At 39.5% G+C, this 275,146-nt stretch overlaps 1 protein-coding gene across 1 annotated transcript; it reads left to right on the top strand.

Moving 5' to 3' along the window:
* The first annotated feature begins 58,723 nt into the window (after positions 1–58,723).
* GUCY1A2 (guanylate cyclase 1 soluble subunit alpha 2) lies at positions 58,724–227,952 on the top strand. Its single transcript, XM_061991878.1, has 8 exons — positions 58,724–59,014; positions 72,513–72,574; positions 76,681–76,802; positions 89,657–90,369; positions 144,849–145,334; positions 163,002–163,145; positions 197,970–198,124; positions 209,434–227,952. Exons 1-8 carry the CDS (start codon positions 58,751–58,753, stop codon positions 209,639–209,641), a joined length of 2,154 nt encoding a protein of 717 aa, XP_061847862.1. The 5' UTR covers positions 58,724–58,750; the 3' UTR covers positions 209,642–227,952.
* The last annotated feature ends 47,194 nt before the right edge of the window (positions 227,953–275,146 follow it).

Genomic DNA, 275,146 nt, shown 5'->3' with positions numbered 1-275,146 from the left:
TGCCAGCACAAGCTTATTAACTCAGTCTGTGGCAAACAATGTTTTCAGAGGAACAATGACTATGAGGAGTTAGGTTATTGCATGAGTCTTTTCAGGATCAGACCCTAAATAAACCTAAGAGATCCCCTTTGTGTTTCTGTCGATCTGTCTATCAAGGAGAGCATTCTGCAGCTGTTTTGTGAATGACTTAGAAGTGCATTGAGAAAAATGTATGTGGCTGGTTTTGTTAAAATTCAGAAAGGGCCACTCATACCTTAAGGAAGAGTGTCTCTGCATGCTATAAAAATACTTTAATTCATTACACTTTTTCAGGTTATTAGAAGTACATTAAAAAATAATCTCTCGGTCTGACATTACATCTAGAATGACTTTCAGTCCTTTCTCCAGCACTTTTTTTCATGTCATTGAACTTTTTATGGTGAGATAACAAGAAGTAATTTAGAAAGCATCTTCCCTTCTCATCTTTCGCCAGTATTGTGATTATCAAAGAAGATCAGCTGTATAATTTCTATAGTTCACTAAGGGTCCCTTCCAACCCTACCATTCTATGATTCTATGATAACATCGTAGAATAGAATCATAGAATCTTTTCAGTTGACATGCCTGGGAGTGTTGTCAATGGGAAAACGTGAAATATATTCCAAAAGTTAATTTGAACATCTTATTTTCTGAGAAGAAAAGACAAAAATAAATGTTGGCCCCTGCCAGCTATGGTATTTTTGCTTCACTGCAACAGCAACCTCTGTGTGCTGACTGGGAAGAATAGTGTCAAGGGGACAAAACTACTCTTAATTTCAAAGGAGACTTACACCTGAGAAAAAGAGTAACTAGGTGAAGAAAATATTACTTCTATTTCTACGTGTTTGCAAACAAACAGCTGGGAACCCTTCAGTGTTTTATGAAAAAAACCCCATAACTGTTTCTCCTCTGGGTCACACTGGAGTCAGTGAAGTTGCACGTGGATAAAATAGGGCATAAATGAGAAAGACATAAACTCAGGGAATCATTACTGTATAATCTACTTGATGACAGATTTCCTTTCAAATCTAGCCAAATGACTGCAACTTCCCATGTGAGACTATAACACCTATGCTACAGTGCTAAGTAGTTATCTAGCAGTTCGTGCTGAGTCTCACTCCTATTAGAGGTGTAAGAAATCCTGTGGTGTCCTCCCAGATTTTAAAACCTGTCTGGAGGTTTATCAATGAGTTATCTCAGAGGTGGCTTACTTTGAATGAGATACAGTGTCACACTTTTGCTTGTTAAACAGGCTTTTATATAAGTGTTATGGTTTCCATAGAAACATAACTAAATCTTTCCTCAAGCATAATCCCAAAGGCTTTCACAGACCTGGAAAATATGTGGCGAAGAGTCAGATAATTTTTTATGCTGACAAAAAGAATGCCACAGTTGTCAACCAGCCAAGTTTATCATATGGGGCAAAATAATTTTAAATCCCATGTTGCAGAATTACCCTGCAGCACTCAAACATTTTCTGAAATCACATTTCCTTGCAAGTTCAGTTTCATAAACCTCTAATGAAAACTTACAGAGCTGCATAAGCTATAGATGGGAAAGACCTTACTCATTTGTCTTCCCAAAGCACATTGGAGAGTGCAAAATCCATGAGAACAGAAGCAATAATTATGCTGATGGTCTCTTTCCCAGGTCTACATTGTTTTCAGTTGTCCATTTTCTGCTGTCCTTCATGTTGAGATTTAAATGTTCCCCTTAATTGTTTGGCTTCCCATCTAAGGCATCTGCCAGGAAGAAAGATTTCCCCTGACAGTCAGTCTACAGTGTCCTCGTGTAATTTCACTCTAACTCTCTTAGAGGTTTAGGACCCTCTTTGCATTTCTAGGTCATGCCTGAATATATTTCTTGTTAAGTTCTGTAACAGATGGGGCTGATCTCTAACTAATGTTTAACTAGCTTGTAGGCTGGTTTCCTACTGGTTTCCTGGCCAGCAGGTGAAGGGAGGTTTTTCTCCCCCTCTACTCTGCCCTGGTGAGGCCTCATCTGGAGTCCTGTGTCCAGCTCTGGGCTCCCCAGCTCAAGAGTGGACAGAGAATTTCTGGAGAGAGTCCAGCGCAGGGTCACCAAGATGATCAGGGGACTGGAACATCTTCCTTACAAGGAAAGGCTGCAGGAACTGGGGGTGTTTAGTCTGGAGAAGAGATTGAGGGGAGATCTTATTAATATTTACAAATATCTAAATGGTGTGTGTCAGGAGGTTGGGACATCCTTTTTTTCTGTTGTACCTAACAACAGGACAAGGGGTAATGGGATGAAGCTGGAACACAAAAAGTTCCATTTAAACATAAGAAAAAACTATTTCACTATGAGGGTGATGGAGCCCTGGCACAGGCTGCCCAGTGGGGTTGTGGAGTCTCCTTCCTTGGAGGCCTTCAAGGCCCACCTGGGCATGTTCCTGTACAACCTGATCTAGGTGAACCTGCTTCTACAAGGGGGTTGGACTATGTGATCTCTAAAGGTTCCTTCCAAACACTAACATTCTGTGATTCTGTGGTGATTCTTTCAGGAGATATATTCAGATACTCCTGTCAGAGGAGGAAGTTCTGGCAATATTGAGGTACTTTCTGCTAGCTCTAACAGAGTCTACTACAAATTGAGGATTCTTTCTTTGGTGAAGCCAGCTACAATTCTCCCAACCCATCTAGTATAATGATGGTTCCAGCCATCACTGAAGAGCTACTTGATGATTGTCTCTGTTCAGTGTTTCTTTGGTGTGGACTGACCCCTGGTCACATTCAGAGCTAGTGGTGACACTAGCAAGAGGATGCGGTGGAAGCTGAAGTGGAAAAGTCCGAGGCTGCAGGAGTAGAAAGAGATGCAGTGCAGTGTGGGAGCAGGGTCTCGACCTGCAAAGGCAGGAGCAAGGTCTGAGCATAGTGTAGTGATCAAGAAGGGAAATAAAATGGAGAGGAGGTGGGAAGGGTCTGTGCTCATGCAGAAACTGCATCTGTGTAAATGCATTTTCAGTCCTGCTCCCTCACACTACAGGATGGCTGGTGTGGTGGTGGTGGGGTGTATTAGGTGCTGCTTGCTGTCTCCGGATCCTGAACTGCTGGTACAGCCACAGTAATGGGGAAGGAGCTTGGTAAGCCTTCTGGTGCCTACTTAGGTAGGTATTTGGCATGACTTGTATAGACTGAGTATAGACTCCCTGTCCATTTTCATGGACCGTGTTCCTGATCCACTGATCATTTTGGTGGAGCATTGCTCTCCAGTTTCATTCAGAGGAAGGGAAACATTTTTCGTCTTTTGGTCAAATACTTTGATTTCTGATATCTCAAACAACTTGTTTCTGCCACAGTCCTCTGTCACTACACTCACTTTGGGCTCTTCTCTTGGTGCTCAGATTGCAGTTGATGTCTCCTGGCTCAGTCTCCTGTTCAGTGACCAGATGTGCACACTCATCTGCTGGGGGAAGCAGCCTGTTTGTCACCTTGTATGGATCATTGTATCATAGTCTGGAGTTTAAGGTATTTTCAGCTTTGAGCAGGAGCACTCCTTTGGCCAAGTGCTCAAGTCTGCTAGAAGTCCTTTTCTTCTAATCAGGCTTTTTTATTTTTAATATTCATTGCAGTGAGAAGAGGATTTAGTTGAGACAGCATTAGGCTGTAGCTGTGTTTTTCTGAAAACCCATGAGTAGACTACAGGGCTGCTGCGATTACTGCTGTGTCTGTAGAGCAATGTCTATGGAACACTGATTGTTTGCCATGTTGGTATTTTGGCATTGTTGGTATAAGTGCAATTAGTTGTGTGTTGGGTACAATGCCACACAAGGAAGGTGCTGTTTCCCAGAGGCTGCAGAACAGGTAGGTAGTTCCTTCTTCTTGTCCTGAGGCCCTGAATAGCTCTTTTGCTTCTGAGATTATGCATATTGTTTTATATGTATGTTACTATTTTGCAGATATATGAAATCTGTTATTGTTTTTCCTTTTATTGACAATATAAATTTAACACCTTTGGTGTGTACATGACATTATTCAGTATATAAGTTTCTAAGAGCTATGTGGGTTGGATTTCTCTTGACTTTGAATTTTAAAAATAGAGAAAATGTCTTCAACAATATTTTAAGCAACCGTGATGCACACAGACTAACCTGGGCTCAGTGCATGCAAAAATTTTATGATATCTATCAATACCAACCAAGAGGATCTGGAACTGTGATCCTGTGAACTCAGAATTTTTTCCCAGTCTGAATGGATGGACTCATAAAACTTGAGCCTGGAAATAAACATTTCGTCTGGAATGATGGAGACCCTATTTTTAAGTAGCCAGTGCAGCAGTTCTTTCAAAACATAGGGAACAGACTGAGATAAGGATGACATATCATTGTGTTTAACCCTGCTTGCAGGCAGAGCAAGGTGAAACCTTACAAAATCCAGATGAAGTTATTATGATTCATCTAATTAACACGTCATAAATGTTTTTTATTTCCCTATAGTTTTAAATATACAATGGTGCTGTAGTTCAGTTAAACATCTGAGCATAAGCTTAATGCAGGTGCATGAATAGTCCTGTCATTTTCAATATTTAAAATTAAAAGTGAGCAGGTGTTTTATTAGAATAGGGCTAAATCTTCTTGCTAAATTTATTTATTATGAATGAAAAATATCTGAACCACGGTGCTTTCAAGTGGAATACACCTGAGTTAACATGGACATTTGTAATTTACAGTCCATGTCCTCATGAGTGGCAATGTCCTTGTCTCTGCTCCTCTTCCTCAGGAAGAGTACCTGAGATTTGGCAATAATATAACCCAGTTCTTTCTTCATTTAAAAAAAGATGTAGCTTTTCCAGCTTATTGTTAGATGATCTATTCCGATTAGAGACAAAGACAAGTCTTCCAAGGAGCTGACTGGGAGCTGCTGTCTGTGGATGACCAACTGTTGTTGATAGGAACTGATGGCTTGGTTGCAGACCTTAAGACCTTGCAGACCTGGGTGCTTACTGTGCAAAACAGATGGTCTAGTCCATTGTGAGTCCTGCTGCAAAACAGATGGTCTAGTCCATGGTGAGGAGACAGGTGGGTATCAGAGCTGGACACAAGTCTCCGAGGCTCTGCACACAGCTTCTCTTCACGTGGGAGCACAGCACAGCTGTCAGGTCTCATTCTGTCCCTGTGACTGAACTTGATGCCTTCATAGCCGGGCTGAAGCCAGACTGGCTGGTGGAGACCTGAGGCACAGCAGCTGCTCTGGGACCCTCTCCTTCCATGGGGGAAAATCCCTCCTTGTTTTACTGGCTGTGCTACAGACTTTCCTTGGGGCAGAGCAGATGGATAGTGAGAGTGATTGTCCCTTAATGCGCTCCTGGTGTGAGGAGATAGGTGAGCAGTCCTTGTTAGAGCTGCCCTCTTTCATTCAGGGGTGACACTCAGCCCATCAGGAGTACTGAGCTGCAGCTTTGAGCTGCTGCAGAAATCTTCAGGAGAGTTAGCTGGGATTGAGACAGGACATCAACACTATCTTGAAACTAAACCAGATAGAGAAGTGGCTGTGAGATGAGCTGTTGCTCTGTATCTCTGTGCTTACCTCCAAGTGTAAGACTTATTTCCTTAAACTTTGTGGTTTTTTAGGTAATTTTAATTGTAGTTTAAGATACTTTAATGTTAGGACATTGCAGACAGACTGGCAGTTGGTATTGGTTTGCCAGAATTCCCTAGGAGCTGGTTGGGATCTCCACAGGGATGATCTACATGTTTCTGCCAGAGTCATGCTCCAGCCAAGCTGCTGAGCTGCCAGATGAAGTGGCTGATGGGGCAGCTGAGCCCACTACACAGCATCAGTCAGGATGAACAGGAACTTGTCCCTTGAGGCAAGACACCAAGCCCTGTGTTAGATGGAAGGAGGGATGACAAAGAGCAATCCCTGAATAGATGGAGTATGAGTACTCCCATGTTGGGGATGACTCAATGTTTGTAAGCCATTGCAACAGAAGGAAGGCTCCTTCAACACCTGCAAAGGTGCAGGAGCTCAACAGGTTTGCTCAGAAGGTTGTGCTGGGGCAGGTGCCCAGTTTGGCTGAGCCTGATCCCTCTAGAGATGGGAAGCTGTGGGTGGGAGTGGTGGAAGAATCTGTCCTGTGGGTGACAGGTACCCTTGCCAGGCTAGACATCTCAGTAGGTTTGCTCCTTGACTAGGGCTGTGGTATGTGATGCATTAGAGTGATGAGACTTATCTAGCCCTCAGACTACTACTAGTAATTCTTCTAGGAAGACCTTTACTATACCAAGAGTGGCTACAGGACCTTGGTGATAAGGGACAAGGCTGGGAGGCCCAGGAGGGGTTCTCCTCAGTCCTGCTGGTGTATGGGAGATACTTGGGTCAAAATTGTTGCATCCTGTGGATCAAGTTTTGGTTATGCATCCAATATGCAAGACAGGGTTTAAGCTGATAACTTTATTTGAGGAAGGAAGACAGCAGAGGGAAATACAGGATCCATCTGAGAAAGTGAGACAAGAGCTGTACAAGGAGACCTGCTAACCTAGTAGATCGGGTTTTATATTGAGATGCCAGGGGATGGTCACCAGAGCTCAAAGAGAGGCTGGAGAAATCCATGTGTTTATCTCCCATTTGTTCACCTAAAACTACATGTTAACTTTGTGCATGACAAGGTGGGTTTTTTTGACAGCGCAGGGTGCAAAGCTGGAAGAGCAACATAAGCAGGTACAACTCTTCCCAGAGCCACCTGCTAGCAGTGGTAGAAAGTGCTGTGCTCCCAGTTATCTCCCCTGACTCAACCAGGGCCAGTTGTGCTGAATTCCTTGTCCTAGTTATACTGGGAAGTGGATAAGAATAGCAGGTAGACTCACTCTGAAATGCATACAATGCTTTTTCTTTCAGTCCTGTTTCTTAAGATATGCAATAGCATGCAGAAAGCTTGGAGAATTTTTGCCTTTGCAGCACCTGGGTGAGTACACATGTATCCTACAGCCCCTGTGCTTCACATGGTGACTAACGGCTGGGCTGCTGTCTGTGTTGGCACACAGCTACCATCTTGATGACTCAAGGCTCTGAGGGAGAGAGTAAAAAGGGTGCATGGTGGGGTGAGCACATGGATGGCACATCTCAAACTCCAGTGATGAGTGATTCCTTTTCTGCAAATGCTTAAAAGAACTGGGAATGCACTGAACAGTGCTTCTTTTGTAGATTGCCTGGAGGTGATTTGCAGGGTCTACATGAGAAAAATGCTGTAGGAACATTCTGCTGAATTTGACATAGCACTTGGTGCCTTCATAGTGATTGACAGGAAGAGCTCGAAGGGACTGCTTAACAGATGTCCAGAGAAAAAAATCAAGCTTTAAAGCATCCCCAATTCAACCTCTAGCCCAGGCCTGCCCCTTGGCTTATAGGCAGTCAGCAGAGAGGCACTTAATGCTGAGTCAAAAGTTGGTCATAAAAGCAATATTCACTTCAAGCCACAATGACACAGTAAATAGTTACCTAGGTTGCTGGTATTTCACTCTGAACATCTCTTTCCCAAGATATTAGACTTCTAGGGGCCTTTATCCTTTAATATAACAGATCCTGGACTTCTTTGTGATTGTTGTTACTACATAGAAGCGAAGTACACATCCTTAGCAATGTGGAAGTACTCGATACGTTATATATGCCCTGGTGCCCAGGGCTTTTGAGGAAGCTGGAAAGTGCTGCAGGCAGGGATGGGTCTGTCAGTAGTAGGGACAGTCGTCTTCCTTTCTAAGGTGGATCAAGAATTTCCTTTGTTGCTCCACTCTTTTCACATCTGAAGATCCTGACCAGCACTCACCACCAGATCTTGAATGTTCCTGGAGTCCTATGACTTGGAAGAGCTGGTGGCATATTATCACCTTCAGATGAGACGAAGCGTCATCCAACTTTGGCTGTTTGGATTAGCCAAAGGATGAGCTCTGACTTGCACCTTACTCAGATTAATAGCTTTTTGCTAGATGATAGCTGTAAAACCCAGGAAAATCAGTTGTGTTTGCATATTGATCTGCATGCCCTTGGTCTTTAAAGACCCTGGCCTTTAAAACTGCTGCTTATGAAGTCTTTTCTAAGTTTTTTCCTTTCTCAACATCCCAGGAGGTAACATGTCCTTGCAGTGATGTTAGAGAAGCCCTTTCTTTCCAATGACCTGTTTCTTACTTAACTTGGGTATTTAGCCCATATGACAGCAACTCCTTTTATTTAGCTCTGTCTAGGTTCATAAGGCCACATCTCTCTGAGACGTACTTTTCATCGGACATCCCACAACACCAGCAAGGTCTCTGGCTGTCGCCTGTATTTACCAGTGTTCAGCATTTTCACCAAGCTGGTGCATCCCTCTAGATACAGCAGAGAGCTTGGCACTCAATCTTGCTACCAGTTTGCTGCTGCTCCTGCAGAATCATTTCCATTGTTGAAATCAAGGACACTGCTTCCAGAGCTAATGGAAACAAGACACTTATCTTTCTTCTATACAAAATACACTCTAAAATTAAATTACACCATTGCATGACTGTTCTTTATTCATCTCAGGAAGCTTAGTCTCTCAAGGGACAATTATAATACAGACTACGTGTTATAAATACCTATGTGAAAAGAACTCTGTCTCGCCTTGGAAAAGTAGAGGTAACCAGAGAGGTTAAACTATAATTGCCTCTTCACTCCTGTTTTGCCTGTGGGAAGATTTGTCTTTTATGGCATAATTTCTTCCACTGATTTGCTTCCTACCATCAGACAAATTACCTCATTTCCCTCCATCACCTGACCATACTTTGCCAGAGCAGGACCACCTAGGTCACACAGGAGCCCATCCAAGTGGGTTTGGAATGTTCCCAGAGAAGGAAACGCCACAACCCATCTGGGCAGCCTCTTCCAGTGCTCCCTCACCCTCATGGTGAAGAAGTACTTCCTTGTATTTCTTCGGAACCTCTTATGTTCCTGCTTATACCCATTGTGCCTTGTCCTACCATTGGAGATCACTGAGATCAGCCTGGCTTCATCCTCCTGACACCTGCCCTTTACATATTAGTAAACATTAATGAGGTCACCCCTCAGTCTCCTCCAAGCTAAACAGCCCCAGCTCCCTCAACCTTTCATCATAAGGAGGATGCTCCACTCTCTTCATCATCTTGATGGCCCTGTGCCGAACTCTCTCCAGCAGCTCCCTGTCCTTCTTGAATTGAGGGTCCTGGAAATGGACACAGTATTCCAGGTATGATCTCACGAGAGCTGAGTAGAGAGGGAGGGGAACCTCTCTTGACCTACTGCCCGCAGCCCTTCTAATCCACCCCAGGATGCCATTGGCCTTCTTGGCCAAGAGAGCACATTGCTGGGTCGTGGTCATCCTGCTGTCCACCAGGACCCCAAGGTCCCTATCCCTTTAGTACTCTGTAAGAGTTCATTCCCAATCTGTATTGGTATATATGTCGGTAGATTAGATTTGTATTAGATAAATCCAGTGCTACCAGGAGCGAAACCATAGCAGTAGGAAGCTCATCAGAAGTGACAATAACCACTTCAGAAGCTCATGCTGCCTCAGATGTACTTCCCCTCAGCCCACCTCCAAACGCCTGTCTCTCCAGCCCATGCCAAGCAGCAATATTGGCTGGAATATTGATGGAATATTTTGACCTATTAACAGCTAGATGGGCTAAAGCAAACTCAAACTCAATTAGAGAGCTGCAGGATTATTTTCACCTAACTATTGCTACAAACATCTTAATAGAATAGAATAGGATAGACTAGACTAGGCTAGACTAGATTAGACTAGACTAGAATCGAATAATTCACTTGGAAGGGACCTACAAGGATCATCTAGTCCAACTGCAAATGATGCCCAGTCAGAGACAGGTGCTTAGGATTCTGTCTCCTTCACTGAAGTACTGTTACCTCCATGCAATTGTTCAATTCCACTTCTTTAGACACTATCTCCTGTGTCTACAGAAAAAGTCCAGACTAGTCATCTGGCTCTCAGGTGCCTAGAGATAGCTAAGAATGAAATCCTATGTGGATATTTGTCCCACAGTGTTACTCTGGATTCCTTTGGGCTTCCAAGTGCTGCTCCAATTCTAGCACAAACCAGTAGCTTGGTACATGTATGCCAGCTCAGTGGCTGTGCCAAAATACTGCCTTCTGTGGGTGCGGTATTTGTCAAATTCCGATCTAATGTCAGGATTTCTAATTGTTATTGACATTTTGAATAATCACATAAATTAAGTACTCTGAACATGATCTCAATAGGTGTGAAGCTGCCATTGTGCGGTGGCAGTTGACTCACATCGCGCATTCTGGGACAAAGTTTTTCTGTGAGGATTTCACCTTTGTGCACTTATTTGTCCTGTCAGTGAGAATGAGGCATTTTTAATGATTGTTTTGCAACTGCATTCTATTTTGATACAAAAAGAATTTTATATCATGGGCCAGATACTTGAAGATGTCGGTTTCTGTTTGTCTATTTTCCTTCCATGATTATTCCTTCAGGGACAACTGAAGCCAGGTAATATATTAATATCTATGTCAAGAATGAGAGCAATTGCAGTATTGACAGGTTACCTACAGCTGTATTAGATATGCAAACACTTCTCTCTTCTAGCTATGGAGATTTCTGTGGCTGTATTTTCTCCAGTGTTTTCTCTGCAATTAATTAATAAACAACTTCATTTAAAAAAAACCTGACTCTTGATTCTGTTGAGCACAAAAGAAACAAAGAAGATCCTTTTTTTGGTCCTTTGCTAAGACATCAATGAGAATTTAATGTAAAGAAATGTGTTGAAAAGCTGCTATGGTTTGGTAGGTGATGTAATAGTTGACATATCAATATAGGCCTTGGAGTACATCAGTTTCTGCTTTGACTTATTATATGGTCAGGGGCTTAAGACTCAGGCCCTTGATAACATTGAGATGCCTACCTTTGACCAACTGAAATGCAAAAGAGGAATTGTGCATGTGCTTCAGGCACAGTTGTGTGTCAGTTTGCAAATGCCTCTGTCTGTGACAGTTTTGGAAGACAGCACCTAAGAGATATTTTTACCAGAGATCCATTTCTGCATCCATGAAGGCATGGGGTGAGGACAGAGAAGGGACTCTGCCTTGGCAGATGGTTAGTGTCACTAAGATAACTGGCTTAAATTCATTCATGATAGTTTTTAGACTTTTGTCATTGATAGTGAAAAATGGATATTGCTAGGCCACCAAAAGCCAATTGTTATGGAAATCCTTTGTATTATTGTTCAAACCTGATTCCCTTTGTGTTTTACTCCTGCTCCCTTTCTTCCTCATCCAGTAGCATGACTGGCATTAAGCCAGTTAATTGTGGGTATCAAATTCTTTGGAGTGACCTTTAAAACCAACTCCTCAGTGTAATGAATGTGAAACAAGTGAGATGGGTCAATCATACCCTTCAGAGTTGCCAGATAATTTTGATTGGCAGCCTAAGAGTCAGGTAACACTTGCCATGTGTTTACAACCATGATATAAACTTTTTCTTTCTCTCTTTAAGAGAATTCAATGATTTTGCTGAATCTGAAGGTCATGTATGACACATAAACAGATTACATTGATTGGACAACAATCTACAGTCTGTGTACGTGACCATTCCCTTCCTCCTGCCTCACCAAGATGGATGGATATTCACAGATTTCATACACTCATTTGGATCTGTGTGTGAAATCTGGGTTGGACAATAGGGGTTCAAATAGTGAACTTCTTGAGCTGTTGCATAATTGGGATGTATTTTCTTGTGGTGATGACTGCTGAGATGGGAGTGACACGTATCGCAGTTGCAGTCTGCAGCACCACTGCTTTTGCTAGAGCAGACCAGCTGCAATGACATCCAAATGTTTTCTCCTTTGATGTTACAAGTATTCCAGAAGCTTTGTAATTATTAACTATAGGTTATTTCTCTTTCAGAATGCGAATTGGAATATTATATTCCTTAATAACAACATTAAGTTCCCTTTTATTTGTAGATGCTCTGCAGTGGTTTGATGACTAAATTCCTCTTTGTAGATTTTGCTTTGGAAGGATCCCAAAGAAATTCAAGATTAGTTGCCTGGGAGACCAAATGATGCAATTCAAAATGCAATGTGGTGCAGACTAGTTGCATGTTGCCTACTACATGCCCATTTTTTTTTCTGCAGAAAACCTGTTTTTGGAACTTTCTGGATGATTTCTGCTCTTACATTTGCTTTTTTTCCCAATGGTATAGAAAGCTTTAATTGTATTTCAGATCTCATCTGGTTTTGTTCGTTTAGTATCTTGTCTCTAAGAAAGATTATGAGGTTTTCTCCTACTGTTGTATTTTTGTGCATTTATGATTTTAATAGACACCTTCATCAACATGGTCAACTCTTTTAAACGTTCACATGAAGATGTTCAGTGCTGGGTACCATTGGAGCCAATGAGAGTGGCAGTTCTGAAAGAGTAACTCTTTAACACATTAACTGAACTAACTAGGTAAATAGTATTACTTGTTACTTACCAATGTCCAGAAATGCAAATACAATCCATGTGACATTGCCTGGTAAAGGCACAGACAGTTTCTATCTTGAAGAAAGCACTGTCAGCAGATAGAATGAAGATGCATCACAGTGATTAGGCTAATGTGAACTACTGGGAGAGCTAGGATAAAGATCCTTTGAGCTCCATGGTCCTCTTCTTTCACTCTACCTGTCTTACCTTTCATCAGGTAAATGCAGAATTGCCGAGATGGTGAATATTTCCTTCCCCTCCACCCCCATTCCTTTCCCCCTGTTATTCTTTTTAAACCATTCTAGGTCATTCAAATGTGTTCCTGGGAAAGAGAAGAAACTTACTGAAACGAATCTCTGTGCTGTTTTGACTTTGCCAGGTTGTTACCTCCACCACCATGCACCGGCACTCTGAGGAGAGGAGCATTGGATCCCTGGTGCCGATAACTCTCTCATTGCACACTGATATGTTTGTCAGTAGCGAATCTGACTACTGGAGCACGGTTGTGACCTGTGAGCTACCTCGTCCATGCATAAATGTAGGCTGTTAAAATTGACAGGAAAGAAGCAAAAAGCATCTAACTTTCCAGCCCAGTGTGAGATTTCTCTCTACTGTGCTTCCAGTGAGGCTGGGGGATCCTGAAAGATGCTGTACAAATGCAGTGTGCAAACAGAGCATGCTTCAAAATCTCTGACCTGTCTTTGAAGTGCTTTGTTTTACCTGATAGCATGAAGCATGTGACAGACATTGACAATTTACATGGCACATAACCCCTACGAGCAGCAATCCTGGCAGGTTCACCAGTTTTACAACACCCAGAGAACTATTGCAGCAATTTATCCTGAATATTGGCCACAAATGTGTTTTATATTGCTGGTGGCTGCAGGGTCATTTCATGTATCTATATATAGAGATTGGTAAGTTCTGTTCCAACTGAAAACCAGGCTTCATATGATCTAGTAACCCTTCTCATGAAATATGCTCCTTTAGGTCCTGTTTATTTTAGGATTTTACTTGAGTTTCTTGTATTGGGTGAAAAGAAGCAGTATTTTTTCCTGTTTGTGTATCCACATGCCATTCACATGGTGTCTGAGTGATGCAGGAGTCTGGGTTGTGTTGTCCCCACCTGGCCAAGAAGCTCCAGTGCTTCTAAGGTACTGTCATGCAAAAGGAACTTATGCAGGATGGAGCTGTGTGTCTAGGCTGAAATGTGAGACCAAACAGGGCATCACCGGAGGAAAGCATCCATGCAACTCAGCAGCTGATCCTGATTGAGGCTGACAGGCTGTGGATCACTATAGCTGTCTACCTGCTAATACAGAGCTCCTTCGTAGGAGGATGCTAATGTAAAATAAGCCTGTTAAATGTGACTGGATGAAAAATGTTAAAGGAATGCAAATTGTATGGAAATACCTGATTTGGAAATGATGGGGCCTGATAAGCACCAAGCAAAGATTTTTTGGACTATACTCTATACCCACCTCTGCAAAATCCACCATTGCTTACTTCTCATTTGTATGCAAGAGTGTTCAACCCTATGATTCACTTTTCGGCACTTTCTCTCTTAAATGAAGATCCAAATTTCCTCCTGGCCATTCCAGCTGAAAACTCCAGCAAGGGAGATCTGCACTTACACTAGGTGTCTGCTGTCAGTGTCCACTGAGTGTACAACCATGCCTGTGCCTCTCCTGCTCCTCAAGCAAGCTTTGGCTACTGTACTGCACTCCTGCCCTAAAAGCCTGCACGGATTCTACTCGAGTCACCCAGCTGCAAGGCTGTTGCTCTTTGCCTTTTGTGGCTTCTACTCCACTCAGACCTTCCTGTCCATTCAGGCCAACAAGAAAATCCCTGCCATTGATCAGACATCAAGGCATAGCCCCCATATCAGAGATAAAGTTGTGGATCAATCAAAATATTCTGTGTTAACACTGCCTGTGTTTCACAGCTCTACTCTTCAGTCACGGGTGTTTTACCAGCCATTACTCAGTGCTTAATTTCTCTTAGTAAGCAAATGTGCTCATCTTTAAATTAAAACTTTGTCTCAAAAAAAGTTAACTGCATGAATATAAAACAAAATCTTACAACACATTTCAGAGCTCTGTGGTATTCAGTCAGTAACATGAAGGTTAAGCAGTGTTTACAAAGACAGTGTGCTTTAAATGGGTGAAGTATTAGCTCACCATGTGTGAGGGGCAGTGGGGAATGGGGAGTGAGCACGGTGGAGACTGTGCCATGTGGGATGATTCATGGATTGGCAGTGCACCCACGATGTGCAGACATGTTTTTACCAGTGTCCTCAATGCAAGTCTAAAAGCCTTGATAATGGAAAAGTGGCAGATGATGCTGGGGTGACACCAAGCAGTGGTAAGAGCTGGGCAGCCATTCAGAGCAATCTGCAGCATTTGGGTCTGCCCACGAAAAAATGTTTTCTCTCATCCTGTGCAGAACCAGCTTTTGAGACTGCCCACAAGGCCAGAAGCTCAGTCAGCCCATGTGACTGAGGTAGCTGTGGGTGCAGCCTGATCGAGGGGCACCTGCTTTAGCAGAGGGGTTAGACTAGAGTCCCTTCTAATCCCTACCATTGATCCTGTGATTCTGTATTTGCAATGCAGGGAGTTGTGTCTACCTCTTGGATACTGGAGCATGCAGAAAGACAATGCCATGTAGATGCTGTCAAGCACACAGGATTTGGTCAAACCCTGGGGTTCTTCACACAAGGTCCCATTGAGAAGAAAACTTTGCTGAGATGCTGAAGAAACAGACAAGATTTGAGGCAATGAGTATTTAATTGCCATTTGGGTTGTCCATGAGAGAAACATGGAAGGGAGATAGTAGTGCTTTGGAGTACTTCTTAGCTTAGTAGGGCCCAGTTTTTCATACGTAACCCTCAGGAAGGGGAACAGCAGCCTAGAAAACAGGTACTTGAGAAAGGATTATGGTGACATAGGGGTCCAGTGTTAGTCCCTTCTGAGACTTTTTGAGAAAAAAGAATGCATTTTCTGCATGCCTCAAGAGTGGCAGCAAGACTGACAGAAAAGGACCTGGGGATGTTGAATGACAGTTGTGTGAACACGAGCCAGCAGTGTGCCCAGATGGCCAAGAAGGCCAATGGCATCTTGGCTTGTATCAGAAACAGTGTGACCAGTAGGCCAGGGAAGTGATTGTCCCCTTGTACTCAGTGATAGCGAGGCCACACGTTGAGTGCTGTGTTCAGTTTTGGGCCCCTCACTGCAAGAAGGACACTGAGGTGCTGGAGCACGTCCAGATATGGGCAACAAAGCTGGTGAAGGGTCTGGAGCACAAATCTGATGAGGAGCATCAGAGGCAGCTGGGATTGTTTAGTCTGCAGAAGAGGAGGCTGAAAGGAGACATGATCACTCTCTACAGCTACTTGAAAGGAGGTTGTAGCAAGATGTGAGTCAGTCTCTTCTCCCGTGTAATGAGTGATAGGACAAGATGAAATGGCCTCAGATTGTGCTGGGGGAGGTTTTGGACACTCCAGTGAGGACCTGGGAGGGATTCAGGTGACTAGAAACAGATGTATGTATCCCAGCTAGGCTCCCCTGCTTTCCTTTTAGTCAGGGAGTGACACATTGCATTCTAATGTGGACTTGTAGATAGATGTAGAAAGGCTGCTGAAGACAAAGAAAAGACCACAAAGAAGGATGTAATGTTTAGAAGAAACACTGAAATGTGTGATCTTCAAAGGTTTTGGTATGCTCAGACTGCTGGAAATAAAATCAAAATATCATTTGGTTGTTACCTTGAAAACCTTGACAGGAAGAAAATATCAGTTAGCAAATGGCTCGTTAAGCTCAGGGCAGAGGAAGTTATAATGAGATCCAATGGCTGGATGCTGAAGACAGAAAAATTGACCAAGGAGAAACAAGGTGTTAATATTAACTCAGCGTGAGTAGCTATTAGAGAAGGCAGTCAGGAGAAGAGCAGGTTCTCAACCTCCTGAAGACTTCCAGCAATGGGAGGACACTTCCCTGGGAGACTCTGGTCAGACACAGTTTGTTAGGCTCGAGAAGGGACACAAGAATATTGCACAGTAGCTGTGCCTCCTGTGGTAAGTGGAGGGAACCCGCTGATCTCTAAGGGGCTTAAACTCTCTGAATCAATGAGCAAAAGGTTTAGGAACTCATTTCATCCTGCAGTTACCATCGATTGTTTTTCAAACTTCCCAATTTAGCAAGCAGATCAAGCAGAGGGCCATGCAAAAAGGCTAGTCAGGTACACTGCCTCTTGCTGCACTGAGCTGGACTCCTACAGGAGTCAGAGAAATCCAAAATCTAGTTGTTAATTTAAATCAGTCCCACTAAAGTGTCAGTAGACAGACTGATCCAGTGTTTCAGAAGGAACGCTTGCTGTTGGAACTGCCATTTTCCAGTAAAAAGAACCATCATGCACAAGCATGCCTTTTACAAATACTCATCTAACAAATACCTGCTCATATCAAGAAACAGTTGGAGTGAGAGATGAAGAAAATAGGGCATCTTAATCTGAGGTAGGCTGACATCAAGGTCACCATATCACATTTCAGCTTAACATATAAAATGTCTATGCTCTAGCACATGACTAAACATACTTTTAGCATGCAGATGATGCTGGTGTACCACAAACCTTTGTACCCTATTTGTGGTGCCTCCCTACGCCGGCCCTGTACTGAGCTCTGTGCCTGGCAAAGACAGAGACTCAGTCTTGCCTGAGCCTTGTGAGGGAGGTCAGCAGGGGTTTACAGGGAGGACATGGGAGCACTTTTGGCATTTGAGACCTTACATTTGCATTCTCAGCTCCACTCCAGGATTAACCTGTACCCTAGTTGAATAAACCAGTCTGAGCTTTATGCCAGTGGTTCCTTTGCAGGACCAGATCCAGGTAAGGGCTTAAATTAACTGTGCAGAGACAAATCTGCATTCAGACATTCATTAGATGGTTGTCTTACTTTTCCCACTGACAGGGCAGGTGCAATAATTTAAACATAACAAATAAATGTCAAAATTTGTAGGACCATAATGAACAAACCCTTTTGAAACAGCCTGACATTTTCTGGAGAAAAGCTAAGTTTATATTTTAAAGAAAATCAGCCAAGGATATTGTATGACCCAAGCTGCAAGTTCAGAAAATAAACTGCCAGTGTGTATATGCTGATCTATTAGTATGGATGTCAAGAGGCACTCTGCTCATCAGTTACACAGAGAATGAATGATTTCATGTGCTAATGCCCTTCTCTCCATCAACGTCCTGCAAACGGAGTCATAACAGCATCTTGCAGTCTTGCTTGCAATTTGGTAAGAATCACTGCAGAAATCCACACTAAATCCTTACCCTTGCCACTTGAGAAGAGGATAACTTTTAAAAAAAGTCCTCAAACTACCTTTGAACACAGCAGCCCTTGCAAGATGTAACATCTTATTATTTGCAAACGAGTTCATGTCATTTTGAAAAAAACATGTTAAGAAAACAGAGCAGTTCCTCTGTAACTACATCTACACCAGACTAATTCACAAACTCCTTTAAATTTTTTGACACACAGTAATAATGGTATTTAATAATGGTTCTGATATCAGATTTCTACTGCTTTGGAACCCTTAGTGCCTCTCATTGCTCCTAAGCATCCTTTCTTTTTCAAAGATGTACAAAAGAAAAAACTTCTCTGAGACTTGAAACGCACCATGATGCAGGATTCATTCTACTGGGAGAGTGAGATGGTTGTGTCAAAGGTTTTGTGGTTTTCAACAGCTTTGTGTTTTAGGAGATGCTGAAGAATTCTATTTTGGGAAATGCTAAGGGAAGGGAAGGGAGAAGTGCAGACAGCAGAGGGAAGGGAAGGGAAGGGAAGGGAAGGGAAGGGAAGGGAAGGGAAGGGAAGGGAAGGGAAGGGAAGGGAAGGGAAGGGAAGGGAAGGGAAGGGAAGAGAAGAGAAGAGAAGAGAAGAGAAGAGAAGAGAAGAGAAGAGAAGAGAAGAGAAGAGAAGAGAAGAGAAGAGAAGAGAAGAGAAGAGAAGAGAAGAGAAGAGAAGAGAAGAGAAGAGAAGAGAAGAGAAGCCACTTTGACAATTGTTCAGGAACTGTGCTACTCCTAAAATGCCAAGCCTTGGCTAGACAAAAACATAGACTCTCTACCCTACTGATTCAGAAGGCAGTTAATCATTCTTAGATACCCTGGAGAATCTGAGCCTGAAAGTCTGATTTGAGAAACAAATAAAGGAAAACTCAGACTTTCTTTTCAATCACAGTTTGCTCATGGTGGAACCACCAGATGAACTTCTGAGAGTTAACAGAGGGCAGGCAGATCTCTCAGTACTAAGTATGAAGCCTTAAATATGTTTGTTTTAAAAAACCCCTGAACTGTCATCATCACATAGAGTTGCACTCCCACCTGTGAGCAGTGATCCTTTTAGCAAGAGAAGGAATTAGGCAAACTATACATGGCCTTGCTGGCCATGATGATAATAATTAGCTATCTCAGAGCACCCAGAGGGCTCTCTGGGACCATAGGTGATGCTGAGGCATAAACTAGTGAGCCTGATGTTCAGATGAGTTTGGCCCCCCAGAACACACAGGGAGCCTCAGGACCAGATGGGAGGCAGGATTCGATGGCTGAACATACAGCACAGCCCTGGGATGCCTTCTGCTTTTCCAGACACCCTCCAGACCTACCTGGTCCTGGTGTGATGTTGCGGGGAATGGAGTGCAGCTGTGTGTCTGCACAGCTCCTGCACCCATTGCTGGCTGCAGGACTCGGGGCTCTCTACCCACGTCCTTGGGCTGGAGCAGGGGTGGTGAAACCTTCCTGAGAGCGATAGGAACAACAACAACAAAATCATATACTTAAAAAATTAAGTACCTGGTCTGAAATATTTGGAATACAATTAAATTGCACTTTGAGCACTCTCTCACACCAACCAAGCCAGCTGTTAAACATTTTAATGTGAACCTTAGTTAGATTTGGTCCTATAAACCTTTAAATCCAAATATTACAATGTATTTCTCCCCTTGCTCAATATGAACACCTTATTAATCCTGCCGTGCCCACCGCAAGCTATTTCTACCTTAGTTTTTCTGTCCCGTTCTCTAAACTGTTGCAATCCATCTACTACTTAAATTTCCTGTAATGGATTGTAAGAAGTCTGCTGTGCAGCATGCTGGGTGATCAAAAGAATTGGATTTTTTTCACCCTTTTCAACATTTTTTATGCATTATCGTTGGTGACTCATGTGCTTCAATTTTTTCCAGGTATGCTTCAGGAGAAAATGAAAATAACCCACCTCCAGCATACGCTCAGCTTCTCAGGAGAAACTATAAGTTTTTGTTATTATTCCAAACAAGATTTTCTGCTGCAGAAGATCCACTTAGAGCTGTTCATGTTCCCTGTATCCTCTGGGCAGGAAGTCTCTTCTCAGACTATTAATGGCTCACAATTTTTTTCCTATGGAAAATAAATAAACAAAGGACCATCGTATTGCAAACTCAATTGCTAGAGGAAATATATAGATTTTCATATGAAAATTTCTCTATAAATCTGTGTATCAATATAAGGATTTTCATTCTTGCCAGCATAGCTATTTGCAGACATTAAACAATGATTTGCAGTGTCGGTGCTGTAAAAGTGTCAGTCAGCTTCTCTCGCTTCTGGGTCTGATGGTAATAGATTGGCTAAGAAATCTGGACACGTTCATTTTGCCAAGGGATTGTGTGCTGCTGGAGGTAATGCACATCAGATGAGATGTCACACTCTCAGAAGAAGTGCAGAGGCGTTAAGACAAGCCAAATTCTGGGCTGTTTATATTCTCCTATACCAATCAGGATGTCAGGATGGGAACTGACTTCCTAAATACTGGAACAGGATTTGATGCATGACAGAAGCTCTTGGAGAAAAGAAATAGGTTAGACTTTTTGCCTCATAGTGTTCCAAAGAAAACTGATTATCTATGTTCACATTTTTTATTAAATAAATATGTTTGGACATGGAACACTAGAGAGATTTCAGGGAAAAAAAAATGCTTCAAACATCAGGTGCTGCAGGATGTAAGGAGGGAAGCAGAAAGCAGCAGCTGGCTGTGTTTTGTGCTGCACGAGCTTCCAAACGTTTCAGAATAGCCCTGTGAAACTTTGCAAGTGTTTTAGAAGCAATTATCTGCAATTAGTACTAGTTCTCAGCTCACATTTGAAAGCCAATTTTAGGTCAGTGGCAACTGAAGAAGGAGCGAGGGGGCAAAAAATTGTCTTCTGGGGAATCACTGAGAACCAAAGACGTCGCTGTGATTTCACTGCAGCTGTGGAGGCAGCAGCAGAACGAGCAGGGAGGACTGTGTCAGGATGTTGTTTTGGATTTAGCTGTGGAGGGTGTGTGTAGCAGCAGGAAGATACAGTTTGATGTGCATCTCCTTAGCTTTTTTGCCTTTTAATCTTGCCTATCATGGTTTGACTAATCCTTTAAGTATATTTTGCATTCATTTCTCAAATAACCAGCACACATATGGTGTTAATGAGAACTGAAGAGGGTTTGTTTTTTTAATGAACAAGAGCAGCTGGTAAGCAGAACATAAAATTAAAAATGGAGAGGAAAAAAATAAGCCCAGGGGATAGAAAAGGTTATTAATCACAGTAGAATTCCCCAGCTCTCTCCTCTGATGAGAAGAATCAGGTAGAATGGGATACTGGTGACCTTGAGGCAAGCACGTGACAGCCTGTCGCACTAGGTGAAAAATAAGTGACTGTCTGACAAACAGGCCAGTGTCAAGGGTGTCCATGGGAGAAGAGAAACTCTGCCCTGTCCCCATGCAGGTAGTCTCCCTGATGGCAGCCCCTCCAGCCGCCCAAGCCTGCATCACCGTGTGACCCTTCAGTCGGGAGGGAAGCCTGAAGCACCTGTGTGGGTGCAATCTGCAATGGGGCAGGTGAGCCCCGACCAGCAGAGACACATTGGAAAGGAGTATATTTGGAAAGGAGAGAAAATTGCTCCAGTACATCCAGGGGTAAATTTGCTGTTTCTGAGTGGTGCTGCATTGCTGTGAGGGCTTGTGGCAGATGCTCACAGATTTCTTTAAATGAAACCCACTTAATTTTCTGCTATTTAAAGATGTCGTTCTAACCAACACAGAATAAGAAGGGAGCATTCCAGGAATACACCGACTGAGAGGTCAAAAAGGCAGTCACATTCCTAACACAAATTGCTCTTCTTCCCAGTAGCCCAGAGTTTCTGCTGAAATACTATGTTATTTTTAAAAATCAAACCTATTTCATTTAATGACTTGAGGCAGACAGAGCCCAGCTAATAGCTTTAGTGCTAACTTACCTTCACCATGAAATACATCCTTTCCAAGACTGCAGTAAGTCAGTTTGCCCCTTACACCCAGCAGAACTTGTCTGCAATGCATTAAGGCTTCTGCTCACAAAGTCACAGTGCCTCATACCCCCTCCTAGACAACATCTGAGTCAGGACTGGAGTTCCTATAGGCATTGTCCATCCTGTGATGTGAAAGTCCCAGGTTTCAGTGGCCCTGGGAGATTTCAGCTGCACTGACCCCACAGCTGTGGTTATTCCTGTCTACCAGACCCTCGACTCTGACAGAGAAATGCATTTCATTCATAGGTGTGTCTATTAGGGCAAGTCAGGTGTCCTCTGGTCTGTGCACATGTCTGGCCATAAAAGATAGAAATTATCTGGCATAGTTTTAGATGTCCATATGTGAGACAGTCTGTAGGTTTCTCCTCTAGACAAGAGACAGAAAGGTGGTGCAACTATCTCCTGGTACAGATAGGTCAGTAGGTTTAGAAACCTTTCCTGACTGTGGCATAAAGGACAGTCTCACCCCTCCGTGTCCTTACTGGAATATCTTTTGATCCCAGTAACTGTGGGGCAGATATATGATTGCAGTCCCGCTTCCCCACTCCTCGCAGCAGGCGAGGACATTTAGGGGCACTAGTGGCACTTTCAGAAGATGATATTGGTCTTTTTGGTGCTGGCAGTGGTGGAGTGGCATGGTTCAGTGAATTCTTTAGCTAGCCTTTATTTTGAAAGGATCCAGTTTGCATTCACAGAGATACACTTCATGACGTAAACCGAAGTGTAGGACCTGCAATGTGCAGTCTTGATCTGGAATGTGGTTGTGGACACACCTTAAAAACATTTAACAGGCTGCAGCATGAACACTACCCAAAGCTGGTTTCTATGGCACTATTGATCTCACAATTATTATGTTAGGAGATAATGATGATTTACACAACACAAAAGCAGCCTCTTTTCCAAAAGTCATCTTCCTTGGCAAATTACAAATCCCTCTAACTTTGTCCAGTTTGTGCTCTTATCTTTCAGACTCAAACAGATGTTGCGATGAAGTGATCACTTTGAGCAGGGTTCTGTGCCATGTCTTTTCCTCCTTGAACAGTGAAATGAAAATATACACTTGTTATAGCTACCAGGGCAGCAGATCAGTCAAGGTGAGATTGGATGCTGCACTTAGGGAAATGGTCTAATGGTTGACAGGACTAGGACTAAGGCTGGACTCGATGATCTCAAAGGTCTCTTCCAGCTGAAACAATTCTATGATCCTATGATTCTATAAGAATCTGGCTATATGGGAGAAAGTCCATGTTTGCACCATTTGCAGCAGTAGCAGAGGAGAATCCTCACAGCTGAATGACAGTAAGTGGCTTTTTCTGTTTAGTAAAATGTAAAAACAGCTTTCTAGATGAGCTGGAAGAGTAATAGAAGTGCTGAGGCTCACTAGGGACACTTACTGTCTTACAGTATTTGGCTCCTTTTGCAACTAGGAAAGGAAAAATTGAAAAGAAAACAGTGGGAGATGATTGCTGCAACAACAGTGGTGTGACAGCAGTGGTGAAGAATGAGTGCAACTGTGTTGAGTTTTGCCCCCTACATGGTAACAACCTTTCTAGGAACAAAATGATGCTGAGTGCTGTGGGAGTTAATGGAAAAGGAGGGGTATGATACTTCAGGGGCAAAGCTGAAGATGCTGGGTTCAGAGAGAGAAGGAAACTGTTCCAAATCCATTTGCTTCTTGCATCAACCTGGAAAGCCTTTGGTGGACATCAGCATCAGGGATGCTGTGGCAGCCCAGCTCTGTGCCTACAAGATGCTCTCCTGCCATATGTTCAGCACCAGTAGTCTCTGCAGAGAAAAGCTCCGTGTGGCACACTCACACCGGGGCTCAGGGGTGCCATCCGAGCAGCCTCACCTGTGAGATTCTCAATAGCCCATGGTGGAAGATGCAGATTTTCAAGAACTGGCTAGGGTAGCTATCTTGTTCACTCTCCTGTGATTATTATAGTGATGATTTTTTCCTACTTATTATACTGATAGAGAAAGGTCCCTTGGAGTGCTCGAATGTTGCACAGTGGAATGCAACACAGTGCTCCCTTCTGCCTCTCCCAGACCCCCATCAGTCTCTCATCAGGGAGGAAAAAAAGCTCACCTAAAAGGGATATTTACACTGACGTTATTAAAATGAGCAACATGCAAATAAAGTGATATTTAGGCATTGCCTTTTCTTCTCAATACATTTCTCCAGGCAAAAATAATCACAATGGTACTTAAGCCTTCTCAGGGGATCCATAGCTGTTGGCAGTATTTTCTTTCCTGCCTGTTACAATTTGAGGAGAAAAAAAAACCCTCCTTACTGTATCTACTAGCATAGCCCACAGAGCTGCTGAGGCCCAGATGTGAAACATTTAAGAAAAGCTAGGAAGGGGAAGAAAATCCCCAAAATCCAAAGGGAGACATTTGCAATTGTACCAAGTTTATGCTTCTGATTTAAATGTTTCCATGTTAAAAAAATCTGCATTTGTTAGTAAGAATAGAAAACTCACTGCACTGAATAGTTGTTGGATAACATGTTTCTACAGAACAGAAAAAAGTCTAGGTCCAAAAATCAATACTGAGGGGCCTGAATGGCCCAAGTTATGGGTGAGCATATGGAGGCTGCTATGGAGAGCTTGGCACTTTGTAATTCACCTGGGTCAGTAGAAGTGGAAACTAATTTCCAACTAACATCTTTTCTGAGGCCATTAGTTAGAACCTGTCAAGTTAATATGACCTCTCTTTCCAATTTCAAGAGGGCAAATGCTTCTATTTCCTGTTTACAGGCTATTTATCACTGGGGCAAAAAGCAGCCTCAGCTATTAGACTGGAAAAAAACTTCCTAGCCACAGAAATAGAAACAGTTCCTGCAAGGCAGAGAAGTGGCATATTGTAGGGAATTTGCACAGCCATAGATCATATATTGGAGAACCGTGTCAAGAGTAGCCGAGCACTTACATCACCTTATGTGAGTACTGGGTTTGGTCTGCTTGGATGTGAGCATCGAAGCAGTAAGTGAGAGGTGTCACAAAGCATGATCAGGAGTGAGATTGCCTATTTTCCTTTTGTATCCACTTTGGTGCGAGGCTCCCAGGGAAAGTCTTCAGCCTCATCATCTGATCAAAGGACATCATGGGCAGGTGATTGATTTGATCAATTACAGGGTAGAAAGACAGAAGAACAATATTGACAAAAGAGGTTTTGAGGGAATTAAATGATGTCAGAAGAGCTTTGCTTTTCCTGATTAAAAACCAAAGGGCTGCAGATCGGGGACTTATCTCAGTCACTCTCATTGCTCCATCATAGTCAGTGGTTCAGCTCTTCAGATTAAAAGCCCCATCACTAAACTCAGACTGTAGATTTGATGACAATTGTAATGTATCAGCCACTGATAGTTTCAGCATATGCTGGAGCTGGGAGATTTTATTTAAATCTAATTGGCAACTGACAGGTGGTGAGCAGGTCTGTCTCTACCTGATGGAAAAAAAATCTCCTTTCTGTCCTGCTGCAGCATGATTAATTTACCCTCCAAATACCTTCTGCTCAGATCAGATGGAATGTGTTTGTTAGGAGCAAATCCTTAGACCTGTAGGTCAGCTGTGCTATTGTCTGGGCAAGTCAGAAGCGCCAGAAACAGCCAAATTACAGATATGACTCAGCTGGTGGTGTTTTGGGAGGAAGGCTGTTGCAGGACAGCTGTCTGTCTGTCTGTCAGCCTCCATGACTTGCAGTACCACTGGGAACCGGAAGGGTGAAAGATCTCTGAGTTGCCCAGCTCTGGTGGGAAGGTGTTTGTGTCAGGTATGGCTGAACTCAGCCAGAAGGTAAGGTCATTGGCATGTTCAGGTCTGATGTGAGTGACCACATCATAAGTTCTTGTGAGGTGCATGTGTTGTAGAGCACAGAAACCTGTGATACTCGACAAGACCTCACAAACTATTTTCCTTCTCCCGTTGAGGCTCAAGCTAGTACTTTCAGATACAATGGGAGATTTTTACAGATTGATTCACTTGGTTTCTCTGTAAAGAGTTGAGTATAAACATATTGAACTCTTTTTGCATGCCTCACTCATGAGAATACCACAATCAGGCACTTCCAGGAGCTATAAAGATTTAGAGATGGTGGTTTCTATTTCTCTTTGCCTACTGAGAAGCTGCTTATGTTTCCCTTTCTTATTGCCTCAAGGCTGACCTAACCCAGACAGCATATTGTCTCTCCTGTAGCTCTTTATAAGTCTTTCTCATTTACTTTTGCACAGAGGAACGTAGTGACCTATTTTCAACTCTGTTTACCTGCCACGGATGCTAAGTGGCCCACACCCCTTGGGCTCCTGCACATAGCTGCCTGAGACAGAGTTCTGCATGGAAGATGTGCACTGGTGTGCCACGGACTGTACTCCCAGAGAGACTCCTCAGCTGTCTGACAGCTCCCCATCCTCCCCTGCCAAAGCACAGCCTGCACAGAATGAGACTGATATCAGCTGGCTCTACGAGTTTCTCTCTTGAGCACACAGAAGACGTATCTTCCTTTCTTTGCAGGCTGACTGTATGTGCTGTAGATTATATCCATCATACTCTCATCTGTATTACCTGCATTAATCTAGTACAGCGTGGGATGAAATTGTGCCCCTGAGACTAAGCATGTACGTAACTTTAACTACCAGCTGCCAACATGGATGCAAAGTTATCTCTTCACAAAACCCTGTGGATAGTGACATTAAGTAGCTATCTTGTATGCAATGCAGGCATCACATTTGTGTTAGTGTGTTGACACATCATTCTATTTCTCAACAAGGCAAATTAGAGCAATGATATGAAATTTTGTCTAGAGAGCCTGAGGATTTTTTATGGTTCTGGGAAGCAGCCTTAAGACAGACTGTAAAATGGGATGTAAATATTATAATGGTGCGTTATTCGTCCCTGCTTACTGAGAAGCAGCAGACATCCCTGGTAGAAGCCAGCATCTCCCATATGGGTTACTAGCATTATGTTTTAACAACTGTTACATGTACTGATTGCTTTTAGTTCATAGGGACCAAAGACACATTTTGTACATGGCAGCCATGCCTAAACATCTCCTCAGCTGGCTCCTTTGTCTGCTCTTGCAGTGAAGACACCCATGTGGAATCTCCCTTTTCTATGTTGTGTTTGTTTTTTTTTCCCTGCCACCAGTTTTGATGTCACTGTGAATATCTGCAGAGAGGTTGGACTAGATGATCTCTAAAGGTCCCTTCCAACCCCTACCATTTTATGATTCTATGATTCTATGACATGAGTGAACAAATAGTGGCCAATTGCATGCAGGATTCATGCATTAAGATATAATAACCATTGGGCACACTGGCACGTCTCATAAACATCTTAGGATAGAATTACTGAGGAAGGCTGCAGCCAACACTGACAGTTGAATTGTTTGTGTTGTATGCTTTTTGCTTAAAAAAGATGGGGTTGTAGAATTTGATTGCATAATGCAAGAGAGGTCCAAAGTTTAGGATGCTGGGCTTTGTTTTAAGAAAAATGAAACGGAGAGAATGCAGACTAGATTTCTAGATCATAGGACATAAACGCCACAGGTTTCAGCTGTGGATGCAAATCTCTTCTCTCAATGACTAGCTATTAAGTGAAATTCCACAGGAAGATCTTTCCTTTGAGTGCCAGCCAACTTTTGATTTCTTTGCCCTTACAGTTCTAAAAAAAGTATATTTTAATCTAGACAATGACTATCAGTATATGAAATACTGGTTTGCCTTCTCTCTTTTAAAAGTGTTTCCTAGCATTGTTTGTGTTTCTGACTCAGCCCAAGGTCTTCCCAATGAAAAACTAAAAAGGAGACTGTATTGAATTAATGAGCTAGAAGCAGTCAGTAATGTGTACCCTAGAACAGTGATGTACATCAGGAGTGGATATCAAAAGCAGGTGGATGTGCTGGGTGAATGAGTGTCTATTGTAAATGAGATTGCTTATAAGGATTTGATTGGCCTGAATTAAGAAGTTATTTTATTTCAGGCATTGCAAGTTTTATATAAGAAAATTTTCAAGTTCTTGCTCTCATAGTTAAATGAAGTGTGTTGCCTGTAAAGCTGTATTATTCTCCTCTTTGAGAACAAAAAAATTAAAATAAACTTGAGCATGCCCTTTACCTACAACTGGACATTTAATGACCTGTGGAATATGGCCCATGACAAGAAAATAATCCCTGACACCTAAAATTTATAAGAACATTTGTAATAGAAAAACAAACTAGAAAGTTCCAGGTTTTATTTTGCATGTCTTCTATTTCCAGAATATTGAGCTAACCATTTATGGGCTGTCTGGCTTTTCACTCCTGACAATTTTCTAAATGCCCACAGTGGCAGAGCTGAAAGAAAATCAAAGCAATTCCAAATAAAAAGATAGTTGTCTTTGACATTACTTTTCTTTCTCCAAAATGAAAGCATTTAGTGAAAAATTCTCATTAACACTGGAGACAATATTTCTATTTATCACTTCTCATTCAGAAGAGAAATTCTTTGGCCTGTTCCTGCTGAAAGCCAGAAGAGTATGTAAGGGTCACTGGATGTATATTACTATTTTTGATGTTAGTAAGGCCAGATGGACCTTTGATGTGACCTAGTGTAGAAGTTCTTGTAGACCTGCAGACTAAGAAATATGGGTCCCAGCTTTTATATCTTTATACCCTTCCATGAAATGTAAGAAACTGCTGTAGCATACTTTAAAAGAACATATCTGCAAATGTCCTTTGTTCACTATATGAAAACAAGAAAATCTGGTCTTGAAACAGAATATTTGCTTTTTGTATCCATTAGTCACGAGTCACCATTCTCTTCCCGCTGAGTCATGCAGAGAGTGTGGCTGGTATCACCTGACCTACATGGTCAATCACACAGTCCAAAAATCCATTGGCACACATCGCAGACCATCAGCCAGCTAAAAATGACTCAGAAGTCATGGATTATATGGATTGCTTTGCAAAACTGTTAGCTGAGATAATGACCAGATTCATTCGGAAGATTTACTTACTGATGTTGAAAAATCAGCTCGGGATCTTTGTGTTTTAAAATCATCGTGCCTTGGGAAAGTTTCCTCAGCTGCTACATTTGGGTCACAGCAGACAGGATCCATATTCCTTTTAGTTTTTTTGTCATTTGATTGGACTGTGATTAATTTCCTGCTTTTGGCTTCTGCACCCAGAAGAGGTTCTTTGCCTCTCTCATGAGATGAGGGTTTGCAGCCCAGCAGCCTCAGACTGTTGAAGCTGTCTTTTCACAAAATCATGGAATGGTGAGGGTTGGAAGAGACCTCTAGAGGTCATCCAGTCCAAGCCCCTGCTAAAGCAGGTTTACGTCAAGCAGGTTGCACAGGAACACTTGTCCAGGCAGGTTTTCAGATTACTAAAATTAATATACTTTTTTTTGCCCCCGAGAGATTCCACCATGAGCAGTCTGAATTCAGAATTTTCTCTCTGGGGCCAGTCATGTAAGAGTAAACTATGCTTAGGGTTTTAAGATCTTTCAAAAAAGCAGCCCTACTTTTAACTCAGAGTTGTACAGATCGAGACTCAGCTATATAACACTGGTACGAAATTCAATGCCTCATTTCCCTTCTCGTTCATGAGTCCTCGTGGAATATGGTGCACTTCTGCACATGGCTCCCTATTCAAGTCACACTTGTCTTCTGCAGCCCATTTCCTCTCTCCTTAGCTGTTTTCACAGTGAAAATGACCTCATTTCTGCAAGAGTGGATCCCCCAGCTCTTCTCTCCTGCACAAACTTCCTTGATGACTTGAAGTCCATCTCAGTTTCAGTTTGTTGGAGACTCCTTTAATTTACCTCATCAAGTGACCAATTCCCTACCAGAACAGTCAGTTAGTGACTACCTAGTGAAAAGCCAACCCTTAGCAAATGCTACCCTAAACCATAGCCTCTTTTTTTTTTTTTTCCCTGAGAAAATACATCTTAAATGAGCAGAACCTGAAGTTCACTGTCCCTTCTCTGCAGGTCCTAGCCAGGTGTAAGCACTTCTCCTGCCACCATCTGGGCATTTTCCTTTGTGTGAAGCACCTCATGGTGAGCACTAAGCATTCCCTGAAAGTGCTACAGTGTCACAAATTCAGAAAATTCCTCAGTTTCAGTAACTTTAGTGCTCTCTGTGTAAAGTTGCAGTTTGTTTTCAGCATCTGATTAAGAACCAGTCCTTTGAGACTAGTTGAAGTATCAAGTTAAAGCTTGGATTTTCTGAAGAGGAACAGCAGAAGTTTTCATTTTCAATCTCTGAGTTTTCCGAGAAATTGGCATGAACACGTTTTTTACTTTTCTCAAATATGCCTTCACTCTCCCTTTAGGAAACACATGCCAAGAGCAGTTCAGGTGATTCATTTTTCACCTTTTACCTGTATGAGGACTAAGTGCTCTAACATTCTTGATTTGCATGTGACTGCTGACATCTGCTCTGTGAAAGGAAAGATCTAGCCAAATGACACCCCTACACTTTCCGACTGGTAAGCTTGGTCACCAAATACGTGCTCATTTGGTACATGCCAAGATAATTTGTTATAAATGTACGACTTTGTTACAAAATCCTGACAAAACACCAGCTTCTTTCACTAAACAAGTATGATTCTCTCATGCCTCAGCCTCATCCTTAAGCAAGTTGCCAAATAAATAAGTAAACAAATAAATAATTAATTTAGAAAACCACATGGGAAAGTATGCAGCATAACATTCCCCAGCAATCTTAGCTTTTTCATATCACACAGAATTTCTTGTCCTTTTTTCCCAAGTCAACTGCCAGAACTGCTTCAGACAGATGCTCCAGTAACCTTTGGTAGTCCCTACAGATTTTTGCCTTGTCATACAGTGTCCAAAAGCAGTACTCTCAAAGAAATCAGAAACCTTGTTTTCTGCAAAAGCTCACTTCTTGATCTTCTTGAAGGGAATAGAGTGTAACTCTAAGTCTCTATTCCAGATATAGCAGAGAGGCCACTCTGACTAGAAGGTACCATATAAAAGATACTTATTTTCTGTACCAACTGATTTTATTCCTATATAAATTTATAAATCCTTCTTTGTTAGTATCTGCACAATGTAAAAAGTGAATATGAGGGATATGACTTTACTCTTGTCTGTGTCTTATCAGATTCATCTCTGAGAAAAATGTGAGAGAGATCATGGTTCCCTCAGTAAAAGATGACCAAGAGGATCTAAATGACACCTTGGATGTCTGCCAGTGGAGCTTGGCTGAATCACTTTGGACAACTCACTTGTATAAAAAACTTCCTTCTTGCAGCAAGTCCTTTGAGACTGTTGATACCCACAAAGCGGTCAAGACCTCAGCTGTGCACATCTTCTGAAGGATGGTCCCTTGTGTGGCAATGTAACTTCAAATGCTGTGTGGAAGCACTAGTTTATAGTGTCATTTTCAGAAACAGTACTTCCACTTGATGGTGAATTAAGGGAACAACACATGGATTGCTTCTCTTCCCTTTCTCTTTTAGAATCTGCAAGTTTATCTAACATCATCAAGAATTTGTGAAACAGAAGCCTCAAACCGGGACATTAATAAAAAGAGCAACGTGCACATGTTACATGGCACAGGAAAACATGTAGAACCTATTAGGGCCAAAAATATGGAATTTACTTTCCAAATTGAAGGGAATCTTTTATTTTAAAAATCTAAAATCCATTAATATACTACATTGTTTTAAAAAATGAAAGTGCACCTTCTGTGAATGGAATCCTATCTGTAGCTGTAGCTGTGCTAGTATGTGTAAAGAGATGAAACGTACACTTGGAGGGCTGTAGTCTAGAACTACAATCCAAAGGATACCTATGACAAAAACTTCAGGCTCCAGAATAGTCCTTGAAGGAGTGGGAACTGACATAGATATACATAGCAATGAAAGCTGTAGAGGAGAAAGCTATCCAGGCAATGTATTGGTAAGAAAATATCCTTTTGCATGGCTTGCTTACCTTAAGGATAATAAATATACATGTCCATGTGTGTGTATATATATAAAATTAAGAGAAGCAGACTGGACAATAAAGGGAGGTTTGGACTTCAGACATGACTCTGGATTCCTCTTTTGTTAAGTTGTGCTTGCAAAACTAAGACTCTGTGGGCCACTGCTAGAAATATGAGGATCCATCAGCAGAGGCTGAGAGACTTGCTGACATCACTAATGGTATGGTCATATTCATCCTTTATGTGATCAGTCATTATTGAGTCAAGTGGGAAAGACTGCAGATTTTTCCAAAGATAGGCTGGTGCATGTTAGAACATCTGTTTTGGGCATCTCCTCCCAATGATTCTGTTTACAGTGAAAACTTACACACAGGTAATTATACAGCAACAAGCACATAACAATGAAGTACATTGAGGCAACACAAATTGCTTCTTGTTCCAGGCCAGAGCAGGTATTGGAAAAGGAGTACATTCTGGTTTAGTTTTATTTGCTCTTGACTTCCACACAGAACACTACAGCCTGGAGTTAGTGCTCGTCGTGTGCTGAAGAAGACCCAGGTATCTGTCCCAAAGACGTTTGCCATCTTCTAGTGTCCATGAATCTACAAAGCCCTGGGAAAACTAATTGACTACCTCTAAAAGGGATTAATTAAAAACAGCTACGTGAGGAGTTGGGGACTCTTTGTTTATATGTCAGAGTTGGAGAAGATTTTGTAAGTGATTCTGGAAGTTTTAGTGATGAATTAATCAGGGTATGATTCCTCCTCCCATTGAGAGTAGCACTTGAATGGGAAATTATTTAAAACAGGTAGAATAGAGTAGATGTTATCAGTCTGACTGTCATTCTGTTCAGTTTGGGGAATCTTGCTGGTCCCTAAGGGAAAAGAAATCACATTCCTTGACTCACACTGCACTGGTAAGGGGTGGTATGTTCAAATTACTAGGAACATGCATTGCGTAGTAAGAGGGAGAAGGAAGAGCTCTCTTAATTAGCATTCCACTTTCTGAAGTAGGTATTGGTAGAAGCTGAACATTTCTGAAATAGGAAACAAAAAACCAATGAACTGGGAGAGATAACTTTCTCACCCCCTCTGTAAGAAGCTGCATTTCTCCCATGTTATCAATTCTTGCACCTTTTAAGGGTGACTGTTGTAAAGACAAAAGACAAGATCACTTCCTTTGGGTTGGACTACTTGGCTTTAATATATGACAAAGTGTAAATTCAAAATGTAGATGGAAAGGTCAAATTAAAAATACCCTTTAATTGCTATAATCGAGACTAGGTTATATATCTCTTATCATGTTTGCCCTTCAGTATTTGATGCTCTTTAGATTTATTTTTGAGTTCTGAGTGAAAAAGATAAATGGGACAGATACTGGAAAATGAAAATGTTGCTCGTCAGTCTGCATAGTAGGAGCAACCACTCAGTCAGTCATAGCAATTTCAGCTTTAAACATACTTTCTGATGGTTCTTCTACCCCTACGTGTTCTCTTTCTTGCCTCTTTCTGAGATACTATGTTACCATGAGATACTTGCTATGTATTTATGTTTATCTCTGTTGAAGAAAAAATTCTAGCTGCCTGGCAGTGAGGTCTATCGGGTTTGCCTTTGACTCTGTGTGAAAACATGCTGTTTGATCTTTCACCAAGGAAATGTGCACATTTCTTTTATTCCACCTTTCTTAACAGAACTGAAAAAGACATTTAAAAAATCTTTCCAGATTAAAAGAGTGTTCTAAAGCACATAAAGGATCTCAGTTTTGTCTTGGCTAAAAATATGACATTATACTGTGGAGAATGTTACCCAAATACTTCATATGTTTGAAATCTATCAGTCAATCTTTTTATCCTAACTAAGGGCAAACAAAGAAAAAACACACAGGCATTGTATTTTCTCCGTGATGATACATGGGATAGATAAGGCAGAACTTTCTAAACCATTCTGTTCTGATTCTGCATTGAAACTTTCTCTGCTTCTTAGCAGGCAGTCTTAACAACTTACAGGCTCAGTTTATCATTTTCAGACCATATCATTATAGATTATGTCTAGCAACATGATCAGAATTGCATCCTATCTAAAATTTAGCAGCATGTAGTATTTATTTATGGATCAAGGAATAACTTTCACTTATGCAATTGTTTTCTGCATCTTCTGCTCATGGTGGGGAAGGCAGGAGGGATCTCCTTGAGAGGGATCCAATCTGCCTTTTCCCCTTCACTGGAAACTGCTCCAGCTATCAGCAGCTCAGTTGCAAAAATTACTTTCTAATTGCTCCCTGCAGATGTGTACCTCTCTATGTGTTCCTCTCTATAGGAAAGCACTGCAGCTTAATTGGATCAAAACCTCGAAGCATGAAAGTAAGGATAGCTTTATTGCTAAATAGTCAGACCCTTAACATAGAGAGGAATCCTGAGTTATGGGTTTTGGTTTTTTTTTTGCACTAAGGCGTGTTTGTGCAATTTACCCAGTAACTATGTATTTATTATTGCTATTTACGTGGTAACTGGGTAAATGTATAACAATGTAATATGAACTAAGAACTCCCTGGTCCAAACATCAGCACTCACATCCTTCCTGTTCTGGGTTAACTCCCATGAGGCTTTGGAGTAATAGAAATAAAATTCAAACACAGACCACAAAAGAGTGGAGTGAACTAATATTACAAGGATGACCACAGCTTTAGAGTGAGGAAGCCTGGGCTCAGTCTTCTTTCTTTTTGAACCTGAACACATTTGTAGGGAAGGTCAACCACATCCTTAAAACATGATTTCAGTGTCAGAACTGGGAGTGGATTTTTCTCATCTGTTCTGGTGAAACTGTTCCAATATACATTAGTACTTAAATGCTTCTGGGGAGATCAAAAACCAATATCCAACTCACTGGACTTCACACATAGGGCACTCAGACTGAAGGAAAGGGAATAATCACTTGTATTTGCCCTGTATTCCAAGGGTGAATTCTTGTCTATATTCTTGTCTATATACAAGACAGAACATCCCACAACATCTGTGGCTGAACAACCTCTAACATCTGTCTTCAGAAAGCTGATTCTCAGTGCAGCTGTTTCTCACAGTTCATGAAAGAAGTCTGTTGCTAATTGTAGACAACAAAAGAGAGTTGGATCAGTTATATGGAATTCTTATAATTATACCCCAAACTTCCTGTGCATTCTAGATAAAATTAAATATTAGCTATTAAGTTATTACATACTCCTGGAAACATGAAATATTTCATTTTAAAAATGCTGTTTCCAAAATATAGACTTTTCCAAAGTATTTTCCTTCTTTTTGAGGAAAAGAGGGTGTGCAGAGGGAGGGAAATTTGAAGAAATTCCATCCCAGCCCACAGTCTGCATGTAATTTCATGTTGATGAAACCACAAAACCACAAGTTTGCTAAGTAACTTCCTTCCTTCATCCCTGGAGCTAAAAAACTGTGCAAACTTACAGATAACGTTGGAAGACTATAGTCAAGATTGTCCAAGTGGACCTAGAAAATATGACATGACTTGGAATTAGTTCTTAATGGGTCTCTCTTATGTGCCTTCAAGTTTTCTTTTGTAAGTATCTTTACAAAGAATTTGTCTTTTCTGGGACTCTGTTGACCAATCAGATCCCATAAGAGCAGCTTCAGGACTTAACCTCACAAGGAATTTTCATTATCTCTCTCTCAAAATACCATGGAGATAAGCACTGGGAAATGACTATCAATCATTTGTCAGCAGCAGCAGCAATAGTATTTTTTTTCAGGCATTTAACCATATGAGGACAAGAACATAAAAGGACAAACTTCACTGGGACGGGCTACTCAGTCTTCTATTGTTTTTCATACAAAATTATTAGGTGGCTTTGGCACAGGGGGTTTTGCTTTGAGATCTCACTGGTGGCAGTTATGACTGTGTGCAAGGTGGGTTAGTAGTGAGTAGTGTCAATTCTGGAGGGAGGATGGTACCAAGGGAACAGGAGTCTTACCAGCAGGAGGGTGACTATCATAGAATCATAAAATCTTAAGGATTGGTAGGGACCTCAAAAATGATCTAGTCCAACCCACTGCCAGAGCAGGGCCACCTGGAGTAGGTCACACAGGAACTTGTCCAAGTGGGTTGAATGTCTCCAGAGAAGGAGACTCCACAACCCATCTGGGCAGCCTGTGCCAGTGCTCCCTCACACTCACAGTGAAGAAATTTTTCCTTATGTTTCTTTGGAACCTCTTATGTTCCAGCTTGTACCTGTTGCCCCTTGTCCTATAGCTGGACATCACTGAGAGGAGCTTGGCTCTATCCTCCTGACACCTGTCTTTTCCAGAGGAGGGTTGGAGGACACTAGCTGGATGGCTGGAGGGCAATATTGATGAACTGTTTGTGACACCACTGGCCTAAGCAGAGGACTAAATGACCTCCAAAGAAAAGGACAAAATAAAGGAAATCCGAATATGAGAGGAACCTAGTGATGAAGGCCTGATGTTAATGTGTTAACGCAGTAAATGCAAAACAAATATGAAGGAGTGTGTGTACATGGGTGGAGCAAAGATCTGAGAAAAATCATCAATGGTGTCCTACAACAGCTATCTCCATGACCTGAAGTTTGGAGAGCTGTCACCTAAATCCCTGTCTAGACTCCAATTCCTGTGGCACAACACAGTCTTCCCACTTGCTCGTGGGAATAGCCAAGTTCCTTATGACTCATGACATCTCTGATCTACCCACATTTCCTACACCTGCAAATACCCCTGAGCTGAGGATGTTTTTCAGGATATTTTCCACCATGGGGCCATCAGAAGCATTCATAAATAATGCATTTCTTGTGTAACTCAATTTCCATCAAACCTTGACCAAACCTTTAAAGAGAAGATTGATGTAGATGTACACTGATTACAACCACATGCTCTATCCATCCTATGTAATTAGATGTGAGTCCTAACCTTCCTTTCCAAACAAACATGTAGTCCAAGCGAGTTGGTTAGCCCTTGGATGCTCTTGCTGTGACCTGCCAGCATCTCATTCCAGCATGGAAATTTATGCATGTTAGAATATATTTGTACTTTAATGCCGGCATGAGCTCGGTGTGGCTTCCAGCCCATGTGTAGCTGCCCACATTGGGTCAAGGTACTGTAGCACTATTATTAAGTGCGGCACTGTCGTTTCTGCCTTTGCATGAGAACAATCTGCAGGTTTAATGAAAGACCCTCTCTTTCCCATGGGCTGAGCTCACTTTATTGCAGATTTGACTAATGCAAGGATTGTTGGTGACAGCAAGGCACTACCTTTTTCCTTTTCTCAGCTGCTTGTCTTTAAACTTGATCTTTAAAGCAAACCATTCACTTATCCTAAATTGCCAGTAAATCGATTTATATGCAGACATCATAAATCACCTTTTACATATTTTACGTATTAGTCAAAATATGATTAATTAGGTGTTTTTAAATTCTTTTATTTCTGAGTAGTTCAAACACTTCTGAACTAAAATTTAAATAATTATAGCCTTCTTAGAATATTTTTAGGAAAGATCTATCAAATAGAATGTTGAATTTTCAATGCCTCATTTAGCATACTGCAAAGAAGGAAAAGAAAAATATTAAAATATTTTGCACTGGAGGTTTAGTACTGAGAAGAAAGACCGAGAATTCTGATTACTAATTAAGTTCACATTTAACACAAATAAAACATGCAGGGTTGTAAGGAAGTTTGACAAAAAAAAAGCCTAGAGAGAGATGTGCTTTTTGTACTATAATTATATTGGTGTTTTTTATATTATTATAGTTATTATCTTGCCAATACCCATAGTAAAAAGCCACTATTAAATCCTTTGAAGCTGATAGTGGTTGCATATGTATGTCTATGTGTGTGTAAAAATGTGAAGAGTTGTAAAAATATTGAACCAAGTTCTGATTTCACATAGTCCCAAATCCTTCAACCACTTATCTGCAGCTACTGCAGAACAAATTTCACCTTGGATCTCAGAGCAATTCAATAGAGGTCAACTTGAGATGAACCTCACTCAAGACATGCATGGCTATTCACGCTTCAGCTCGCAGGACTTCCACTGAAGTCATCTGCCAAGGGCAGGCAGACAAATTATTGGTTGCAAACCCAAAGCCGACAGATATAGATAGTGAGTACTGTGGTATTGTAAGGACATTAGCTTGGCTACAGCCTTCCACTAACCAACTGCGAGCAATGTGTTTCCTGAGAGATTCTTCAGTGTTACTCTTGTCTGCGGGAAAGGAACAAGAGAGAATGAGGGTGGTAGAACAAGGTCTGATATTGCTCACCATTCCTTGCTTGCAAAATGTATACAACCATGGACAAGTGGAGCCTGGGAACAGCAGAAACAGTCTGGTCACAGCACAGCTGGTTCCAAAACATGAGTATTACAGGGTTAGTTTGATTCAGCTGAGGTAAGAACTGAGCCCAGTATATTTTATGGATTGCTATTCAATAGTATTGAGCATTCTTGTTATTGTTGATTTTTGTTGGTGCAGAAATGAGTAATTTACTCATTGATTCTAAGGCAAGGCATGCAGCCGTTTTTTCAGAATGAACCGACAAATAAACTTGAGTTTTCCTAGAAATGCCATTTTACTATTCACATTTAGGTGACAGTATTGAAGTTCTTATTGAGAACATGATTGTGCATCCAGAAATTTGCAATGCCATGAATTAGGGGTGAAGAATAGCTGCATTAGCTGGATAGCGTTGGTCAAGTGTTTGAACGGAAGTTAAAGGCTAACTGGAGTCTGGAGATTAATTTGTAAGTGATCTATGTATTCTATTTTCAGACACTAGTATGCATTCAAAGTATTAATAAACATAGGCCAGTCAAGAGGAGAAGCAGTGACTTGGGGAAGACAACTCTTATCTTATGCTTTCAGAATAAAGGTCCTATAGGGTAGTATGCAGTGAGGTGGATGGAGAGCTGGCTGAATGACAGAGCCCAGAAGGTGGTGATCAACGGCACAGAATCGAGTTGGAGGCCTGTGGCCAGTGGAGTTCCACAGGGATCAGTTCTGGGGCCAGTCTTGTTCAACATCTTCATCAACGACCTGGATGAGGGAACAGAGTGTACCCTCAGCAAGTTGGCTGATGACACCAAACTGGGAGGACTGGCTGATTCCCCAGAGGCTGTGCTGCCATTCAGCGGGATCTCGACCGGCTTGAGAGTTGGGCAGAGAGGAACCTCATGAGGTTCAACAAGGACAAGTGCAGAGTCCTGCATCTGGGAAGGAACAACACCCTGCACCAGTACAGGCTGGGGGTCAAACTGCTGAAGAGCAACTCTGCAGAGAGACCTGGGAGTCCTGATTGATAATAAACTAAATATGAGCCATAAATGTGCCCTGGTGGCCAAGAAGGCCAATGGCATCCTGGGATGCATCAAGAAGAGTGTGGCCAGCAGGTCAAGGGAGGTTCTTCTCCCTCTCTACTTTGCGCTGGTGAGGCCTCATCTGGAGTCCTGTGTCCAGTTCTGGGCTCCTCAGCTCAAGAGGGACAGGGAAGTGCTGGAGAGAGTCCAGCACAGGGCCACCAAGATGATCAGGGAACTGGAACATCTTTCCTATGAGGAAAGGCTGCAGGAACTGGGACTTTTTAGTCTGGAGAAGAGGAGACTGAGGGGAGATCTTATTCACGTTTATAAATATCTTACAGGAACACAGTAGTTGTTCAGTAGCTGCTGTTGCTTTAAAAATATAACTTGGCAGCTGAGTCTCTATAAGTAATTTGCAAAAGAAATTAGACTATGTTAATGAACAGTAATGTTTCAGTTATTTCAGTAATGAGGGCTGTCTGTCACAGCCTGCACTTACCCTTATGTCTGTTTTGCAAACAAAAGGGAGAAAATTCCCAAAGATTGAAGCAAGCAATGGGAGAAGCAGTGCCTACAGTACAGTATTTGCTAGTCTGCCTTTCACTGATGCCCCAGAAACAATAGTTCAGACTATGTGTTGGAAATAATCCTTTTATGAGACATGGGAAAGGACAAATTTTAAAGTATCCGAGCTTGTGGTATAATTACCAAAGTGGCCTGGAAATGAAACTCATTAAAAATATAGCATTGTTCACCAATTAAGGAAAGGTATAAAATCAAAAAGGCTTACAGGGTGGATACAGCTGTAGCTGGTGTGTTAGGTATCCACAACACAGCAATTCCCTGCAAAACACCACAGAGTGTGGAGCAGATTGGAGACTCTGCAGCCAGGCTCTGCGATGATATATGGGTAAGAGATAGTCGTCTAGAACTGATAAGCAGCACTTTTGGTACCCTGAGCCAAAGGTCCATCAAATCGTGAAAAAATGCTGTCTTTTGTGTGAACTTTGCTCATTATAATGTCATTATAATACCAAAACACACCTCCATCCCAAAGGCTACCTGCCTCTAAGATGCAACCACTCCTTCTTGAGTCTGTGCCCTGAATTTCTTGTAATCTATACCTTTAAATGCAAGGTGAGAGAATTTTACACCAATCATAATGCAGATATCTATCTCTAGAGTCACTCAAACTCCACCTTGAAGGTAAGATGAGTTGGAAGTGCCTGGAAGATGCTGAGCCAATTGTTTGGGTAGGTTGGAATTACAGTGATGTGGTAGCCATGTATGGGTTTCTACCAGTACTAGGAATCAGGATCACCTTTAGGAGGTCTTTGTGGTCATGCACTGGTCCTGGTGAATATGGAGATGGCAGTCTAGACCACAGCTGTAAGGTTATAGACATTCGAAATAGAATCAATTTCTAGATAAAAGCATCTAAATGTATCTCAGTTGGTACTAGGTGCCTACGTTTGGATGAATTAATTATCCTAGAGTGATTTAGACTGTGATTCAGTTCCCTAAGTATAGGCAGTTCAGTTAAGGTATCAGAGACATCCAAATGAACCTGACAGGTTAAACGTATCATTTTAGCAACATGTAGCTAAGGGATAACACTCTAAACAAGCAGGTCTCATCTAGTTGTCAGGGAAAGCCTTACATCAGCTCTGTCCTTGTTGCTGCTATAATTACAGACATAGGACATGTCAGTCTGCCTGAGTAAGAGTCATCCCTTACCCTTGAGAGCATTTACCTGTCCTGTCACAGTGCAGGAGCTCCAGGAACTTTATGGAGAGCCAATAAACACAGAAGCCACATTTCTGCACACCTCTCATTTCCCTATTGTCTATGAGCTCATGTAGATCTCTGTAAAGTTTGTCCTACCCTGCTGCTTTCATGCATAACCCTTATAAGTATCCATGTAGTTCTAGCTTGTGATCACTCCTGGCCCCTACACCAGCACTACAAGTAACTTTATACCCTTAAAGGACATAATAGAACCATAGAATCATGATCTAAACCTTCCAATGAGATAAAATACGTATCAGTACAAGTTGACTGGAAGGTAGACTAAAACCTTGTGTGGTGATTAGAACAGGCAGCATTTTGGCAGAGACCATGTATTACACTTTGTCACAGATTGAAAATAAGTAATAGTGTGAGCAGGACAGGTGAAGGCTGACTTCTTTCAAATTTGTGGGGACTAGTAATGGACGAGCCCCGGCACCTTCATTTGCTTGGTCAGGGCACCAGCAAAGTCTCCCTCCTCTACCAAACTTCATCTTTCATGACATCTTTATGCTCTATCCATTTCCTATTTGTCTAAAATTGGCCATTGAGTTCAGAGGTCACTGGAGAGACCTAGGGAGGTTCACTTCCTCACACAGACAGGGAAATAGCATGTGCTACACATTCCTTGAAAATCAGGCTAACAAAATGCTATTGCTGTAACAAGCAAAGCTCTCAGACAGTTTCCACAGGGAAGGTTCTAGTTTATAGCTTTTCTTCCTTGGTACCCAAAAGAACAATTTTGCCAGCATGGTCTGTTTCCCAAGGTGCAAGAAGTCTGGGCAGCTCATTGTTCTAAATGGGTTTGCTACGGACTGCTACCTTCCTGCTATTAAGGTTTACTTGGACTAGCCTTCATGGCCTCTCTGCTTACTCATCCATCTATTCCAAATACAGCTCAGGACATGAACTCTTGAGGTGTTGGGCCTTTTGGTCTCCAGAAATGCAAAATGAATTCTAATTGTCCAAGTAACATGCCTGGAAACAACATACCTGCTTTTGCAGGGTAATAAACAGTAAATCAAGGTGTAGGGCATTTTTCAGTCTTGAGTGGCTGGCAGTTAATAGATATCTTCACTTCAAAATCCATAGGATCTGACTTGTAGTGCCTGCCTGCCTATGTGGCCAGGTATCCTGTCACACTGTCACTAAGGTCTGTACCATATCTATGGTATCTCCCGCTCCAAGACTTGCTTTAGAAAGTGTTGCTGCAGGGTGGATTAGCTGCAGGGCAGTTTCCCTGCTGGTACCAGAGCTTGTGCCAGCCACAGACATGAAGCCACTCCTCCGCCAGAAGCAGCATGTGCTCCTTGTTCTCATCCATGTTTTGTCGAAGTGTCAGAACAAAAGTCAGATGACAGCAGATGTCAAGGAGCTTAAAGCACCTAGAGGCCACAGAAAGGTGTCATTCTGGAGACTAGTCCACGGCTGTGGGCTCCATACAAGAAAAATTAGACAGAGAGGTGAATGATGGGGCTCAGATGTTTTGTGCCACGCTGATAGGAAACACATTTTCTGTCTGAAGGTATCCTGAAGGGATCTTTGCCAAAGCCATTAGCAGCAGAAGAGCACTGGCATTGCTTTGTTTCACAGAGATTGTCAGTACTTCTGGTGGCAGGGAGGATTTCCACCCACCCAGAGGTCCTTGGCAGGCAGAGCCCTCCTTCCTCTCCCTCACCAGCCTCTGTGCCCTGGCAGGTAGGGAAGAAGTGATGCAAGGGGAGCGGAGTGACATCGGGATTTTGGTCTGGCAGCGGCAGTGTCTCACTGAAAGGGGAGTCTGAGGTAGAAAGAGAGGGCAGGTGTGAGGGGGAGAGAAAATGAGCACAGAGGAGCCTGTCAGGATCAGACTATGAAGAGGAGCTACACAAGAGAAGGAAGAAGTGTATAGCTGGAAAGAAAAGCCACAGTGGGGAGAACATTTCATCGATTTCGGACCAGGGAAGAAGAATTCCCCCAGCACAGACTGAAACCAGAAGAAATGGAATGAGGAGTGGCTTGTGTGTGGTGGCCTGTGGGGCTGAACCAGCCTGCAGAGAGGTGGTGGCCACCTGCCAGCTGGCCCTTATTTGGTCTCCTACTCTGTCAAATGGCATTTTAAATGTTTAGAGCAAGCCAGTGAATCATTAAAAGGTACCTGAGGGCTTTTCATACTTGGCTGTATATACCACATGGGAAAGAGCTCTGCTTTCACCTGGCATCCCCTTTCTCAAAAGCATGGCATCAGCCTGCTGCAGGATGTCTGCCTCAGTATCAATGTCTCCCTCAGTATTAATGTCTCCCTCAATATTGGTATATTTGTCCTTCTTAACTCATTGCCAGTATAGTATGCTGATTTCTGGTGGTGGCTGATTGGCTTTTTGTTAGTAATTCTGTGAAAATAAACCAGAAACAGGTGAAAGCTGCTGTGTAGAAAGCAGCCAAGCACAAAGGGGAAAAAAATTGCCTCTCTTGCTGGTGGCAGGGAGTTTCACTGTGATTCATCGCGCGCTGCTGGGCTCACAGCTCTCTGCTGTTTTTTTTTAACTGCTGCAGGCAGAAGCCAGATCAATCTGTTTTAGGTGTTTGTTTCATTGTTGGTATTCTGCACTCTGTCAGTCGCAAAGGCAGGGGATGCTCACCCAGAGACAAACAGATGATGGAAATTTGTGATGTGCCAGATGGGGATGTGTGATTCAATACTGAGTAGAACTGCTAACGAGAAAGGCCATCAAGCAACACAGTATCCTCATTTTCTTTACGATTACGGTCTGTTAGATCTCTGCCCACCATAGAGACCCACAAGCATGACATCACTTGCACTTTGGATCACTTTTCTGCCCAAAGTGATATCATTCTACACCTGAGCATTTCTTGGAGAGCAGCACATGTGTTATCTGCCTGACTGAGGCAAGGGGGAAAACCCAGCAGGATTTTGGCACACGTGAACAATACCTCCTGTTTTCTCCATGAAATCTCAACTGAGTAGGGCAAATTTCTACGTTTGTTGCAGGAATTTATGAAGTTAAAAATTACTCTTCATCTTTAAAACACCTACAAATCTTAGCAAAATGAGGTTTGGTGGGTTTTTTTCTTTATACCATAATCCTACAGTGTAAAACTCAATCTGTCTTCTTTCTAATATAGATGTAATGGGCTTGACCTGCCCTACACACTGTCATTATACAATAGCAGGCCTACTGTTACAGAGAGATTGCCTCTAGCTGACACTTGCGGAAAGATGAGACATCTTTGCCCAAAGGACTGGAGTCAATGAGCTGCTATCATCTGAATCCTAAAAAGGACAGATCTCCTTGGTATGTCTCAACACTAAAGATGGTCTTCCCTAGTAGGGACCAGTTCTCAATTTCTTACAGCATTATAGCTGCATGACCATGACCTTTTATACTCTCACTGGGTATTACTACAGCAGCTCTCTAGCTCGGCCAAACGACAGGAAGATGTGGTGGCTCCGATATGACCATGGAAGCAGGTCTGGCCCTAGCATTAGAGAACAAGTCTGATGAAGAGTGGCTGAGGCAGCTGGGCTTGTTTAGCTGAGAGCTTTTCACTGTTTTCTATCATGTACTCATAGAACAATTGATTCTGTGATGTGTACCTCATCTAGAGTCCTGTGTCCAGTTCTGGGCTCCTCAGCTCAAAAGGGACAGAGAACTTCTGGAGAGAGTCCAGCACAGGGCCACCAAGATGATCAGGGGACTGGAACATCTTCGTTATGAGGAAAAAGACTGCAGGAACTGGGGCTGTTTAGTCTGGAGAAGAGGAGACCGAGGGGGGATCTCATTAATATTTACAAATATCTAAAGAGTGGATGTCAGGAGGTTGGAGCATTGTAGCTAGCAGCAGGACAAAGGGTAATGGGATGAAGCTGGAACATAAGAAGTTCCGTTTAAACATAAGACAAAACTATTTTACTGTTCAGGTGAGGGAGCCCTGGCACAGGCTGCCCAGGGAGGGTATGGAGTCTCCTTCCTTGGACGTCTTCAAGACCCACCTGGACACATTCCTGTGCAACCTGATCTAGACGGACCAGCTTCTGCAGATGGGTTGGACTAGATGATCGCTAAAGGTCGTTTCCAGCCCCTGACATTCTATGATTCTATGATTCTATTCTACCATCTCTTGCTTCTTTGTAACTCTTCAGTTATATCACAAAATCACCCCATTGCTCAGCCTCAATGTTCACAGCACTCACATGATGAGATTTCCTTTTGTAAACATACTTATCTTTGGCATTGTTTTTTTCCCCCCCATTTTATATACATGGAGCCTGATCCAGAAGACCATTCAAATCCAAGACAATCTTTGGTTTGGATAAATTTCTGATCAAGCTTATATCTGAGCTGGTCCAAAATGTAATGATTTTATAGTAGAAAAGACTTTGTGTCATGTGCTTATGTCATTCTAAGTGTGATGGTACAATAAAGTACCAAGGCAATAAAGCCTTTATTTGGAACCTTACCTGTCACAATGACAGGAATAGCAATAGATACCCTAAAAAAAATCCTGATAGGAAGAAAAATAAGGAAAATATATTTTCCCCTTCCAGTTCCCTCGAAGCTCTGTGGAAATAAAAGAATTGCTGTCAAGCAGTGGCTGTGTTTTTATTTTTGATTCTTCCCTGCCACTGGTTTGGAAAGACTCTTCATTCCTCCCGAGGAAAAGGAATTCTTGGGGAGTCTTACTATCTTTTTCTCCTTCTCCTGCTACACATCTCAGTTGATTTAATCTTATACAATTTGTCATGCAGCCAAATACTCTCATAGTCAGATTTTGTCCTCTTGCTCACAAACCCTGCCTTCCCTTGAGTGTAAGTATTCACATGCTCTCACTGTCTGTTGCAGAACCAAGTCTTCCTTATTTAGCTGCTTCTCTCTTTCTGTGGCTTCACAAGGGCTCTTTTGTGTGAGGAGAAATACTTGGCAGGAAGATGACTGTGAGACAAGGATAAGGGCTGTTCCCTGATGCAGCACCCTGGCTCAGCTGCTGGTATCTACCTGTGCTGAAGAGAGGGAAAGGAGCACCCCTTTTCCCCTTTCTTTGCCTGCTGGTCCTTTGTATGAGTCCTTACCTGATATTAGTTTATATACTCCGTGTCACCAAGATAAAAGAGTAAATGACTCTTGCTCAACTTAGTGGAAAACCTAGCAAAGAGCATCTCCACTCCAGAGAGCTCTGTGGAACTGCCTTGGAGAGGAGGAAGAGCACAAGACACTGAGGAATTACTTGATTTGCCAGATTGTGGTGGAAGTCAGAGGGCTAGGGGGTATTCAAGCCTCAGCTACCTGTCCCTCACGTCCCCAGTGCATGCACCACAGTGGGAGTCTGGCTGAGGGCAGCTCCTAGTGACTATCTATCCTCCTGCTCACCTTTCCTGTAGCTGCGAGGAAAAGCAGTAGCAACGTGACAGGGATGTCTCAGACTCCTCAAGAGCAACTTTTCACCAGAGAAAAGAGCCTGTGTCCTTTCAAAGCACATGAAGTCAGCAGAAAAGCTTCTCCCAGTAGCTGGCTCTGGTATCTTCATGTTCCAAAAACAAGTTGTGTGGTCCTCAGGCTGGCGAACCTGAATGGTGATGGTGATGTTTGCCTCCAGAGATACTGCTTCCCACCATCCATTATATAGCAACAAAGTAGCCTCAGATCAGTCACTGATCTCCTTGAATCAGTGTTGTCATGACCAAATGGCAACATTTGGACAATACTATTTTTCCTTCAGTAGTTGTTAGAACTAGACAACTGTAGGGCTGCTGCTGTCTGAGTACCCAACACTTCGATAAACACAAACTGTATCTGAGCACAGGAGCACCCCAGCAGCCTTCCCTTTTGTGCTGCTCATCAGCCTCTGTATTTGAGTGTCACTGTTTAAATACCACATCTACCAATGGTCAAAATATTTTTGTTATTCTCACAAAATGTAGTTGTTTTCACTTACATACAGATTTTAAACAGGATTGTGCCCCAAATCTTATCCTCTCTCAATACTGACCACAATAATTCTGTGCATTTGTAGTGCTTATACTAAACTCATTACAGGTGGATTACGGAGGCATGAGTAGTTCTATTTGCATTGATCTATAACATCTTCTTAGGCATTACACTCATTTTTCAGCTTCTAATTTTGTAGCTGACTGCAGTAAATATAACTTTGTAATACCTAATAAACATACTTAATACAATCTATTTGTTAGAGGGGATCAAAATCCAGTCCATGAGATGCAATAAGAATCTACAGAGGAGCTCTTCATGAAGGATGCATATAAAGATGAAGAGAAGGATCTTGTATTTTCATAGTAGTTGGGAGTAGGATCATCTCTTCTAATTACAACTGTCTATGGTATAGGTATTTACAACGAAACAATCACCCTAGGTTCCTTTCTGAATTGATGGAGAAAAATGGTATTTTCAAGAAGCAATTCACTTGACCTATTTGTAGCCATCTATTTTAGGATGAAATGATCCCTCCCTCTCCCCTAGAAGTGTCTATTTATGTGCATTGACTGTAAAAAGCAGTGTAGGTACTAGTAGAAAGACAAATGTCTACATTGCAGGTTTTTACTTTTGGACAAATGAAACTATGGATTTCAGGTTTTATCTTTACTTTTCATTGACTCAGACCCTTATGTTGTAGTAATGTGTGGTTTTCGGGTAATATGCTCACACCAAGGACTGCTCTGTTTATCTCTGTCTATCTTTTTTTGTTGTTGTTGTTTCTCTTTTCTCTTCTCTGTCTTACTATGTCTCTTCTCTGTCTTTCTGTCTCCTCTGCAGTGATTTCCATTCCTTTCTTATTTTATTTCATGATTTTTTTTCAATAAAATAATTAATGCAAGTCCTTAAAACACTATTAAGACTTTGAAGGTGGTACGCTGGTAGGCATAATGGGAAGCAGGGGAGTTCATAATTCTCAGAACTCCTGTATTGGTCAGGTTTCAAGGTTATCTTCACAGCCAGGAGGAAGAATGGAAAATAGACATTGTAAAATAAAACCTTAAACTGTTCAGAACCTGAATGAGTCTCGTATGTTACACTAAATGTGCTGTATACAGGCAAATGTCTTCCAGGGAAAAAGCTGCTTGGTGTGTTTGCTTGATAATGTCAATATTTTCCATTGTAGAACATTACATTTTTACTCTTGTGTTTTTACAGTTGCTGTAGCTTGGGCATACTTCTTCATTTGCCCTTTGTTGAGCTGACTGATGACATTACATCCTGGCCTTCCTGAAACCTCTGGGAGATGTCTCTGGACCTAGGTTTTAGCTGCTCTCTCCTTAGAGGAGGTATGTTTTTCAGCTCTGTGAGTATGGGCCTCATCTTGCCCTGTTCTGTCCTTTTCCTCTCTTCTGAGGGCTCTCATCAGTGTGCCAAATAAGAGAGGGCAGGCTCACACTGCAAGAGCCTCAGGAAGGCAGGAACCTTCTTCCTACCTCTCCTGCTGTGACCTGGCTCCACACCATATACCCAGCCCTGGGCTGTGATGCTGAGGTGAGTACTGGTGCTACCTAACATTTTGAGAGTGGGATTGTCTCTTCCCACCTACTCACTTGTCCAGGATTAAGGATGAATATTGATGTCCTTGACTTTTTTCTTGCAAACATAGTGGCTTGTTGCTCTTCTCATTTCCACCAAGATTATGCAAAACCTCCATAGCACTAAGATGTTTATCAACTCACCTTTTAAAATCCTGTTGCTTTCATGTTTATGGTTCAGTTGTTCCCAGTAGAGATTGATTTTCTTTCTGTTAGTCATCTTTGTTTTTCTACCCAGAAAAAAGGCACTCAAACCTCATAAATTCTAGTCCTCTAAAATAATAAAATTCTATTAATAGTGTTGTCTTCAATGGAAGAGTTTTATGCATGCATTATGCACATTGGTCTCTCATCAACAGTAAAGGAACCCAAAAGATTTCAGAAAAAGAAATGAAGAACACAAATCTTATGGTCCTTTCTAAATCAAATTCTCTTTTTACATCAAAGAAAATTAAGGAAGAGTGTAAGAGTGATGATGTTGATTGACATGTACTGTGACCCTTTTCATTCCTTGAACTTGCTAGCAAAATTAAGTTTTATACTGCTAAATTTCTTAATGTAGAATTATAAAGAGCTACTTAGCTTCTAGTTGGGCCCATATAAAATGATTGACTGTTTACAGGAAGTAGAGATTTTCTTGGAGTGGCTTCTTGTTTCATGTAAAATCGGAATCTTCCAGTAAAATCCAAAGAAGACATAGAGAAGTTTTAATTGGCAGATCTTTCTCCTTTGATAAGTCATACATCTATATTTGAATCCTTTACCTATCCATTTTTAATTTGCCCCTTGTAACAGCAAACCTGTCTCTCTGCCTACCTCTAACGCCTATATTTCTGTTCTACCAAAGCTGAAACTTTGCTCAGTCCAGAGACTCTACAGAGACACAAGACCTTTCACACTATTTAAAACCCAATTACCCTGAAAATTTTTCTCTTTCCAGATATGTCTCAAGTGTTCAAATTATAATGAAATTGTTTTGCTTAATAATAACAAGTACACTTGCCTTACTAATAGGAGAAAAGAGCTTTCGCTTCTATTTTATGTATCTGTGCACCTCTGCAAGTCTAGCTGAATCAAAAGGCTACTGTTTTCAATATTTAATGAGGTATATGTTGACTTTTTTATACAAATAAAGGGGAACAGAACAGAACAGAACAGGAGAGAATGGGAAAGAAAAAGAGAACAAAAAAATCTGAATTTTAAAATATTTAAGAATTACCAGCAGCAGTGGAGGGAGGGGAAGCTACCACAGAAGGTAGCATAGTGTTTCCATTGCTTATTCCTGGATTTCTCTTTAAAAAAAGTTTTCTTTAGGAATTTGTTGGTTATACCAGTTTTAAACAACTAAGGTTCTTGATTTTTATAAAATGGAAAAAAAACCAGTAATCATTTCTCTATAATTTGTGTTAATGTGATTTCACATTTTTCTCTTCCATTTTCAATTTTTTTCACCATTAAGCTATTTTAATTCTTTTGTGGTAAGCAAAAATAAGTTTCTGCTATTCATCTAACTGCAATGCTACGAACTTTTCCCTATTTTTCATCTGCAGGGAGCTCAAGGTGCTTCTCAAAATCTAGAGAAGTGCTCAACATTTGAAGTAGCATGGATGTTTTCAAGGTTAACTGGCTTTTTCTCTGCTGCAGTGCATTTGCATTGCATTACATTTGTGCCCAATCATCAAAATAATTGCTTTTTAACATTTTTTACACCATGATGAGTTGCACAAAGCATTAAACCATTGTCAGTGGATGCAAAATATGACAGCATTTGAAGGCAAACTGTGTGCAAAAAGGAAAAACTGTGTGGTCAATTTGAGATGATACAGCAGGTATACATTGCACTTCGTGGTAAAAACAGGGCATGATACCTTACAGAAGCTTTGTATTGTGCACAGATTAGTATTAAAAATAGTTAAAACCAACTGTATTATCAGTTTCACCTTTTTGGAATCCAATTCTCATTGCTTTACAGAACGAATCTTTCACTTCTGTGGTTTAGCTTTTGGGTGAATCTTATTTAAGAATGAAGTGAAAACCTGATTTTATAGAAAAATTTACTAGTTACCTGAACTGCAGTCTTCACTCCTTTTGCAAACCAGGACCTGGCTTGCACAACTGCAGTGACAGCTAAAGATTTTCCTTGTCTTTTTAGGAGAAACATTCCAAAACTTTGGGTTACCCTTTGGCTTTAATTCCAAAATGTTATATACCATTTTCTTAAGACTCTGTTCCATTGTTTCAGGCTCTTAATGATTCTGTTCTGTAAAAGTAATTTGCACATCTGTTTTATTTATCTAAAGAGACCAGGTTTTAAAAACTTTATTGCTTTAGCAACAAATGCTGTTGGGAGCTATAATTTATTTTTGCATTGCTACAAGCAGTTAAATTCCTATTATAGCAGCATGTATCTTACTTGTGGATATTGAGACTGATTCACCCAGAACTTGATTCAGAGAAGTCCCGAGGACATCCTTCAAGGTGCTGAGCACTCCAGCCATAGAGAGAAAAAACTGCTGGATTTAGCCCCAAATGCTTTGAAATCCACTGTGAAATGGTGGTAGTTTGTTCAAGATTACTCACATTACAGACACTTGTTCTGTAATTGCTTGCAAATCGCCTTGAAAAGTTTGGAATGAAACATGCCACAAAAGTGAAATATTGATGTTATGGCAAACACATTGCAACTACCTCTAGATGTGTGATCCATCACAGTAACCTACCTTCATCTGAGATTGTTGCATAATATACCTTGACATGAAAGAGGACTTGAGAATCAGAAATTTTTCATAGAGAAAAGGATTAGGTTTTTTTACCTATATTTTCTTTTTTTTTGTTTGTCTCTTTCCCTTCTTCCCTCCTGCCAACAGAACATTTTAGATAGGTTCAAGTCAAATCCTGAAGCTGAAATTGTATGTATATATATATTTGTTGCCAGTTGTGTTGCCATTATAAAATATATTTAAACAGTTTCAGTGCCCTGCTTTCCCATTAGTATTCACAATACTCTCTGCATAAAAATATTCCTCTGGGGCCATCTGATCTGTTTTGCAAAGAGCACAAGAAACCTTGGAATATGAAATTGTGGTATCCTGATGCTAAGTAACATCAGCAAGAGTGACGGTGCTCTGAGTAACATGAATGCTCCTATCTGAAAGTTCTGTTCCTTCACCAAAACAAAGTGACAGGAACTAAATGACAGGAAAATAATTTACCTTGGTATTTACCTGCAGCCTTGTTCTAAGGATCCAAATGAAAAATGAGGTAAAAAGAGCAATTAAGTTTTCAAGGACTGAAGACACAAGAGAAGAATGGAAAGAAAAGTCAGGAAAGTGTATCTGAACTGATACTAAAAGTTGAGTTACCATACTTTGCAACTCTTCTAAGAGTTTCACTAGAATATCAGGATTCTTTTTCCACAAGTAGCCACATAATCAGCTGGTTAGATTGTTAAACATCTGGAAAGGTTTCTGAACACTACTAAGTACTTAAAACTGCTAAGCACCACAAAGCAGAGATGGACTGAAGTTCACTTTGAAGATACATCTAGTGAAAGAGGCTTGGACAGTTGGACCAGCGTTGCAATGTACATTGTAAAATGTACATTACATTTTCATCCTTGCAGAAATTGCTTTTGCAATGGGCTCATTTGCATCTCTGGGTGAAACAGAGCAGATTTTATTACAATAGATTTTATCTAGGAGCTCAATAGGATCTTTCATTTGGACAACATTTTGGCTGACTCTGTTCAGTGAGCAATATCCTGTAGGTAGATATTTCTGTTTCTTCCAAGAGAAAATGTTCCCACTTGTTATACGAGACCTCACATTTAAACATATCTGGGTAAAATATTGTGTGATATCCTGTCATTAAGATAAAAAAGGAAAAGTTACTCTAATCAGACAAGATGCCAGTGTGAGTTCATCTTAGGCCAGCTGGTAAATGAATGACAATGGTTTACATTTTTTAATTTTTAAAATGGAAAACATCTTATAAAAGGTGTCAGTTTTGAAGAGATGAACTGTAACAAAAATGTAGCATTTGTGGAAAGGACCAGCTTGCTCAGATGACACCAAAGAATATACACTATGTACTATATACTATGTACACTGCCTTGGCCATCTTTGGTAGAACCTGCTGTCATGCCCCCAGCCAGGTCCTGGATGAGCTAGTCAAGAAAGCCCTTCTTGTACAAGCTCTACCGCAAGCTGGTCATCTCCCAGACGCTATACACTACTGCTTGCTTTGGCTTCATCAACTCAGGTACAAAGCTGGTAAAAACCTGGTAAAAACCTACTACTCCAATTTTCTCAGGACGTAAGTTCAGATGGAGTTTATAGGTAACTGTAAGGCAGAACTCATGGTGCCTCTGTTACCTGCTGTCCTCAGGGTAAAGTACTCAGGATGCCGAAGAAGGGCTGCTCAAGAAAAGGTTCAATTTAACTGACCTGGTGTTGAATTCAGTAAATCTGTCTCCTTGTACAAGCCAAGTGGAAATATAAGGTTTTGAGTGCTGTGCTATATTATTTTCTGTTACAATTTATAAATTTTTAAGCCTGAACATTTAGCCAGCTGTGTGTTCCTTCTAGACAATTAGTTGAAGCTGCATGCTGTCAGAAGTCCTTCCTGAGATTTGTAAATGCAGTTTGAACTAATCATCTGAGTCAATGCACTGTTATTTGTTCAGGTGTTGGGTTTTTTTCTTTTTTTTTGTTTGGTTCACTCCCTCAGCAGCTTCTTCTAACAGTTTTTTTCCTTTCTGAAATAGTGTTGATGTCAATGTAACATATCACCTTCCACAGCCCCGACCTCTTGCTTTGATCCTTCTTTGGCAAGCCAGTACAGTGACATCCCTGAAATTATGAATGAATCTGATACTGGCCATTCACGTTTCAAGCCAATTGATTCTGAATAAAGTTGTCTTGAAGTTAGACTAGGCAACAAGGAATTCCTGATTCTGCTATTGATCTGCTATGTAGTGTGAGACTCAACATATCAGTCACCAGTGCTTTGCTTTTCTTATACATAAGAACAAAACTCCTTAAAGTGTGCTGAGGGTCACAGTTTAAAGGCATTTCATGAGCATTAAGACCCAGATTCTGTTGCCTTCATTATGCAAGATCTCATCTCACAGGGCAAAATGGATTCAGTACTCCTACAGTAATACACTCTGCAACACGATAGACTCAGACACAACCTCATTACTGGAACATCAGCTTTGGCCAATGCGAATCTGCTCTATCTCGCACGTAAACTTTATTTCTGGGTAGTTGAAACATAAAATTGATCTGTTCTTTAAGCCAATTGTAATTCAACAGATCATTAATGACAAATGGCAGAATGCCCCAGCCATCCTTCCAGGCAATACTCCAGATGGAAGTCATTGGATGAAGAACAGGATGGTTTGGCAGAATGTGAAAAAAGAATAAATTTGCTACACATCACTCATTTTGCCTGACTGCAATAAAGTAATTGCAATAGAATGTTGTCACAGGATAATGGTCTCCTGCTGCTTTAGAAATGCTTTGCAAAACAGATGTTTACTTTCTCTGTGGGAGATATTGATCCCGGGACAACAATCTTTTCTATTAAAGGAAAATTAAGTACTTATAGGTTCAGCAGTACTATAAAAAGATCATTATAAAAAGCCATATAATGTAACAGGTGAAATGATATATCCCCTAAGTGGGGTTAATTCAAATAGTTTCTCCTGGCAGCTCTGCGACTAACCTTTTCTCAACAAATGCAGACAGGACAATGCAAAGCACTATGATGAAGTTGTTTTTGTTATTTCGATCTTCCAAGGCTCTGTGAACTGCAGAAAAACAACATTTGTAAATGAAAATAATAACATCAAAACTCCAGCCTGATGAGAAATGCATAGTTAACAACAAATAGATGAAAATAATGAATAAACAGCAATAAAGAATACATTGTAATTAATAGAAATTAAAGACCATGCTTTTTTTTTTTGTCAGGGCTGAACTCGGTATTGTGAGTTTTGCTTACTAGAACAAAGACAAGAATTTGAAAACAGACCAAATTTACATTTCTCCATTTCAAAATTACTTTTTCTAGTAGGGCCATTATGTATTGGAGATTGCAAAATAATTAAAAATATTCATCTTTTTCTCTGAACTATCTGCAATAGTGGGTCACATGCACTGCACTCTGTTGTAGTGTGATAGAAGTTACATAGGCACTATCTTGGTGAACCTTATACATCTCACAGACACTTCTGCCACTTGCCCAATAATGTGCCAACTCCGAATCTAGGCTGATGAGACATGTATAAAAAAGAACATTTGTTCTGTGATGTGCTCTAACTGTCCATGTGCTGTCAAAGGCATTTGACTGTCAGATGAAACAACCCTCTGTGGTATTTAGGTTTTACCAAGGTTGCATCTGGATCAGGAGGAATAAAATGAAAATAGTTAATCAGGGACTGAATGACTTGTTGCCTCTCCAGACTCACCTCCAGGACCTGCATCATCTTAGGTCTTCTGCTGTCCATTTCTATTTAGTTCAAGACATCTTGTCATAGTGTTTCGTACTTTTCCAGCTAGTGCCCCTGTACACTTTATATCATGAATCCCAAACAGATTTGCAGCATGCAGGCTACTGACATCTTTGTAACTGGACCAGGCAGGTATCAGGTTTGCTTGCACAAGTTTGTCTTTCACATTCTTGAGAAGAATTGACTCAATATATGAGTGTATTCAGTTACAATAACCCTGACCTCAGGAAGAGTCATTGAAGCAAAGAATTTCCCTTCCCGTTTCAGGGTCAACACATTACAGACGTAAAAGGAATAAAGCATGAGAGGTATGAAGAATGCAATTTTTAATATTGGAAGGATAACTCAAGAGTGCTGTTGAATGCTAATGACAAGTTCCATTGGAAGCACTACTGTAAACTTTAAGAGGAAACTGAAGACTTAAAAAGCCCCAGTTTTGTCATCTTGAAGCCGTTTTTCCCTAGCGCTGAATAAAATGCAAATGTGCCCACAAGCAAGTTGCTTACCCTACAGCTGAAGTACTGCACATGGAACTAGTTGACACTTCAGTATTTTGGCAGTTTAGACTTATAAATATGTACTTGCATTCTCAATGCTAAACTATGTGGCTCTTACCCAGTTGTCACTGTTACTATGTCAGCTAGGAAACCAGTGGAAGTTTACTTCTATGAGAAGGAAGGAAGTTTGACGGAAACTGAAATATGTAAAGAAGGTTTACACCTTAACACAGAGTTTCCAGCACTAGGGATAGTGTTTAGCACCAAAGGACACCTTCCAGGCCCCTTAAGCTCTGAATCCCTCAATTGCAGGGGAGCAGGCAGAGGTCTCAAAGAATCTGCTAACATGAGTGTCATGGTTTGACATGAAGCTGTTTCTGGTAATGGGGAAGGGGCTGTAGAGATGACTCCTGTAAGAAGTTGCTTGAAATTCTCCTCACCTCTGAGCCAGACACCTCTGGAGCTGAGCCAATTAGACACCTCCCCGATCACTTTTTAAGAAGAAGCTGGAAGAGCAGGCTTCTTCCTGTTCCTTTCTTCTTCTGTTTCTTCTTTTCTGGCTGGCGGTGGTGCAAGGAGTTAGAGGAGAGAGAAAAGCAACCATGTGGACTCCAAGGTCAGTGAAGGAAGAGAGGAGAGGGTGTACTGCAGCAGAGACTCCCCTGCATCCTGTGGAGAGGACTGGTGAAGCTGAGATTTGTTTGCATTTTTTTAAAGACCCCACATCAGTGTCAGTGACTCACTTCACTAAAGACTTCATCAGGGGCAAGGATTATGGCCAGAGGAGGCCCTGTCACATGTGAAAGACCCCATATTCAGAAAAGCTGTAGCTGTGGGGAAGAATCCACACCAGAGAAGTTCCTTAAGGACTGTGTCCTGTGGGAGAGACGGCTTATCGGAGCAGGGGAAGAATGCCAGGAGTCGTCCTCATCTGAGAAGAGAGAAGTGGCAGAGCCCAGCTGTGAGAGACTGACCACATCTCCCATTCCCTGCCCTCCTGAGCCGTTGGGTAGGGAGGAGGTAGAGATATCGGGAGCAGTGAGCTGGGCCAGGGAAGAAAGGAGGGATGGGGGAGGGAGATCTTAAAGTGCTGGTTGTAATTTTCTCAATCATCCTATTCTCTTTTTGCTTTTTATTCTATTTTATTTCTTGTAGTCAGTAGAATAAACTTTGCTACTTTCCTGTCTAAGTCGAATACTGGAGTCCGTTTGGCCCAGGATCGTAATTGGCAGTGAGCCCTCCCTGTCCTTGTCTCAATCCACAACATCCTTGGTTATCTTTTCTTCCTCCCATCTTGCTGGGGCCTCCACTGTCCTAAGGAGGGTGGAGGTGGATGGAGGGCAGTGAGCAAGGGACTGTTATGGTGCTTTATTGCTGGCTGGGCAAAACCACGACAATGAGGATTTCTTTAGAGGAAAGAAGGAAAATGCAGAGTAACTATGTTGCCTCTCTGCACGCAGGTACTAATGAAAATTGTCATTCCTTAAGGAAGGAAAGACAGAGAAGAGCTCTGGAGCTTCATATGTGAACTAACTTTCAGGTGAAGTCACGTCTGACTTCTCTTCTAGTGCTGCTGAGGGCATCACCAGGACTGCAAAAACAAAGCCTCTGCATGCCAAATGTAACATTTAATAAGGCAATAGAAGGTCGTATGGACTGCTCTGGCTTTCTTACACCTCCTTTCAAGCCACAGGTTGTCTTGTATAGCAAGACAAAAGGAGATTAATTCTTTCTTTTACTCTGTAAGTTTGTGGAGTTTTTTTCCCCCTTGATTTCCTTAAGAAAATAAGGAATTTTCTATAGGAAAATAAATATGAACTGGGTGAGTCAAGAGAAACAGGGACAAAGACAGTGAAAGCAATGCCCTGGCAAGGGCTGTTGTGCCCTAGTTAAAAGCAGCATGCTCAGCCACAGACCTGTGCTCCTTCTGAACACAGACACACACTTTGTGCTGTCTAGGGCCATGCTCAAAAGCTCCTTCACCCCTGTGGAAATCTTGCCAGTCTCTCCAGTAGGTTCTTGCTTAGAACTGCACTCAGATATTTAACAGGATAACTCTGTAAAATATATGTAATAACACAGGGGAAAGGTAGAGTAAAAAAACAAACCTTAAAATCGTTGCCTTTTAAAGTAAGTTTTGTTTGAACAAAGGTAATGACAGGTTGTCTTCCTTGATGGTAAGAAGAAACACTCTAGCTTTGATCACATTTCCTTGGCGCTTCTCTGCCGTGAGGTTATCACAATTGCCACGAAACTCTCAAGGTGTCTTTAAAATGCCATGGTAGGGAGAGCTGGGAAGGAGAGAGCTAGCATTGTCAAGGGTGTCATCCTGCATCCAGGCTCCTTGCTTTGTGTCCTCCACCCTCCTCCTTTCTACTTCTGCAGTGCTTCAGCATAGGTTTCGCTACCAGGGAATGAATTAATTTCTCCCTTTCTTTTTTGAATGTGACCCACAATGTTATCGGGAGCAGCTCTCTCACGAACATGAGAGGAACTTCTGTCTTTGAAAACTGAGGGCAGCTCCCAGCCTTCCTATCTTTTAAAGCTGATTTATTTCCTAAGTTTCGGCTTCCCCAATGCCAGTCCGAAAACTCGGTTGTCGGTAATCGGACTGGCAGGGGAAGGGGGACCGTCCTTCCTCGCCGCAGCCGCCCCACCGCCGCCGGGCGCAGGGAGCTGTCCAGCACCGCACGGCCGCACCGGGCGGGATCGCGCTCCTTCGGACCCCGCGCCCGTTCGCCTGACTCCAACGCGCGCGGAGGCGAGCGGAGCATCCTGCGCGCCCCGCCGGCACTCGGCAGCGGCACCAGAGCGGGCTGCGCGCCTGCTGTGTCCGCCGGCCCGCCCCGCCGCTGCTGCCGGCCGCCGGGGGCCGCGCGGGGCGGCAGCGGCATCCCTCCGGCGAGCCGCGGTGCAGCGGGGCCGGGCGGCGGCTGCGGGCCGCGGCGAGCGGGTCTGAGTGTGACAGGCGGCGAGCGGGGCGGGAGAGGCGGGAGGAGGAGGGGGAGGAGGAGGGGGAAAGGGCTCCAAACAACACGTGATTCCCGCGGAGCAGCGAGGGAGCCGGGGGAGGGGAGAGCGAGGGCGGGCGGCCGAGGCAGAGGAGGGCAGCCGCCGCCGCTTTAAAGCTTCCCGGCGCGGCGCGGCGCATCACCGCGCTCCCTCGGTCAGACGCGGCCGAGCGCGGAGCCTGGTAGGGGCGCCGAGGGGCGCGGGCTGTGCGAGCCCCGGCGCGGCTGCGGAGCCCAGGGGCGCCCGCGGCCATGCGAGGCGGCTGTCCCCGCTGCCGCGCGGCTCGGCGCTGCCCGCCGCGGCTGCCCGCCACCCCGCGCTGAGCCGAGCCGCCGCCGCCGCTCCGCGGCACCATGTCCCGGCGCAAGATCTCCTCGGAGTCCTTCAGCTCGCTGGGCTCGGACTGCCCGGAGACCAGCCCCGAGGAGGAGGGCGAGTGTCCCTTGTCCCGCCTCTGCTGGAACGGCAGCCGCAGCCCTCCCGGCTCCGCCGACAACACCTTCGCCGCCGCCGCCGCCGCCGCCGCGGCCAGCGCCGGGGCGCGCCGCGCTCCACGCCGCCGGCGTGTCAACCTGGACTCGCTGGGCGAGAGCATCCGCCGCCTGACGGCCCCCGCGGTGAGTGTCCCGCGCCGCGCCGGCCCTCGCGGCTGCTCCGCCGGGTCGGGTCTGCGTCGGGCAGGGGGCGGCGGTGTCCGCGCCCTCCTCCCGCGCGGCCCCGCCGTGCCCGCCCCGGCTGTGGGCTGTCGATCGCGGCAGCCCGGGGCTGGAGATCGGGTCGGGAGGCGCAAATAGGTGCAGCTGTCGCTTTAGCCGGGTTTGTAATTTCCTCCGAGTCTCTTTCTGAATGAAGAGAAAATCCTAAAAATCTTAAAGTGCTCATCACTCTGGCTCTGGCACTGGCAACATTTTTTAAATAAAAAGTTATATCCATGTGATGCATAGCATGTACGTTCTTCATGCCGAAGATGTGAACTTCGTCCATTTATAGGGCTTTTCTGTACTGAACAAGGTAAAAAAAAAAAGTTACGACTGTGTTCAGAAATATTTTGAGCAACAGATTTCCCTGTGCCTCGCAGATGCGCTGACATTCCAGAGAGATCAGTTTCTTTAAAATGTAGTTTGAAATCCATGACTTACGGTTATCTGGATAGTTACACTCATAGTTAAGAGTCCATGAAGCATTGCATATGCTAAAATAAGAAGTGAATTTCAGTAGAACCTATACATACACTGGTACTGCTTTATAAGACAGAAATGAATGGCTCAGGAGCTCTGGCAGATTCATATGTAACAGAAGGTTCTTCTCCAGCCTTTCTGTTATCTGTGCTGTGCTTCTATAAATACTTCTGTGCCCACATCACTAAATTTTCCTCATAAAGTTTCAACTGTCACTGAATACGTGCTTGGTCTCTGAGATAACGTTTTAAAGTATTAAACAGGAATTGCAACAAGTAGTCTTAATCTGTAAGACAGCTGTATCCACTGCTGTGGCTTTGGACCATTTTTTTGCATGCTTCGGAAATTACAAGTGTCATCACCATCATCTATCAGTTTGCTTTTGTTATAATATACTCTTTTCTGTTTGATGTTTCTTGAACTTGCTAGGTAGGTGTAGCCTACTTGTTTTGTGGGAGAAGTTAACAGGACATTATATAGCTAATAGTTGTCCAGTTTCAGTGAAGACTTCTTTCCCATAGATTTTTTCCTTCTCTACTGGGAATGCGGTTTTGTAATGCTGATATTAATAGATGGTGTTTCAGGCGACCTGTCTTGTTTCAGCACAAAAAAAGCTATTAAATTTGATACTAACACAATGGTATAATTAGAGCATGTGTTACCCAAAATATTTGAAGTATTCGGAAGCAGCTCAGTGATGTATTTTTAGGTAACCCGAGTATTGGTGTCTTCCCAGCTTTGACTGTTACCTCCTATACTGAGTTGCTGTAAAAGACAATTACTGTTTTACAGCTTCGAAACAGTGTTGAATTTATTTTCAAAATAAACGTATTCTTTGCATTAAGAGATGAGGAAAACTTTCATAGATCTTATCATCCTCCTTCCTTCCTGCTCTCAGAGGAATTTCATTTAAGAATGCAAAAATGTCATCCAGCCTGGTTTTGATGTCCCAAACAACAGCTTCCATGGTTTCCTTGGGAGATAATTATAGCAGCCCTTATTGCTGCAAAACTGTTCTTTTTAAATTTTAACATCTGATACATATTGCTTAACATTTCCCTTTTTATCTTGGCGTTGTAACTAGAGCTTCACTCCCATCTTGCACATTTTGGCTTGAATCAATGAGATCTAAATCTAAAAAGTCATGTTGTCACAGTCTTGGCATAACAAAAGAATCAGGTCCCCTGACTTTTCATTTTTCACTCTGAGAAACCACTGTTCAGGTGCATTGTTATTTTGGTTCATTCTTTTCTTACTGAGGATCTGTGGTGTTACACTGAATATATGCCAAAGTCACGTTACCATACGTCTAACACTTTGAATGTGGTTATTTTTGCACATCTGTTAATATAACTGAGGAACAACTTTATTTAGAAGTAAAAAAAAACCCAAACAAACCTAACAATTAGTCTCAAATGGGACTAATTTCCATTATTTGTAAAATCAAAAGGCAAGTCTGAAGAGTGCAGTGACGTGTGTTCTTTCTGAACAAAAAGCTTTAATTCTTCTACTATAGATGTAGATGTGTCTTTTTTCCATGGTCTGTGTTAAGTATATAAACATACGTTTATGTACATATGAGCATGTGTGAATGCATATACTGATGTATTGCCTGCAATGGCTTAATGTTTCCCTTTCCAACATGAATGCAGCAACAATTTTTCCCCACTCCAGAGCTGAGCACTTTCAAAGTTAAAGGGTGCTACAGGTTCCTGATGTTTGTGCTTACCCTTCATTTTGTGCTTTCCTTCAGCTATGGCTAGGATTGAAATACTGAGTTAAATATTTTTTTGTGTTTTCACTGAGGAAAAATTCTGTGAGTGTGTTTATGTTACTGTGGCTTGCAGAGAGATCTCTGGGGTGATGTTTCGGTGTGGCTATAACGAGGGCTACCAAGAGCCACTCTGGGGATGTGGAGAGCCTTGAACTGAGCAGGAAGAGGCATCCAAGGGACAATGGAGCTGAGCAAGACCTCTGTCCATGGGGCAGAGCAGTAAGAAGGCTGTGCAAACAGACTAGGTCTTAGGAGTGGCAGCACAAAGGTGTGTGAAAATGAGCTAATACACCTGTGCTGTCAATGGAAACAGACTCCATAGAGTGAAATGAAGTAATGAAGTATTTGAGATATTTTATACTAAAATATAGTGAAAATAAGTTCCTGCATTTTGTATCACTTGTAATCTTGGTCTCAAGTTTAGCTGAGTGTGATGTTGCACAAAAACTATTTTTTGTGGAAATGTGAGGAAAAAGTTAACAACTGAACCTTCCTTTGTTGCAGTATTGGATCCATCCCATTCTGCTTGCTCCTGGAGAACAGCTTCCAGCACTTTCTAGCAAATGTGATTTCCTAGCTTTTATCTTTTTTTTTTTTTTTGAGATTTTCCTGCAATGGTTGTAAAGGATGTAAGGGTCTGCTCCTCAGTCAGCACAGGGTCATTTTATGTTGCTGTAGGTTCAGAAACCTTTGGCTGACGTGCCTGGATGGCTGAAGGATGAACACAGTTCATCTGGAACTTGCTTATCCCGAGACTTGTATTTTTTAACAGCCAGAACTCAGAGGATGATAGGGCTCACCTTCCACCAAAATAGATACGTATTTTGGAGGAAAGTGTGTGATGCTGAGGAAGATGAGCAGACCTTCCTGTGTACACTGTTGTCATTCGTGAGGAGCATGTGCTGGGAAAGGTCAGGAAAGCGGGGTGCACCAGGGAGGCTGAGCAGCAGTGATGCAAGAACAGAGGCAGCTTTTTGTCACAGCTGCACTTGACAAACTAAAGTGCATACACTAAACCACTTTGAATTGCTGCCCTGTTGTCCTGCAGAGTATCATTTTGCAGAGGAAGCAGGAGCATTGATAGCAGGAAGGTTGAAGCTCTCCCAGCAGCCAGGCACAGCCGGGCACTACATCCTGTTCTGGGAACTGTGCCCAGCCAGGGTGGTATTCAGCACCTGAGTATGGAGATGATGGGGGGACCAAATTTATCTGCTAGTACAATAAAGCCAGACATTGCATACGCTGGGTTCTTGTGACTCCTGTATCATGAGATCAAGGCCAGCAGTGGTCCTTGATTATTGCCCCATGTCTGACTGACCTCTCACAGCTCTCATCTCTGTGATATGCCCCCAAAGCTCAGCCCATAGTTGTGTAGGCAGCTCCTATCCACTCTGACATGTTCCTAAATCATGTTCCCAGCTGAGAAAAGATGTCCCTTCTGTCCTCCTTCATTTGAACAACCAGCAAAGAATCTTTGGTTACCTGCTCTTTCAGAAATTTTGAGCTAGATCCAGCTGTTATCAAAACTAGTTAAGTGCCTTTCTCACTGGACTGAGTTCACGTTTTTGGAGATAAACAATGAAATGCTGAGAATCTGGTAGAGACATTGAGTTCTGACCTTTTTAAGCAATCAACTGCAATAACTATGTGTACATCACAGACAAATTTAACGATACATTTTTCTTGTTATTCCAGATTTGTTGTTGTGTTCCATTTTAAAGGATGAATTTTACACCCACAATGACATACATTGTGATTAATTATAACTAGAGCTGATGATACTATATGCTATTCATTAACAACATAATAATTTCTGCCTCTAAGGGCTCTGCTATGTGTGAATGATATCCTGGTACTAGTGGATACAAGTTTTCTTCTGTAGAAATGCCATTTAGTATCTAACTGAATTCCAGTTCCTTGCATCAATTTTCACATTTGCTCCAGTTTTATCTTGACTTGTATCCAATACCAGTCTGAAAATAGAATCAAAATCAGAAAAAAAAGTAATTTGTCACAGATTTGAGAAGTTAAATACTGTGCTTCTGTCTAAGAGGCATGGACTACTCTCAAGGAGCTGAGAGTGACTGAGCATGCATTGAGAGGAGAGTCTGTACCCTGAAGCGCTGTACTGATCTTTCTGGAAAGAGAATTACAGCATGACACAGCATTAAAATGACTTACATTTCAATTTGGTTTTATTTTCTGAACGGCCTATGTAATGCATCTCTTGAACTATAAATATTATTAAGTGAAAATCGCTTCTGATATACTTTTCCACTCATTCAGAATTATTCCTGCTTTTCTTTAAAGATGCAGTTGAAGATACATTAAAGTAAGACTATTTTTTTTTTAATTTAAATTCAGAAGCTGCTGCTGGCTGTTGCCAAATAGTTTGAATTTAAGAGTAGTCTTTTTGAATGCAGCCTTTTTCCTGATGGTAGGAGAAAAGTGAACCTAAAGGTGGTCGTTTAGGCTAGTGTGTAGGCTACTACTTATGTCACAGAACTACTGTAACTTGAGATTGCTTAATTGTGAGCAAATCCTCCAGTGAGTGGAGGTGGAATTTTGGCAGAGAAGTTGCAATACAGCAGTTCAAATTGAAGCTGGCTCCATCATTAACCTCTACCACTTACTGTCAAGGAATCTTTGGTAGCAATAGCAAGTTGTTGCCACTAGCAGGAGAGGTAACAAATTGGTTTTAACAAGAGATTTTGAAACACTTTTGCATAAGTATTCTGAGCTCCTCATGACTTACATTAACCCATTACGTGTATCTTAGCTTTACTGTGGTTGGAAATAACGTCTTCATATCTTTCTGAGTGAAGTAAGGGAATGAGAAATACTAATCATATCAACAATGTGATGCACTTATTCACTTAATATCCCAGGCTGAGCAAGTAACGTGAATAACATTCTTCTTAGGAATGAGGTTGTGAAGGAAAAAGAATCTGAAAATAGTGGAGAAAGGCACATCCCATGAGAAACTTGTAATTTCTAATTCTGACAGGCTATCTGATCAGACTTTTGATCAGTATCTTTCATTTTAACAGAGAGAAAAGCTATTTATGCACAAGCAATCTGTAGGCAATCCGCTGTTTCATAGTGTGGAACAGAGCTGTGGAAAACATTATCAGTGTGAGCACCATGGTGGGTTTTGTTTGTTTGTCTTGTTTGGTAGTTTCACATCTCATGCAAGGGAACTTCAGCCCCAGCAAATAAAGCATTAAAAAATCAGTTTAGCTGCACCAGAGGATCTACAGCATTGTATTGACTTTGATGAAATTTTCTTTACGGTGGGTTTGAGTATTTGTTATCTAGTGCTTAGAGCAATCATATTAATAGTTGCTTTCTTAATGTTTATATATTCCCAGGCTGTTGAAATTTTTACTTCCTTACAGTGCTTGGGATGAAAAGTGTCTTGGAAACATTCATAGATTACAGGTGTGACTGCTGGCTGGAAGCAGAGAGTGTATCTGCGCTGGGTAGGGGGTCTGCCCACAGACAGGCCTCAGCCCGTGGCTGGCAGACCAGAATGTCACAGCACCAGGGTTAATCCCACAAAATCTTTCTCTAATGTTTTGCTGTTCTCTGTCTTTCCTCCGGCCAAAGTGTGCAGATGCAAGTAATAGAGAAAGGTGGTGTAAAGTAGAAGGGAATGTTGTGTTTATGAATATATGCCCCTGTGTAGCAGTGTGCAGTCATGGCTACGTCAAAATGAGGGTGAATGTTCTTTATTTGCAACGACTTGAGCTGAGACAGTTACCACTTCACAGCAGTCCCATGTACTCCTGGTGAAACTTAAAATACTAACCCTGAGAAAAGCCCTGTCCTTCCTTACATCTCCTGTGCTGATGTTAAAGGCTGTTACAAAACATTTTGAGTAAAGGAAAATACTCTGCCTCATACCTAAATTCTTTGTAGATATGTCTGCTTGCTAACTCTCAATCTGAGTTTCAAAATGAGGAAGAAAAAAAATCACTGGTTTATCTATAGGTCTCAAAGGGATAAGCACCTTTGCAGTTTTGCATATGAGATTACATCCAGTTATTCTGAGGAAATTGTGTTTGTTCTGTCCCAGCAAAAGAAAATCCTGGTGAAGGACTGACGTGGAAAGCCTTTAATTTCCTACCTGTCTGCTAGAGTAGCACCGATGATTTTACATAGTAGATGTGAGTTGCATTAAAAGATGAACAGGTAGCATTAATGATACATCATCTAGTATATTCTTGTTTACCAAATACATTCTTTCTGCAGCACAGAACAAGTCTTCTGTCCATTACAGACATGGCCGAACTTCAGAGATGAATAAAGTGATCCCAGCCAGTATTATGGATAGCACCCTGAAATATTTATCCTTCACCGTCAAGTAGCTAGACTAGGTGATCTAATAGGCAATTTCCATCCATAATGTTTGTTATTCCTCTAGTTGAAGGGCAGCTGGGGATGTAGGATTTAACATTTCTAATTATTATTTAGCTCTGCTTTATTTCTTCAGTGTTTGCATTGTTGCTACCATGAAATAATTTGGGGTAAAATTCTTAGTGTTATTTATTAAACTAAGGCATTTTGTCTTATGTGCACAAGTATTTGTGAAAAGTAGATCAGTTTGCATGAACCAAGGAGCAGAATGGTCTCAGGTTTAGATGCTGGGTGGTACTGAGCTCAGGCGTTGCACCCTCTCCGTCTCCTGTCTGGATCATCGTGAGGTTGTGTAAGGGAGCTTGTTTTGCCTCCCAGTCCTGGAGGCAACAGTACCCTCCTGGGGATTCTTCGTCTTCCTCTATTAATACCAAATCTGGTGCTAGTCACGGAGATCTGCAAGCAGTTGATGCTTTTACGGAAAGCACAGACTTCTGGAATCAGGAAGCTGGTTATAATGAAGGAAAAATGCATTTTAGCTTGTACAAGAAATAAATGAGTGCTCCCTAAAGGCTTGGAAGCTAGAAGGTAACAGTGTATTTTTTTTTCCTGATTCTATTATCAAAAGCACTATTAAATGCCCAAAGATTTTTTTTTTCCTAAAAAATTTTCAAATAATTGAGCATATTGGGATTCTGCTTCTCCATTTCTGTTGACTGTGCCCTTTCATTCCATTCTTCAGCTATTGGGAAGGGGATAGGGAGGGATCCTGGCTGTGCAGGGCCTGCAAGGACCTGCTAGGGAGCCTTCTCCTTTCTGCATTATCATAAAATTGCCAGATGTCAAAGGACTTCTCGTTTTCTTTTTCAGTTCTGTTTTTCCCCTAGTTGCAGCAATTTTCAATGCTTATCTCCCCACTTCTGGTATTTGGGAATGTTGATAAGTATTTTTCTTTAGCTGGAGCCTTGATTTGTTGTTTACAGTCACTTTAACATCAATATTTTGGTGACTAGGAGAGGGAAAGAAAAGTTTTCCACTGCTTTCATAATCATGGGGTAAATATTACAAATATTTAAAAAAAACCCAGACTGGTTGTGAAAATGAGATTAAATATCAAATATGAAAAAAAGAAATGTTTTTGTTAATAAATGATCACCAGCAGTGAAGCCAGCAATTAAAGTCTTACACATCTACTGAGTTAGTGATTGAATACTACAAGTTTGAAGCATGTAGAACTTTGAGCATCAAAGTGCTGTTTTGGCTGGGGTTTGTGGTAGCTTGCCTCTCTCTCCCATAGAAAAAAATGTGTATACCTCCAGGAAGGACTTTGCAGCTCCCCAGGGCACAGGAGTCTGGAGGAGGCTCCTGACTCAACAGACTTCCTCAAAGACATTCTGATAGAAGCAAAGTGATTTCTAGCTGAGCCTGTTATGCTCTTCAGTGCTTCATGTTTAAAATTTTAAGCTCTTCAGTTTTTAAAAGCATGACTGCTGAAGCACTTCTGAAGCTCAGCTAGGAACCACTTCGCTTCTACCGGGAAAAATCTTTGAAGCCTTCTTAGGGTTAAGGAGAAGCTGTCTCTGCACCTGGCTACTCCCTTGGCTCAGACCACCCTGTTCCATACAGTCCCTTTCTTCTCTAATTCTGATTATCTTAGGAGGCAAAAAGAATGGGATGAAATATGAAACTGCATTTATGTAAACTTAGACTGTCCTCTGGGATATTGTGTGCAGTTGTGTCATCTCAGAGTGGGGTTTGTCTATACTTAAACATTTAAAAGATGTTTAAGTCTAACTCAGTAACTCAACATCTTTTCTAGATGAAGGAAAGAGACAGGTATTTCTAAAGACTGAGTCCTCAGGTGCATATTAGATGCCAACTGTAGGATGAAATTAATCACTTTGGGTGCCTACAGTTGGGCAGAAGAGCCCTACCATTCATTTTGAAAGGTGTTGCAATCAAATGAAAGACATTTCAGAGGCAACAGAGAATGACTAGGGAATAGGCTACAATCTCTGTCATCTGAAAAGGCTTGAAAGTTTGATTGCCTTGGGGAAGATATTCTTAACAAGGATGCAATTAAAGTGGGAGTCCTCTCCTGTTTGTCTCCAAAACTGAAGGCAATGAAGTTAAGAGAAAATTGAACTCAAATAAAGAAAACAAAAGGTACAAAATATTTCAGCTACATATTTTTTGTTTTTCAAAGAAAGTTGCCTGAGTTAGAAAACCTGGAATACTTCAGGTTCATTTAGACAAATATCTTCATAAAGTTTTTGTCCAGTTAGTCATAAAATTGACCTTGAAGAGCTGTTACTCCTCAGCTTCAGGTCTTACACCATTTTCACACCACAGGAGAGCAGGGTGAAATGTAGCACGAAGGGCAGATTTCTCTAGGAGTGCATGCTGCAGAGTGACAGCTGGGAGAGTCATGGCGGCTGCCATGGCGGAGATGCCACTGTCAGCTTTGCTGCCTCCCGGTCTGCACCAGCAGCATGCTCTGGTTATAGCACTGAGGTGCCAAGTGGAATTGCTGGAGCAGACAGCGAGCAGGCTGTGTGCTTCAGGGAGGATGGACAGCTCATTCCAGAGGCCCTGCAGAGCTAAGAACATGAGCCTCATGTTGAGAGGAAAGAGGGAAAAGAGAGATAACCCTTGAGAGTCAAGGATGGAAACTCCTGAGATCAAGGAGCCTGGAGTTATGACAACACAACTAAGGCCGTTTTCTACCTGTGGTTCAGTAATTACAGAGCAGGTAGAGTGCCGTGGAAAGATGGGAGAGATGACCTCCTTTGGGATGAGGAATTGAAGCCAGCTGAGCCTCAACCATTAGAGGATCCAAAAACTCTTTCCTGAGGAGGCACTCATCTGCCTTACTGCCTCAGGAGCTTTGCAGCTTGCCAAGACCTTGGACATAGTGTTGCAAAGAGGCTGCCAAGGCTTGTTTGTCTCTTGGACTATGACCGTTGCTGCTCATCCATGTGGGCAGCCATTGATACAAACAGGGGAGACCTTGAGTATATCAGGAGGAGACCACATGGCTTTGATTGCAAGGACAAAGGGTGTGGGTGCCCAGCTAGTGTCTCCTCAAGTCCTGGCGAGGGAGGAAGGCTCTGGTTGGAGCAGCTACATCTAGTAAGGCAGTCCCCACCTGTGTGGCTGGTGTTGCTGTCAGCGCTTTGGTCTCCAGGGGCATGGGACGCTCTCTGAGGAGCAAGGAGTGGTTACCAAGACTGGTATTTATCTAGAAAAGTGAGCTGAGGGTGTCTCTGCTAGCAAGCTTCATAAACTTGTGAAGAATGCTTTAAATTATGCTTGTCAGGGAAGGAGTTTTATTCTCTGAAGAGAAGGGAGAGCAGTGAAGGATTATCAAAGGAGCAACAAAACAGGAGAGGCTCTTACACTCATCTCATGGAAGGCAGCTCTACTGGGAGCCCATCTCAAGTGCCCGTGACCACAGGCAGGCAGCATGGGGAGCGAACGGGTGGCATTAGACATCTCCATGCTGCCACTGAGCTCAGACCTCCTATCGGATTGCAGACATCCTTTGTATGGAGTGTCTCTCAAGATGGGAGTGCTTCAGAAGATGGACTCAGGCTCTTCAGGAAGGATGGGCTGCACTCTACACAAAGAAGTGTCAGCAATAAGTGAGCAGGTCCCTTTGAACAGAGCAAGCTGGCCAAGAGCATGAAGGTCAGGAGCAGGAGAGATGAGCAGGGGTAGTGTGGTGGTACGTCTGCTACATATTGATTGGTCAAGAAGTGGAAGCAGGGGAGGCCTTTAGATAGCTGGATGGAGCTTCAAATAGCAGGCCTTGGTACTCATGGGGGATTTCACTCAACACAAAATCCACTAGAAGGGCAATAGGTCTGGGCACAAGTGATGTTGAATTAATTCAGGGAAGTCTATAACCTCTGGCACGCAAAATATTGATCTGAGTATCTTCAGTGTTCCATTCTACCTTATATATCATCATTACAGTTGGAGCTTGGGTATTATCTGCAATGGGAATTCATGGATTAATTTGCAGTTAACAATAGCAATACTGTCATGTCTTGATTTGATTTGCCCTTAGAAACATGAGCTGATGTGACTATTCCTTTGTAATTCATACCAAATATTAGTAAATCATTATAATCAAAATGAATTGCTAACACTTATTGGTTTAGGTAATAGTTGCTGTTTTACATTTATATTAAATCTTGCATTTTAAGTGGTCGTGAAGCTTTCAAACTTCTCCAGTAAATAAGCGCCACTGGGTACCTCCCTGACACAGACTTAGGAGGTGTATTGTTATAGGCTCTTTTATTTCCCTGAATGGCAGAACTATGCTTCTTGCATGATGTTTCATGCTACTAGGAAAAAAATAGCTATGTTGCCTTCATCTAATCTTGCCACTAGATACAGAAAAGAGGTGGAAATATTTTCCTGTGCACTCCCTCTCTCATGGGCAATGTATAGTCAGTAATGGAAGAAGCCGTACACCAGACTATAAGGGGACTATAAGCAGAAATCATATCTCTTCTCTCTGTTTTGTGTGGTCATGACCATAGTTACACCATTACATCTTTAGCAAAACATCATTCAGAGTGATAAAATGCAGCAAAGTGTGAAGGTGAGTGCAGTGGCTTTTTATCCATGCACAGTAACATACTGTAATAATGCTCCTCAGAAATGAAGAAACCCTTTGTGACTCCTCAGGTCAGTTTTCATACTGGCTGTGAACATATCACACAGACCTCTGTTTATGACCAGTAAATCCTATTTTTTTTTTGTACTTAATTATACTTAATAAAACAAGAACTCATCCAGGTGGGTTTTGAATGTCTCCAGAGAAGGAGACTCCACAACCCATCTGGACAACCTGTTTCAGTGTTCCTTCACCTGAACAGTGAAGAAATTCTTCCTTGTGTTTCTTTGGAACCTCTTATATTCCAACGTGTAGCCATTGCCCCTTGTCCCATCATTGGACATCATTGAGAACAGCCTGGAGAAGGGGATACTTTTTTTGATATGTGGTGATTTGATTCATATAATGCTTCTGTTGTATTTTGAAAGAGAATATTTATCTTTTAATGCATAGGAAACTTAGCTCCCACAGAGAAGACAAGTAATTGTGTGATGCAGAATTAACACCCCCCTTTCCCCCGTCTTTCATTGTGTACATCTATTTGAGCTTATTTTTGTTCATAGTATCATAGAACAGTTTGGGCTGGAAGGGACCTTTAAAGGTCATCTAGTCTAACTCTCCTGCAGTGAGCAGGGATATCTTCATCTAGATCATGTTGCATAGCCTTGTCCAACCTGTCCTTGAATGTTTGCAAGGATGGTGAAACTACCACCTCTCTAGGCAACCCGTACCAGTGTTTCATTACCCTCATTGTAAAAAATTTTTTCCTTATGTCTAGTCTGAATCTACCCTTTTTTACAAGCCCTACTAAAAAGTCTATCCCTATCTTTCTTACGCACTTGTTAAGGGCATGCACTTCTACCTATTTGAATTCAAAAGGGTAGATGTGTTCTTATAGATTGGTATTAATTTTTTTTTTAATGATTGTACAAACCTAGTCCAGCATGGTTTATGTTTTTTTTCATTCCTGCTGTCATTAAAACAAACTCCTCCATATGCAAACTCAGGAGTAAGAGAGGGTAGAAAGCTCATCTCTTAAACTGCTGAATCTGTGCTGCATTAAGCAAAATCTGAGGCTTTCAAAGACGATAGCAGTTTTAAAATTTAGTTCTTCTAATTAAGCAGCATTTCAGCTATTACTTTCCAAAACAATTAGATGTCCTTTCCAAAAGGTAGGCAAATACCGAATATCTCTAAAATATGAGTGTCTGCTGCTGTGAATCTGATAAAAACATGCCTGTGTGGCTCTGACAGAGAAGGAAGGCTTAGAAATCCCAATTGTGTACCTTTGTCTGAACTCTATCACCAGAAAAAAGTGGAGAGATAATAAACCTCAGGCTTAGTACAAACTAGTGATTTTGAAGGAATGATGTTTTGGCATAAATAACTTGGAAAATTCAAAAGAGAATGACATGGACTTCACTTATGCGTTATTTACCTAAATATCTCTATGAATCAATTAAAAGTAATAATAATAGCCTCAGCAGCGGTTGTACTATGGTAAATAAACATGTAAATGTACGTATGTATTTTTGTGAGCACTTTAGTAGTAACAGTAATGCAAATAAACACACACATATGCACATATGTAATTTGGAGAATACCTGTTAAAATGAAACAGCATAGAAACGCTCAAAGCATGTCATGATTTTCTTTTGATGGACTTGAGTTTCCTGATAATTTAAAAGATGACTGGAGAGTCACAGCTTGTCAGGAAAGTATGCCAAAATAAATTGTGCCTTTGTAATATTCTTTAGTATAAAAAGCTCTAGGGAGCTTACAAAGTTTAAAACCACAATGCTTTTTCCTGGTAATAACTTCATCAGAAAATAATGGCTTTTTCTTGCAGAGTTAAAAAAAAATAATTATTTTAAATTAATGAGATAAATGGTGGGTGATAGTTTTTGAGACCTAATAGTGAAGCAGCTCTTTTGATATATACAACTAGTCATATAAGCAGTATTATTTATGCCATATTATAAAATTCATTACTATTAAAATGGTGAAGGAACATTCAAGGAATTAATAACATTTCATATCCCTTGTTGCGATGGGAATCTGGCAGGTAGAAGATGAGGAGGAGTAAAGCCGGAGAAAAATACTGTGTTAAATGATCTACTATTTAAATGTACTATTCTTCCCTATTCTTATTTTTTTTCTGTATTATTCCTCCGTAGCCTCAGACCATTCAGCAAACTCTTCAAAGGACGCTGCAGTATTTTGAGCATCAAGTTATTGGGTAAGTGCTAATGTGAAAGGTGCATGGCAATGTTTGGCTTTTTGCTTTGCAAGTCACAGCCTTGTGTGACATCTTTTTAATTTTTCTCTCCAATTCTTTGACGTGCTGTGGAGTAACTATACGTACTGTGGATGTTAATGAGAAGGTGCTGTCCAGTCTTGCTTCCATGCAATCTCGTCACAGCATGACTGCTCCATTAACAGTAATGTTTCCTATGTAAGGAGAGTAAGGAATGTTTTTGTAAAAGTATGAGATCTGTTCCAATATACTTTTCACAGAGCTATCTGAGAATTCTGGAGAAGATATTTATACTATGACCTGACGTCCAAGTCTTGCAAAATCCCGCATCAGTGCTTTTTACATACATACACTGTTACATAGTTTTTTATTTGCAGAAGCAGAGTTGAAAGCCACCTCCAAAGAGTTCATTGAGAAAGTTAATATATGACTGAGGAATAAAAAAAAAAAAAAAAGCAACTGTCATGATGAAAACCTAAGGCATTCTCCTATGTATTTATTAAAATAATCTCCTTTCAACCTTTTCTGTACTTACACAAGTATTTTCCTTACCTGGGCATGTATTTTACTGTCACAGATAATTTACTTGCCTTAACAGAGACAGAATACAATGAGTGCATGTCTATAGCTATTGAATAGCTGTGCCATATGGCAAATGAAGAATGTTGTCCTCTGAATTTAACTACACAGATGTAAGGGATCATTGTTTCAAGCTGCATGGAGAACCGTTTTAGAATTTATGACAGTTTCAAAACTTGGTGCACTGGAGGGAATTGTCCTTGCCAGTTTATCAGTGTTTGGTTAAAATGTACAGGGAGCCCAAGCTTGGTGGGTGGTATCTGCAATATTAGCAATCTAGCTAGCACCTGAAGGCAGGAAGGGAACCAGTGTTGAGAGGTAGTTATGATGTCTACTGTGGGCCATGCCAGGGGAGAAGCCTTCTGGCTGCCGATTTTTTTCAGTTGCTGAAAAAAATTGCTTGCAGTCTCACATTAGGAGACTCCAGAAAAATGATATAATATCTTGAGGAAAGTCTGTGTGCAATAGCAAAGTGGCCTTTTATTTATGGCCACATGTGGCTTAGATGACCTTTTTTTTAATGTCCAAAGTGTATCATAGAACCATAGAATGGTAGGGTTGGAAGGGACCTTTAGAGATCATCTAGTCCAACCCCCCTGGCAGAAGCAGGTCCACTTAAATCAGGTCACACAAGGAACATGTCCAGGTGGGTCTGGAAGACCTCCAAGGAAGGAGACTTCACGACCCCTCTGGGCAGCCTGTGCCAGGGCTCCCTCACCTGAACAGTGAAATAGTTTATTCTTATGTTTAAATGGAACTTTGTGTTCCAGCTTCATCCCATTACCCCTTGTCCTGTTGCTAGCTACTATAGAAAAAAGGGATGCCCCAGCCTCCCAACACCCACTATTTAGATATTGGTAAATATTAAGAAGATCCCCTCTCAGCCTTCTCTTTTCTAGACTAAACAGCCTCAATTCCCGCAGCCTTTCCTCATAAGGAAGATGTTCCAGTCCCCTTATGGTCTTGGTGGCCCTGTGCTGGGATCTCTCCAGCATTTCCCTGTCCCTCTTGAGCTGGGGAGCCCAGAACTCAACACAGGACTCCAGATGAGGCCTCACCAGGGCAGAGGGGGAGAAGAACCTCCTTTGACCTGCTGGCCACACTCTTCTTGATTCATCCCAAGATGCCATTGACCTTCTTGGCCACGAGAGCACATTGCTGGCTCATATTTAACTTATTATCAATCAGGACTCCCAGGTGTCTCTCTGCAGAGCTGCTCTTCAGCAGGTCAATCCCTGTCCTGGTACATGGGGTTGTTCCTTCCCAGATGCAGGACTCTGCACTTGTCCTTGTTGAACCTCATTAAGTTCCTCTCTGCCCAACTCTCAAGCCGGTCGAGATCCCGCTGAATGGCAGCACAGCCTTCTGGGGAATCAGCCAGTCCTCCCAGTTTGGTGTCATCAGCCAACTTGCTGAGGGTACACTCTGTCCCCTCATCCAGGTCGTAGATGAAGATGTTGAACAAGACTGGCCCCAGAATTGATCCCTGTGGAACTCCACTGGCCACAGGCCTCCAACTCGATTCTGTGCCAGTAATCACCACTCTCTGGGTTCTATAAAAATGGGACACTCTGACAACCTGTAATTCCTGAGACTTATGATACCCTGACTCAGTTTTTGTAACATGAGTATGGTTAAAGTAGCATCTGTCTCTAGTGGATGTCCTATATTTGTCCTGTCCCATGATCTTTTCTTTGGTACATACTGTGGTGCATTGAGCTTGGCCAACTGCCAGACCCCTGCACAGCTGCTGTGCTCTCTCGCTCCCTGTCCCCAACAGAACAGGGGGAGAAAATAACATGAACAAAGTTTGTAGGTTTACATAAAGATGTTTCAGACTCTTCTACCTCCTCCTGCGCTGAGTAGCACTGGGGAAAGAGGATGTGGGTTATAATCAATTCATAACACCTCATTTCTTCTGCTTCATCCTCCTCATGTTGTTCACCTGCTCTAGCACAGACTTTCCACATGCTGCCACTTCCTTCAGGGTACATACACCTGCTCTGGTGCGGGGTCCTTCATGGGCTGTGGGACAATAGCCTGCCTCACCATAATCTTCTCAAAGGATGAAGAGGAGTCTCTTCTATAGTGTCTGGAGCACCTCCTCCCCTCCTTCACTGAACTTGGCATTTGCAGAACCGTTTCTTGCAGTACTTTTCCTCATGCCTCACACTGCCATGAGGTGTTTTGCCCTTTCTTAAATTCATTTTCTCTGAGGTGCCACTCATTTGGCAGAGGCTGTGCCCTCTGCTGAGGCCATTGGAGCTGGCTGGAGCCATCTGGGCCCTGTGCAGGACAGCCCCAGCCTCTCCTCAGAGAGGCCCCTGTGCACTTACATCCAATACAGTGTAAATGTTCATCAAGTGTCCCATCCTGGCCAAGATAGAATCATGGAATAATAAAATCACAGAATCGTTTTGGTTAGAAAAGAACTTTAAGATTATTGAGTCCAATCATTAATGTAACACTGCCAAGTCAAGCATTAAACCACGTCTCTAAGTGCCACATCTACATGTCTTTCAAATCTCTGAATCCTTTCCAGTCCTGTTCCACAAGTGTTGGCAACCCAGGTGCTGAGATTTTGCAAATGTTAACCAGATAAAGAGTCAGACCTTAAAACTGCTATTCATAAATTGTGAAGTAAAAAGAAAGTATGAAAACAATACAACTGTTAATAAAATAACTAATTAGAAAAGTTTTTCTCTGTGCATTGAGCTAAATCAATTTTATATTCTGCCAGGTGCATCATCACTCTACTGCAATATTTTCTTCACTTGTATTCCCCTCTCTGTCCTCATTATCACCTGGATAAAGCTTTGTTTTAAGCATAGTTTCAGCTTCTCTTCTGTTTCTGTTGAATTAAGGAAAAATGAACCAACAAAACCTGAAACGAACACAATGATTTAAATGGTAGCTACTTTCTCACTGATCAGACCATAGCTCTGTGCCTTTTATCAATGTTGGCATTCTTTAAAATTTTTCTTTAACAGGCTACAAGACAAACTTTATTCTCAGTAGTGTAGTGAACGGCAGGTTAACATCTTTCTGCTGAGATCTTTTCAGAAGGTAATTCACAGAGAAAGCTAGGTTTTATACTTGCAGTACTGATGCAATGTGATGTGGAATATTTATTATTCTTACTAAATACTTGCCATTGCCTCATGAACATCTTGCTTGGATTTTAATGCATAACTTATAGACAACACTCCAGTTGGAATGATATATGACAGGTATATATGAAACCCTTCCCTCATCTCTCAACCCTTTGGTACTATTTTTTTCTTATGTCTTAATTTTCATTACAGATAATATTCCAGATTGTAGTATAATACTTGAGATACTCAGGCTACTAATTTATTGTCATCTATGTGTGATAATGCATGAATGGAAAGGGGAGAAGAGGGAGGAGATGAGGGAGGCTGAAGGCATCCTTTGCCACCACTTCTGAAAGACATTTATTTGCCTTGCATCAAGGAGATGATGTAACTTTTTAATCTTTTTTAATGTAGTTACAGAGATGCAGAGAAAAACTTTCACAACCTGTCAAACAGATGCTCCTATGCAGACTGCTCTGGCAATGAAGAAACTGAAGACGTCTCAGGAATTCTCCAGTGTACGGCTAATGTACTTGGTATGTATTTTTTCAAGGGAATCTCAAGTCATTTTATAGGGGTTCTACACAACAACAGATACCTTCTGTGGGCCTGGTGGATAGAGGGCTTGAGAAACACAAAGCAGTATGTACTTGAGACATGAAGCATTCTAGAGACTTAAATTCACAATGGTGCAGCATGGGAGGGCAAGAGACAGTGGGGCTAAGTCGAAACAGCAGATATTTAATCTTGTTTTTTTTTTCCCTGGTAAGGACAGTCAGGCAGGTGCAGAGGCTGGCCAGAGAGGTGACATATCTGCAGTCTCTGCTGTTGCAGGTTTCTAACCCCTGCTGTATAAATCTGTGAGCAACCTGGCTTGCATCACCAGGTAACTCACGGGGTCTCTTCCAGCCTGAAAGCCTCTCTGATTGAGGCCCAGCTAATCTGATGCAGCTATTGATACCATGATGAGGTCTTTGCTACTTGAGTATTGAGCTTTTTTCCTGAACTTTCATGTAGCTGTAATGTTTCCTTGTAATGTTGAAACCCTCTTTGCTCTTCCATTTGTTGTCTTGGTAGGTTGCTGAAGTTGGGGTGGAAGGCATAAAAGATATCATTCTGGTTCATAATAAATCTCCTTTCAGCCAGTAATATACAGTATGAACCTATGACATTTTTGTGGGATTATGTAGTTAGAGACACTTTCTTCACCAGGAGGCACAATACAGAAATCTGACTGTGTATGGTAATTAAAGATATTTTTTTACTTTCCATGCCAGGGGACATTCTGCAAGGTGCTTGTTACTGTCAGGGAGTTTCTGAGTGCCTTTAACTGCTGCTGGGAAGACACAGTACTTGGAATTTTACATGTTTGGTCATGGAGGGAATTTAGAACAAATTAAATTGTAGATGTGTCCAGTATTAGTTACCATATTTTTTAACTTACATTTTAACAAATTGATTGATAGCTTTCAGAAACAAATGCTATGAGTGATAAGGCAGGACTCACACAAAGCAAAGACTTTGCCTATTATCCTGTGCATATTAATATTATAAGAAAGAAAATTGGACATTCAGTACTTTTTTAACCATAACACTAAGTATGTGCTCTAAGAAATAGTTATGAATACTTTTTCATCTTCAGAGAGCTTTAAAATCAATATCTTAGTCCTGGTCCCTTAACATAGCTGAATAATGTGCAGCTTATTTTTTCAGTGGTAACCTCACAAAGCGTGTGTGTCAGGGGCAAATCAGACTGTTGGCATCACAGTGTAGCAATAACATCTAGATGTTAATGTCTTGAAGAATTATTAATGTGGACTTTGTTTAAAATAATTTTGCAGAGACTTACTCTTGGAAAATGTTATCTTTTAAAGAATGAATTTGACTTCATAGCAAAAAGAAAAAAAATTAAATCAGTGTGAGCAGCACATTGGAGTGATTTAAAAGCAGTGCTTCTTTCCTTCTCCTTATCTGGGACACGAACATAAGAGAAAGAGCAGTAAAACCATCTTCTTCATTTTAATTGTAGCTCCTGTCACAACAGGTAAATAATTAGTGGAGGTTGTGTAATTAATTTTCACATATACAATTATTTTTCTGGTTGAATAAGGATTAATGGGAGCTGCTTCTATGCAAGAAGGACGTAACTACTAGGGTGTGTACCTAAAGCAATTGGCGTTGCTGAGACAGGAGACAAAAATGCATCTGACTGTGACTGAGGCTTGAGAAACTGTTGGGCCAAATCTGTCTCTCAACTTATTTATATGAGCACTAACAGAGACTTTCTATCAAAGGCTGGAAGAAAGTGTTTTCTTAAGGGTGCTTGGAAGCAACTTTCTGCTCTCTTACCTTAGATAATGCCAACATCATTCATCTCTTCTGACCTAACTGCCTTTGAAATAGTCATTTGACATTTCTTATTCATCAGAGGACAGCAAATGCTGAGATCATTAGTAAGCTTGGGAGGTTGTGAGAAGATGCTTTGCTTCAGGAAGGACTTGATTCTCTCTGTCTCCTCGCTGAGTTCCTCCTGCTACAAGTCTGGACATCAATAGACAACTTCCTGCTTTAATCCACTGTAATTAAGGGACCCACATCCATCACACTCACATGCTGTAAACCACGTCTGGTACTAGATCAGTGGCAAAGCTTTCATTTGTGCTGACAGCTTCTGAGGCTGTAGTATTTTTATTTATCTTTGTATCGTTACCTAAATAGTCCAGATAGCTTTATGATGGACTCTGCTTGCTTTAGTTAGCGCGTGCACACTTTTACCGTGTCCTTCATAAGCATATAGAATCATAGAATCATTCAGGTTGGAAAAGACCTATAAGATTATTGGATCCCACTGTAAACCTATCACTGCCAAATCCCCCTAAACCATGTCCCTAAGTGCCACTTCAATACATATTTTAAATACCTTGAGGGATGGTGACTTCATCACTTCTCTTAACAGTGCATTCCAATACTTGACAACTCTTTCAGGGAAGACAGTTTTCCGAATATCCAATCTACATCTTCCACTGGAGCAACTTTAGACCATTTCCTCTTGTGCTGTCACTTGCTATTTGAGAGAAGAGACCGACCCCCACCTCACCACAACCTCCTTTCAGGCAGTTGTAGAGAGTGATAAGGTCTCCCCGCAGCCTTCTCTTCTGCGATAAGGTCTCCCCTCAGCCTTCTCTTCTGCAGGCTAACCAATCCCAGCTCCGTCAGCCGCTCCTCATCAGACTTGTGCTCCAGACCCTTCACCAGCTTTGTTGCTGATCTCTGGACATCCTCCAGCATCTCAATGTTTTTCTCGTAGTGAGGGGCCCAAACCTGAACACAGTACTTGAGGTGTGGCCTCACCAGTGATGAGTACAGGGAGGCAATCACTTCTCTAAGTCCTGTTGTCCAAAGGGAAACCAAATAAGAATACACTGGAAGCTGTGAAAAAGAGAAAAGAAATCCTAGCTTCTAAAGGGAGCCTTATAAAGTTCCCTGTTGGAAAGATAATATTTCAAAGAATAAGCACTGGTGTGTTTTATCCTGATGACAGTACTTTTCACTGGATAACTAAGCAATGTTCAGAGCAGACTGGTGGTCTTAGTTTGAACTTATTTAAGAAATAATGATAAGAAAAAGTTTCCTATCATGAAAAATATTATGTGACTGATCATCACATTTATTAGGTTACTGTAAATTTATATTGACGTATGTTTTAGAGAAAGATTTTACCAGAAGAGATTTGATCTTTGGCAAATTTTCATTCTTCTGTGCCTCAATTTTCCATCTGTGAAATGGAGATAACAGAGTTTTTTTAATCTTTTAAACCATATGTCAATGCTACTGAAATTTTAACCTTCTGAAGGCAAAGTTTTTTTTACCATTTGTACATTCAGCATTTAGAGCAATGAAAAACAAATTTTGCTTCGTACTGCTTTTGTCTCTATAATTTTTTTTTAATAATTGTTTTCAAGTAAGATTAGAATGTGCATTCTGACCTAAGTTCAACTAGTCAGAAGACATCCAAGTAACTGCAAATCAGAACTTTGGAAACATAAAAATAAGGCCGAAATTTTTTTTTTTGTTGTTTATTTATTTGTAATTCCTTCAGTAAAGAATTTATTCTGGGACGTGAAGCCTTTGTTACGTGTCTCCTCACACAGAGTGGTGGGAGTTGGAAAGGACCTTTAGAGATCCTCTAGTCAAACCCCCTGCAGAAGCAGGTTCATCTAGATCAGGTCACATAGGAACATGTCCAGGAGGGTCTTGAAGATCTTCAAGGAAGGAGACTCCACAACCCCTCTGGGCAGCCTGTGCCACTGCTCCCTCACCTGAACAGTAAAGTAGTTTTTTCTTATTTTTTTTTCTTATAGTTTTTTTAAAACTATAAAATAATTTTTTCTTATTTTTTTCATCCCATTACCCTTTGTCCTGTTGCTACCTACAATAGAAAAAAGGGATGTCCTGACACCCACCCTTTAGATATTTGTAAATGTTAATGAGATCTCCCCTCAGTCTCCTCTTCTCCAGACTAAACAGCCCCAGTTCCCGCAGCCTTTCCTTGCATGTAAGATTATCTTTTGGGCAGATATTCCAGGCAGATCTATGCTGCTGAACTTTGCAAAGCAATAGAGGAATGCCTATTTATCATTTTTTAGCTCCGCTGTGTACTTCTGATATATCACACTTCTGATATTTCTCACATCCAAAATGCATACATATCTAAGATATAAATTGTACAGCCTTCACCTCAGCTCCTCCACACACTCTTTTAACGCACTGCACACATTTCATGTAGCTTTTGTGGACGTGAACTCTTTTCCACTCTTATTTAAGTCCTTCACCAAAAAAAAAGGGAAAGTGAATGTAATGAAGTTAGTTGCCTGTTTTACTTTAAATGGCATTAGTGTTTTCTTTGGAGCGTCTTTGCATATTGCTGAGAAGCTCTGTAATCTGTCCTAACTTTGATAATAAAACTACTGAAAAGTAACCTAAATTTATAAATAACTGCAAAATAAAAGTATTGTGCATAATTTGTAAAGCAGAAGCAGATATTTGTACCTAGTCTTCAATGACATGGAAGAAATGTTGCCTTGGAAAGCATATTTGTGCATTAAACTACAATATCTAAATTGTATGTACCGTAGCACCATGCTGCATAAATAATACTTGCAACATCTTGGATACACAGCCCCAAGTTACATATGCACTTCATAGTTATTTCAACAAGGAGGCCTGGAGAAATAATTACACCTATTTGATTTTCTATTGCTTAAGATACAGCAAAATACCATCTTCTGTTTTTTAATTCAAGAAATTATACAACAAAAATCTTTTTCATCTACTATAAAAATTTGGCTTCTAAAATCTTACCTTCTAAAAAGTTACCTAATACTCATTTAAAAATGCACAGCGTAAGTGAGCTTCCAAGTCAACTGTGCATGTGGGCTCAAATGTATTGTAAGATTTTTTCCTTTGAGGGCTTCCTAATTTACTAGATTATTATAATAATATTCATCCTCTTGATTTTGCGTCTGAGAGTGGTGTGAGAACTTTGCTTCTCTGTCATTTCTAAGTGTCGTATGTTTCTTGTGCATCTTCTGTATGGAAGATGATCAGTCACAGTGACGAGGAAACTTGAATGCCCTGATGATAAATCATGTGGAATCCCAGCTCAGAGCCTGGTCTTATCAGGAGGTTATAGATCTTGTTTCTGGGTTTAGCCATCCCAGGACATCGTTGTTATAGAGGTTTGGAGAGCTCTTTGTCTGGGTCACATTTGCTTGTGGCCACTGAAAAAGATACATGCTGTAGCCTGCTTTATAATGGGCAAATTTATCTTGCAGGGCTGTTCCTTCATTTTATGCGAAGGGCATCATTTTGTAGAATTCATTTGTTCTCTATACATTTGTCAGAATGGAAGGTCTTTGTTTCCTTTATGAACCTAAAAAAATCTCAGCTCATAGTCTGACCTAGATACTGTAGTTAGAGAGGGATAAATCTGGGATAATTCTGCTAGCTATTAAATAATAACAGCATATTAGTGCTGAGAAAGTCTACATTTGAAGAGGCAGGAAGTATGTTGAAAAGAAGATCCTAGGACAGGTCTTCAAGAACCACCTGGACGTGTTTCTGTGTGACTGATCTAGGTTGACCTGCTTCTGCAGGGGGGTTGGACTGAATGATCTCTGGAGGTCCCGTCCAACTCCTACCACTCTATGATTCTACAACAGATCTTAGCCTACCATGAGATCTGAGCAGGTGATGTAATTGGAAAAGATGGACAAGAGTTTGGCACGCTGGCTGCTCAGCAGAATTGTAAATGCCTATATATTTAAAGTACTTAATTTACTATCACTTTCTTTTTCCTTTGAGCTAAGAACTGCAAATAGTCATTAGAATTCACAGCCTGATTTATAATTAAAGTTGTTTGGTTTACAAATGGTGTGAAAGGAAATGTTACATGGCCCAGAGGACTGGTGATACTCATGGATTTTAATAATACGCAGAACTGTATCCTGGAGGTTCTAAGCTCTACACATATAAGACTCCTATTATTTAGCAGATATTACAATGCACTGGCAGTACAAAAGTAATGTAAACAAAAATAACATAATGTGATTTAAAAAATAAGCTGAATACATCTAAATTATAAAGGGAAAAATGTTTATATCAAATGGCCTTAGACATCCTACTCTACTCATATCAAGGCTCTTTGTTGTTAGAATGCAGATGAACTACCAGCAGATAGTAAGCAGTTTGAAGTTATGCTGTATATTAACATCTTGTAGAAAGTGATTAAAGTAGAAGACATTCTGGCCATGATTCATTAACTGAATGTAGGTGGTTGCCATTACTTTAGGGGCTGTGAGGTATCTTTTGTGACCTTCAAAAATGTGTAGGTCTCCCTTATGACCCATATCCTGACAGATAAAACTATTCTTTTGTATATGTCTTGGATACCTTATGAAGATTCAAGTAGCATTACATTGCTTTTTTTTTAGGCAGCTGAATTGAGCTCTTTATATATGTGAGGAATTATGAGAAATGATTTTGCATTTCATGGGAGAATTTTTTAGATTTCATTACAAGTTTATTCTTTCCAAGTTCTGCTCCCTATGTCAATTCAAAGACATATATACTCATTTTAATGCAAAAGCAAATGAAACAACTCTGTTCTTACTGGCATTCGATCTCTAGACTTAACATGAAACAAACTGGATCTGCCTTATTTTTAGGAATCACCAATCTAGTGATTTCAGTTTTCCTTTAATAAACCCACTGCAAATCTAAGAAGTGAGGTTTCCAAGATGTGCTGCAGGATAAAATAGTGATAGTCTTGCTTCAGATAGCATAGCTTTACCTGCAAGAGTTGGTTGCTGCTGAAAATAGTATACGGGGAAAAAAAAGAACATTTCCGGTTCTTAATATGTCAGATGAGCTTCCTGTGTCAGCAGTTTGGAGCAGAATCCTTTACATGAGTGCTGAGCACAGGTGATCTGTTCCTTAACAAGAAGTGGTGATTACAATGATATCTCTATGAGATCTTATCTCTCACTGTAACAGGAAAAGAAAACATCTCATCAGACTTGGTTAAAACACGTATTACAGGTGAACAAGTGTAAAGAACTTTTTTTTAACAACATTCTTATTTTTTAAATTAAATCTTGAAAGGTATATAGGCGCTGTTTGGTACTGTAAGAGAAGTGTAATATACATGTCACAATTCTGTCAAAACCATATGTAAAGATATAAAATGTTAGTGTATATAAAATCATATAAAAGGATAATATAAAAATACTATCTGGATTCCCAGGATGATATAAATTAACCATCATAATGAATTAAGATCCAAGTCCTTTATACAGTACTTAGATGGTGGTACGAGGCTCACATACAAGCCAAATGATTCATCTAATGTACCTTCAGCTTTAGCTTGTACACGTCAAAACCATTTTTATTGAAAGAATAGATGTTGCTTTCCCTACCATCTTAAATTATGCTTTGGAATTCTTAACTGCTACCCGGCTTTCTGTCCAAAGGCTATTTAAGGAAAAGATCTTACTTGTGCCAAGAATCTGATAATACAAAACCACTTAAGACATATTTGCTATAATTGAAGGCGGCAGATTCTGCTTCCTTCCACAGTATGAGTTCTGGAATGGCATATTGAATTGTCCCAATGTCTGACATTTACAGATTCTTAATGGGTGTCCCAGAAAAACAGGTGTTTTTCAATGCCAAAAGAATTAGATGCTGGCCCCTCTGCAACCATTGTCTCCAGTATTTACTTTAAGGAGGGAGTGGATGGCTTGTAACTGCTTCTGCATGCTCTGCAAGTCAATGGATTGCTTTGACATTTTTATCACATCAATCATCTTTTATTTGTTTGTGAAGAACCTTGATTTGTGATTTTCTTTATTAGAACAGATTCCTATCTAATTTATTCACTTAGCAATGTACAAAATACTTAGAAATAGGTTATTAGTTCCTTGATGTTTTGTAGTGAGTTTGCAGTTTACAGGAACTGCTGAAAAGAAAATGAAGACCTTTTACTAACATATTATTACAGAATGAAGTCATCTATTTCTTCTCCAGTTCAGTGAAATACTTATTTTGTACTTTGAGCCTATGCTTAAAGACTTAGGTAATATTGGATCTGGCTCATACGAATAAAATCTCTATATGTCTTTGAAACACATTTTCAAAGGATAATAATAGGCCTTATATAGTACTTTTGTCACAGATCCCAAAATGCTTTATAGTAGAGCCCCATAGCAATATTTTCATTCTACAGATGCTTTGCCTTAATTTCCTTCTACAATGTATATATTTATCTCTAGAGACTAGAATAAAAATGTCATTGTAAGAAAAAGCAGCAAAATTAAACTAGTAAGGAAAACAAGTTATTGCAGTTAAAACATGTGATGTGTCCTCTCAAAGAATTTGTCAGCAGATTACTTTCTAAGAGAAGACAAAATTCAGATAAGTGAATTTTTAGAATCTTTAGAATTTTTAGAATCTTTAGAATTGTATCCACTATACTAGTAAAAAGTTGGTAAATAACAGAAGGTCAAAATAACAAATGACTTCACTTGGGCAACAGCAGAGTGTTGGGATAAATGTTGATATATTTTGTATCACTACCATGTAGTGAACTGTGGTAGTGAAACCAAGGAGGAATTTTTTTTGTACTTGCTGGTTGCAAACTAGTGCCTATTAGTAAGCCCTGTCTATGTCAACGTCACTCATGAGAGCACAGTGGTCTCTGCATTTGAAAGTGATGATCACATATACAAATCTGTCTCAGTTTCGACTTGTTGGATTTAGTATGAGAATAATGTTGATAACACTGGGGTTTTACTTGTTGCTAAGTAGCCTTTGTCCCAGGTTAAGGATTATTTATAGTTTCTTACACTCTACTGGCAAGCAGGTGCACAAGAAGCTGGGAAGGAGCATGGCCAGGACAGTTGACCTTAACTAGACAAAGGCCTATTCCATGCCATAGGATGCCATGCCCAGTATATAATATACTGGGGGCAGTTGGCTGTGAGGAGTGGATCACTGCTCAGGCATCTATCAGTGGGTGGTGAGCAATTGCACTGGGCATCACTTGTCTTTTCTCGGGTTTTATTTCTCTTGCTTTTTGTGATCTTCCTTTTAATGGCAACAATTATTAATAATGCTTTGCTATTATTGTTTTTATATTTTATTTTGTTTTAGTTATTAAACTGTTCTCGTGTCCAGTCATGAGTTTTACTTTCTTTTCACGACTCTCCCCATCCCACTGGGAGGGGGACGAGTGAGTGTCCGTGTGGTGCTTAGTGTGGCTGGAGTTAAACCATGCCAATAACACAAAGACTTTTTTTTTTTCTGGGCAGATGAATGAAAATTTTGATTAGAGGTCCATAGTGAAAAAGAAGTGATAGAAATACCAACTGTTCAGAAAGGAATAGCAAATGGTCATTTTTGATGAACAGAAGTTGACTCATTCACTGTATCTACTCAGTTTGAATTATTCCCCTGCAAAATCAAAATGAAAAAAAACCCGAAGATGTAGAAAAAATTTTCATGTGATGCAAGTTTGAAAAGACTTGTTTATGCAGATGTTTAAACTGAAGGTTATAAAGAAGATTATTTTGAAGATTTTATTTGTCTTTTCTTAAACTAAAATATAAAATGTAGGAATACTGAGTGTGTTCAAATTGGAAATTATACTGAATGTCATTTTTAAAGGTAATAATTAGCCTGTGGAAGTCTCCAAATGTGGTAAAATATGCACTATAAAGACAATGAGTTTGGAAATTTTTTAAGCAAACAGGTTTTTCTATATGTAATAAAACTATTTCCTGCTCTGGTACTTCATCCATTTCAGTGAATAAACCAAATGTTTAGTATAAGAGTTAGGGAGGCGCTTCCTCAAAACTATTTATTTTTCATGATTTTCCATCAGATTTACAGTTTCTCTATAGCATGTGACATAGTTCACTACTGAGACAAGATTTCTGATCAGTTGACTAGCGATCTGGTGCAATCTGACATTTTCTCTCCTTGTGATGGTGATAGTAATTTCTACTTTCTTTTGAAAGATAAAAGGCTAGTAAGTACAGAGAAAGGAATAGGGAGAAGCTCCACGGAGAATATTTAAAAGGTTGGGATCATTTATATGGTAGTAAATGAAAAAGTTATGATGAAGTATATACCGAGTCAATGCTACGTAAGTATGTGCTTCTGTTTATCATTTATTTCAACAGGAGAGGAAGGAATAAGTCAGTAAAAACACAAATTATTTTGTACAGCTTTATACAAGCACACCACTGAAGCCAAGAACTTTGTAGAAATATAGAGAAAAAATAGTTTGTGCATGTTTGTATAATGAGAATGTAAATAAAGACTTTTGATTGAAAGAAAAAAAAAATCATGCTTCAAGCAAAAATATGACTCATATTGGTAAGATGGTAAGAGTTAGAAAAAAAGTTGCCTGACAGATATGTTATACTTGTTTGTTTTAGAAGATTGTTTGACTTTAATTTTCTCAGTGTTTCATAGCTCCTGTTGTTAGAGAGAAAATTCCTGACCAAGACAGAACAGCAGTTTGGTGCATTTTGGGAACATCAATTTTTCTATCCTGAACTAATCTAATTTCTGCTAGTACTATGTGTAACTCAATTCAAAGCTAAAATGTTCTAAAAAGTGGTAGCACATCCTCCAGCAAGGTCATTGACCTGAATTTCTTAGTCTAATTCAGGTTGCTCTGAGTCAGTACGTTGTGTCCAGCTTGAACAGCCAGTCCTCTGGGGTTAATGACAAGGCCCAATCTAAGACAATCAGCAAAACCTTAGGCCAAACACTAAGATACAACAACCCTTGTTAGCGACAGTGACATGAGGCTACATACTTAGCAGTAAAGTGCAGGAGTGATCAGTTCTGCATCCCCTGTGTGCAGTTAGTGGTGCAAAGGCAACTGACTGTTTTACTGTAATTTTATAATACACTTTAAAGACAGCTCAGCTGTGTTATTGTTTTGAGCAACTTTCTGAGGTGTTGCTTAGCTCTGTAACAGTGTTTGGTCATTTGTATGAATAACCTAGTGGTTTCTGATGCTGTCCCGTTCTCAGACTTTGAGGGCTTCTGCACTTTACAGCCTTGCATGCCACTGCTAGACTACTCCCTCTTACACAGGTTTCTTCTTCACTCTATAGAACAATGAGATTTAAAAGTAAGCATTTGTGTTTGTGTATACATATGAATAGAACAGTTTCTTAGCTTCTTGCTATTAATATCCAGTTATGACAACATTATTAGTATGGGTTAGAATTCAATTCTTTCTTAGTTACAGTGAGTATTTTAATGAAAGTTATTACAATACTATGTTATGCAGACGTAGTGGTAATGAGTCAGGAATTGGCACACTATCCTCTGAGTCAGGATATTGGGGGCATTGTGTACCAGAGGTACTTTCTTTTGGCTTAGCCACAGCTCTGACCATCTGTGGTCATAAAAGGTCCTGGGAATATGTTTTTAATAACCTAGCTAAGTGACCAAATTTGATTATGACTAATGGCATTTGAATGAAGTTTCCTAAATTATTGCTATTACTTCTTTTATAAAATATGCGTTGTCATGTTGTCATGTTGTCCTGTTTAGATATATAATTTTATGCATTTTAATCTGCTATTAATCATATCGAAGGCCTAAACAAAACTATTGTTGCAGATCGTTGAAGGAACTATGTTGTTAATTCTTAAATTAAGTTCATTTAAAAAGTCTTGCTGGATATTTGTGATTCATATACAGCTGATTCATATTTATTTTTATTTTATTCCAACTTAGAACAATATAAACATAGCTGATTAATTCTGTAATTCTACTATAGGATACAGGGATTAAATACAACAGAAACTTAAAGAACATGTCTTCCCTAAAATAAGACAGAGTGAAATGTTTAATGTTAATGTTTAATAACCATCTCAACCATTTTTCTAGGTGTTCCTTAAATGGCAAATAACAAACTGGAGTAGGATTTGATCACATTTGTTTCTGGGGGCTCCATCACTGATATTTTTTCATCTCTTCAGCAATACCAGCCTTATCACCTCTGTAAATCAAAACCTTCTGAATTTCTGTAATAGACACTTGAAATGACATTGTGAGATATTACAGAGCTGTCTCATCTATTAGCAGCTTAGATCACTCGAAGAGTCACTTTTTTTTTTTTTTTTAAAGATGTGTAAGTGTAGAAGCTGAAAATGGAAAGGCTTTGCTGTCTTTTGCAGACAATAAAAAAGAACTAATTATTTCTTTGTATCTTCTGGCAATCTCCAACAGCTATATTGAGAAAAGTATTTTGTCTGAAAAAAAAACCAAACAACCCTCAACTCCTCTTTCCTCAGCTACAAAACTATCATCTAACTGTAGGGTTTAACACTGCTTATTGAAAGCCAAAGACCTAACTTTTAGTCCCAGTAGTTTATTCTTCAAGGTGGGGAGAGCTGGATCCCTCACAGAGGGGCTATACAGCAGAAGCCTAGTGTGTGACAAGGTCAACGTAGAAGGGATACACCTATAACAGTGAAATCACACAGTGGACTGCACGTGACATGCACAAGTCAGGGAAATTATTATGTATCTGGTCATTTCTAGGAGGAAAAAGGAGACAGGCTAGTGTAAATCCCACAAGCAGCTGGCTGGGACAGTGAGATGAAAGCATGAGGGCTTAGAATGACAGGCAAAAATGGCTTCTACTGTTATTTTCACCAGACAAAACAGAAGTCCACTGGGTAGGTATCCAGTGAAAAAGCCACTCTGACTTAGAAAAATATGAGGCAAGTAGAGAACAAAGGGAAGATGCAACACAGTAGCAATATTATGTTGTTGATATCAGTGTCTCATTGTCCTATAGGTTTGAAGTTTGAGGAAATGCAAGAAAAGTTTGGAGAAGAATTCTTCAATATCTGCTTTGATGAGAATGAAAGAGTTCTTCGAGCTGTAGGTGGGACCCTTCAAGACTTCTTCAATGGCTTTGATGCTTTGCTGGAGCACATTAGAACTTCGTTTGGAAGACAGGCCACCCTGGAATCTCCTTCTTTCCTATGCAAAGAGCTCCCTGAAGGCAATCTCATGCTTCATTACTTTCACCCACATCAGATTGTGGGATTTGCAATGATAGGAATGATAAAGGCAGCAGCAAAGAAGATTTACCGCTTGGAAGTAGAAGTAGAACAAGTCGCTAATGATAAGTTGTGTTCGGAGGGGACAAACCCAGGTAACTGCAGTTGTCTGACTTTCCTTATCAAAGAACATGAAAATGCAAATATCACAAAAGCACTTCCACCGGGAACTTCCCAGTCCCCCTTAGACCTGAGGATTAGCATCAGCACCTTCTGCAGAGCTTTCCCCTTTCACCTGATGTTTGATCCAAACATGCTGGTTCTTCAGCTTGGAGAAGGTCTTAGGAAGCAGCTCAGATGTGACACTCATAAAACTCTGAAATTCCAAGACTGCTTTGACATAGTTTCTCCTAAAATCAGCGCCACCTTTGAACGAGTTCTCCTGAGATTATCTACTCCCTTTGTCATTCGAACCAAACTTGAGGATTCTGGCTCTGAAAATAAGGTAAGAACATTAGTTTGGAATGGGATGTGTGTATATTTGTGTGATGGGAGAGGATTATTTATTCAGAGGGAAGCAGCTCAATACCTTTGTACACTGAAAGCTCACTTAACGCCTTGCAAGCAGGGTCTAAGTGATACTCCCCAGCTAAGTTAATATTTTCCAAAATTATTTAAAAGATGTGCCTGTGATGTTGTAGCAAATCATGACATCGCCATTCAGAAAATTCTGTGCTATGAGTTGAATAGTGGAGCTTAGATAAAAAGTGAGGAATTTTACAAAATGCCCATAGCTAATCCTTAATTTCACTCCAGTTATACTATGATAACAATCATAGTTATTAAGTCATTTACTAGGGAATAGGTTTCAGTATGTTTTCTGAAAAACTCTCACTGCAGGGTTCACACTGCCACTTTATTATATCCTACTTTCTTATTTCAAAACACTGCTTTCCTCGGTGTTTCTTCTTTTCTCTCACCCTGCATTTACAGACCAGACCTGTAAATTGTACCAAGTATCACTTATGCCAGTTTTAATGCTTTCCAGTCATTTAAATAGGCACTTGTCCTCAAGGTACAGTGGGTGTCAGCTACTGGCTGACTGATTAGGAAGACTAAGTGGATGAAGCCCTCTATAGACAGCAGCCTCACATTCACAAGCCCTCGTCCTCATGGGGGGACTTCAACCACTCTGATATCCACTGGAGGGAAAACAAAGCAGGGCATAAGCAACCCAAGAGGTTCTTGGAATGCATTGATGGTAACTTCCGTCTCCAAGTGACAGAGGAGCCAATGAGGAGAGGTGCTGTGCTGGAGAGGCTGACAGGGAATGTGAAGCTCAATGGTAGCTTTGGCTGCAGTGACTATGAAATGACAAAGTTCATGATCCTTAGGGCAGTGAGAAGAGCACACAGAAAGCTCACTACCCTGGGCTTGAGAGCGGACTTTGGCTTCTTCAGGGATCTATTTGGTAGAATGTCATGGGATAAAGCCCTGAAGGGAAGAAAGGCCTAAGAAAGCTGGTTGTTACTCAAGGATCACCTCCTGCAAGCTCAGGAGTGATGCATCCCAACAAAGAGGAAGTCAGGCAAATGTAGCTGGAGGCCTGCATGGATGAACGAGGAGCTCTTGGGCAAACTCAAACACAAAAGGAAGCCTACAGAGTGTGGAAGCAAGAACAGGCAGCCTGGGAAGAATATAGAGAAACTGAGCAGACAGGGATCAGATTAGGAAAGCTTAAAGCCATGATAGAATGAAATCTGGACAGGGACATCAAAAGCAAAAATAAAAGCTCCTATAGGTACATCAGTGATAAAATGAAGACAAGGAAAACATAGGCTCTCTCTGTAAGGAAATGAGAGACCTGGTTGCCTGGGACATGGAGAAGGCTAAGGTACTCAACAACTTTTTTGCCTCAGTCTTCACTAGCCAAGGACTCCAGCCACACTGGCCAAGTCACAGAAGGCTAGGGATTGGGAGAATGAAGAACTGACTGCTATAGGAGATCATGTACCACTACAGGAGATCACGTTTGAGACCATCTAAGGAATCTGAAGGTGCACAAGTCCATGGGACATAAGAGACATCCACAAATGTCCAGCAGTCTGACAGCAGTGATTGGCCCCCTCTACTCTGCTCTGGTGAGACCCCCTGGAGCATTGCATTCAGCTCTGCGTCCCCTAACAAAAGAAGGACCTGGACCTGTTTAAGCGAATCCAGAGGAGGGCCACAAAGATGATCAGGGCACTGGAGCAGCTCTCCTATGAAGAAAGGCTGAGAGAGTTCTGGTTGTTCAGCCTGTAGGCTCTGGGGACACCTTATAGCAGCCTTTCACTCACTAAAGGGGCCAGCAAGAAAGCTGAGGAGGGTCATTTTACAAAGGGCATGTAGTGATAGGACAAGTGATAATGGCTTTAAACTGAGAGTAGATTTAAGACTAGGTGTAAGGATCAATTTTTTTACAGTGAAGGTGATGAGTCACTGGCACAGATTGCCTGGTGAGGTTGTGGCTGCCCCATCCCTGGAACTGTTCAAGGCGAGGTTGGATGGGGCTTTGAGCCCATGGCAGAGGAGCTGGAACTAGATGATCTTTAACATCCCGTCCAGTCCTAACCGTTCTATGATTCTACAATCATTCAAAACATAGCAACCTCTGACAGCAGCAACGTTTCCAGCTTCTCTTTGGCATTGCTCTTTGGAACCAATAAACATGTTTCTGCTGCATTTTTCCATGGAGGCAACATGTTCCCCTCAGAGAAGCAAGCTAGTACTTCTCATTTTATATGAACTGATGTAATTCAACTTATTTAAAACCAAAAGGGAGTTTACTTTTCAGAATCTGTCCTCAAAATCACCTAACCTTTATGAAAAAGAAACGTCATACGAAAAGCTTGGAAGTGTTGACTCTCAGCTACCTTGTGTCACAATCATTTCTCCTTTGAAAGAGGGTTGTGCAGTGTTCCTTCCTCCCTCAGAGCCTGCCCATCCCTCTCAGACACCTTCCCCTGCCCTGAGACAGTCACAACCCTTTGACCATCTTCTGCTCTTCATGAATCTGCCATAAATCGCTCTGAAGAGGAAGAAGGTTTCAGTGGGGAGTGACTTAAAACTTTTTATTCTAAATACAAGTCAAACAAACAAACCATTCGCTTTCCTGGGCAGGTCTCATATGCTTGAGGGTTGCTCACAGGAGAGGTGGCAGTAAGTTAAGTTGCTGGAGGCATGTTTTAGCAGCATTTGGGAAGCAACTCTGATTTCAAAAGCCTGTTCTGTACCATCAGGCTACGCAGCTCTTGAGTGCATCTTTGCATCACTGCTGTGTTTATACCATATGTCATTACAGATGAGTAATGAATGGCCCCACAAATTGTGAGAGTGACCCCCTGTCTTAAAGTCATATGTAGAGTCAGAGCCTGACCAAGTGTCAGCACTACCATCATAGTAGCAATTCAGATTTTCTTGAGAAGCAGGTAAAGGGAATGGCAATAAAGGAAATCTTGTGACTGAGAGCACTTCGGAGTCTTGAACAGCGTCAATGAGAGAGAAAAGTGTGATGGTGAGGTGCAGGGGACCTGAGGTCAATGTTATGTTGCAAGCATGGGAATTAATCTGAGAAAGTCAATTTAGCTGCAGAGGTATTTTCTTCTGACTCACCCATTTTATAAACACTTCCCAAATGTTTTTGTTTATGAATGGTTAAATGAAGCTTTTTGAGGAGTTAAGCAAAACTCAACATGCGATGCATTTTGCTAGATAGTCCCTTTTTCTCCAACATGAAAGGTTGCACAGGTTCAGAGGTTGTGTTTCTCTTTCTTACATAGACTTCAAAAGGAGTGACAGGGAAAAACTGTGATGTTGTATGCAAGTCCTTAGTATCTCCTGCAAAAAAAAAGCAGCCTTGAGAACTCCGTGCTGTATTATTTTCCCAGAGATCATGTCACTTATGTAGCTCATCTTGGAATTCTTTTCAGTTTTTCAACACTTGTTTGGAAGTTGAGTATTGGGCAGGTAGATCAGTGGCTGTAAGCATGACTGCTTAAAAGCTGACAGTAACTGACTTAGGTATTTTGCTTTTTCTCTGTCACACAACTCTATTCAGTTCATGCTAGAATTGCATCCCACTTACTGCATCCATTTACCTTTTTTTTTTAGAAAATTCTGATTGCAATAACCTCAACACTTCTCAGACTTGGTTACTGTAAATGGCAGTTAAAGGCATGCGACCCAGACAACTCTGCTGCAGTTCTGAAGCTGTTCAGAAGTCTCAGTGTTTCCTTAAGAAATAGAAAATGTTTTAGAAAGCTTTGTGATGAACAGGGGACCTTTCAGACTCTCTTAGAAGCACTTTTATCTTCATTTCAAGAAATAAATTATATCTTTTTTCAAGCTTGCAGTGAGAAAGACAGACTAATAGTCTAAACTAAATGAAAACTAAAGAGTTTTCATTTAGTCCTGACACCAGCTCTTTGTACAGTTGAAAGTAAGACACAAATCATGATCTTTCACTTACTCAGCACCCACAGCAAATTTAAAAAGATCACCTGTCTTGACTATCAAGGTGCTTTGTGCTTATCTCATTTATGCAAAGGCTCATTTGTATGCTTTGATCTACTGGGATTGGAATCAGTGGAATAAATGACTTGACTTTATAACACTATCCTAAATTTCTGATGTAAGGCCTATGGGTCTGGATGATAGGTAGAACCTCCTGCAGAGATGTGTGTGCACCTTTGCAGAAGCACAGCCTCAAGCATCAATAGCTCTGCAAAGTTTTGTGAATTTGATATGTCATCAGCTTTTCCTTGGAGCTCTGAGCATTTACAGGATCCAGTTGTTGGAGGGACCAAACAGGAGAAAGATAACCTGAAGAACATGAACTCTATAGCTTTAATCCCAGTTTTCAACATCATTTGTACTCTTGGGTCATAATTCTAATGTTTTGATGTTTTTAATTGGCTGATATTTCAGTCTCCATTATACAATGGACATGTGTGGTTAGGTCAGCATTTATTCCACATAATAGTAAGCAATTGTTTAAATTTATCAGGTCATTACTCTTACTGACTTTACCTGAATTTACCATAGTTTCACAGCTAAATGCACTGTAAATCTATGAAGCATAAGAACCAAATTGTACAAACTAATATGCAATAAGACAGGATGTGATGGTTTACTTCCATTCTTTGTTCTCTCCCTCCTTCTGTCCTTTCATTTTATTTTCTGCAGTGATCAAGTTATCCCCACTGATGCTGTGGTTTTTTTCTTGATTATTCTGCTCATTCAGATTTGTCTATCTGAACAGATATCTGGGCAGGTTGAGAGGAGGCAGGACTGCCCTTAAAGAGACCCACCATGTCTGTGGGACCTTCATCTAGGTCCAGACCTAGTGGACAGATTGAGAGAACGAGCCGTCAGCACTAGTTTGTGGGTGCCCTTCTGCAACTGTGACTTGGCTTGCAGTTGGCAAGAAAGTTGAAAGTGAATCATGAAAGAAAAGATTTGGTTCCCTTGAAGCTACAGTGCTGACTCTGACACTGACTCTGTCGTGACAAAATGTCCATCCAAATGGTAGTGTCAGCTTTTTATAGCTCTACTTTTTGTGCAGGCTGTCTGAGCCAGCGCCTCATCTGTTGTCAATGAGGAGGTAGATGCTCTGTAGTAGATGAGCTAGACCGCACCAGAATGTCCCAGTATACTGATTTAGATACATGCAAAATGAATAAAAATAAACCAGTCCAGAGCAAAGATTTAAAAGACCTTTATATGTGGAAAGTTAAATTTTAAAGTGTATAGATTGATGTATAGTAAAAGACCAGATTTTTTTAAATGCTGAGTAATAACTGTTCATTTTAAATGTAGGCTGATTCAGTGGAAGGCAGTGGGAATTTCCCATTGATTTCCATTGTTTTCTTTTAACTATGGAGTTAATCATCTAGGCCTTCTTCCACTGTATGAGGAAATGCCACCTCTAGGTCAGATATTTCCTTTCAGTCACTCAGCTGTGTATTTGCTGTGTGTGATCAGATCAACAGTCCATCCAATCCAGCATGCTGAGACTCACAGTAACCAACAGACAATGCTTAATGAAAAATATAAGAAAAAAAGGTTTAAGCTTGCAATGCTCATTGCTGCAATGTGTCCTCCCAGCTTTCAGCTCTCCCAGGATCGAAGTGCATCCTCTTGCAGGATGTGGCATCCAGGATGTGACACCTGAGTTCCCATAGCCCCTGCAGGGCCAATCCTCCATCATTTTCTCGAACACCTTTTGAACTAGGAGATGTTACACTGTTCCTTTCTACAGCATCCTGTGGACAAAAGGTCTTCTGTTTACCAGAAACTGTGAAGATGAGACCTCTGTGACTGGTGGCCACTTCCAGACAGCCTGTGGGGTCATTGTGTGCAGTGGAGCAGCTGCCAAGGAAGTCTGCTTACCCATTGCTTCAGCAAAGCATTTTCCGATTGTGTCTGTAGACCACTGGAAACTATATAAAAACAAGTATTTTTAAAATCCAGAAAGTATATTGTGTCTCTTTTTTTTTTTTTTTTTTTTTTAATACTGAGAGTCCCTTCTTAATCTGCTACTTTTTATTTTTATTCTGGACCAACTAAACGGAACAAGCAGTCCTGCCACTGGCAGAGTACCTTAAAACATACCACACACAAAAGCAACCACAATTGTTCGTGCTTTTGTGCTGTAACTGTGTTTTTCCTTCTCTCCTAACAGAATTCAAATGAAGTGGCCTGAAAATCATTCTAGCATGAGGGACATCTGCCACTTATGATCTAGGAATTCTAATTTTTTCCCAGAGCTGATTTATTCATAACCAATTAACCTTGTGATACTAAGCTCCCATTGCTTTGCAGGCTCCCGGAGCTCTCAGGATCAACTTTTGTCTTATGTTTCTGCTAATGCTAATATACCATCCATTTCCCTGTCAAAATGTGTTTGGATTTTGATAGCTTTCAAGATGAATTGTATTGGCTGGCTTGACTGCTTCTAAAGACTGTGATGGATTATAAGAAACAATAGATAACATGACTTTCTTATCTCGCTAAAGGTTGTGCATTGGAGAACTTTAATAACACTGTGAGAGTACCCCAGAATTTTTAATATTTCTTAAGACAGGCCAATGAAAACGTCAGTTATAAAATTTTTTCAGTGATGGAACTGAGAAAGTCCTAAAAGGTGAAAACCAAAGAAGCTGATTGGAAATTATTTTGTTGAGTCAAGTGGCTATTAAAAAAATTTGACTCCATGATGAACTTTCCCCTCTTACAATTTGAAACATTTTTTTATGATAAGAAAGCTGCTTGCACATGAAAATATCCATCTTCTCTATTTGATTGAAAGCTTTTGAATGGTTTTCTAAATTACAATATGTTACAACTGGAACAAGAAACCACATTTCATTACTTTTTGCATTACATAATGAGAATACCGAGATACAACTCAGTTTGGTTTTCTGGATACTTTTTTTTTCTACCTCTGTCTTACAGTGACTAAAATTAAGTGTCATTTGTTCACAGTACATTTTTATCCTTTTCCTCATTTGCTCGTGTGAGTTCTTGAGTGACTTTGCTTTTCATGGCATCCCAGGCCTCTAATCTGAATAGGTGCGATGTCAATAAATTAATTTTCCTTGGGATGGTTGAATTAAAAGTAGAAAAATTCAGTTACTTTTCACCTTCCTCCTTCGTGTCCTTGCACTTGTGACTGGGCGATACCTGTAAGACAAGCTAAGGGTTCTTTTCTGTGTCTCTTTGCAGAGGCTGAAGTGGGAGAGAAGAGCCCTGTGGATTGAGTGAGTTTTGTGCATGAGCCCACACAAATGCGTGGGTGAGAAGTCATAGGTTGGGGGAACAATTGAGTTTGCCTCTGAGCATAAACACTAAGCTTATTGCTGTGAGGGGCAGCAAATGCAAAGCTTGGCATTACTTCCGTTGACAGTTTTCAGTTGTTAGATCACTTCTACCAAGCACATACCAAAACCTCCTGCTAACCCTACTTGTAGAGCATGTTCCTTGCCTGAAAGTAAGCCCAAGTTACTTCACATTACATGCAGAAATGACAAAGAGCCCAGGGAGTGGAAAGGAAGCTCTCAATTTTTTCCTCCACCTTAGGGTCTTGAAACACTAAATTTGGACCGTGGGATTCACTTTCTATTTGGTTTTGAGTGTAGCTTAGTAGTTATGGACCAATTTTCAACTATTTGGCTTGGGTCTTCCAATCCTGTCTTATAAATATCTAGTCTTTTAAGTTTATATTGTAGTTGATAACATGGATTGACTCAAAATACATTAATTGACTCAGGCACACTGTGCATGCATCTTGTCCTGGATTCTTCATGCTTTATTTCCATGGAGTCAAAGCTCTGATGTTGTGAAAGTCTACATGAAATGGGAACTTCACCGACATTTTGATGCACTGTGGACACAGGCAGTGTTGCCAGCTGACAGTAAATTACTTTACCTCTGATTTGTACCTCAATTTGACTCCTTTTATATTCTGGGAATGTAGCTGAGTTAGATATGGTAAATTTTGTAGATCATAAGACTTGAATCGGAAGGAATACTAGCATGAAGTAGCAACTGTCTTATTTTGTATTATGAATAATTAGCAGTAGTATAAAAGAGTAAAATAGTAGAGATTCACCAAAGTCAAGACTTAGAAAAGTGACTTGCAAAAGCCAGGTGCTGATTTGTTAATCAGTGCGGTGTTCCTATTATCTTTCAGCAGCAATTGATGCAGAGTGGAAAATGGTATCATGTATGTTTGACTGGGTAACTGCTGCTATTTACTCTTGCCAAGGATGTGTAATATTTACCCTGCTCTTGTCTCCAGATTCTTCCAAGGGCAGTGACTGACTGTCTCAATTACAGTAGATCACCTATTGCCAGGCAGGCAGAGAACTGCCAGCAGTTCTTATCATCGTTTTAGCACGTTTTGCAAAGATGAAATGGTGTGTTGAGGAGCCAGGAGTACTCACTCAGGAGAGGTGAACCTTTCCTCTGCCATTCCTTACCCTGCTGAGAATGGAGTCATCATCAAGTGTAGAATTCAGCAGGAAGACCAGTGGTTGGATAACTGTGGATCTGCTAGTCTGGGAATATTTTTGTCACATGTGGGTTTTTAGGACATGCTAAGACAGAAGTTATCTCAATAACCAACTGGTAGACCCAGAAGTTGCATGAACCACAAAATAATGTCTCAAGGGAACATGGATGTGCCAAAGTTCTGCCTCTGTTAAGCCATCATAGGGAAAAAAAATCCACAGTTTTTTAGTGTGCTATCTTGAGGATTCCTCAATTTTTAATGTTTTTTCTAGTTATTTTTTTTAATATGCCTTTTGTAACCATATATATTCACATTCTCTCCAGCTAAAACTATATATGGCAAATTTCTTTTATAACACCACCTTGAATCATCATGATTAAAGTGAAATGAATTAACTCATAGAATAATATTTATATTATTTGTTCCTGTCCCTTACCTTTGGCTTTATTTTCAAGTGAGGACTTAAAATGAATATCTAAAAAGACAATTGAATGTTCTTTTCCCACAAACTCAGGACAGGCATGTAAGGTATTCCAAACACATAATTTTCCTCCTGTATTGGTTCAAACCAGAATAAACTTGTTTATCTTTGCAGATTACAAACAAATAATAAACATTTGGTACTTTGACACCTGAGAAATATGTGTTTAATTATATTAATAATATATTGTATTTAAAATTCAGTCCTAGGTAAAGACGCATTTAAATGTTATTTTGAACATTTTGACCAAGGTAGTTTCTATCTCCCTTGTGAGGTATGTGTATTTTATAATACTTGTTTATTTCTTTATTTCTAAGAACTGAAATTGTTCTTCTTCACATTGGACACAGCTTTTTCTGTGTGGTGATTTTCACTCTACTGTGGTCTTGCAGATCAATAATAGAAACATATGTAATTTTTATTTTTCCACCACCTTTCTTTTTCTTTGAAAATTTAGAGATAGAATTCTTTTTGCCCTTTGCCTAGAAGGAATTGTTATGAACTTATCACTTGATCTGCATAAATAAGGATTTTAGCTATTAATTGCTGTGTCTTTCCAATAGCATCTTCCTAGGAATATTCTAGTGACTTCAGTGGATTGTTGTCATTGCTGGAATTGGTAGGGTCTGAATATGTTATGTCTCAGTACTTCAGCCTAGTACTTCCCTCCTCAAACACTGAGCTGCCAGCTTTAATAATAAATGTTCTGATGAAAATATAGGTCTGGGGGATCATCGTTAAGACAGTACAGATAATATTATCAACCTGTTTTAAAAAGATGGCTTACATTGTCAGGTTACTAAGATAACTGCTTCTGAAAATTCATAAAATCAAAGCTTAGAGCCTAAACATGTTTGGGATAATTTGAAGAATGGTGCCACATCTGCAACCAATCTATTAATAAATCTGTTCCTTAAGCAAGGATTTTACTGGGCAAAGATAGTGAAATTGGGATGACTTTGGAGGCCTTCAGTCATGGCTGTTGAAGGGCTGATACATACACCTGTCACAAAACAAAAGAAAAATCATGCCCAATTACTTGAGGAAGAAAGAAAAAATCTGAGCAGACTAATTTCTATTTTGTTCTGTGTGTGATGAGAGTGGGCTCCTCTGCAACACCTCAGCACATTCAGCCATTTTGGTTCTGTTGGAGAAGAGGACATCAGTGAAACTGAAATGAGCCGCAGAATAGGCCTGGGGTGTGACACAGGCAACACAGTTATGTCCCCTCCTTCCAACTGATGCCAGGGATCTTTGCAGCTTAAATTCGTCTTCTAATTCTTCTCCCTCATACAAAGTGATGGATGATTTCAGTCATCCAGAAGCTTCTCTTTATCAGCAAGATGTTGCTTAGGAAGGGATGATATTAAAACTGATTTGATACAATAGAGCACAGACCGGTTTCTTGTATTAGTGTAAAACACTAATGAGGAATGTCCAGTGAATTCTAAATGAATTATATTTTGAATACAATTGTTGCAATTTTTTGTAAAACCCTTAGAGCTTTCTGCTTTGTTACCTTAAAGGCATCCAGCGGAGGGAATGTTTGCATGGATTAACAGAGCCTGGGGATTATTCTCACTGTGTTTACTGTGCCTCAGAGTCCTTTGCAGTGTAGATTTTGGATGACTCCCCTGTGAAAGTACTTTCTGCCTTCATGGATTGCACCTGGAAAAAGTCAGGCAAAAGGAATGAAGAGATAATCTATTCCCAGAGTTATGTTATACCAATAAAGGAGAGTTACCAAGAAAAGAAGAGGCTATGTTTATTTCAGCTCCGCTGGAACCCAAAGGGAAAAATACCAATGCTTGGCAAATACTAGAGACACTTCATATTGAAAGATCTTTGATTTTTCAACTTTGTTGAATTTTATTTAGTTAATTGTTTTAAAGGGAAAATATGCTATAAAAATACTATCTATGGCAACGATGTGAGTGATGTGCAGACGGGCATTGTTGTTTAATGTGAAAGAAGCATGGAACATATCATTAAAAGAACATCAAATTTTCTCACTCATCTCAGTGGACTGCTGATTCAGTCTGTTTCCTCTTTGCTCAGGAAGGCTTCAAATTCAGTTATTGGATAACTTCTGTTCTGTGTCTTGAACATTCAGTTGCTGGCATTTGTTCCTGGGAATATGGGGATAAAATAGCTGAGAATATTTTCTGTCAGCCAAAAATGCAGAAACATCTGAGAGGTTTCCTAGCTATGTTCAGCAGCATCAGAGGGTCCTGAAGGTCTTTTGGAACCATTTTGGGTGATGGGGAACTCCACAGAGAGTTCTGGGGACATGGGAATAACACTGACAAATGCATAAACAGTATTTAAAAATAACTGACTTATTTACTCTGATTCTGTTTTTTCCCATGGTGTCATATAATTATATATGGGCTCACTGAATGTGGTGAAAAACCAGGGTACCACACTGGACTACCAGGACTTGAAGGACCATCCTAGCAGCCCACTGCTTGCACTATCCATAAATTCCAAATTTTTTATTAGTAGAATATTCTGTGAAACAACTGTAGCAATAAAAAAACCCAACCCATTCATTCTGTGACTATTGATTTAGTGAGGTGCGCCTGAGAGTATAAAAGCAAAGACTGGTGCCAAAGGATGGAGTCAAGATCTTCTGACCCCTAACTGATAACATAAATGAAGTTACAGCTCTAAACTATGTATATCATCCTGATACTGTGGAACCAAAACATGATACCCTTACTCAGGGTAAATAAGATGGCACTTGATTTGTCTTACTAGCTGCCATCAGCCCAGTTTCAACAGGATAACTTTGGGAGAAGGTACTTATTTTGAGTAAGGAGAGCAAAATAAAATCTAATTTGACATTAAATGCAGAAAATATATTTGATGACTGCTACTACAAATGAAACTCTTTTGGTAGCAGAAGCTGTCCATATGGTGTGTTCAGGTTACTAGACTTTTATTTCTAAATAGGAGTCGTTAACTTCGTCAATACTGTATTGCTGCATTTTTTTTTTACTTTAAATAACACACAATCATAATTATCTTATTTTTCTTTTTTTAGAAAAAAAAAATCTTCTCTGTGAAATTAATTTGCCATTCAACAAATTGTGACTTAAAAAATTAGATAAGCTTTATCTTTTGGTACGTGTTTAATTTGATTGACATTTTAAGACTTGTTTCTATAGTCACTGTCGAAGTAGAGACGTAATATTCGTTATGGGAAATGTCCACAAAATTACTAGTGAATTAGTAAAAAGAAGTGACTAATGCATTGTTTTCCACCTATGCCAAAGTACAGCCCAACAAAATTATGAGGTGAAAGAACTGATGGATCACCCATCCAGGTGTTTATTTCTGGATTTGTTTTCAGACACAAATGGCTATTTGTAAGCCAAACACTAGGTGCCTTGAAGTAGCAGATCTTTCAGTGAAGTTACCCGATGCTGGTCTAAATAACTGCTGGGCAAGGCTGTAAATTCTGTGTGAAGTCAAGGAGAATTTGACCAAGAAATGACTTAACTAAGAGAATAGGATAGATCCCAGATTTTGTCTTAAGATGTTTTACTCAAAATAGATGTACTGACATTAATATTATCTTAATACACATGTTTTATAAAGTCATAAAAAACAGGGAATTAACCTGCAATGTGCTAGGGCAAGCAACACCTGAGTAAGGCACTTGAGATCATGAAATGATGCAAAAGGTTTGATCTTTTGGCTCTTTTTGTGGCACAGATAAAAATGTACTTTAAAAAATATATTATCACCAAAGCTTTTGGTATAGAATCTTCACTCAAATAAGGTGTCTATATGGGAATAGTCTTGTGGGGTGAAACTTTGAAGGACATTATTAGTCCATTGCTCCTGTGTATTGAAATCTGCATTGGCAGGACTGGCCAGGAACACAGTGGGTCCACAGTAGCTCTAAATTACTCTTTGTGGTATTTTGCTGGAAAAGATGTTTGAGCTCCAGCCTGGTGAGCTGTGAATGAGGAGCCAAGCCAAGGCTGCTAGTCGAACACAACACCTGAGCTATGCTGGTGCCAGGGGTGGTTCGGCCCAGCAGTGCTGCAGCTTTGACCTGCAGCAGGTCAACAGCTTATGCAGTTTCAGCACATAGTCAACCTCCCTAGGGTCACAGGGGCATGGAAATTATCAAAATTGTCCCAGAGCTTGAACAGCTGGTTAAAAGCTAATAATTTTATAAAAATATTCCTGCCTCCAGACTGATTTCATTGCAGAAGGGATGCTGTAGATCTGGGTCAGCTTATGTTTCTCAGCTTCATTGCAGAGCTTAGGCTTCTTTGGTGTCTCAGCTGAGTGAGGACCACTGCTGCATGCCTAAGATTTGCAGCAGTGGTATTGCTTTTAGAAATTGTTTTATAAATGGTTTTGTTCGTTTCCTCTGCTCCCAACCTTGTTGAAACTGAACATCACAGACTTACGTATAGTCATATGAGTTTCAAAAGGCTTAGTGCTGGGTCCTGCACTTGGGTTACGACAACCTCATGCAATGTTACAGTCTTGAGGAAGAGGGGCTGGAAAGCTGCCTGGAGGGAAAGGATGTGAGGGTGTTAGTTGACAATGACTGAACGTGAACCAGCAATGTGCCTAGGTGGCCAAGAAGGTCAATGGCATCCTGGCTTGTATCAGAAATAGTGTGGCCATTGGGACTAGGGAAGTGATTGTCCTCCTGCACTCAGCACTGGTGAGGCTGCACCTTGAATGCTGTGTTCAGTTCTGGGCCCCTCACAACAAGAAGGACATTGAGGTGCTGGAGCATGTCCAGAGATGAGCAACGGAGCTAGTGAAGCGTCTGCAGCACAAGTCTGATGAGGAGCAGCTGAGAGAACTTGAGAGTGTTTAGTCTAGAGAAATGGGGGCTGAAGAGAGATATCATAACTCTTTACAGCTACCTGAGAGGAGGTTGTAATGTGGTGAAATGTTACTTTCTTGTGCCAAGTGCTAAGAAGAAATGGCCTCAAGTTGCACCAAGAGAGGTTTAGATTAGGTACAAGGAAAAATTTCTTCTCTGAGGGGATTGTCAAGCATTGCAACAGCTTGCCCAGGAAAGTGGTGGAGTCACCATCCCTGAAGGTATTCAAAAGACATATAGCTGTAGAGCTTAGGGAAGTGGTTTAGTGGTGGATGTGGCAGTGCTGAGTTAATGATTGCCACTCTTAAAGGTCTTTTACAAACTAATGATTCTATGATTCTGTAAAATGCTATTTGTTTGTGGACTTGTGTCCTGTTTCGGATCCAACAGATGACTACTTTTCTCTAAGTCATCAGTGAAATATCATTAAATAATTTGTAGCATTCTCCAGGATTTGATTTAATCAGTTAGGTTCTGACAAGCTGTATGCTGGGAACATTATCTAAGTGAAATTGTGGTCTGAAGGCATGATCCTTATGTGATTGCAAGTGGACATGACATTATAGAGACCCAAACAGTCCTCCAGCTAAGGTCCCCCATGAATATTTTCTGTTTGCTTTTATTATTTCTACTTAAGCATAAAGCAATAGGGTCTATAGTATGTATGTATGTATGTAGATGTGTAGAATGACATAGTTTCAGCATTGGATTGTTTTTCTAAGCAGATAGGTACTACATGAGAAAAAATACAAGAACATCCTAATATATGATGATTGAGTGTGGATATGTGTTCAGTTTGCAGTTTTAAGCCCAGTTTGCTTTGATTCTGTATATAACATAGCCATTTGTGATTAAATTTATGACATGCACTCTATTACTCTGTTCTTTTGTTTTAATGAATGTCACTGTCGTTACTTTACTACTGATTTCTAGTTGATTCTGTCCATGAGAGAGATGCCCAGAACTTATGCCTGAGACACCTTGATCCCTCCTGGTGCTTACCCTTGTACTGAAGAGGCTCATAAGATCTAGATCCTCTGGGCTATTAGTTTAATGCCTTTAGGAAGGATGTGACAGAAATGCAAGGAGCTTAAGCACAAGAATTCCTCGAGACTGGGACTTTCTTTTCGATATCACAACTACTGGGTGTTTTTGAACAGAGTATTCTGGGACACGTTCCTTCCTGTTTGTCTGACCACTTTCTAATCCCTTTGTCTGTAACTGCCTTCGTTTTTTCTGTGTTTCATGAGCAGTTCGGAGCTGGGGGAGTCCTCCTCCCCTCTCTGTGGCCAAGACTTTCTTGAATCAAGCACAGCTGTGGTTCTCTAGGGTCTCCAGGTCCTTTCCCGGTGAACCCACTGAGAAGCCCCAACCCTTTAGCCTTATTAGCCCTGGTATTTGAAAACAGTTGCGGGAGTGAGTCATATAAATTGATGGACATATCACTGCAATTTTTTACCTCTGTGAATAGTCTTCACAATAGTGGACATTCAGGAGACTTCTTTAAGCAGGCACATGTATACTTTCCTACTTAAGGTCTTTTCATGAAAAGAGGCTTTATTGCAATACTTTTCCTGGCTGTGCAATGTTCAGACTTATGTCTGAACTAGCTAGCTGCCAGATGAGCAATGGCCTTATGCTTTCTTGTGCTAATTGCTTTCTACAGTGTATTCTACAGCAAGTGTTAGTGATTCCTCTTCAAACAGAGCTTTCACACATAGCTGGGGAAGCATAAGGATTACACATCAAGGAAAAACTGATTCCATTTTCTAACCAGCTGAAGAGTTATTAGCATTTTTAGGGTGTCTGCATGTGTTTGTGAATTGTGTCTGCTGAAGTGAAAAATTGTACAGATGATCAGTATCCGATAACATGTTATGGAGTTAAAAAAAAAAAAGATCGTTTCTAAACCCTGCATAGATTAAAAATCCTGAGGCTTACTTCTTTGAAAGAAGTGCTGTATGAATCATACAAAAAATGCCTTGGGAATTTAAGCTTTACACATCTTTGCGTAGTTCTTTAAGCATTGGTATTTGTAGGTAGTAATCTACCTAAAGGCTGCCTGATGCTTTCCCATTTGAGCTAGAGATAATGAATAGAAAAAAAGGCATTCTGCTGATATCCCACGGCAGATTATAAAGGGCTTGAGTAAACCTGTCTCCCCTTTAGCAGAAATAAGACCGAGAAATGAGTTTAATTTGTAGATTTATTCCCTTTGAAGAAATGTATCAGGAAGGGATATTTTTCAATCTGCTACTGCAGATCTGTGAGAAGAAACTAATAATATAACCGCGTTCCTGTTCATGAAAGTGATCTCAATTTAAAATAAGCTCTCTCAGGGGAGTGGGAGGGGAAGGATTCTTTTAAACTGGCATCAGAAACATCCTGAAAAATTTACCTGAGTGTCCTCGTTATCGGGACCCATTTAATCTTACTAAATTTGTTGCAGACATATTTTTGTAAAACACTGGGATTTGGGAAAAGCTAAAAAGCTATAGGAAACAGACAAGTTCTTATATAGAAAAACAAGAGGCTGAGATAGCCAGACAGAATATTCTGCTTGACACTGCACATGCAGAAGAGCTTGATGTTTAACTAATACAGACCTCTTGGAAGGGAAATCCTGTCTCCACCAAATTCAACAGTATTTGTGCAAATTACTGTAAGGTTTTAGCTAAGATGAGAACAGACAAAAATATATTCCAAGCAGTGTATTGTTGAAAATACAGAGGCAGCATACTGTAAAACTAAAATAAAATAGTAATTAAAAAAGGCTGATTTTATGTTATCCCACATTTTAAGAGAGAAAAAACAGTTATCTGGTAGCCTTTCTTATCTGCTTTGCACAGGAGTCTGAAGTGGTGAAGAAATCTTTTTAACTATGCAGTGTAATGCGGTTGATAATCCTCCAAAGTATTTACTCTTAAGAGTACTAATTTGTTTGATTTTCATTTTTTAATTTCCCATGGAAGGGGTGGCATTTTCTACTTTAAAGAGTTCTGCTAAGTAAATAGAGACACAAGAATATAGTCATCAGTACATATTTGGATTATACCACTGTTAATGTTTGGAAATCCAGAATTTTCCTACTTCTGAGTTTATGAATCGTATTAGTAACATAATATTTCAAAATGATATCTTAATTGCCTAAAATATTACATTTGGCCATGTTTACTTTTACAAAAGCAGAGTATCTGTAATCATTGTTTATGCGATGCCCTTTAGGTAATCATGTGTACATCACAACATGGTGTACCTTCTGTAGATATTTTGTTAATACATGGACAAACTGCATACTGGAGAGTGAGACTGTATCTATAATTACTTACATAGAATCATAGAATGGTAGGGGTTGGAAGGGACTTTTAGAGATCATCTAGTCCAGCCCCTCTGGAGAAGCAGGTCCACTTAGATCAGGTTGCATAGGAATGCGTTCAGGCAGGTCTTGAAGACCTCCAAGGAAGGTGACTCCACACCATCCCTGGGCAGCCTTTGCCAGGGCTCCCTCACCTGAACAGGGAAATAGTTTTTTCTTACATTTACATGGAACTTTTTGTGCTCCAGCTTCATCCCATTACCCCTTGTCCTGTTGCTAGCTGCAATAGAAAAAAGGGATGTCCCAACCTCCCGACATCCACCATTTAGATACTTAGAAATATTAACGATCCCCCCACAGTCTGCTCTTCTCTAGACTGAGCAGCCCTAGTTCCTTCAGCCTTTACTCATAAGGAGGATGCTCCAGTCCCCTGATCATCATGGTGGCCCAGCACTGGACTCAGTCCAGCAGTTCCGTGTCCCTCTTCCTCATATGCTTGTATTAGGAAAATCCCTGATAAGTGAAAAATAAAGATAGATTTTAGGAGTTCATATTGCAAGGTTGTGTAGTGCACCTATGTCCTGTTAGGCATTTGCAAAACTTTACTTTTAAAATGTTTGCCTGTCAGTGCCAAATGAAACAGTTCCTTTCTCTGAATCCATCTTGCTATATAAAGCCTAATTATTTCTTATACATTTAGAACGTGAAAAGCCATTTGGGATACACTGCATTAAAAGTGTTCTTTAGATGAAAGAAGGTATTACGCCCCAGTAATTTAGATTTTTGTTTAGGACAACAGGCCTTGGAGAAAGCACCCTCGAGGGTTAGAATTCCATTTGAAGTTCCTTCGTTACCTGGAAAATGAGACTGGTTCATAATGCTATTGTTATTGACTGTCAAATTTCCCTAATGGTTTTACAAGATAGTTTTAATTAGAGATTTAAAATGTTTTTATTCTCTGTTACTTTGGAAAATACAAGTCCCTTGAGTCATACATATTTCATTTAGTGTGTGAGTTTCTTGCAAAACAAAGTGTTCAAAATCTTCATAGAATTATGCATAAATGTATATTAGACACTGCTCAGCACTAAGTAGGGTGAAGCTATTCCATCTTCAAATGCTTGTATGAAAAGCAAGTCCTGATTGCTTTTTATACATCTGGGTGCTGATCCTGATGTCTGAAGGAGGACTAGTGGGAGAAGGGCTCTTGCCCTTTGAGCTTGTTGGTGAAGCTCAGCACCTGGGTTTCTTTGGGAGATCCCTGTTCTGTGAGACAGCAGGTGTGATGCATTGTGGAGATTTCAGTGGTACTTGAGTTTGCTCTACTACAGATGCCTGCTAGTGCACCACGAATTAGAAAACTAAAGCTTTTGAATGTGGAATGCTTTTCTTTTCACTTTACGTCCCTGTAATACAGGTCTGCCACAAGCTGCTTCATTGCCCTAGATATCTAGAAGTTTCACTGTCTCTTTAAGTAAAAAAAAATCATTGATGCCGTAAGAAGGAAGGGAAAAAGAAACAGAGAAAAATTATTCTAAAAGCTCCAAGTTTTTCTCATATAAATTGATGACTGGAATGAAGTGATAACATTTGACTTTTTATATGTTTTTTCAGTTATGATGTGACTGTCCAAATATTATTTGTTTATTAATGGACTCTTTCACAGGGAAGATAAGCTATAGTAATAAATACATTACCAAATTGATGTTTGGCCATTTCAGATATCCAATAAGAACAAAATGTTTTCTTTGTTTTGGTATGAAATCGTTAGCTAAATACAACATCACATGATAAGCCATGCTATGCATTGACATAAGGCCAAGCCAGCCATCCTGCTATCATTTTCACAGTCCAAACCATTTATAGTTTGTTCTCAGATACAGTCAACAAAGACCTTGAACTGAATCCATCTGCTGGGATAGTAGAAAATCCTTCCAGTAAGAAGTCCTTAAGAATATCTAAGAAAATATTAATGTCTTAAACACAGTAAAATTTATATTTTACTTTAAAAATGAATCTGTAAGACTTACCAACAAATGAATATTGGAAAGAAAACCCTGTTGTAAATTAATGCTAGAACTAGGACACACAAGTGTGAAGTGGTAGCACAAACCCTGTTGTAAGATAATGCTAGAACTAGGACACAGAAGTGTTAAGTGGTAACACACAGGTAAGCCCTTCAGCCAAACACAGACACAGCAATGGCAGAATACATTTTGAAAAGTAAGTGTAGCAGTGATGGCTGTCCAGAGTCATTCTTGGGAACTGAATCTGCCTCACAAAAGGCAATAGACAACTGAATAAAAATGTATTAAAAAATTGTATCTAATATTTTTGAAATCCAAAGCAGAAGTCTCTGTATCTTATATTTGCAGATTTTCCTGCAAAAGCAAGCCTTTAAAACCAGAAATGGCGCCTGAAATCATGGTCATTGTAGCAGTGTACTATGCTGTGTTCCTGCTCTATGACAAAGTGCTGAATATGCAGATGTGTCTTTTTTTGTCCTCTTTTGTCCTGACAATTTAGTTTGCAATCCAGTGTCTAGATTTGCCCAGTCTAGATTTATCATTTGTGCAGTATCGAGCTATTACGTTAACCCATGCTTAGCTTGTCTGGATCTTGAAATTTTCTTAAAATATATCTTTTGATGTGGATGAAGCACTGGAACTGGCTGCTCAGGGAGGGTGTGGAGTCTCCTTCTCTGGAGGTCTTCAAAACCTACCTTGACACGTTCCAGTGTGACCTGATCTAGGTGGACCTGCTTTGGCACGGGTGTTGGAATAGATGATCTCTAAAGGTCCCTTCTAGCCCCTACCATTCTATGATTCTATGGTAAGATGAGGAAACAGAAGTAACTTTTTGCATGTGGATTAAGGTAACTCAGCTTTCAGGTTACAATGAAGATGCAAAGGGTGTGGGTTAATTCCAGTTCCTTGCAGGCTCTGTGGGAAGGGAGCTGCTGAGATACAGCCCCATCTGCTCCTCCTCAGCTGGGTCTGTGTTGTTGTCACAGTGAAGTTGAGTCTTGGAGGCACAAAACCAAGTTTTACTTACAGCTATTGCCAGGCTAAGTCTGAAGTGCTGTAACTGAAATATCTCCTTAATTCTTTGTTCAAGATAAATGGCTTTAATGAAATAAAGAATATTTGTGAATCAATGACTGTATGGAGCATGATACATTTCAGACAGAGTACAAAGGAACGAGTGGAATTTAACATACTTGAAAAGATCCCTTAACATAGCCTTTATGTTGTTTGAGGCAGGATCATCTTTTTTCTTGTGTTATATAGCATGACAAAGTACCAATCTAATTAATTAGTTTCCTAAGGCATACTAAAGCATTAAAATATTAAACCTGATGCAGAAAAACACATCTTTACCAGAAACAAGGAAGGTATCATCCATAGACATTGCTATTTAAAATTTACATCCTCATACAAAAATTAATAAATACTAGCAACCCAAGCTGTTTCTTGACTGCAGTTACCAGGAAGCAGCATTCTGGGATGATGAGTGGGGCTGCTCTCATCGGAGATGCCCATGAGAGTAGTGCTACTCTACTGAAGACACCCATCTTGATTTCATTTTATCACATGCACCTGTTTAAGAAGCATGTTTATGACTCCCTTGTGCCCTCATCTCAGGAACTAGACACCCTGGCAGCATTTAAAAGAAACCTTAGATTTCTTGCTCATCCCTTCCTATTTTCAGAGTACTACCTTGCTCTTAGTAGTATCAGTTGATGCAGTAACTTCCCTTTCTTCTTTCCAAGAGGTAAAACACTCAACATCCTTTCCATGGAAATCTTTGTGATTTAAATGTTATTAATGTTTCAATAATGTCACTGTATTTCTCTTTTTAAGGGGAAAAAGTAGTTTTTAAAAAACCTCATAATACTTCCTTTTCGAATCTGGAATTTTGGTTTAGAGTCTCTGTAGCAAATTAGAGACTGATGGGGCACATTAGAGACATTAGATATGTTTCAGATCAGCTCTGTCTAGTAAAATAGGCATTAATCTCATTTGTACTTACAAAGAAGTAATTTGTGAAGAGGAAATTAGTTGCCCACAACTATGAGGTGAGTAGCATATCTAAAAGATTATAACACTATGTTCTGTTTATTTCTTTGTCCTTTTGACTATACTCAACTATTTTAATACCTTTCTGTAGTCTTATTACACAAATCTGTAATTTACACCTTCTCCAGTGTTCTAGGTATTTTTGATTTCCATTTCAACCTCTATAACAAGTCTTTCGGTTTCTTCAGTGGTTCTGACTTGGCTAGGATGAGTTTTTCATCTTGACTGTTTTTCAGTTTATTTTCCATAATCCTATTGCCTGCAGAGTTTCAGACCCTAAAGAGTGCAATTTCCTGTTACTGCAGGAAACTTTTTTGTAAAATGATCAAGTTCCATTTAAAATTTCTTAGGTTTTATTTCAACACCAGTTTACCTACTTGGAAGTCTTTACCAATATTTTACTATCCTGATGGTTGGAAAGATACTCTAATTTCCCATTTAAATGAACTCATTGTTAGCTTGCTTAGACTTATTGCCATGCAGAGTGTTAAAGGTACTTCTAAACCACAATAACCTATGTCCTGAGAGTTAGCGAACTCTCTTAGGAGATATGAAATATGAATGGCCATGCCCTAGGTGGAGGAAGATTCCATTAATGTAAAAGAGTGTCAGATGACATATGAGACCAATGGGAATGGTAATTTTTTTTCTCCTCTTCTGTTTAATCATAGCTTAGCTCCTACTGTTTTTATATCATGATCCATTAAGTGTGTTGAAAGCTCAGAGCTTTCAGATGACATATACAGAAGCTGAGGTTCTCTGCATGAGTTTGCCTTTCTAGATGCTTTACTTTATGTATGTGACTGATCATGTTGTTCTTTGGCTGCTACGGCTGTGTTCTTTAAAAGTCATATTCTGTGCTTAGTTTCTTTTATTAAGGGGAATTAGCTTAAACATTTTGCCTTGACATTTTAAGTCTGAGGTTCAAAGTAGCTTTGATTTTATATTGATTTTACACCAGAATGACTCTGCTTATTTCAGAGCAATTACTCTGGTTTACATAAAATGTATGTAATACTAAGACAAAGCCTTTTAATACAGGTCCTACTGCTGTCTCAGAAAACACTGCTGACTGGAAGTCATGGAACTTTGTTTTAATGTTTCCACGGAAACACAGCTTGCTTCCACTGCCAGTTGGTTTCACCATGTATGGAAGTTATGTATTATTCCTCATTGTGTAGTCCTCTGGAATGCTTTAAAATTCTCTTACGTGATGACTGCATATTTCACTCTGCATCTGCAGTGTCTTTGCATTGAATTGAGCCACGTTTTCATTCTAATTTAGATATACCTGTGTATCGGGCACCACACACATTCATCTGTCTTCCAGTCATAGTGCATTGTAGCTGATATTACTTTTGCATTTTTTTTACTGTGTTTGGTTGTAGTTTGGTTTTTTTTTTTTCCCCTACTGAATGCTTCCATCACTCAGACTGTTTTTCTGCTACATGTTTCTGCAAGTGGTTCCTATGGTGACACTGCTACATATCTTTCTTTGTTCTTTGTATTGCCCTCTGTCATCCTTGCCTTCAGAAGAAAAGGTGTTATCGTGATATCCCATCCACGCTCCTTTTGTAATAAGGTTAAACTGACTTTTTTTGTATAGATTTGTTTCACAGGTAATTTTGAGTATTTTTTTTACCTGTAAAGCAGTATACTGCTTTAATTAAATAGCAGCATGCATGAATTTCCAGTATTTGTTCACTTTCTGTTGCTCTACCCATATTTCTTTACCTCTGTAGAACTTGTTTTCATAACTGCTCTGCTGCTGCAAAGCCTGACACTTCTAATGCAAAGGGCACTCTCCAGAAGATGGCCATGCTCTTGACTTTTAAAGTGCTTTCAAGGCTTTATTACAATTTGAGTAAATGGCTTCATGTTTGTGAGTGTTGCACTCATGCATATTTATATTACTTTAGAGACCATAGTAAAAAGGTACAAGGATCAGCTACTGATGCTATGAATTGGCTTCATGAAAATGTTTCCACAAGGCAGACAGTGTTATTTATAGGGCATACACTATGCCAACCTAACGATTCACCTGCGTACTCTTACACTTTGGGAAATGTCAAGTAGCTTTTTTTGTCAACTTTTACTGAGTGTGATACCTTGCAATCATTGCAAGGTAAAATAGGTCTGGCAGTGTAGGTTATGGCATGTCAGCTGCTTTCATCTGGTAATTTTTTGCTGTAGTCATTCCTATACGTGACTTACCTCCAAATCTGATGTTTCTGTGATTTTGTATGCATTTTACCAGAGAGAATGAATGTTCTTCCAGCAGGAGAATAACAGGTCATTTTTGTCTGCATACAGATTGTTGAATACAAGTGTACCATAGGCCTGTGAAGGCTATCCATGTGACTTCTCACATGGAAAAGTTAATCTTGTCTGTATTTATACCAATTTTAGATGGTTCCATTTTATTTTAATTAATTCTTGTCCAAGCAAAATACTCTGGAAATATTATTGGGCCATCTTTTGTCCATGATTTCTACTGAAGCTGTGTTGTGGTGCTAATGACATGGCACATGTAAATCAGTATTCCTACTGACTCCTCCAAACAGCTTTGGAATAGTTTTAAGTGAATCACAGCTAACTGTAGTGAAAATTCTCTCTTGATTTGCAGTTGAGAAATGTTGTCTGTATAACTGCTGAAACTCAATACAGTAGATCAAATATGGAGAAGAATCTTAAAAGTACTGTGCAGATTCTGCATTATAGAAATGAGAGATTAGATTGTAGTCTATTTGGAAGAAGCTCTGCATGAGTACTACTTTGAACTGATAGTGGCTTTCATAGATCAATTGGAAAAGGTGACTTGTGTTACATAACATAATGGTCACTTCAGTAATCAATGTAAGGGTGATACTTTTAATTATTTCCGTGGTTCAGGAGTGAGAATTTGGTACAAAGAGGGACATTGTCTACCCATAACATAGGGAAAACCTCCTCAAAAAAATACAGAGGAGTTGTCAAAATTCTCAATGATTGTCATTGATTTGATGTTTTCAGCTGGATTCTGTCCATAAACTCTATTAATCTAAATTCTTTGAAAAAATAGAGTAAAAAGTTTGGAACTAACATAAGACCTTACTGCATTCTTCAGTTCTCCATTTATAACTTTATAATTCTAGGAAGTCTTGCATATTTTTACTTGTAAAGGTTATCAATAAATGACTGGTCTGTAGTGCTTTTGTTTGGGATATGATGGAAATTTGAAAGCTAGAGCTTTGTACTGGTAACTACCAAAAAAATACAAATAGTATTTATATATTTTAAAAACAATAGTTTGCTGTTGAGTAAATCCAAGACAACTATCCTCCCTGAAAGTTAGAATTTTGCCTAAAAACACCACCTTGGGAAAAGGAAGATTTTAATCTTATCTATATACTGATAAAAAACATTCTATTTTCTTTTTGCCTCTTTAGTTTTTGTCCAGAAAGTTGGACAAAAGATGGTACAAGGTAAGCTATCTCCTCACATTCAGTTCCTGTGTTTTTACCCAGTGATACATGTAATACCCCAGATCTGGAATTTCAGGAAAATGTCTACTCAGGCCTGGACTACAGCACACAGAGAATGTATATCTGCTGAAAGCTGCTGGCAGCTGTCTGATCAATACATTTTTAAAGGATGTCTGTATTTATTAATTTGGACAAGTTGGCAGAATGATATAACCACATGCCTGATACAGATGCTAAATTTCAAATTCGTGCTCGTACTCACAAAATTGCTAGAAATCACCAGCGTAAGGGTTCATATTTCCTACTTTATTAGGATTGATTTGCTTTTAACCATGGGTACTTTTTATTCGTTTGACTTGATTTGGTGTGGTTTTTTATTTTTTCAAATAGCCCCAGGCCATTTTGGTGCAAATTTTCTAATGCCATGACAGCCTGAGGGAGACTCTAGAAATGGAAAATTTCAGCCTGAATGGTTCAAATATGACAAAGTTATGAGTAATGGAAAATGGGATCTGTTAATGGGAAATGTTTATCACCTTTAGTAGTAGAAAAGGCTTGCAATACTGCTTGTGATGCAGATGGAACAGCTTTTAGTCACACTAGTTGTTAATGTTCTCAGGGTGTGAAGGGTAATGCAACTGAAATCCTTAGATGATATTGGCTTATGACAGTAAACGGTTCTTTACAGGTGCAATTAATAAAGTAGATTATGGCCTTTGCCATCTGCTGAAGCTACATTTATGAGAAAACACGCTTTCCTCCAAAGTGTAAGGACACAGATGATTATGTGTTGATGGCTGAATTACCTGTGAACATTCACAGCTAAAACTCCTAAATTTAAGATGAAAAGGCACAGTCAAAACAGCATATGTATGTATATGTAATATATTCACTGGAATGCCTTAATTCTCTGAACATGTTCATTGAGCCCCATACCTGGACTTTTTGTGGTTTTGTCAGTGCTTCTGACCTTAGCTTAAAATGTCTGCCTGGGATGGGAAAGGTGGCTTCGAAAGTGATATTGAGGAGAAAAGAAGGCAAAAAATTGAGGTTAAGGATGATGACTCCAATTCTGTTACTCTCTTCCTGTTTTTAGGAAAGACCCCAAGTGTCAGAGATGCTGAGTCTGCTGTCTAATGCTAAGCAATATTATGGAATGTCCAGTGTGAGGTGGGATGCACATTCTTTGGCCCTCTCTGAATTATGCAGCTATGACACATGACTCTGAGGTCACAAGGTCTAGATTCCGAACAGTCCTTTCCAATCCAAGGTTCCTGGGATTCCTCCTGTCCCAAGGAGGGTAATGCCAAAGAGTCCTTAAATCTGTCTTCTAACTGCAAAGAAGATACCTGAAGATGTCTGAATTGTTGGAACATAAACATTACCAGGCTTTTGTATTTTAGTAGCATTACCCATTTTTCAGGGGAATTTAATGGTCTGAAGAACAGTAAGAGGTGTAATTCTGAGTCATTTGCCTGTACCATATGACTGATTTAATACAGGTTATTGTCTCTTTCTGTGAATGGCAGACTATAACTGGAGACAGTTAAAAGGTGGAATGCACACTAGCATATTTGGTTTCTATCTAGTGTGAGGTGTGCCAACTATCTTTTATGGATTAAGTTTGGATTTTTTCGTTATTCATATGAAGGACTAATTTTTTTTTAACTCCTAATGAAATCCCTTTCTTGGATTGAACAGGGTTATTTTTTAATGTTAACTGAAAAGAATATTCCCTCTCCTGCTTTTAATTCTCTTTTTTCTTGCATTGAATATTGTCTTCCTCCTTCATTAGATGAGAGGATCATTAAACATATAAGTTGAATACCTTTAATGTCTATGTTACAGATCTCCAGCCTTTCTGACTGTTTGCTTTATAGCTATTAACTGTAATTTTTGCCATCTGGATAACACTGTGGGTTTATTGGTGTTTTATTTTAGATTTTAAGGAAAACCCAAATACAGTTCCTTTGAATATCTTCACCTTAACAGCCTTCCTTTGAAACACTGATCATACTGTTCTTCATTCCTTCCCTTGCCCTACTTCTGAACTGAGAGAATATTGTCCTATACAGTGGTTGTATTTGCCTATTCTCTTCTTACAAAAAACTTTGCCAAGGGCTTTCTAAATTCTATATATGCCTTCCACATTTTTCTGGGTGTTCTTTTCCTCAAAAGGATTCCATTTTCCATCATAAAAGTAATTCTGCTTGCTTCCTATTATGCATCTCAAAGTGTGCAGTAGTTCTGTTTCAGCGATACCATTATGAATGAACTGATTAGGACTGAGTACAAGTTCTACTCACCTACAGTTCATACAGTCAAAAGCTGCTAAAAAAATCCCCAAGCTGGAAAAAATAATGCAATGTCTCTTGAACTGATCTGAAAGTGTACACCTTAACAGCTTAGAGATGTCCTGACTGAGGACGTTCCCAGGCTGCTGGCTGTGGCTATTTAATCAGCCTTTTTTTCTCCAGTACCTGCTCTTGTGATAATTTTCTCAGTCTGTGCCTTTTAATTAGAGCTTCTTTGCATCTTTTGTTTGAAGAAAATTACTACAAACTCCCCCAAAATGTTCTTACTCTCCTTTTCTATGTTTTATACCACATGCGGGTGTGCTAGACCTATGAATTCGTCGCTCCTTCCACAAATAGAAGTGTGAGAGAATGAAAAAACTCACCTGGGTGATTTGGAAAGCTGCCTACCATCTGGCATGGGCATACCTGGCTGTTGGTGTGATGGTAGCAAGAAGTCTTATAATGTCTTAGCTCGCCTGGGTCTCCTGTGGGGCTGCAGTATGTGGAGATGACGTGCAGCATGTGTTCAAAAAAGTAACTGCTTCAAAAATGGCAATTCAGATGTTTAGGAAAATGAACTATGGGATGATTGTCTCCAGCAGCAGGGAACTGGGTAAAATTAAGTGGCAGATCCTTAATGACCTGTGAAGCAACCTAATGAAAGGGACTGACAAATGCACACAAAATGCCATGAGCATTTTGTATCTGCTCTGCCGTAGTGAAATGCACAGTGTGAAGTAGACTGTCTTGGTTTAAGCCTGAGTCTTCCTGTGCAAAAAACCAGATGAGACTGATGATGAATTATAACTTCTGTATATAATTTAAAAAAAACCCAGATGATAATTACAAAAAAACCCTCCTGTATATGATCTAGAAAAAATACTCTGCTATGTCTCAACTGAATATCTTGCCAAAGGGATGGAATATTAAATCCTGAATACTAGTTTTATAATAGACTTCATTATAATTCAGGAATTGCAGAGCTAAATGGTTTTGAGGAGATAATACCAACTATTTTTATTATTTGCATACGTAGAACATGGTGTGACAAATTGATACTTGAGGGAAGGACCAAAACCTACATCACGTATGGCAATGCAACAGCATTTCCAGAACCCCTTAAGAACAAAAACCAAGCTGATATTTAATAGAACTTGTACTCCTGAACCATTTAGGTGCTTTTGAAAATTCGACCTGTAGTCTATATTGTAAAACAAATAGAAACCTGTGATCACAGAAAATGAATGTTTTCTGAAGCAGAATACAATCTATTTGTGATAAATTGCACTTGCTAATAGCAGCAGACAGTGTGATTACTTGACAAACAGAAATGATGCAGGGCCTGATTCTCTGCTGTTGCGGATCACTCCTGGACATTCAAACCTGAGTAAAGTGACATTTGGTCTGTTAGGAGTGCGCTGCATTCATTTAGTATTTGAATGAGATGACTGCTTGTGTTTCTAGGTAAGGAAAAACTGGGGTCATGACAATTTCATAGCTGGTTTCCAAGTTTAGCTTTAGGTACGTATGCTAGCAGGTTGGCAAAGGTTTAAGCTGGCATAACTCAGGAGCCCTAAATTGCATGCCAAAAAGGGCATGTTAGACAGATTGGCATACATAAAATTAGCTCCCAAAGTTATTCATAGATTTTACTTTATATAAACATTAGATTAAAAACTGACTCAGACGTGAGAGATAACTGAATCTACACTAGTAAGCATAGTAGAGCACTAGGAACAGACCCGGGGTGGCGAATCAGTAACTGCCGCATACTCATCACCTACATTATTTGTGTATCTGTGAGTTTCACTGTGAACAGGCTCTGATCTGCTCCTGTGGGCTGGCTGCCCTTTGGAACATGAAGTTCAGCAGAGAAGCTCCTGGAGAGCAGTCTGCTCTCTAGGGCTGCTTTGCCAGGCTTTGCTTCTCAAGTGTGATCCTAATCCAAATTAAAGCATTGTCTCATCTTAATCTACCGTTTTACTTAAATGATTAAATCATTTTGCTCTTAATTAACATACTGTGAGCTGTATGAACCTTTCCTTCTTTTCTGTGCAGATTCCAATGTCAATGTTAAAAGTGCAGCAAATTAGTCCAAATGAACTCTGATCTTTAAAGAAAATTAGTTAGTTTTGAATCCTGAAAATACTGTGCTGAAGTATCTGTAAAAGGAGAAATCTTAAATCTCAGATAATATCAGTATTCAATCAGTTTGGCTACATGCTGATTATATAGGCTTTTCAATCACTTTCTTGAGGCATACACATCTCCCCAGGTAGTATACAGGAAAACAGGCACACAGGGCTTGATTCATTTGTCTCCATTGTGTCATCTGATATGACTGAGATGCCCTAAAGCACAAAAGAAGCCCTCATAAGTGTGTCAGGAAGTGTGGGTCTTAGACCTATGCTCTTTGGAACAGTAGTGGGCAGCCAAGTGCAATGCCAGAGAGCACCTCAGATGCTATTAATGCCAATGTGTCAGCCAGTGAATCTGATATCTCCAATTCATGCCTTGTGGCACCATGCTCGTTAGATGTATAAATCCTTATTTATATGTAACCTCAAAATTAATTCAATGAGCAACGCTGAAAACAGTGGTGAAACAATGATGGCACATTGCTGTAAGGTAACACTGCTTGAGGATGGTAGTTCACAAGGCATTCAAACCAATAGTTAGCAGGGATTTGACATATTCTTGACTGTCTAAGTGCCTTTTTCATCCTCTTTTTGTGACCATTCTTTTTCTTTTCTTTTTTTAAGACAGGACATCTTCAATTTGTTATCTCTTCACTAAGTTGTAAGTTTACAAAGCCTTTTTCAGAGTAGCATAGATTTACTGCAAGATTCTGAGTCTCAGCTACAGTTTTTTTGTTTGATAGCAGCTTAGTGTTTTAAGAAAAGGGCTTATTTCATTGTAAGTGTATTTTTTAACATATTAACATTAGTATTTTGTTCAATTACCTATGTTCCCTTTCTATCATGTTTGTTTCATAATTCAAGCAATAAGATACTGAGTAATCATTTGTGATCATCTAAAATTCAAGTATGAACATTGAGAACATTGAAGACTTCCTTGATGCTGTGTGAATATACTTTAGTGATAGTTGAAGGCTTTACAATTTTTTTAAACATGCTGGATCTTTAAAAATGTGTTTTCTAAGAGCAAAACATCGGTTAATTTGCTTCAGTTGACTTTTTCCTCAGTCTAGTATTGATTTTAGCCAAGTACTGCTACCCATCAGTAGACTAATTATGTTTAAGTGGATTCTTGAACCTTGGCATATGCTGAAGGGTTCTCTGAAAAGGAGTGAGTCATACTGGACACACTAAAAATCAAGGATTTGACCACAGGTAATATTATGTTATCTCCAGAGATATATTTGGTACAAGAAAGAGGTGTGTTGACTCTTTGATCAACTGGACAGATCAGAATACATTTAAATTATTTCCTACAGAAAAAATATAATCTTTGTTATAAGTAGCAAATTACAGGCTCAAATCCCTAGTCAGTCTTTGTTATTAATGACAGAATCAAGTGGTGCAGCATGTTTGGAAAGTGTCAGCCTGGTATATTTCATTTTCTCTAAAGAGCAAATAGAATGAGACACTTATTTCCAGCATACTTCACTGCCACAGCGAATCCTAATAATAGTGACATTTAAAACCCTTATTTTTGTGATAATACCATTACAAAACCATCTAGGCTTGATAAGAGTAGCGGAGGTCGCAATGAATCCTTATTTTTATCCATGGAAATGCCAGATTTCTTTCAGAGGAGGTAAACTGAAATACATATTTTAAAAATCATGGAATCATAGAATGTAGGGTTGGAAATGTACCATAAAAACATTGTTCTTAGTTTTCCTTTGTAACAGCCCAGTTTGATGAATTGTCCTGATTAGCTCTGGAGAAATTAATATCAAAACTAGATGAGACTCAAATAGAAATAAATAGTGACATACTTGGCAGTTGTTACAAGTTGATTCATATGAAGAACTGGTAGATCTATCAGCAAGGAACAGGTGTAATTTATTTCTTTTATTTACTTTACACCCAGGATCATGATAACTGACTCATTCCAGAGTTTCAAAAAACCACATAATTGCCAAAACCATGAAATGTCTCATACTCATTGTATGTTTCCTTGGCTGTAGGCTCAGGTGAGAGCACATCCAGTATCCAGTGCAAGTTTCCTTGTGTCCTACAGTGTACGTTGTGGGAGTGCACTGATTGCACACTCAGAGGGATAGCAACATAGGGTCTGCCAGCCAGTCTGTGAAGCAAAAGGAAATGCAGACTGCAAGGGATCCATTGGATATGTCTCATCTTTCTGGAGCCGAGGTCAGAAGTCAGGGCAAGAAGAGAAGACCTAGAGCTCAAATAGCATCTAGAAAACAGAATCTTCTCCCAAAGACAGGTGTGACTGTAACACCTATAGGTTGATGAGAGCTTATGGCCTACATCTATTCTTCTGATAAGTGTGTTTAAACCTAGACTACTATGCAAAACACTGCATAACAAAAACTGATGTCTGTGAATAATCAGTGCTGCCTATGACAGAGTAATTGAAAAACACTGTGAGACTCTGCAGGGATGGAAGATGGGCTTTGCTACTTTGTTGCTTTGCATTATGTCTTAGGTGGGTGGCAGGCTGCTGTGAGTCCAGCTGGAGCACCTCTGAGGCACCTACGCAGGAACCTACAGTGTGTTTAGGGTCTGCAGGGAGATGTTCAGGGAGCTTATGTGCCCCTCACCACTGTGAAAGGCTTTTCAGGATGCAGTTTAGGACTTGTGCTAAAAGGACGCTGAAGTCCCGTTTTAGGTGTCTGAAATTTTGTTTTGGAGATGACTCTTGGTTTTCTGTGGCTAATCAGCGATAACAATTAAGATAGCAGAGTTAATGATTTTGTGTAGTTCACTTCTCAAGCTAGACCTTTTGTAGAATGGAGGGGAAATGTATGCTGATGAAAACCCTCTTCTTGGTTCGGGTCTGTAAATCAGCAGAACAACTAAAGGATGTTACGATAAAATTCAGTCTATACTGTGAATGGCAGGCTACTAAAAGACATTCTCCATGTTGTCTGGCATTTTAACTCCCTAATTTGGCTATTTAATTTGAACTACACATGCAAAAAGCCTCTGGATTTTTAAAACTCTTGGCTAAAGGAATAAATGGCATTAACAACTGTCCTATGAGAAAAAGACATGCTACAGGCCAAATTAACTCAATTTCTTTAATTAAAGGACACATACTTGCTCCTGGGTGAAAACTAGTACAGAATTGCACAGGGTTGGTTAACAGTGATGATATAGTTTCTCATTTTTTGCTTTATTATGTCTGCTAAGCACAGGTTTACCTTTATAGTTTAGCCAAGAGGAAAAATACCAACAATATCAGCATGTGACAGAAAGTGTATTTGTTCTTTTAGCAGATCATTTTCTTAATTAGTTGTATTTTACAGAGACTTAGTTTTCTATGGCTGCAGACATTATATTTCATAATTTTTATTTGAACATTTATAAGCTTTTAATAGTCATTCTTTCCAGAAAGCATGACAATAATTGCTAGATTGAAAAAAAAAAAGAGCAGTTTGATCAAGCTTGAGTGCTGGCTTGATTCTATTTCCATTGAAGTCAAAGATTTCTTCAGTAAGAAGAGAGTTGGAATTTGCTTCATGATTGTTACTTTTCTCCTGCCAAATCCTCTTTCACTCATCCAAGACAGGGAAGGGTTCTACTTTCAATCACAATGCTGTAAATCTGGTCTAACTGCATTGACTCAATGGGCTTATTTTTTCAGAGATCAGTATAAATGAGAGCAGGATTTGTCCCAGTTGGATTCATGCTTCTTGTTAGTGAGGCAATGTACTATATAATTCACTCTATCACTAAGACTTTCTCAGTATTAATACCTTTTTCAGTCTGTATGGAAACAGATGGAATATATCATAGTCTCTAATAGATATGAGAGGTACAGAATCATGGAGAAAATAAAGTTTTTGTGTGGGGCTTTTCATCCTTTATCCTGAAACTTTAAAAATAGCAAGAAAGTGACATGTATTGCCATGTATTGCTCATTTTTTGTTGCTTAACTGGCCTAGGTGTCGTGACTGCTGACAGAATCGCAACTGTTTGAAGGGTTGGATTCTAAAATAAGAATCATATAATGTGCTGTTTATTATTTATAGCACCCACAAGGTGCTATAGATAGAAGATTTAGAAACAAATAATTCAAATCTTAGACAACTCATGATTAATCAAAATGAAGAGTATGAAGATAATAAAGAAAGGCAAAATCTGACAAAATTCACACGCTCACAGCTGCACTGAAGGTGGGATTTTAGCTTGAAGAAGTTGCAGTTAGCAAATGTTCTCTACTACAGTTAGAAGAAAACAGGAAAGGAGAGGATCTTTTCTAGGGAAGAGTCTTAGTACAAAATCTTGGAAGAAGGCTTTGTATTGTTTAACTTTGTGGAAAAACAATTTTGAGTGGGTGCTGTGACAGTCTGGGAGCTCTCAGGCAGTCTGAGTTATTACATTTTAGAGCCAAGAACTTCCTTGGCATGGATTTTTTTATATGACCCTTGACATATTTATTTTTGCTGCACTTTTCCAAACAAGAAGGGACCATGCTTAGACTGTGCTTAGAAATCTAGAATATATTCAAATAACAAAAGAGTCAAAAGGATAATTTTGTCCTCCTAAGTTCTGATAAGCAACATAACTGTCTATTTTTCACCTAATACGTAAGAATTCATGCAACATGAATTAAACATGTATGTCCTGTCTGATACTTTATTTTTGAAGCAAGAGACATTACACCTTGCCATTTAGAGAGTATATCACTTTCAGGAAGTTTAAACTATTCATCTGTAGGAAAGGAATACAAATTTAATTCTGATTCTAGCATGCCATTTCAAGCCACCTTGGTTCTCATTAGGGTTCTGATAATCTAATGTTAGATTCATTACCATCTAAAATTATTGCAATCTGCTGCCTTTTGTTTTGATTCAAAGTCCATAATTGTGCCACATGATGTCAGTAATTACCGAGGCTGCTTGAGGAAGATACGCAAAGACACGGCAAGAAAAGATGATCAAGCTGAGTTTAGATTTGTTATGTGGTTGCACATGTGCGTCAGAAACTACATTTTAATAGTGTATCTATTTACACTTGATATTGCGTAGGTTCCAGAAAAGGAGGAATTATGCCTGAAGATTAGGAAAACAAATTAAATATAGTCTTGAATCATTCAAGATGGAAAGAAAAGGACTCCTAGCCACGTGAGGATGAGGTTTCTATTGTATTTAAGCCCTTTTTGTTCCAGATTCTTTTAAAGATGATATATGCTCTTCCCTTTGTAGAACTTGCTCCTCTTCCATGCAAAACAGAATAAACCAAAGTTATACCTGCTGAAAGTGAACAAATGTTACCTACTCCAAATTCTGTTACAGAGTATATAATTTAAAACACATACAATTATTTATTCTTTCTAAATAGTAACCTATTTTATTACTTTTGTCCTCTCTTTGTAAATGAATAAGGTGTTCTTTCCACCCCGAGAGGAAGGATGAAGTGAACTTCATTTCTAGTCTTTGTTTTCGTATACCATATTATGAACATTTCACTAACAAAATGAGAACATCACATATACATCCAGAATAGTTTACTGTAATAATGCAACATTACAGCACAATTTGATCCATCATTAAAACAATTATAGCTTTGAGGCAGCCTGAATTCACTGATGGGACACAGCATGATGGATAATATAGTGTCTTTGTAATTTGTCCTAACGCTAAAAGTGAGATGAGAACTAAGCTATATGTACAGGTGTGATGTTGAGTGCTAAACGTGAAGCATTTGAAAGGCTCTAGTTTTCATCCCATGAAATTTATTTCTCTTACAAAGCTCTACTATTGATGACCAGAAACAGTAGCTTTTGAGAATTGTTGTAATTTTCTTGCTTTAGATATTTTTTTTCTCATTCAGGTACTTGTGACTACCTTTTAGAAGCTTATATTCTTTTGGAGGCAGATAAGACTTTTTTAGAGTAAATGAAAACTGTCACTAGAGAAGCAATAGGTCTTGTCTGGTTTAGTTTCTGATCCACCAAATTCAAGGGCTTTCTATGTTTTGTCATTGGACATAGGAGAATCCTGTAAAATGTTTGGAATACATGAGTTTGGAATACATGTATATTTATCAGAGCACTTAAGAACGGTTAAGGAAATGAAAATGAAACATGGCAAAAAAACCTTTCCTTTTAGATTTTGCATGAAAAAAAGGAAAAAAATCATCAAGCTTGCAGGTAAGAGAGTCAGTTTGTGCAAGTAGCTATGGTGTTTCCTGAAATCACTAATTTAAGAGGAAAGCCAGAGTTTAGAAGAAAAAACAGGAGAAAATCATAGAATCACAGAATGGTAGGGGTTGGAAGGGACCTTTAGAGATCATCTAGTCCAACCCCCCTGCAGAGGCAGGTTCACCTAGATCAGGTCGCATAGGAACATGTCCAGGCGGGTCTTGAAGACCTCCAAGGAAGGAGACTCCACACCCTCCCTGGGCAGCCTGTGCCAGGGCTCCCTCACCTGAACAGTGAAATAGTTTTTTCTTATGTTTAAATGGAACTTTTTGTGTTCCAGCTTCATCCCATTACCCCTTGTCCTGTTGCTAGCTACTATAGAAAAGAGGGATGTCCCAACCTCCTGACACCCACCCTTTAGATATTTATAAATGTTAATAAGATCACCCCTCAATCTCCTCCAGACTAAACAGCCCCAGTTCCTGCAGCCTTTCCTTGTATGAAATAATTATGTTAAAAAATAATTATGTTAAAATCAAATATCAAGAGATTATAGTAAACAGACGAGGATTGCTACTTTTATTTGATCAGTCTTATTTTGTGAGATTTAAGGGCAGTTGTTTGTTGTGAATGATGTGAAAAAAGGGTGAAAAAATCAAAGCAGTCTAGAGTCAAGTCTGATGACTGGAAAGTATTAAAAAAGCAAGTGTCCTTTCTAGGTTAAAGACAGCAGAGTATTGTTGATTACCAGGATAATGAGAAAAAAAGATATTTGGAAATCGGCCTCAGATCTCTTTGAGAATTTGCTAATTTAACAAATGAAATTTGATTCTTTGAAGGCATTGGGAAACCCCTAATGCTATAAGCCAGGGTAAAAACCCTTTACTCGCACTGTTGAACAAAAACTAACAACAGTAATCCCATTGAAGATTTGCGATCCTATCTAATTTTATAAGAAAGGGAAAGCAATTAGTTCCTAAATTGGAACCAGATTACAAAACACCAAAAATTAGCTGCATTGAAGCAAAGCTGAGAATCTGTCACAGCAAAGCTGCTTAATTGGGATAGAAGTTATGTTTCTGCTGTCTCAGAGGTCTCAGTGGGACTTTGTCATTAGCATACCATAGTGGGGTATTTGGCTTTCTAGCTAGCCCATTTTGAAGTTCTAATCTCTTCCTCCTCACCTACTTTCAGAACGTTCCTTCCCCCACCACCAAAAGCAAGCAACTCCAAAACCTAACCTCTAAAAAACCCCTAGAAAACCAAGCAATGCTCATCACCCTCCAAATATATCAGCAGCTTTTGTGACTTAGTCTGGGGCATCTCTAGTATTTAATAGCAAACAGAGAGCTGGAAGGACCATGGCTTAGTCTAATATAGCAGATTTAACACTGTAATTGTAGTGTTATCACAGTGCCAGTACAAAAGTACATTATCAACCTCAGAAAGTATAATTTTCTTAGCCTCCCTGTAGTAAGAGATATGCCTTCAAGTAAAAGCACCCTACCACCTTTTCTTAACTATGACTGCTGAAGAGGAAGCTTTATGTTAATTACAGCCCTGGGTGCAGTGTTCCATACAGATGACTTCCTTCATCTGAGAGAATTTTGATAATTCACCTTTTTTTTATAAATTAAAACTATAACTTGTTTTTTCCAAAATTTTGAGACAGAACTAAATTTTATCAAATAGTGGTTTTTTTTCAATAAGATTGAAATGTTTCAGTAAAGATCAGGTAATTTATTTTATATTTTATCACCTTATGATGGAATTGCAGAGTCCACTTGAATACATATTTTGTTTTATCCTTTTGTTTAATGAATGTATAGCAATGAACTACTTTGAATTCCTTGAATCATCATTTCCTGACACAAAAAGATATTTTGCCAGGATATTTTTTACCTGCTACCGTCACTGCTGTCTCTAAGAATTGCGGGTTCATCTACTGGTCTTATCTCAGGGGAAGAACTGTATTTGAGGGTGACTGAAGCTAACAATAGCTAAAGTCAGCATTTTTGGAATCATGTGACTACAATAGCTTTGAATATGAAACTGTTGCCAAATATGCAAAAAGGTGAAGTTTAAAATAAATTTCTGAGATATGTTGCCAAATCTCAATTCTTACTCCAGAATAATTAATTTTCAAGTTGTTTAACTAATTAATTTAAAAATTAAGAGTTATTTCTGGAATATATAGTCTGTAACAAGCCAAAATATTTGGAACCATCTTACATTTCTTATGTGATCTGATTTTAATACAAAATCAGGAATTTTATGTTATGTAATGAGAATGCCCTGATACAAGAGGTTGAATGGTTAGTTACTCTGAGACAGAGATGCTGTTGTAATTTCTTATTATGTGAATCCTAGACGATTTTCCTTACTTCAGCGATTTACACACATGAAACTCTGAGATTTGACTGAGCTCTGCATAAGTTAGGCTGCTGCTGATCTGAAGTAAGCTCTGAGCATATGGAAGCTGATGTCTGGAAAGCTTCAACAGAATAAGCTTTGATTTAATTATTCTGTTGACTTTAATGGTTAACTTCTTTTGTGAAATACAGGCATTAAGATGCTGGGAATCATTGCAATAAGCAGACAGTGCATTGTCATCAATGTTCAGATAGTACATAATTTCATAGCATAGAAGCTGCAGCGGAGTTCTCTACATATTAAAGTTGGCTGTTTAGCCATTTATTTCATTAGATTGGGATTTTTACTCTGGGGATTTAAACGTAGTTAAATGCCTTGGTAATCTGTGGTCATTTAATGTATTTCAGTTGAGTTACTGTGTGTGAAATACAAAGGTCTTTTAGTTTGAGGCCATCAACCAAAACAGAAAAAAAGGGGATTCTTCCATCTTTTAACAAGTCACTAATACATCAAACTGAGTTTTGGTAAACAATGCCTCATTTTCTTGCTTGTTGAGTAAAGGGTGTTATTTCCTTTCACAAATGTGTGGGAAGAAATTGGGGAAAATGGCTAGTTACACTGTTCAGCTCTGACTGAGAAACAACAAATGTCATCAGAGTTGTTATACCAGACTGTTTTCATGTGTTATAATACACTGATGCAATGTTTACTTGTAGTATAGGTTGGTTGAAACATAGAATCTTTTGTTTCCTCCAATGAAAGATGAAAGTATTTTGACCATTTGAGAAAGGAAGGTGATACTTCGTTTTGTGACCCTCTGTCCTAGAAGGTGCTGCTGTCAGAAATAACTTCCCTGTTGACTTTATAGGACTTCAAATTAAGTCTTTTCATTGCTACAGCTCAGGAGCATCCCTCCTGGATACTCATGCATTTTTAAAGCAGTTAAAAATGTGTTTAAACAAAGGATAGCATACTGTCTTGGGAGAGAATATGTGCCTTAACACAGAAACAGGCAGTCATCAGTCTGTTTTTCTGTGCCATTTCCTCTTACCTGAAGCTGGGTAATCATCTTTATTTTCTCCATTTCCTCAGTGAATACAAGAATAGTTTCTCCTTTTAAAGAAATGAACTGATCTGTGAATAATCCCATTGATTTAAATCATAAGACTGTTGCAGTGTGATTAAGAACTGTTAAATTTTAACTTCCCTTTCTTTTTTTGTTGATTATTCTCCTGATGGAATACTGTGCAAGAATAGATTATTTGGGAGACTTGGCTTATTTTTACTTATATTAACTTGACAAATAAATCGTATGATCACACATGAGAAGCTGAGGTAATATAGTCTGCATTTCTGGCATATTCATCAGTGTAATTTGGAGGGTTAGAATTTTATTTCATAGAATAGTTTAAGGCAGAACTCTCTATTACTAGGCCCAAGATTGGCCTCATTGATTGTTGAATCCAAGTAGATCGTGACTTGTGCTGAAGGGCTGAGTATTTATGAGTGTTTCTGTGCAAATAAATGAATTAAGCCTACACCATGTAAGCAAAACCCAAATAAATAATGAAATTGCAATGCTACTAATGAAAACACGTGTGCCAGAGGAAGCAGGTTACTACGGATGCTTAATAAAACTTAGCCTTATGGTAAATCATTGCCACAGAAAGCTCCTGATTTCCAAGTAAAAACTGTAATGACTAAACTAATTTCCATAAAGAGAGTCTATTTTCTATTAGATTCTCCTCACGGGGTCTTTTTTCATGAGAGATTCTAGGCAGGGTCCTTTTTCTTCCAGGAGCTATTGAGGGAAGGCCATCAAGGAGCCATCTTGCTCCTATGATCAAGGGTCCTTTATAATCCCATCAGGGACTGAGGAGAGGACAGCCCCTGGGAGGAGCTTGCCAATTACACTACAAAACACATACTGCTAAATTACAGCTAAGGACAGTGTTAGAGGTCTCTATTTCTACAGTAACTCTCTTGAATGTGGTGTTGGTTTCAAACAGCATGATGAGCAAAAGCTTATCAGCCCTTTCCATTTGCAGCAACAGCACTTCATCTAGTCTACTTATGTCTAGAAAACTTTTTCTGAAGCCCTTTCCTGGCTAGTCCATGCCATGTAACTATCTGCTGCCTTTGCAGGTATAGAACACTGCTTTATATTTCTTTGAGATAGCACAGAGGACTGCTAGTTAGGTTTAATAGCCTTTGTGGTTTAATGGTTTAAAGACCTCCTTCCTTGGAGGTCTTTAAGACTCGTCTGGACATGTTCCTATGTGACCTGATCTAGGTGAATCTGCTTCTGCATAGGCTAGGACTAGATGATCTCTAAATGTCCCTTCCAACCCCTACCATTCTATGATTTTATGATTCTATGATGTGAAATGAGATTGCTGAATGTGCAGCAGTAATATATAATCAGTGACCTCCTCTCAGCAGTGGCAAAATCACTTTAGCTTCTGAAGGAATTCCTTTCAAATCTTTCCTGCACTTACAGTCACAAGGATCTTGTTATAATGTTTTTTGTTTAGGTGTTTCTATTGGTTCTGGGGTTTTTTGATATTTAGAAGAAAACACTCCAGGAGCTGTTTAAATACTTCCCAGTCAGTAGTGGGGAGGGACTCCAGCAGTCGTGAATGAGAAGGAAAGTGTTTCTGACTCTTCCAAAAGGAACAGATATCCAAAGCGTGACATTTTGAAAGTTATCTAGATCTTAAAACTGATTTTTGAACTCGACTTCAGGCTTAAGGGCTTTAATACTCAATGACAGGAGTCAAAATGCTTAAAATTTGGGAGTCTCATCAAGTGCTCTGCCTTTTAGGGAATTCACAAATAAGCTGCAGGTCAGTATTTGCATAAATTGAATGAAGTTGGTCCTGTCGATGTGTGTACAGATAGCTTTTCATTAGCTCTACTCAGTCTCTTGGCCTGTCATGGGTGAGCTGGCCCTGATCCAAAGGCAAGTGTTAGCATTGCACTGTGCCAGAGCAAATATTTTCTGCATCGCAGCAGGGTGCATGAGCAGAGGCAGAGCATTGTGCTAGGGCAGTCCTGCGATTTCTGAGGCTGGGCTGGCTCTGAATCACAGCAAGTACTGAGACAATGTGCAAATGACCCTTGAGGTGTTGCAGGGCAGAAAAGTGCAAGCTTACTAAGGCACCAGTTCTCAGCATTTTCAGACTGATCTCTTCCCTTCTCTTTCTTTACTGTAACAGCTGTGCCTGCTCTTTGTACCCTTGCTTACACTTGCCCCATCCAACCAACCATTCTCTGGGCTTTGATGGCCCTTAAACAGCAATGCTGAGTAACTGTGACTCTGGGGACAACTTCACATTTCTCTCTTCTTCTCAGCATGGATCTTTGAAGCATATTGCTTTCTTCAGTTTATGCTAGGATAATGAAGACAACAGTGGCCAAGTTTCAGTTTTAGAATACTACCTTTCTCCTAATTATTTTCACAGAATCATAGAATGGTAGGGGTTGGAAGGGACCTTTAGAGGTCATCTAGTTCAACCCCCCTGCAAAAGCAAGTTCACCTAGATTAGGTCACATAGGAACATGTCCAGGTGAGTCTTGAAAACCTCCAGAGAAGGAGACTCCACACCCTCCCTGGGCAGCCTGTGCCAGGGCTCCCTCACCTGAAGAGTAAAATAGTTTTTCCTTATATTTATATGGGCCTTTTTATCTTCCAGCTTCTTCCCATTACCTCTTGTCCTGTTGCTAGATAAAACAGAATAAAGGAATGCCCCAACCTCCTGACAATCACCATTTAGATATTTGTAAATATTAATGAGATCCACCCTCAGTCTGCTCTTCTCTAGATGAAACAGCCCCAGTTCCCGCAGCCTTTCCTCATAAGGAAGATGCTCCAGTCCCCTGATCATCTTGGTGGCCCTGCGCTGGACTATCTCCATAAGTTCCCTGTCTCTCCAGAACTGGACATAGGACTCCAGATGAGGCCTCACCAGGGCAGAGTAGAGAGGGAGAAGAACCTCCCTTGACCTGCTGGCCACACTCTTCTTGATGCATCCCAGGATGCCATTGGCCTTCTTGGCCACGAGGGCACATTGCTGGCTCATTTTTAGCTTATTATCAATCAGGACTCCCAGGTCTCTCTCTGCAGAGCTGCTCTTCAGCAGGTCAATCCCCAGCCTGTGCTGGTGCATGGGGTTGTTCCTTCCCAGATGCAGGACTCTGCACTTGTCCTTGTTGAACCTCATGAGGTTCTTCTCTGCCCAACTCTCAAGCCAGTCGAGATCCCGCTGAAGGGCAGCACAGCCTTCTGGGGAACCAGCCAGTCCTCCCAGTTTGGTGTCATCAGCCAACTTGCTGAGGGTACACTCTGTCCCCTCATCCAGGTTGTTGAAGATGTTGAACAAGACTGGCCCCAGAATTGATCCCTGTGGTACTCCACTGGCCACAGGCCTCCATTCTGTGCCATTGATCACCACCCTCTGGGCTCTGTCATTCTGCCAGCTCTCCATCCACCTCACTGTCCACTCATCCAAGCCACACTGCCTGAGCTTTCTGATGAGGATGTTGTGGGAGACAGTGTCAAAAGCCTTGCTGAAGTCAAGGTAGATGACATCTGCAGCTCTCCCCTCATCTAACTAGCCAGTTGTTTTCATTTATTTTGTTATAACTTCAAGAAAAAGTGAATTAATTGCAGTAGAGAAAATGGAAGCTAAACAGATATTTTTATGCATAGAGAAATGTGGATATTCACTACATTTGGCTGTTCCCTCTCACACTCTGTGTGTTCTATTTATAATTAAGTTAAAGGCATTTTTGCTTGCTTTTCATTTTATGATGAATTGGAAAATAAATGCATAGGGGAATTTATTAAAAATAACACCCTTAACCTGGGACTACTAAACCAAAACAGTGCATTCTTCCCAAAGTCAGATCTTCAACATGACCTTTAGGAGACTCCACATGAAGACTGTCTTTTACTGATACATATCAAATATGGTGGCTAATAGAAAGTTATGGATGAAAAGTCTCCTAATGCTCTATTGTTTTGTGTTGAATATACTGAAAGAAATTAAGCTTTTTTAAGAAAAATACAGGAAATTTAATTTTAAATGCCTGGTACGGTTCCCACTAAAACCAGCTGGATATATTTACAATTACTTTGGTGAGAGGTAGAATGACTCTGTTTAATTATATCTAACTTAAGAATGAATGAACTGGGAAAAGAAGAAATTTCTTTTCTCAGTGTTCTGAAAATTTATGCTGCACCAAGAGAACAGAATTGATTAATCTCCAAATCAAATTCTGACGATAGAGTCTTTTATCAAAGCTGCAGAAGTACTTGATATATGGGACAATAAAGAAAAAAACAATGTAAAAATACCAACAGAGGACTTTGCATCTAATAATTTTCCTTGGTGTGATGCTGGCAAGAATTTGGAGCAGATTTGTGTACTTAAAATGAAATAAGAAGAGGTGGAGACTGTAAGTCCTAATGGAGAAAAATGTCTGCAAGCTAGTTAGTGCATGGACTAAGAGATCTTTTAATCCCCAGAATTCTGAGATACCTAGTCTGGTGATGAAATGTCACATCTCTTAATGATTCCTATATATATCTGTTCTGCACAGATCAAAGGGGAAAGCTGTTTCTGTGGCTCTTTGCTCATGAAAAAACATATTCTCATTTAACTGTTTCATTGCATTTTGATAAAACCAATTTCCACAAAGAAACAAATGAACCTTGATCTGAGAAGGAAAGAAAAATGGTTTAGATACCATAGAATGACTAAGAATATTTCCTGCTAGCAAGTCATCTCAGGCAGCTGGGACACAAACAAGCTTTTGCTAGGAGCTGAATACTGCTAGTGGAAGGATTAGGTGCAAGACTAATTTGAGCACCTACAGAAATCTTGCAGTGAAAACGGTAGGAGCTAATGCAAAAAAAACCACCTCTGTGGAAAATGGAAGCCTTTCCACTGCTTTTGGTGTACTGGCACGTTCCTTTGTAATCTTGCTTGATTGACAGTGATAGAAATAAGTAATGATATATATTTTTATCAAACAAATAATATTTGTCAATTAGAAAGGCTTTTACAGACATAAGATAATTAGAGATTTGATCATGTAAGTATATACAGCATTTATTTTTAACCAGATAGGTAGTTTTGGTGATCTTCCTTGTGTAACACTCCTGAGTGTTGAAGAGGTCCCAGTATAAGCTCTGTAGAAAAGCAAAGGTGTGCTTTGGTGTGTTTGTTCCACATATAGAAAAAAACCATCCAGTTCAGAGTAGGATCTTCAGGGGAGTTTCAGTCCCTGGCATGACTGCACACTATCGTATGGCAGCTGCACTAAAAACCCAAAAAGGTCTAGATGTATGGAACTGGATGAATTTTCAGCTATAAGAGGAACTGAGCCCATCTTTTAAGTATCTTTCAATCAGCTGCTATTGTTGTTGTATAACTCAACTGTTCTTAAATTGCTGTTAAATAATTCAAAACAAATTTAAAGATTTTTTGTATGCTGGGTTTGAGTGATGCAAACACAAGGTTAAAATAAAATGGCATATTTATTTTAAAACAAGAAAACATCATAACTTAAAGCAACATAAATTATTCATAGTAATTTATATTAGAGTTATCATTAAATGACTCTCCTGCAGATGCTTTGAGTTTTTGTAAAATTGGATCTGGTGGAACGTGCTGAGCATTGCTTTGCTCTGGGTGCTGGTCATTATGCTGTTCTGTAAGATAATTTCCAAAAAAGAAAGACAAGGTTTCAAAGAAGCATTCAAGCAGACAAAAGTACTTAATGATGGTACTTTATCTTCTATTCATAAGTGGGATTTTCTGCCTGTAATTCAGCACGTTCAGAGCTGTCTTTGTAAAGGCTAACATGGTAAGGACTGGCCTGGGTACTGTTAAAGCCAATGATGAGTCAGAGACTCACCATTGTGTGTACTGAGTTTACTCCCACGAATACTTATCTAACTGGGGACAGAGCTGTGGTATAAATCTGCTTTTGGGGCAGGAGGTGGGGGCTCTTCACATTATTTCCAGGAATCAAGAACTGAAATCAGAGTTTCATTTTTTTCAGAGATTCTTTTAACCTGTCTCCACCTGACCAAAAGCAATGAAACTTTTAGAAGTCAAGTAACTAAGAGACAACTGGACCAGTGGTGCCTCCAAGACCCTGACAGATTGTTTTTAAGTATATGAATCTCAGTGTTTTGACTTTAAAAGAGATTTTGAAAATAATATTGGAAAGACCAATGTGTTTCTTCCTCTTGCTTTCACAACTGTCTTTCATTCCTCCGTGCCATGCAGCCAGGCACCAGCACCTTGTCAGGCTCCTGTGCTCATCTGCCATGTTGAGTTCATTCACTCTGCTTGGGAGCAGATACTCCCTCAAAAAACAGAGAAACAATAGAGGGGAACCAACTCATGCATACATATGTTATGACTCTTTGCTGTCTTGTGAAGAAAGGGATTCCTATGAAGGAATCATTTTCCCCATGATTTTTATGCCTCAGAGCTAGATTTATCTTGGGCTTTTCCAAGGAGCAGTCTGAAGTGCCATTTTAAAAGCAATTTCTGTGTCCTGAAGCAATAAAGGAGAAATTGTAAATGCCGATGGTCTTTTTGGGTGTAATCCGTCATTTATTTTTAGGTTTATCTAGTTGATTTAATAAACTAAATTGTAAAGAATAGAGCCATCTCCTTTACCTCTTCCTCTTCAAGATTTACTTACAGATGGCTACATGTTTTCATTGGCTGTGTATTCCTTTGCTTCATGTGCAGAAGGTCCTGTCTAATGATAATTTGTTTGTTTTTAATCTGCCACACTCTTACGCTTTTGATATCAGGAAATTGCTTTCGAGGTCCAAGTTTACAACTGAAGGATTTTAATGGTTCTCTCATTATCACTCTGTTTTACATTATAGAACATGAATATATTCATGCTGCCATTCTATATTCACAAGGTATCTATAACATACAGAAAATGTTAAATTTGGTCACTTTGGTGTGGAGACTGTTGCACATTATATAACACCGTGGGGATATCTATAAATAATCAGAAATTTGAAACAGTCACTTTGCTCTGTGTGTAACAGTGTTCTTTTGACAATGCACTGGGCTGAAAATCCAAACTTGCAAGCAAATGCTGAGTTATACTTTTGCAAGAAGCTGAGCACATCCTGAGTTGTGCTGAGCAAACACTGGCAGGTTTATTCAATTGCATTAGGCATCAATTGAAAAATGCATTTTCATTTCTGTGGAGAGGATATGTATTTCTCTCTGCTTTTTCAAGAAAACATTTTTGTAATGAAAGCTGGTGTTTTGTTACGATTTTTATATTGAATTTAGATTTTTTTTTTTTTTTTTTGAGCTATAGTTAAGACAGAGAATCAGGGCTTTATCTGACTATGGATTTTTCTTATTTGCATGAATCTTTCTCCACAGCTGATGCTCTACAAGCAGAGGTAGAGTATTGAAGAGGTTGTAATGGCTGTTTCTTTTTCTTTAAAGTCAGTCCTGTTCTGCTTGTGTTGGTGGACGGCCAACCACAGACCAGAGTTAACTTTACAGGTATAGCAAGTGTTTGTTTAACTAATTGAATTGCTGTTTGGAGCACTTAAAACAGAAATGTATTAGACTAATAAAGGTCTTATACTTTCCTTAATGTCTAAAATGTTAGATGTTTGCATAGACACAGGAATATTTTTATTATGAAGTAAGTTTATTCTGATAGTGTGTTGCAAGTTTGATTACCATTGGCAGGTCTCACAAATCTGCAATAATGGAGAATCCAGCTCCTCGCCACTTGATGTTTCCACTCATGCTGCCCCTATGAATAGAAGAATATCCCACATTAAACTTTTTTAAATTTTTTTTTTAATTTGAGCTTTTTACTTCTTCATTTCACAATCACAGAAGGTTGAGCTTGGAAGGGACCTGGTTCAGCCCCCTGTTCAAGTAGGCCCACCTAGACCCAGTTGCCCAGGACTATGTCAAGATGGCATGTGAATTTCTCCAAGAAGGGAGACTCTACAACCTCCCTAAGCAACTGATGCTAGTGCTGGGTCACCCTCTGCAAAAAAACAAATGAAGTGATTCCTGATCTTGAGAGGAAACTTCTGTGTGTCAACATGTGCCCATTGCCTCTAGTCCTGCCTCTGGGTACCACTGCAAAGAGCCTCACTTCATAATTTCAGCATCATAAATACTTTAAGTATTTATATACATGGATAATATCCTCTTGACCCTTCTCATATCCAGGCTAAACAGTCCCAACTCTTTAAGCCTTTCCTCATAGCAGAAATGCCCCAGTCCCATTATCATCTTTGTTACCTGTTGCTGGACTCTCTTCAGTCTACCAACATCTCTCTTGTACTGGGCAGCCCAGTAGTGGACACAGCACTGCAGGTGTGGCCTCACCAGTGCTGAGTGGAGGGGGGAGGATCAAATGCCTTGACCTGCTGCATCACTCCTTCTGCTGAAGCTCAGAGTACTGTAGCCTTTGGCCTAACATACCATTGCTGGCTCATGTTCAACTTGGTGTCCATCGGGACCCCCAGGGCTTTTTCTGCAAAGTTTTTTCATAGGGTTTTTAGAACACTCTGAGCTCTTTGCATCGGCTCTTTTTATATTTAGAGTTTCATATCTCCACCCCCAGATTTTTCTTTGGGGGAAAACATCATTTTTTTTTTCAATTTTTGTGTAGGTCATATTTTCTAAACCTTTCAACACATTCACCAGCCTCACAATCATTCAACTCTTCACCAGACTCTTCAGTTGATCCGCCTCTTCATTATACCAAACAGGAACAGATTTCTCATCTGGGGCCTGAGTACTGGTAGTCACAGCAAAACACACTTCCTGTGTTTTGCAAACTATATTTTTGTTTACATAGTTCTGTATAGTGTTTTCTTTCTTAATGACAGCATGATGTATTGGCTTACATTCATTTGTTCTGCTCTGTAGACCCTCGACTGTCTTCTGAGGAACAGTTAGACTGCCTGTATACATTTTATTATTATACATTATACATTTTATGATTTCTGCCTAAGCATATTCATAGTTCTTGGTTCGAATTCTGATTTGATCCCATTTCTTCAGTTTAAGAGATTTTTTTCTGAATTCCACTGTTGTCCATCATACTTGCAGCCCTTCTTTCAGATGTGTCAACTGTAAACATGACAAGCAGAGTAATTACATTTCTTTCTAGAAATGTTTTTTTTGCCTTGTCCAGTACTCACAAAATCCCTGAACTGCTCAAATACTTTGGAAGATCTTGCTGTAAATGTCCTTAAGACACTGCCATGGATCTTATAAGGAATTCAGAGAAGTGAATCCAGCTGTTTTAAAGTTTGGGCTAACTCACATTTCTAAAAGTCACCCTATACTCTCATCCTCCGTGTGCAGTGGTGCTGTTTTTTCCCACAGAATCACAGAATGTCAAGGGATGGAAGGGTCCTCGAAAGATCATCTAGTCCAACCCCCCTGCCAGAGCAGGACTACCTAGAGTAGGTCACACAGGAACTCATCCAGGTGGGTTTTGAATGTCCCCAGAGAAGGAGACTCAACAACCCATCTGGGCAGCCTGTTCCAGTGCTCCCTCACCCTCACAGTGAAGAAATTCTTCCTCATCTTTCTTGGGAAAATTATGTTCTAGTTGTACCCATTGCCCCATGTCCTATCATTGGACATCACTGAGAACAGCCTAGCTCCATTGTAACACACGCTCTTTACATATTTATAAACATTAATGAAGTCACCCCTCAGTCTCCTTCAAGCTGAAGAGCACCAGCTCTCTGTCTTTCATCATAAGTGAGATGCTCCACTCCCTTCATCATCTTTGTAGCCCTGTGCTGAACTCTCTCCAGCAGCTCCCTGTCCTTCTTGAACTGAGGGGCCCAGAACTGGACACAATATTCCAGATTTGGTCTCACGAGGGCAGAGTAGAAGGGGAGGAGAACCTCTCTTGACCTACTGCCCACAGCCTTTCTAATACACCCCAGGATGCCATTGGCCTTCTTGGCCATGAGGGCACATTGCTGACTCTTGCTGTCCGCCAAGACCCCCAGGTCGCTTTCCCCTACACTACTCTCTTATAGTTCATTCCCCAACCTGTACTGGTACATGGGGTTCTTCTTTCCCAGATGCAAGACTCTGCACTTGCCCTTGTTGAGTTTCATTAGATTTCTCCCAGCCCAACCCTCCAGCCTGTCCAGGTCTCACTGAATCGCAGCACAGGCTTCTGCTGTGTCAGCCACTCCCCACAGTTTAGTATCATCAACAAACTTGCTGACAATGTCCTCTGTTCCCTCATCAAGGTCATTAATGAATAGATTGAACTGTACTGGTCCCAGCACCGACCCCTGAGGGATTCCACTAGATACAGACCTCCAACCTATGTAACTTGAAGTGATGATGGTATCTAGATTGATTTGTCATAATCTGATTTCCCCCCAATCTTCCCAGTTCTCTAAATAATTATGGTCATGATAAAGAAGCAGCTTTGTGTATTCTCATTGAATTTGGTCATTGTATGAAGTCAAATATGCATGTATAACTGCTTACAAAAGGGTGGCCTAACACTCTAAGTTTCCTAACCTACTCCCTATAAAAACTCCAGAAAAAAGAAAGGCTATAATCACTGTGCAGGAGAGATTATGTACCGATCAAAGTCGAAGCAGCATGTCCATAAAAATTTGTGGATTGCAGAGGCTGAAGAATACACGGCCTGGCCTAATGACAGAGAAAATTACTATTTAAACTTCAAATTCTTTCTCAAGTTTCCCTTAATATTTTCCTGGAGTGTGTACACCTTCTCTCAGTCACTATTCCAAAACACCTCTTTGTACAGAGAAGTATTGTCATCCATCAGTGCAGCAAGTGAAGTTTTTCCTCATGATTTTCCTTAAAGACTAGACAGTGGAGGTAGCATTTGATTCATAAGTTTTTGATCCATACTTAATCTTGGGGTGGCATGTATCCAGAGCATGCAGAGCGTTGGATAGTATGTGCCTAATGAAGTATCTGTTGGTATACAGCACAGTAGTAGACTTTCTCATGTTCTCAAACAGCAGCTTTAGAGTTTGTCAGTGTTCCCTGGGTGGGTATTTGAGGAGAGAGGCTGAGAGAGTTCCTGAGAAGCAGGGCCTCTTCTGTCTTCTTCCTTTTCTTTGCAGTGGATTGTGAAAGTAAAATTTAGTAATAGATAGATATTTTTTTGGTTTTCATCCTAAAGCTACTTAGACTGTTCAATCATTTCAAATAGGTCCCCCCATCATTCCACAGCAATGTAATCCTATAAAATATGATGTGTAATTGCTTGTTTAAAAATTCTCTCATACCACTGTACATCAAGAGAATGTCCTGTGAAGACAGAGATATTATTCTCATTCTGTGACCATATAATTAAAGAGACAGGAAAGCAATGAAATGTAGCAGTAATGAAATACAACTGATTACAGAAATGTTTCACTCTTTCCCTGCTTACAAGAAAGATAGATGATATGATCCTGATTGCCTGTAGGCTTACGGTCCAGATGTAAAGCAGTCCAGGTCTGAGGAGATGGCCAGAAATGTGACTTGCCATGTCAAGCTTCAGGTGAATCTGACGTTCCATTTCATGCAATTATACTTTAATATACAGACAAGGATATGAGGCAAGTGAATACAAAGAAAACAGGTGAAAGTTATGCTGGATCACAGTTATAAGCTGAAATCTTCTAGAAAGAGCCTGAATCATCTCAGAAACTTCTTTGAAAAGGAAAAGGCCTTGCAAAAACTGAGTGATGCAGTCTTAGCTCTGAATGTTTTCCCCAGGCAAGTTGGGGTAGTGTTGCTTCTGCTATCCAGTTCCTTGATTTGGCAACTTGAAAAGGCTAGTAGTCCATCTTTAAAAAAAAAAAAAACAAACTCTTAAGTCATCAAGAGAGAGTAGGACGTCTTCTATGAGTGATAGGAAGCATCAACAATCGTGCTGAGCAGAGCAAATGGGAATAATATTCAGAGGATAAAGCCAAAATAGCACTGAACTTCTAGGGAACTAAGCAGTTCTGTAGGGAGAATATCTTTGCAAAAGTTTCTAAACATATTCTAGAAACCCTCATACTTGTTTAAGCAGGGACTCAGCTCGCTTGGACAGAAGAACAAGTTATTACTAGTTAGGCATTTTACAGGATTGTCTGTGTCTTCAATTGCTTCTCACACATAAGCCTCGAAGTGTGTTATAGAGTGGTCAATATCATTGTCCCTGCTGTGCTGAAAGGCCAAATAAGCACTCAGAATTGATAATTTGCCTGGGGTTACCCAGAAGCAGAGGACATCAGAGTGTCTGTTTAGTGTGTTATTCACTAGATTAGTGTTTCCTGAGAAGAATCCACCTGGGGAAGGTTTGCACAGTATATTCACACAGACAAGGATGACATCAAAGAGTTTAACACTTCAAATTGACAAAAGTGAAGCAGGAGCACAGAGGGATGCATTAGTTTTATTCTAGTCTCACAGCAGGTTAACAGAAGAAACACAGCTCCAAGCCAGATGCCTTCCCTTGCCTTGCTGACAAGCAGCCCACACACAGGCCAGGCTGGCTCAGCCAGGGTCTGTGGACATACTCTTCTCCTCCTGAGCTGACACCCTATTTTCACCTGGAGGTGGAAGAGAGAGGTAATAATATGAGATACATTTATTTTGCACACCAGTGAAGTTTCAGGAACGGAAAACAGAAAAACCCCGTGGCAAAGGAGAGAAGGAAATGGCCTCAAGTTGCACCAGGCAAAGTTTAGATTGGATATTAAGAATAATTACTTCACAGAAAGCATTGTTAAACACTGGCACAGGCTGCCCAGGAAGGTGGTGGAATCACTAACCCTGGAGATATTTAAAAGATGCATAGATGAGGTGCTGAGGAACATGGTTTAGTGGTGGGCCTTGTAGTGTGAAGTTAGTGGTTGGACTCGATGATCTTAAAGGTATTTTCCAAGTGAAACGATTTTGTAATTCTATCTTAAAGGGGAGCAAAACAAGAAAAGAATTTAGAAATGCTATACCATACATTTCATGTTTGACTATTTGTACTTCAGAGTTAAAACTTTCATGTGTGCCCTTTGAACGCACAAGGTTGCATGCAGGAAGAAAGCAACTATTTCCCTTATGTTTTGAGCAGGGAACCATGTGTTTTAAAAATTAAAAAGAATTATTAGTCATGGATCATTAAATCTGCCAATCTAGGTAGCTGACTAGCTTTCTCAAAGTGGTGACTGTCCCAGAATGAAGCTGAGGAAGCAAGGCTTGGAACTGAAGTATTAGTGCTGGAACATATATTAGGAAAATTGTCAATTTCATTTACTTTTATTTACTTTAATTTGCTAAGTTCCCAGGCTGACATCAGGAGGGGTTCAGATACGAATCTTTGGGGTGAGGTATGGAGGCAGAACGATGTGGAGACAGGATGGGCTCAGCATTATATATATAGTAGGATCTACAATGACAGTGTATTATCTGACAGAAAAAGTCCCTAATAGAAACAGAAGGATCTCGACTGGCTTGAGAGTTGGGCAGAGAGGAACCTCATGAGGTTCAACAAGGACAAGTGCAGAGTCCTGCATCTTGGAAGGAACAACCCCCTGCACCAGTACAGGCTGGGGGTCGAACTGCTGAAGAGCAGCTCTGCAGAGAGAGACCTGGGAGTCCTGATTGATAATCAGCTAACCATGAGCCAGCAATGTGGCCTTGTGGCCAAAAAGGCCAATGGCATCCTGGGATGCATCAAGAAGAGTGTGACAGGCAGGTTGAGGGAGGTTCTTCTCCCCCTGTACTCTGTCCTGGTGAGGCCCCATCTGGAGTCCTGTGTCCAGTTCTGGGCTCCTCAGCTCAAGAGAGACAGAGAACTTTTGGAGAGTCCAGTGCAGGGCCACCAAGATGATCAGGGGAATGGAACATCTTTCATATGAGGAAAGACTACAGGAACTGGGGCTGTTTAGTCTGGAGAAGAGGAGACCGAGGGGAGATCTTATTAACATTTATAAATATCTAAAGGGTGGGTGTCAGGAGGTTGGGACATCCCTTTTTTCTATAGTAGCTAGCAACAGGACAAGGGGTAATGGGATGAAGCTGGAACACAGAAGTTCCACTTAAATATAAGGAAAAGCTATTTCACTGTGAGGGTGAAGGAGCCCTGGCACAGGCTGCCCAGAGGGGTTGTGGAGTCTCCTTCCTTGGATGTCTTCAAGACCCACCTGGACATGTTCCTATGCGACCTGATCTAGGTGAACCTGCTTCTGCAGGGGGGTTGGACTAGATGGTCTCTAAATGTCCCTTCCAACCACTACCATTCTATGATTCTATGAAAATGGAAAGTACCATGTAGGGGTTGCAGTCAGCTGATGAAGAGCTTCCAGGCCTCTGGACACTTAGATCCCATCATTGTTAGAGACCCTTCTGGATTCCTTGATTGAGATTTTCCTATTTTGCTTGGAAAGATTATGGATGGAAGGAGGATTAAACAATAGTGTGAATCATGTGAGAGTGGGGGAGTGCCTACATGATGAGAGAGAGGGTAACTGGAAATCTGTTTATTTCATGGGGTTATGTAGAATTGAAAAATGCAGATTTAAGGCATGAAGGTGCCTAACACTGGATTAGGAAGAAGGTTTGTAGGTTGTGCCTGTTTAGACTACAAGATTCTTGGGGTAAGGACTGTTGGATTTTTAGATCAGCTAGCATGGTATTGCCCTGGTCTTTGTGCAGCCCTAGAATGAAAACATTAATAATGACTGTTTTTCATGACAGATGCTATGGCAGGCTGTATTTAGAAAAAGATCCACTTTATCCAATTTCATTATTTTCTGCTTAAACAAAATATGCTAATCTTAGTTTTCTCTTTGCTTGCTTTTGCTTTTTAAATACTAAATTCAGGTGGGAAATGTCACTTTGCAGTATTTGACAGTTAATTTTTTGTTACTTGAGCAAGTTAATAAAAATTCAGAATGTGTATAGGCCCGAATGTCAAATACATCATTACAGCTTGTTCTCAGTGTCCACATAAGTCTGGTAGTTTGTGGTTGACAGCCATTGTGGAGCAAGAGGTAACAAGACAGGGCTTCATTGGTACCAGTCACTGGACAGCACTCAAAACCTCTCACCATTTAACAGGCAAATGTAAAATCTACAAAACATTGTGATGAACCAGAAATCTGCAGACTTCAACTCTGCTGCTTGTATGAGAGGACAAATAAGAAATAGGGGAACTGGTAAACTTTCCCCATGCCATTAATTATTTAATGTAAATTCTTCTTTGTAAGTTCTTCTTTGATTCCTCTATGGCCACATTTGACTTAGTTGCTGTTTTGCTGAAAAAGAACAGAGTTACTTCACCATTTCACTAACCTGCTTTCAGGTAGTTGTAATTTTCCTTTCATTTTGTGTTTTTTTATAACTTACAGCTAAGTAACAGAGAAGCAGTTACTCCGGAGTTTGTTTTTAAGGAAAGGTACATTCCAGGAGTGTTATTTACATGCCATTCTGAGAAATACATGTTATTGTAGTTGCTTTCTTCTTTAATTAAGTTGAAATAGAATCCAACATCTGATTTGGGTCTATTTTTGTTTCAGTACAGGCTATTTTCTGACTCACCTGGGTGCATAGGTCAGTGTAAGAAGCTTCTGTATAAAAGGCTACAGTTTTCACTGAAAAGAAAAGTAGGATCCGCATCTATCAGCTATTTTTTCCCTTTTCTAAAGCCTCTTCCTATTTTTTTTTTTTTTGCAGGTGATGGAAATTAAGGGACAAATGATTCATGTACCAGAATCTAATGCGATTTTGTTTCTGGGTTCCCCCTGTGTGGACAAGCTGGATGAACTGATGGGCCGAGGCCTCCATCTTTCAGACATACCTATCCATGATGCTACTCGTGATGTCATATTAGTTGGGGAGCAAGCAAAGGCCCAGGATGGCTTGAAAAAACGAATGGATAAGCTGAAGGCAACGCTAGAATGTACACACCAAGCCCTTGAAGAGGAAAAAAAGAAAACAGTAGATCTCCTTATTTCTATTTTCCCTGAAGAAGTGGCTCAGCAGTTGTGGCAGGGACAGCAGGTTCAGGCCAGGAAATTTGATGATGTCACCATGCTCTTCTCAGACATTGTTGGCTTTACTGCCATCTGTGCACAGTGCACACCCATGCAGGTCATCAGCATGCTGAATGAACTCTACACACGGTTTGACCATCAGTGTGGATTCCTGGACATCTACAAGGTAATATCTCAAGTCTGAAGTTAGCAAAATCTAACTGAAACTAAGATAAGAAAAAAAGCCAGTATCTATCTCACTAAATTGCAGACCTTCTCTGTAAAAACAGAAAGGCAATACTTTTTTCTTACGTGAAAAACAAATCTGAAGTATGCCTATTGAAAATCAAGTACCTTGATGCTGAAAAGTCATCATGATTCCCCCATGGGAATATATGCCTCACATTCCCATTTTCCTATAGTAATGTACATCTACTGTATTATAACCTGGCTTCCTTAGGTGATACATCAGCCAGTGTCTTAAGGATAATGAAGTGCGCAATGATGCAACTCCTGGAAGGCACACAAATGCTTTCTATTTCCAGTGAAACTTGAATAGTTTAGGGTTTAGGCACTTACCTTTCCCCTGAAAGAATTCAAATTTTCACTAAAGAAATTGTTAGAGATTTAAACTTCCACTGAAAACGAAGAAAAGGACAGCAGATGTTCATCATAGTAAGTGGAATGATCAGGACGTGGCACTAGAAGGCCATGTTCCTTTACTGCTCTGCAGAAAAGGAGATGTCACATGTGTTGATCACTTCACAGACTTTAGCACCTTCACTTATCTTCAGTGGATTTGGTGTCCAGTAAGTATTTGAGAGAAAAAAAGAGAGGGGAGGTAGAATTTAATAAATGCAGTTAAGGTACTATCTGTGTAATTATCCTGTCAAATCTATGGAGAATACATTTTGTCTATTTCACCTTTGGTTTTGAAATGCAAAGAGCAGAACAAATTTCTTTCTATAACTGAATACATCAAAGAGAAAAAATGCAGTTGTAAAATTATATAGTCTTCATTTTCTGTCTGAGGCTTGCAAACTAAATCACCAGTTTTCAAATTGTTTCAAATACTATTCGTTCATAGACTATAGAGAGAAAAGGTCTTCACAAGAGTGCTGTCCCCTTCATTTTTAGCCTCTAATACATTTTAAAAGGCATCCAAAAATATTATCTACCTAAATAATAATTGTGGCTGAAAAAATGCAGTACATACAACAGATAGAGCTGAACATTATATATAGATTGGTAGGACAATATCCCGAAGTAGAAGATCATGCTGTAAATAAGTTCTGTGCTCCTGGGCTTGAGGTTTGTATTACTGATGCTCAGAAGCCAAAGGCCACCTTGGGAGAGGACTACAATGGAAGATATCAACCCTCATTTGAAAATTGTTATGATAATATAGTCAGAAAAGACTTTAAGTTTGATCTCTGTTTATATTAATCTGATGTTGTTGTACTGGATCTTGAGCCAGCTCAAGGAAAGGGACTTGAGGAACTTCTGCCCCATAGTTGAGAGTGATATCTAGTAACCCTGTTTCACGTGCTGTATCTAGTACATGGGTGTTAGTGTTTTACCAGGTGATAATTTTAGTTAGTTGTTTTAAAGCATTTGGAACATTCTTTGTTGAAAGCTATGGTTGCATGGCAGTAGGAAATAAAGTATGTAAAACTGTATGACTTGATTGGAACGGAGGTTGGTTGAGACCTGTGAGAACACTAGGAAGGAATATTTATACACAGGTCATGAATATTATGTCATTCAGATGATGACTTTCTGCCTTTCACCTAGCTTAGTGCCACCTTAGATAAAAAGATGTTTTTATATGAAAATATTGTTTTGACCAGTGAAATAAGATGATGGCTGCTGAGATAAGCAAAGTAAGATTTTTGCTTTCGGGAGAGGAATAAATATTCCAAAAAAAGTCCAAATCCCCATGCAATTCTATGAGCAGAGGAATAAACAAAAGCTTTTGTTCTATGGAAGGATGTCTTACACCTCTAACACCCTTTCTCCACTGTTACTTCTTTAATACAGCCAGTTCTTTCTCATATCCTTTCATCCTGCATTTTCTTTCTTCTTCCTACTCCTCCATGAGTCTTCTGATCCTCCCTATACATCCCCTACCTCTCTACATAGCCCACCCATACGCAAAGCAGTCTTCACTGTCGCTATTTTGGAGCTTTATGTACCTATTTTTTCTTCTCCACAAAACTTATTTTTCATTTATTTTTTAACCAGCAGTCTAAAAATGACTCAGTTGAGCATTACAGAAAGATAAAACTCAGGCAATGATCCCTTTTTCTTTTCCTTAGAGAATCAAGCCTAAAATAAAATGACAATTCTTTTAAAAAAGCATTTGCATTTAAAAATAAAAATAGCTTGTGTGTTTCTATCTTTTTCATTGTTTTAGATGACATTCAGTAAGCTAAGTTTATTGCTATGAATAATCACCACCACAGAAGAAATTGTTGTCAGGCAGTGAATTTTAGATATGTAATCACCCGAATTTGTACCCACAGCCTGTACTAAATTGTGCAGCCTGTGTCCAAGACATACTCCTGTAACTAGGCTACAGAAATGTATCATGTCACCTATATAGATATCAAAACAAATCCATTTTCAGATTTGCTTGGTTTTAAGCAACGTGGTAAGATTAATTTGCAAGGATTTTTTGGTAAGTACTTCTGAATACCAAATTCACCATTTTGTAAACACAAAATTAAGCAAAAATAATTAAAGAAACCCCATGCTGTAAATTATTCACCCAGCTTACTGTTACAGCATTTTGAATTCAGAACCTCTGTGCTTCTAATGCTAGACTCAGACAATGAATGTAATATTTTCAATTCATTCTGGGATGTTTACAGAGAAGTATAGTGCAGAAAGAAGAGCAAAGATCCTTGCGTTTAACAAGTCAGACAGAGGACAAGCATAATGAGCTGTTGGATACTGAATAAGAAATGTGTGGAAAGGGCTGAAGGGAGGTGAATTAGACATTTCTTGGAAATGAAAGTAAATTTGACTTCAGTAAAACTGCTGAGGTAGGGAAAGGATAATCAGTGGATGGATACATAGATAAGAAGGACAGAATTAGATGAAAATGAACTTCACAGCAGCATTTTTAATGGATACCAGAGATAACAGATTACATTGGTTCTGACTGAGGAGAACATGGCAGTAATTGAGATGCACAATGACGACAGTTTTGGCAATCTGGAAGAATCTGTGTTTTAGAGAGTGAAACTTTAGAAAGAATCTGCTTACACATAGCCTTGATGAAAACGTCAAGGGACGTTCTTGGGGCAATCACAAAAGGGAGAGGATGTGAGAGAACTGAGATCTATCAGTGCATTTGGAAAGTGGTACTGCTGGCTATCAATCAGAGCTAATCACATTTGACTTGGAATTCAGGTGTGGAGGAAAAGATGCTGGTGGGCAGGGAGTGCAAATGAAAGCAATGTAGATGAAGGGGCTTGGCAAGCTAGTGTCTGTGGGCATTAGAAACATGGACTCCAGGAGCAGAGGCAATGAGAGAAAGATCTCAGTAAATTTTAAAACCAGTTGCTTTGTGTAAAATATATACTGGTAGACCTGACTATGTGTTTGTTTAGACCTGTTTTTCTGTTTATCTGAGTTCCTGTTGTCTATGAGCCAAGTGCTGGGAAATGATGCTTCAGATAATCCATCTCTTTATCAAATCAGCTATTTAGATATTCTGGAGCCATGGCTGCTGGCATTTAAAACTTAACCCTGTGAACTGAAATCTTCCCTGCTTAAGATTCCTGCAGCTTCTGTTTTTCCCTCCAAGTAATATGCCTTTGCATAGGATCACTGCAAATACTTTTTTCTCTTTGAGTGCTTTTGTCTGTGTAGGCCTGCTTTCTCAGCTCTTTCCCCCTGATTCCTTTCTGAAACAACCCTCCCTTGTCCTTTATTGTGTGGAGTAAAGGTAATGTGTGCTGGGGGTGAATTTTCCAAGAATTGCCCTGCAGATCTGGTGTGTATATCACCACCCAGGAGCTCCAGGATATTTAAAGACTTCCCATTACTTTGAGCGTGTATTTTTGTGCAGTCCTGTGGAGGATTTACACTTTTACTCTTTCAGAACATGTACAAGTGAAGCAAACAGACATGCAGGCTCCAGAAGAGTTATTCTTTATAAACATACAGACATGCAAAAACATCTGTGCCCGTTCCCCTTCTGTAGGCAATTCATCACTTAAGGATCTTCTAAAGAGTCTAGGAGTTCTGCTTCTGTATATAATTTCATCTTTGGCAATACTGTACTTACATGTATTTCCTTTTCTTTTTCCCTTTTGTCTCTCACTTTCCACTTGTCTCTTATCTGAAAAGCACACCTTTGTTTAAAAATGACCCACTACATTTTTCTCAGGCTGCTTGGGAGCCTTAGAACCTCTGTCCAGCTTGCAGGTTTGGGGATGCTTCCCTCATCCTTCATTTGTGTGTGAACCTTGGCCCTATCTTGACTTTTTATTTAGACAGGACTGAGAAGGGTGTCCTCCTTAGAGGCTCCCTGCTCCATATTGACAAGCAAGCAGCTGGACAGGAGCCATGGTTAAGAGCCATGTTGCAGTCTACAGGTCTCCCTGATGCTATGTTTTGTAAAAACTGCTGTTAATACCTTAATCCTTTTTTTTTCTCGTGTCATGTGTTTCTACCATCTAAATTTTAGTCCCTGTCCTGATTTCTGCTGGAACAGGGTTAATTTTCTTTCTAGTAGCTGATAAAATGCTGTTTTGGATTTAGTGGGAGAATAATGGTGATAACACGCTGATGTTTGACTAGTTGCTAAGTCACACTTATCCCAAGTGAAGCACTTTTCAGTTTCTCATGCTCTGCCAAGAGTCTGGGAGGAAGCATGGCCAAGACAGCTGACCTCAACTAGCCAAAGGGCTATCCCATACCATATAACCATATACTATATATACCATAAAGGCAAGTGCAGAGTCCTGAATCTTGGGAGAAACAACCCCATGCATCAATACAGACTGGAGGTGACCTGCTGGAGAGCAACTCTGTGGAGAGATACTTGGGAGTCTTGGTTGATAATAAACTTAACATGAGCCAGCAATGTGCCCCCGTGGCCAAGAATGCCAATAGCACCCTGGGATACATCAAGAAGAGTAGCCAGCAGGTCAAAGGAGGTTCTTCTCTCTCTCTACTCTGCCCTGGTGAGGCCTCATCTGGAGTCCTGTGTCCAGTTCTGGGCTCTTCAGCTCAGGATGGACAGAGAAGTTATGGAGAGAGTCCAGCGCAGGGCCACCAAGATGATCAGGGGACTGGAGCATCTTCCTTATGAGGAAAGGCTGCAGGATCTGGGACTGTTCAGCCTGGAGAAGAAGAGGCTTGAGTGGCAACCTCATTAATACTTATAAGTATTTGAAAGATGTTTGTCAAGAGGATGGGGTGCTTTTTTTTGTAGCGTCCACTGATAGGACAAGGAGTAATGGACAAAAGATGGAACACAAAAAGTTCCTCTTAAACATAAGGAAAACTATTTCACTGTGAGGGTGAGGGAGGCCTGGCACAGGCTGCCCAGGGAAGGTGTGTAATCTCCTTTTCTGGAGGTCTCCAAGACCTGCTTGGACATGTTCCTGTGTGACCTGATGTAGGTGACGCTGCTTCTGCAGGGGAGTCAAATAGATGATCTCTCAAGGTCCCTTCCAACCCCTACCATTCTGTGGTTCTATGATGGTTCTATGATAATGTCATGCCCAGTATATAAACTGGAGGAGATGGCTGAGAGGGGTGGATTGCTGCTTGGACATTGGTCCGTGGGTAGCGAGCAACTGCATTCGTCTTTACTTGGCTTTTGTTTTCCTCTCTTTTTGTTATATACCTTTAGTAGTAATAACAATAGTAATGGTAACAATAGTAATGGTAATAATAATGCTAATAGTCTTTTGTTGTACTTTTTTTTTCCTGATTCCTCTCCTCATCCCACTGGGGGAAGTTGAGTGAGTGAGCGGCTGCATGGTATTTAGTTATTGACTGGACTTAAACCACAGCAGTTCCTCAGAGGGACTGGAGAAAACAGATTTCACTTTCCATCAGGCTAGACTGTTTCCATTTAAAGAGTCTGGTATTATCAGATCTAGAGGATTCCATAGCACAGCTGTGATGACATGTGGCTGGCCCTTTGTACACCTGAGAATACCATGGTGCAGCATTCTCATTCATGCAGATAGCATTCAAAACTATATCTTAATTTCTTAAAAGGATTTAAATGAATGTGGATGATAGGTAAGTTAGGACAAAGTATCTAACGTAGGAATTTCAAGACAGATAAATTAAAGCTTATATAACCTTGAGGAATATATTGTTGTTCAGCAGTAGTTTTAATACCACAGATATATGTAGACAATTAAGACCACTTTTCTATCTAGAAAAGGGCAGTCACATTAAACTAAAATGTGCATCTTAAGTTATGCTTCATTATTTTGATATTTGCTTATTCTTTTAAACATTTCTTTACTTTGACATTGCAACTACTTCACATAAAGCAGAATGCTAGCTTGGACATTTTTTATTCATCACACATATTTGGTGTGATTTTTGCAATTTAATACTTGCCAACAGAAGAGAAAAATCATTTATGCAGTATGAGTTTTGTGTTCTACGACTATTGACTGCAAATCTGATGTTGGCATCTTTTAAACTGTAAGTCTTCTAGTATATCTCTATTTTAACTAGTGAAAAAAAGCTTTAAAAATACTAGATAATAATTCTACACGACAAGTACTATTTATCTCTTTTCCTTTTGTAAAGTAAACAGCAGTCTGATGTAAAGTGTAGATGAAAGAGTTCCTCCATATATTGGATACTGAAAGATTTATGCTGAAGGCTGCTAAGTAGGTGCTAGAGTTCGAATAAAGCTCTTTCTGCAATATACTCCTGAACTTGTCAGCATGTAGCATCATTAAACTCACTAAAAATAAAATGCCCTCGGGCTTAGTAAGAGCAATTGCTTCATAATTAGGCTCTTGGGGAAAAAAGCTGGGGTTTATAGTGAGACATTTCTTTTAAAAAATGAGCTTTATTAGATGAACAGATTTCTGAACTTCATATGTGGACACCTGGAATCCATTCCTGCACACATGTGAGGGGTTCTCCATACACTGACCTATCTCCAAAAGTAGAATGTAGTGTCATAAAAGCATTGCAGAGTTACTATGAAACTTGGCACAAGATTTCGCTGCTTAGGAGTTAATTTTGAAAAGCTGAGGACCAGAAACACCAAGGTAGAAACTGAAGGAGATTCTTGGGTCCATCTTAAGACAGTCTTATTCTCAAATCTTGTCTTGAAAACTTTAAAAACCTTTAAAAAACAGGATTTTTTAAGAGTATGGCAGAAATTTTGGGAATCTATAAATAATGTTATATTTTTCATATAGAATTAATTTCAGCAAAAACCCCCAGATGTAAGTATTTTAATCTGGCAGATGTTATTAGCCTTCACACTGTTGCACAATTCTACAGTGTCTCAAAGCTTTTCTGCCAAATCTGTGCCATGGAAAAACATATAGAGTACTTTAAAATGCAAAAAAGAATTAGGTTTTAATTTGTGTTCACAAAGCATAGAGAAAACAAACAGATTTTGATTAATTTTGAAAATGTCAGTATTCACTCTTTGTTACGTAAATAGAGATGTAGACCTAGAAGCTACCTCAGGATCAAGCATACTTAGGCCATGCCCAGAGAAGGCTTTTCTGAACTGCATTTACACCACCTCCAGACAAAGAGTGCACACACTTCACTTCTCATTGGAATAACCTATCTAGTTTCTCTCCAGCATGTTCTTTGACGTTTCTTTCTGTACAGTCTGTATTTTAAGTGACTTGTTCAGATCTTTCCTCCATAAGCTACCCAAAATACTTCAAGTCTGCCCTCTCCCCACTTAGTGATTAATAATGTCACTGACCTGCATGCCAAAATATGCGTGGCAAGATACAGGATTCTTTGAGCTAAACAGGATCTTGCTGTTGTGCTGACAAACAGTATCTTGACACTAGCAGTCAACACACCCATGCAGTCTTTTTCCTGTTTTGAAGTACTTTATGAAACATGCATTCTGTAATGCACTTTGAACGGCATGGGATGAGTCACACATGAAAAGATATCAGCTCACCTAGAGTCTTCCTACAGTTTCACCTTCCCAGTCTGGCCATCATGCCTCACATAAACCTGATTTTCAGTCATTTCTCAGCAAAAGCATGCCAATGCCAACACGGGAGGAGTCTTACATATCAAATATCAGTCTGGACCTGGAAGCAGGCAGTTAAGCAAAGATAAGAGAAATTTGAATCATACTGTAGCAAATTAGTTAAAAATGAGTTCTTCAGAATTCAGGGTGGAATACATCATGCCCTGGAAGTTCATCTTTCTCTTCAGTGACTTTAGAAAAAGTATAGGAGAGTAGCTTAAATTAGAGGCTTAATTTTTGTGTGGCTAACTCTGGGTAGTGCAGGTCCCGTCCTGAATGATGGTGTTGTAAGGTTATTACTGACTTGCAGAGATATATCTGGAGATGGACTTGGGTATAAGAAAATATGGAATATGTCAGTGACATCTTAAGGTAGAATATGGAGAGCAAATAAATTGTGCTGATATTGCTGACTTAAAGTGGAGAGAATTTTTGTTTTCTTCAGTTTTGTCCCTCACCAGTTAAATAGGTATCCTGTTGATGCTGAACTGAAGTATCACTTTGCTGTCTGCTATGGCCTTTTCCTAATTTTCCTGCTGTACAACTTAGATCCAAAAACAGATGACAGAGAAAACCATTGAGAGATACTAATAACTTGAAGGGTTTCTTATAGAGTTCTACTTGCACTAATATAATCTTAAGGCTGAATTTTGCTGTATTGCTTTAGAGGGAAGATAGTTCAGCTTTTATTAGAGAAATATATAGTGTTGCGGTACTGTGTAGTTCAGACTTGCAGATGGAAAAAATATGGACAAACTAATGAAAGTCTATGTTCAGTCTGTCCTTCTGCCTCTTCACATGGACTTGCTAATTTTCACCCTTCTGTAGTTCTGAGACAGAAGTGAAACTGTACTGTTTGTAATTTAGAACTAGCAATCTAGACTATTCTGAGTCAACAGAGAAAAGACTGATTTTATAAGGATGTGATTTTTTTGTCAGTGTGAGATTAATCTTTTCCAGAAGGAAATGCTTAGCACAGGTTGGATGACTTCTAAACTTTCCAATTCAGTTCATTAAGAGAACTGAGAGTAAATAATTAATGTGCTGATTACTGTATTAGAGATATCGCTGATTAGATGGGCTGAATCTCACCTATATAGTCTATGAACTTGCAGCCTATATGGTTGAAATATTGCTTGTGCCATTTACTTTTCATATGCTTACAGTTATTTAATCATCTCATATAGTTTAATGTTGCGTTATGTTGTTTAATGCATAGAGTGTATATTGATTGAGTCAAATTAGGTTTCACTGCATTTTAATTTCCCTCATTCAAAGAGTATCAACCCAAGTTATTTCTCTAGTAATTTCATTGCTATATGTTGGCAGTGGAATAACTCCTATCACCGCTGAGCATGAGTATTGTACTGTTGTGATCACCAGGAAACCATAGTGTTGCATCTCCAAACAATGCAATTCCATGGTCCAACTGAGCAGTAAAGTTATCTGTAATCAAACACAAAGAAAAATAGGAGCTTTTTTTCCTCCAAAATTGTTTCCTTCCTTCCTGCCATCTTTCCTTCTCTCTTTTCCTCTCTCCTCTCTTCTCTGCAATCCTTCTCTCCACTCCATAGGAATAGAGGTCACAAATTAGAAAACAACCCCACCTTTATTTATTGCCAGAGGAGGAAAAAAACCTAATAACAAAATTTCCCATTACTTTAATATTTCCTTGGACATTTTAAATACAACATCACCAAATTTCAGAAAGTTGGGTTAATTTTCAGTTTTAATTTTTGCGGTGCAATTTGTGTAGGAGATTTTTCTTCCTGAAATTAAAAGATACGGTATTAAAGTGAAAAATCAGTGGCTGCGGTATAACCTCAATTATCTACATGTCAGGAGAGAAAAGAAACATTTGGACAACTTAAATTTCAGGTAATTATCACTGTAGCTAATAGATATACTGGGGGAGAGTACATGCGGAATAGTTAGAATTTGGATTATGGAAGAAACTGCCATAACTAGTGCATTATAATGGTCCATGCTTGACAGTACTGAATGTGGGTACTTGAAGAAATACAAGAAGCCTCATGAGCTACTTATAAAATGTCAGGTATATATGGCAAACTTTCTGTCATATTCATTTTGGGATTCATGCTCTAAAATACAAGGATTATGTTCATTATCACTGTATTTGCTGAGTCATCTGTTAAAACCCTCACTGCCTGCAGAACTGTTTGATTGTTCTTAAAAAAAACTTGCAAAATTATTTTTCTCTAAGATCTTGTGGTCAATAAGTTTAACATTCTTTCCTAATCCATAAGGATGCTGCTGTCATTGTTGTCTCTTGCCTTCCCACCATGGACAGCTGTGAAGAGCCCATCTCTGTGTCCTCAAGGACCTTGCACAGGCACTGGGGCTGTTCTTAGGTCCTCCTGAAGCCATCCATCCCTGCTCTGTGATGAACAAGCTCAGATCCCACAGCCTCTCTTGACAGGGCAGGTGCTCCATCTCCAGATATCTTGGTGGCCCCCCACTGAACTGGATCCCATTTACCAGTCTCTGTCTTGTACTGAGGGGCACAAAACTGGAGGTGGCATCTATGCTTGGTCTAGTAAGTGCTGAGTAGGGGCTGATAACAACTTGTCCGAATCTCCGTTCATAAAGCCCAGGCTATCATTGGCCATCTTTGCTGCCGGGACTTACTGCTGACCTATGTGCCACTTGCTACCCAGGCCCTCTGCTGTAGAACTGTGCTTCAGAAAGTTGGCCCCAGGCTGTATCACTGCCAGGGAAATTCCTTCCAGGGACGGGACTTTGCACACGTCCTTGTTGAATTTCATGAATTTCCTGCCAAACAATTCATCCTGCCTGTCCATGTCCATCTGATAGCAGCCCTGACCTACAGTAAATTGATTTCCCTAAGTTTGGTATCAACTTCAGACTTGATGAGAGTGCAAATAATGTTATCATCAGGAAAAGAATCACAGATTTTGTCATAAAAAAGGCAGATATATTTACTAAGTAAAATTCTAGATAGTTCTTGTACATACTGTAATTTGAAAGGTGATCACTACGCATTGCAAGCACCTAGAATGTATCTCTGCCTAGGAGAAGGGAAATAACCTAGGCAACAGGTGAAAGGAGAGGCAGATATTTAAAAAGAGAAAATAGCATTCTTCTGTACAGGGAAGGAAACCACACCCAGAACAGAAATGTCACTTTTCTTAGTGAGAAAAGTTAAGTGAGGAAGGCAAAGAGCATTAAACTTTGATTAGCTAAGCCATTACCCCTTTGCCTGCTGCTTTTGAATTTATTTTTTTCACTCTCAGTGAAAAGAGGAAACTGATGTCGTTGCAACTGCTGATTTTTATTATTTCAGTATTATAAAACTAAATTTTATAGAATATCTCCCAGCAGTAGGAGAGTTTCAAGCCATTGGCAGATTTCTCATAAGCGATAAGAAACGGTTTAGCAATAAGCTTTTCTTTAGCTAAATATAGCATATACACTTTATATACTCTGGCTGTAAACAGGGTGTGAAGCATAGAGAAACTGTTTACTGTTGAGAGAAACTGTTTTTTTCCAAGTTTTTCTGCCAACTTAAAATTACAGTGATTATGGTCACGTAATTATTTAAGCAGAAATAAATTTTTCTGATGGCTGAAATTAACAGAAACATGTGTGACCACAAGCAGGATGTGATGCACATGGAAACTCAACTGAATTTGAAGAAATTTCTGTTACTCTATAAAAGGAAGATAAGAAACCAAGACATGGAAAAGGTTGAAGAATATCTCTCTAGTTACTCTGTCTTTGATAGTTATATATATTTTATATATATATATATGTTAATAGAATAAACCAAGTAGTCTTTGAATAACATATTTCCACATACGCGTGGAAACCACGGAAAGTTTTTCTTTTCTCAAAGTGTCCTTGAACAAAGGATGGTTAGGAAATACTTAGGTATTTACTTTCCAAAGTAATCCTGTATTCACTTGATCACCTCTTCTTCATTCTGAATTGCACTGTGATTTTTTTTCCTGTGCCTGGTGAGAGGAGAAAATTAGAATCTATTCTTTCTGCATATGTATGTTTATATGTATGTATCTATATATATCAAAAAAATGCTGAATGATGCATGTTTCATGAATGCATTTGTCTTGAAAAGGGCTCCATTAGAAGTTATTTTTGTCTCAGCAGTACAGCCAACTCAAACTGAAATCACTAGTGCAACCTGCATTAAGGGCTTTTGTTTATGGATGTACTTTGGGTTCGAGGCAATAATTTTACTGTGGTTATCTCTATAGTGAAGCCAATCCATCTTTAATTTCCAATGTATTTATTTTTTTTGCAAAAGAACTTTGAACAGCCCATAGAGACGGTATCATAGATTATTTTAGGGTGAAGACATTGTAACCATTAGGTGTGAGATAATAAATACCTATGCAGCCTTGTGAGTATTTTGGAGATGGAAACAATAGTATACAAGTATCCTTTAGAGGGAGACGAAGGATCTACAAGGGACACTACTAAGGGTAAATTTTCTTCCTGAAAGACGACAACATTTCTAGACTATTTCTAGACTATTTTTTTTGGTACCTATTTAGTTTTAGTTTGTAAGCAAAGAAGATTTTTTTGGTATAATTTAACCCACTCAAAAAGGAACAAAGCTCACATAGACATTTATCTCTTACATGTAAAACAAAAAAGTAATGAGTACTCCACTGTAACTGTTACCAATATACCAATTATCTATGAGACTTTTAGAGGGTACTTGCAGAGAGAGACAGGACTAAATCTACAGCCAGTTGTCCCTCCATCTGATTCTTTCAATGGATTTAATACTTTCGATTGCTGTAGAAATTTCACATTAGAATTACCACAAAAGTGACCTATGATTACATTTTTTATGTTTATTTCCAGCTGTGCTTTGAAGAAGGTGCTAGTAAGATTCTTGAGACTGTTGAGCTTCCAGAATATTTTACATGAAAATCTTTTAACTTGATATTGCAGGTTTCACTTAGAAAGTATTTACTCCTGTGTATGTAACCCTGTGAAATGAAGTGTGACACTTAAGTTCCTTCATTAGTTCTAGAAGTTTGTATATGTAATGACTGTTGCGTATTTAGAAGAATCGTAGAATCACAGAATGGTAGGGGTTGGAAGGCACCTTTAGAGATCATCTAGTCTAACCCCCTGCAGAAGCAAGGTCATCTAGATCAGGTCGTGTAAGAATATGTCCAGGCGGGTCTTGAAGACCTCCAAGGAAGGAGACTCTACACCCTCTCTGGGCAGCCTGTGCCAGGGCTCCCTCACCTGAACAGTGAAATAGTTTTTTCTTATGTTTAAATGGAACTTTTTGTGTTCCAGCTTCATCCCATTACCCCTTGTCCTGTTGCTAGCTACAATAGAAAAAAGAGATGTCCCAACCTCCTGATACCCACCATTTAGATACTTGTAAATGTTAATAAGATCTCCCCTCAGTCTCCTCTTCTCCAGACTAAACAGCCCCAGTTCCTGCAGCCTTTCCTCATATGAAGGATGATCCATACACCTGATCCCTGTGCTGGACTCTCTCCAGGATGAGGGATGTTACTTCAGTACACCACATTTTTCCTTCTAAACTGTCACTGGATCAACACCCTGATTTTATACAAGGGGAAGATTGTTTAGCCACAGCTTCCAGTTTCTCAGTTAACAAAACAAAAAGTTTGGTCACTGGTAGTTAAAAGAGACCTGTTGGAGCTGCCCAGGAGGCAGTTTATTAACCTCTGTTTTTTGGACACATTAAATTTTGAGAAATTCTATTCTGTCTCTTGGGATACCAAATTAATCTGCAAGTCATTTTCTACCTAGAATCAGAATGAATTAGAGCTCAGCTTCTATAAAAAGTACTGTTAATGTCTAAACCAGACATACAGTATCAACCAATGACTAACAGAAGTTGAGTACATAGAAAATGACTTCCCAAAAGACATTTTTATTTACTTCCTACTGCAAGTTTTGTGCATTGTCACCGTACAGGATTCAGCAGTCTTGGGATATCTATCAAAAGGCTTTTTCTGAATTGTAGACTGCACATAATTACTTCAAGTAATTACGAATCTTAATCTTGGATTTGTTGAGACCCTGGCTAAAAGTCTTTTGGACATTTCCAATAACTTGGTGTAGAGTTATAGAAGGCTTTAAAGGAGGCCTTTGTGTAGCTGTGTAAGTAGCTGCAATATTTCCTGGCTTCTTTGTTAATTAGGAATAAAAATTATGTCCTACATATTTATATATGTCTAATTTTGAAATCTAAGTTCAACCTCACTTCTCTTTTATGGTGCTATATATTGATTCCAAATTAATTAAATCTCCCGTGAAACTGGCAATGGTGAGTGTAAATCAGTGAAGCAGGATGAAAAGTAGTTAAGGCTATCAGTGAGTGGCTAGAAATATTACGAGAAGTACGAGACAATTATTTAACTAGAAGAAAAAAGCACTAAATCTTAATAAAGGTAAAGCTGTCAATTATTTGCAAAAATGGCTGAAATATTAAAACTAGAATATGTTTTGGTCTTTTTTCAAAATATATATATTCTTTTTAAGAGGTGGGATGGTATATTCCAGTCTTACAGTGATAAAGTCCATTTTGCTGCAGATGTGTCTAGGAAGGATATAAACATCAAATGTACCACTAATAACACATACAAGAATAGTCACATTACAAAGTAAAAAACTCAGAAGTTAGTTTATCACATGGTAGGCTTTTCCTCTGGAGTTTCATTACTGTATATCACCATCTTGAGGAGAATGAAACATCTGAGTGCTGCTATTTTTAGCCACCTTGAGTAGTGCCTTTGTTTTATCTTAATCCTATTGACATTTACTTCAATACTTGTGGAGTAAGTTGCCTTCTGCTGTGCATAGTGATTTCAGGATCTACCCAGCAGTGTGTATCTGACTCACTGATGGGACCAGACTGAAATTCTGAAATGCAATGTGTTGCTCTTATTGCAGTTTCTATAACTTCGTGAAGTTCAACGAGGCGAAGTGCAAAGTCCTACACCTGGGTCAGGGTAATCTGCAATGTTAAAAGATCCTGGGAGGTGAATGGATTGAGAGTAGTACTGCAGAGAAGGACTTGTGGATGTTGGTAGATGAAAAATTAGACACGATCTGTCAATGTGCAATTGCAGCCCAGAAAGTCAACTGTGTCCTGGAATCAAAGTGCCATGAACAATCTGAATTATAAGAACTCTTGGAGGTTTTTGAAAAATGGAATTGGGGAGAGAAACACAGAAAATTAGAAAAATTGTGAAATCTGTTTTTGAGGAAGGACAATACCAAGGTTAAAGTTTGATGGAGAAAATAGCATGGAAAAATTCAGCTTAAATGCCTAGTTGGCAAAAATCTTAGTAGTGACTGAAAACAGGATCACAGAGTGGTAAATCATCAGACAACCATAGCAGTACTCAGCACACCCAGTTTCAACTACTAGATCAGTCTTAACAGTCCTAATAATTTCCCTGATTCTTCAGTATCACTATCAGAGAAACTTCATAACGTCAAGCACTTAAAGGCTATACTGCAATGGTATTACAAAATTAACAAGGTATTTTTTCTGGTTGTACACAGGGATGTACAATGCCATTGTTATGATGCTACTCATTCAGTGAGTGCATTTTAGCTGTTAAATTAGACAGCTATGGAAATTTCCAAAGGGGAAGAAGGTAGCAATAAGTAGATTTGTCTAAACATTGCAGGAACAGTATGTCGTCCCAGATCTATACTTGCATGCAGTGGAGTAATGCAACTAACTTTAGTAGAAAAGTCATTCTGAAATCAGTTTATTCAACAAAGAGCAGAATCTGTATTTACTTTTTGTATTTGACATCACACATTCAGCTCTTTTTTTAGTAACACCTTTATTTCTACTCAAACTACTTATGTTCATCCACAGTTTTTAAGAATGCCAATGTGCAGTTATTTGGATGTCTGCTAATTCTTCCTCCTGATTTAGATAATTCTTTTTACCATCTACTTCTTAGCTGTCCAGTGTGTATTTTTAAGTTCTGATCCTTTTTCTCACTATGCTCATGTATTTTCTTCCCTGCTTTCTACATTTTTCACCAGGCGTTGCAATATACTTGCCCATCCATTTCTCTTTGGAAAGGTGAGCTCCTAAATAAACAGCAGGAAGTTGACAGACTCTGCCTCTTGTGGACAGAGATCCTGAGATATGGCTTGAGTAAAACAGACAGGCAGGCAGCAGTATAAATTCATCCTACATGGGGAGTATTTTATATACAAGGACTACTAGGATCTCCCAAAAGTGACAAGGAATCTCTAACAGCTATCTGAGCCCTCAGCTTGTGAGAAGCCCTCAGCTTCTTTTATATATCCTTCTCAACAATCAGCAGGAAGTGCTAAGATGCCAAACTTGGCAATAGGCTTGTAGCAGCCTCCGTAAATTTGATGGAAGTATATGCTCATGCCGTTCTTCCAGATTCATGCTCTGGGTACATTTACATGTAACACTTACTTTTTGAGATACAATTTCCAATCCTGCTTATCAGGACTGGAAGTTAATCTGAGAAGATCCAGGTCTACTAATGTTAGTAGAATTCCTGCAGCGAGAGGAATCCAATATATTTATTCCCTGAATAAGTCCTTGCTCAGAGCATGCGTTCTTCTCGCTCTAGTCTTTGATGAAGCCTTTTCTGGCACTCCTAGTCTGTTGCGTTGTGGGCAGGGTGAAAGCCAGACTACTTATGTAGTAAAAACCAAACTCAGCCTTGAGGGCTGAGTCTGCTTGGGCATGTGTTAATGGCCTGTATGCAGAACATGTTGCACATGTGTGGGCAAGCAGATTGCAAAACATAGTGCTGTCAATAAAGCTGCAGAACTCGAGGGCTTCAGTATTTCTCAGGTTGCTTTTATAAGGAGCCAGAGGGCTTCTGTAATTTCTTTTGCTCCTGCTTCCTCCTGAGGGACAGGTTTCTTTAAAGAAAATGAAGGATAAAAAGAAGTAAGGACTATCTGAAGAGACCAGAGGGATCAGTCTGATGAACTTGATGCCTAAAGGTAGGGAATTCACAGTCAGTTAGCCTGCACAATAGAGAGACAACAATTCTAATGTGAAAATAACATAAAATGGTACAGTCAAAAGTCTGTAGCAATAACATCATTTGGAAATTATCCCTATACCAGGAAGAGCTACCTACTAATGAGAAGTTACAGACTCTTCACTGTTTTTTATGATGATGTTTTGCTTTTTCTAATTTACTTCCTGATATGTTTTTCTCACAGAGTAAATAATAATTATGAATTATAATCACATAGCACTACTCTTACCCAACAGCAAACTGTGTTAGCATATTGTCAAACAAAGCTGCATGCAATTCTCATTTAGAAAAAAAAAGGATTTTACTGTATGGGAAAACGTTGTCATCTCTCATCTGATGGCATACTCTGTTCTAGATGTAGTGATCTTTGGTGCTGAACCACTAAGCGATTGCTTGTCAGGTTTTGACTGCACCTGCTTGGAAACTCTGGTAATTATGCGCTGTTGTCTAATTGCTTATTTTATGGATGTTTTACGTGTTTTAAGCAATGCCATTTTATTGCAGATAACTAATGTTAGAGTTCTCATTATCATTCTTTAACATTTGTTTTATATGATTGCTGCAGGTGGAAACAATAGGTGATGCGTACTGCGTTGCAGCAGGGCTCCATAAGAAAAGCCTTAGTCATGCTAAAGCCATTGCCCTGATGGCACTGAAGATGATGGAGCTTTCAGAAGAGGTTCTGACTCCAGATGGCAGCCCTATTAAGGTAATCCCTTTGCTCTTTACCCTCAGCTAGTCAGTGGTATGTGGACCTGATCAATTCCATCATGTGCTGTCAGTAAAAATCTATTTATTATTAAGAGAATTTAAAATTGGATCAAAATATCACCACCTTTTTATGGACATATATTTCACTGATGCCCATCAGCAATCCTGTAAGACATGCCTTACTTTAGCAAACACAGTAAACCACACAGATTAGCTCTTGCCTTGTCATATGCATTGGATGCCAATTTGTGGCTGCGGGGTATTAGGTCCACTCCTGGAGCCCTTCCTCCAATCCAGTTTAGTGTGAGAAGACAACAATTCACATGACCCAGGACTGTCCCATGCTACAAGCCAGAGCACTGTATGCGCTGACAATAGGGAAATGTGGTTCAGATCTATGCTGCTGGTGTGGACTTCAGCACTACTGACAGGGCACTGGCACAGTCTGCTCAGGGAGACTGTGGAGTCTTCTTCCTCAGAGGTCTTCAAGATCTGCTTGGACAAATTCCTGTGTGACCTGATCTAGGTGAACCTGCTCCTGCAGTAGGGTTGGACTAGATGATCTCTAAAGGTCCCTTCCAACCCCTACCATTCTATGATTCTATGATTCTATGATTCTGTGACTAGCGTAGAGGCACTCAGAGTTTTCTGTGGCTCTGAGGGGCTAAATAATTATTGACCTGTATAAAAGCAGAATGTGCAGACTTCTTGCTCTTCCTCAGTGTTAATGTGCTTCCTTCCCACGCTACTCCAATTCCTTCTCCTAGATCAGTACAGAAGGTAGCAGGAGATGGAAACCCATGTGTCCACTTTAAAGTTCCACTGCTGTTTTGCTTCGCTTGATCTTATACCAATCTTGTAGCTGCCAGCATTTGAAATTGGTAATATTTAGGTAGGAGATAGAGATTCATCAGGAAAAAAAACCCCAGAGAGTTAAATATATATATGCCCTTCTTTTTCAAGGGTCAGATTACACATTATTTTCATTATATGTACTCACTCCTGTTTCTGTATAAATTGTTCTTCCCAGAATACAAATCCTCTGACCCTTTAGTCATTCACTGACAGTAGAGGTACTGAGAATAGATGTAATAATGTCAAGGCAGGATGTAAGGAGGGTGATATTGCAGAATGTTGTTGTTACCTTTGTTTCTAACCTAGTAAATTCTGTTTAAAAAAGCTTATCTGTCATAGTGGCATCTTGACTTAAGTTTAAATACATTAAGGTTAGGATTCCTATCGTATGAATGTCTACCCTGTAAAACTGTTGAAATAAGGACTTTTGGAGAAGTCTACTTTAATTTGTCCTAGTTTAGTTGTCTACTCTAGAATGAGATGAATCACTCCCTAAAAATGTGTATTTTCACAGTTGTCTGTAAGGGAAGTCTATGGACTTAGCCTTAATGTGGATGCCTGAACTGTAAGCTTCTACGCTCTGTCAGATGAGTCCTCCTACAAGTGGCAAAGAACACACAGTTTTTCCTGGTGGTTATGTCAATGATCGTCACAGTTAAAAACATATGCATTATTTCTAAATTGAGTTGGCATGATTTTACCTTTCAGCCAATGCTGAATTGACTCGAGTGATCCCTGCATTTGTTAGCTGCCAGTTTTTCTCTTAGAAAAACATGAATGTGCCCATCATGCAACAGATTTCTGTTAACAAATGCTCCATGTGCATAATGTCTTAAAGCTGCGTCAGGGAAAGCAGGAAGTGGTCAAGCACTGGAATTAAGCTCCCCAGGGAAGTGCTCATGGCTCCAAGCCTGTCAGTGTTCAAGTATTATGACAATGCTCTTAGATGTATGGTTTCACTTTTGGGTTGTCCTGTGTGGAGTTGGTTGTTGGACTTGGTTCTGTAGTTTACCTGAAGCTAAGAAAACCCCTAGGTATGTGTAACAGTTGCTATGAACCATTAATAGGAGACTTTCTGTGTGAAACATTTTACAATTAAGCCTTGCTATTAAAATATTTAAATATCTATTAACAGATACAAAGTACCTAATGTAGGCTATAAGACATTTTATTTTGAGCTGGTCCTGTTAAGACAGATAGCAAAACAAATACAGTATTTTCACTATAGTTTACCTTATCTGTGATTCATATCAACATGTCCTTACCAGGTGTCTTGAATACAGAATGCTGACGCAGCTTTTGTTTTCTTGTATTGAAAACCCTACATCAATATTTGGATATTTGAGAAGAACTTGAACTCAGAGGGCAGTTTTCCTCATGCCCGATAGTTTTATCTTTTTGATAGCTTTCAGGAGTTGCTGTGACTAAATTCTGACAATTCTTCGTCATAGTCTAGTAGCTATTTTGAAAATATAAGACAATTGCTATGTTTGAGACAAATTCCTAAAAATAAGGGACCTTCTAATATCAAGAGCAAACAACAGTGAACCGTTTTCTTTCCCCACCCCATCTTCACCCCACTCCAAATTGACTGATAAGTCATGATTAAATAGGAAGGAATTGTTCTTAGTATTTTATATAGTGCATGAAACGACAGTTATTTGAAGTTTGATTTCTGTTAGTAGTCTAACAATTACAGTACAACTATTCTGTTCTAATTGTGTTTTCTAGTAAGGAGCAAATATGCTGAAGTCTTCTTGGTGCTTGCAGGGGATTTATTTCTTTTCCAGAGGCATATTTCTTGTTTAAGCTCTCTGAGATCAGCACTGGAAACTGGGAGTTCAGAGATATTCCCCGTGTTTGTGGGATGTGGCTGATACAATGCACATTTAATAGGCTAATTAATTCTGGGGCAAAATTTTTTTAGATAGTGTCATTATGAAACTTTTTTGAGCTGTCCTGGTTGCAGAGATTTCAGCCCCAGGGAAGCCTAACTGCAATTATGAAATGTAACGCATTTTATGAGATGATTGCCCAATAACTTATGTCTAACTTTATGGGTCTAATTTATTGAATATGTCTATTCTCCAAATTACTTTGATGAGTATGTTTTGCTGTCACCTTAGGACTGAATTCACCAGAATGTAAATATTTGCTTTTTAGTAGTGCTCGAAATATTCATCTGTGTGATAGCAGCAGACATGTTAAATGATAGAGTTATGATGAAAAAGTAAATGAATGAATGAAAAAATACTGTATTAAATTAAGTGCGTGGTCTGGGTACACATCCTTTGAAATATTCAATGTAATGATCACAAAAATACCTTGCTTGTACAGTGATACATACTTTATGAAAAATCTACCTCTTAGAGCAATACTTATGTGGTCAGTAAACAGTGACAGGTACAATGGTGACAAGGGGTATGAAGCAGGTCTGATTTATATCCAGATGATGCTCCTGCCCCCTAAGCACTGCTAATAGTACTGTGGTGTGCAGCTAATGTGTACTCAGGCATAGAGACTTCCAGTGGAGCAGCAGAAATGTGTAAGCAGAATGGAGGCTGCAAGCCTGCACTTCTCATACCTGTGTGGGTAGCCTGTGATTTGCAAGGTAATGAAAAATGGTTTTTTGCAGAAAAAGAGAGCAAGCAATGTTGCAGCAGCCTCCTCAAAACCTATAAGCAGTGTTGTACAGTCTCCTCATTTCAAAATAAGTGTTTGTGACAGAAAATGGACAGATCATTGTCCTGTACTCACAGTGGAGAAGGCTTCAGGTCCCTGCATGATTTTTTAAAAACTCAATTTTATTTCAATCAAAATGTCAACGCTACTTTAGCATGAACTAAGGCCTTAGTACAAAAGAAGGACTTTTGGCTCAGACACGGCATGTAGAATTGGATTTATATGCTTTCAGCAAAGTGCTTTTTAGTCCAGAAACATTTGTTTGATTTAGGTTCTGTACAACTAGTTATACATAGTGCCCCGTGACTGTAGTTTGAAAATACTGATTTAAAACTGTCTCCCACATTTAGGTGAGTGTTACTTGAATTTAGGGTATGCTTCATATTTTATTACCTTTTTTTTCTTAGATAAAGTGGAAGCCCGTTAATTTTAACAGCTAGAGATAATACTGTAAGAAGAATTCTCCAGAGCATTGACCTTCAGAGATAGAAGTCACGATGCAGATCTCATTTGATGTGTTAAAACCCATAGGATATTTTTAGTGGCAACACTTTTTATTGTGCTTCAAGTCTTGCCTAATTAATTCATGCACATTATATATCTCAAAGAAACAGAAAGACTTCCTTTTAAGTTTATTGTTAAAAGGGCTGCTCTGTCAGAACCTACCTAGTTTTGACTAATAAGATTTCCCAAGAGATTATTCTGTAAGATTATCCGCTCGTTTTTGTAGTGTATAAAGGCTGTGAAGAGATACAGGACTGGGAACAAACAGAGGAAAAGTAAATTATTTACATGAAGCTGATGAAATTAGCTACAATTATGTAGATGTATTGTATACAGGTGCTCCTGACTAAAACATAAAGATTAGTCCCTACCACAGTAATTCCAAACATGTTTTAAAATGTGTTTCTCTACAGCAGAAAAATGGCATGTGTCTTTCAAATGATTATGTTACAATAACAGGAGAATTAGGCCTATAAATACTGTAATTACAAACTGAAACAAATACATAACCTCACCTTTCTTTTTCTCACCTGCTAGTGACTAGTTCAGAAAATTTCTAGCTGATACTGACTTCAATTAAATTAATTTATCCTCAGGTGAGGTGGATGGGACCTTGCTTTTGAAAGCACATAGTGTGGTGCCAGCATCAGCTCAGTTGTTTATTTATTATCAAGATAGAGTGCCTGATGCGCTTGCAGCTTCTAGCTTTTAGATATGCACTGCCAAATCCATTTTATTAGTGGATTTATAAGCTGCATTTAAACAGTGTAGTCTGGTATTAGCACAATCAACACAAGAGCTGGTCTTCATTTATCAGCTAGAGAGGGAAGAAAAGTCTGGCAAAGGGACCATTTAATGTGAAGGGTGGAATTAACCTCATCTAATTTCAAATACTGACAGTGTGAACAACTACATCTAAGCCTGTTACTTTAATGCTCTTTTTAAAAGGAGACAGTAAAGCTATTTTAGTCTATATTCATCGAACATGCTTTCAGTGTCTACCTTAAAATGAAATATTTGAATTAATATTTGTCAGATAGGTCCTATCTGAAGGGTGAACAGGAGTCCTGGTTTAACCCCTGGCAGCCAAGCCCCACACAGCCACGCACTCACACCCACCCCGGTGGCATGGGGGAGAAAATCAGGAGAGTAAAAGAAAACTCGTGGGTTCAGATAAAGACCGTTTGACAGGTAAAGCAAAAGCGGCACACGCAAGCAAAGCAAAACAAGGAATTCATTCTCCACTTCCCATGGGCACATAGGTGTTCAGCCATCTCCAGGACAGCAGAGCCCCAGCATGTGTAAGGGTTACTTGGGAAGGCAAACACCATAACTCAAAATGTCCCTCCCCTTCTTCTTTCTTCCCTCAGCTTTTTCTGTGAGTACGATGTCATATGGTGTGGGACATCCCTGGGGTCAGTTGGAGTCAGCTGTCCTGGCTGTGTCCCCTCCCAACTCTTTGTGGACTCCCAGGCCAGTTGCTCAAGACATTAGTTGAGAGGCAGAAAAAGCCTTGACTGTGACTGCTCAGCAGTAACTAAAACATCCCTGTGTTATCAATGCTGTTTCCAGCACAAATCCAAAACATAGCCCGGCAGAAACTATTATGAAGAAAATTAACTCTACGCTGGCCAAAATCAGCGCAACAGGCTCATGAGCTCTCGGGGTGAACAGTCCTGCTGGAAGGATCTGCACTTAAATGCTGGTTCAAATCTCTGTTCAGTCACAGCCTTTCCATTTGAATTTTAGATGTTATCCAAACTTTTTATACTGAAACTTCCCATATATAAGTGACAATGCTTTACAAGTAAAACCATTTCTGTAGCAAGTCTAAGCTGTGTGACTTTACATCCATGCAGCTGTTTTGGTTTGTGTTATGTATTTAAATACCTGTGGTTGTGATGACTGGAACAATGAAAGCGTGAGTTAGATAAACCTTTCATCTCTGCTTGTCAAGTAGTAAATTTTAATAAGCATGAACTCTGCCTCATGAGTAAGGTTACAGAAGAGACAAAAGGGCTCTGTGGATTGTAATGGCTCATGTCCACACTGACAGTGACATGCTTTTCTAAATAACATGGAAATGGTCAATAAATTTTATTGTGTGTAGCACCTTCTGGCTTGTATTGGACATAGTGTGTTCAGCATGACCAGGCAAGTGATAATATCCTGTACTCAGAACTGTTGAGGCTGCATCTAGAATACTGTGTTCAGTTCTGGGCCCCTCACTACCAGAAAAAAGCATTGAGGTGCTGGAGCATGTCCAGAGATAGGTAACAAAGTTGGTGAAGGCTCTGGAGCACAAGTGTGATGAGAAGCAGCTGAGGGAAATTGAGTTGTCTAGTCTGGAGAATAGGAGGCTGAGGGGGCACATGGTCACGCTCTACAACTACCTGAAAGGAGGCTGTAGCAAGGTGATAGTTGTTATCTTCTCCTAAGTAACAAGTAATAGGCCAGGGAAGGTTTAAGACATTAAGAACTTTTTTACTTAGAGAGTTGTTAGACAGTGAAACAAGCTCCCCAGGTTAGTGGTGGAGTCCCCATCCCTGGAGATAAAGTCATGTAGATGAGGTGCTGAGGGTTTTGGTTCAGGGATGGCCTTGGCAGTGTTAAGTCAGACTCAATGATCTTAAAGGTCTTTTCCAACCAAAACAATTCTATGATTCTTCAGGCTCGTTAAGCATTCCCCTCTGCATGATGGTAATATGGCACTTGGGCTGAGAACACAAGTAGAGTGAAAGTGCCAATATTTGCTTGAATATAAGCTTTTATTTCCAGTTAATATATGAAGGGGTCACTACCAAACTTACAATGAGTCAGAGTAGTTTAGCAAGTGTTATCTATGTAGTCTTTTAAATGTTTGGGGGTTTTTTTTGCCTTGCTTTGAATTCAGCCTGTGGCATGGTAGTTTTATAATAATTTAGTTGTCCTCATCAAACTTATATCTTTATGTAAGCAGTAAAAGGTTGTCTGGTTTGTTTTAAATTGTGAAAGGCTTGCTGCTGATGCAGGCATTCTCATCAGCCCCATATGAAAAGCTGCAGCATTACTGCAATGCTCCTTGTTCCATCTGTGGTCTCCTAGCAACCTCCCCTTGTACCTCATGTCTACATCATCAGATTCTGGAAGGTATATAATATCCTATTTCAGGCTGCATAACTTCAAATTAGAAATTTCCTTGTGTTAAAAGAAAAAAATCAGAAACAATTCCACAAAAGAAACACTTGCATTGAGACTTTACTAAAAATGTGCAAGCCACGACACGACTTCTTTATTTCAAAGTCTTACCAGCATGAGAGCAGCACAACTCCTTTGGGGAGTTTTTAGATCTGTATGTCTCGGGTGGAGCTTAGACCTTTTTCTGGAGAGCATTCTTGGAAGATAGTGAGCCAAAGTCAGCCCTAGTGACAGTTCCTTGGACTTGAGGAGAGTTCATGATCACAGAATCACAGAATGGTAGGGCTTGAAAGGGATGTCTAGAGATTATCTAAGTCCAGTCCCCTTCCTCAAGCAGGTCCACCTACTTCAGGTCACTCAGGAACATGTCCAGGTGGATTTTGAAAACTTTTAGAGAAGGAGACTACACAACCTCCCTTGGCAGCCTGTGCCAGGGCTCCCTCACCCTCACAGTGATATAATTTTTCCTTATGTTTAAGTGGAACTTTTTGCGTTCCATCTTTTGTCCATTACCCCTTGTCCTATCACTGGACACTACAAAAGAAAGTGGCACCCCATCCTCTTGACATACATCAGCTTATGTTAATTAGAAAGCTATGAAGATATTCTTTTTCTGAGTTCTGAAAGGAAGAAACCTGAAAGATGATCAGAGTGCTAATTTAGACCCAGTCATTCTCCTCTCATGCCATGCTTTGTGTTGCATCGTTGTCCTGAAAGGAAGACGCACAAGCACCTTTCTATTTATTCTCTCTTACAAAGATAAAGCATACTTGTAGAAACCAGGCTAGTTACCTAGAGCACTTTGTGGACTTTTCCATTGTTTATTAATTCAAAGTGACTACTACATGTTCACAACTCTATGTGAGTCACAGTATTTAGATCCAACTGAGTATAGAAACGCCTCTGTAATTCAGTCATATGTCCTGTTCCCTAAGGCAGAAAAACCTTACTATGGTGGCTGTGCCTGGCTTCTAACTTTGTCCTAATGCCTCACAGAGAGCAAATACTTCTTCAGGTGATACTAGTATATGCACAGGGGAAACCAGCAAAGTTTTCAAGATTTAGATTTGTGTCATGAGATTAGTGGCCACAGGATATGCAGCTGGATTGTGGGGTTAACTTTAAGGTCACCATGTGACATCTCTCACTGATGTGACATCTCTCACTGGTGTGATTCTCATGGTCCATTAGTCTTTCCAGAATCAAACACCTCCAAGGAATACTCCAGATGTCTGGCTAGTTGTAGAGCTGTTTGGAAGTTTCCCATGGAAAACACTTTCTGCCTGAGAACACTGAATGATCAAACCCCAAAACTTCCATAGAAATGTCTCGTGACATTTTTATCAGATAGAATCACCAGATTTTGTAAGTTTCTGACCAGAGAAAAACTTGTTCCAGAATAGTAAATAATAAAACAATAAGACAATCACTTGAAAAATAAGAGACTTGGAACAGAGCAAAGTGTTACCTAGGATGGAGGATATCCAATTATACTGTTTTGCCTGTGGGCTTGAGTTGGGGCACTGTGTGCAGGTAGTGAAACGTCACATTCTGGATTGTTCCAGTCAGTGGAGAACTTCCATGCCAAAGCTGAAATTTTCTGTTGTTGTTATTGTCATTGGCTCTTTATTCAGGCAAAAAAAAAAAAAAAAAAGCAACAATAGAAACAGCAACACAACTCACTGGGTGAATATTTACATAAACCATTCTGTGGTGTACACAGGAGTTTCAGAAAGTTTGATGTTACATCTTTCAAAGGGAACAGTGGACAAAAGTCCTTCATGAGAATTGCCATGTGTATAGGGATGTTATGTATTTATAGAAAAAAAGACATAAACCTATATATTTTAAAATTATCCATGAGTATTTAAAGGAACTCAGGGTAGCTGAGTGCTGAACTTTCATTTGCCACAGTTCTAAATATCTGTTCCTGAGATGGAGAAGAGATGAGAAGCAATACAGGAAATCTAAATAAAAGTAATGGTATGATATTATACACAACCCTGCAAGGACTCACAGAAGATATGTGATAATACACTGAGAAACAAGCACAGATTTTTGCATAAAAATAGTGCTTTATTGACTTTTATGTAGTCCAGCCATGTAAGCAGAAAATGCTGCTAGGTTGAATTGCCACCTCACTGAGTTAATATGCTGAGGTGATCCCAGAGGCCTCTGAGTGGAATACAGAAGGGAAGATGCCTTGCCTTTAACAGCCTTTTAGCTGTAGAGGTAGTTGCCACCTGACCATCTGAGATCGGTTGCGCAGCTGCTGCCCTGTGCTGTATTGCTGCATCATCTGCTTCACCCTTCAAGGTGCCAGCACTTGTTTTTTGATCTGCCTGCTTTAAATTGAAGGAGACCTCTTCTGTCCAGTGCTAGTCACATGTATTTATTATTACAGTATTAATTATGTACATTGTCTTTTCTAAGCTGGACAATATTTTATCTGAGACTAATGTCGCTTCATGTTTTGTCTCCCTTCCAAGGGTTCAAACAGTGAAGTCCCCTAATCCAGATTTTTTACTTTATCTGGGGTGGTGCTGTGCCATAAATTGCAGTTTTGGGCAGTGAATAGGGCAGATATGCTTCCTCCTTTGATCTGACCCTCCCCTGGAAGAAAGAGATTTTGCTATCCCTCCAGGAGCCACGAGCTGGTGACAGGAATAGCATAGCTCCCTCTCTTTCACCCTCACATAGGCTGAAGAAAAAGATTCAAGAAAGGGCCTCATTCCATTTCCTCCTTCCACTCTCCCTTATTTCCTACTGTATGAATAGTTCTGGGTAAGGTGCACTGGAAATTAACCCCAAAAGAATGCAGCTGAGCTGCATGCACTTTTTTTTTTTTTTTTACTGCATACTTTCTGCTGCATATTTCAGGGGTGTAGCTCTCCTCACCATGATTTTTAGTTACCTTGTCCCTTTAATACATTTCTTCTGGGAGGATTATGTTCACTGCAAGAAAGATCTCCTTTTTGATATTCATGGAATAGCATCTCACAAGTCTTCATCTTTTCTGACCCCAGATTGCAAGCAGAGCTTTGCACATAGTTCCAGAAGAGGTGCCTGTGGCCTGTCTCACGGAGAATGGTGTCTTTCTCAGCCCTCACTAGGCAATCCTGTAGATTTGTTAACCTTTGTGCAGATCTACCTACATACTCTGGCATCGCCAGCTACAGGATTTTTAGCAGCAGCAGACAGCATCTCCTCTGTGAGATTAAGACGAAGGAAGTGTATTTGTAAACGGCCATCGTCTACTTTTCTTCCCCCATTCTCTCCAACACCCATGTTTCTGAAAAGAAAAGTCAAAGTCTGCAGTTTTAAGCACCAGTTAAAAAATTCTATCGCATAACTGTCGTTCTTAGTCTGTGCTAAACGGTGAGTCATTATACTGTGCTATATTTGAGTGAGCAGTTCAGATGAGGGGTAGATGCTCAAGGATTATACTTGGCTTTCTGTTTGAAGCTGACAAGTTCAGCAACAGTGTTCATCTCTTTCAGAACAGTTTTGTTCACTAAGGAAGAATGCATTTCCTGTTATAAAAAAGTCCATAAACTAATTGTTTAATGGTATTTCAGCTTCCTTTCATATGAGACATAGAGTGGTTTGGAAAAAGTGCCAATGTTTCAGACAAGCTAGAAACAGCCTCTTCTGTTCAAATATCTTCCTTACATTTAAACTAGAGTAAAAGTCATTCAGTGTAAATAATCATCTTCAAAGATTTCTTATTGAATAACTGGAACTTTTTTTTTTTTTCAAAAAAAAAAGCCAAACCAATCTCCCTACTTTAGTATATCTCATATTTGATTTTTGGTTTGCTTTAATATTTTAAAAAGGCAGGGGAGGAGATGTAAACACATTAACTGTGAAAGGTAAAGAAGGGAAAGCAAGACACAACAATTCAAAGGAGGTTTGGCTAATTTAAGAGCCCTTTGGCTTCTTCCTGTCATGTGATATATTTGATTAGGTCAATAAAATGAAAGGGGAAATTGGTATAAACAAAAATGGATTAGGATGTACTCGGATTTCTCCCACCTGACAGTACTTGGGGTAACTCAAGTGATAATTATCTTGAAGGAAGACCTGATATTTGTATTGGTTTGAAGCTTTGAAGCTAGGTTTGTGGGAGAGGAACCCTAGGTGTGATTATTAGTGATTAAACTCGATAAGTAGTTGAACTCTATGATCTTAAATGTCTTTTGCAACTGTAATGATTCTAGGATTCTATGATCTGGTGCCCTGAAAACCTCCAGCAATGAGGACTCCACCATGTCCCTGGGGAGGTTGTTCCACTCATTGATTGTTCTCTGTGTAAAAAATTTCGTTCTTATTTAAGATTAAACCTTTCCTGATCCAAATTGCACCTTTGTCATCTCTATGTGGCTCCTTGGACAGAGAATGCCTCTGTCCTCTTTGTAGCTGCCCTTTACATACTGGAATACTGTGATGAAGTTCCCCTCCCTGAGCTGAAAGACCTAACCTGTTCAGCCTTTCTTCACAGGGCAGGTTCTCCAGCCATTTGATTATCTTTATGTCTCACTTTTGGACACTCCAGAGTTGCTGTTGTTGCAGTGGTGCTGTGCTGAGCCCTGTGCATCTTGTTTCCCACCAGGACCCCCTGCTCGCTTTCAGCAAAGCTGCTCCCCAGCCACACAGATCTTATCTTGTACTGGGCTCAGAGTTATTCTGCCTCAGGCAGTGTGATTATATATTTGTATTTTTAAAATTTGGTGTTCATCTGGGAGATGTAACTTTTATTTATAAAATAAGTTTTCAGTTGTCCGTGGAAGTAGTGACACCTTTTACATAATTTTAATAGAAAGTAATTAAATCCCTATGTGCCTTTTAAAAAATGTATCCTTTCTGTCATCTTTCACTAGAATTTCTGTTTTTACTTTCTGTGACAGCTTTACTTCACAGTAAGTCCATTTCTGCTACGTTTTGAAAATGGATGGAAAAAAGTAGTAAAAACCTGTATTTGCCAAAAAAGATTCCTAAAGTTTCAAGATTTTTAACTACCATTCCGTTCTAAAGTTCTTTGGGAAAGGAACTAGCTGCTATTGTTACTGCTTTAGAACAGATTTCTGCAGGGTGGTCCTTTAGAAATCCCTCTGAAGCCACAAACAACGCTTTACAGAATTTGAGCTGTCATTTCCATTGGGGATATTAATGTGATTTACTTAAAAAAACCTTTAACTTTCAGAAATCTTTTCCGATTTTTCTGACAGTGACAATGGCAAATATATATTATGAAATTACATGAATATTTCCCCATTATTCCAATGGGTATTTCTGTGTTTTTCTAAAAATAAAATGCTGTGATCTGATGATGGCCTGTGTCGCGGTTTAGGCCCATCAGGGAACAAAAGACCACGATTAGCCTCGAGTACCGAGGAGGCTGAGAATTGCTCAAGGGCAGGGAGGGCTTAATTGCCGCTTAAGGTTCAGGACAAAGCAGACCAGGCCACTCGGTTTGGGGAAGAAAAAAAAACCAGAAAATAATTTAATGCAACATCAACTAAAACATACCCACAAAAAACCCAAAACATAACCAAAACGAAACAACACAGAGGAATACGTCAATGAAGAGTCCAACCAGCCTTTTTAAGAACACCTTCCCGCCACACCTCCCCTCTTCCCGGGCTCAGAGTCCTGACCCCGGGGTTTTTACCTTGCCCCCCCCGAACGGTTCGGAGGGGCAGGCAGTGGGGGTCTCAGTCAGTCTGCTCCCAATAGCTTCTGCCGTTCGTCCCTCCTCAGGACGGGCCAACTCCACACCAGTCCTCCCTGCAAGTCCGTGGGGTAGCTCACACACATGGCAGCCCTGCATGGGCTGCTCCGACGTGCACCCAGTCCAAAGGCTGCAGCTCCTCTCTGCTTCTCGTGTGGGGCTGCTCTGCGACGTGCAGGCTCTCCAACACGGCCTGGGCCATGGCCGTCTCCCCACACAGTCCCTCGCCCGTCCGGGCTCACTCACATGGAGCTGCTGGTGGCTCTCAGTCCTGCCACGGATCTCCATAGGTTTCAGGGGCACAGCTTGCATTCTCACCACGGCTTGCAGAAGGGTCTCCGGTCTACTGCTTCTCCTTCCTTCCTCCTTCTCTGGCCGAAGGGTCCGCGTGGTCGCCTCCATCTTGTATCCCTCTTACACCTCCTAACTCGCATTTCAAATTCCCATCCCCTAAATAGTGATCGCAGAGGCGCCAGATTGGCCCAGCCGGGCCGGAGGTGGGTGTGAACCCAGGAGCCGGGGGAGAGTCCACAAACTCTTTACCGGGTCTTCACTGCAACCCGCTCCCCCTGTTACTAAGCCAAAAGCTGCTCCTTGCTAAACCAGAACAGCCTGGTTGTCAGAAAATAATAGAGCTTTGTGGCCTGAAAATTGGGCATCTGTGAGATATCTCAAGTAGGACAATTTTATTCACTACTTGCTTCAAACTTAAAAGAATGTAGTCTCTTGGAAAAGGTGTTTTTATGGTCTCTGGTTAAAGGTGTTTGATCTTTCATTTATTTGTGATTTCTGTTTGTATCTTGTGTTTGTCTTTTTTGTGTTTACATAGATGGCTGTATAGGCCATCTTCAGTAACTAGTTTTGGAACTTTAATTTCCAATATTACAGAAAGGTCGTCATCTTAGAACACAGTGGTTGTCTGAACTTAGATAACAGTTTATTGCTCAAATGTCTTTTTGTCCAAAACTCCTATTAATTTAATCAGAAATAGTCCAGGGTTAATAGATAATGGTAGCATTTCAAACTTCGATAGCTAACTATGCATTTACTCATATGGGAGCTGAGTTCAAATCCTGATTTGAGTAGAAACTCTTTTGCACATGACTACCTTTGTTCAGCCTTTGATTTTCCAAGGTGAAACTGTCATTTCTGACTATCAATTTATAGAGACTAGAAGAGGTATATATAGAAAAAATGAACAGTTTCTTTCCTTTATTACAAGTCTATCTGCCTGCAAGAGTTTACTCAAAGTTGCACAATTGTACCATCTAGTAAACTGAAGTGCGTGTTTAATGTCTCTCAGGCATTAAAATCAACACGAGCTATAATTGCTTGGTAACTCTCTGGGTTTCTGGTTTTATATCTTTTACTTTCATGGAATGAATTTTCTAAAGAACGGAGGGTTGTGAAGGTCTAATCTGATCAGTGAGAGCTGTGGTTTACTTCCTGAAGTAGTGAGTATGTTTTAAAAAATAAATTATGTTTCTGTAGCAACTGTTTCTTTGACTATTAATGCATGTAAAAATCTATATTTAATAAGAACTGGATCTCCCTTAGTTTTGTTGAATTACGAAGTGAAGACTTGCACCTACCAAAGTACGCAAAATCTTCAAAGTTCTATACAGGCCTCATCTGGAGTCCTGTGTCCTGTTCTGGGCTCCTCAGCTCAAGAGGGACAGAGAACTTCTAGAGAGAGTCCAGCACAGGGACACTAAGATGATCAGGGGAATGGAACATCTTTCATACAAGGAAAGACTGCAGGAACTGGGGCTGTTTAATCTGGAGAAGAGGAGACTGAGGGGAGATCTTATTAACATTTATAAATATCTAAAGGGTGGGTGTCAGGAGGTTGGGACATCCCTTTTTTCTATAGTAGCTAGCAACAGGACAAGGGGTAATGGGATGAAGCTGAAACACAAAAAGTTCCACTTAAATATAAGGAAAAACTATTTCACTGTGAGGGTGATGGAGCCCTGGTACAGGCTGCCCAGGGGGGTTGTGGAGTCTCCTTCCTTGGAGGTCTTCAAGACCCACCTGGACATGTTCCTATGTGACCTGATCTAGGTGAACCTGTTTCTGCAGGGGGTTGGACTAGATGATCTCTAAAGGTCCCTTCCAACCCGTACCATTCTGTGATTCTATGATTTAGCTGATGCTCATGAGCCCTAAATTAGTCTGATTTTTACTCTAGAAAACTATATCTACCTGGACTTAATGCAATGAATATTAACAGCTGTTCACCTTAGAAAATTAATTAATAGCCAAGTTCACATCCCACACACAAGTATTTTTAGGTTCAAGCAATAATGACAAAAACTCTGAATCACCAGAACAAACTGAAATCGTTCCTTTAATGTATATAAATATTCCATATATATATGTGTGTGCACTGTTTTATGTGAGCAGCCAGATTCAGCAAACCTGTGTGTGACTGATCTGCATACACATTAGCAATTTGTAGCTTTATGGACTGTTAAGGCTAAAGGTACATTAAATGTGTAAGTTTTGCTTTTTTCAATAGCTCAGGTGTTTCATGTCATAAAAGGTCATTATACAAAAAATTCAAAGTATGTTAGTGGAGCTGTTTTTTGAAAGAAGAACCAATAACATAAGTGTTCATGAGAATGTAAGTTTAGATAGTGGTTTTATTTTTTAACTAGCTTTTGTAATAATCACAATTTCAACTTTAAAGCCCCTGGAAGCCTGAGAAATCCATACTGTTTCTGTAAATACATTGATGGATATTTTATAAGGACATCGCTTCAAATTCGTAGCTTATATACACCCAGCCATGAAATGTCTCCAAAATTAGTGAGTCTTTCCCTTTTCCTATGCAAACTCTTGAAGAGTAATTAATTTAATTTTAACATGTACTAGTTTTGACATGGACAAGGTATTATAAGCCCTAAAATGTTGTACTGTGATAAAGACAATTCCATTATTTCTGACTCCAGAACATAAGTCTCCATTTCATGGGCTATCTGTGAATAGGAACTTTCTTGAAGATGAAAATTAAGACAATTATGTGGAGCCCAAACTTAGGGTTTTTTTAATTTTATAAATTTATGCATTTGCCACAAAACCTAAAATATAATAGAAAGCTATTTGATATTCAAATTTCCGGTCTCACTTGTCTGTAACTGTCGGTGAGAACGAAGCATGACATTGTTTGGCACTCTCTGAAACCTTTTCTCTACCAGAACCAGAATAAAATTTTCACAGGCTTCAGTGAGTCCTTCATTTACCCCTGCTTGTCTCCAGGATACGATCCCTTGCACACTGGGCTGTTTATACTTTCAAGGCCACAGTACTGGACTAGATGGTCTTTTGGTCTGATACAGTACAGTTGTTCTTACATTCTTATCTAATTTATTGCCTGATCCTAGTCACAGGCCTCTGCAGATAAATGTCAACTTCTTTTTTCTGAAGAAATGGCACATTTAATAGCTAGGATAGCTCAGATAACAAAAACAACACAAGAGCACAAAATTTCTATCTTCTGTGGCTGAGGTCATGGTATCTGTTTTAATCTGGTCACCCTACAACATTTTTTGCTTGCTTATACACTGCCATTTCCTCCCCAACGGACTCATAGGGAGCTTGTGAAACTGCTAGTTATAAACATATTGAGGAGACTGTAACATCCTTCTGTTCTCAGAGCTTTCATTATTTCTGAGCATTTGCCAAAGAACATTTAGCCTTTTTGTTTTTCATGAGCTTTTGTTGATTTTTGCCAGTTTTTGCATTATGTGCATTGTTTACCTATGTTGTGTGACATTCTTGCTCCCTGGACAGAAGAAAAACTTTTAATGCATTGGAATGAATGACAAACGGCTAAATAATAAAACTTACTCTTCTTCACATATGAAGATTATTGTTTACAGGAGATAACGTTAATTTTGCACAGATCTATTCCCCGGTGAACACAGTGATTAAGTTTTTTTGGTCTGATTGTTCATGACTAGGAAGAAATGAGCAGCCACTCAGAATCAAAATGATTGCATTCAAATGTATCTTGCACAATAGAGAAAGGTTATTCTCATAGTACAACTGTCTCTCCAGCAACATCTACACTAACTTACAGAGCAACAGTGCAATCTATAAAACAGTGCAGAGTTTCCAATCTAGTTTTCAATGAGGTAAGGGTAATATAGGGCTCAACTTACCTTGACTTAGAGGTGTGTGTCAGATGCATCATGCTTTTTGCTGTGATAGTTTTGTAAGCAGAGTTATCTGACATTTCTTTTGTTCCCTTTGTTTCCAGTGAAATGTTTTGTGCACATGAAAACACTGTTTCTTTTAAACCATTAGTTTTAATGATATTTTAGTACAACACATAGTTCAATGGTTTAGGATGTAATTTCTGGAAATATAAAAAAGACATTAAGAGCAGCCAGTGACTTAATAGAGTGTAGAAAACCAAGCTTTGTCTCCATGGCTTACATTAAACAAAGGTGAAGATCTCACATTCCAGGTGAATGAGAGCTTTTGAACCCAAAATAATATAATGGCTGTTCTTGAGCTTGTCATTGTTCTCTCATTTCATTTAAGTACCTCAGTTTTGTTTCACAGAAAAAATGCTTAAAAACTGTAATTTATACAAAACTGAATGTTTTTCTTGCTAGTCCTAACACAAGCATCATAGTTACACAGACCACATAACACTAATATTAAAGTGAAATCTAAACTCTAGACCGAAGTCGTTTGCTTTTCAAAAAAGTGAGAATAAATGCATGGTTTGTCTTATGTTTAGTGGACATCTGAACCCTCCCAAATTCCTTTATAGATGGATCAGTTTGGAGCTATGACCAAATTGCAACAGATGACTACTTTTAGTTTGGTCTTCTGAAGACAGGGAAGCTACTTGGAACCCTGACAAGTTTCTTCTCTATACTCTCACCTAAAAGGAAAAAGGAGAAAAAGCCAATGGGAAGAACTTGGTAGAGGTGATTGCACAACTCTGAACAGCAAATTCATGTGCATAAGAACCAAGCAGCAGGTTTACAGTCTATATAAACCACTGAAATTTGTGTAAATTTCTGTGAAAAGAGTCTGTGATTCCAGTTTTACTGATGCCTCCTTCCCAAGAACATCAGCAAAAGCAAGTCTTTAACTGGACTTGGAATGCTCAGCAGGACATGGAGGTTATGCAGACGTTAATATAGTTTATTTTGCCATCTAGATAAAGTGTTTATTTTTATTACTTCTTTTTGCAAACATTTCTAAGTCCATCTCCTGATGTGTCTTGCACAGTAATGGCAATGTTATGAATAATGCCCTCACATCCTGATACAACTACTTCCTGAGCATATTGTCAATTTAGTGGGACAAGGTTACAAAATGACAACATGACTCGTGTTCCTGGGCTAACAGAAGATGATACCTTCATAGCTCAATGCCATTACAGGAATTACAGTTTTCCCATGTTTACTGTGACATATCTGGGATTTTTACTGGTACATGGAAACAAGATATGCATCTTTGTCTATTGGTGGCGTGTCTCATTATGGACTTAGCCTATCAAAACTTAACTTACACTGGTCCCCCCTCTCCATGCTTCTCCTCTCCCATTCCTTTGTTTTGTCATTTATTGGAATTTTACATTTAAGGGATTTTCTATAAACAAGATTCTGATTTGTTCCACATGGTTTTGCCCAGGTATATTGCTTGTAGTCTTTAGGATTTGGTAGTTATAGCATTTAAAATCTTCATGGATTAATAGGGATAAACAGGGATTGTCATCCTTCTCATGAATATCCTGAAAGAGACCTGTGTTTTATCTTATGTCATGCCCTTGAATGCTACAACTCTCTCTTCCCTTCCCAACAGCTCTTCTCTTTAAACTCAGACATCCTAACCATCCCACAGCACACTTCCCACTCACCAGCTTGTATTGCCCTCTGCTGTCCTTCTGTGCCTTTGACCCAAATCATTTTTCAGGCAGCTCTTGCATCTAAAAGAGTTCATTAAAAAAATTTGAACGCTGTTCTGTGTACAATCCAGATCTGCTGCAGTGTGCTGTCAGCTGTTGGTGTCAGCACAGGGCTAACTGGGTGGAAATTCAGTCCATGTGCTGACATGTGCTTTGTACCATGTGCTTTGATGGTACTTTCTGTTTTAAATTCTATCGAACTGGACTGAAGTGGCATCAGAAGCACATTTGTAACCTCCACAGAAATGGCACATTATCAAACTCCTACTTTTAGAAATAATTTTTGGGGAGGGTTTCCAGGCTAAGCTGCAGGCAAGTAAATTGTTACTGATTGGTACCTGATGGTTATAACAATAACCTCTCTTCAGTCCAATGAAAATTTGAGGAATCCACTCACTGCATAGCTTGAAAAATCTAGCAAAGAAAGAAGTCCGGAAATATGCTGGCAATTAAGAGAGAGGCAAATATCTGATTTACCTTTTCCAGGTTTGTACCAGTTAGTTTGAGCAGCCACAACACTCTAGTGAGGACATCACAGGACGCAGGGCTCAGCAAACGGTCTTTCACCTCAGAAGACCCAGAGACGCAATGAGTAGCAAGCAAGGAAAGCTGGAAAGATATCACTCCATGCTAGTCATTTTCTGATACTTTTTCATAGATGTTGACAGCTGCTGTGGGTTGAGTCAGGACAGTAGTCCTCGTGGCACCCTGGACTGACCCAATAATAGCAGTCCTGTGCTTCTATGGTTATATTGGGTCAGAGCTGAACAAGCTCATCGTAACATAGCTTGGAGCCTGTATGCCTCACTGAAACTTACAGTGCAGGTAATAGCTTTAAAGATACTTCAAATAGAAAAACAACCTTTTTTGGTTTGGCAGAAATTAGAGATACAAAGAACTTGTGTTTGCTTGGCAACATTTCCTCATGATTCATATGAAACTGTGCTTCCTTGTTAACAGGTTCTTCACCCATCGGCTTAATTTTCAAAAAATCTGTATGCTTTTTGATGGTTGTGTGATTTAGACAGAAATTGATGAAGTGTACATCTTAAAGGAGAAGATTTGCTTTCTTACACTCAAATCTGCATATTAGGCTCAACTACATGAATTTGATGGTTGCTGATGTGAAGAAAGCCCTTGTTTATTTTTATGAAAAATAATTGACTTCAGAGGAGAGGAAAGAAGTTTTCATTACTCTTCCCACATTTCGTCAGTGGGGAATGGTGTCTGTGGAACCTGTAGTCTGAACATTATTCATCTTTCTCATGGGGATTATTAGAAGTGCATTAGGATTCATGGAATTTGCTTACAAACCAAGATGAATTTCTAAGTAGAATTAAATGAAGAAAAATAGTGGTGAGTTACTGGACAAAGTCCAGTGTAGTAGTTGCTTTATAATGAGCTTTGAGACACATCATAATGCAGTCTGTTGTTGCAAGTGTCTTTTGTATGCATACTGCCTACCTTTTATGAAGTAATTGGAATTTAACGTGCTACAGCTTTGAAATGTATGAAGCCAGGCCTTTAATGTGGGAAGCTTCTGGGATTAAAGAGTTTTGCAATGAGAAGTCTTAAATGTGTTATGACTAATTTCATTCAAGGTTCATCTACAGCATTTTTGTATAAGTGTGTGTCTTAATTTTATGTGCTTTACCACTCTAATTAAAGATGTCATCGTTTCAATTTTCCATTTCAGTTCTGAACATTTCTAATATAGCCATAACATTTTTACTTAGTAATGAGTTTATTGTTAAAAAATGTCAGTTACTGATTAGAATTTTAGAAAGTAAATTTTTTAAATGAATGATTTCAGGTTTGGCTGGATAATATTAGGTAATTAGTTTTACTGTCTTGCCCCTGTCACGAATGATCCAATAGGTATGCCGGCTCAACAAGCAGATCACTGCAGTTGAAAAGGATCAATGGGTTGATGGAGTTTGTGCTGAGGCCCTTACATCGACACTCAATGCATTTTGAATTTTTCACAGGACTGATTTTGTTCCTTGGTCTGAATGCCTCTACCATATGTGATCTAAAAGACTAAATGTTGATTTGGACCCTGATATGCCCATAAAAGTCTGTCTTGACTTTGGTGTACATCTTGAGCACAGATACTGTTTTAATTTCCTCTGACGGGGGTCTAGTTCATGTAGACCAAAACCATTTTGCAAACTGAAACAGTGTTGAGTAAGTAGGGACAATTGGGATACACGCTTCAGAGAGACACAGCTTGTTTGAACCAAAACCACTGTAGGACATAGCATCATTTTACTTTGGAGGTTACTGCTCTTTAGTGAGAGATCCTTTCTCTCATCCACATGAACATTGAATGTCCAACTGTCCAAGTATTTCCTGGGAAAGGATTTATTTTGGTAGTTATGTATATTCACTGTGATAATCTGTGATGAGTAGACCAATGCCAAAATGACTGTATTAACAGAACTGACAGTCACGTTCCTAAAGAATGACTATCTTAAAAATCATATTACTTTTCTTTCAAAATTCACTGATTTGCTATGCATTGTGTACTCAATACTTCAAAGAATGTTAAGACATAGATCATCATGTTAATATTAAAAAAACCCCTTAAAAATCCAAATTTATGTTGAAAGTAAAATTGGGTGAACGTACTTGCTATATTATTCATTTTCATCTCTAGTAACTAGTTAAATCCTATGCCACAATATGATCACGTTTTCTGTCAAAACAGTTCTTTTGATTCAATGTCACTGAAAATGTTTTCCAGAAATGCAGGTTTCAAGACTGTAATGACCAGTAGAGACCATACAGTTCCTAGGATTTCATACCCTTTGATCTGACATCTACCAATCCTCTGTTCATGTGAGGTGTTAATTCTCCCTGCTGTGCTCCCAGATTCTGCAGCTCAGATGATCCCTAGTGTCTCTGGAGCCACCTCTTTTGCCTAGTGCTAAAGCTTCTGAGTTTGTGATCCTGCTGTCATCTGCTTTCTAAAGTGCTTAAATCATCGTACCTTAATTAATATTTTCCAAATTGGATTCTGCTAAAAATGATAAATTTCTTTCCTCGGAAGGAATGTGTTCCAGAGTACTGACAGTCATTGTACATAGATTAATTCAATGAGGTAAATAATATTCTCAAAGTTCTTTTAGATGTCTTTTGAAAATGCTAAACCCTAGTTCCTAGTTCAGCCCATTTTTGTATTATGTTTTAGTGAAATTCTAAAGACAATGTGAACTGAGTTACACTTAATTTAAAACTATAGTTCAAAATTCCATTTCTTTACGTGGTTTCAGTACTTCAGAAAAAATTCTCCTACCCCATCTGTTATTAAGGATGACAGGAAGACAGATATTTGAAACTCTCAAATGTATTACCACTTTCTAATTATTTCTCCATAAATACACTATGATGTTAAAGAAGACTTACATATATTACTGCATCCTGCTTTTCTTCCTGTCAACATCCGTACAATGTGTTTTCAAGTGTTTTAGCTGTGCTTTAAAGAAAAGACTTATATGATGAAGCTCAGTGTTGAGTTCTCTTGCTGCCATTAGTGTAGACTACTTAGTCCTAGGGAAGCTGGATCTATGTCTTCATTTCCATGTTATTATTTCTAGTTGTGTCCCCATCTGCCATATTTCCCTCTTTGACCTTAAAAGAGTTTAGATATTTGCAGATGATTATCATGTTCTCTCTATTGAGTTGTACCTTACCAAGCTGTGAATATTTACAGATTTTTTTAGTTTTCCCTCTGAAACAAACCTTTCAAGGATCTGAACAGATTGTTGATCTTTTCAGAAATCACTCCTGTTGACAGTACCTAGGTTTTAACTTAATATTCGTGGTGCAGTTGATCTAGACTTCTGTAGGAAGGAACTATTTAGAGTGTCAGTTGATGTTCATAGTGCCAAATTATATTTTTTCATATGACCAGATTGCATGTTAACTCAAGTTCATTTTGGTCTTCACTCAGGAGACCTGACACAGAACTTGCCAATTTTCTCTCTTGAATTGTGTATTTTTAACTTGGACTATATTTGTAGATGCTTTCAGTTTGTGTGATCAGTTAAATGCAAATGTGTGTTGTTTATTGCAGATCATTAACGAACATAGTAAACAAAATTCAGCATAATTGATTTTTATTTACTAGGCATAAGTAACAAGCGAGATGAAGTTCAGGCATATTTCATCTACTTTATTTCATTTATCCACTAATTTCAACTCAAGTTAAATACAAATAAAAATTATTAAATTGACATGATTTAATCTTCACAAAGCCACAGCCAGAGTCTCTGAAATAGCTAACGATTTCTTTCTCTCCAACTGTTTTCCCTTAATTTAAGGCTGAAAGATAGACTTTGAAGCAGTAATATCAAGAATAATTCTCTTTTTTCTCCTGTAAATAATCATAGCTATTTGTAGCTTTCCGTTGTCATTTATGTTGTTTATTGATTTTAAAAGAACTATTATTTTATTAGTAAGGTTGGTGGCTGATTTGTTTGCTTGCCTTGGCTTCATGCTCTCGGCAGATGATCTACTAAACAAACATCTTACTAAAAAGTCAATTTTAATATTGGAAACTTAAACGTTTGTTTTAACACACTCATTAATAAAAAGATGATTTTCAACTCATCCTTTCCCACTCATCCTGTTTTTCTACAGAGATATCCCAACATGAGGATAACACTTTATTTCACATGATTTGGTTGGTTGCTGCTGCTTTCTGCTTTTCTCACGTTGACTTGATTATGTATCTGATAAAAATGGAATTAATTTTTGAAGAAAAATATGGAAGGTTGTTTGTTAGCAAGTCAAGGGAGAAGGATTGTCGAGGTGGCTGTTATTTGTGTGAGAAGAATTTGTGTATTTTACTCCTATTTTTCAATTACATGGTCTATTAATGCGACATTTATGTACAGCATGAAAAATAAAGTACAATACAAAAATCAAGGGACTCTCCACGAAAACACATCTTGCATGCATTTGAGAGGAAAGAAGTAAAAAATGGGACTAAAAGGTAGAGGAGCTGTCAGCTCTTGTCTGCAAAGTTTGAAAAGAGAGTGATGGCTTTTGGTGAAGAAGTGGACTGGAAAAGCTCCAAATGAAACACAATCAGACCAGGGCAATAGCAGGAAAGGAGCAAGTAATGATAATGATGGATAAGAAGAATCCAGGGCTAGGCATCTGTGTCCTTCAGCTGCCAAATTCACCCAATTAGTGGCATTAAAGGTTGGCTGGGAAGCTGTGACAAACAATGAAGTTATGGATATGCCATGCTATCATCTGCTACTGCATCCAAAATTAAATTAGTGTTTAATTTGTCTAGTGATTTTGAATAGAACATCCAAAGATAACTGAGGCTTAAAGTCTCTTTGTCTTTCTTTTTTGGTCTTTCTCATAAAAAGGCTTTTATTTGTGTGTGTAGATGTTTGTAAATTCTAGAAAAATAAATTAGTTGATAAAAGCTTGTGAAGATGGGCAGAGATAATCTTGACTAAACATATTAATGGTTTTGGATTTTTTTGTTTGCAAAATGTTTAATATATATTAAAGGATATTGTGATTTCAGTGTTTTACAGAATGTACAAACTAAAACCAGATGTATGTTTTCCCATGCTTTGTTCTGTATCAGGGTCTCTGAGGGGGGGATGAGCGTGAGACACAGAGAGAGATCACTGAATGATGTTGTTAGACTGGACATTGAATTCTTTCCTTCTCATAAGTGGTTCGCCTTCATCTGAGAGGAATTTATCTCCACCTATTCAGATTTTGTTGGCATCATCAGGTCTTCATTTGCTAATTGCTTTGAAAATAGGGTTAAAATATTTCTAGCTGTGAAAACTCTGCAATGTTCAAGTTTATTGTAAATATTCTTCTTAGGATTGTAGTGCAGTTAATTTTGTTTGAAGCTTTTGAAACTGGTAAAATAGTATCTCATTGCCATTCATAGCCCATCTGACATGCAAGAATCGTCACATACTGCTTATAGATTTGCAGGTTAAATCTAGGAACGAAAAAAATGTTGCATTCTACATGGGTTTCAGAGTGATTTTTCATTGACTTCATTAACCATTTTATTTACAATTTTTTTAACCTAGATTTTTAGTGAAGCTAACAGAACTTTACAGAATACTCTGAGTGCTGCTATTAGTTTTTGTTACATTTCTTTTGTGGTGTCAATACAGTTTGATTGATTTGCTGAAGCGCCGTCTATACATGAATCATGACAGTCTGTGAATACTTTGCTGAAATCCTAAGCTCAGTGCAGAACAACACACTTTCTTTTAATGATCATTCTCTTTTTTGTATGAAGTAGTTTTCTAAACTCAGTGGACTTGCCTGTCTGAAAGACTTCAAAAGCCTTGTTATATGCGAATGTGTGTTTCGGCTTCACTGGGGAGGAGGTTCACTTTCTCCGCATAAATCTGAAGCTCTGTGATGGTGAAGTACAGAGGCCAGTAAGGTGTGTTAATAAACCTCTTCCCAACTATGGCCTTAAACACTTTTTTTATAGGATCCATAGAATCTCTTTGTATGCAATAGTGTTGCCTGTTATGCTAATCATCACCTGCCAGCTATGGAAACTTGCTCCAGGCTTAAGAGAAGGGTAAATTCTACAAAAATCCTTGTTGCCATGTAGGTTTTATGTTGTTTTGAATTAAATCTATAGAAATAGAAGTTCTTAAAAATGAACTGATGAACAAGCAAAAGAAGACATTGTCATCATCATTTTAGAGATGAGTGACATATCAGGATGGCCTAACAGTGTGAGATGTTATAACACTGGAACATACCTGATACAAAGTTACACGTACACTCCAGCTGTCATGTGGAAAATTTCTGTACTTTACAAGCTGATTTTTCCTGAGTTAAGCATGGGGAAGAATGGTCATGTTGGACATTTAGTATTCAAATCTCTATGATGATGACAGTGCCATAGGTTTCATCACAAGGAAACAAACTGGCTTTGAGCTAATACAACTTGCAACACTAAGCATTCCTTATGCACAGCATGGGGAGTCCTTAGCCTTTTGTCTTGTGGACACTCCTTGATTTGTTGTATTTCAAAAGAGGACATGTTTACTTGTTTCTGACATTTGACTATATTTAATTAGATATGTAGTTTGTTAGATTCAGGGGTGCAAGAGGAACTAGGCTCTCCACTTTTCACAACTTATGAACGGGCATATTTGCAAAACCCAGCCACTTGCTGGTTTTTTTTCATGTCTGCTGTGTCCATATGGAAGAGGGGGATTAATAATTTTTTAAAACTTGATTATGAATGCCTGAAGCTGACAAATCCAGTAAGAAACTACACACATAAAATATATCTCCTCTTTGTGCAAAAACTATTAAAACACCTTGCAATGATAAAGCTTTAAATGACATAGGCATTTATTTAGGTCTCTTTCTCAATGTAGAAGCCTCTGGGAAGAATCTTGATGCAAATATATCATTACTTTACACAGACTAGATAAGTTTTCTTCTAATAGTAAAACTGTGAGGTTTTTTATACATCAATGGATTCTGTAGATTTTAAAGCTGTTATACATCAGATCATTGTTGATTAGTTCCACACTTCCCAAAGCACATCAACATGAATTTCATCTATGTATAAAAGCATGTACTATGATCAAAAGAAAAAGCATGCCTTTTCCATTGAAAGGTCATTTCATTTTACAGTTTCAAAGATTTCAGAGTAGATTCAAAGACCATTATATTAAAATATCTGAAGAAATTTCTGCTGTTTTACAAGTAGAATTACCTTCTGATGGGGTCCTATCCATCAAGACCTGTTTCTTTGATCATTTATGCACAGGATTGTAGCTCATTTTAAGAAAACAAGATGAAAGTGTGTCTACTTTGCCAGTCTGAGGGTTGGATTGATCTCATATCTGTGCATGAGGTGTCTAGGCTAAACTTACTATTAAGTGTCACTTTCTATTCCTCTAAGAGAGCTAGACACCTTCAGGAGTGATTGATCTAGCCCATCCTAGGTGCTGATTTTGGAGGGTGAAGATTTGCAGCCCTGAGGTCATTTACCTTCTTGGTCTAGAAGGTATCTGGAAATCTAGTTTAAATGAGCTGCCTAACTTCTGGGTGGTTGAAATTAGGTTAAAGTATTGTAGATAAATGGTAGATACATCTCTACTTAAATGACTAAATTAATGAAAGTATTGAAGGCTGTTTCTTACGGTTAAAACTTTTATGCCCAATGTTGCTGGATTTTTTTCAGCATTCAGTTTTTTTTATTCCCTTAAATATTTTGAGCATGTGTCATATACCCTTGTTAAAGTAGCACCCAATCCATTCAGTATCTGTCATATGATGGCCCTGTGAGACAAAGATGTCCTCCTACACTAAGGATCAACCAGAACTTTCTGATAATTTTTTTTTAATTGGGTGTCAGTGGAGAGAAGGCTGGGAAAAATCTTCCATTGCTATGTGGGCTTGCTTGAATGATTAGCTCTGTTTTAAGTGCCTGAACACATAGATTCACATAGCAGTTAAATTACTGCAGTGGAAATTATTATTCAAAAAAAACAATAAAAAAAGAGAGATTTTTTAAAAAATGCTCTATCAGCAATGAAATGCAACATTTTATTGGTGAAGGAGAAGCAGCTTATGAAGCAGCCTATTGACATCAGTGTCTCTCCTTTAGACTCTTAAAGGAAGGATATAGGACTAATTCTTCCCTTCAGCAACTTTAGAAATTCTCATGTACATGGTTCATACCACCCCTCACTACATAATTTCAGGTCAGATGTTGACCCAGATGCTCTTCTAACCTAAACCCCTAGCAGTGCCAGAGTGAATTCATGTGATTTGGCCCAAAAAAATGTTGCCACAGTATAAACTTTCCTTTGCACCTGGAACAAGTGAGCCCCCAAACCTAGTCTGAGTCTTTGATTTTGATGTTTACATCGTCTAATTCTACTTCATACTGGTGCTGTAGACTCACAGGGGTGCAATTTTCCATTGTTAAGGTATGAAATACAGAATCATGGAATAAAGGAGATTGGAAGGAACCTCTGGAGGTCATCTAATCCAGCCACTATTCAAATCAGGGCTAACTTACATCATAGTATAATAACTGAAGGGGAAAGAGGAAAGGAATTGTGTTTCAAGACTGGGGCTTCTTTAAGTAGAAATACTTCATAGCTTCTTGTTCCACATTCATTAGAGATGAATGTATGCCCAGACAATAGTCCAGGGATGTACCTAGGTAACGTGCATCACATAGGTTTTAATTTAATGGTATGTCTTTTACACAAGCCACATGACTGCTTTACCCAACAATTATATAAAATAGATTGATTGATCCCAAGGAATTCAGTCTTTGTAGTTTATTATTCTGTGTTTCACTATCCTTGTATAATTTTTCTGTCTTTTGCATGAGGCAAGTTGAATAATTCTAAGGCTGTGAGTAAGAAATCTGGGAAATTCTCATTAGGAAAAGGCTAAGTGTTCATTTCTCCAAATGTTGTACAATATGGGGGAAACATATCCTGTAGTTTAGTTCTATAGAACACCTTGTAAAATTCGAAGTGATCTAAATTTTCCTCTGAGCAGGTCTGTTTCTTGGCAACAATTTTGTAGTGAGCTGTACCGTCATATGTCCCTTTGCAGAAAGACACTGGGATATTTATAAATCTATCTAAGAATACAGATAACCCACACACTAAGGCATATGTCAGGGCATAGCTGTCAGTCCTGTCAACTTGTAGTTCTGTGAAGGAGCAGAAAGGCACATTGACTCACTGGTGTGCAGCCCTGATTTTAGACCTCTGAGATCTGTAGAGTCTATTTTGTGATAATTTATTTTACAAATAAATGTCCCCTTGTAAGGCAATATGTTGAGATTTAGAGATAGCACTGTTGTAAAAACTGCTACAAAATATTAGAGCAAATAAGGTCTTAGAGATTTTGGCACATTCTGTTTGGAAGGATCTGTCAGTGTGTCACAGACTAATAGCTAAGATGTGCTGTGAAAAGTGACTTTTTCCTTTCTGAAGGACACTGCAAGGACAGAAAGGACAAGGTCCTTATTGAAACACAAAGTATCCCTCTGTTAGGACAGAAAATGAAGAGTGCTTTCTTTGTCTGAGAAATGGTGGTGTATAGATACAGAAATTATTGAAACTGATGTTGAAAGTCCTGCTCCAGCAGAACACTTCTATTGCATTTAAATGGTTTGCAGTTTGGGACATCCATGTGCCTGGAGGTATATCCATACACATACAGCCTTGTGTCAGTCCTGAGCTCTCCTACCAACTCAGCACAAAGTCTTGATCAGCTGCTATTCAATCACATTTTTGAGGCTTGAAATAGTCTAGACTGGTTGAGTGGGAGTTTCCTTCTGCCTGTAGCTGCTTTCCAGACCATGTCACCTACTTTCCAACCTGCCCTCACTTCTTCAGCTCAGTGCCTGTGTAAGGCAGGCAGTTCTGTGAAAAAGACAATTGAGTCCTTCTGGATGTAGTTAATCTATAAGGCAATCTAAGACTTCTCTTTCTAGCATGGGAGTATGTTTTTCAGAGTGTGAGAACTGTTTATTAAGGTCCTTATCTCTGTGTATGTGGTGGGAAGAATGTGTACAGTCACCACTCCCAGGAAATATCATTGTAGTTCATTTTTGAGGAGGAGCTGTGAACAGCAAACACCTTTCCTCTACAAAAAAAGATTTTTTTTTTAAACTCAGGAAATCCCTGAACTAAAAATTACTGGTTGCAGAGAGGGAATTTTGGAAATGAGCATATATCTTTGCCCCATGCTTATCGGATGACAGGTTACATGTATCTTTGAATTAAATTGGAAAGTCTGCTTGCATCTTGTAACATTGACTACTCTTTACTGGCAGACAAAAAGAAAGGTACTCGCAGACTCTTCCTTTTTTTTTTTTTACCCTGCCTCACAATATTGTCCACAGAGAGCCTTTTCTTTTCAACTCAGAAACTATTCTTCACTGTGGTGGCCTTATGCAATTCTTCATGTTGTTGCCTATCAAGAATGATGTCTCTGACAGCTCGTTTCACTTCTGAATTAAGTAGAGGTTATGCTTTTAAAAAATTATTTGTAAACCCTTAGCCAAGATTGCAGATACTTTTACACGATACTATGTGCATAAAAAGCTTGAAGAATAATTTTAAAAGCTGTTACTTTTCCTTTCAAGAACCATTACAACTTGGACCATTGTTTTGTGGTCTAATTAATAAAGAAAGTATTTTTAAGTCTTGGTTGACTGAAGGGAAATATGGGTTTTAATGGGTTCTACTGGCTATCAACATGCAGACATATTTGGTCATATATTTAAGAAGCTTTGTAGAATATTCTTGAGGAGACAAGTACTGGTTTTCAGACTGTAGAATGCTGTCTTCCATTTGCTTTGTAACATCAAATTGTTTTTTTCCTCTAAAATTATGTGGGAAATGAGGAGAGGCAAAGGAAAGTGCATTTTTCAACAGGGTTTTCAAAGAGAAAAAGCTCAAGAGCTTTGACTATGAAGGAAATTACTGGATTTGCTTATTGTGTATGTACTGTTTAACAGAAAAAGCTATTAAGGAATAAATTAGCAATAATAAATTTTACTTCAGGCAAGCCTCTGCATTCCTTTACTCTTTACAAAATATTTTTGTCTCTTCTGTGTAAAGTGTGTATAGATGAGTTGTGAGTTTTCAAAATGGCATTTACTTCATCTCACTTGGAATAGGCTTTATTTTGGTGGCAGTTTTCACTGTGCTGCTCTAGGAAGGCGTTGAGGCTATTGGCAGTGATGGAAGATGCACAGCAGGTAGCAACAAAATGAAACTAAATGAAACCAAATCGAGCACTTTTACTTACAACAAAGAAACATCATGTTTGGGCAATGAGGAAATGTAAAGGGATAACACACAGCTCTTCAGTAGCTCAGAAAACACATTAATAGAATGTTCAGTTCAGAAAAACAAAATACTTTTATATTGAACATCCTGGTTCCTGTTTGTTTTTCTTCCTCAGTCTAGTCTGGACTATCAGTTCTCGTTGATACCACTTCTGATCCATTCCCCTATCAGAGGATGACCATAGCTCCAGTGCTCTTTATTTTTCCTTATGAACCTTCTTTATCTGTCACTGTTATACAAACCCACTATCCTTCCTTTCACTCGGGTATTAGCCATTTCTGCTCCTTGTATCTCATCGAGTAGGTGATATACAAGTGCTGCTACATTTTCTTTAATGAAAGCTTCCTTTCCTTTACACATAGCTATGTCTTTCCTCATGTTATCCACTGATCAACACAGGCTGCTTTTCTTTTATGTCTCTGACACTCATATCAGCTTTTCTCTAGTTCACTATTACCATAACTGCTGTGAAGATCAAGTTAATTAATTTCTTTTCTCCTGGTCAGTCTTTACACTGCAGCTGGTTCAAGTTGCTTCTCTTTATTTAAAAGGTCTCTCACAGGTCTCTTGCTCTTTTATACACCTGTTCATATTTCAATCCCCTTTGTGCCTTTCAATATTCTGCTCTAGAAATGTCTTTTGCCTTTGTCCATCTCTTCACTGTTCCTTAACTATGGAGGTTTGGTATTTTCTATGTTTTCTTTTTTTCACAGCCATCTTCTCTTTGTGATGGTTTCCAAAGAGTTGTCTTTCCATTTATAGACATAACGCCTCTGAACTTTTGGTCTCAGTTACATGCTGCCCTTTTGTCATTAGCTAAGTAATTAGGACAGATAAAGGAGCAGTCAGCACAGATGAAGAGCATGCATTTTATTAAAAATGCTAGATTTCAGTATAATGCATATTATATATATTTAAAGAGTATACATTAATAAATATAGTTATGATACAGAAATCATGTTGCCACCTAATTTGCATTTTGTATGACATTAATGATCTTCAATGGTAACTGTTCTGGGAAGGGCTGCATCTATAATATAGCTTGGAAACTGTAACTATACATGTATAACTTATTGTTGTTCTAAATCAAGTTCTCTGGCAGATTTTCTTTTGCAGCAGAGATAATGTGAGAAGTTGATATACCCCAATAAGTGTCTTTTTGCAAATAATTTGATCACACATTTTTTTCCTTTGCAAAAAAAAAAAGTCTTAAGTTGTTAACACTTTTCAACTCAGTGAGGAAAAAGACAGAACAATTTATCCACAGATGAAATAAAATCTTGAAACGACATTTTTTTATTAAAAACATATTTCACTAAGAAGTAATATATGACCAATATAATGGTTTTCCTGATTATAAGAATGCACACTAAGGAATACTTCATGACAATAGTATCAGTGTTGCAGGCATTTGCTTGTTGAGAACCATATAATGAATCTGAATTGGAGCTTTATAGCAAGCCATTCTTGGTGTAATGTTGTCTTGTATCAGATATTTATCTCTGCAGTTTAATGAGAAAACCTACATTAACATTTCTTGCACTCAATGAAAACCACAGTTTTTGACGCACTCATGAATAGCTCTGTGTAGTTAAAACCAAGTTTGTGGGAACATCTGCCTTTGTTATTGTAGGAGAAAAGTCACAACCACGGACTATCCCTCCAGTGTCTTTTTTAGACAATCATGAAAAAAGACCTTGAAAGCATTTGTTGTATGAGTGGAGTTTGGGTTCTTCAAGACAACCTAAACTTTTGGTACTGAGAACTTGGAAATCCTGATGGATTTGAAAATCATTTGGAAGTCCTCTGTAACTGAAGCAGTGAATGATAAAAATCTATCTGGACACATAAAAAAAAGCACTTTAAGAGAGAAAACAGAGAAACAACCTTTCATTGCACATATTGCAAAAGTAAATTTTATTTTCTTAGCTCATTTTTTGCTACCAGATTTTCCTTCCAATCTACTGCGTACTCTCATTTCCACTTTGCATCAGCAAAACATAGTGCTTTTTCTTACAGTTTCAATTTGGTGTTTACATGTGATTGGATGTACCCTAGAAGAGGTTGTTTGTGATTCTTAAGTAAATGGCCAGAGTAATAGTGGAATTTACAGGTAGCATTAGCTTGGTTCTTAAAATTGGGTACAAAGTAGCTAATCCTTCCTCCATCTCACAAAAGCAAGAGATTGTAAATAAATTTGTTATTATTTATTGAAAGCTGACTGCATACTTGCTGTTGTGTGAGCAAGACTTTCTGCTGGTTATCTTTTGCTGAGGGCTGGTAGTAACCTCACTAATGTCCAGAGGGACTGTTTGCTCACTTCTTGGCTGCAGGAGCACTTTTTTCACTGCAAATGAACAGTGCAGTTTAAATATGTGTTGGCGCAAAAGTAGGAAATCTTCGTGCTCCCAAATATGACCAAGATAATGTAGATGTGATGGGTGGGTTTGCACATATTCACAGCCAAAGCAAGTTTGTAGCTGCTTCCTGAGCCAGTAGGATAAAATATTTGAAGAATTTTAGTATCTGCCTTCCAAACTATAGTAAAGATTTGAAAGCTTAATTTAATTCACATTGAATGCAGAACAACGTGTTCTTAGGTTATGCATGGGTTTAGTGTTACCAGTTACAATGCTGTACCCATTGTGACAAGAGAGAGAGGAACAAAAAGGGTGCTTAGCTGAATGGTAAAACACATGGGAAGTACTATAATCAGTGAAATAATGTGGGATCCCACATGATCATAGGACTTCATGAACACCAATTACAGAATCACAGAATCTTAAGGGTTGGAAGGGACCCCTCTGTCAGAGCAGGACCACCTAGAGTAGGTCACACAGGAGCTTGTCCAAGTGGGTTTTGAATGTCTCCAGAGGAGACTCAGCAGCCCATCTAGGCAGCCTGTTCTAGTGCCAAGGTTATAAAGTGCTTGCATTTGTCTTAACATGAGAACATGCTAACATTTTTTTTTTATTTGTATTTGAGTAAATATGTATTTCGTTACAAAAAAAATGGGATTGATCGACAGACTAAAGCACAGCATGACAACTGATTGAAGTCAAAGGACCATATAGTGTTAGTTAAATCATTCATACAGACCTCATCGGGTCTTCTGTTTTAGTAGCTGCTATTTATTTTCTTCACATTATCTCATGTTTCACAGCAGTCCTGTTGCTATGAGAGTATCTTCAGAAGATATAAATACCTTAATTTCATTTTTTAATGTTATAGTTAACTAGAGAAAGAAGACTTTCCTGTTTGTAAAACTTATTTTCTTGGCAAACATGACTTATTCCTCAAATGTACGCAGAGTAAATCTCTGTTTGATAATTCACTCTTGACAGACACTTGCATGGTGACTCCCAGCTTAACAGATCAATGTAATCACCACATCGCAGACAGTTACAGGTGATGATCGCTGGAACAGTCACATGGGGTTTTGTTGGGGTTTTTCTTTTAATTTCTTAGTGTTTTATTCCATCTTGTTTTGAGGGAGATACAGTTATTTTAAAAATCACTATTGCCTTAATCTTCAGCATCTTCATCACCACTCTAGTTCTTAGTCTGACAAAGTGAGGAAGACCTCAGACCTTAAGGAGTGTGAAAGAAAAAAATGAAAAAAAAAAAGATAAAAGCACCAAATTAATTCATTCCACTTTACTACTCTTTCTGCCAGTTTGCTAAACTCTGACTGTTACTTCAAAGCCTCTATTAGAAGTAGTAGCAAAAATAACCCTCTGTAGTGTATCCTTTTGTGTAATTAGATGGCTGATACTGCAGTAACTGCTCATGGTCCCATCCTATTCTGTTTGTGATTCCTGTTTTGACTGTTGTCATCTCCAGTAAATGTGCATTGAGAAGAAAATCATTTAAGTAAAATGATAACCATGGTTTTTTTTTTCTGACTCCTTCTGACTTAAGCTAAAGGAATGGGAAAGCCTGTTTTCTTCCACTTCACTTTTTCTTCTTTGGTTTATTATTTCTTTGAAAGAATGACTGACTTTTAAATAAGTGCTAATGACATTACCATGATCAGCACACGAGAGACAGACTGACGTGGATCTCATATTTTTCCAGATGAGGATAGGCATTCACTCAGGATCAGTGCTGGCTGGTGTCGTTGGTGTAAGAATGCCACGTTATTGTCTCTTTGGGAACAATGTCACCCTTGCAAGCAAATTTGAGTCAGGAAGTCACCCACGTCGCATCAATGTCAGTCCAACCACATACCAGTAAGTCCTCTTAGCTTTTTTATATTGTTTTTATTTCAGCCTCTTTTGAGTTTGGTCTTGTAACATGCTCTGTCCTCAATACATGAACTTCAACAGAAAGTCACTGGGGCACCAGGACAACTGGGAAAAGGTGTTGCATGGAGCTGTCAATCTTTGTTTGCAGGTTTGCATCAGAATGTGCAAAGTCAGTAGAGGACACGAAGTGCAACAGGAGGGCCAACCATTCCTGCATAAAGTCATATGTAACAGAAGAAGTGGGAGATGTCTCCCAAAGCACTGTAATTTTATGCACTATTACAACTTTAGGCTAAGGATTTGAGTTTGACCCACTGGAGGCAGTTCATGGAGAGAAACATGTTCCCATTGGCTCAGAAGAAAAGCTTTCATTTTGCCACTGAATCCAAGCTTTCAAACAGTTATTATGTGTTCTTGAAGACAGAATTTCTTATTTAGCATTGGAAAGGGACACTTGATAGAAGCGTTTTCTCAATATAGGAAAAAAAAGATTGAAAATGGCAAAGCATCATCCCCAGCTCCTTGAAGAAATTATGCAAATAGAGAGAATACTTGATTAAGTCTGGTTATGAGGAACAGCTCCTAAATAAAGAAAGGTATTTCTTATTGTTCAAATTTGACAGCTTGACTATTAGAATTGTTGCTGCTTGGATTGCTGCTGATGTACTCACTTTTTTTGGCAGGAGATTTGAATCTTAACTCTTTTTTTCTTGTGTGCTGTATCTGAAGTAATTTTCTGAAGTACGTTTTTCCTCAGGTTTTGAGACTGTTTCATTGTGGTAAATCTGTATGCAATTGCTCAAACAATACTGCTTCTCTTGCCTTTTTTTTTTCTGAAACAAAACTGTGAACTCAGTATTTATTCTTTTCCCATACCTTTCTATGTAAAATAAAGTTTTAAATGGAATTTCTTCATCCAACAAAGTATTCGATATGCTAAAATATAAATCAGTCAGAAATTGAAGTAATTAAGACTAGTGAATAAAATGACATTCTTCTGAAGAGCCCATTCACTTGAGATGAGATTTACAGAATGGAGCAAGTATAACTAATTGAACAAAAGGCAGAAAAACAGAATAGACTTTTGATCATAAAAGGAACAGAATCAGATTCATACAGTTGTCTGATAACATGCAAAGGAAACACAGACCCAACCTACTATTGGGTATAGAAAATCCGTTCATTTAAACTAAAATAAATATATTTCAATAAATATATGGGAAGTTCTTATTTGGAACTTGGTATTGCTTGAAAAAAAGAATTGTCTTTGGGACTTCCAGGTTCAGTGTTCTAATGACTTTGATTCCTGATCTTCCACTCTCAGATAGGAGGCACACTCTAAGACATTGTCTGAAAAGTGAACAAAAGATCATTCACTGATTTTGTCTTGATTTTGAAAACACAGTAGCAGGGCCTTTGGTGTTAGTTTTATACAAATGAAGGTAAATGATTCTGGCAAAAAGTGACCAAGGCCCTATGATGGGGACCTGATGGGGACCTTCCTTTTACAGGAGCAGTTTTTATAAAGCCTGAGAAGGTCTTGGAGATATTCTGAAATTGCAGTGCTTTTTCAGAAGGGAGATCTTAATGATTCACAATTGTTGTTCAAGGGGTGAGATTCAACTCAATGTTTGTTGTTCAGGTTTGTGTCCCTGAGAGCAGAAATTGGTGAGCTAGACAGTTCCATATGATTTTAAGAAAAATACAGTTGGAAGTATAACTAGTGAGTATTTGTGGAGCCAGTGATGCACAAAATGTTTCTTGGCATGCTGAAGCCAGAGTCACTTTCAGTGTACCAGTGTCAATTCTGTTTGGTTTGATTCTGAGTGGTCTAGTATCTCTTCTGTGAGACAATAGATTTATGGTCAATGTTGAACAACCTTATCTAGTTAAAGATGTCCCTGTCAATTACTGGGAGGGTGAACTAGATGGCATTTAAAAGATCCCTTCCAATGCAAACCATTCTATGATTCTATGATTGTATGTCTTATTTCATTGCTGGTAAAATGTCTGAAAGCTAGTTTGGGGGCTTGTGTATGGAGCTTGTTAAAAATCCGTAGTTTTATGCTGCACTTTGTCTGATTCCATCTACACTGTAGCACAGAGAAGTTGACTTCTGTTTGTCAATGTCTCTCCTCTACTTGACTGCCATTGGTGATACCATACTGTAACAAGCCAAATGTGGGTAACCTGGGTTTGAGAGCATTCTTACTAAGACCTCCCTAATATAATGTGAGTCACATTTTCTTGCTGTGAATGTCTTCCAGGCTGTGTCAAAAAAAGGCTTTTTTTTTTTTTCCATTTCCTTTTAAACCTAGAAATCCAGTAGGAATAGGACCATTCATTTCAGAAGGGATAAACTTTGACCTTATATGACCGTCGTGTCTGGGCTTATCTTCTGAAAAGTTACAAATTTTTGACTGTTGCTTCCAAAAAGGGAAGGTGGTAAAAAAGTGACTGGTGATGTGGCAGTGCTATACCATAGAATTCCAAAACAAACCACAACAATATACAGACTTATTATTATTATTTTTATTGTATTATTGTATTTGTTAACTGCATTATTGTACCTTGTAAAAAACCTACTGTTATGTTCTGAACAAATTCAGAGCTCGGTTCAGAGCATTTTAAGGGCAAGTAACAGTTTAGACACACGATTATGCGTAAAGGAAGTAGAGATGACAAGAAGATATATGTTTGAATGAGGAGCAATTATCCTTCAAGATGGATGGCTAAAAGTAATAATGAAAAGGATAGGAACAAGTTTATTGTCTATATTTCAGAAAGTATATGAGAAAACAAAGTGAATGTGCATGAAACTTAGAAAGACTGTTTCAGACCATACTTTCTGCCATAGTTGAAAGCATGAGAAGAGACAGGAAGGAAGTCAACAAATGATGCTGTTGACAGTGGCCAGGAAAGACTGCAATTCCAAAATACTCTACATGACAGAATTATTCTGACTTTCTGAATGTGATCTAGGAGGTTTGAACATAGTAGTGCCGGTACCATTCAAATAAAAAAAGTAGAGATCTGATGCATCTGTGTGTAGCTTTTCTTAAACAGAATTTGCATAAGTACTTAATTTACTGTGCACAAATAAAATGATTCATCACAGACTGAAATGACTTTATATTTCACCTTGTATTCCATCAAGTGCTTCTATTTGACCATACTGTGCTGCTCAGTTAATTTGTTTTTTTTTTTAAACTAAGAAGCAATGTTTCCCAAAGTAGATAATTCTGCAATCAGTATGAAAATAACAGGATTTTCAATTAATGAAAACTACTGGCATTTATCATTGCATGTTTGTGTCTGTCATACCTTTGATGAAAACTCTGATACAAGTTTTGTGCTTACAAAGCACGCAGATACTGGAAACGTCTTATCAGCTTTCATTTTACAGTACAGATTGTGCATTATAAAGCATCATCAGCCTTCACATTATAATCACACTTCAGAATGCCTATTACTGGTTTCAGACACTTCCCTGTGAGCCTGTAATCTGCCTATGTAAGAATCAGAGCCTAAAATTATACATTGTGAGGTGGTGTTGCCTAGCAGCAGCAGTGAACCTGGGGCAGCCTTGCTCTAGTTGCACCTGCCTGGGCAGAGCTCTGTGGTGTCCAACAGCACCTTTGACAAAGACAGCCTTGGAATCTGTTGGGGATAAGAGCTCAGTTCTCCTCAAAATAAGTTGTTTTCTTGACTGAGACAGATCTTTTGACTGAAGGATTACAGAGCCCCATTTGCTTTGAATCACTAAGCATTGTAAAATGAAAGCACTGGAATGCCACTGTAAAGCTTCCAGTGACACATGTGGAAACTGGAGAGGGAGTAGAGGATCCCAGACTGTTCTCTGTTTAAACATGTGGACAGAAGGAGTAGAGGAATAATATATTATCTGATCCTTTAGTAAACTGTTAAATCCAGCCCAAGGTTTATTTAATTAATCTATATTATGCTAAATTGAATAAAATTACCCTATTTTATGTTCTCAGGAAGGAAGCACAATGAGATTTATGAGAGCACAGAAGAGAGATTAAATATTTTTTTAATTCTTTGTTTCAGCCTTGCATGATAATGTTTTTCAGATATTAATATAATATACCTACATTCATCCTGTTACCCTAATAGTATTACAATGCAATGCCTTGGGATCTCTAAGCAGTTATCAAAAGCAGGTAAACATAATTGTAACTATTTGTCATGTAACTGTATTTAGAAATGAATTCTCTTTTTTATCTTCTTTTCACCTCTGGAATTCTGCAGCACATATTTCCCTTCCGGAGAAGGATGTCCTTCTGACATCAAGTGTAGGATACAGATACTTTCCATTATCATATGCTGGACAAAACACCTGGGATCGGCTCATCTTAGGCAAAGATGAACAGCCTGCATCCCACATCCATATCTGATTTAGGATAGACAGCAACTAAATGTGGCTCCTTATTGAGCTGAATGAGATCACTGCTGGTTCACCTGCCTAAATTGCCCCTCATCCTTGAAAGTAGATTAAAAACTGCAAAATTTGAACAGTTCTTTTAACACTTATCTTGCAGAATGTTGTATGGAAGAAGTTTTACCTTCAAGTAGTTGAGCAGGACGTATATACAACATTCTATTATCAGGGTTTTAGATTACAACTATGCATCTCTATAAACCCTTTACAGATTTTTATTTTAATGAAATTATTTTTCCTAACAGTTATAGCTATATATTTCCTACATTATATATTATTTTTCCTTTCTCAATCTACATTTATATCTATATTTTTCTGCCTCATGTGGACAAGCAAATGCATTTTCTCTCCAAGAGTTTTTTCAAGTTATTTTCAATTCTATTTTCTGGGCATCCTTTAAAAAAAAAGTTTCCTTTTGTTTTGATGGATTTACCATGTATAATTTCATGAGACGTTTTGGTGGACAGGCAATTTATTTAGGGACAGAAAGGGAACATGACTTTTATGTGGACACAAAAAAATTACTGATATTCTAATTGACATATTAAAAGTCTAGTCTAAAAGCACTGGTTTATTCTTGTTTTTCTGTTCCCAGTGTCAGCTGCTTCCACGAGGCTGCACCCCCATAGTCACTGTGATCTGTGATTACAGTCCTGGGGCCTCTGCTGTCTGCCCATGCTTGTGCTTCGTGACACTACAGTTTTATTCAAGATTCATAGATCACTCTACACAGAAAGCTTCTGTGCTAGATCACAGTTTTTAAGTTCACAGTTGTGCAACTACAGTTGCACACAGCTAAATGAGAACTAAACTGTGTTTAGAAAATCTAAATCAGTTTTAGAAAACTACTAAAACTACAAGAAACTCAAGCCCAGACAAATTCAGACAAGTCCTGAGTCCGACACTGTTAGATCAATGCAGAGCCTGGGCTTTTCACTGCTGATGGCGCAATTGTATTCACTGAGCCTTATTCTCTAATGTATCTCTGAGTGTCACTGATAGACACTCAACATATTGAACTGCATGTGGCATACAGTGTATTGCATTAAAAAAATCCTGGCTACTCCTTTCATAATCTTATTGCAATTGTTCTGTATGAGGGAAAAAAAATACATGAACTTCCACGGTTTAAAAAATAATAAAGTACAATGTGAAATTAATTAGATCCAGACATAATTAGGGGTTTTTTTTCCAATCTCCCGGCCTTTCTAGCATGTATAGAAACAGAGAGGAGAATTCAAAGTCATTAAAATTAAGTGATTTTTAGCATTACAATAGCAAATTCACATCGTTATATAGTGTGTCTTATGAGCAGTCTACCAATATTTATCAAGAGTGCCATGATAATTTGTAATCTGAATTCATATGGAAACAAATGACCCGGCATATGTTATCAAGCTAGACGCACAACTGAAGTCACCAAAACTTGTTACTACAGAGGAAGGACTCAGCAGTCCCTCAGAAGGCAATCTTCTGATAACACGTTTGGGAAGCTGTTGATTAATTTTCCTAATAGTAGGTGGATGTGAGCAAGGTTAACTACAGTTTTTACAGTTCTTGAAGAGTTAGGGCAGAAGGAACCTTTTCTTTGGTGGAATAGCTATCCCTTGTAAAAGGTAACATTTATGCAAGATCGACCTGGCCACCTTACTTTTTGTGGTGCATACTATATTTAGCAAGTTAGTGCATGTTTGCCTTTATTGTAGTGAATTGTATTTTAGAAAAACTGTTCAAATTTTGGTCTATACAAAACAATTTTCCTGAAAGAAGCTTACATTGGAGTTCAGTTCTGAGTGGGTGGGGTTTTTTAATGCAAATCAGCAAATTTTCAAACCCCGTTACAATATGACTTTTAGCAAACCCTATTATAACATGAGTTTTATTTAGGGCACATAGAAGTTCATTATATAGAGGTTAAAAGGTATGTATGTATATATGTGTATACATTTATATATATATATGCTGTTAATACCTTACTTGAATATTGAATTCCTGTTCTGTAGTTTATTGAATCAGAAAATACCTAATTAGATTTGAACATGTGTTTGAAGGTTATTATATAATAAACATTTAAATGCATATATATATATATATATATATGTTTATGGCACTTAGAACTGTGATGTAAAGTATATCCACTATGCAGTTTGTGGAAGGTCTGAGGGGAGCAAGCAGTGCAGGCAGGTGGACATACTTGTACTTTGTTTTGGGAGGCTGATACTCCTGAACTGCTCCAGTGGTTAGGGGACAGAGAGTGACAAGCTTGGCAAGCAAGTGGAGGAGCTTGGCCAAGGACAGACTGCGTCACCACTGGAGTGGCTGGCATGCTCTTTGCTATCTGTTAACTCTGGAAGCATTTGGCCTGACAGAGTAGCCTGAATGTGTCTTTTGAGACCAACCTGGTGTGGAGGGTGTGAGAAAAGACAAGCCCCTGAGCAGTATAACCTATGTGGTGTGCCAGGCTCTTGCAGCTATAAAAACCTACTGCCATTTGCTGGGATTTGCAAAATTTGTGGGGATGTGGAAACCTGTGCTAGTCACGTCCAGCAAGCACCAGTCATTGCAGTGGGCAGCGAGTTTCAAAGGATTCCAGGCACTGTATAAGCAACGTGTCTTCCAAAGCCATTATGGTGAAACTCAAAGTATTAGAGCATGCTGAGTCTAGGTGAGTGTTTTCTTAGCACTGCTATTTCTCAAAGCAACTAGAGTTGAGTTAGCACACGTGGTAATCATTTATTCCTTCAGCTGTGGAATTACACTTCTCGAAGAAGATTGTCTTTTGTGTTTCCAAAGGAGTTACTCTTTCATATTTCTAAAGGAGTTGGTACTTCAGACTGCTAAGTGGCTGCTCCTTTCACCATCTTTTCCCTTCCTTTGGACAGATATTTCATTTTGTGATTGGATCTTGTTTGGGGAGGAATGGAGCAAGTCAGCTTGCTTTTCACAAAAAAAAAAAAAACAAACATAAAATATTTGCAGCTATCCTTCCTGCTGAGCCTGAGGGCAAGCAGGGGTACTTTCTTTTTTATGAGTATTAATTCATCTTCACAGCATCCAGTGATAAGTGCAAAGTTCTTGCATAAAGATAAAGAAGTGATACTGTTTTGCAGTAGGCATGGAGAGAGTAAGAATCATTGCGGAAAGCAGGCACTCAAAATAGAGTGCCTTGCAACAAATAATTCTGTAGTAACAAATCTTTGTTAGTTCATGTTCTGAATATAGGAACTCATAGATGAAGGTCTGACTGTTTCTTGCCAATTTGAAATATAATTAACCTATCATTTCCTCTGGGCACAAAAGAGCTACAGCTTTTAAAAGCTTCTTCAAGGTTCCCACTAACTATGATTCAAAATTTCATTCAGACAGACCTCCTAGCATTGAAATTCTTCTTGTTTCCACTAGCAAATAACCACTTTTTCTGTTTCCATGCTAATATCTTTTTTTTTTTTCACATGAACTGAAAATTAAAAATTAAATGGGATATTTCTCAGATACCATCTGTTTTTGTCTGAAAGCAACAGCATTTCCACCAGGAAAGGGAGAGGACAAGAATTTAAACAGCTAGAAAGATTTCAGGTTAGGAGGAAAAGATGTCAAAGTTAATCAGCTATAAATCAGTGTTTAAGAAATTCTTCCTCCCTTGAAACATCAACAAAGAAGGCAAGTTGAGGGCAGGCCTAGTTCCAAGCAATTTATAGGAATGCTTGTGTATCCTGACCCTGACAATTAAGCACTGAATTGTAAATTGTATATCCAGCCACTTGAGTGGAGCCTGCAATTTCAAACCTGTGAATAGCCTGCTCTAAAAATAGCGCTCTTAAGGGAGATACACAGAAGCAATGTAGGAAATATAGCTGAGAGAAATGCTTTGGAATATTTTCAGACTAGTTGTTATATGTGTATTCCTGAACTGTAGAGGTTGTATAACTTTCTTCAGCTTCAGTTTTATGACTATGGACAAGCTGGGGGCAATTATGTGGAGTTTATGTGGAGTTTAAGCTGCCATCTAATTTCCTGAAGGTCAAGGATAGATTGTGCTCTCAGACTTTCAGAACAGACTGTCTGACTTCGTCACAGCAAATGTCCTGAGAATGGTCTGCAAGGTGAGACAAACAAACAGAAATGGGTACCACCACCCAGAAAATTTTCTAGTCCAGAAGGCTGTACACTGGGTATTAATAATCACTGTTAATTTGATGCATGGCTTTCTGAACACTGACACTAGTATTCCCCAGAGCCAGAGGGGAAGTGCAAAAACTGGTTGTGTGGCTTGGCCTTGCCCTCGTTGATGAACAGCACTATTCATTCAGCTGTTAGGCAGAAGTGTCTTTTGGGGTTCTTTGTACCATGAAAAAGAAGACAAGAAACTTAGAAAGGGCTGTAGATCTGGGTCATGGCCATTAGCTATTACTGTTTGCTTTTTAAAATCATGAATAGCCTAAATATGGGAGGTTTTTGTAGAAACATGTCCTCACTGATAAGCACTGAGGATTAATAGATAACTTGTTTCCTTAGTGTACACACAAAGCTATAAGAAATCAGAGGCAATTTCTAAAACATGATCTCATTTTCAGACTGGGAAACCAAGTGACAGAGCCAATATATTTAAGAAATCTAAAAAACCTGTACTTTAGAAGAATGCTAGTGAGAGGCTGTTTTTGGCCTGATTGAAGGCTTTCTAACAGTATTATTACAAAAGCCAGAAAGTATTTTGTTTTCTTGAAAGTATAAACTAAAGTAAGTGGGATAGAATATGATTCTAAGTAGCTTCCATTAATGTTTGGTAAAGAAGATTTCCTGCCATGCTTGCTTGGGAACTGAAATATTATCCCAGTAAAGGTCTTCTAGACAATTTCTGAGGGTGAGAGGCTGATTCAAGCAGTGTACCTAATATAGTGATGTAGAGACACAATAGTGGAGGAATTTCTGAAGGACTAATTGGTGAGTCATCCATGACTCCTGGAGCATTTAATTGCAACTGAGTTACAATTCACAAAACAAATGAAAATAAGTCATTTAATTAATATCTCACACTTTTGTTCTATGAGGAAAATAGTATGAAATACCAACTAAACTCAGAACCAGCCTGAATCAAAGAATATGTGTGTGTGTATATATATATATATGTTACAGTTTCAAACTTATATAACTGTCGTTACATTTAGATAATGTTAGACTCTGAGAAAGAAACCACTGATTTTTATCAAGGCCGGATCTTCTATGGTGAATGGTCAGTTTGAGAAAGAATTACTGCAACAAAAGCTTGCCTGATTTAGCTCAGAAAGTTCTGAGTGTTGGACTATTGCTTGCAGAAGTCTAGTTTGGGAAGCAGCAAAGAGTTGTTTCAGTGTATTAAGCCTATAGTTTAAAATACAAAATATTTACTGCAAGCATTGCAGATATGGAGAGAAGCTTCTTGGCAGAGACCTCTGCAAACTGTCATGCAATTTAGAAAACATATTTTGATCATAAAGTTTGCAGTCTGGAAAATAGATTATGACATTCAAACTCCAAAGACCACTTTGAAAGTTTAAAGGCAAAAACGTTGTTGGATTCATAACCAACCGATTACTTAAAGGCTGGGAAGAAAATGCTTTTATATTTCAAGGAGCTCATGCAGGTTGTCTCAGCCAAAACCCACGAAAAATCCTCAGTAAAGAGAGTGCCATTACATATGCTAAGAATCCCGGGAAATTCGCTTGACAACAGGATTCATTCATTCTCTCATTTACTGCCCTGAAATCAGCTTTAGAGAGATTAAGTAAGCAGCATTACAAAATCCACTGAAGTTAAAGAACTTCTTCACATTGATGTTTTTGAGATTCAAATTGATTGATTGATGAAAGAGTAATATCTTGGGAGGCGAAAAAGTAAAGACTGGTAAAGTATATTCAACTGTGCTCAGAGTGTACCATTACCTCAAAACTGCTCTTTTCAGCCCTTCAAAAGACAGAATACTAGTATACTACCGGAAACAAAAAGAAAATTTATAGAATTCTTTCCTTTATTTTACAAGTCCAACTAGTTTCAGGGTAGATACTCAATAAAGAGGCCCTAAACTTTCAGATCTACCCTGATCTACCCTGATTTCAGCACTATGGAGGGAGATGGCAAATGGCAAAAGGCATTATAATCAGGTCTGTGATGTTGTAGCACACGTGTGGGCATTCCTGGAGGATGGTTTCATGGCCCTTGTGATGAGCCTGTATCCCTTTTTGACCCCAACCAGGTGGCCCAGATTAAACCCATGAGTACTTGTGATGAATAGTGTCAGATTTTATTCTATTTTTTGTTGAAGCTGGATTTGCTGTATGTGAACATAATTTTTGAAATACAGTACTATTGAGTACATGAAGGGCACAAACTGGTTACCTTGCTTCTGCCTCTGAGAGCTCCCAAGCAATGTCAGCTTCATGCCTACCTTCCAGCAGGAGACCTGTTTGTCATCATCACCCTGAAATGTTCATTTCTGCAACAACTTGCCAGACTGAAGTGTTGTGAGTGAGCCAAACAAGGTGTTACAGACAATGATCATTGTTAATTTGGTAAATGGCTTTCTGAACACTGACATTGATTTTCAGAGAATGTGTTTATTTGGACCATCTCCTCAACTGATCTCAGTCAACATTACTCCTTGTAGTTGACGATGTTATTTAAATATATATTAATTGATGATCCTGACTTAGGAATTTTTTGGATGTTACAAATTGCTTTTAATTTGTTTGTTTGCTTGAGACCAGATAGGATCCATCTCTTCCAAGGACATGTTTCTGGACATATTTTACAGATTTTTTTTTTATGTTCCTCTATTGTTTTCTTTTTCTTTCCCCAGGCTTTTGAAAAAGGAAGACAATTTTGTTTTTATCCCTCGTTCCCGTGAAGAGCTTCCAGAAAACTTTCCAAAGGAAATTCCTGGGATCTGTTACTTCCTTGAGGTCAAAAGTGGTCAGAAGCCGCCAAAACCTTCCATCACATCTGCCAGAGTGAGAAAGGTTTCTTACAACATTGGCACCATGTTCCTCCGGGAGACTAGCCTATGAGGCGTGCTACAGATCAAAGACTCGTCAAAAAAGCACAAGCCCAGAACTGGGTCATGACAGAGGAGTTTGGAGGTTCTTTCTGTTTCACTGCCTTGTTCTGAACAAGCAGTAAAAGCTCCATGTAATGTCAGGCAATAATCATTTTAAAAGGTGGGTGACTGCTGTCAGTAAACAAAGTGGCGATAGGGAAAATCAAAGAAAATTAAATGACGTACTTCCACGTCCAGAGGAATATCTTTTGTAAACTTCAGTCTGGCCCCTCTATGACAAACAAAACAAAAAAACCCCACCCAACTCTCATATTAGAGGTTGGTTTTGTTTTGTGCAGAAAGGATGATGGTTCTTTGTAGATTTGCACCAGCTAAGCAGAATTGAGAGTCAGTTCTGATTATGCATTCCTACATTTAATGTGTTCTTCAGTAAGGTAATGATGTTTTTTAACTTTATGAACAAACATTTCATACATATACTGTAGACCTGCTGTAATCGTCCTGGCAGGAGGAATTCTAATTCAATACAAATATTGTAGGAATTTTACCTATTTTTTTACATATTTCACTTTCTGGATAATTACATTCCACATACTGTAAGCTGAATGAGATTAGACAGCTTTTCAGAAGAAGCTACTTTATATTTCATACATTCTACCTGTCAAACCTTGTTGTTATACAATTGGGAAGAAGTCGTTTTTTGACTTTTTTTGGCAACAAAAATTTCAATATTTTACAGGAAAAAAACTACTTTGATAAATCTCTTTACCTGATGTTTATGCTAAAGCTTTAGATGAGCATTGTCTTGCTTATATAAAGTAATGTTCAGTATTTGTCCTACAATGTTGTATGTCCAGTCCTTCCAGGACAATGCAAACAAAGTGGAGAAAACCAATGTATTGACAAACAGAAAAGTTCTGTTCAGTAGGACTTTTTTCCCATTGAAGTATCACCAAACTGATTTTTGATAGACATCCTGGACTTCTTAAAAAATGTTGATCTTGTGGACGCTCCTTGAATGCTCCTTTTCCACATTTTTTAGTAGGACTTGTGTTCCTATTCCAGTTTGATTATTGAAAATCCTGTCTGTTACTAATGATGCTCATCAGGAAATTTCCTCTGTCTCTGGATTGGCTGAGAGGTCCCCTGCTTTATCTAGTGCAGACCAAAAAAAATGCTAAAAAGAGGAAGGCAATGCTTTCCCAGATGTAATGCAAATGGCACTTCAAGGTGTAGGTGAGTCCATGTCAACTTGTTGAAAAGTAATACAGTTTTATTTTCTGCATTGAATCCAGTTGAAAGAAGATGTGAATCTGTTCCCTAATAGAGACATTTTCAGACATTGTTTATTTCATGGGTTTTCCTTTACAAAAGTAATGGCAGTCAGTTTTCCTCTGCAGGTATACTCCCTTTAGGGTCTTACTGACATAGGCCAATGTTCTGGTCTTGCAAGTTGCTAGTTAACAGTTATGCAGTGATTCTGAAGGGGCTTTAGCTGTACATGGGCCTGATCAGAACTCAGTGAAATAAAAGACTGTCAGGAGGCCTAGAAGACATGAGAAGCTCTGCATTTCTGTAATCCAGACCACAAATTAGAGTTTGCTTCTGGATTTAGGAGTCGTAACTTGAGGCACCTTTTGAAAATAATTAAGTAACTTTCACTAAAGGTCTGGATTATCCAGTTAGGGAATGACAGTGCTGCAATTCTCCCCTTTGGCCAACAGCTCATGTTAGGGTGGGATCTAGTCAGCGTGGCACAACCAAACGTTTCAGGCTTCCTTTCCATGAAGCCTTTCTGGATGAGAAAGGACTATCTTGAACCTATACAGACTTCAGTGTGTAGGGGACATTGGAAGTTACAATGCAGGGCTGGCTTGTGGGGGTTTTTTGCCTGAAGAGGGTAGATGCTAGAGAGTTAGCCCAGAAATTTACTTAAATGGAAATTCTCTTGCTTTCTAGAGGAACAGTGATATTAGAAATTTCTTCCATTGACATTAGAGCATCCTTGGGATTGGAGAGGTTAATCTTTTATCTGCTTTGATAAAGAGCATCTGCAGTTCTACTGCCCATCTGAAAAATGACTTACCAAAAGCTGTTTGAGCTTGACATTGCAAAGTTTCCATCTAAGCTACAGATCTGAGAATTGTCTGCATAGATTTAGCCTGTAGCTGTTAGTCTGCACATACACAGGAAGTAGCATGCATTTGTTTTTCCTGCTAACACCAGTGAGACATGCAAGGATCATAAACAGGGCAAAGTTCATATTTCACCACTGGGAGAGGAACACCACTTTCTAGCTAGTAAAAGTGTGGGCTTGATATCGTTACCTAGTTCCCTGTAGTGAAAATTTCTCAAACAGTTGCCATTCTGTCTTCACTTGTATATCCTCATTGTTCATTGGTGTCAGAGTACCAATCTCCCTAGTCAAACTTTTTTTTTCTCTTCTCACTACTTGTAGTCCTGAGTGACGAGAACAAACATAAACATTCAGACCAAAAGCTTGTAACTCAATAACTTATCTCTCACAGTTATCAATAGTAAATGTCTAGGTTAGTAGTTCTGTAGCTAATCTTGGTAGAGATGTGGAAACACTGCCATGAAAATGATGGGTAAATGCTAATTCTACTAGAAAATTGGAGAAGCAATCTAAAAAATTTAGTAGCATCATCCTCTCAGAGACTTTTTATTCTATAAGGAAATTTATAATCACAGAGATCAATGCAAAACTTGAAAACTGGTGTTGGCATCACCATGGAGACAATGACAGTGTTTGCAAATAAATCATCTAGCTCCACAAATTAGAGTAGATACACTGTATGAGAATATTCAGTCTTTATTTTTTATAAGCTTGTATAACTGTAATGTGTCCAGAACTTCAGGACTGATGCTAAGTATTGTGGTATTAGTTTCTGTGTTATGAAAAAGGAAGTTAATAAAAAAGTGTGGTCTCTCTAGGGACAATTTTCCATCTCAGTATGAGAAAAATAAAAAAAATCTCCACACTCTTTAACTTAGTAGTTGATTCTGCTGCCTTTAATATTAGGTTGCAATTTTATTTTGTTGGCCAACTTTATGAAGTTAAATGAAATTTATTATCAAGGTTAATGCTGTGAATTCAAGTAGATGGTAGTCAGACTCAACATTTCTTCAACAGCACTTATTTTTAGCGATAGGGGAAATGTTTTCATTTGCCTGGTGTTGTCTTCATAAATAAAAAGGTTTTCAGAGTTTTTACACCTTGGGATGATGAGGTGGAGAGGTCAGGAGTACTGAAATGGAGGCAGAAATCATGTACTGTAGTTGGAAAGCTCTTCTAGTACTTTCCTTCCACAAAGGTCCTTTGTTCCTTTGAATTTACCTGCATGTGTTTCTTCACATAGCTGCAAGGAGCAACATCTGCTGTCTTGAGCTTTTGTATGAAACAACTCTCTCTGAAGATAGAGTAGATCTATTGCATATTGCCTGTATAGGGCAAAGGAAAGAGGATGTGAGTGTCTTAGCCAAGGCCAGCAGTCTCTGTCACAGTCTTGTTCTGTGCAGCTTCCCTCTCCTCCAGGCTCAGTGATACAAGAGACCATGGACTCACCACAGAGGCCAGTGGCCAACTTCTTGTACAAAAGTCATGAAGCCTAAGTAAACAGGGGTAGCAGTCATTCCTCCAGACCATTTAGGTCAGATTTTTCTATGTTCTTGAAGCTTCCCATCACACAGGCACTTCTATGATGCAGTTACATAGAGGTCAGGAACTCAGAGCAAGAAGGAAATAGTGGTGGAAGTAGTAAAGTGTTGGCTAAATTTCGTTCCACATGTTTTGTTCTCTTAATATCTACCATTCAAATACAAAAGCCTCTGCATGGGAGAATTGCTACTAAGCCAGAACCCTCAAAATGTGGTTTTCTTGCACAAGAATATCCCACAGGATATTTCTTTTTTTGTTCCAAAGAGCCAGTAGTCATTAACTGTGGTTGTGGTTTTGGCTTCACTTCTCTTTCCCACATCCAGTTTCCGATCCGAGTCTCTTTGGAAAGGCATTCTGGAGCCTGGAAACATGCCTCAGCAAGCAGAAAAACAAAGCTTTTAGAACCTTGGAATCTTGTATGGGAATTTCCTATTCTGAAGAAGAAATCCTTGTGGTTGAGTCCTTAGCAGGTCCTCCCACAGTTCATGCGTGTGTATATGCCATTTCACAATGTTGTCTCCTCCTGTGCTTATGATATTCCTTGCCAATCAATCCCAATAGTGGTATCAGGTGTATAACCACCTTTTCTGTTTTCCATCAACATCCCTCTTTCATTTTTTTCTGTATAAAACAAGCAGTGCAGAACCATGACATGTTGTATTCACTTAAAAGCATCACAGTGCTGCACAGAGGTTTAAACTTTGCTAACCCATTTCGCATTCTGCCAGATGATTTTAAAATGCGGGAAAAATAACCACCACCCAAAACTGCTGTTTTGAATTGCAAATGAGTATGAAATCTATATCAGTTGTTGGGGCAAGTTTAACTGCTGGACAGCTATCAGATTCTTTAGCGGCCATGTGCTGTCATGCTTTGCATGCTTCGTGCAAACTGTCTCGCCAAGAAGCCTGCAATCCAACAGCAGCATTGCAAACTTATAGCATTTTCTGCCTTTTCCTCTTCCAGCCAGGCTACCAACCTCATATCTGCCGAGTGAGCTAATTCCCTGTCCTAATGCAATCTCAGAGCTTCTGGCTTTGTCTTTGAGTTCCAGCGATCTTTTGCATAATTATATGTATAATACTGGAAAATGGCAACATGCTTAAATTAGCAACAAAACAAGAGGCATAAAAAAGCTTGTCAAATTCAGAAACAATTGGTTCCTTCTTTCTAGGTAATACATTCTTCATAGCATTTTACTGGGACTGAAGGTGCCAGTGATAGCTGAGGCTGTGGATGAATTGAAGATGATGAGTGTGTGGGAGAATCGACAGGCAGGAATTGATCTGTTCTTGCCACTGTTCATTATTCTGTCATCTTGAATGCTATTACCTCCTCTTGGTCACTCTTTCACTCTTCAAAAGACCTCCTCTTTCCTTCCTTTAGCACCTTATATGTGACAGAGTAATTCATTGCTATTATTGTTTGTATTAACATCTGTTGTCATGGCTGGTTATACCTAAAGGATAACTGAGATTGAAAAGCTGATCTTACTCTTCTTTGCAGCAAAGACAAAAATTCTACAGTGACAGTAGTTACTCACATCCTTAGAGAGGGAGAACTTCTCCATGCAAGTCATCACTGATGTATTTGACTGAAGAAGCACCACATTAACAGTCGATGGCATGGTTTTAACTTTCCCAAGCACTAAATTGTTCCATGCTGCTAGAAGTTACTCCTGAATGTTATTAATTTGCAATGCATGAGCAGCCTTACAACAAAAATCTGTGAACTGTTTAACCTCATATACATGGGGCTTTGCTATTAATCATGCATGAAAGCGAGCAAAACAGTGAAACTGGGGAATGTAACACAGAAGTCACAGGCAACATACCATTCACGTCTGCAGATGCTTACTTGTTCCTGTGGCTTAGAAAGGCTGACCTCCAGTTCTCTGTGTTCCAGGTTAGTATCTCTGTGTCACTACAGCAATAAAATGGCCTCTGAAGAACAGCAGCCTCCCTCTGGGATAGGAGAAGCCAAAACAGTAAATGATGCAAAGTGGCTACTTTGCTGGTAACCTTAATGGAAGGATCAGTGGAGGCAGATGTTAAACCGGCTGTTTGCTCCTGGGATATTAGTTTCCAAAGGCAGTGAGGCTGAACATGTTTTGCTTTCGACAAACAGAGAAGACACAGGATTTCAGGGAAATGAGTGTCTTCCCTGATTTATGGCTAGAAGGGAGGCAGAAGAGTGAGAGGATGTCAAGAGAGACATGCTGGCTGCCTCAGCTGCAGCAGTGCTTGGTTCAGCCTTCAGCTCTCTGGCCCACTTTGGCTTTAGCATTGCAAGAAACAAATTTCCTCTGAAGACTGGAGGACAGATGTGTGCTTCAAGCACTCGTCCCCTCCTCTCTAGCTTCAGCATGAGGCTGCCTAAATCCTGAGTATCCTTAACTTTCTCAGTGACCACAGATAGCAAACATAGACTAGACACTATTTTTTAAATAAAGGCAAGTGAGCTTGATCCCAATGAATTAAGCTTTTCCCAGCCCGAGTTCCGTGTCTTAGATCTTTTAGTCTTGCTGCTTTGCAGAGTTTTGCATTGGCCAAAATAAACTGAATCAAACTAAGTGGCAGAGGGACAGATAAGCATGTCCCAGAAAAAAAAGAGTTTTGATGTGGTAGCCATGGTGACTCTCAAAAGGACAGGCTACTACAGTTCTAGAAATCTCTGCCTTCTGATATCTGAATGCTTTACATATGATGTCAGCACTGCCAATCACAACTCCTGGATGCCATTAGGACTGTGATTAAGAAAGGTACTTGAGCTTTGAGCTTCTAGCTCAATTATGCAAAACCTCTGTGTCACCTTCACCTGAGCTATGTGCCAGAATGCCTACATAAACCTGATTAGTTATCCTATAGCAAAGTTGGTAGTAAAATATCTGTATTCTGAAGAGCAGACATAGTTGGCAAGTTATCATTATCATATGTTTTTGCACTTTTATGAATTTGTAGGCCCAAAATTAACTTTTCATTAGCAGATCTTGCATTGAGCTACTTGTTTTCTAGATAATTATTCCCTAGCAATACTTTCTCGTGAGTACTCTTGAAGCAATAAGTCAAGCCATGCTTATTTATTCTGTGTAGTTCCTTGTACAACAGCTATCACCTTAATAAACCACTTTTTAGCAGAACATTAAATGGCAGAACACTCTGTCATGCATTATTTGTACTTCCATCCTCTTCCCCAGGGGAGAAGAGCATGTAGCAGAATCACTTGTTTTTGTGACGTGGTGTCTTTTTGTTAGCTTTAAAAAAATATATATTGCTATTTACTTTAAAAAAAAGGAAGAGTAAAATCAGAACTGTAGACCAGGATTAGAAAAGAATTTTAGTTGTAAACAGAGGATTTTCAAGACTTCTCACTGACTAAGACTGGTCTCCTGTCCTAGAAACAATAGTACTAGTAATGTAGGTGAGATACACCTAGGAATGATAAATATTAGCAATAAACCAGGCAAGTATGTAAGATGGATAACTTCTGCTTTATAAACAGTGGTAAACAGATGCTAAATCTGATTAATACCCAGAGAGAAGGAATACTGTTTAAACAATTTTGTCATTTATTACTGATATACCTCTAAGGTATTATATTTTCCTTCCCCAATGAGCCTGGAACATACTCTTAAATCAATATCAGAGTTTCTGAACTTATTGCAGAAGAACATGATTAAGAATCAATAACTATCAAGGAGAGGTTTCATTTTTTTTTTAGAGTGATGCATTGCTTGAGAGAACAGATCATATGGGGAAAAAAAAGGTATGGGCAGGTATATTTATTTTAAAAGTTTTTTTAGCATTTCTGATTGGTTGAAATCTTTCTGAAAATGTACACTCAAAGCACAGCTGCCAGGTTCAGGTTATTTGCATTTGCTGAGAAGGAGGAGATAAAGTTCTCCAAGTCATGTAAGGGACTTACTTCTCAATTCCATTTTCTTTACTTAAACATAACCTCTTTCTGAAGATTAAACCTAACTTTGCTGAATGTTTCTGAGGTTCTGAAGACCTAAGTAAGTTTTGGAACTGTGGGTTTTAAATCCATAACATTTATGCTCCTTTGAACTGTTGTTCATGATGATGTATGAAGGCAAATTCTAACCATCATTTTCCTAGAGCTAACCTGTGCTGGATGATGAAATGTGGATTTGTTTCTGATATGTGCAGTCTTTTGACACCTTTTCAAAGTGATGCTCCCATCTGTGTTGCAGTGAGCGTATGAATGCTCTGGTCATCAGTGTGGATGAGGCTTGTTACCCACTTCTGTGGTGCTCTAAGGCATCCTAAGGGAAAAACCACTGTCCAGCCAGCTCCATCCAACTGAGCTTATCTGCAGAGGGAGTGTCAAGCTGCATCTAAGATTTACTTTCTCAGTCAACAGAGACAAAGCATCTGAAGAAAGTGAAGTATGTGTGTAGGAGAGAGCTGCTGTATGTAGGTGTGCTGCTAATTCTCAGTTTTTGTGTATTTGGAAGTTGGATCACCCAGAGAGTATTCCGGGTATGATGTGATATGCCAGAAAGCACTATAGGTAATGTCATGAACTCTCAAGGCACTAGGATGAGTTTTAGAGTCCATGATCCTCAGATTTTTAGTGGAATTGTATGAGAAATGCACTGTTTTGGGAAGAGGGACAGTTGCTTTGTATTTTAAGTAAGAGTTGAGTGTCTAGTTGCAGAGGAAAATTGTGAGTGGGAAAAAGAAAGTCTAAAAAATCTGAATGCAAAGGAAAAATTCTCACTTTTTCCATATCATTTGAATTTCCTGGAGGTAAGACTTAGAATTCCTCTATGAGTTTCAGTACTGAATGCAAAATTAGATGTGAAGTAATACAAGTGAGGTACTTTACCAACTGGTAGATATTTGGAGATGATAGTAAGAATGCCTTTTGAAAAGTATGTAGGAACAAGGTATTTAAACGTTATGACTTTAAAAAATTGAAGCTCTCCTGCTTTGTAAATAAATATTGTTTAGAAATGCCTAAACTGAAAGAAAACTCGGAACACTGTTGTATCACAACAAAAAGATGCCATAATATATAGGTCACACCATTCCTTCAGAAACAGTCCTATATATGGAGTTTTCAAAAGCACATTCAACCAGCAGTTGTTTTTAAATCATTTCAAAGGCAGCAGTATTTCATCAAGGACCTTCTGCAGAAATTCCAAGCAGGTTATGTTAGGTAAGACCTAGATTAACACAGTTGGTTTAGATTGTATTAAGAGATATTGTGCATCCCAAAGGAAGGCTTGAAATGCACTTTCTAATATGTGTCAGCATTAGTGACTATACAAAATCCCCATCCCAATACATGGTATTTATATTGCCTCACTAGAAAATTAGCACTTTATGAAGTCATAGTTATTAATGTCTTCAGTGCTGGAATATTGCTTATTTTTCTTACATCTCACTCTTCCCAAGTGGTACAGGGGCCCATTATGCTATAGAGCACCAAGGGTTTGGGGAATTGCTGTAAGAATTAAGTGAAATTCAGCTAACCTAAATTTAGGCATTTTAAAATGATGTCTGGTCTGAGCCAGTCAGGTTGGCTCTCTCCACAGTTAGTACAGTCATGCTGGCATCTCAAAGAGAGACTATTCCTGAAGGAAGTATTGAGGATGAGACAAACCACTGCCTTAGATGTGCTCTTTTCTCTTTCCCTAATGACTACAGTGTGGAACTGTAGCATGAGGTCAGATTAGTTGCCATACTGTAGATGAACTGAGTTCCACTGCTGGTATGAATGAGAGGATGTAATGGGATAGAACAGAAAATATACACGGAGAGAAACACATCAGGGTCACATACCTGTCTAGGAAGGTTATCCTAATTAAAATAACATTCCTTTTAACTAAAGCTAACAATTTGTGATTCTTTCCAACTCCCTACTTATGACGTAAAATAATACTAGTGTGTCACTCCTCTAGGGTCCACCAAGAGTCATCTCTCCATTTTGTCATGTTTTTTGTTGGTCTCTGCAGTCACTTGGGAAAGAACAAGGGAACAGAGGGGGAGATGCTGGCCAAATGTTCTCTCACTGTGATCATAGTTGTGAAAAAATCTATTTGACTGGTTCTGAATTGTATTGTGACTTGTGTTGTTGCACACATGGAATATCCAGATTCCCAACAGGATCTTGGGTCAGGCTGTGAACCAGAGGCGAGTAGGAAGGACCAGGGCTGCCACTCTGCTATGCTGCTCCCATACTTCTCTCTCTGGTTTGCAGTTGCCATCCTGAGCCTTAGACATCAATGGCTATTTTCACTGCAGTCATGGTTAGGGAGGCTGTGGGAAAGTTTTCCTTGGGAAGAAGCAATAGTATGCAGTCCTCCACACTGTGAACTGTCACTCTCTCCAGAGAAAATGAATTAGAAATAGTATTATCCTCAAGAGCTGAGAAAACTTGCAGTTTTTCCATATACAGTAAACAGTTTCTATAATTACCAGGAAAACAAAACAGAGAGGCAGAGCTGGGCAGCAGGGGCATCCCATCTCATACAAACTGCTGTGATAATGAAATCCAAACCCTGTGGAATTGCAGGCACAGTATTTTCACTTGGCTTAAAGGTCAGCTAAGAAGCTAATTTCTCAAGAGGACTCTGAGACAGCGTAACACTAGTCATTTCTTCCAACAAATTACATTTGTGAGAGAAACTGGATTAGTGGCTCATGGAGCTAAAAATAGACATGATGCACTTACTGGAGAAGGATGAATTCAGTAACAGGAGTAAAGGTATATCAAAATGTCATAACATCTGGAGAGAAAGGAACAAAAAAACCCGCTCAACTCAAAGCAAGTTACCCATAAAAATACATTAAAAGTAATCTGATTCATCAACTAGAAGAATGACAGGATTTAGTCTTGATTCTGTTTTATTCACCTTCCAGATCCACCTGTGATTGCTGCTTTATTGGCTGAATCAGTTTGGCCATGGTCCTTTCAAACTCGTGTACCTCAGGTTAGGCAGTGGAGGTCATTATGTTAAAGCCATTATTTGAACACTAAAAAAAGAAGAGACTTTGACTTAATCTTTTATCTTCTCTGCAGGTAATTTTTTTGCTGAACTTCAAGTGAAAAATAAAAACTAAGGTCTCAAAGACCAAGTCTAGTAAGAGAGCTGCAGCAAAAGCAGCTTTCCAAATATCTTTACTAAAAAGTGGATAGCTACTTTTCATTACATCTAACATTTGTATTCTAAAAAATTTTTTTTTGTGCCATGCACACTTGTATTACTACTTGCCTGGATTTGAAAACATCTCAAACTCAAAACACTGCTTCATTCTTCTTCTGTTATGTGCTTGCCATAGGAGAGCAATTCCACTGTACTGGCTGTGACCCTGAAAGAGCAGCAATCCATTGCACATAGGGAGCCTCAATCTGTCTGGTCAAGGTGAAAAGTTCTGCAAGGTACAGGTTGGGTCTCAGCTGAACACAAGACTGGCAGTAGTTACATGCAGTTTATACTATGGCTTAAGTAATTATTTTTACTTTTATATTCGGAAGCAGACTTATGTATAGCTCAGGAATAATCTTCACCACTTTCTTTAGAAATTGTCTTTTCTGTGCATCTCTTATAAAACATCTGCATTTCGGATCTGAGGTATTGACAAGTGTAGGGTATAATAAGTCAGTAAATCAAATCACTGTGAAAAGTATTTGTAAAGTATTTATGCTCATTGTCTTTTAGATATAAACCAGAATCATTTTTGCAAATTCCGTTCTTGCAGAAGCCTTTGGTCATCTTTCTACGAGATGTCAAGAGTCATCTTGATTTTGGGACTTAATTAGCATCAATATCATTTATCTGGAATTCACTGTGTAGCATTATTACTACAGTGTTAAGGTTTAGTTGTGAAACAGACATATCAGGATAAGCAGCGCCAGGAGTTATCTGCATTGCACATCCTACAGGTTAGGAATAAAAGTTAGAAAACACGTGGACACTGCTGTGTCCAATAGCTATCTTGAGATGTTACGGATATATTATCACTAGTCTTGGGACTACTGTGAACCAGATCACATGTCTTTGGCATCCATCCTTGCTTCAGTGAGAGGCATCATCATCCCTTTGTTTGTTAAAATTCAGTTACATTAGAGCACAGAGATTAGTAACACAGGATTTTTTCAGCCAAGTACTGTAAGAGAACTAATACTGTCATCTTTTTCTCTCAATATGGTGGAATCCACTGCTGGAACTAGTTTGCATCGCTTCTTGATTTAATTTTAACTTTTCCTAGTTTACTAAAACTCTGCAGTTCCTCTTTGGAGGATTCCATAGTGTTTTGAAGAGACTGTGTGTGGTCTGGTTGTGCAATCCAGTGGTGCTGTTTCAGACCACCATCTTGGAGAGCCTAACCAATGTTTCACAGCCACAAATAATTCCCTTGTTCTCCCTACCACTTTGCTCTTGCCCACTTGGCCAACTTTAGAAAAGGAACTGAATGCTGCTAAAAATCATCTAGTGGTTTATATTTGTTTCAGTGGGATAAACTCATGATTGGGAGAAACTTTGGTAGAACAAGCTGTGGCATCAACTTCACAGCCTGAGTCTGTCAAGTCATAGTTCAGTGTCTTCCCAAAGCCTGTGAGAACAAATTAAACTTTGCATGCAATTTCTCACCTAGAAGAATCAACAAAAATTTTCCAGTTGTCTGTGATCCTGACTCTCCCATCTAATGGAAAACCCATGAAATTCATGAAACCGTGGATGGAAAATCTCTTACTTGTGATACTTGTTTAAACCTTCTTCCAGGAGCCTGCTGCAACTCTGAAATTCATGATTTAGTTACCAATTCAGTCAGGTTTATCTTCATTTCCTCTGCAGGTAACTCTAGAGGATGCCTTAGAGTTATATCTTTTGACTTTTTCCTTTGATTTCAGTATTGTCGAAGTAATATCTGAGGGCTAATTCCTTCCTAAGATGATCACAAACAGCTCCAATAACAAGACCAGATATGTGTGAAGGTAAATTGTAGGTATGAGTAAAAAGCTTGGATTATTACAGGAAGATGGGTGTTCACCTGAGTTCAGGATGCTCAATTTTAGGAGTGGAAATATTTAGTAAGAGTTGTGGCCACATATTGGTGGTGTGTCAGTTTACTGAGAGCAGAACAAAGGGAGGGGGCAGGTCAGTGCAGTGCAGTTTTAATCTCAGGTTTATGAATGCTGAGAATCGCTGCTTGTCTTGTTCCTCATTTGGCAAGCTGGATAAAAATGTTTGGTACTCTGACCACCTCAAAGTTTGCACTCCTGTGGAAATGGACCAGCCTCCCTTGGGTGCAAATGCTTTTTGTGTAGTTTTATAATACTGTTTTACTGTGTCCTATAAAGCTTTCTCTGAAGAGACTCATATAAGCATTCTGCACTGAGTAATAACACTACAACCTTGCACTATCAACAGAATTCTGTCAGGGTTTAGAGCACTGTGGTGTTTGTGAACTGAAGCAGTTTGTGAAAAATTTCTTACAGATACAATGATAATCTAATTAATGACAGCATTTCAATTTTAGTAGTATGCAGAGGAGATAAGGTGATGTCCTTGGATAGTTATGTCAACTTAAAGGTTCAGAGATTAATTTTAGTAACATGTAAATCTGAACATTATTTTTAAACATCAATCTGCACTGTACTGGGAAGATATGAGGCAAGTTAGAGTTTTACTGTGAGCTAACATGGACAGAAAAGATCAACAAAGCATATAAGCCAAGATCTTCCCACACTGAAACCAAGGAAGCAATTGCAAAATCGACTCTGGTTACTTGTCCTGACTGTTCAGCAAAAGAATCCACCTGCCAATATTAGCAAAGTCCATACAAACTATTGCATGCTGTATTTCAGGGGTTTTATTGGATTCATTTGGCACTCTTAGTGTGTCTCAAAGTTACAATAAGTACCTCGGGTTGAAAATTACAATTTCAGTTATGATTGCTTCCCCAAGCCAACTGAATTTATTGCTAACCAAAGACTTACCTACTTGAAAACAAAACAGTGAAGTTTGGTTCTGTCATTTGAGTCTTCAACTGCGAGCAGTTGAAGTGCATTATGTATGTACTAACCAGGCCGTGTTGTGTCATTGAGCAACTTATTCTAGGCTGCAGCACCAGTGTAACACAGCAGGATTCAGTATTAATCCCTCCATGGGAACATGAGTCTATGTAATAAATTGATGTGCCATACGTGTAGGCCATGGGAAAATTGTGTGTGCAGTGAACTACATATGGTTTTAAAAGCTTTAACATTTGTACTGTTCTTCCTATAATAGAATGTATATCTTGATAGCTGTGACCCTATGAGCTTCTGAAAAAAATGTAATCTAAAGTTTATTCTTCTTGTTTTAAAATCACTGTTTTGTGAATTTCTGTTTACACAAGCCTCCGTACAGCAAGGGATCTTTCTCCATGTGTTGCTGGGAAATGGAAAAGCAGATGCCTATCTGTAAATCTTGCAGGCTACAGAGATCAGTGAATGCCTTTTCTGAATCTCCTCCTGACAAGCGGCTGCTTTTCTTTCCTAGCAAGCGCAAACAGTGCCAAGAGCCCAGGCCTGGTTTAGAAGAAACAAATCATTTGTTAAATGGCCTTATTCTGTTCAGCTTCTATCAATGCTTCTTAATTTTCTCTTTCTGCCTCCTTTTGAGTAGGCTTTGGTAATATAATTCTTGCAAAGTGTAACCGAGGGCAGACAGTTTGCCTTTTTTTTACCTTTCCTTTTTTCAAAGCCACTGAAAGCCTCAAACAAGAAGAAAAAACTTTACAAAACTCATGCAGGCATGTTGTTAACAGATAATGAAAGTACAAAACAGCCTTCTAAGAGTACTCAAAATTGTCTTTTAGTGGCATGTCTGCACTGCATCGTGACTTGACGTCTTGTTTACATAGTGTGATCTTCTATAATGGTGTTTGTTACGAGGTCCTTTTAGTTTGTCCTAAAAGATTTTACTTGTTTGTCACGATATTAGAAATATAAGTACACTCTATAAGAAAAGCAATATACAATATACTATACATCTTCTATTTCAATGCCTCTATTTTAAACTAGTACTCATAGAAATGTTGATAATCAAAATACAAGTTTCATTGTTCTTCACAGGGCCAAGCAAAGAAATTTCGCTTTGTCTAAATACTAACAGTTGTCTAAATACTAACAGAAACATCAGTCGAACAAATCTCTTTTCTCATGCTTCTAAGTAGCTTGTAGTGGGCTCCATCCTACTCTGATTCCCCATTAATACATTTGCAATGGAAAACTAATGAGCTATTTCAGTGCATGGCCTTTGTGCAGTACCTGATTCATAAATAGATCCTAAATCTCATTTATGAATTGTTAGTGATCAGCAAAAACGACAAAACCCCTTTGAAGTTCAGCTGAGTAAGTTCTGAAGCTCTTGCATTGCCTATTCAGTTTGACAAAGTTTCTTGAGTCATATTTGATGAAGACTTTGGAATGGACACTGGCAGCAGCCTTTGTCACATTGTTCTAATTTGTGCTTCCCATTTTATCTGAAAGTCTGCTGTAATGGAGAAATTATCTGGATTTAAAAAATATATAAATAAATCCTACAGGTTTCCTTCAAGGTAGTTCTTGCTTTATTTGACCCAGTCCTCTGATTGTTAACTCATATGAATTGATTTTTGATATATTAGTAACACAATATCCAGAAAAAAATGTTTCTCCAGATAAATTGCAATGAAGAATGTTTTATCCCTGATTGTGACCAATATATCTCTGTTTCAGAGCTCTGTGTATTTGTATCTATTGTATATATTTCAGAAAGAGGTGGTCAAAGAAGACAGAATATTAAATTCTTAAATTTTACACACTAGAAGTGTGTGCAATTAGTTTAAAAAGTGATACAATAGGGAAGTTATTAAGTGGGGTTTTTTTACTTTATTAAGCTTTGCTGATAAACATAATAGTTGCTCATAAAATATTTGTTTCTTCCTTCAAATTCTCTCTTTTGAAGCCAATAGAGCTTCAAAGCGAAAAAACTTACCTGGTTACTTTGTCCAAATTGCTTAGTAAATACAATCTAAACGTCATGTCCATCTGGAATGACTTTTGTTGACATATATGCAGCTAATTCACTGAAAGTCATTGACAGAGCTTGGTTTTCTAAGCACTGCAATAACATAGTATGAAGTGTACCCTACCAGTTTAGTTATGCTGCCAGGTGCATCCAGGCTATTCATTATTCTTCTCTCGTTGTTTAAAAAGTCAAGTTTAAGTCTGTGTCTTTGTATTATTGGAATTCTCATATGTGATGACTGCATCTGGTAGAGTGTTGCAGACTTGCTTTCCCATGAAAAAATAGCTGATTTATGTCTTTCGTGATATCTTTTTTGTCTGTTTGTCTGGTATTTTTTGACATCTCTTCACATTGATAACATTGGGCTGTCTGATGTCTGGAAATCATGGATAAAAGGCCACACCAAACAATTCTGTATCTCAGGTGAGAAGAGTTTTGTATGGATATGTTGGGTTCATGCTAGTAGCATACCAGCTTTGGAAGTGCACTGGACTCACCTCATACTGTGAAGTTGATATGTATAGGCACAACACATGTTGACACTTTGCTCAGCTAGTGCAGACACATGGTCCTCATGCATTTCAGTCTGGCTAATCCTGAGGGAAAACATGGGAGTTGCAGCATTTGGAGTTCCTGATGTTGGCTGGAATACATGATTTGTACCATCTACCCTCTCTTTTGTTACGAAAACTATCTGGACCAATAAGAAAGGAATTAAAAAAAAGAAATGAGGGGCGCTGTGAATTAGAGATCATTTGTCAGACTTCACATTCTCTTAAACTTCCTTCTTTCCCATTGCCATGTGTGGAACTAGCACCATTCAAATACTGTGGTCAATGCTGATCATAGGAGTTTTATCAGTTTCTATAGCTAAATTTTATGCTTAGTACCTATAATACTGCCATGGGGCAGGAGGTGACTGTCCTTATCTTTTAATAACCATTGTTTAGATTGTTGCTGAAATGGTCAATACCCAAATACCCCACTGGGGCTTGGCAAGTAGGATTTGCATTCCAGCAAGGTTTTCTGGTAGGAAGTTTGAATGTTATTGTGTGTCAGGACTGATCTGTGCAAATCTGTGCAAATCATTGCAGTGCAGTCAAAGTCACAGTCAGTACTGCCGTGCCAGAAACCTTGTGTTCTTAAGAGTTGCAGGCTTCCTACCTCCTAGTAATCCTTGCAAAGCAAAACTATGTGGCTCCTGCTGTACCTAACAGGAGTCCTTGTTTGGCTTAAAAGTCTGCAAAGAGCATTGGAACCATGTCCTACACTTCTTACTGTACAAAACCATCTGTAGTCTGATCCCCAAGTATTCTATTTGCCGGGTAATGCTCGATCCGTCAGCAGAACCATAGCCCGCCATGTCAGTAGGTAATGCATCCCATGTAGGAACGAGACAGCACTTTCCCCTCACCTGCTTTTGGATTTGAAGCTTAGTTACATGGGCCGTTTAGGCTGCAGCCCTGTGTCTGCTCAGGTGCATGGGTAACTTGAACGAGACTTGGGCCTCGCGTAGTGTGCGCTTGGACTTTCTCCTGGCCAACGCTGTGAGCAAGGGTGGTGGGGCTGCAGCCATACCTCATTGGTAGTTGTAGGTGAGAGTCGCACACCCAGTATCTAATGCAGCATTTGAGATATCTAAGGACTTATTTTTCCATACACTCTGCACACGTTCATACGTATTTTATGAATCAGGTCTGTGATAAATGTTTCAAACAATTTGTTTGCTGCAGTTTCGCCGGGTTACCATCTCTTTGGTTTGCAATGTAAATAATATTGTACATCTGCTATTTTATGATACAAATGCCATGTGAATTGCATATTTTTAAAATGTTATAGCTCTCTTATGGTTTATTTACAATGCCATCTTACAGTGTTGGTTTAATATACAATATATCTGTATGACATGAATGAAATTGCTCAAATATTTTATTTTTGTTTTTTTTTTTTAAATGACTACATTTCATCCTATGCAGTTTCATAAATGTCTTAAGTGGCTCATTATGTCTGGAAATATTGCTTCATCTCTGGTCGTGCAGGTATAAGAACCAGTATTCCCAATCAAAATCATCACATATATCATCTAGCAGTTTCAGATTAGAAATATATGTACAAATATGTAAGCATTTTCAATTAATCACAACATCTGCTATCTCTTCCTTGCCTTTCATGTAATTATACATTTTAAGCATTTTGTATCATTTTTATTTGTAATTAATTATGAGTCATGCACAGTGTAAATAGCATATTTCGTTTTACAAGGTTTCTAGGTATTCAAGATTACAAAAAGGTTCAATTTGTATATGAAAAGAAATTGACAGTAGGTTGGAATGACATAAAATAAAGTGGTGATGACTATGTTCTATTTATACTGTTCTTTTCCAAATTGTCTGTTTAAAAAAAACATTTTACTGCCCTTTAATGTCCAACCAGTTATTTACAGTATATTTACATCAATAAATCATGCAAAAGTCTATTAAAAGTCATGATGAATCATTGAAATTTTCACCTTTTCTGTTGAGAGCTTATTTGCGGAGAGCAGAATTAAAACATACTAAAACCAAATTCAATGGAAACAGTCCAAAAAGTCAATAAAAGTATTTCTGGAAAAGAATCCCTTTTCACTTCTACTCTCAAGCTTCACCTTATACCAAAAATCCAAACATACTGTTAAATCATAAACTAGTAACATAAAAAAAAAATGCTAGATGCTTAGATACACATTGTATCCCTCGATATGTAAGCTCTGGTTTTCATGGACAGTGCCATGCAAAACCCTTACTAAGACCTTTGTTCTTGACTGAATTTTTCGAGTTCTGAGGCAGAGCTGTTTATGAAATTTCACAGGTTGTTGAAAAGAAAATGTCTGGTTTGGGTGATGCGGTAACAGCTAATTTCTTCCAGTGATTGTTCAGTTATCGATTCTCTAGAACAACAAAGCAGACCAGATTTCTGTCCTGGAAAACAGAGTTAGAAAATGGGTGATATTCCAATGAAATATTGACACTAGCTCATTGCTACCAATGCAAGAGCAAAGGAAGCTGGCACAGTGCAACATCATCAGCCTTATAAATGCTGCTAATGTTGCCCATTTTTTCTTTCCTTCTTCATCTTTTCTATACCCCAATGGAGAACATGACTCATTCTGCTCTGCTATTTTTTACAGGAGACCATTAACTAGAATTGGTTGCAATATTTTTCTGTGGAATGTGTTGCTGGGAGAAAATGGAATTTCCATTAATTCAGAATGTTGTCAGGGGAGTTTGATTCTGACATTTCAGTAATGAATGTACTTGGCTTTTATGTGGCTAAATCTAAAGCTAAGGTAGGTCTAACCTATCCTAAGGGATTTTTGCTCTTGCCAGCCTTTTCAAAGAAACAAACTGATATTTTTCCTATTCCTGTCTTCAAAATTATTCCAGAAAAAATATTATGTAATGTTTTGATGGGAATTGACAAACTGGTATGTAGGAATCAATATTTGTCCACAACAGATTTGAGAATACTGTATATCAAGCAGGAAATTATGATAAAGTCAATTATCAGGTGTCTTTTTCACTGGGAGAGTTACTCTTCTGTTGACATAACACTGCATGTTGAGGTCTTGCTTTGTCCAATAAAGCTCATTTATGTGACTGTATGAATGTAAGTAATGCTTTCAGCTTAGTGCCCATAAAAAATCCAGATAATTCCAGCACACAAGGGTACAATGAGAATAAGAAATAGTACAGACAAGGTCCACAACAATTACAAACGCTGTTGCATGTCTTCCAGAAATTAAATGGGCAAGAATTTCCCAGGTTTGAAAAGACAACTATGATAAAGACTTCAAACATGTTGAGCTGCATGCCATTGTCAGCCCAGGAGGCCACTAATCCTTTGTTGCAGGAGTCTGGGAGGGTGTATCATCATATTTTTTTTTTATGCTCTCCCTTGTGTATCATTCCCTATGGATATTGTTGAAGACAAGTTGTTGGATAGACTGACCTTTCATGAAAAGTTCTGGGATTCTGTTCTTACATGGGAGACACTGAAAGAAAAGAGTCCAGGATCATCTGCAGGCTGAGGGAAGAAGGGGAGGAAGGGAATTTGAAAGTCATATCGGTGTCAGGAGAAGATGGTGCAATGCACGGGAAATTCATTGTTATGGACTGGACATGAGGGCAAAAAGAGTTGAGGTCTCTTCTGGGATCAAGCATACAAGGTAAGGATTGTAGACTGAAAAGGACTTTGGCTGGAGAGAGAAAAGCCATCTGATGATTCTTCATTTGGGGGACAAATCAAAAAGGTGAGTTTCTGCTGAAATGTCTTTGCACAAACAAGTTTCATGTGATCTTTCACAGAACTTACCCTATTCCTAGGAAAAAAACCCATATGAACCAAGAAAATACACAAAGACCCAATGATGGGCCAAAATCAGTGTTACAGGAAAGACTTGGGCCTTTCATCATCTTGATAGGGAAAGCACTCCATTGTGTTGACTCCACCTGATATCTGGAGCATAGGCATTGCAGGATTCAATCTGAGACATTGTTAATAATAGCTTTTATCAAAAAGGATTGTTTGTGGTTTCTTACATGAAATATCTCTCCTTGATTTCAGTACTGAGGGAAAAAAAAAATAGATACTGGTGCTGGATAAAGGAGTTATTCCTGTAGGTCTACACAGACATATTATTTTCCCAGCTCTGTGTATATGAGCCACCAAGATGATTGGGGGACTGGAGCATGTTCCGTATAAGGAAAGACTGCAGGAACTGTGGCTGTTTAGTCTAGAGAAGATGAGACTGAGGGGCATCTCATTAATATTTACAACTATATAAATTTTAGGAGGTTGGGGCATCCCTTTTTTCTATAGTAGCTAGCAACAGGACAAGGGGTAATGGGATGAGGCTGGAACACAAAAAGTTCCACTTAAACATAAGACAAAACTATTTCACTGTTCAGGTGAGGGAGCCCTGGCACAGGCTGCCCAGGGAGGGTGTGTAGTCTCCTTCCTTGGAGGTCTTCAAGACCTGCCTGGACATGTTCCCGTGTGACCTGATCTAGATGGACCTGCTTCTGCAGGGGGGTTGGACTAGATGATCTCTAAGGGTCCCTTCTAACCCTACCATTCTATGATTCTATGATTCTATGATTCTAAAATTCTATGAGTATATCACATACTTTTAATTCTGTTTTACTAGCCTCCTATTATGGAGGCATGTCCGAAATGCACAGGCTAATTGGAACAGAAACTGAAGCTGAGGATTACTTTGATTCATTATTTTCATTAAAGACCTTAGTATAGGGGAGAAGAAATGGTACCCGTTGATGACACAAAACTAGGAGTTGTTATCAACAGAACAAGTGCCAAATGAAATAAGGAGAGAATGGAGTGGCTTGCAGACCATGTAAAATAGAAGTAGGTTGAAAGGATAAGTAATGTGTGCCAGGTATTCCTGTGATAACTCAAAGCTCATAATTTAGAAATGGCAGAAGAAGAAAGAGATAGCAGGGTACTGACTGAGAAGTATATTATTATAGTCACTAATGTAATATGAAAAAAAATCAAATGTAACCACAAGTGAGATGTTTCTCTTAGATACAGGGAACTACCAGTGTCATTGCTAAAGATGCTTGTGGGATCATATCTGAAATACTGTGTGTAATTCTGATTATTTGCATTCAGGAAATTAGTGTATTCCTGTGACTGACAGCAAAGTAAAGCCTAAGGGAAACAGAATTGTTTAATTAACCTGTTTCTTTTCCAGTAGGCCATGCATCTTTTAAAGGGCTTATATATAAAACATTTTAAGTGTTCCTGATGCAATAGTATGTCTTTGAGCAGAGAATTATACCACCATCAAAAATGTTCAAAGTGCTCTCATCGCTTGCCACTCTCTTAGGCTAAGGAGGCAGAAGCTGGTGCAGATCAGGAATATAGTCAAGAGGTAGAGAAGACTGAGTTGCCCTCTAGTGTATCTATCTCTTGACAGATTCAAGGTGTGGTTCTCTGTACCTCTTTCAGTTCTATGTGGTGCTAGAATTAACAGGTGAAGGATCTTCAGCCACTGCCTGCACTCCGGAATTTTCACAAAAATGGGAGAAAGTTAAATATCAATATTTGTGCCAGGCATCTTGGTTCAGCTTCCAAAACACAGATATTTTCTGCATTGGAGATGCCCTAGTTGATCTTGCTTATCGTCTAGCTCCTAAGTGACCAAAGGACCTCAGGGCCATATTTACCAATGCCACATTGATCTCTTGGGTGCCATAAAATGCCACTGTATTCAGGCAGCTGAATTAACTACATGCTGAGGTCATAATTTATTTCCCACATGAAAGCATCACACTGTTTGAAGGGAAAGCTAACTAACCAGAGTAAGATCAGAGGTCTGGGTTGTTTTTTTTAATCAGTGTACAAGATTGCTTTTACCAGAGTACATTCACAAATGTTAAAATAAAACTTTACATTTGGTGCGGAGAAATATTATAAGAAGTTTGAATAATATGTCTAACAGGGAAGTATAATGATTTGAGTACTTGTAAACTAAAATGGAATTGTGAATTAATTTCTTTCATATGACTGTGAAAATGTCATAAGTCCAAACAAGTAGATATAATACTATCTAATTTACATTTTTTTCCATCCATCTCAGTTATTTCTGCTAATAGCAGTCCCTTGTTCTGGCTTTTATTTCTTGTATGACATAATTATTTTCGGAAAAAAAAACAATGTAGTCCTACAGTGTACAGATTGAGATAGATTGCTTGTCCCATGGTAGCAGTGAAAGAACAAATGCTGCTTTTATTTCAGCTGTCTGTCTGGAGCTGTCAGAGCTTATAACGCCACGTTTGGTGGCATTCCCTTGCAGTGGTGTGGGAAGCCAAGTACAATGCTCTCCAGCCAAAAAGACTCTGGATTACTTCATTGGCAATTTTCAGTTCCCAAAGTCTGTGATTGGCAACTTGTGGCTGCTCAGCTCTGAGTTTCATAAACCTTAGATGGTGCCTCTGCAGTGACAGCAGCCTGTTGATGTGTCAGGTAGCAAGTGGAGCTGTTGTCACACACCTGAGTCATTATAGCGCAGGTCATGCAGGTTGTTGCTGATGTCATTTACTTGTTCCAACACACCTATGAATACCTCTTCACCGTTTTAAGACTGAATATTACGTCTTTCTTTCTTTTATTTTTTCTTTCCTTTCAGGCATCTGCCTTAAGAAATTCTAAGCTGGATAACGAGTTATGGCAAAGAGCTCATCTCCATTTCTCACCTGTCTTTCTTGAGTGATGGGTGATTTAACAGTTTTTGACCCGTCCAGTTCTTTCAGGTCTGAAGACACTGACATGTTAGAGAAGCTGATTTGATTTTCCATTTATATTACTAAGCACTCTATCATCAGAATACCAACCACACATCTTGTGCTAAATATCCCAGATTAGAACAGGTTCTTCATGGACACGAAGGTTCTTCAGCTCTCTCGCTAACACAGAGAAACATTAAAAAATGCTCAATGCATTGGGAAAATGGTCTGAAACTTCACTGGTTCTTCTCCAACAGTAGAAATGTCATCATCTGAGGGGAGAGAGCCCAATTTGGAGTCAGAGCCTCAGCTTCCTCTCATATTAAAACCTTTAGAGATTGCAGGCTGATCCCCCCTTCAATATGCTATGCATTTTCTCCTTCTTTATAAACTTGTGGTGACAGTATTTGTAAAAGGATGTTTTATAAGAACTTTGTATATTGCACCTGGCTACCATGACAAACAAGACTTCTCATTAAGATCTTTGACTTAATCTGTGTTCAAATCTGCAGCTGTCATGTTTTGGATGACATGAACACTAGTAGTTTTATGGTTTATGTTAAGCCTTTGTTTTTGTAAGCATATTATCAAACTGAGCTGTAGTTTGCTCTTATTCTGTATTATTTTCACATACTTATTTCCAAATGAGATATCACTACAAGTGGTAGATGCGCAGTAAATTCTCTGTGGAAGAGTTTCAGATCTTCAGTTATAAAACTTTTAGCGTCCTGAAGCCATACAAATATCAAATATCTCAATTTTGAAGAACTTCGGAGCACTTAAATCCTAGAGAAGCCTACACAGTAAATGTTGACTATGCAATGCAAACATGCAAATGTGTCTAATTTAAATGTGTGTGTTGTATTACGCACAAAGCTTGCTTTGTTGCTGCTTACATCTGTGTGCAAAGCAGTACAAGGCTAAGTAATGATGTCTTGAAGAATGTTGCATGAAATCAGGCTTAAGCTAGAATGTAGAACTGAACCCCAACTGAAATGAGCACCAATCTGTCTGAAATAGCAGTCTAGAACAAAGTGGAAGATGGAAGAAGCGGATGGAGTATAAGCTAGGCTAGGTAGCACTTCCGAAGGGCAGAAGGAGAGAGTTGCTGTTACCTGTAGAAAATGTTCAGAAATCTATTACCAGGAGGTGCTGAGTTTCTGTTTGAATTGTGAAAGAATAATATTGCAGCCCATTATATAAATCTGCTGCTGAAAACCCATCAATAGCAGTAATAACAATCTTGAAACCAGGATAAGCGTGGGTTTAAAATTAGTTTGAGCACTGGAGACAGTAGCTTATACGGAGAAAAGAATTATCTTGTGGTGTCTGTGTTGGCATTCAAGGGAGGAAGACAGGTTTTTCTGTCAGTAAAGACAAGATTATTGGTTGAGAAATGAAGGATTATTCTTCACTTTAGACTCACTTATTTTGTATCGGAATCAAGCAAAATTTGCCTCCATCTCAGAAAAAAAGGCTATTAATTTCTCAGATACTCTGGAAAATCAAGACCTAATCAATTTTAATTGTATATAGCAGATCACTACCTCCAGGAAGTGTAATATAGATTAACTGTGAAACTTGGCTATTTCCTGCATGCTGCAGGTGAAAAGGAGCTTGTATAAATGTCAGTGGCAGGCACAACTGATCCGTGACACTGGAAGTGTCTGGTAAATCAATATTGTCTTAATTACAGTTTCTTGAGGCAAGTGTATAGTAGTTAGAGAAGGATTTCATATTTAGCTTTAGCATAATTTATAAAAGCTTAACTAGACCATTAATGACTTCATTATGTACAAATTGTTAAAAAAACCCAATAGGTGTCTTTGCACGCTACTAATCTGACTTGGACGTTGCCAGTGGAGCCTGTGTAATGGGCTTTGGCTGCCCCATGAAACACCGTGTTCGTGTGTTAATGTTGCACAGGGCCAGAGAGAGCGTGGCATTAGAGTTCACCGTCCCCTTGCTATATCCAGCAGTCAGAGCCCTGTGGAGGACACAGAGGTAAATGCCACTGGTTTGCAGAGCACTGTCACCCCTTCTTTTGGACACTGAAGCAAATCTTTGCCTTAACCACTTTGATTTGGCTGCACCAACCTCCAGCAGCACTACAGGCTTGGGGAGGAGTGGCTGGAAAGCTGCCAGGCAGAGAGGACCTGGGAGTGTTGGTTGACAGCAGCTGAGCATGAGCCATCAGTGTGCCCAGGTGGCCAAGAAGGCCAAGGGCATCCTGGCCTGGATCAGGAACAGTGTTGTCAGCAGGAGCAGGGAGCTGATCATTCCTCTGTGCTCAGCTTTGGTGGGGCCGCACCTCAAATCCTGTGTCCATTTCTGGACCCCTCTCTACAAGAAGGACATTGAGGTGCTGGAGAGGATACAGAGGTGGGCTACCAAGCTAGTAAAGGATTTGGAGCACATCTCATGTGAGGAATGGCTGAGGGATCTGGGGCTGTTTAGCCTGGAGAAAAGAATGTTCAGGGGAGACCTTATTACTGTCTATAACTACCTGAAAGGAAGTTGTAGTGAGGAGTGATTCGGTCTATTCTCCCTGGAAATAAGCAATAGAACGAGAGGAAACAGCCTCAAATTGCACCAGGGGTGGTTCAGGCTGGATATGAGGAGGAATTTCTTTACTGAAAGGGCTGTTGGGCATTGGAATGGGCTGCCCAGGGAGACGGTGGAATCATTGTCCCTGGAGGTGTTTAAGAGATGGATGTTGCACTTAGGGAAATGGTCTAGTGATTGATAGGACTGGGACAAAGGCTGGACTCGATCATCTTAAAAGTCTCTTCCAAACTAAATGGTTCTATGATCACAGGGGTTGCAGTGGTTTCACAAGGTGATTCGGAGGCAGAGAAAGCAATTCTTTTTGCCCCACTTGAAGCATTTTCCTGAGCATGAGTAATGTTCTGATACAGGGCAGATGGTGCTGCTGCTGCAACTGCAGTGCCCAGAGCCAGTGGGCACCACCACGGACTGAGTGGGTGAACCCACGAGCCTCCTGCCTGGGGCCCCAGAGCAAGAGTGGCTGAAAGAACGTGGCAGATGTAGTGTGATCACAGGAAGACTTCACCATTGCTACTTATGCCGAGGGCTGGAGTGAGGGCAGAGAGTTGCAAAACCGTAAGACTGTGTGCCTTCAGCCATGCCTGTGAAGTATTCACCTGTGGTATTGCCTTTTCCAAAACAGGCGATGCCAAGGCTCTTCTGTCTTTGTAGCACCTCACAATACTATTTAACCAATATCCCCATACTTGAGAGCGTCAATTTCCTTACAGAACAAAGCCTGCAGGAGCAAATGGGTGTTGAATCTTGAAAATGATCTGCTATTTACTAATGGGAGACTTTTTTAATGGCCACACACAAGGTTCACCTGCTGATGAGTGGCGTCACTGCACATTGCTGTACATTTCTGTGGCAAGGCTGCGCTGTGCAACGTGGGAAAGATGAGCAGTGGTATGAGAAGGTGAAAGTGCAATCAGTGTCAAAGAAGTTAAATCCCCTATGGAATGTCAAAGACAACAATGTGGGTATAACATCACCCTGGAGAGGAGTTGGACAGTGGGCTGTGGTAGTCCCCAGTCCTCTCATCACCCTGTGGCAGCCATGGGCTGTGGCTAGTGCTCATTTCTCTACCAGGGCAGTACAGATGGGGTTTTTTTTTAATTCTTTATTTATGTGATTTAGGGCTCTTTACAATTTTTTTTGAGGTATGAAGTAGGTACAAAAGAGAGAATTTATGGCACTTAAGCCAAAGTAGTAGTAATACCCAATTCACTTTAAAAATAAGTTTAATACTTGCTTTAAGAGGATTTTAGTTGCCATAGCTGTTGTGGTTTGTTACATATTTCTAAATACTGAGTGCTGAGACTCATTAGTGCTTCATTTCGCCTTTCCATTTTGATGCCTCTTCCTGGGCATTATAGAGAAGATCATGTATCATGGAAATAAGTCAGGATAGTCATGTGCTTGCATAAACACTGATTTTCCTTTCAAATCCTATTTTTCTATTTTACTGTATCTGTCTGAGATGGAGTGAATTTTCCTCACAGCAGCCGTCATTGTGCTGCAGTGTTTTGGCTACTGCTGAGCAGTGCTTGCACAGCATCAAGGCTGTCTCCCCAACGTTCCCCCTTCAGCAGTAGCCTGCAGATGGGCAAAATCTCAAGATATTGGGAGAGGATATAGCCAGAACAACTGACTCAAACTGACCAAAGGGGTCTTCCATAACAAATGGTATCTGGTGTAACAAGAAAAGTTACAAGTAAGGAGTCAGGGGAAGGTGGACATTCATTATTTGTTTGTCTTTCAGAGCAACTGCTACATATACTGAAACTCTTCTTCCCAGGGAGTGGCTGGACATCACCTGCTGATGGGAAGTAGAGAATAAGTATTTTGTTTTCCTTTGCTTCCACACATGGCCTTTGAGTTTCCTTTATTAAATTGTCTTTATCTTGACTCATAAGGTTTTATTTTCCATCATATTTTCTTCCTCTCTTTGTCCTGTTAAAAAGGGGAGTGATAGAATGACTTGGTGGGCGTTGGGCATCCAGCCAAGATCAACCCACTAGAGTCCTTTTTGACACCCAACCTGGGGCCTGAGGAATTCAAGGATAGTAAATAAGAGAGGTAATGGGTAAAACATGAACTGAAAACAGGTAGAGAGTGAAAACTGGCATGATTGTGGAGAGTTTCAGTTGTTATAATTCTGGTGAAGGGACAAGGGACATATTTTGTGTCAACTGTCCAGTGTTGTGATGATGTGACTTTGATTTCAGTGTTGGATTTTTTTGTTGTTATTGATGTAAGTGAAAATTGTGTGATGAATGTGGATTTTAATCAAAATTCTTAAATCTGTGATTTACAGAGGTGAGGAGTGAAATATATTGGGTTTATGTGGCCAGGTTTTGGTAGCAAGGGGGCTACAGGAGTGGCTTCTGTGAGAAGCTGTTAGAAACTTTCTTTGTCTAATAGAGCCAATGTGAAATGGCTCCAACATGGGCCTGCCACTGACCAATCAGCAGTGGTGGTAGCACCTCTGTGATAATATACTCAAGCAGTGGAAAAACTGCTGTGTAGCAGCAGCTCAGAGAGAGGACTGAAAATATATGAGAGAAACAACAGTGGAGTCTGTGGTGCAGCCCATGGTGAGGCCCTTCCCCTGCAGCCACAGGGGGGCAGAAACCCACCTGCAGCCTGGGAAGGACCCCACGCTGGAGTGGGTGGATGCCCAAGGGAAGCTGTGACCCTGTGGGAAGCCCATGCTGGAGCAGGCTCTTGGCAGGACCTGTGTCTCCGTGGAGAGAGAAGCCCACACTGGAGCAGGTTTCCTGTCAGGACTTGTGACGGCAGCGGGAGATATGTGCTGGGAGATATGTACAGCCTTGTCCTGAAGGACTGTTCCCCATGGAAGGGACCCACTTTGGAGCAGTTTGTGAAGAACTGTAGCCCGTGGGAAGGACTCACATTACAGAAGTTCACGGAGGACTTTCTCCCATGGGAGCCCACACTGTAGCAGGAGGAAGTGTGAAGAATCCTCCTCCTGAGGAGGAAGCAGCAGCAGAGAATATGTGTGATGAACTGATCTCAACTCCCATTCCCCATCCCCCTGTGCTGCTGTGGGGGAGGAGGTAGAAAAAACTGTGAGTAAAGTTGAACCTGCAAAGAGGGCATGGGTGGGGGGAAAGTGTTTTAAATATTTAGTTTTGTGTCTCATTATCGTACTCTTATTTGATTGGTAATAAATTAAACTAATTCTCTCCAAGTTTTGCCTATGATGGTAAGTGATCTCCCTGTCCTTATATCATCCTAAGGGCCTTTCATCTTATATCCTTTCACCTGTCCAGTTGAGGAGAAGAGTGATAGAGCAGCTTTGGTGGGCACCTGTCACCTAGCTAGGATCAACCCACCAGAGCTGTGCACAGTGTGTCTATGGGCAAGGTACTATCCACACAAACGTTCAGGCTGACCCAGCAAAGCTGTTCATATGTGCCTGAGCAAAGAGCCATGAAGAGGACCCAAACCCCGCAGCACTCAAAGACCTATTGAGGCTTCAGAAGAACCTCAGGGATGCTGCAACACATACCAACAGGATCAGCAGAGGCAATGCGACAGCTCACCTACTCTCAGGCTGCACTCAGCTGTGCTGTTCCTCCTGGGTACAAAACCAGTCATTTCAAAGAAACACAGATAAAGCCAAACCTTTTTTACTCTGGAAGTGACTTTCCACTCCACTGTCACTCTTCTCGAATAAATGGTTACAGTATTTGTTTGATTAAAACAGATTCAAGGAGCTACTACTCAGAGGTCTCTGTAAAATAAAACAGTGAATTTCACTACTGTTCACCCATGGGAAGTGCAAGATGTTCTTTACAATTAATGAGTGCAGGCAGTTAAGCTCACTGCCCATCTCACCCCTCTGGCTTCATCATAGCAATGCCCTTGCTCATTTTCTTCCCTTATGTAAATAATTGATGTAATAAAAATGCATTCCTTCTTTGATCCATGTGCTGCAGTTTTCAATGTCACTCTGAGCAGTGAGGAACTTAATTCCTTAATTAGGCTCCAACATACTCAATTTTGAAAAATGTGGGATCTCAGAAGTGAATAGCTGAGTGAAATGACTCACTGGCTGCACTTTAGGCGTGCTTGAGAATTCCTCCTCCCTCCACACACACCTCAGTGGATGGTGTGGTGTAAATGGAGAAATGGACCTAGAAGAAAAGGGTCTTAGAAACAGAAATGTGGAGAAATGCAGGAAGAATTAAATAGTTATGCAAAGGCCAGGAAAACAAAATAGTTGTGAAAAAAAAGAAGAGAGAATGATACAATTAACCAAGGCTAAAGTATGCAGAACTATTCAGAACTATTTTAATAGCATCTACTGCAGAGGTCAGGAAAGCAAGTACAGGCATCAAGTGAAGAAAAGCCTGTTCCAGACAAGACTGTCCAATAGTCACATCAGACAGAGGAAAAGTGATGGGGAGGATGACATAAAGACTGGGACATCTGCCCTCTTGGTGAAAGGAAACTGGTGCTTTATTTTTTGTGCAGATTCATTATTCTTTAATGCATTTCATTTGCCATTTCACACAGAAAAATACTGTTCATAATTTCCCTCTTTTTTTGGGGAGGGAGATGAATTTTCTTCAAATTCCTCTGTACCAACTTCCAGCAAATACATACATTGCTTTTATTATCATTTAAATGTTGACTTCTTGATTTTCAATCAGAACAAGACAAACCTTGATTTATTTTTTTTAAAATGGCTCATGACTGCACAGAGTCCTTCAGTTTGACATGCTTGGTGATCATTTCTGCTACAAAGAAAGTTTGCCATAGATTATTCATTTTCACAGTGAAAACATAAAGATTAATTTCTTGGCATATTCAGAGACTGAAAAAAGAGATGCAAGGGAAGTACTTGGATGGAGTGTAAAAAAGAAGAAACAGAGAAAAAGAGCCAAACAGATGTGGCTTCAGTCTGAAAAATATAATAGATACAGATAGATAATAAAGCAATGAGGAGAAAAGCACATTGGTATGTGAAGACAAAACAAGGACAACAGAATTCCCATAACAACGGACTGTTTTCAAAATGGTATTGCAAGTTAGGAGTTGCTGGGGAGGCACTTATTTTAAAGGCTTTGAGTGTCATCTGCAGAGTTGGGTGCAGCACTTCATGAAATCTTGTCCAAAGAGCTGACTTGCAAATGCGAAAATATCTTAAGCAAAATAAGGTCCAGAATATGAATTCCCTTGCTAACAAGTGAATTTGTATAGCAAGAGAGATGAGTTGCCTTGAGATGAGGTGCCTTGAGATGAAGTGCCTTAAGAATAGGCTCCATTTTCCTTCTGGCTTTGCCAGCAGACCAACAGGGAAGTTACCTGCTATGGGAAGTGTATTCGGGCTCTGTTTAATTCCTTACCCTGCCTGTTTACTGCCAGTTCATTGCCAGGAGACAAAGAAGCAGCCCTGGTGGTGTGAACACAGCCCAAAGACAGCACATGCTTTGACATACTCATTGATCCTTGCACTGGGAGAATCTATATCACTTAGTCTAATCTTTATAACTATCTATAAAAATCCTTATCTAATAATTTCAGTAGAAAATGCATTGCAGAAAGAAAAAACAGACTCGGTTTTGAATGGTTTCAATGATTTTAAGCCTTTGGCATGGAGTTTTGCAGTTTCAATGTCATTTTTCTATAAAGCATCCCCATAAACGTGCTAATCCAAAACCTGTATTCCATCTGCATTAGCTTAACTGCATGAAGATATTGTATCTTTGTGAAAAAAAACCAAAACCAACAAAACAAACCCACAAAAAAACCCAACAGAAAACACAGGGAACAGAACTCAGATCTGTCAGGTGTTAAACTGGAACATTTAATTGTCTTTCCCCACAGGAGCAGAGTAAACCCAGGCACAGCCTGAAGCCCTGGTAGGGAAATGATGCTTCAGGCTTTTTATTGCCAAGAGCTAAACCAATAAATAATGGAATATTAAAACCATGTACCAGGCACTGTTACATTAGCAGGTTTAATAACTTCCCTCAGATATTACTTTGTTGTAATTCATAAAATGACCACGACTACATCAACAATGTGGGCGACTACTGCGTTGGTGAGATATAGTTATTGCAGCGCACATTTTCTGTCACCGTGGGCTCACAGATAATAAACATAATTATTTCCACGGTACCAGCCAGTGCTTTTCTTTGCATAAATTATTTTGCAGTGGCGTGACCTATCCTCATGTGGTCTGCTGTGCTGCTATTGTGAGCTGTGATCCTATTTCGGCACGGTATTAGCTGCACTGTAGCAAAGCCATAGAACTGTTGAACGCAGGTCCTGGAAGATTTCAGCCATTTATTGAATTCCAAAGAAGGAAAAATTAATTTATTTCTGGAGCTTCAAGAGGATCCTTGGGGTTTTGTCTTGGTAATGTTGTGTAATTTTTTTCCCTATGCCACATTGCATAGTCATGCTTATAGAACCCAATTTCCACTCCTAGGTTTACACATATATCTGATTTATACTTCCATGCCCTCTCCTGGGAAAGGCTAGACAGCTTTACAAGATTGATAGACAGGAGAGTATCTCAAAGGCTACACTTTTCCGTCCAAAGCTGCTCAGGTGTTTAACACCCTTTGGCAATAGCCCTAAGTCTGGAGGAGTAAACTCAGATCTTTGGAATAGCATGAGTCCTTAGAGAAACAGCACAGCTTCAAGCATACTTAGCTGGAAACTGAAGAGTGTGGTCCTGCACACAATGCGTAACATCAGCAAACTGTTAGGCAAATGTCACATTAGCTGATCCCTGGGAGCACAGCTGCTTTTCAGAGCATCCTTTCTTCCTTTACTTTCCTGCTTCAGACCTCTCTTTCCCTAGTACCAATGGTAATATCATATTCCAGAGCTGAGATGGACAGATATGCCCTTACATTCAGTCTGGGGAAAAGCCTGTTTCTAGCAACATAATCCTTACTTCTGATAAAAGGAAGATAACAGTTCGTGTCTAACCCTTTGTATATGTTGTATTAAATATTTGGAGAGATTTCAGGCCTATGTCATTCATTCTCTGTGAGTGATCCATCTCCTTTCAATATCCAGACTGACAGCCATCCATTTCCTATCAGCATGAGCCACAGGGAAAGCTTGTCTTCCATGCACAGTTATTGACTGCCTTGCCTACAAACTGCTACCAGGCAACTTGGTAGGATCCTATCAGGAAGGTTTACATATATCCTGCTTTGTGCCTGACTGGGCATCAACTCTATACACAGACTTGCCTGGAGAAAACAGGTGTCACACCCTTGAGAGACTCCTAAGAAGAGTCCCTTGCTTCCAACTGCCTGATATTCATCATGGGATACACTCGCATTTGTGCTCCTCTAGTGAATTAAATTCTTTGTCCACTTCCTCTTATCTCTTGTAGGATTTTATACACTTGGTTTTTGCTTTGTTACTCAACATTATTATTAAGAGTACAGGGCTTCTTAGCAGGCTGCACAAAGGAAATCTTTGCTGGCATAAACAGGCCCCTTCAGTTCAGCATGTGAAATGATTGTCTTCATGTTTCCTTGAGTGGTCTGTCTTCATTGTTTAAGTCGATAAGCAGAATTCTTCAGAAATTATGCAGGTGTGAAATTAACAAAAGAAACAAGGTAAATACAAGTGAGGGGGAAGAAGAAGTGGTTTACTATGCAGGAAAATAAATGACATTTTTCATTGTCATGAAAACGATGAGATATTTATCTGATTTTCCTCCGCATCAGTATAAGAAAACACATATTCATTGACCAGTAGCAATGAACTCATAGTGAAGTAACGTCTCTTCTGCATTTCATCATGACAGGAAAATTAAGAAATAAGCCTGACGGAAACCTGAGACAGCAAAGCATCCTAGGGGGACTGAACACCACTGTAATACTGAAGTGTGACATTTGTACTGTAACTATAGTAATTTAGTAGATTGAGTCTGACAAAAGACTCAGATATTGATCTTAGTCTTTCTCTTGAAATTCTCATTACCAAATATATCACCATGGCACGAATTACAGGATTTAACTTGTAAGTCTGATGTGAAAATGAAACTGGAGTTTGCCCTGTAGTTATAACTGTGATAGCAGGGATTTGCCTGCCATCGCTTGCATTGCACTCAGTCACTCATTCCTTGGGGGGGTCCAGGAACTCCCCAGGCAGTCTCTGTACAGATGAGACTTGGGACTTCTTTGGTTTAATGGACTGATGTGCAGCAAAATGCTTGGTTGAACTCCTACTGGCATTGCTGTGAAGCATTTGACCCATTTCAACAGTGTCTGTCTGGGCGTGGGTTTTGAAGAGCCCTGTAGTTCTCCCCTGGGTAGCTTCTAAGCATAGACTGACTGACCTGCTCAGCATCCCTGCTCTGCCTTGCACAGAGTAACATCCCAGGTGGTGGCTCTGGCCTTCCCAGAGACCCCCTGAGCCCATTGCTTCAGCAGAATTGACCAAACTCAACATAAATAGGATAACTGTGTTATCAGTAGAAACTGTTTCTGCAGATGCAGGAATGGTCACATAGAAAAGTCTTTTGTACAAATTTAATATAGGAAAATCTTTTACATGGTTGAAGAAAATTAGTAGCAATGGATCTGGCTTGCGTGAGTGTGTTCAGGTAGGACCATCATCCAGCTGGATATCAAAAATCCATATAACTACAGTTTGAGATGTCTTACCTGACCCAGCTGAAGGTGCTGCTGCAACAACACTTGAATCTCCTATCTGAGAGATTAAATTTCAAATGGTGAGTATTATGGAATGCAGAGATCTCAATAAATCAATTTAACAAATGTTCTCCATGAGTGTCTGCGCAACTATGGCAGAAGCCTTTATCCTCCTATGTAGAAAACTAATGAAGTCTGTATGGTGGAGCCCTAAAAATAATTGGTATATTTCAGAGATGCAATAATCCTCTTTAAATGCTTAATTTTAAAAGCCTTAGTAAACAATAGTGGACGCTTTCATTCCTCACAGGTTCTTAAGCAATCCTGCAGAGTTTAACAGCACAGACATAGTTTCCTATTAAGTCTAACTATTAATGATACATTGCATATAATTTCTTCTCACATTAAACTTCATAATATCTTCCCAGTGAAATTTGTATGGTACATTCTTTTAGCTCTCAGGAAACTGCTGCTACTTCAACGTTTATCACCCTTCAATGATATTGTAAAATACACAATCATATAGGTTTTAATTTGGAAGAAGAAGGAAATAAAAGAGAGAGAACTGACATGGAATCAATAGTGAAAATTTTCCTGTACAATAGGCTTCTGCAATGCACAGCCAGTCTTAATAGATGTGAAGAAGATTTTCAGGCTTTTCCAATTAAAATTACCTCACAAAAGCCCATAGTTTTGTGCCACCATTTCCTCTACTAAACAGGAGAACTGACAACACATCCTGTGTTAGTCCAGGTTATCCACAGCTTCTATGGAGAGAGAGTCAATGAGGAATTTCAATGAACTTTGTTGTCTTTAGGAAAGAAGACATTCAAAGTGTTTCAAGCTTTTATCTGAAGTGCTGAGTTTGCTTTCAGCTTTCTGCTCTTTCTCCCACAGCTCCTTGTAGATTCATGAGAAACAGAAGATAATTTCACAACTCAGCCTTATATTTACAGGGTCACCATTAAATTTCAACTCTATTAGAGGTCTTCTTAACCAAAAAGTCAGTTATTGAATTATCATGTTCAGACAAAACATTATTTATACAAATAGCATATACTACTTTCCCAAGCTCCCTTCTTGGCTTAATCTGATGAGCGCAAACACAGTGGGTGATCAGAGTGTCCCCTAAGTGCAATTTTTACCCACATAGGTCATATCTGGAGCCTGAGAAAGAGCATTGCAGAAATGTAGAGCTTCCTGAGAGTGCCTGGTAATGAAATACATGGTTGTTCTCAAATAGCCCAAGGCAGACCTGTGAGCAGATGTTGGTCTTTGGTGTCTTAGTTGTCTAAAATCTTTTAGTAGTGGGCATGTTTTGCTTCTTCTGCCATATTTCAGTGAGTTGCAGTGATTTTTCAGGATATGAGAGAAAATCTACACTTTTAGGCTTTGTGGCCTGCATTTCCAAGGCAGTGTGCCCTTCTTTTGTGTGCACACAGGCATTCTGGCCATCACTCTCTGCCAGGCCTCATCTGCCCAGCTGTCTGAGTACTGCACTCCTGGTGTCACACTTGAGGTCTAATCCTCCAGTGCTTGATGCACTTCCCAGAGAGTGCTGGAGTGTGTCCCAGATGCAACAGCAGCAGAACACACAGGAATTGTGCCAGGAGCACCTCACGGTGCCCTTACTGCCTCTCGCTGTTTCTGTGATATGTGAAGTTCACTGCTCTGTTTCCCACAAAGCAGCATGATGCAGTCTGCCTGAGGACCCATGCCTCATGCTGTGCCCTACGCCCCTGTGCAATGTGTTTATCAAAGTCCACATACAGTATATTGCGACCTGATCTAGGCTGACCTGCTTCTGCAGGGGGGTTGGACTAGATGATCTTTAAAGGTCCCTTCACTACCATTCTGATTCTGTGATACAGTAGCAGAGATGATCCCTTCAGCCTGTGCTATCTGCAGATTGTGGTACTAGATACAACTTGATTTTAGAGTCTGAAGAGGGAAGGTAGTCTGTGTCTTTGTCTTCATCCGAGCAAAATATGCACAGCAGCACAGTCTTGGAAAAGGCAGTCACAAAGGACATACTTGTAGAAAATCACGGACCAGATAAACCAGCCAAGCCAGAGCTAGAAGTGCAACCATAGGATTCTGACAACTGATACAACAGAAAGGGATATATGAGTTTTTCTATCCCTAGTTTGCAGCTTGGCAGTCATCCTTGCTGTTTTAAAATCTGTGTGAGTTTCAAAGTATAGTGGTACTAAGGATGCTTGCTACCTAACACACCCCTCAGCTTGACAGAGATACCCTGTGTTGTTAGATAAAATAAAGAAACCTCAGTGGCTCTCAGAGCAAGACCATGCCAGAATTAGTTGGAAATCCAAAAGTATGAAGTTTAGCTACAGTCATGGCTAACCAGACCACAGCAAAATGCCTCTTTTGGCTCGGGAACATCTGCAGCCTCTCCCACACCTTAGACACCTTCTCCACTGCTAGATTGCCTTTAGCCTCTGAATTTCTCTGCAAGAAGGGAGTAAACTACCTGTAGATAATTTAAGGTCTTCTCTGTTTTATATAGAGTAAATGTAGATGGAGAGCTGTTCCTGATAATTAGGATCAACTGATTTGATATGTGACAATGACATATTGGCTGGAGAGATCATGAAATAGTGGAGCTCGGGAGAGGCCCCTGGTAGATGGAGGAAGGCAAAATGTCTCCTGTCTTCAGAAAGAGACAGTTCAGGGAACTATAGGCTGTTCTGTATCACTTAGATCCCTGGGAATATGACTGAGTAACTGAGTCCTGTTGAAATACATTTCTGGGAGCATAGAAGAGAGGAAGGTGACTGAGAGTCACCTTCAGCATAGGTATCTAAGGGTGAAACGGCATAACCAACCTAATTATTTTCCATTATAATATGACTGGATTTCTGCACAATGGGAGAGCAGTCACTTAATCTTACTTTATCAAGATTTCAAAAACTGGGTTTTGTAATAGTCTTATATCCCTATTTTGATTTTATGGTCTGGATGGATAGACAAGTAATATCTGGCTGGATGGTCAGACTTAGATGAAAATTGTGGTTAATGTGACATCTCTGCCTGGAGACTGCTAACATGTAGAGTGTCATGGAGTCTCTCTTAGGACTTGTCTGATTTAACATCTTCATCAAGAACCTGTAGGATTACAGAGTGAACTCTCATCAAGTTTACTGATGTCACCAGATTGGGAGGACTACTCAATATGCACAAGGTCAGGGCTTCTATCCAGAGGATCGTGGACAGTCTGGAGGAATGGGACAAAGGGAACCTTGTGAGATTCATCAAGGACAATGTCAGCCATTACTCCAGAGAAGGAAGAGACTCTTGCAATAACACAGTCTGGGACTGACTACTTAGGGAACAGCTATGCAGGAAAGGCTCTGGGAGTCCCAGTGGGCAGCAATTGGGACACAGGTTGACAGTAAGACACAGAATCACGGAATTTACCTTCTTTGCAGCAAGAGCCTATTTCTGACTCTTGTTCAACATGGTGTCCACCCAACCTTGCACAGTGTTCTCTTCAAAGCTACATTCCAGGAAGGTGTTCCTTGTGGTGCCATGAGGTTGTTCCTGACCAGATGCAGGACTTTGCACTTCTCATTGTTGAACTACCTAAAGTTTGTGTCAGCCCATTTTTCCAGCCTGTTGAGGTCCCTCTTGATGTCAGCTCATCCCTCTACTGTATCATCCACTCTTCCTATCTTTGTGTCACCAGAAAACTTGCTGAGGAAAATGCTGACTCACCATCCAGATCATTAATGAAGATATTAAACAGGACTGGACCTAGTATTGACCCCTGGGGTGCAGTGCTAGTTACTGGCCTCCAATTAGACTTGGTGGCACAGGTCACCACTCTCTGGACCCAGTCATTCAGTCAGTTTTAGTCTTCCTCACTGTCTGTTTACTCAACCCATCAGCAGTTTCACTGGGAGTATCCTAATGGGAAACAGTGTTGAGTGTCCAGTACAAGACAGACTGAAAAATTGGAAGGAGGGCAGGGGAGGTCACTCAGATGGTGAAGCCAAAGCATGCGCCCTGTAACGACAGTCTAGAGGAGCTGGATTTGTTCAGTCTGGATAGAAATTACATTGTGAGGACCTAACAGTAGTCCCCCGTGTCTATGAGAAGGTCACTGAGGAGCTGGAGCCAGTCTTCACAGTGATGCAAGACTGGGAGGCTGTAGACAGTAGGCATAAAGTAAAATAATGACACGGGCTGTCCAGAGAGGTTTTAGTGTCTCCATCCTCAGAGATTTTTAAGTCACAAATTTATGAAGCCCTGAGCAGCCTGGTCTGACCTCAGAGCTGGCCCTCTCATGAGAAGGAGATTGGATCAGAGACCCTTGACGTTCCTTCCAGTCTGAATCATCTTATGATCCTTTGGTCCTTTAAAAACTGTGGTTAACCTCTGCATAGCTACTATCTCTTTCCAAGGAACTTTCTCCTCATCCCTTCACTTACCAATGTTTTCTTCCTTGCCATAATCTAGTGTTGCAAGATTCTACCCATTTGGGTACTGTGAGTTAGAATTGCTTGACAGAGCACTTGCTGAATTGGAGTGTGGTTAAGGGTGGGCTGAAACCTGACCTTTTTCAATACAGAGAAGGGCTCTGCTCTATTTCTTTTTCACTATGAGGATATACATGTAAGTTTGTACAGCTTGATGTTCATACAAACACATTTACCTGTGGGAGGGAAATGACTCATCTCTGTATTTTGAAAATGGAAGTGATGACTGGATTGTTTTTTGGGGATAAGCTTTTACACCATCTGCAATGCTGTCATGTTACTGTGAAAAGACCTAAAATGCAGAGACTTATGTGATAAATTCCATTGGCCATATTGTAGGAATCTTACTAATAGCTAAAAAAAGGAAAAAAAAAAAAAAAGAACCCTGGTACTGTGAGCCTTCTACCTCTTCCTAGGAGTTAGAAACTGGGTTTATCTGACAGTCTTGCTGGCACTGATTCATGTAACCATAAAAATTTCATTCAACCTTGCAGAATGCTTGACCTCAATTGCACCTCTATCAATGTGCTTGCTCCACAGTCTAATTATCTGCTGCAGGGAATGGATTTTATCGTTTTCATCCTGCCAGCTTTTTATTAGCATCTCTCCTTGTTCTTGCATTACAAAGGAGAGGAAACAGAAATTCACCATCTACCTTTTCTATTGCATTGCTTTATTTAGTACAGTTATTTCTCATCTCCTCTTATTAATCTCCTTTCTAAAGGAAACAATTCCACTCTTTTCAATCTCCTTTAAATGTTTTTCTGTGTTCTTAATAATTATGCCCTTCTTTTCAGTCTTCTGTGTAATTTTTCTCAAAAAAATATGGCGGCTGGTATTGTAGAACTAGCAACATAATTACATTACTTTTCCAGTATTCTTCCCCAACTGTTTTTAATGCAGTCTGACATCTGACTTGCTTTTCTCCATCAATGTCATGCATTAAGTAGAGGTTCCAGTGATCTATCTGTAATGATATGCAGTTTCTTTTCTTTAGGTGATAAAGCCAACAGCCTTCTAATTCAACTGTTGATTGAAAAGTAGTTTTGAGGATTTTTTGTACTTATCAACTTTACATTTCACTTGTCTGTATACTGCCTATTTTTCATTCTGAAGTTCTTTTCCCCATTTTCATGTTCTGAAAAGCTTAAATAATTTTAGCAGTTTTCAGATTTTGTGGACAGATTCTGTATGTAGAATTCTACTTGTTCTTTTCTATCATTATTGTTACACGATAATGCTTTTTGTCTTACGCATAGTGAGACTTCAATCCAAAGATTTCTTGTACTGGGAATGTTATACTCCTAAAGCAAACAAGTCTACCAACTTCCTCCAGTTCCTATTTTCCATGGATTTGCCTGCAAAAAGTAAAACTCACAGATGGAGAAAGGAATAAAGGCAAGGAGCTAAGTGGATTTCCAGCTCAGTCCCCTGCATTTTCAGATTACGGTGTAAAAGACTTTAATTCAAGAATCATCTATAAAAGCATCTGTTTCCATTCTCACTATACAGAGAAAATCAGTAAAAATCTTCAAATTTAAGTTTGTAAATCATTTTAGAGTTTGAAATTTTACCTGTAGTGTGAACAAAATTCTGAAAAGCATTCAGATACCGAGCAGCTCCGTTCAAAGGCATTGCTAGCACACTGGTTAATATTTTCAAAGCATAACTTGGAAAGTAAAAAACCCCTATTGTTTTAAAATTTATATTTGTTGTTCATCAGAAAAAGAAACAAGAACTCAGCTACTAATGGGGGGGGAGCCTGCTTCATATGCCCAGTTATATGGGTATACTTACTGATATAGTGCAGGCATATTTACAGATATAAGCATTCCTTCTCCCATGCTTATAGATCAAAATATGTATAGGAGTAGAAACGTAATGGCAATATGGCAATGTATTGTTTTGGTAACGGAACTAGCTCATTGCTGAAAGAAAGACAATGACATTAATGCAGCTTTCTTCTCAGACTGGGAAGCAGGACCTGATAACAAAATGGAACGCTGCCATGGCTTTACTGTTTCTTCTACCTAAGTTTGTATATATACAGATAACTCCTACAATGTTTTGTGTGGCACTATGAAGACATCATAGAACCATTACGGTTGGAAAAGACCTTTAAGATCATCGAGTCCAACCGCTAACCTCACACTGCTAGGCCCATCACTAAACTAAACCACATCCCTCAGCACCTCATCTATGCATCTTTTGATTATCTCTAAGGATGGTGACTCCACCACCTCCCTGGGCAGCCCATTCCAATGCTTAATAATCCTCCTGATGAAAAAGTTCTTCCTAATGGCTAAACGGTCCCTGGCACAACTTGAGCCCATTTCCTCTTATCCTATCATTCATTACTCGAGAAAAGAGATTGACACCGACCTCATTACAACTCCCCTTCAGGTAGTTGTAGAGAGTGATCATGTCTCCTCTCAGCTTCCTCTTCTCTTGGCTAAACATTCCCAGCTCCCTCAGTCACTCCTATAAGACTTCACTGCACATCACCATAAAACTTGAGACCAGAAACTGCAGCCTTTATCTAGTAGTCAGTATTCAATTTTTAAAGACTGATTAGCGGTTTTTTTTTTTTTTAACAAAATGATATGGTGTATTTCTAAAAGAATTCAGAGTTTTTTGGTGTGTTTATCTTAAATTGTTGTGGCATAAGGCTTATGTAATTTACAAAACACTTGGGTTTTAACTGTGATGGTCAAATGAAATAATAACTTTTCCTCCTTTCTGCCCCTTGATTCTTGCAGATCCTTTCTGAAATGGGTGTAACTGTACTAGTTATGCTGCTATTGCTTATTCTGATTCTGGAATCAAGGGAGAGTCTACCAGTACAAAGCTGCTCAATGACTGTCCCACCTCAGATCCTCAGCCCATTGATTTAACAGTGAAAAGCAAGCCCAAGCTATTCACTCAAGTGAATAAAATTGAGTTAAAATTAGTTGAATTAAAATGAATTAAATGGAACACAAAAAGTTTCATTTAAATATAAGAAAAAAAAATTTCACTGTTCAGGTGAGGGAGCCCTGGCACAGGCTGCCCAGAGGGGTTGTGGAGTCTCCTTCCATGGAGGTCTTCAAGACCCACCTGGACATGTTCCTATGCCACCTGATCTAGGTTGACTTGCTTCTGCAGGGGGATTGGACCAGATGATCTCTAAAGGTCCCTTCCAACCCTACCATTCTATGATTCTAAGAGCTCACACAGACTCTTAGAGGACTGTGATGCTGATTTGGTTTCAGATTTACTGCCTGAATGATGTGTGCTAGCAATTTATCTGGATGACACCTGTCACTAGTTGGAAAACTTGTATTATTGACATAGATTTGTGCAAACAAAGTGCCCTTGACCTTCATTGTCCTTCCCCACTTGCCCTTGATGAGTAGGCAAGTTTTACCAGTGTTTCTTAATAAAGAAAAGTACTGTTCCTCTAAGAAGCATAATATTGCTCATGATATCTCAGTGTTGCTCTTGGGCAATGACTATGATAGGAATGTACTAATTCAAAAGAATGAATTAAAATACAGATCCTAAATTCATGCTGGGGTAAAGATATGTTGTAGAACAGCCAGTAGTCACAACTCTAACAAGCCACCAACATTTCTAGGTTCTCACCAAGCCTATTTGGCGTTTCCTGGATGGGTTTGTGTGGCACTTGCCATCCCCACACACCTTTTTGTTAGTCCTTTAAGAACCTGTATTCAGTTTCTGAGGCAAAGTTTTGGTAAGTGAGTGCCTGTAGCTAGTCTCTGAGAGAAGACACCAAGAGCTGCTTCTATAATTTGCAGAGCCAGTTCCAGGTGGCTTTGAGATAGATTCACAGCTGGCCTAATTTAAGCCCATCAGTAACACTTGGTGGCACCTCTGTGATAACAGATTTAAGAAAGAGTAAAATGCTGCTTAGGAGCTGTGAGAGAGATAAGTGAGAAAAATGTGAGAGAAACAACTCTGCAGATACTGAGGACAGTGAAGCAAGACGAGGAGGTGCTCCAGGCACTGGAGCAGAGTTTCAACTGCAGCCCAGGGAGAAGATAATGGCGAGGCAGGTATTCCCCTTGCATCCCATGGAGGTCTACAGTGGGGCAGAGATTCACCTGCAGCCCATGGAGGACCCCACACTGACACAGGTGGGTACATCCTGGAGGAAGTTGCAGCCTGTGCAGACCCATACTGGAGCAAACTGCTCCTGGAAGATTGTTCCCCATGGAGAAGGACCCACATTGGAGAAGTTTGTTAAAGACTGTGCCTCATGGGAGTGACCCCACACTGAAGCAGGGGAATAGCATTAGGAGGAAGGAGAGAAATTGTGTTATGAACTGACTTCAACTCCTGTTCCCCACTCCCCATACCACTCATGAGCATCTAGTTTCATCTAGTTTCTTCTCCTTCCCTGTTGAGAATTAGGTAAATGACAGAGCTGCTGGATGGGAGTCTATCAGGCAGCTGAGGTCAAATCCACCATAGACCATATCTCTGTAACCTCAGCAAACTTGACATCTACCAAAAATATACTATTTAAGATTCCTAGCTACTATTATAAATAGCTCTTTAGCTTAGAGGAGACTGATGGGTGATCTTATTAATGTTTACAAATACATAAAGGGTGAGTATCAGAAGGATGGAGCCAGGCTGTTCTCAATGATGTCCAATGATAGGACAGGGGGCAACAGATACAAGCTGGAACAAGAGGTTCTAAAGAAACACAAGGAAGAATTTCTTCACTGTGAGGGTGATGGAGCACTGGAACAGGCTGCCCAGATGGGTTGTGGAGTCTCCTTCTCTGGGGACATTCAAAACCCACCTGGATGAGTTCCTGTGTGACCTACTCTAGGTGGTCCTGCACTGGCAGGGGGATTGGACTGGATGATCTTTCAAGGTTCCTTCCAGCCCTTAAGATTCTGTGATTCTATTTTGAAGTTGTATTTGTCCCAGAAGTTGCCAGCCAGAAGAATGTCAGAAGCAGAAGGATCAGATGACTGGTTCCATTAGTATCTGAAAGAAACTTTTCAAGGCTCCTCAAAGTGTTTCTCTTAATGCAAGAGTGATAGAAATACTTTTCTTTAGTTCTTCAGACAGATGAATTCTTGCTGACATTGACTGCCACTAGACTCACCTGATGATATTATTTAGGATTTTTAACACCTTCTAGATGTATCTTTAAAAAACATCTTTTTTTTTTTTTTTTAAACCATGAACACACTGTTTGGAAGGTCCAGACATAAGAGGTCAAGGGGCTGGGAGTGCTGATGAAGAACGACAGGAAAGTGTTTTTGCTTTGACATCATTTCTGTAGACAAGCTGATGGAATTGAAAGCATACTTTCAATAACAAATCCTAAAACCTAATCATGGAGATTTGACTCTCCTTATAAAGAACAGACACTCTACCTCTTCTGCCCTAAAATGGTATGAACCAGAAATTTGGGATGCATATGATTGGAAGTCCTGATTTCCTCTATTACTCTTTCTGGTCATACTCATTTCTTAAGAGCCCCTTGAAAGCCACAAAACATCCTGGTAGAATCAGTTTTCCACCAAGAGAACCTGACATTAGGTTAGATCAGCTACAAAGAAGAGTGTTAAAGGAGAGGAAATCGAATCTCTGAGATCTGTCTGAAAAAGAGGCAATGTGTGAAGCGTAGATGGCTAGCAGAAGAAAAAGGGCGTTCTGACTGAAAACAAAACCTGTAAGGCACGTAGAACCTGAGACTGCTGCTGCTGAAACAGCTGTGTTATACTGGTACTGAAATAAGGAGATTTAAAAAAGCAATGAAACAGTACGGCTGACAGTAGTAAGCAGTGAACAGGAAAATAACTTTCTGTGCTATAAGCTACTGAGGAAATACTGAAAGTAGGATCAGGGAAAGAAGGAAAGTTTTTAGATTAATTTCCTAGAAAATATTTCTTTCTAAGGGAAATGTTAACAGTGGAAAAGACACTTGAACTGCCCTGCAATGCTGTTTGCATTGAAAAAAAAGCTGTTGCATAGTTTTTATTGGATTGCCACTGTAAAAAAACCTTTTTCTTGTCTTTTGCAAGCATTGCATAAACTAGATTTCAACTTTTGATCCATTAAACACAAAAAGCTCTTTAATATCATACTTGTTCTGAGAGGGATATGCCCATTGTCATACTGTATAGCAAGAAGGAAGACAGTGGCATGTATAATTACAACATGGATGAAATCTTGAGTTAACTGTCTTCAGATAACTGAGACTTTGTCCCTTCATTCACTCTACATATACTTATCCTCTGGAAGAACTTTAAAACCGCTTAATTTTCCACTTAACACCATACATTTTCTAGAGATCGATTTTGTTGCATAGAGACATCCCTCTTAATCTTTTTCCTCATCTTCAGGAATAATCTATCTTTTTATAATAGACCCCAAAAGTTGCTCTGGTAGTGATGGAATGTAGTTGGGGATATTTAAAGTAGACGACTTTAGCTAATGAAGAATCATAGAATCATAAAAGCTCTACACAATTTTCCTATCTGGAGGAGAAATCTGGCTTTAGATCTGTACATACGAGGTTTCCAGCTTGCCTACACTTATGACCATCTGTTGAGTGGCACTCTGCCCATTCTCAGACACATAAGACAAATTTCAAGGAGGAACAGGCACCAGCCAAAGTGGGGCTGACAAGGGTAGCCTTCAAGTCAGAAGAAAGACCTTACAACAAGCTGTGTTGATTAGCACTACACATCTCTTCAAGATAGCACCTGTGTGATCAATCAAAACTCTTTTCTGATCTTTCCCATGGATCAGAGGTAGAGGCTGATGGAAGCTACTGGAGACAGTAGTGGGCACCTCCCTCTAATGCCTGCTGATGATCCCTTCTGGTTTCTGTCAGGTGTTTGACTATGTCCTATTTTCTCTTCGATATCTCATAAACAGCATGGTGAAAACCTATTTTACTGGAAATAAGACAGTTGCAGTCCACTTTGTTGTAACTTTATGCTCTTCATCTGCTTCTGAGCTCCTCCTGAGAGTCCCAAACAGACAAGCAACCTATGGAAATGCTTGCAGCATGCATAAGAAGCTACAGTTTTGTAGCTATGGAAAGGTGACCTGATTCCCTAAAACTGGGAAAAAAGTAACAATGAGTCATGTTTTAGGAACCTTTTGAGCTGGCTACCAGTAACAGAACTGCCTCCTACATACCTCACATACAGGAAACATGAGTTGCACACTTGGGAAACTGCCTGGCTGAGGGTTTACTGAGGAGGAAATGCTAGCTGACCAGACCCCAAGGTTACTTCAGAATAACGGGAGTGAATTGTTTTGAAAACGTCAAACTCTATGTTGTGGAAAAGACATTGGAAGACAGTTATCCAACTGCATAAACTGAGGAATCATCTTTTCTTTATTAATTAAGCATTATAGTTTTGTTTACCTAACTTCTGCTCTGAAAAGTCTACTTTACCTTAAGTTGGGTGATAACATTGATCTTACCTAGACTGGAGAAATTGTGGGGAACTAAATATAGAAATGTATATAGAAACGGGAGTAAAATTTTAAGGACTGTGTGAATGTTTTATGACAAATACTCTATGGACTCAGTAAAAAAAAGAGGAAAGGACAGCACTTCACAATTTGTCTTTCTGAAGATAAAAAGTGTGCCAATAACTGACTAATAGGAAACTCAGGCACCTTATTCATTTGGGTTTGGCTGTTGGTATCTTCTGAGTGCTTGTCCTGGTGGTTTGAAACTTATGGTTCTGCTCAGCTGAGAGGATTTTTTTTTTCCTCTGTTAAGATTTTAAATTTCTTTCCTGTTTGAAAATTGTCTGAAAACAGTTTCCTGAATTAAATGAGTTCTTTCATCATTGGGAGGGACACAGAACACACATATATAAAGTAAGACACAGAAAAATACCCTTTGCATTGAGTTTTCATGGTAACATTCATGACTTCAATATAGTTGTAGTTGATGGAGGTTTTTTTCAAAGTATTTCCTTTGAATTTTGAAATAGGTTATCTTTGGATCCAGAGGTATCAGTCGAGAGGTCTAAATATTTCTGTGATTCTCTTTGATTCTGAATGAACTCAGGAAAGAAACTGCTTTCAGGGAGTAATGTCTTGACTCTCATGTAGCAAGCCACAGGCTCCAATAGGCTGATTTATTTCTGAGCAGATGGAATTCTGCCATCATACTGACTTTGAAACATTTGGTATACAGCTGGACCTTAATCTTACTGTCCCCTTATTAGATTTAAAAAAACCCAAAAACTAAATAAATCATTTGATGCTTCATTCCAGAACTGTTGCAAGGCTGAGTTTAAAAAAACTTATTCTGAGTATTAAAGTAGTATACTTTTTTACTGTCTGTGAAGTCTTGCTTCCCAGATGAATGGCTATCTCATCTACCTACCTCTCTCTCAAAAAAACATTAGAAATATTCTCAAGGTTCTTAAGGTATCTGTTTGAACAGGAAAGAAAACAGTATTCTAGGCAGTGAAAACAACTTGTCAAACTTCAACAGTATGGTACGAGGTTCTTTCCCTCCAGTAACAGTTCCTCTTTTATTATGTGGTATCTCATCACCTGGTTATATTCATATACCTGGTTATGTATTTCTCAGTGACAAAAGTTTCATGACCAGTAGGTCTTTTGATGAAACTGGACCTGACTCAAACAACAACCGTTCTGTGATGGGACAGGAAAAAGACTGACACTGACACCAGTTGTAAATACTTAGACCCCATCACACTCATATATTCTACTTTTTCACAAATTAATATTCTCAATTGCTCACAACTGATTGACATGCACTGCTTAATGGAGCACTAAACATTTTAGAGAGAAAAGAGGAAAAAAAATTCATGAGCTGCCACGACTAACAATGCACTTAAATTTATAATTGAAACCATAAAAGGCATCAAAAAAAGAAATTTTCAATTAGTTACTAATTGTTTCAGCTAGAAAAATAATTATAGCAATTTATTGAAGGTTACTTTAAAGTACAAATTGCTTTAATGAAGTTTTTGATTTGAATCAGAGTAATTTGAAAGAAACTCACAGCAGTCTTTACATTACAATTAAAGAAGAAGGCACTCTACAGAATGATGGAAATGGATAATCTGGACTTGCTTTAGTAGTTTTTCTGAAGTGGTCTACATTTGGATTGGCACTATGTGTGTTTCTTGTGTCTGATGTACATGGATACTTTTGCTGAGCTCTGTTCAAACTATGCTGCCAGCCAAACCTGTGGCTAATTATCAAAATTATTCCACTTATTAGCATCTTGTGGTATTGACAGCTTCACATCAGGTCCTGGTTAGGAGACACATACAAAGATGGAATTATTGAAATTAAATTATTGGAATCATTAAAATTATTGTAAAACCCCAAATCCATAAAGAAGGATGATTTTGCCTTACTGAGTCTGCTAGTAGCCTTGGATCTAGAGAGGTCTTTCTTTTCCCAGTTCATTTTCCCCTTGCCCTTCTTTTACCACAAGTCCTTACTGTTAGTCAGCAATTAGAGATCTGTGTTTTGATTTTATTTTGAAATTCTTAGATAATAAAAAAAATCATATTGGTTTCTTTTTTTGTTTGCTTTTTTAGATGAGGAATTGAGCAATGTGAAGACTGCTATTAACAGCTTTAACCTCTGAGCCAGGCATCTAACCTACTGTTATAAGCAAAAGAGATTTAATTACATCAGTCAACTGAGTATAGAAAACTACTTACCTGCCCATATGTAGGTGTTTGCTTTTAGAGAAGACTAACTGCACTCCAGAATCCATATCTGCACCAACCAACTCTCCATAGCCTGAAATCGAAAGTTAAATATGCAATATGTGTGACAATTATTTACAAAATAGACATGCTGACATAAAATATTCTAAAACTCTCTTTTCCCTGCAGTATACTCTGAGCATAAGTAAAGGAGTTTATTTTGGTAACAAATAAGAGAGCCTCAGGCAGGAAATGGAAACTGTTGTGCTCAGCAATTTTTGTCGTCATTACAAGAGTCCTAGTTTCAAACAGCTATCACCCTACATAAACCAGCACTGGAAGTAGATCTGTATATCTGCAAAAATGAAGAGTTAAGAAAAAACATGTGTACATTTGTGTAAAGGTCTTGCTTTGTCTCAGTTCTTCCACCAGAGTTCTTCTTCCATAGGTGAATAAATCCTGTCTGTCTTTACTCATTTCTTAGTCTCATCCTTTCTGCTTCCAGTTGTTGAGCATTCAGTCACTTCTTTTACTGTTTTGCTTTTTAACTTTATTCTTACTGTTCTGTTCCCTGGTCTCTTTTTTCCTTCATCTACCCACATGGCTCACTTTGCTTGTCCCAAAAGCAGAAGTGTATGAATTTGAATGGCAACAGCTATTTCCTGGAGGTGAACTTTGCTTACAGATTTAACTTCCTCTCAGATCTGTGATGCAGCTAATCTATTTTTTTAAGGGTTTTTTGTTTTTTTTTAGAAAACTAGAAATTTCCACTATATTTTAAAAAACAATATCTGCACTATCTGCATAAAAGCAATACAGCTTTAGTTGTTTTCTTTTTTTTTTCTAGACTACCACCTTGTATTTTCAATTCTCATTGCAGCAATTCTTTTTTATTGGATTGCAGTGTAATTGTTCCTCACTGGCACAGTGAAAGTATAATAATCCTGCTGACATTTCTTTTTTGGCTGTTTATTAGATAATAATGTGAAATGTTGGTAATATGATGTAACATGTCTACTATAGTTAAGGACAATTCAATATAAGACAACAAAAACAACAGCAAAGAAAAAGTGCAACCTTGTAAAACTCTGAAGAACACTGTAGTGGATATTACTGCTCAAATGCCTGAAAAAATACATTGTATTACACATTTGCAGAAATAACATTGTCAAATATGCTATTGGACTTTGGCTGAAACACGGGAACATTTTCCTAGGTATTACACGAGTGCATAATCAGATTTATATATTTATCTTGCAAAGAGCTCGGTAAACCTGATCAGACATGACTAGATTGCCAAGTCCCTAGGAAATTATGACTCTCTGAGTTCAGTTTTTTGTTAGATGCACGTAACTACTGGGAAGAATGGCTGCAGTACTGCAGGAGGAATAGAGGTTGAGGGGGATGATGACACACCAACCATCAAGCTAGACAAGCCTAGGTCCTGTTCAACCATCTTGAATGTAATGTCTCTTAGGTGAAAATAAGCTGTAGATCCAAATGAAAATAAACATTAGAAATTAAAAGAAACAAAGACAAAAGCATAGTTCTGATAGCAAAATTGTCTAATTTGTCAAATGTCACAAATGTAGAAAATATTTTTCTGAAAGTAGAGATACACTCCCTATTTTAAAGCAAAAATCTGTTTTTCTGAAACTTTGTTCTTACAAGCAGCCTTCATTTGAGTATTCCTACTCAAACCAGTGCAGCTTTTACCAACAATGAGGAGAGCTGGTTTTAGATTTGACAGCTGCAAGCAGAGCTGGCAGTCCAGAAAAGAGAAGGCGGAAACTTTATTGTAGCATCAGTCTGGCAGTAGTCTTCAGAGTATGATGAACTTAATGTTTCTGTACACATTTGAGACAAGTTTTGTGCCTCACTATATCCTTATGGCCAAGAGTATTATGGCATCTTAGCTAACGTATCCTCAGTTAACAAAGCCTTATTTATCTTGGTGACTGGTTCAGCTGTGACTCAGTTAAGTTTTTCTTGCAAAATATTTCAAATCCAGCCTTTCCTGATTATGTCATGATCATCTCATTCAGAAAAATGATAGGGAAATTGGTATACCTACTTTTCATAGGGAAATGAGACAAATGACCAATAGACCAGTTTTATAAGATGCTTTTTGAAGCTTTTCTTAGCTAAGCTATTTGCAAGTCTGGGAGGCACTTGCAGTCTGCATGCTCTAAGTGTAAGAGGCAGAGGAGAGTTTATTTAATTCTGTAATATATTGTCTGTGAGTTAATATTTCAGATGTCAGGCTAGAGGGAGACTGTATAGCTCTTTGTACATGGTACTGTGATATCAATTGAGATGACAGTGAGAACTTGATATAAAGGAGCTGTCAGATTTGTCCCCTTCAAAGTGAATATGAACTTAAAGTAGAATCCTAACATCCCACCATACTCCCTTTTTATAACAATTTCAATTTGTGCACATCAGTCATACTGTAAGGTAGAAGTTACTCTTCTATACAGCTTTTCTTTCCCCTTCCCATCCAAATAGTAGCTGTGTCTGACTCTGTGGTGGAGAACAAATTTGGATTTTAGCTGTAATAGTACATTAATGTTAAAAGAATTTCCCATGCATCAACACTAGAAGAATGGGCACAGTCTGGGACAGATGATAAGTGTATTAATGGGTCAGGTTTAGAGGGCAAAGTAACATGGTTGATGGTGCAGTGGAAATCCACTATGGACTGCCAGAACAAGAAGTAGATGAGGCCTCATGTTTTTGGGGCCTGGTCCTCATGGTGCACTTTAAAAACCCTTTTATCTTCTGGAGGTAAAACACAGCATAAGTAACCTAGGAAATTGCTGGAAAATGTTGATGACAACTTCCTGACACGGGTGGTTGAGGAGTCAATGAAAGGAGACAGATCTCATGCTCACAAACAAGGCAAGATTAATCAGGAGTTTCAAGGTTTGAGGAAGCCTTGGCTGCAAAGACCATAAGTGATGGAGTTTAGGATTCTGAGATGAAGAAACAATGCAAATAGCAGGATCACCACTCTGGACTTCAGGAGAGCAGACTTTGTTCCATTTGGGGATTTGTTCATAAGAATCTCATGGGATAAGACCCTAAGAAGAAGACAATCCTGAATAGGTGGTTGATTATTAAAGATTACTTTCTCCAGGCTTAGGTTTGGTTCATTCCAATGTGTACAAAAGTCAAGTAAAGGCAGCAGTGGGTCTGCCTGTATGAACAGTGATCTCTTGACAAAACACAAATACAAAAAAGAAAGCATGCAAGATGTAGAAGTAGGAAGAAGTGATCCAAAAGGCACACAGAGACCCTGACCATAAGATTTGGAATGCCTAAGCCCACCTGGAATTGAAACTCTGAGGGACTTGAGGGTCAACTAGAAAAGTTTATACAGGTACCTCAGGAGGAAAAGGAAGATGAGGGAAAATGTGAGCCTGCACCTGAATGGGGCAGAGGACTTGATATCAAAGGACATGGAAAATGACAAAGCAGTCAACACATTCTTTGCTTTGGTCTTTCCTGGCAAGATTTACCTTCAGGAATTCCAGACCCCTGAAACCAATGGGCAAGGGATCATACTGGGAAACATTTAAATGAAAGTGGATATATGCAAGTCACTGGGACCCCACAGGATGCACCCAACAGTGCTATCAGAGCTGACTGATGTGATTGTCAGGCTGCTTTCAATTATCTCTGAAAGGTTCTGGTGATCAGGTTAAGTTTTAGGGGATGGGTAGAAAGCAAATGACACTCCTAGCTTCAAGAAAGCAAGAAAGAAAATCCCAGGAACTAGAGACTGACCATCCTCATCTCAATCCTGGAATAATCCTGGAAACTGTTTCCAAACATATGTAAGACAGGAAGATGATTGGGAGCAGTCATCATGGAGACCCAAGAGAAATTAGGCCTTAGCAATATAGTCATCGTCTAAGGTAAAAAAGATTAGCTTCGTGGATAGAAGGGAAAGCAGTGGACGCTTTTTATCTTGACTGTTTTCTATAACACACTCATAGACCAACTGATTCTGTGACATGTGTACCTCATCTGGTGTATTGTGTCCAGTTCTGGGCTTCCCGGCTCAAGAGGGACAGAGAACTTCTGGACAGAGTCCAGCACAGGGCCACCAAGATCTTCAGGGGACTGGAGCATCTTCCTTATGAGGAAAGGCTGTGGGAACTGGAGCTGTTTATTCTGGAGGAGACTGAGATGGGATCTCATTAATATTTACAAATTTCTAAATGGTGGCTGTCAGGAGCTTGGGACATCCCTTTTTTCTATTGTATCTAGCTACAGGACAAGGTATAATGGACAAAAGGTTGAACACAAAAAGTTCCATTTAAACGTAGGAGAAACTTCTTTATTGTGAGGGTGAGGGAGCCCTGGCACAGGCTGCCTGGGGAAGTTGTGGAGTTTCCTTCTCTGCAGGTTTTCAAAACTTGCCTGGATGCGTTCCTGTGCAACCTGATCCAGGTGGACCTGATTCTTCAGGGGGACTAGATGGTCTCTAAAGGTCCTTTCTAACCTCTACCATTCTATGATTCTATGATTTTGACCTTGTCAACTATCTCTTGAAATGGATAAACACTGAATTCTGCTCTAGTTATTAACAACCATCTGTTGATTCTCACAAAACTTGTTGGTGCTTGGTTTTCATGTGATGACTTTACTAGTTTAAATCTGACATCAGACAACTGCTACAGAGGTTGCCAATGGAGAGAAATAAGATATTGTATTCCCATAGCACAAAGACTCCCATAAAGATGGTTTCCACGAGTAGAGAGGATAAGCAAAGGATAGCAAAGCAAAGGGGAAAACAGAATACTTGTATATTTTGAATCCTAGATACTGGAAATTTCTCTTTTCATCCAAGTCTGCTAGCAAAAAAGTAGTGGAATATTTTGTTTGTTTGTTTGAGTATTTATTCTTTTACATTTCTGACTTAATGTGGTGCTGTGGAAGAAGACCGAGCATTGGTAGAATTCCTGTCATGTGAATTAGATGCTTAAACTCATTTATCTATTCCACTCTATAATCAACAGAAAGAAGGATATCTGAAAGAAGATTCATTCTATTCCATAGTAGATCAAATGAATCTTAAATAGATGTTCAACTCACAAAGTTAGCTAACAAGAATCCTGAGTAAGACTAAAGGTAGTTCAACCTGCGTTTCTTCATTTATATGTAAGAAAAAACTTTTTACTCCAAGTGTAATCAAACAGTAAAACAGGCTTTCCACAGATGTGGGGTGTCCATTCTTGGACACATTCAAAAACTGACTGGACATAGCCCTGAGCAACCTGCTCTAATTGACCATACTTTGAGCAAGATCATTAGACTAGATCATCTCCAGGGAGGCCTTTCAATTTCAACCCCTGTGATTATATGATTCTGTGATTTCCTTTGCTACAAAATGTGTGTCCAAGAAAACAGATGAAACTGAATGATATATCTGGACTTTCCAATGCTTCTTTCACACTTGTTATCTATTCTTCTGTCAGGTGTAGTGCTCAGGCATTGTAAAATCTATACAATTTGCATCCATGAACTAGCTTAATGCAAAGTTCATTGTCTTGAAAAGATGTTTACTGATCATTTCCTAACTGACAAGAATTTGTAGTGGAGCACACAACCACCTTGCAGTAGACCCTTGAACATCTTTTGAAAGCTGAAGTAGTGTTTTCTTTGCTAAAGCTTCTCCAAGGCCTCCTTTCAAGGGGTTCAGGATGGAGGAAAATGACCAGAAGCAGACGAGGTCTGAGTCAGAAATGCTTGCAAGGACTTGCTGCATCCAAAGGGGCTGAGTGAGCTGATAAAGTACTTGCAAGGCTACTCTCTATCATCTCTGAAAGGTCATAGAGAGAGAAGGTTCCTCGATAGCTATAGAAAGGCAAATGTTACACTTTATTCTGAACAGACCAACAAACCAACTTCAGAAAATACAGATTGGTTTGTCTCACTTCAGTCCATGAGAAAATCAGTGAGCCCTCCTGGAGGACATTGATGGACAAATGGAAGAAAAGAAGATAACTGGAAAGAGTGAGCATGGATTTGTCAAGGGTAAATCATGCCTAAACAATCTGGTTGCCCTCTACAATAAAATGAATCTACGACCAGTGGATCACTATGAAAACACAAGACCACAGCCTAGTCTGACAGTGGTAATAAAATTGAGATTCTGACTATTTATTTGAACAAATGTGAACTAATACAAGGATAAGGCTGATGAAGAGCTTACTGTCTAATAGGAGACACTTTTTAGAGCACATCCATATTTCAATACGGAATCTATGTCTTCACATATGTCTTCTTTCATATGAGGAAAGGCTGCGGGAACTTCGTCTGTTTAGTCTAGAAAAGAGGAGACTGAGGGGAGATCTTATTAACATTAACAAGTATCTAAATGGTGGATGCCAGGAGGTTGAGACGGGGTAATGGGATGAAGCTAGAACACAAAAAGTTCCACTTATGTTTAAGAAAAAAACATTTTACTGTGAGGGTGATAGAGCAGTGGCACAGGCTGCCCAGAGGGGCTTGTGGAGTCTCCTTGGAGGTCTTCAAGGCCCACCTGGACATGTTCCTATGTGACTTGATCTAGGTGAACCTGCTTCTGTCAGGAGGGTTGGACTAGATGATCTCTAAAGGTCCCTTCCAACCCCTACCATTCTATGATTCTATAATTCTATTATAACTATGAACTAAGACAGTCTGGTAAAGATATATTACATCTTATTTGTCTGTCTATCTGTCTATTTTAGAGTAGAAACTATTTGAGTTCTTTTGGGCTTTATTCTAAGTGTGCAGGGATAACTTGAATAGTAACATTTTTATTGCAGGTAATAGAAAGTACTGAACCTTGAGGTGATTATCAGTCAGTGCTAAGAGCAACAAATGAGGGGCAAATTGCCATAATCTAAACTCAACAGATCTGTTTCTCTTCCTATTTCCTCCTGACATGCCCACAAGGAGTGGATTCTCACCCCTTCAGGTCAAAGACTTGAAAGGAGAGACAAAGTTTCTCTACTCATCCTCTCTGCTCTTCTTCCTCATATAAACAAGCATACCTAAGCACCTAAACCCAGATAAATTGCTTATTTATATATTCTATTCTCCACTTAAGTTTTGTGTTTGAAATGTACATATACGCAGAACAATTTCACAATCCATTCCTTCAGGGAAACAGAATGGGATAACCTTTTTTTCATAAGCAGATTGGATTGACTTGCATGTAACGTAGCTTAAAGCCTTTCTCGAAATCTCAAATGAGAGCACTGAATTAAGCCTCTGATCTTTGCTCATCACATTAAGTCCATTTGTTCATCAAAACTGGACCAACTAATTTGTTCTTAATTCAATTTCCCCTCTCCTAGATCTTTCTACAAGATCCATTGCTTCATTTTCATTTTAATATTAATTCTAATGCAACTTAATATGAAATAAATTCTTTGGAAATTAAAGCCTCTGCAACAAAATTCTTTCCCAGTGTAACTCTTTCATTGGCAATGGATTCATTTAGTCTCACTTATAAATACTGTTCCGTTACTCAGGTACTTGTTTTATATCTATACATACGTAAAGCTAAAATGCCATAAAGATAAAAAACCCAATTAGATCAAGGGGAAAAAACCAGATGAAAAAATAACAGATGAAGAAGAGAACAATGCAATTATATAAAGTGCCAAATAAATAAAAGCTCAGAGACCCAACATATTGTGTCACCTGTAACCTTGTAGGCTGATAATACAATGCTGTCCTTACTAGTAACAGGCCACAGGATTTGTACTGAGTTGGTAAGGCTTTGTCTGAGCTTTTCTTGACCTGCCTCCTTGATTTCATTTAATCACAACAACAATTTTTCTAATGATCAGCCAGTCACATCTAACATGTTTTATTGTTTCTTATCCATGTATGATACAATTATACTTTTTATATAGATGTTAGTAGCAAGTAGGCAGTCTGCATAGAATGACATATTTACAGTTGTGACTTGATAACGTGGTGTGGAGAAATTCCAGTCTGTCAGATAACAGAGATCTGGAAAAATATGTTTGCAGGATACAGTGGAGAGGGTTATAAGTGTGAGATGATAAGAAGTGGGGTACAGGGTTTGTACTAGAGGCCCATGGCTCTAGTGCAGTAGTCTCTCACTAATGGTTATTTAAAGAAATGTGGATGTAGACCTGATTTAGAGGTAACAAAGAACATATACCTAACATAATTAAAATGCTCCAGGTACAGAAAATTCATATTTAACATGGCATTGCAGACCAATGAAAGAAAAGAAAGTGTATAGTTGAATTAACAATTATATGAAAATGACTGCAAGTGAATCCTAGACTGAAGAAAGAGAAACCATCATCAATCCTCCTCGTGAAGGACTCATATGCTGACAACTTGCTGAACCTCTTCCACCCCCACCAGACTGAAGCCACCAACCTATGAGTCAGAGGGATGAAAAGGGATGCTGTAAATGCACATAGAAACATGTAGATAACAGTTCCAACTGTATTATTATTGTTACTGAGATTTTTTTCTTTATATATTCCTTTTTTTAATTCCTAAAAGTTATCTTTTTTGTTGGAACTTGCAGCCTATCTCTTTGCTAGTTTATATTAAGGCAGAATAGCTCATCTAAATACTCATCTGCAAAAACAGGAGACTGGATTCTGTAGTCCCCAAAGTCTAATCTAGTTCATTGTTCTCCTTTGTTTAATTTAATATAATGTTATGAAAGGAGCTTCTTGGTGATCATGATTCATATCACTCAAAGTCTTTTGTGCTGAAAGTGATCTTTAGTCAAACTCATTTGACAAAAATCTCAGAGTAGCGGTGCTGTGGGCCCTGAAGCAAACAACAGGAAGCATAAAAAGTGGCCTCTCCCAGCCTTAATGTCTGCATTGGAATTGCAAATGTTCAGTTATTGCTTTAACATTGTTTTTAACAATTAGCATTCCAGAAACTGTGTATAACTATAAATAAACAAGTTCAGATTAGGAACTAACTTCAGTGCTACCACTGAACTGTCCAGACAAATCTTCATCTACATCTTAGCATGCTCCCAAACACAGAGCCATAAATCCTTGGTACCTGTACCAGTAACTACTCCCTTACCACAATGTATAAAGTTCTAGATGTCTACAAATCCTAGGTAGCCCTGTGGCATGTATCTTTAGGGCAAAGTGAGAATGGACCCTGGATTGTCTTGTTTGCCTGACAGGCAAGTGATAATACAATGGAGGCAGGTGGGATATCTGGTGGACAGACTGAGAATGAATTTTCTACACAATGTCCAGAGGAGTGTTTGTTTTTGTACACATTAATGGGTAGCATAGTTTCTCTTTTAGTGTTTCTCAGAGAATATCTGTCAACCTGTGGAAAGTTTCTGTCTCCACTGCAGCTGAACAGCTTCTCTAGACTTCAGTGTAGGCTGGGCCTGAAAATATACTTGTGCTCGAGTCACTGATTTTTAATTTAGCTGGACATTAACAGTGCATATCATGACATCTGCTGTGGGTTGGCAGGAACAACCTTCACCTTTAGCAAAGAATCACTACTTTGATTTCAGGAAAGAAGATCAGAAGCCTTTGGGACTACTTCTGTATATACTTGCTCTTTACCTTTCTTTGTTGCTTATGTCACTTTTGAAGAAAAACAACCCTGGGAAAACACTTGCATCTTTCTTTGGATGGAGTCAACTTTGTACTTTTAAGTTGTAGAAGTGAGAATCATTTTATGTGTGAGAGGGAGACAGAAGGACGAACAAAACCCAACATGTTTGTAATGAATGAAGCTGCATCAGAACTAAACCCCCTGTGAAATAACAGAGAAGTTGTATCTAGCATTTCTACAAGTCTGCAGTTATAACCTGCATCACTGAAAGACAGGACTCAGCAATATGAAGCAGAATTTCCTAGAGGGAATGAACTACTGTAGAACGTGACAACTGTATTCTCTCTTGTGACTGATTATGCAAACCTTTTCACCATCTGTCCAGCATTTATCATTTTATTCATCTGTGTGATACTACCATTTTTCAGCACTCTAGATGGCAGGACCATCAGTGTGGCTTTTTCCTTTGATATCTAGTACCATAGCTCTTTTTTTTTTTCTAGTACAGTAGTCCTTGCTTAACATTCCTGGCTACCACTAAAACCAGAAATAGTCATGTATTACAGAATCATAGAACCACAAAATCTCAAGGACTGGAAAGGACCTTGAGAGATCATCTAGTCCAACTCCCCTGCCAGAGCAGGACCACCTAGAGTAGGTCACACAGGAAATCATCCAGATGTCTCCGGAGGAGAGTCCACAACCCATCTGGGCAGCCTGTGCCAGTGCTCCATCACCCTCACAGTGAAGAAATTCTTCCTTGTGTTTCTTTGCAACCTCTTATGTTCCAGCTTGTACCTGTTGCCTCCTGTCCTATCATTGGACATCATTGAGAACAGCCTGGCTTCATCCTTTTGACACTCACTCTTTATGTATTTGTAAACATTAATAAGATCACCCGTCAGTCTCCTCTTCTCCAAGCTAAAGAGTTATTTATAATAGGAGCTAGGAATCTTAAATAGTTGGAGTAGTTAATGTTTGCAAGCCACTGAACTAAACACTTCAATATCCTGACAAGTTATGATGTTGTGGCACCATAATTCAAGTCTTGGGAGGGAAAAAAAAAACAGAGGCTGTGAACATTTATTAGACTAACATATAAACAACAAAGGCTAAGACTGGTTTATTTTCACTGCTGCTGAACACAGATCAAGAGATGAGAGATGTTTTTCATGGGACAAATTCATCATATGAATCATTCTTCCCTCCTGTATAACACTGTAACAAGTGTTCGAGACAGTTCTACTATAATAAATAAATTAAAATTTCCTTTTACTGGTCTGTACAACCAGGGCTGAGGGATCAGCATCTGATAGGAAGTAAGCTTTTCCAGACCTGAGCTTTCTTGGTGAATTTTAAAAGCCTCTTTTTTTCTGTTTGGCCTTTGATGCAGTCTTCCACAGCATCCTTCTGAAGAAAGTGACTGCCCATGGCTTGGATGGACCCACTCTGCATTGGATGGAGAACTGTCTGGATGGCCAGGCCCAGAGAGTGGTGGGGAAGGGAGTTAAATCCAGCTTTTGGCTGGTCACCACTGGTGTTCCCAAGGGCTCAGTGTTGAGGCCTGTTCTGTTTAACATCTTTATCAACGATCTGGATGAGGGGATCAAGTGCACCCTCAAGTAAATTCACAGGTGACACCAAGCTGGGCAGGTGTGTAGACCTGCTTTAGGGCAGGAAGACTCTTCAGAGAGACCTGGACAGGCTGAAGCAATGGGCTGAGGCGAATTGTATGAGGTTCAACAAGGCCAAGTGCTGGGTCCTGCGTTTGGGCCACAACAACTGCATGGAACACTACAGGCTTGGGGCAGAGTGACTGGAAAGCTATCTTGTGGAGAAAGACCTGGGGGTGTTAATCAACAGCTGGATGAACATGAGCCAGCAGTGTGCCCAAGTGGCAAAGAAGGCCAATGGCATCCTGGCTTTTATCAGAAATAGTGTGGCCAACGGGACCAGTGAAGTGATCTTCCCCCTGTACTCGGCACTGCTGAGGCTGCACCTTCAGTGCTGTGTTTGGGCCCCTCACTACAAGAAGGACATTGAGGTGCTGGAGTGTGTCCAGAGACAGGCAAAGAACCTGGTGAAGGATCTGGAGAAGTCTTCTGAGAAACAGCTAAGGGGCTGGGGATGTTTAGCCTAGAGAAGAGGAGGCTGAGAGGAGATATGATCACTCTCTACAACTATCTGAAGGGGAGTTGTAGTGAGGTGTGTGTCATCCTCTTCTCTCCAGTAATGAATGACAGGACAATGATACTGCCATTTAGTTGGGGAGAGAGGAACCTCATGAGGTTCAACAAGGACAAGTGCAGAGTCCTACACCTCAGAAAGAAAAACCCTATGCACCGGTGTAGGCTGGGGATTGACCTGCTGGAGACCAGCTCTGCAGAGAGAGATCTGGGAGTCTTGGTTGATAATAATCTGAACATGAGCCAGAAATGTTTCCTCGCGGCCAAGAAGGCCAATGGCATCCTGGGATGCATCAAGAAAAGTATGGCCAGCAGGTCGAGGGAGGTTCTGCTCCCCCTCTACTCTGCCCTAGTAAGGCCTGGTCTGGAGTCCTGTGTCCAGTTCTGAACTCCCCAGCTCAAGAGGGACAGAGAACTTCTGGAGAGAGTCCAGTGCAGGGCCACCAAGATGATCAGGGGACTGGAACATCTTCCTTATGAGGAAAGAGTGAGGGAACTGGGGCTGTTTAGTCTAGAGAAGATGAGACTGAGAAGAGATCTCATTAATATTGACAAATATCTAAATGGTGAGTGTCAGGAGGTTGGGACATCCCTTTTTTCTACAGTATCTAGCAACAGGACAAGGGGTAACGGGATGAAGCTGGAAGACAAAAAGTTCCATGTAAACATAAGACAAAACTATTTTACTGTTCAAGTGAAGGAGCCCTGGCACAGGCTGCCCAGGGAAACTGTGGAGTCTCCTTCCTTGGAGGTCTTCAAGACCCACCTGGATGCATTCCTGTGCAACCTGATCTAGGTGGACCTGCAGGGGGGTTGGACTAGGTGGTCTCTACCATTCTATGATTCTATGACAAGAGGAAAAGGGCCTTAAGTTCTGCTAGGAGATGTTTAGATTAAACATTAGGAAGAACTTTTTTACTGAGCGGGTTATTATGCATTTGAATGGGCTGTCCAGGGAGATGGTGGAGTCATCATCCCTAGAGATATTTAAAAAACACATAGATGAGAAGCTAAGGGCCATGGTTGAATGATGGGCTTGGCAGTGTTAGACTCAATGGGTTGGTGGTTAGACTCAATGATCTTAAAAGTCTTTTCCAACCATAATGTTTCTATGATTCTATGGTGTAGATGCCTCCAAAAGGGTCAAGTTCTTCAGCTAAAGCAAGCTTGTAGTTTATCAAAAGAGCTTGAGATGGCTCTTAAATTCTCCTTTTCCTAGCACTTCTCTTAGAGAGAAACTCAATGGACTCTAGAAGTTAACCCATTATCTCCAGTGGTCAAAATCCAGCCAGAAGTTTGAAGAGGTGGAACTGTAAAGCAATGAACTCTTACTAAATGTTGAAACATAAATCTCCTTGATTGTCAGCAGAGAAGAAAAAAAATCTTCCAGACTCAGCTCACAATTGTTTTTGTGGGAGCTGGAACTAAAAGCATAGGTCAAACAATTGGTATCTAATCCCAAGATAGTGGCCCATGATTCACACCACAGTTTAGTCTTTGAACTCACCTAGAAGGAATTACCATTTCTATGCTTGTCGTAGGTAAACCTTTTCTTCTTTCTCTTCATTTCTTCCCTTGAACCTGAGAAGTCCTTTGTATAGATACCTGGAAGCTAAAGCTGTAATATAAAGGTACACTGAACTAATATGATAGGAGGCAGATGGTTTCCTTAGCAACTTCAAAGCAAATTTTAGAGCAATTTCTCCCCACTCTGGTACATTTCAGTATAACATTCAGCACCCACTGGTTGTGGCCACTTGAACTGACTAGGTATTATCAGAGGAAAAAAATAAAGATGACCAAAACAGACTTCTTAACAAGTTCATATGTGGAAGTACCCCGGATCCTGAAGCTCCCTGTATCTCTGGTTCTCCAGTGTTCTCTGATGAAGCAGTTCCCATGCTGGAGGAATGAAAAACCCACAGTCATCTTATGGTGGTTTTGCCTGGGCCAGGTTTTTGGTAGTGGGGGGAGCTACAGGGATGTCTTCTTTAAACAAAGATGTGCCAGAATCTTCCCCTGTAGCTGATAAGGCTAATGCCAGTCAATTCTAAGAACTCACAGCTAACCAGGGCCTGGACAATTAGTGATAGAGGTAATGCCTCTGTGATTAATGTATTTGAGAAGGGAAAAAAGTTGCTGTGCAGATGCTAAACAGCAGCAGCAACAGGGACTGAGAATGTGAGAACAAAATCTCCACAGACACCAAGGTTAGTAGAGAAGGAGGGGGAGGATCCATGCTGGATCTTTCTCATGAGGAACTGTAGCCCATGAGAAGGATCCATGCTGGAGAAGTTCATGAGGGACTGTCTCCCATGGGAGAGACTATGCGCTGTAGCAGAAGGAAGTGTGAGGAGGCCTCTCCCTGGGAAGAAGCAGCAGCAAGGTCCATCTGTAATGAACTGAGCATGACCCTCATCCCCCATCCCCTGCACTGATGGGGGGGAAGGAGGGAGAGTCCAGGGAAAAGGGAGGGGTGCGGGGAGGTGTTTTAAAATTTTATTTCTCATTTCACTGCTCTGTTTTGATTGTTCATTAATAAACTAAACCTTTTCTCCCCGAGTTGAGTCTGTTTTGCCAGTGACATTAATTGCTGAGTGATCTCTCTGTCCTTATCTTGACTCACAAACCTCTCATTCTATTTCTCTCTCCCCTGTCCAGTTTAGGAGGGAAGTGATATTACGACTTGATGGGCATTTGGCACCCAGTCAGAGCTAAATCACCACTCATGTCCTTGGTCATGTCTGCAGTAGAAGACATTTTTCACCAGAATTTTGTGTTTGGTTATCTACTTCCTGATAGTCAATAGAAATTTAAAGGCAGCAGAAGTTTTATCACTTTCTTTCCTGGTTAAAACAGTGAATTGCACTCATCTAAAAGCATTTCAATAAAGATATGAAGTCAAATGAGACAACGAAACCTCTATCTGCAACTTTTACAGGTAGAATGAAAAAATCCTTTGTACTTCAAGGAGCCTTTAGTGAAGCCTGGGATTCCAAAATTACCCATAAAGTCTGGGTATAAAATATGCTATGTCTTTTTTATTGTTGTTTATTTGTATGAACAAATTGGAAGCTCAGTGACTACGTGAGTTTTATATCAATGTGTCTGCAAGCATATTAGTAAACCCACCTTCTCCAGCATGAGTTAGTACAATAACAGAAAATTATGATTGTCATGATGCTTGATAAGGTCAATAAATTCTGTTTTTGTAAATGGCATGAGGTATGCTTGTCAATATAAATTACATCAACGAGGAAATCTTCCTATTGAAATTCCCTGCACAATGTTGTGTTTAGTATTGATAAAATGACTTCTGAAGCAAGGAAACCCTCAGAAAAGACACTTGGAAAGTGCTAGCAACTTTCCTTCATGAAAGTCTACAACTAAATCTGATCATGGACATTAATTTTAGTTAAAATATAATATATTTATATGTATAATATATATATGTATAATACATTTCTATGTATAATATAATTTCTGTGACAAATATGATAATATTCAAACAAGATTTATTCCTTTCATCTTTACTTGATTAAAATGTGTAAACCTGTGTAGTGTCAAGGTTTCCTATTTATGTTCAAGAGAGAAGTAGTCTATATGATCTCTCATGGGAAATCAAGCCCATAGCCCTATGCATAAAGTGACCTTCTAATGAGCTCTCTTTGATGAAAAAAAAAAAATTATAAGTTCTGTAAAACATTCATTTAGATTTTTTAGTGCTTTTCCTCAGGATTTCACTGTTAATCAGAATTTGATAGAATTGCATTGGAGAAAATAAACACCCTATGCTGCCAGGGCTGGGGTACTGAGCTAAGCTAAATATGTGCTAGGAGGTGCTAAAGGTAGGAATGTTTTTTTCCCTTTCAAAGCACACACAATCACCACTGGAAACCTTGGGTACCAAATGCCGACAGCTGGGTATCTAAATGACATATCCAAACATGTGCACACATATGGCTCTAAATTTTAATTAAACTGTTCCAGAGAACATTCTCACTTGGAAGATTCAGAGAAAAAAAGGCAAAGCTATGGTGCAGATTTTAATTTGAATATTCAGTCTAATGTGACATTCAGAGCTCCTCTGCTTTTCTTACCTGCACTTTTGGATTATTCTACACAGTGAAAAACATATGTACAAATAGCTCTCTCAGTCCTGATTAGTCTAATGTTACTGAGGAAGTGGGATCAAAAGGTAGCTCTGGTGCACACTTTCCAGAGAAAATCTACTTATATCAGCTACTCCTGTTTTGATGTATTTTGGAAAAAAACCCTTTATTTTATAATTCTCTTTTGTATAGGAACACAGGTACATTAGAATACAGACATAAACTAGCATGTATTTTTTTTAAAGAATATTAGAAAGCTACTATTTAATACACAGGGTTCAGCAGTGGAGATACAAAATAAGGAGCTTTCTAAGTGGTTAAAATTTTGTCGCTGAAAGAATATGAAGAAAATTTGGATGGGGAAAAGGTCAAACTTGGTAATGACCATCTATTTCTTTATTAACAATCAAATGATTGCAAAGGAGATATATAACTCTCTAACTATGTATTATCATCTTTATTCAATGATTTACACCCTGATCTTCTCTGGTGTAACAGCTCCCTTATCTTACTTCGCTTGATTCCTTTTCTTCAGTCCTGCCATTTTGCTTCTCTAACATGCAATTTCTATCAAAACACATCTGACACTCACTTGGACTGATTTACAGCAGGATAATTTATACCACTTCTGAATGTTGACCTTACAGTTGACAACATAACAAACATTATTTTTATTGCCATCAAATACTGAAATAGGAATGTCCAGAGAAGAAAATAAGCCTCTGCAGAGGAAGGGATAATTCCTTGGGCTAGATGTGCAGCAGATCAGTCCTATCTCTGGAACAATCGCTTGTCCCACAGAGTGATAGTTACATTGCATTGAGAAAAGAAACTACATTGTGCAAAGGAATGGCATTGTGCTCTGAAAAACCTCAAGGACTACTTGGGGGTATGATTTAAGAGGGAGTTTTCTGTTCTCATTGACGTCTGAGCAGCACCAGTAATGTCAGCAGTAGAGCTGCTGCTGTATTTAACAACATGCTAAATACCTACGTGGGAAACATGGTTAATCACTGCAGACAGCACGTCAAGATAACTGTAGTGAAATGTTAATATGCTGGTGTCAGTGGGAAATGTATACATGTCTTCAAAGGCTATGTCTTTTCAAGACAGAGTGTCTAAAGGCTGTGTGTGTCCTCCAGTGCTGATGCTGCTAGTCATGCAAATGAGGTGGCACGTAGAAGGCACTTTTTGCCTAGTAGGACACATCTAAGCCTTACAGTGATGTG

The sequence above is a fragment of the Colius striatus genome, chromosome 1 (assembly GCF_028858725.1).
Source record: "Colius striatus isolate bColStr4 chromosome 1, bColStr4.1.hap1, whole genome shotgun sequence".
Classification (NCBI taxonomy): Eukaryota; Metazoa; Chordata; class Aves; order Coliiformes; family Coliidae; genus Colius; species Colius striatus.
The sequence above is the reverse complement of the archived record's forward strand: the minus strand, read 5'-3'. Positions and strand labels throughout refer to the sequence as shown.

Coding starts and splice junctions, on each gene's coding strand:
- GUCY1A2 (XM_061991878.1), top strand. CDS start 58,751: ATGTCCCGGCGCAAGATCTCCTCGGAGTCCTTCAGCTCGCTGGGCTCG. Junction 59,015..72,512: donor GCCGCCTGACGGCCCCCGCG/GTGAGTGTCCCG, acceptor ATTCCTCCGTAG/CCTCAGACCATTCAGCAAAC. Junction 163,146..197,969: donor CAGATGGCAGCCCTATTAAG/GTAATCCCTTTG, acceptor ATATTTTTCCAG/ATGAGGATAGGCATTCACTC.